The 288,358-nt window shown below is 40.9% G+C and overlaps 11 protein-coding genes, 1 long non-coding RNA gene and 1 pseudogene across 22 annotated transcripts in view; 8 read left to right on the top strand and 5 right to left on the bottom strand.

Annotated features, from left to right (window-relative positions):
• LOC110199424 (SUN domain-containing protein 2-like) overlaps positions 1-2,997 on the top strand; it is a 13,865-nt gene extending 10,868 nt beyond the window's left edge. Inside the window, 8 exon segments of the mRNA XM_020974278.2 lie at positions 1-155; positions 564-738; positions 741-787; positions 966-1,050; positions 1,285-1,400; positions 1,552-1,719; positions 2,466-2,558; positions 2,831-2,997. The exon segment at positions 1-155 is cut by the window's left edge and continues 11 nt beyond it. Of these exon segments, the coding sequence (XP_020829937.2) occupies positions 1-155; positions 564-738; positions 741-787; positions 966-1,050; positions 1,285-1,400; positions 1,552-1,719; positions 2,466-2,558; positions 2,831-2,944 (953 nt within the window). The 3' untranslated portion in view covers positions 2,945-2,997.
• A 15,893-nt stretch (positions 2,998-18,890) lies between these two features.
• On the bottom strand, positions 18,891-21,312 carry LOC110199372 (putative olfactory receptor 2I1). The gene is given in 3 exon segments (XM_020974169.1): positions 18,891-19,316; positions 19,318-19,824; positions 21,289-21,312. Coding segments are annotated over 3 exon segments (957 nt in total).
• A 15,474-nt stretch (positions 21,313-36,786) lies between these two features.
• On the top strand, positions 36,787-37,725 carry LOC110199290 (olfactory receptor 2H2-like). Its single transcript, XM_020974054.1, has one exon. It carries the CDS (start codon positions 36,787-36,789, stop codon positions 37,723-37,725), a length of 939 nt encoding a protein of 312 aa, XP_020829713.1.
• Positions 37,726-59,232: 21,507 nt separating this feature from the next.
• On the top strand, positions 59,233-82,127 carry LOC110199371 (putative olfactory receptor 2I1). The gene is given in 4 exon segments (XM_020974168.2): positions 59,233-59,278; positions 66,963-67,159; positions 81,194-81,762; positions 81,764-82,127. Coding segments are annotated over 4 exon segments (1,176 nt in total).
• A 1,229-nt stretch (positions 82,128-83,356) lies between these two features.
• On the bottom strand, positions 83,357-99,362 carry UBD (ubiquitin like modifier D). 2 transcript variants are annotated; one of them, XM_020974056.2, is made up of 2 exons: positions 99,278-99,362; positions 83,357-84,118 (listed from the first exon to the last, which is right to left on the bottom strand). In XM_020974056.2, exon 2 carries the CDS (start codon positions 84,086-84,088, stop codon positions 83,651-83,653), a length of 438 nt encoding a protein of 145 aa, XP_020829715.1. In that variant the 5' UTR covers positions 84,089-84,118; positions 99,278-99,362; the 3' UTR covers positions 83,357-83,650. The 2 variants fall into 2 exon arrangements, with proteins under 2 accessions (XP_020829715.1, XP_020829714.1); XM_020974055.2 differs by lacking the exon at positions 99,278-99,362 and adding an exon at positions 87,721-87,817.
• GABBR1 (gamma-aminobutyric acid type B receptor subunit 1) lies at positions 95,371-160,994 on the bottom strand. Of its 6 annotated transcripts, XM_020974049.2 has the most exons (25): positions 160,661-160,994; positions 159,974-160,049; positions 159,361-159,564; positions 158,049-158,234; positions 156,928-156,948; positions 155,345-155,517; positions 152,019-152,153; positions 151,334-151,504; positions 149,648-149,749; positions 149,323-149,388; positions 148,763-148,954; positions 144,631-144,885; positions 143,573-143,636; positions 142,259-142,336; positions 140,418-140,568; positions 139,681-139,813; positions 138,734-138,850; positions 138,453-138,560; positions 137,885-137,978; positions 136,897-137,024; positions 135,809-135,937; positions 135,306-135,449; positions 134,818-134,987; positions 99,278-99,395; positions 95,371-96,739 (listed from the first exon to the last, which is right to left on the bottom strand). In XM_020974049.2, exons 2-24 carry the CDS (start codon positions 160,047-160,049, stop codon positions 99,290-99,292), a joined length of 3,003 nt encoding a protein of 1,000 aa, XP_020829708.1. In that variant the 5' UTR covers positions 160,661-160,994; the 3' UTR covers positions 95,371-96,739; positions 99,278-99,289. The 6 variants fall into 6 exon arrangements, with proteins under 6 accessions (XP_020829708.1, XP_020829706.1, XP_020829707.1 ...); XM_020974047.2 differs by lacking the exon at positions 160,661-160,994 and having other exon boundaries at positions 159,974-160,303; XM_020974048.2 differs by lacking the exon at positions 160,661-160,994 and having other exon boundaries at positions 95,371-95,755; positions 159,974-160,303.
• Positions 160,995-161,058: 64 nt separating this feature from the next.
• LOC110199292 (uncharacterized) lies at positions 161,059-170,259 on the top strand. Its single transcript, XR_002321970.2, has 3 exons — positions 161,059-161,127; positions 161,585-161,644; positions 170,033-170,259. It is a non-coding gene; the product is annotated as an uncharacterized LOC110199292 (long non-coding RNA).
• A 19,096-nt stretch (positions 170,260-189,355) lies between these two features.
• Positions 189,356-190,850, top strand: LOC144457674 (uncharacterized; annotated as a pseudogene).
• A 13,617-nt stretch (positions 190,851-204,467) lies between these two features.
• MOG (myelin oligodendrocyte glycoprotein) lies at positions 204,468-228,443 on the top strand. 2 transcript variants are annotated; one of them, XM_020974188.2, is made up of 8 exons: positions 204,468-204,680; positions 205,667-206,014; positions 221,128-221,241; positions 222,324-222,344; positions 223,018-223,038; positions 224,920-225,036; positions 225,380-225,400; positions 226,470-226,555. In XM_020974188.2, exons 1-8 carry the CDS (start codon positions 204,596-204,598, stop codon positions 226,517-226,519), a joined length of 777 nt encoding a protein of 258 aa, XP_020829847.1. In that variant the 5' UTR covers positions 204,468-204,595; the 3' UTR covers positions 226,520-226,555. The 2 variants fall into 2 exon arrangements, with proteins under 2 accessions (XP_020829847.1, XP_020829848.1); XM_020974189.2 differs by lacking the exon at positions 226,470-226,555 and adding an exon at positions 227,701-228,443 and having other exon boundaries at positions 204,493-204,680.
• Positions 227,764-256,975, bottom strand: LOC110199380 (uncharacterized). 2 transcript variants are annotated; one of them, XM_020974183.2, is made up of 5 exons: positions 253,495-253,967; positions 252,199-252,274; positions 250,993-251,688; positions 229,698-229,916; positions 227,764-227,852 (listed from the first exon to the last, which is right to left on the bottom strand). In XM_020974183.2, exons 1-4 carry the CDS (start codon positions 253,725-253,727, stop codon positions 229,863-229,865), a joined length of 1,059 nt encoding a protein of 352 aa, XP_020829842.1. In that variant the 5' UTR covers positions 253,728-253,967; the 3' UTR covers positions 227,764-227,852; positions 229,698-229,862. The 2 variants fall into 2 exon arrangements, 1 of the variants encoding a protein (XP_020829842.1); XR_013487090.1 differs by lacking the exons at positions 250,993-251,688; positions 253,495-253,967 and adding an exon at positions 256,765-256,975.
• A 7-nt stretch (positions 256,976-256,982) lies between these two features.
• On the top strand, positions 256,983-260,172 carry POLR1H (RNA polymerase I subunit H). Of its 2 annotated transcripts, none has more exons than XM_020974193.2 (6): positions 256,983-257,166; positions 257,302-257,446; positions 257,663-257,766; positions 258,552-258,661; positions 259,123-259,189; positions 259,949-260,172. In XM_020974193.2, exons 2-5 carry the CDS (start codon positions 257,311-257,313, stop codon positions 259,145-259,147), a joined length of 375 nt encoding a protein of 124 aa, XP_020829852.1. In that variant the 5' UTR covers positions 256,983-257,166; positions 257,302-257,310; the 3' UTR covers positions 259,148-259,189; positions 259,949-260,172. The 2 variants fall into 2 exon arrangements, with proteins under 2 accessions (XP_020829852.1, XP_020829851.1); XM_020974192.2 differs by having other exon boundaries at positions 256,984-257,166; positions 259,933-260,172.
• A 4,132-nt stretch (positions 260,173-264,304) lies between these two features.
• Positions 264,305-267,910, top strand: PPP1R11 (protein phosphatase 1 regulatory inhibitor subunit 11). 2 transcript variants are annotated; one of them, XM_020974190.2, is made up of 3 exons: positions 264,305-264,580; positions 265,667-265,775; positions 266,573-267,910. In XM_020974190.2, exons 1-3 carry the CDS (start codon positions 264,497-264,499, stop codon positions 266,770-266,772), a joined length of 393 nt encoding a protein of 130 aa, XP_020829849.1. In that variant the 5' UTR covers positions 264,305-264,496; the 3' UTR covers positions 266,773-267,910. The 2 variants fall into 2 exon arrangements, with proteins under 2 accessions (XP_020829849.1, XP_020829850.1); XM_020974191.2 differs by having other exon boundaries at positions 264,307-264,565.
• A 520-nt stretch (positions 267,911-268,430) lies between these two features.
• RNF39 (ring finger protein 39) lies at positions 268,431-273,772 on the bottom strand. Its single transcript, XM_020974186.2, has 4 exons — positions 273,153-273,772; positions 270,946-270,968; positions 270,521-270,612; positions 268,431-269,262 (listed from the first exon to the last, which is right to left on the bottom strand). The coding sequence occupies exons 1-4, from the start codon at positions 273,519-273,521 to the stop codon at positions 268,685-268,687; spliced, it is 1,062 nt and encodes a 353-aa protein (XP_020829845.1). The 5' UTR covers positions 273,522-273,772; the 3' UTR covers positions 268,431-268,684.
• Between the last annotated feature and the right edge of the window lie 14,586 nt (positions 273,773-288,358).

Genomic DNA, 288,358 nt, shown 5'->3' with positions numbered 1-288,358 from the left:
AAGACACCCAGGACAAAAGGCCAAAGGAGATGGGTTCCCTGGAGGCCCAGCTGGCTGGCCTGAGGCAGGAGCTGGTGGCCATCAGCCAGAGACAGGCTGCAATGGCCCAAGAAATACACCTTTGGCGAGAAAAGATGGTGGCCCTGCACAGTGACGTGAGTCCTCCAGTCCCCTGGTTAAGCAATGCATGCCCCTTGATCTCAGGTGGGCTGCTGCTGCCCAAATATCTGCCCAGGGAGCTGCAACCATCTGAGGTTTCCACAGGGCACCTGCTAAAGATTGAGCCTATTGGGGGGACATTGTGACATGGACGAGATTTTCCTCATCTGTCAAGTGGGATAATATCAGGTCCCAATGAGATCCTTTCTGCAAACCTCAAAGGCAGTGGAGAAATGCCAGTCATTTGGTTCACAACCATCCCTTCTCTGGCACCAGGCAGGCATGTGTTGGCCCTGAGCTCTCAGATGTCTCTAGACATGCCAGGCCCTGTCCAGGCCCTCTTCCTTCCTCACCCTTGCTGTTTCTCGGGTGTCTGCTGAGCTCTTTCCTCTGGTGGCTTCTAGATGGAGTCTCACGTCCCAGCTTTAATCCAGGAATACTTTGTTGGAGACAAGGGCACTAAGGCCGGACTTACACAGCTAGAGGAGGTACAGGCTCAGCTTTGGGACCTGGAGCAAAGACTCCTGAGTCATATGGCAGAGGAGCAGGACAAGACTGCCAGCAAAGTTGCTGCTGACTTGAGCTGACCCTTCTGGAAGAAGGAGTGACCACCGGGGTGACGGAGGAGGTGAGCCTGGCCCCTCTGCCTGTCTCCTGCTTAGGGTCATGGTTTGCCCTGAGAGGAGCCTGCCAAGAGGAAGGGGGAAGCCCAGGCTGAGCAGGTAGCATGCTTGCCCGTCCCCTACATGGGCTGGGCGGAGCCTGCAGGTGGCCCAGCCCACAAGTGGTGCATGCCTGTCTTTTAGGAAGTGTATGACATCGTGCAGCAGGCCCTGAAACTGTATAGTGAAGATCGCATTGGGCTGGTGGGTTATGCCTTGGAGTCCTCAGGTAGGTGGCCTACAGAAAACCAGAGGGCTTGGGACAAGAGGGACTGCAAAATCAGGATAGCCATTATGAGACAGGAAGAAATGACAACTGGGGATGCCCTTCATGGGCTGGGGCATTTAGGAGGGCAGATGCCCCAGCTGTGCCCTCTCGCCTTGAGGGTTGCCCTAAGCCATCTCTCTGTCCTGCCAGCCCTTGGGTTGCCCCCTCCACCTTTTCTCTCTGTTGCTCTTTCAGGGGCCAGCATCCTCAGGAGCCGCAGCTCAGAGACCTACGGCACCAGGACGGCCGTTATCAGTCTGTTTGGTATCACCTTGTGGTATCATTTCCAGACCCAAAGAGCCATCCTCCAGGTAGGGCTGAACAAAGGTCCCCCAGCTTGGCTCTCTGCCTGTCATCTCCCCCCTCCTCTGTGGGGGCTGGGCCCTCAAAGCAGAAGGGCCCCAGGATCTGGATCTGGCCCATGTGCTGCCACCTTTCCCATGATTTGTCTTCCATCCACAGCCAAATGTCTACCCCGGCAACTGCTGGGCCTTCCGGGGCCCCCAGGGCTTTGTTGGAGTTCGCTTATCTGCCCGCATCCACCTCACTGCCGTCACTTTGGAGCACGTGCCCAAAGCCCTGTCGCCAGTCAGCAACATCACCAGCGCCCCCAAGGACTTTGTCATCTTGGTGAGTACCTGAGCCTGGCAGCTCTCCTTTCTTGACGTATGGAAAGCCCTTTCTTCACAGCAGCAGCATTTTGAGGTGAAAAATGGAAGGATGTGCCCATTGTACAGATGTGACAGAGCCAGGAAAAGACAACCACAGCAGCAAGAACAGCTAAGATTGCAATGTGCCTTAGGGTCCTTTATTATAGCCAGTTGCCTCCATGAGCAGGTGTCCCCTGGGTGAGTTGGGCAGGGACGGGGATCGCCATTCCCTACAGAGTCACCTAGACAGGGCAGAGATGGAACATCCACATAAGGAGGATTTGGGAGAAAAGATGGAGCCGGAAGAGAAGGTGAAATATGCAGGGGGAGAGGAATACTTCAGGACCCAAATCCTGATACAGATGAAGAAAGTGAGGCCCACAAGGTGAAGGGGTTTCTCCCAAGCCATTCAGCAGCTTTGGGGAAGAGGCTGAGAAGAAGGCCAAAGGGCTTGGAGGGCAAAGGCTCTGTCTATTGAATTAGTGAGAGAGATGCTAGAAGATGAGGGGATCAAGAAAGGCAACGTCAGGGTGGATTGTCTTTGCTTCTCTTTCCCCTCCCCAACATACCCCTCCTTGTCTGGCGCCTCCTCTCCCTGCCACCTCCCCCATTTTTCCCTCCATGGACTGATTTGGATTCTCGTCCTAATAGCACCTCTTTCCTGCACCCCACTGCGGCCATCCATTTGTCCATCCTTCCATTCCCCTTGTTTTTCCTTCTGTGCAGGGGCTCAATGAAGATTCCCAGGTGGAAGGGGTGGCCCTGGCGAAGTTCACCTATGATAATGCTGGGGAGGCCATTCAGACCTTCCACTTTCAGGTATGGAGGGCTCGTCCCACATCACTCACCCAGTGACCCAGGCATGCTGCTGACCTCAAGGGCTGGATCACCAGCCATGAGGACGCTGTGGCTCGGCAAGTGGCTGCAGTGGAAGCCAGGTCCCAACAGGTCTGAGAAGAAGCTGAGGGATAAGCTTAGGGCTCAATTCAGCCACTGCTCTTGGAAGGAAGCCTGGGGCAGAAAGCCTGTGGGGGCTGGGCATCCATGAAGGGATCTCGGGTCTCCCTCACCCCACTCTCCTCTTCCCACAGGGCAACGGCACAGCCCCATACCAGCTGGTACAGCTTCAAGTTTTGAGCAACTGGGGTCACCCGGACTATACTTGCATTTACCGCTTCCGGGTCCATGGCAAGCCTGCCAATTAGAACCTCCCTGCCGGGTCCCTTCACCCTTTCCTCTGTCAGCCACAAGCAAGCAGTTCCCCACTCTCCTCGCTCTCCCTTCTGGGCACTGTGACTTCTGGGAAAGAGACAGAACGTGGGAGCCCACCTCCCTGGAGCCATCTTGCCCCACCAAGCCCTCTATGATATGGAGGAGACCACCAGCTGAGCAATTTCTGTTTCAATCCACAGCATCTGCAGTGTCAGGTGCCTCAGCTCCCTGCCAAGCCCTGCCTACCTCCAAGACGTGTAGAAAGAGCTCTGTAGTAGATGTTGGGGGTGGTAGGGAGTAGAGGGCCTTGCTATGCTCAGCAGCAGTCCCACAGAAACACAGCTTACACCACCCTGGGTCTAGGGCAAGGAATTTGGTGCAGTAAGGGCATGATAAACTGGGCAGCGGCAAAGGGCAGACTGGGAGCCAGTCCCACATGGGCACACTCCAGCAGGGGGCTAATGCCGCTCTCCATGGGACCTTGCATGGTTCTCTTTACCACTGGCAATGATGGGTGCAGTCTTTGAAATCCGAAGAAGTACCTGGGAATGACCGCACCTGTCTGTGCTTTTGATTCTAACAAGGCCAATGGCCTGGATTTCAGGGAAGTTCTGCCCCCAGGATTACCTGCACTGGCATTTAGTACGGCAGCTGGGGATGTACCCATGGCTTGGTGGCCCCTCCTACCCACTGGGGCTTCCTTTAGAGAGGACTGGAAGGTTGCAGGTGTGTGGCAAAGGCAGTAGCATTACATACACAAGTCATCATGAATTAGCTACTGCTGAAAGGAAGCTGGGTCCAGAGTACAGCTACCAGCCATGGGGAGAAGAACTTCCCCTATGCCGCTGGTACGAGATTTCTCCTGCCTGCCCCTCGAGAGCCCAGAGACCCTCATTCTCCACTCTAGCCATGCTTTTATCCACCTCCTCACCTGGAGCTCAGTCACTGTGCTCTCTCCTTTGGGACCATCAGCTCCTGTGGTTGTGGCTACGGTAGGAAAGAGACTGGCCAGGATACTGTTGGGATTGGCCTTTCCCTATCCCTGTCTAGGGCTGGCATTGAGCTGATGCTGTCCTCTATCCTTGAGGCAAACATGACATGCCTCAGGTGCCTCTGCAGGGAAACAGGGCATTGGAGGCTCATCAGTCTTTTACTCTCAGCTCGGATTCTAGTTCCTTTTGGGCCAGCTTAGCACATGGGAGGTTTAAGGGGATAGGGTTGGGGGAGGGGCTTGTTGAAGCTAAGTCTGGGAGGGAGGGAGGGAGGGGAAATATTTTCGGCTTCCTGGCCAATTGTATTAAATATATAGAGACATTTGTATTTCTATACAGATCTATTTCACGGTTCTTTTTCATCAGACAAAAAAGCTATGGGCTTCATTCCTGGGTGCCTCCCCAGGTCCCCAGAGTGATAGTCACAGCAGCCCCAGCTTGGGGGTGGGGGCTGACCGTGAAACACTGATGTCCACCGTAGTATTGCTGTGCTTTCTGCCTCTTACCATCAGGAGGGAAGGCAGCAGTTCACATCACAGGGCTAGCCACTGATTCCAGAAGCTACCAGGGGCAGCCCACTCTTCTGCATTTTCCACTCTTCAGGGGCAGCAGCAGTAGGTGTGGAGCTGCCCCTCGTGCCCAGTCTGCTCCCTCGGCTTTTGTCACCACCCCAGGAAGCTAGGATCTGAGCAGCCCCACATACGAACCTACAGATGGCTTACCTCTTCCTCATCACAAAGACTGTTGAATTCTCTAGTTTTATGAAGTTATACACATATTCTTATTTCATTCTCTAGTTTTATTTCTCTAGGTTAATTCTCTAGTTGTATTGAGTTATAGACATATTCTTATTTGGGCTTATGCACTAATAAATATTCTCTTGGATCGGTCGTTGCTTCTTATCTACCCCACACAGGGAGGTTGTTCGTGAAATCACATGCCTGAGTAATAGGGAAAAAAGAGCCAGCATTGTGGTGGAAACCCTCTGTTCAAAGGGCAGCTGCCCTTCTGCTAAGTGAGCACTGGAGGGGAATGCCCTGAGCAGTAGAGGGAGCCAAGCTCAGGTGTGGGCTTGGAGAAACAGAGCTGAGAGAGGAGGCCAGAAGAGGCTCAAACAGGTGGGGCATTTGCCCTAGGTCACAGGCAGCCACTAGCAAAGCCAGAATGGTAAGAGCCTCTGGTGTATCAGCTTCTTGATTCCCAGAGAACAGCAGGCTGGTGGGGAATTGTGAGAAGAGAGGAAGTGACATCACAAGGCTGGAACTTCACTGTCAGAGCATCCCCTCAGCACAGCCTGTTCCTTAGGCTGTTCCAAATAGTCTTCCTTCAGAGCAGCCCTGTGGCCAGCCTTGGGGTGACCACATGGTCCCCAGAGATGTCTATAGGACAGAGGCACTGAGGCAGAAGGAATTCCATGGATAGCAAAAGAGAAATGCAAAGAGGCCTTCAGGAGGCTCTGCTTTTTCTTTCATCCTATCTAGAGGGGGCACAAATAGGAGTTCAGTGCCCCAAGGTCCCGGAGCACTCTACAAAGGTTTTCAGTCAAAATCTCTCAAAACTGCCAACCCACATGAAAAGATTGCTTCAGGCCTTTCAGACACTCCATCTGATGTCAACTCTGAATGAATTAGGGGTCAATGCAGTGCTTTGGGCTGAGAGGTGGAGGTTAGGGAAAATGCTCTCTTCCTTTCCCTGCTAATTTCACTTGACCCCTTAACTGTTTCCAAATCCACCTGTCATCTGTCACTCAGTCTGAGGCTTTGCAAAGCCCACTCTGCAGCATTTCTCTGATCTAAGCAAAGACTAGCTAATCACAAGGCTCGGTCCCGTCTATCAAATGGCATAATATGAGGTCCCAGAGGATCCCATGAGATCCTTCTTGCAGACCTCAAAAGCAGGGGAGAAATGCCAGTCACTTGGTTCACAACTATCCCTTCCCTGGCATCAGGCAGGCATGTGCTGGCCCTCAGAGTGTCTTTAGACAGCCCAGGCCTCCTGTCCGGGCCCTCTTCCTTCCTCATCCCTGCTGTTTCTCGGGTGTTTGCTGAGCTCTTTCCTCTGGTGGCTTCTACGTGGAGTCTAAGGCCCCTGCCTGGATCCATCAATTGCTTCTTGGTGACAAAAGTGCTCAGGCTGGGCTCCTACAGCTAGAGGAGGTGCAGGCCCAGCTTGGAGACCTGCAGCACAGAATCCTGACTCATGTGGCAGAAGAGCAGGACAAGTCTGCAGCAAAGCTGCTGCCAGCTTGAGGCTGATCCTTCTCAAGGCCGGAGTGACCACTGGGTGACAGAGAGGAGGGGAGGCCTGCCTCACTGCCTGTCCTCCTAGCTGAGCTCACAGGGTTGCCCTGAGAGGAGCCTGCCAGGAGAGAGGGAGAAGCACTGACCAAGCAGGCAGCACCCCTGCCTGTCCCTTACCTGGGCTGGGCTGGTCCTGCAGGAGGCCTGGCCCACAAGTGCATATCTGTCTTTCACGAAGTACACCAGATCATGCAGCTAGCCCTGAGAAAGAATACTATCAGAAGAAAAAAAAACAAACAAACCTAGCATCATGCATCCTAGGGAAGCCGTTACCAGGGGAATGTGGCCACTCCTGTGGCACCTGGCCTTCTGTTACTGGAACCCTCAAGGTTGCTAGGTACAGTCTGCTGGAACATACCAAGGACACGAGGTTCTGCCAAGCCAGGCAGCCAAGCCAGAGCCTTGAAGGATGATGGCATCTGTCACCACATGCTGCTAGAAAGGCAGGATTTCCTTATTCCTTCCTGAGATTGTCCAGAATGAGCCCCACAACCCAGCCAGGCTTCCAGGGGGCTCAAGACCCTAGAACACACGCTCTGGCTGGCCCTGACTACACTGCCAATGACCAAAAAGCTCGTGGCCTTCCAGACTTCTCACTCCCTGTCGAATAGGAGCTGCCTTGAGGCCCTGTACCTGGGCACTACACAGTCAGGGAGGACCATTCTCTGGACAGCCTAGCCTGGCCTGCCTTAGGAGGAGCCACAGCATCTGGATTTAGAAGGGCTGCACAGCTGCACCTTGGCAAGTCATTTCACTGGCTGTGAGGAGACACCCAAGAACCCACCAATCATTTTGAAAATGTCTCCTTTGAAGGGTTAGTGATGGCTTCCCAGACCCATTCTGCTGCAATACAATGTCCTGTTGGGTCTGGAGCCCATGGTGCTGCCTCAAAGAGGTGACATTTTGGGGTGCCAGGTTACAACATCCACTGTCATTCTCCCACCCCTTCAACCTGGGGAAAGCTCCCCTGAGCCTAGCACAGAAAGACTCTTTTGCCTTCTTTTCCATTTCCCCTACAAGCTTATGAGTGAAACAGTGCAAGCACCATCTGTTCCATTTAAAACAAGAGGAAACTGAGGCTCTGAGAGGGGAGATGGCTTCCTCTCAGGGTGTCTCCTAGTCCCAATGGGAGCAGCTGCATCTTCTTCTCTTCTTCTGTACCCACTCCGTTCTCTTGATTCCCTCATGAACAAAGTGACAAGAACAACTGGCCTACCATCCAAGAGATGGAGAGCAGAAGAGAGAAGAGCCAGTACGAATGGACACAAACAAACTCACTGCCCTCCCCCCACGCCCCCCCCCCACCAAGAGACAAAGGGCACTAAGGAGAGAAATTCCAATTCAAATGACCCGGAAGCTTCACCTCTTGTTGAAAGGCTCTGGCTGCCTGGACATAATCCCAGGCCATGCTCACCCAGCTGGTACACAGTCCTGCTGTGGTGTGCAAACTATCCTTGGCCCCAAATAAGAGAGATGGCAGAAACAATCCTCTTCAGAGGGGCCACAGGAAGAGAGCAGCACACACACATGCTGTGGCTAGAACCAGGACCTGGTCCCTTCATTCGAAAAAGCAATTGGAAAATGCTGTTCATATATTTGCCCTTTGATGTTGAGATACCACTTTGATCCCAAGGAGGTCAAAGTCAAAGTAAAGCATTTTAATTCTAATAAACAGCAGTACTTTTCAGCTAAAGCAAAAAAAAAAACAAACCGGAAACCAAAGGAATGCCCATTGATTGGGGAATGGCTGAACAAGCTGTAATCTATAAATCTACTAGACTACAGTATTCCCCAAATATGAGGACTATAAAGACATTTGAAGAAATCTAAGGAGATTCTAACAGAAAGATACATAACAAAGAAAGCAGAACCAAGAGAAGAGTAAACAAAAAGAAAACAATGTCAAACATGACAGGAACAAAGACCAAAGGAGAGACCAATCCATGCTCTCAAGTACTGTTGGTGAAACATTTCTCGCCCTCCTGGAAGAGACTAGGGGTTGGGGGTGTGGAATGAGACATACAAAACGGGGTCTCTGTGCGGCTACAAATGTGCTCTGCTCTAGCAGGCACAGGGGATGAGAGGGAAACAAGAGGCACAGCATAAAAGAATCCACAAAAGTGGTTTCTAGGGATGTGTGCCCACCAAGTAGACCACTGCTTCTTAGAAAGATAAGACAACAAAAGGGTCCCTGGTTGGGAAAAGCACATGGCACATTTTCTACCTCTTCTCCCATGTGCATCCCACGGAGCTCACTTGCATTCCTCCCATGGCAGACAAGGTTCTGCTTATGTCAGTCTGTGACTCCTACAAGTCTTCTCACACTCCTCCCATTCTTCCTGTCATTTTTCAAAGAATACTAAGGGCTGCCAGGGGGCGCCATAATGCACAGAGTACCTGGCCTCCAGTCAGAGAGAATCATATTTGCCCAGTTCAAAACTGGCCTCAAACACTATGGAAAATGACTCAACAACAACAATAAAGAAGAGTAACATTCACTTCCATTGCGGTACCACAATTTGGCAAGACATTTGTAACAAGACATTTGACATAGCTCTGAAATACTAGGGCAACTTCAAACCAGCTCAACAGTTCTTTTCCAAAAGACTGATGGGAGCAAGGACATGAATGAGACACCCACCAGGTGGCTGTGCTCAGTGCCACGGGAGGGAGACCTGACATCCCCGAGAGCATGAATCCACAGAAAGCCCTACGACAAGCTGATGGCTCAGACAGGGTGAGCACTGGGACCCCCCACTGGACTCTCACGACCATATGTCCAATGCGAGGTTCTGGAGTTAGGGCACCATCGAATGAAGACAGGGCGCCTATAACTCTACAACAGGGCAAACGCTGAAAATGAACTTGTCCAAATGGGAATCTTCAAGACCAACAATATAATCGAATGACAATCAAGCAACAAGTATTTATTTAGCACCTGCTGTGTGCTAGGCACAATGCTAGAAGCAAGTCTTAACACTGCCTATCCTGGAGATTCCATTCTAGTGGGGGAGAGAAGATTGTACGTACATACATACTCATAGATGTCCTACACATGTACATTTGTCTCCACAGGATAAAAAGTAGATAGAAGAGAATGGGGATCACAGCATTAGTAACTAGAGTCCAGGGCAGGATCACGAAACGCTTCTTATACAGGCCTCTGTGGGAATTTTGAAGGAAACTTGGGTTTCCAAGAGGTGGAGGTAAGGAGGAATATTCCAGATGCAAGGGGCCAACAATCTAAAGAAACAGAGACAAGACATGGCTTGCCATGGGAAAGGAACAGTAAGGATGCCCATCATGAAGCAGGGTAGCATGATGGAAGGGGAATGATGCACAATGAGGCTGGGAGAAGGGTTGGTTAGGTAAGGCTGTGAAGAGCCCTCAAAGCCACAAGGAAGAGTTTATAAGGGATCAGAAAGGACACTGTAGTTTCTTGAGGAGTGACATGGGCACATGTCACTTTAGGGAGTTCTCTTTGGCAGCTGTTCCAGAGGATAGATGGGAGGGAGGGAAGCCAAGCAGGAAATTTTACAACAGCTCAAGTGAGAAGAGATCATCTGAACTAGGGTGATGGCTGGGTGGAATTCAAAAGAAAAAGATGAAAAATGAAGGTGGTGAAAGCCTAAGATTTGGTAGAGGACTGGGTAAATCAGTAGAGAGAGAGTGAGGAGCAGTCCATCCCCAGTCATTTATTATTGTCTGAAGACAGAAAGAGAGAGAGCTATGGGTGAGGGGGGGCACCCACAGGGCACAGTCTTGGCCACTGTGAGGTGGGTGACGAGCAAGCAAATGAGGCTGAGAAGTAGATCGAAAAGGAGAACAAGGAGAGAACCCAGGAGGAGGATGCAGAGGGGGCTGACAGTGGCAATAATCACCAGGACTGAGAAAAGGCCAGCTGCTATGGAGTGCTGGGTTACACATGAAGTGAAAGAGGTCAGACTGCAGAGGTGTGACCCCGAGGGAGACAAGAGAGGCAATGAGGAGCAAGAACTTGGCAGTGAGAGAGAGGAGAGACATAGAAGGATGGTTTCTGGAGAAATGGTAAGATCAAGTGAAAAGAGGTGGGCATATCTGTGCAAAGCAAAAAAGTGATGAGTGTCTAAGGAAACACTGAAGAAGCAGCAGGGCCAGGGCAGAGATAACTCAGGAACAAAATGCTGCAGGAGACAGGAAAGAAAGACAGCAACACTCAGTCTGCTGAGAAGAGTTGCCTCTCATCAGAGTTTGGGGAAAAAAGGAAAAAATGGGTGATAGTGTCAAAAGGCTCAAGACATGGAGAAGGGGAGGAATAAGAGGTCAGTGATGAAGGAGCCAAGAGGGGAGGGAACGGTTACAGGAGGCCATGTTCTTACAAGTTTGTGAAACCTACCATAGATCCAATCACATATTAACATTACAGCTCTGTGAGGCTAAGAAACTCTACCCTAACCTTCAGCCTTTAGAATGAAGGTCCACTCTGTTTCTATGTGGAAATCAATCAACATTTAATAAGCACTTAATAGGTGCCAGGCCCTGGGAAAAGCACTGGGGATACAAAAAGGCAAAAGGCAGTCCCTGCCCCCAAGGAGCTTACACTCTAACAGCAGAGAACAATGCAAATAACAATGTCCCACTTAGAAAACAACCTTCTTCAAAACAAGGCCTAGCAATACTTGGCCATTCTTTATCCAATGCAACAGACACATTTCTTTTAGAGCTCAAACTAAAGACTGGAATAGAAGAACAGCTAGAAAGCCTTAGAGCTCCCATTATCTTCATTCAAGAGCTTTTCCCCTTTCATGCAACTGGCCCAAATACTGATGGGCAAGGGTCTCATGACCTCCTCCATTGCATGACACTGAAATACCCACCTTTCATTCTGGCTATGGTTCATGTCAGATCTCAGAAGACATATTAGGTTCATCCCTTGCTCATCCTCTCATTCACACCATTCCTGAAACTCTTCCAGCTCCCCATGAGTCTCTGTCACTTCATTAATTAAGGACAAGACTTTTTCTTTCAACTGTTGGGAAGGAGACACAAAAACAACAGAAACTCAATGAGTCATCACAGAAATGTGCTGCTGCCCCCCAGGAAAGAGGCTTCCAGGAACACTGCCCTGAAATGGTCTTTCAATGACAAAGTCAGGCTGTGCTGCTCCAGGCTTCCAAGGTAAGGCCTGTCTTTCAATACCATCATCAGTGAATGAGGCAGTGGCTCACCCAGCCTGCCTTGCTGGTGGTTTCTCCTTCCTGAGTCACTAGGTCAAGATAACACCTAGCTCTACCCCAAATACACACACACACACACACACACACACACACACACACACACACACACACATATATTAACAAAATTCTTTTATGAGAAGGTTACTGAGCCCAAAATTTTATGGAGAGTGCAATTAAAACAGACCCAGAAGCTTCCTGTCTTGTGCATAGAGATGTTTTTTTCTTTTTTTGGAAATTTATTTATTTTTAGTTTTCAACATTCACTTATTTTTTGGTAAATTTTTATTCATTTTGTTTAATATAAATTTATTTATTTTTAGTTTTCAACATTCACTTCCACAAGTTTTTGAGTTCCAAATTTCTCACCCCTCCCCCACCCCAAGATGACATGCATTCTGAATACCCCTTCCCCTGTTCTGCCTTCTCTTCTATCTCTCCCCCCTCCCTTCTCTTATCCCCTTCCCCTTCTATTTTCCTGTAGAGCAGGATGGACTTCTGTACCCCATTCCTATATTTCTTATTTCCCAGTTACATGTGAAAACATTTGTTTTAAACATCTGTTTTTAAAACTTTGAGTTCCAAATTTTCTCCCTTCCTCCCTTTCCACCCACCCTCATTGAAAAGGCAAGCAACTCAATATAAATTATACATGTGCAGTTATGCAAAACACTTCCATAGTAGTCATGTTGTGAAAAACTAACTCTATTTCCCTTAATCCTATCCCACCCTCCTCATTTGCTCTATTCTTTCTTTTGACCCTGTCTCTCCTCACAAGTGTTTGCTTCTGAGTACCCAATTTCCCAATCTGCCCTCCTCTCTATCATCATCCTGCTCTCTTGTCCCCTTCTCCCCCTATTTTCCTGTAGGGTAGACAGATTTCCATACCCCATTGAGTGCTTCTGCTATTCACTCCTTAAGACAAATCCTATGAGAATAAGATTCACTCATTCCCTCTCACCTTCCAATTTCCCCTCCACTGTAAGAGGCTTTTATTTTATTTTGTTTTGGTTTTTTGTGGGATGATTTACCCCATTCTACCTCTCCCTTTCTCATTCTCCCAGTATAATCCTCTCTCACCCCTTTACTTTATTCTCCAGATGTGACCTCTTCCTCTTCAACTCATCCTGTGCCCTCTATCTATTTATATCTATATCTATCTCTCTCTATCTATATACATACATAGAATTTTTTCCCTCCAACTACCCCAATACTGACAAAGGTCTCATGAGTTACAAATGTCATCTTTCCATGCAGAGATGTAAACGGTTCAACTTTAATAAGTCTCTTCTGATTTCTCTTTCCCATTTACCTCTTTATGTTCAACTTCAGTCTTCTACTTGAAAGTCAAATTTTCTATTCACCTCTGGTCTTTTCATGAAGAATGTTTGAAAGTCCTCTATTTCATTGAATAACCATTTTTCCCCCTGAAGGATTATACTCAGTCTTCCTGGGTAGGTGATTCTTGGTTGCAATCCTATCTCCTTTGCCCTCTGGAACACTATATTGCATGCCCTCTGGTCCCTTAATGTAGAAGCTGCTAAATCTTGTGTTATCCTGATCGTGTTTCCACAATACTTAAATAGTTTTTTTTTCTTTTCCTGGCTGCAAGTAATATTTTCTCCTTGACCTGGGAACTCTGGAATTTGGCTACAATATTCCTAGGAGTTTTCCTTTGGGGATCTGTTTCAGGAGGAGATTGGTGGATCCTTTCAATTTCTATTTTGCCCTCTGGTTCTAAAATATCAGGGCAATTTTAACTTGATAATTTCTTGAAAGATGATGTCTAGGCTCTTTTTTTGATCATGGCTTTCAGATAGTCGAATAATTTTTGAATTATCTCTCCTGGACCTATATTCTAGGTCAGTTGTTTTCCAATGTGATATTTCACATTGTTTTCTAATGTTTCATTCATTTGGATTTTTTTTACAGTGTCTTGAGTTCTCATAAAGTCACTACCTTCTATTTCCTCTATTCTAATTTTTAAGGAAGTCTTTTTTTTTTCAGTAAGCTTTTGAATTTACCTTTCCATTTGGCCAATTTTACTTTTTAAGGCATTCTTCTTCTCATTGGGTTTTTGAACCTCTTTTGCCATTTGGGTTATGCTATTTTTAAAGGTGGTATTTCTTCAGTATTTTTTTGGGTCTCCTTTAGCAAGCTGTTGACTTGTTTTTCACGATTTTCTTGCATCACTCTCATTTCTCTTCACACTTTTTCCTCTACTTCTCTTACTTGCTTCTCAAAATTCTTTCTGAGTTCTTCCAAGGCCTGGAACTGATTCATATTTTTCTTGGAGGCTTTGGATGTATGAACTTTGACTTTGTTGTCTTCTTGTTGTATGTTTTCATCTTCTTTGTCACCAAAAAATGATTCTGTGGTCTGACACTCCTTGTGAGGTTTGCTCATGATCCCAGCCAATTACTTGAGTTATAAACTCTCTGTTAAGGTAGAGGTATGTTTCCAACGTGGAGAATGTACTGTCCCACATTTTGGGGGTTTGTACAGCTGTTTTTAGAGATACTTCTTGGAACCTGTAAATTTTCAGTTTTTCCAAGGTGGTATGATAAAGGGAGAGGTGTTTACTGCTTTCCTGGCCTGTGCTTTCGTCTATAAATGACCACAAGCTTTTTTCTGTCTTGGAACTTTGAGGAGGATTTTCTCTCTACAGCCGCTACAAGCTCCACCATGCCAGTGCTCCTCCTCACCCCAGGACCACCGCCCAGAACTGTAACCCACACCCAAGGACTGGCAAAGCAAGAGATTCCTTCTTCAGCACTGGCAAAGACATCCCTGCAATCCCCCTCTGATCAGCCACTCCATTCCCCCTCAGTCTGTGGGCCAGAAGCTCAGGAGGCAGCCACTGCCCCGGGGCAGTGCTCAGAGCTCTGTGTTTGGGAAATGGCTCTGAGACCTAGCTCCTCTCTCACAGCACAAACAGACTTTTCCCACTGACCTTCTAAGTTGTCTTGTATGTTCCTGGGTTGACAGATCTGGAAGCCACCACAGCTGCCCACAGTTGAGTCTTCTGAGGCCTGCTTCAGGTTTGCTGAGGCCAACACACTCATACCAAGCTGAGCTCCTCTCCCATTTCCACACGATATACCTTTGTGGTCAACCATCCAGGTTGTCTTGGGCTGGAAATTTGTTTCACTTTGACTTTTTGTGGGTTCTGCAGCTTTAGAATTTGTTTACAGCCATTTTTTATAGGTATTTGGAGGGGTTTGGGGGGGAGCTCGAGTAAGTCCCTGCTTTGGCTCCACCATCTTCAGAGACGTTCTTGAAAATAAAGTTGTGACAATGGCTGAAACCCTCCGCTAGCATTAGCTATAATCAGTCAGGGCTCAGGCAGTACGGACCAGGTGGGGATCACTTTAGGATCACAATGATGAATAGACTACAGCAAGGAGAGAGTTAAGGAAGGCAGATCCCACAGTAGCTATTGCCAGAGTCTAGGAGTAAAGTGATGAGGATCTGTACTAGAGTGGGAGCAGAGTCAGAGGAGAAAAGGGGGAATTTTGGAGAGATGGTGCAGAGCTGAAATAGACTAGAGATGCTGCAGAGGGGAAAGAGACAAGAGCTGCTACAGAGGAAAAATAGAGAAAAGATGCTGCAGAGGGGAAACAGACAGGAGATGCTGCAGAGGTGAAGTTGGGTGAGGTGAGGCCAAGGAGAGGTTGAGGAAAATGAGAATTGATAAAACAGCCATTAAGAAATCACTCTTCTCTTTGGAGGGAGCACTTTTGGTGGAATGATGAGGTCAGAAGCCAGAGTAAGAGGGAAGAAGAGAATCTACACCCGGGGTAGCTGGGCTCCCCTAGGAGTTCATCTCCAAAGAGGAGAAGGTGCACAAGTGAACCCCGAAGCCTAAGGCAGCCATGCACACGCAGGCCTCGATCTTTATCCCTTTGAAAGGGTGTCCTGTTCAGTTCATCCTCAGGCTGGTAGGACTTCTGGGGGTCTTAACACAGCTACCAGAGCCTCAAACTATCTCAGAGAGCTGTGATCAATGAATTTTCAAAATACACTCTCACCTTGCTCAGTAAGCTTGCAACTGGACCTTGACTCTGGACAGGATAAATAGGAAATGATGAACAGAGGAAAAGCCCTGGATTTCAGAAGGCTAGCTAGGGAAGGCTTCCTGGAAAAAGTGGGATGTCACCTGGGACTAGAAGGAAGCCAGGGAGCTCAATGAGTAGAGCTAGGGAGGGAGGGTGTTCCAGGCCTGACCAACGGCCACAGAGAATGCCCAGAGACAAGATGGAGGGGCTTCTTCATGGGGCAGCTGGAAGGCCTGGGCACTGGATAGAAGAGGATACTGTGCGAAGCAAAGTGGAAAGAGGCTGGAAAAGGAGGAGGAAGCAGGTGATGAAGGGCTCTGAATGTCAAACAGAGCATTTTATATTAGATCCTGGAGGACACAAGGAGCCACTGGAGTTTACTGAGTAGGTGAGTGACATGGTCACAACTGCACTTTTGGAAAATCACTTTGGTGGCTGAGTAGAGGGGAGAGACTGAGGCAGGCAGATCCCCCAGCAGCTACTGCTATAGTCCAGGCAGGAGGTGATGGGGGCCTGGACCAGTAGAGGGGCAGGGTCAGAGGAGACAATGGGGCATAATCGGGTGATGTTTCAGGGCTGACATCAACAGACCCTTGCACCACTTTGGGTCTGGGAGGCAGGGAAGGGAGGGAGAGTGAAGATCCAGGATGATGCCTCAGTTGTGAGGCATCTTCCCCCTTCACAAGCCATTGAAATCTGTTTACTTTTACTAGTCAGCTAAAGGACACAATTAGTTGAAAGCAAAGGCATTTAATAAAATATCTTAGGAAGAAAAACAGTAATAGAACATTTCCTGCATAAACTAGGACATGGCCTCCAATAAATATACACTATCAGTGGGAAGATTGGATGATCATAGGGGGCACACATGAAGAAACATAAAAGTGGTAAGAGATTAAGATCCTACTATGTGCCAGGCACTGTGCTAAGTGCTTGACAAATATCTCATTTCATCTTCACAAGAACTCTGTGAGGTGGGTGCTATTATGATTCTTATTTTGCATTCAGGGAAACTGAGCCAGGCAGTAGTTCAGTGACTTGCCCAGGGTCGCACAGCTAGGAAATGACTACAGCAGGATTTGAACTCAGGTCTCCCTGACTCTAGGCCCAGAGTTCCCTAGAGAGCATTTATGGACAAGGCACATTGGAGGAGAGGTTAGTCCCCTCTCCAAAACTTCAGTGCCACTGATGTCCTTTGGCAATGTCATTGTGCTGCTGCTCCTGCTTGAGCTCATTTTCACTGAGCTGAGTTCAGAGACTGAGTCACTACATAAATGCTTATTTGCTACCTCTTCTCTATAAAAGGAAAAGTGGGCTTTATCATTTCTTGCTTAGCTTAGAACCCAGTGGCTTAAGCTTCTCTTTTCCAGACAAGGTCCTTCACACACCCAGTATCAGGTGAGGGAAAATCCCTCCCAAATTTTGCTTGCTATCATGAAATCTATTGGTTCCCAGATCATTTACTGTGGAAGGCTTTTCCCCTACAGATGGCAAATCCTTACTCCTGGAGCCAAGCTCTTTTGGAACACAGAATAGTCAAACAGTTTAGTAAAACCTAGAGACATTTAATCTGTCTTTGAACCTCACCCCTCGTATTCAGGTGGGGTAAGTAAGGTCTTTTTCCAACTCTCAATCTGATAAAGGATTAGAAAGTTCTCATTCTTCCTAACTAATTCCCTTATGGGGATCCTGTGCCATCAAACATATTTCAGAGAGCGCTCTTCCAAAGGAGCCAGAAGTAGCCCCACTTTCCTTCAGCCAAGATCCTTTAACTCTCTTGAAAATGAAAGGGCAAGTGGGGAGAAAAGGCAATTAAAGCCCACCAAGAGGAGCCAGAGGAGAGGAATCCTCTATTACTCAATCCTTGATTCCCAATTTCTGCTTCATTTATGTATATTATGGCTGGCATATTTCTTACATGGGTTTTTTTATTTGTTTTTTTTTCAGCGGGGGAAAGGTGGAAGAGAAGAAAGTAGACAAAGTAGAGAAGGAAGAGGAGGAGCTATGGTGGCGGTGGCGGCGGCGGTGGTATAGTGGAATAGAGAGCAAATAGAAAAAGAGATGGCTGGAGGAAAAGTAACTAAGGAATTCATTTCAAGCTTAATAATTCTATAACGGTATACTTCTAATGTGATGTTTAAATAAAATCCTTTAAATGCTTTTTGCATGTTGGGATTTGTTGGGTCACAGTTATTGAAGGGGATATAAAATTAGGTCACGTAGCAATTAAATTTTAAAGACTACATTAGAAATTTTTTCTCTTGACTCTCAGCTGAAGAATTCTTCTACTACAGTAAATCGGATATTGGGAAAAGGGAGAATATCTTGATTTCTCCAGGTTAACAGACAAGAGACCCCTTTTCTGTTCTCGTATCACAATGAAGATAAATTCATCATGAAGAGAGCTAATTATCCACCACTAAACTATAACACATGAAAGAGAAAGAAAGAAAACTGTTCTTTTGTCCTGCTTTTGACTTTATCTGATGTAAAATTATATATTTTATATCTCTCCCTTACGTTAAATGAACACTCCTTTATGTGTCCTGAGAAATGGGGACAACAAGGAAAGATGTGCTTCTGTTTTTCCTTCCTACAAGATTGGTTGGTACCATAAGGGAAATGAAGTCTTCCAGGAAATAGACTTGGGGGATTATTCTCCTGCCTGTGACAAGAGTTTAGGAAAGGTGGGGGACTACTTATCTATTGTCATTCCTATTTAGCTTACCTCCTTTAATAATCCCCAAACCCTGTAGTGGGCTTTGAAGTTTCATTAGATCCCATCCACCCCTTTCTCTCCTTCCCAAGATTGTCCTTCCCTCATTTAACCTCCACACCTTTTATATATGGGCCATGGCTTTTCTCTTAGATGCCCCTCTGCTTTCTATCCACTACTTAAATCCTTTGGTGTTTTCAAAATCTCAAAAAGTCCTTCCTCTCCCAGGACTAACCTGATTATGCCCACTGGACATTTCTCATCCTAATCCCTTTTGTGTCCCCTCCTTGCCCATTTATGTATGCAAGTCTTTTGATTGCATGGACTACGCTAGTCTATATGTTATGTCTGCTTTTTATGTGTTGGTCTAGTCTCCTCTTACAGTTCCCCAAAGGCAGGGACCATATGTCTTTTATCAAACTGGAAGCTTCTTTAGAACAGCAGCCCCATCTACTGGGAGAACATCTAAGTTGAGAACTCTGCTTCACTTATCAAATGTGGACTTGGATGATGGGGAGGCATCTCCTTCATCAGTCTGGGAGCATTCAATGGGCAAGATCTATTCATGCCATTAGTTCTTCAACTTCTTTGAGCTCACCACTCCACAATCCATGAGGGACTCTGAGTGATGGACTAGAGAAGCTCCTCCTAACTCCACCCTTATCTCTCCCTCCACTCTGCTCTGCCCAGAAGCCTTTTCGCTGCCCCCTTCACCTCCTTGTTCCTTAGGGTGTAGATGATGGGGTTGAGGGCAGGAGTGGCTACAGTGTAAAACAAGGAGACGAACTTGCCCTGCCCTTGGGAGTAAGTGTGTGTGGGCTGCAGGTATGTGTAGATGGCAGAACCATAGAACAGACAGACAGCCGTGAGGTGGGAACCGCAGGTCCCCATTGCTTTCTTCCTCCCTGTGTGGGATTTCATCTTCCACACGGCCCGGCCGACAGCCCCATAGGAGACCAGGATGACAGCAGAGGGCACCAGCAGTATAACTACCCGAGCAGCAAACATCTGTCGCTCCACGGCGCCCCCGCCCCCACAGACCAGTTTCAACAGGGCTGGCAGCTCGCAGATGAAGTGGTCCATGCCCCCGGGGCCCGCACAACTGCCGCGTGGCCAGTGATATGGTCTGCGCCAGCGAATTGGTGAACCCACCCAGCCAACAGGCAGCCGCCAGCGCCCGGCAGAGGCGGGGCGAGGCCAGGGCAGTGTAATGGAGCGGACGGCACACGGTGGCCGAGCGGTCCAGCGCCATCACGGCCAGAAGGACGCATTCAGTGGAACCCAGTGCCAAGGAGATGTAGAGCTGGGTCATGCACCTGGCGCGGGACAGCGCCCTCGCCAAGCCCCAGAGGTTGGCCAACAGCAACGGAACAACGCTGATTGTAAAGCAGACGTCCACCAGGGCGAGGTGGCAGAGGAAGTAGTACATAGGCGCGTGGAAGCGGGGGTCACGGACCGCCAAGAACACAAGCGTCGAGTTGCCTACCAGGGTAAGAAGGTAACAGAAGAGAATGAGGGCAAAGAGTAGGGGCTGGAGCAATGGCCAGTCGGAGAATCCCAGAAGAAAGAAGCGTTCGCCAAAGCTGTAGTTAGTCTAGGGAGACAGAAAATGACCCAGAATTTTTTTGGGATTCTGGAAAACACAGACCAAGCCAAAGGTCTCTTTCTCCTTCTTCCACAAGTTTTCACCAAGACAGGAAATTTATGTAGAACTTAGCATTTTACAAAGCCTTTTCTTGACAATTTTACCTCCTTTTTGCATATGAAGAGGCAGAGGCTGACAGAATGTTACCTCTTCCTGGCCCCACTTTAGACAATAATCCCCAAGAAGGGTAGGAATCAATTTTTTTTATCTTTTTAAAAATTTTGTAACCTCTGTCCCTTCTCCAGAATAAGTGTTTAATAAACATTTGTGGAAATGGATTGGATTGAAAGTGACTTGCCTAGAAACTCACAGGGCCTGGGCCTGGACCTGGATTGGTGTTGGGGAGAGGGGAAAGGGAAACTGTTGTAACAGACAGGACCATAGATATGAAGTCAGAAAACAATCCCCCTCCTTCTACCACTGAAATCCTTGCTAGACTGCTCATCACCTATTTGATCTTGGTCAATTAATTCACTTTGCCTCCCTGAGTCTCAGTTTCTTAATCTGTAAAATAAAGGCTTTGAGTAAATGACCAACTTCCTTACCAACACTATAGCTAATGTTCTTTTGGCTCCAAAAGCAGCACTTCCTGTACTGCTTTGAGGGAGCAAAAATTGGAGATAAGGGTCAAGGTTTGGGAACAAAAACATGTATGCAACATTTATTTTTCAGACCTTTCACAAGTCTGAAATCAATGTAAGCTGAGCAACACAAAGACGTGTATTATGTATAGCTTGGTTTGATAATAAAATTATAGACATTTAAAAATTTAAATTAATTCCAAGTTGATTAAATTAATTCCGATTGAATTCACTGTTCAATTTTTTTTTTGTAATTTTTTTGATGGGAATTTTCATTACCAGATCTAGTTCTATAAATTGGAAATAATTCTATCAGAGTAAACTTTTTTTCTTTTATCAGTTACATCACAGCAAAACAATGTGAATGCCCTGCATTTATCACAAAGAAATTTTGTCTGTATTTCAGAAGTTCTTTTCTGGAAAACAATGGTGGACAAAAGAATGAATGGGCTTGTATAAAATAGAAGTGGTATGTTGTAGGGAAGGAACACTGAACTATCAGTCAGAAGTTTTTATAACTTCTGAGTCAATTTCATTATCTGTAAAATGGGACTATGAATTTCTTTATGTTGCAGGATTGTTGTGAGGCTGAAGTGAGATAGTTTATCTGAAAGTATTCTGAAAAGCCTAGAGCACTAAACAAATGTAGGTAATGGTATTGATGGGGATGGGATCTGAACCTCTAAAAGGACAAGACCATGATTTTGAAATCTGGACCCCAAAAAGGAAAATCTAGGGACTTTCCCTAATCCCTAGCATTTGCCTGAGGGTGTAATCCACTCAGCTGGCCTTTCATTGTGGCTATACCCAATCTCCCAATTATGTACCTTACCTCCCAGATTGCCCCTGGCCACATTCTCCCTAGGCCACCTGGTCTAGGTCCCTGGCTGTCTGTTTATCCCAGTTTACTGGCCACTCCCATCCAGATCCTCCCCAGACCCCTTCTCCAGTCACCCCAAATTACTTGACCACTCCTAGATCCCTCCCACAGTCTTTCAGTATGTAAGGTCCATCTGGCCTCCATTAAGGTGCTCAGATTCTTAAAATCTGGCATGCGTGCAACAGAGATCCAAATATTAGATTCTTAAGAGTCTGGCCAATACCGCAGATTCTTTAAATCTCACCCACCTCCTGACTGATGTTCTAATAAATCTTGTCTTTGGCTGAAAGAAGGATTGGATCAAATTCATTCCGGCAGGACCAACATGTGCTGTGATTTTGGGATCCCAGCACCCCTAAATCTCTAAACCTCATCAGTACTATGTAAAAGTTTATCCTGAGGCAATTGTGGTGCAGAGGAATGGGCCCTGACTATAGAATCATAAAATCTGGGTTTGACTCCTGATTTAGCCACTTACCATCTGTGTGACTTTGGTTAAGTCATTTCCCCTCTGTAGGCCTCAGTTCCCTCATCTGTAAAATGAAGGGAGAGAGTACACTCAGTGACCTCTGAGGTCCTTCTAGTTTTGAACCTTATGATATTTTATTTAGTGGGTTGAAGTCTGATGGAAAATTAGGAAGCGGCTGTGGTATAGTGCAGGGGTGGAGAACCTGCAGCTTCCAGGCCACAGCTGTGGCCCTCTAGGTCCTCAAGTGTGGCCCTTAGATTGCATCCAAGCTTCACAGAACAAATACCCTTAATAAAAGTCTGCAGGTTCCCCACCTGTGGTATACTGAATTGTACATAACCATTTGGAATAGTAAAGCCTGAGTTCTAATTCTAGCTCTGTGACTTTTTAGTTGTATGACCAGAGGTAAATCACTTCATTTTTTCAGATTCTCAGTTTCCTCATCTGTGAAATAAAGAGGCTCATAAAAATTTAGAATGTAAGTAAACTTACAAGACACCTAGCCTAAGCCCACCTTACATATAAGGAAGCTGAGGGCCTGGTTATTGAAGGGAATTGTCCCAGATTGTAAAACTAAGAAGTGTCAGAAATAAGACTTCAACCCAGGTTTTAAACCCAATGTGTAAAACCACCACAACATGTCTGGTTTCAAAGCTTGGACCAGCTGATCTTGAGGGGTCCTTCCAGTCCTAATGTTTTATGGTTCTGAGATACAAGATGCTGACCACTAGATTCTAAAGGTTTATCCCTTAGTCACTGAATGGGCATTGCCTCAGACAAACTGGAGCCTGGGAAGGACCTTAAGTTAGAAAGGCCAAGGTCATCCACTGAATCCTGGGCCATCACCAGCCATCTTGATTTTGGTCTTGCCTCTGGACTTCAGTGGCTCTGGAGGAGAGAATGAGGCTGCCTCACTGCAACCCAGTGCACATGCAAGTCAAGCTATCACCCTAGTGATGTTACTGGTCCTCTTTGAGAATGAAGGAGTAGCAGCAGCGGCAGCAACAAGACTTGTCTGAGCCTTTTCAGGAACTGAGTGAGAAATGTATCATAGATGGGGAGCTAGAAGGAATTCCAAAGGCGCCCTAGCCAAACCTCTTCCTTTTACAGAGGAGGAAACTGAGGCCCATGAAGGTTAAATGAGTTGTTCAGGGTGACAGAGGGTAAGCAACAGAGACGGGATCTGAACTCAGGGGACCTGACTCAACAGTTAGTGATCTACTGTAGGGTGGGCAATACGTAGTTATTTTTTTTCTAATTTTCACTTCTCCTGATCATCATTATCATCTCCATTTTCCCTCTGCTGAGGTGCAGTCAAGGGATGACCCACTTCTATAATGAAAGTCAACAAAAAGGAAACCCAAAAGCAAATAATAGAATCAAAGAATCATAGACAGACTGAACTGGAGCTTTTGAGATCTTTTACTCTCACATTCTTATTTTATAAATCTGGAAACTTAAGTTCTTCTTGTGATTTTTCTACTTATCACCTGTGTGTCTTCGACTAAGTTATTCTTCCTCTCTGGGTCTAAGGTTTTTCATCTGTAAATTGGGGTGGGGGGGGAGGATGAATGGACCAGATCATTCTTAAGGTCAATTTTAGAGCTAAGTACTATTGATCTGTCTACTTCTGATATTATAGTGGCTGTGCCTCCTGGCCTAGCATCTGGTGTTTGTACTTTGCTAATTGTTATCAAAGTATAGGAACATATCAAATGACTTATGACTGTAGCATACAATATGTTTCAGTTTGTAAGAATCACTTTGAGCATAAAAATAATATAATTCATGCATGGAAATATCTTAATTAAATTACCTGATATAGGATAAAACATATAACAATAAAATATAACAAATAAAACTAACATGATATAATATTATAGAATATAAATAATATAAGTTTATAATAATGATTAATATGATTATTTTCTGTAAGATTGTTTAATTAATTAAATAACCTTAAACATTGTACTCATCATTCCAAAGGAAAAGTCATCATCATAATCACTTTCAATTTTACAGAAAAACAAAACTAGGTAAGTTCATAGGAAATTGGTGGGAGGAATTCCTCCCTTCCAAATGTTTCTCTTTTCTGTACATCTTCCTATCTCTAGTATCACTATGTTTAGGGCCTCATTGTTGCCTGATAGAACAAGAGAAAATAATGGCTCTGCTACTCTATGACTTTAAGCAAGTGATTTCTTTTGTTTTGGACTTTTCCTCATCTATAAAATGAGGAGGCTGAACTAAATGTTCCCTAATATCATTTTCAGTTCTTACAGCCTATGATTCTATCAGGGGAGGACTTACTTTAGGACTGTTTGAGATAGAAGTCATGTACCATTTCTTTTCTTCCCTTGCATTAGACAAGCTAATACAAAAAACTTTCCAAGAAGATTGCTGGTGGTCTGATTAGAATAGTCACTGAATATTTTTCTTTCCATTTTCTCTCAAACTTTTTCAGTCTTACACTGAAAATATTCAGCACTACCACACAAATTCCACGTATCCCAGTGGTATTTCCAAGGAGAACAGAGGGACATAGTTGCTTTGGGAGGGCTTGGTGGCTATCCAAATATTAATGATGGTTTCTTTACATCCTACCTCTCACTCCCTGTCTCACAGGATTTTTGTAAAGAAAAACTTTTGTAAACTGTAAAGTGTTATACTAATATGAGCTTGTTGTAATGAATCTTCCTCTCTCTGTCTTCCTCTCTTTATTTTCCTCTCTCTCTCTCTCTCTCTCTCTCTCTCTCTCTCTCTCTCTCTCGCAAACACACACACACAAACATTTTTCCCTTATATTATTATTCTTTGTTTCTATCACTTTCTTCTTTCTTTTCATTTCTAGGAAGAAAACCTCACAGTTTCCCCCAAGGTTCATTGTTTAACTTATCTCAGGCTTCTCTCAGTCTGAGTTCTTCTCTTCTTTCAATTTCCTCCTCCTTTATACAAAACTTGAAGAAAGGGGCAAAAAAGAATGTCAACAATCAGTAATGAAGAAGGAGTGCATTCCAGACATAGTAGATGACTCTTGGAAATTCAAGGAGGTGGGAGGTCATAGGAACAGTTAGCAGTTTGGCTGACAAGTAAAGTGAGTGAAGGGAAAAGTGTGAAATAAAACTCAAGAAGCAGGTTGGAACCAGACTGTAGATGCCTTTAGATGCCATTCTAAAGAATTTGCATTGTATTATATAGGCATTAATGAGCTGCTGAAGATTTCTGAGCAGGAAAATGACTTAGTCAGACCTGTGCGTTAGGAAGATGACTTTGACAGCTGTGTTGTGGATGGATTTTTAAGTGGAGGGACTGAATTCAGGGAGATAGGTTAGGAAGGAATCATAAGGGCACAATTCACAGTTAATGAGGACACTAAATAAATAGTATGATGTCAATCTGCGTGGAGGGAAGGGGCAGATGTGAAAGCTAATTATGGAGTTAGAATCAATAAGACTCGATAACAGATGTTAGGGATAGACAATAGGAAGAGTCAAAGATGACTCAGAAGAGAAGGACAGAAGAGGGGAGGAGAGGAGAGAAGAGAAGACTTCGGAAGGAAAAGGGTACATTTTACCTGTCTTAAGTATTTAAAGGCTAACATGAAGACACATTCTTATTCTGCTTAGCAAAATCAGATAGATCTAGAAATAATGGGTAGAAATTGCAAGAAAACAGATTTTTCTTTAATGGTTAGGAGGAAAAACTTATTAACAATGAAAAGGTTCCAAAAGCGTAATGGGTTGCCCCAAGGGGCAGTAGGCTTCAAGTAGAGATTGATCACTTGTTTGTAGGGGGTTTTGTAAAGGGTTTCCTTTTGGGGGTATGGGTTGTCCTAGAAGATGACTGTCAGATTCTGTGATTTTGCATGCCCTAATTCAGACATACACACCCTACACCTTCACATTCCTAGACTTGGAATAATGATTCTGGAGTCAGATGACCTCAGTTTAGATCCCACCATCACTTAACCTTAAGTCCTAGTTCTCTCATTTATAGAGTGAGAGGATTGGATCAAATTACCTCTGAAGACCCTGCAAGCTCTACATCTATGATACTATTACCTATAAACATCTTACACACTTTAACCAGGTACAGTTTTAGATTTGTATCCCTTCACCATAAAGGCATCCAGGAACAGATTCACACCCAAATAATCTGCTCCTGGTTCCCTGATTACTCTGCAGGGTCTGTATATGTAACATGGCATTCTGAGCTGGCTTCTCCCCAGAATGCCCTTGATTTTGGTCACCTAAGAATAATAGCTAGCATTTATGTAGCACTTTCTAGTTTGTGAAGTGCTTTACAAATATTATCTCATTTTGTCCCCACAACAACCACGGGAAGTAGGTGCTGTTATTATCCACAGTTTATAGATGAGGAAACTCAGGCAGGAAGTGGTCAAGTGACCACTTGCCAGAGTAACAAAGCTAGTCAGTGTCTGAAGTCATATTTGAACTCAGGTCTATCCTGAGTACAGGTCCACTACTCCACTGTGCCACCTAGCAGCCAAATAGTCATAGCTCATTTATATTCTTGAGTTTACAAAGAGCTTTCATCATAACAACCCTGTGACATAGGCAATGTGAGCATTAACTAGGATTCACACCTATGTCTCCTCATTCAATGTCAAGATTTTTTTTCCCCTACATCAATATAATTTGGTTTCTTAGCTGAGAGTTACCTTTGAATCCTTTAGAACTCTTCCATGTGTAGTGACTTGTACAAGGTTACAGCTGGTGAAAAAAGTTCAAAGATCAGAATCCAGGTCTCCTGAACTTTTTGTCTAGGACTCTTTCCATGACACCAAAATGAGTTCTCCTGTTACTCCTTGCTCCACTCGTACCATTTGTTGATGTAAACTCAGGGAATTAATTTCAGTATGAAGGGAACCATGTTAGGAAGAAAACCTACTGCTTCAATTGCCTCAGAATGCATCCAAATCTAGGATGTTGCCCCTAGCCTCATTCTACAGACAACAGAAGACTAAACTCACCTTTATCTCTTCTTCTCTCATTTTCATCTCACTGTTACTCTCTGGAGTTGAATCTCAGAGCTTTTGGCTAACACATCTTCTGGTTTCTCCCTGGCTCCTCTGTGTGTGAAACTTCAGTAAGATAAATCGAAGTTAGATGTCAGTGCCAGATGGTGCTGAAAGGCATGACTGAGGGCTGGGAAGGGACTGGAGGTATTACTTCCTAGATCTTTAAGGAGGAGATGGTTATGGGGTGAATGCCGTCTGTCCTGATAGCAAAGGGAGGATATGATCCTTCTATGTCTAATCTGGACAGGAGTGGTAATGGTTGTGGGCTAGTACCTTGGGAAGAGTCCTGTGGTTGAGAGCTGGCAGGAGATGAACTAAAGGTTAGCAGGAGAATATATAATCTTCCTGGGAGCAGCAGTAACCTCTCTCCTGATGCTGAAGGACAGGGGAGTTGTTGATGAAGAGATGAGAGGGAGAGTCAGGGCTTTCAGTATCCTGGAAGTGAACACTAAAGCTCTGGGGGCAACCATGCATCTTATTCCAACAATTAGTAGTTGGTATGGCGGTGTCCAGAGAGGAAGTCCCCAAGGTAAGGAAAGGAAATTTTAGAAAAAGAAATCCCTATAGGACATGGTGTCTCAAGCAACAGGAATTGTGATGCATTGTGGTGGAGGAAATGGAGGATTTGGAGGACAGAATTAACCTAGTACTATTCATGTCCATTTTTTACAAGATTGGTCCTTCATCAAAGCCTACTGCTACCTAAATCTTATCAATGAGATCCAGATCTTCTCTCATATGACTCATTATCAGCATAATTACCTTGTGTCATTTGCATTCTGCTCTCTGTAGCCTACAGTCATATCTTTTCTCTTATGCCAAGAAAAATCTGATCAATTGTTTTAGAAGGAAGGTCCATTTACTTAGGACAAACTTTGTTGAAATGAATCAAATTATGTTAGACCCTCTCTCTTCCTCCAAGCATCATCATCATGAACTAACATTTATCAAGTACCTATTATGTAAAAAACACAGTGCTAGACTTGTTTTAGTCTTTTCATAGGTAATATGAAATGGATTGTTTTGGGATGTTATGTCTCTTATCACTCAGGAGAGTTCAAATGCACCCTAGCAAGGTAAGATAAGGTGTTGGTTTGACCTGATATGGAAAGTATACCAGAACATACCAGAATCAGGCTCATCAAACTTTTTAGACTTATTTTTCATTGCTCTCAACACAATCCATCTGCTACAGTTGAGTTGTACTATTCCTTATTCTTTAAATAGACAGAACACCTCCTTCTTCATGGCTTTGCATATGGAATACCTGGAGCTCCTTTTATGGGTCCCCAGAAAACTTCCCTAGATTAAAAAGCACTGTGTCTCTCCCATTTCACCTCCATAAAACCATAAAATAGTGCCCCAGAACATATCCTGGAACAGTGGAGCTGCAGAAAGATGGGGTGGAGTAGTCTTTTAACCCAAGAAACTTGGAGGATCAGCAAGAAAGGTCCGTCTCACTTGGTAAAAAGAGAATGCATTCCAGGACAGGACGCATCCCAGCAAGCCAGTAGCAAGCCCCACCTCAGCAAACCAGTGGGAGATTCTGAGCCCCAAAGTGGTGGAACAGGCAAATGCCAACACCAGGATCCCCCAGGTGCCTTAACAAAGCCAGTGGAACCAGCAGACTCCAGCTTGGAGAACCACCATGTGTTTCGGTGCAGCCCAGGGCAGGCAGACATCCTCCAGTGACCAGATCTCAACATGCTTCAGTACAGCCAAGGGCAATTTGGCTTCTTCCTACTGCCAGACGTCCAGGTGCTTCAGTGCAGCCCAGGGCAAACAGGCATCCTCCAGAGACCAGATTTCCATGTGCTTCAGGGTAGCCTCAGGGAAATGCAGAAAAACTGCACCTAGCCTCAACACATGCCAGAGACCACCATTAGGACCCCAGCTCAGTAATAAGCTGCCAGACACTCACAGCCTCCAGTTGCCAGTACCTGAGGCCCCAGTGCACAAAGCAAGTGACCTGGCCCCTGGCCCCCAGTGCAAGGAGCTTGGAACAGTGCCTCTTTGCTCCAGCAGGAGAGCTCAACTTTAAAACCAGGAAATAGGCAAACAAGATGTGCAAGAAGCAAAAATGACATTGACGATAGAAAGTTACTATGGTGACAGGGAAGATCAAAGCACAAACTCAGAAGAGGACAACATTGTCAATATACCTACATCTGAAGCCTCAAAGGGGAATATGAATTGGTCTCAAGCCCAAAATGCCTTCTTGGAAGAGCTCAAGAGGGATTTTAAAAGTCAAATAAGAAAGGTAGAAGAAAAATTGGGAAAAGGAATGAGAAGTATGCAAGAGAGAGTCAACAGCCTAGAAAAGGAAGGAAAAAAATTGAATAAAGGAACAATTCCTTAAAAAATACAGTTGGCCAAATAGGAAAAAATCTACTGAAGAAAACAACTCCTTAAAAAGTAGAATTGTCCAAATGGAAAGGGAGGCACAAAAATTCACTGAAGAGACAAACTCCTTTAAAAGTAAAATTGGCCAAATGGAGAAGGAGGTATGAAAGCTACTAAAGAAAATAATTCCTTAAAAATTAGAATTGGGCAAATGGAAGCTAATGACTCTATTAGACATCAAGAATCAGTCAAACAAAATCAAAACAAGGAAAAAAATAGAAGAAAATGTAAAATACATTATTGGAAAAACAACTGACCTAAAAAGAGATCCAGGAGACATCATTCAAGAATTACTGGACAACCTGAAAGCCATGATCAAAAAAAGAGCCTGGACAACATCTTTCAACAAATTATCAGGAAAAACTTCCCCAAGGTCCTAGAATCAGAGGGTAAAATAGTCATTGAAAGAATCCGCTGATCAGCTCTTAAGAGAGATCCCGAAATGAAAATGCCAAGAAATATTGTAGCCAAATTCCATAATTATCAGATCAAGGAGAAAATACTGCAAGCAGCCAGAAAGAAATAATTTAAATATTTTGGAACCACAGTCAGGATTATGAAGGACTTAGCAGCTTCTACATTTCAGGATCAGAGGGCTTGGAATATGATATTCCAGAAAGTAAGGGAGCTTGGATGACAACCAAGAATCAACTACCCAGCAAAACTAAGCAAAATCTTTCAGGGGAAAAGATGGATATTCAAGGAAATAGGTGACTTTCAATCATTCCCAATGAAAAAACCAGAGCTTAACAGAAAATTTCATCTGCAAATACCAGACTCGAGAGAAGCATAAAAAGGTAAACAGGAAAGAAAAAAAATAATGTTATTCAGTAAGGTTAAACTGTTTCCATTCCTAAATAGGAAGATGATACTTGTAACTCAAGAATTGTATGGGCATTTAGAAGGGGTATACATAGACAGAGAGTGAGGTCATAAGTTGACTTTGATGTGATGATTAAAATAATTTAACTAAGGGGTTAAAAAAACGGCTGTACTAGGAGAAAAGGAAGGGAGAGGTAGAATAGGATAAATTACATCACATGAAGAGATGAAAAACCTATTGAAGTAGAGGGAAAGAAGGGAGGTAGGTGAATATTGTTTGAACTTTACTCTCATTGGATATAGTTCCAAGAGGGAATAACACACACATTATGCAGGTTATAGAAATCTATCTTACTCTATAAGGAAATAGGAGAAGAAAAGGGAAAAAAGGGAGAGGTGGATAGAAGGTAGGGCAGAAGGGAGGGAAGAAAAAATAAGGGAAAGAAAAGGGAGGGGTGCTGATGGAAGGGAGAGTAGATTGAGGGAGGCAGTGGTCAGAAGCAAAACACTGGTGAGGAAGGAAAAGGTGAAAGGAGAGAGAAAAACATAAACCAGGGGAGGGGGAAGAGAAATAAGATGGAGAGAAATACACAGTTAGTAATCATAACTATGAATGTGAATAAAATGAACTCTCCCATAAAACAGAAGCAGATAGCAGAGTGGATCAAAAGCCATAATCCTACAATATGTTGTTTACTAGAAACATATTTGAGGGAGACAGATACACAGAGTAAAGGTAAAAGTCTAGAGCAGAACATATTATGTTTCAACTGAAGTAAGAAAAAAAAAGCAGGGATAGCAATCCTGATCTCAGACAAAGCAAAGGCAAAAATAGATGTTATTAAAAGAGATAAGGAAAGAAACTTCATCTTGTTAAAGATACCATAGACAATGAAGTAATAGCAATACTGAACACATATGCACCAAACGTTATAGCATCCAAATTCTTAGAGAAGTTAAGTGAGCTACTAGTGGGAGACCTCAATCTCCCCCTGTCAGAACTAGATAAACTTAACCACAAAATAAACAAGAAAGAAATTAAGGAGGTGAATAGAATTTTAGAAAAGTTAGATATGGTAGACCTCTGGGGAAAACTGAATGGGGATAGAAAGGAATTTGCCTTTTTCTCAGCAGTACATGGCACCTACACAAAAACTGACCATGTACTAGGGCATTAAAAACCTCACAATCCAAGTCAGAAAGGCAGAACTATTAAATGCATCCTTTTTAGATCATGATGCAATAAAAATTACATGTAATAAAGGTCCAGGGAAAGATAGACTAAACTTAATTGGAATATAAATAATCTAATCCTAAAGAATTAGTGGGTCAAACAACAAATCAGAGGAACAACCAATAATGTCATCCAAGAGAATGACAATAATGAGACAACATAGCAAAATTTATGGGATGCAGTCAAAGCAGTTCTTAGGGGAAATTTTGTATCTCTCAATGCTTACATGAATAAATAGAGAAAGAAGAGATGAATGAATTGGGCATACAACTAAAAAAGCTAGATAAAGAACAAATTTAAATTCCCTAATTAAATATCAAATTAGCAATTCTGAAAAATCAAAGAAGAGATTAATAAAATTGAAGGCAAGAAAGTTATTGAACTAATAAATAAAACTAAGATCTGGTTTTATGAAAGAAAAAACAATAAATAAATAATAAACCTTTGGTTTATTTAAAAAAAAAGAAAGAAGAAAACCAAATTACATGTATCAAAGATGAAAAGAGTGAAGTCACCACCAATGAAAAGGCAATTAAAACAATAATTAGAATCTGAGATAGGCTATACATGCACATTCCTATTAAACATATTTTCATATTAGTGATGTTGTAAGTAAGAATTAGAACCAATAGGAGGAACCACCAGAAAGAGGAAACAAAACATAACAAGAAAAAAAAAAGCAAATAGTATGCTTTGATCTGCATTCAAACTCCATAGCTCTTTCTTTGGATGTAGATAGCATTTTCCATCATGAGGCCTTTGGAGATGTCTTAGATCCTTGAATTGCTGAGAAGGGTTAAGTCTATCAATATTAGTCATCACACTATGTGACTGTTACTATGTACAATGTTCTCCTGGTTCTGCTCACTTCACTCAGCATCAGAGCATACAAGTGTTTCCAGGTTTTTCTGAAGTCAGCCTGCTCCTCATCTCTTATAGTGCAATAGTATTCCATTACATTCACATATCACAACTTGTTCAGCCATTCCCCAGTTGATAGGCATCCTCTCAATTTCCAATTCTTTGCCACCACAAAAAGAGCTACTGTAAATATTTTTGTACATGTGGGTCCTTTTCCCATTTGTGTGATCTCTTTGGGTTATAGCCCTAGAAGTGCTATTGCTGGGTCAAAGGGTATGCACATTTTTATAGCCCTTTGGGCATAGTTCCAAATTGCTCTCCAAAATGGTTGGATCATTTCACAACTCCACCAACAATGCATTAGTGTTCCAATTTTCCCATATCTTCTCCAACATTTATCATTTTCCTGTTTTGTCATGTTGGCCAATCTGATAGGTGTGATGTGGTACCTCAGAGTTGTTTCGATTTGCATTTCTCTAATCAATAGTGATTTAGAACATTTTTTCACATGACTATAGATGGCTTTAATTTCTTCATCTGAGAACTGCCTGTTCATATCCTTTGACCATTTATCAATTGGGGAATGACTTATATTCTTATAAATTTGACTTAATTTTTTGCATATTTTTGAAATGAAGCCCTTATCAGAGAGACTGGTTGTAAAATTTCTTTCCCAATTTTCTACCATCCTTCTAATCTTAGTTGCATTGGCATGGTTTTCAATTTAATGTAATCATAGTTACCCATTTTGCTTTTTATAATGTTCTCTATCTCCTGTTTGGTCATGAATTCTTCTGTTCTCCATAGATCTGATAGGTAAACTATTCCTTGCTCTCCCAGTTTGCTTATACTATCAGCCTTTATATCTAAATCATGAACCCATTTTGACTTTATTTTGGTATATGGTGTGAGATTTTGATCAATGCCTACTTCTGAAGCTTTAAATGGACAATTTATCATTACTTTTGGTCTCTGTATCTGTACTTAATAACGGGACTGCCCCCCCTTTTAATTTGTCAATACATTGGTCAATTTCTCCCTTCCTTTTCTCATATTGTTCCCCAAAATCCCTTGATGAAATGTTGCCCAGCAGCACAGCCCCAGATAGAACCATCACTAAGGCATTGCAAGGTTTAACCATTTTAGCTGAAGAGCTGGCAGAGAACTCTGGGATAGATAATTGGTTAAAGGGATGGTTAGAATCCTAGATTAGCAAATGGAAAGGAATGGCTGTGTCCATTATCGCTAACCTAACTGTGGTTGAAATGCTGCAGGATGCTGTATAGTTCCATGCATTAGAGGACTGGTACAACGATTGATAGAGATGTCCCTCACTAAGATTATCCCAGTAGAACCCATGGTGGGAGTTCAGATGGCAGGCTCTGCCAATATAAGGATGATGATCAAAAGTACCATTGAGACTTCCCCCAGTGATGGAGAATTTGAAATCCTGTTAAAGAGATTAGAAAATAAGGAAATTGGGAATGTGTGGAAGCCAGATCATTAGTAGAAAAGGGGGAATTGTAAGAAAGATTTTAGGGGGTTAGGCTTCCACAGTAGGGTAAGAAATTCCAAGATCTTGTGGATAGTCCCTCAACCAATTAGAAAGTGCTCCAAACTTTCTGTAAACAACTAGTTCCTTAAGAAAGAGCCCTGGAGGCTAAACCAGTTAAAACTCGAGGGGTTCAAGGACAGGACCCCGACAGGGCAAAGCTTTTCTCCACTGTGCATGCTTAATAAGCTTATTGGATATTAACTGACCACTCCAAGGGTGGAGATAGCCACCATTTTTTATCATGGGACACATGACCTAACATGACAAGGAAGAACATGGATGAACATGCTATGGGCTATCCAGGAAGGGTGTTATTCAGATGAACCAGACCAATCTTAGCCCTGATGGCTGGAGTATGGATCTTAGTAATGGTTTAAAAGTTGATTCTACCACTGAACCAGTGCCCACGTGCTACTAAAGTGCATTATGCCCACTTCTCTCGAGGGAAGTGTAATAATTCCTTCACTCAAGTAGTAAGTTTTTGTTTCAGATTTTTATAACAGTCAGAAAGGTCCTCTGGACTCTGGATAGTTGCATAAACAATCTTTTCTGCCAAGGTCTTAATCCTGACAATCTGGATAGAAAATGAAAATTATTTGACTTACTTCAAAGAACCTACCACTACTTCCTTCATCCTCTCCCACACACCACAAAATCCTCCCTACCTATGTCTTATGCTCTGGCTCTCAAGAGAAAGGACTGGGTGAGAGGGATACTGGAGGCTTTAAAAACTTAGAACGGATTAGCAAGGAGTAAGGATTCATGGGTTCCTCAAGTGTATGAGAAAGGGAAAACAGAGGGAATCTGGATGTTCTGGTCTTTGCTATCAGGCAAAAGATAACCAATTTTATCTGGCATTGTCAATTGCTGCTGTGCTATTCATTTCCCTGGGCTATTTCTCTCTTCACCCTCATCAAGAGCCCTAGAAACTAATTTCTGACTTGGGGCCTAGATCCTGGGCCCACCCCAAGCCCTCCCTAGAGTCTTCAAAGAATTAATGAGCTACATCTCTCCAGGGGATGAGAGATCAGGGACCTCTTCCTCCTCAATCACTGTAACTTCCTTCTAATACCACAATGAGGTCTCTTTAGTGCCTTTCATTTCCTCTTGCTTAGCTGGTGAGATTGTAAAGTGACCATTACTCTGGATTTGAGTTTTTTTCCCTACCACCCAAGAAGCCAACCATTACTTAAGATTTTGCTCCAAACTACCCAGACCAGGGAGATTTTGTTGAGTAAGAATCCCTTAAGTTCTATCTAAAGTATAGTCTCCATTGCCTCTGAAAAAGTGGTTTATAGCAGTTTCCCCTTATTTTCTTTTCTTTTCTCATCTTAATGGGTTAATTGGAGCTAGGCACTGGGCTGAGAGCTCTTTGGCTCATAGTGGAGCTCCAGTAGTGAGACACCTAGGAGATTTTTGTCACTGACTCAGGGTAAGTGGAAAATTTGATCTTTGGTTGTCTGAGAGCAGTAAGTTTGGCAGTTAGCAAAAAGGAGGTTTTGTTTCCTATTTATGGAACAGACAAGAATCCCTGGGTGAGATGGTTTGGGGAGAGCTACAAACAGAGGTAGGGGGGGAAAAGACAGAAAAGAAGGGAGAAAATGAATCACATAAGACCATGTACACTCAAATACTATAGACAAAGTCCTGTTAAATGAGTGAGGCAAGAGAAAGAAGGCAAAGAGAAACAAGTCACAAAGAGACAAAGAGATAGCTTAAAGAGATACAGAGATAAACAGGTCAGAATAGAAAGAGAAATAAAAAGAGGAGAGAAAAGGTGAGATAAGTATGCAAAGAAATCATTAGATAGCTAGATAATGCAAGGAATGGAGAGAGACAGGTACAATACATATGTATACATATACGTAGATCCCACAAGGAAGGGGCCTTCAAAGGCATGGTAGATTGTCATTAGTCAGAGAAGAATTCATTGCAATCCTGCCTAGAGGCAAGTGTATGACCAAGATGACCTCTCAGGGGCAGTTGACCCTACTACTGACCCCACTATTAAGTGTTGCCTATTGCATTCAAGACACCAGTAACCTTCCATTTGACCCGGTACAATCTCAATCTCTTACCTCTGAGATTTGGCCTAAGCAGCCTTTCTTCTGACTCTGCCTCGTCCCAGCTCTTTTCTCCTTAACTCCAAAGACCAAGGCCACCTCCCCCAAGAACTTCCTTGATCCCCTATGACTCTAATGCTCATGAACTTGTGTCCTCTGCATTCAGTGTATTTTTAAAAATTTTTCATTTTCCTCCTGTTTTTTTTTTCCCATTACTGTATTTGTTCTGTCTCTCCAACTAGACCAAAGGCTTTTCAAATGCATGGATCATGTCTTCCATTTCTTTTCTCTGGGTCATTTCAGTGGGTTTACATATAGTGTGAAAGAGACTTTCTGAACCAGTTAGCTTCCCAAAAGAGGAAAATTCTATTTCTCAGACTCAGAACAGATGACTAAATCTAGCCATTTGCCCCAAGTTTGTAGAATGAGTGTAAGGGAGAACAGGGTAAAAGTGTGTGGGTGGTGCTGCTCCCATTCCTGCTCCCAGAAAAACAAATGCCAAGCAGATATCCTATACACACATTCTCCTGGTCTTGAACTTCATTTTCTTAAACAAAGGAATTTTTTTTTATTGTAATTTTTGGTAATATCCCTGTCATCTAAAAAGAGCTGAACATAGGAAAAGAAGAGGGGATACAGTCCATGTTCTCCCCTTTACTCAATTAATCAGGACATCTTGAGTTTTCTTGCTCATACTCACAAATTTCTTATCAAAAGGGTAGAGGATGGTGGTGGTAGTTAACAGAGTTGAAAGAATGGCTACTATATAATGTATAACATTGTATCTATGGGAAGAGGGTGTCAATACCTAAATGGAGTTGGTTCACTGAATAAGAAAAGGAACCAAAAAATACCCTAATTGCTGTTTTTCGACAAGTTCACAGGCACAAACAGCATAAATTTTTGAAGCTTGAGAAATGTCTCAACTAACTAACTCTCTCTCTCTCTCTCTCTCTCTCTCTCTCTCTCTCATTTTCAGGAGCCCAGATCAAAGGCTACGCCATGAATAATAAAAGCTCCCCAGGAGGTTTTATTCTCCTGGGCTTCTCTGACCACCCCAAGTTAGAAAAAACCCTCTTTGTGGTAGTATTGACTTTCTACTTCATGACTCTGGTTGGTAACACACTCATCATCTTACTGTCTATCCTGGACTCCAAACTCCACACTCCCATGTACTTCTTTATTTCCAACCTCTCCTTCCTAGATCTCTGCTTCACCACAAGCTGTGTTCCCCAGTTGTTGTCCAACCTCTGGGGTCCAGAGAAGACCATCAGCTTTAATGGCTGTGCCATTCAGCTCTTTGTGTTCCTGGCCCTAGGGACCACTGAGTGTATCCTCTTGGCTGTCATGGCCTTTGACCGATATGTGGCAATTTGCCGACCCCTCCATTACACCATCATCATGCACCCCTGCCTTAGCCAGAGACTAGCAACTATAGCCTGGATCTTTGGACTATTGGAGTCTGTGGTCCAGACACCAACCACTCTTCGTTTACCATTCTGCTCCCACAGAAGAGTAGATGACTTTGTATGTGAAGTCCCAGCCCTTATCCGCCTTTCCTGTGAGGACACCACCTACAATGAGATCCAAATGGCTGTGGCCAGTGTCCTCATCCTGGTTGTGCCACTGACACTCATTTTGGTTTCCTATGGTGCTATTGTCCAGACTGTGCTAAGGATTAACTCAGCAGTAGGACGGAAGAAAGCTTTTGGGACCTGCTCCTCCCACCTCCTGGTGGTCTCCTTCTTCTATAGTTCTGTTATCACTGTCTACCTCCAGCCCAAGAACCCCTATGCACAGGACCAAGGAAAATTCTTTGGTCTTTTCTATGCTGTGGGAACTCCTGCACTAAACCCCCTCATATACACCCTGAGAAACAAGGAGGTGAAGGAGGCATTTGGGAGGCTGTTGGGGAAGATCAAGCAACCAAGGGAGAGCTGAGACATTAAGATGAGATGTTTCTGAAGTTAGAGGGATGTTTCCAATGCATTTCAATCTCACCTGGAATCCACAAGTTACCCAAACACCAACTCAACACATAACTTCAGAGTGGGGAAGGGCTGTGTTTGGGGTGGGAATCTCTGTTACATATATGAAATCATTATATATCTAACTTCCTTTTATTTTTCTTCTCTACCCTATATCCATCTTTTCCTTCTCAGTCTTCACCTTAATTTTTATCCTGTATAATATTCCCTAATTTCTCTAGCTCTGTCCTAACTGGTTACCTCTTGCCATTTCTGTCTTCTATCCCCAACTACCATCTCTTTCTCTGTTACCACATGAATCTTCTTTGACCTGTGTGACCCTAAACAGGTCACCCACTCCTATCTCCTCCTCTGCAAAATGAAGGAAATGGATTAGATGACCTCTGAAGTGCTTTCAATCTGGAAATCTGTGATCTTATGATCCTGTCAACTTTTTCAATGGTATCTACATTTTTATTCCTATTTTGCTTCTTCATGGTTTTTCCCTTCTTTTGTTTTTTTCATCTTAATGGAAAAAAAATTTACAGATTCAAAGAAGATCTCTGGGCATGGATAGAAACTATCTATCTAATTTGACTGGTTACTGATCAAAAGTACCCAACAAGCTTTATACAGACTTTTCTTTTTTTTCTCCTTTGTTTAGCTTTTATTTTTAATTTTATTTTTAGTTCTGAATTCTTTCCCTTCCACTTACCCTTTTCCCAGTCATTGAAAAGGCAAAAAAACCCAAACAACTTTTTACAGATATATATAGTCAAGCACAATAAATGCCTGCATTAGCCATGTCCAAGAAAAGGAAACATACTTCAATCTGTACTCTGAGTCCATTAGTTCTCTATATGGAGCTAGGTAGCATGTTTCTTCATGAGCCCTTTTGAATTACAGTTGATTCCATTATAATGATTAGGGTTCCTGAGTCTTTCAAAGTTGTTCATCTTTGCTATATTGTCATCATTGTATATATTATTGCCTTAGTTCTGCTCACTTCACTTTATACCAATTCATATATCTTTGTAAGTCTTTCTAAAATCATCCCTTTCACTATTTCTTACAGCACAATAGTACTCTAGCACCTTCATAAACTGTTTAGCCATTCCCCAATTTTTGGACACCCCCTCAATCTCCAATTCCCTGGAGACTGGAGATGTTGGACACTACAAAAAAAGCTGCTACAAACATTTTTGTGAATATCAGTGCTTCTCTTTTTTTTTAATCTCTTCAGTATTCATCCTTTTCTCATAGACTTCAAATAAAAGAGAATCCATCTATTAATTGAGAATGTTAGAGCTGGACAGGATCTTAAAGATCATCTAGTTCAACCCCCTTATTTCACAGATAAGGAAAAGGAGTCTTAAAGAGAAAAAATTATTCTCTAAGTGATTGCCCAAGGTCAAGACAGCTGGGTTGTACAGAGGATAGAGAACTGGCCTTTGAGTCAGGAAGACTTGAATTCAAATCCTTCCTTAAACACTAGCCCTGTGACCCTGGGCAAATCACTGAACCTCTCTCAGCCTTGGATTTCTCATATATGAAATGATGGGATTGAACTCAATGACCTCTAAGACCCCTTCCAGCTCCAAATCTATGATCCTAAGTAGCAACACCATGATTCAAAATCTACTTGCTTCCAGGTTCATTACTCTTCCAATGTACAATAACTAGCATTCATACAGCACTTAAGATTTGTGTGCATTATCTCATGTGATCCTCACAGCCACCATGGAAGGAAGATGCTATTATTATCTCCATTTTGCTGATGGAAAAACTGAGGCTGGGAGAAGTTAAGTGACTTACCCAGGATCATACAACTAATATCTGAGGTAGGATTTGAAGTGAGGTCTTCCTTACTACAAGCCCAGCACTCTGTCCACTACACCATCTAACTGTCTAAAGCACAGAAAGGTTCACTAACTTGCTTAAGATCACAGGAAGTCAGAAAGTCTAAAGTCTAGGTCTCTTACCTCCCAACATAACACTTTCCCTATTGTACTTGTCTACTCTCATACAATAATCAACTATTATATGGTCTAGGGCTAGAATGAAGGGGAGAGTCATAGATTTCTTGCCATTCTGCTTCATGAAATTCCTTCAGAAAACTTCAGAAGGCATAAGTATAAATGTCAAAGGCCTAACACAATTCATAAAAAGGCAACTGCTTTGTGAGGGAGAAACCACTTGCACAGTTTCTCTAACCAGACTTTATTAGATAGCCTGATAATAGGGGTTCTCTTGCCCTCTGGTGGTCATGTAAGGTATGGCACCTGGAATTCCTTCTAGCCTCAGGATTTTCTCAGCATGATCTGGTTCATGAGCTGATCTCTGATCCTCCAAACTACTGAGAAAAATCAAAAAAGCCTTTATGTGGACTTTCCTCTCACTTTTTTCATTTGCTGTTGTTGCCAATCTCCCTCTTTTGGGGTATAAATGGTGCCCTTCCTAATGTGGTTCATTGAGACTACCATGTTTAAAGAGGCTCTAAAAAGATCATTGGCCTGAAAAGAACTTGCTCTCTCTCTCTCTAGGCAATTAGGGTTAAGTGACTTGCCCAGGGTCACACAGCTAGTAAGTGTTATGTGTCTGAGGCCGGATTTGAACACAGGTCCTCCTGACTCCAGGGCTGCTGCTCAATACACTACACCACCTAGCTGCCCCAAAACTTGCTGTTTCATCCAAGACTGAGGATGTTGTAGTCTGATTTGCAGGAGGTCGGTTGTTGTTACTGTTGTTGTTGTTGTTGTTGTTGTTGTTGTTGTTCAATCTTTCAGTCATGTCCAAGTCTTCATGACCCCATTTAGGGTTTTCTTGGAAAAGAAACTGGAGTGGTTTACATTTTGCATCTCCAGCTCATTTTACAGATGAGGAAACTGAAGCAAACAGGATTAGGTGACTTGCCCAGGGTCACACAGCTAGGAGATAGGTGGAAGGCCACAGCTCAGACTCTATGACTAATTTTGGGCCTCATAAGAAGCATCTACTTTGCTTTATCTCTGTATCTTTTGGAACTGCTTTACACTTCATTGCTATTTTGATTTCTTTTTCAGTCAGTCAACTATCACTGTGCTAAGTACTAAAGATACAAAGAAAGGCAAAAAATAGTCCCTGGTCTCAAGGAGCTCATAGTCTACTGGAGAGATAGCATGCAGACACCTATGTCAAATAAGATATATACAGGATAAATTGAGGGTAGTCTCAGTGGGAAAGCACTAAGATTAAGGGAGACTGGAAGAGGCTTCTCGCAGAAAGTAGGACTTTAGTTGACACTTGAGGGAGGCTAGGAAGTAGACATGAGGAAGAAGAATATTGCAGACTGATAGAGAGTCACCAAAACTGATCAGTTAAGATGCAATGTTCCAGAAGCATGAAGAGGCCAGTGTCCCTGGATTACAGAAGGCATGAAGCAGAATGAGGTGGAAAAAGACTGGAAAATGGTGGCAGTGCCAAGATGGAGGAGTACAGATAGGAACTCACCTGAATTCTCCTAAATTCCCTTCTGAATGACTTTAAGACAATGCCTCAAATCAAATTCTAGAGTTGTAGAACCAACCAAAGATTGGGGAGAAACAATTTTCCAGACCAAGACAACTTAGAAGGTTGGCAAGAAAGGTCTGTCTCACTGGAGCGGCGGTCGGGCCTGTGCAGCACAGGCCATGTGCTGGCAAGCCAGTAGGAGGCCTTGGAGATGGCTGTATCAGTAGTAGCAGCAGCTTTGGGGACTCTCAGCCCACAGACACTAAGATGTTGGACAACCCCTCAGAAAGAGATTCCAGGAAACCCTTTGCTGGCAGTGGGTTCAAGACCCTTTTGCATTGTCCATACACAGTTCCAGTGACAGTTCCGGGGGGAAAAGGAGCAGCAGTGCATCAAAGGAACAGGGGCCCTGATCATGGTTCTAGGGCAGAAAAAAGTGCTTGTGGTTGCTCACAAGGGAGCAGAGGCCCTGGTTTCAGGTCCCAGGCAGAAAGGAGCACTAGCAGTAGCAGCCCTAGGTGAGCAGGAACTCATCTCATTTCCAGGGACGTAAAAAATCATAGCAGTTGCAGCTGCAGAAGAAAGTAGGGACCATAGTCACAGTTCCAAGGTGGAGAAGAGTGCTTGTGGTTACTCAGACCAGAACATAGGCCAGAAGAGTAGTGACCACCCCTCTCCTTAGATCACATCACCTGGAAAGAACTGAAAACCTACAGATCCCAAAGCTAACTTTGAAAACAGCCGCAAGAAAGACCTAAAGCTTGGGACAGTGCCCCCTCCACCCTGGGAGCACAGCCCAACTAAGGTATAAGTCAAGAAATAGTCCAGGAAAATGAGCAAACAATAATAATAATTAATAATAGTAGTAGTAGTAGTAGTAGTAGTAGTAGTAGTAGTAGTAGTAGTAAATAATAATAATAATCTGACCATAAAAAGTTATTCTGGTAACAGGAAATGTCAAGACATAAATTCAGAAGAAGACAACAAAGTCAAAAATGCTGTATCCAAAGCCCCCCCCCCGCCAAAAATATTAATTGGTCACAAGTCCAAAAATAATTCCTGGAAGCTCTCAAAAACAATTTTAGAAATCAAATAAGAAAGGTAAAGGAAAAATTGGGAAAAGAAATAAGAATGAAGCAAGAAAATTGAGAAAAGTAAGTCAAAATTTTGTTTAAAAAAGGCACAAAAATTACTGAAGACAATAACACCTTATAAACCAGAATCCGAATGGAAAAAGAGGTATAAGAATCCACTGAATAGAAGAACTACTTAAAAAGGTGAACTGGCCACATGGCAAGAGGAGTAGAAAAGCTAACTGAAGAAAATAAATCCTTAAAAATTAGAACTGGACAAGTGGAAGTTAATGATTCCATAAAGCATCAAGAAATGATAAAACAAAATCAAAAGAATGAAAAAAATAGAAGAAAATGTGGAGTATCTCTTTGGAAAAACAACCAACCTGGAAAACAGATCAAGAAGAAACAGTCTGAGAATTATCGGACTACCCGAAAGGCATGATCAAAGAGACTAGACATTACATTTCAAGAAATTATCAAGGAAACAACCCTGATACACTAGAACCAGAGGGTAAAATAGAAATTGAAAGAATTCACCAATTATTACCTGAAAGAGGTCCCAAAATAAAACTACCAGGAGCATCATTCCCAAATTCTAGAGCTCTTTGATCAAGGAGAAAATACTATAAGCAGTATTGCCAGAAAGAAACATTTCAAATATCGTGGAGCCACAGGCAGGAAAACATAAGACTTAGCAGCTTATACATTAAAGCATTAGAGAGTGTGGAATGTGACGTTTCAGAGGGCAAAGAAGCTAGTATTGCAACCAAAAATAACCTACCCAGCAAAACTGAGTACAATCCTTCAGGAGAAAAATTGGATATTGAATGAAATAAAGGATTTTCAAGTATTCCTGAAGAAAAAACCAGACTGAATAGAAAATCTGACTTTCAAATACAAGACTCAAAGGAAGCATAAAAAAGATAAACAGGAAAGAGAAATCATAAGGAATTCAATAAGGTTAAACTGTTTTACATACCTATATGAGAAAATGGTACTTGTAACTCATAAATACTTTATCAGTATTAGAGCAGTTGATTTCAAAAAAATAAAATTAAGAGGTAAGAAAGAAGAATGCACTGGAAGAAGGGGGGGATGAGAGAATAGAAATAAGATAAATTATCTCACATTAAAGAGTGCAAAAAAATAGCTTTTGTAATGGAGGGATAAATGGGAGTGGCAGACAATGCTTGAGCCTTACTATCATCAAAATTGGCTCAAAGAGAGAATAACATAAACACTCAGTTGGGTATAGAAAACTAGCTTACCCTACAGGGAAGTAGGAGGGGTAAGGAAATAAGAGAAGGGAGAGGGCTGATAAAAGGGAGGGCTGATTAAGGGAGGCGGTGGTCAGAATCAAAATCAACTTTTGAGAAGGGACAGCTGAAAGAGAAAGAGAGAGAGAGAGAGAATTACAGAGTAATCATAACTGTAAGTATAAATGAAATTAACTCACCCATAAAACAAAAGCCAATAGTAGAACAGATTAAAAAACAGAATCTGACAATATGTTGTTTACAAAAAAACACACTTGAAACAGAGACATACACGGAGTAAAACCAAGGGGCTGGAACAAAATCTATTATGCTTCAGCTGAGGTAAAAAAAAAAAGGCAGGGTAGCAATCATGATTTCAGACAGAGCAAAGGCAAAAATACATCAAATTAAAAAAAAGATAAAGAGAGAAACAACATTTTGCTAAAAGATACCACAGATAATGAAGGAATATCAATATTAAACACATATGCATCAAAACGCATAGAACCCAAATTCTTAAAGGAAAAGTTAAATGAGTTACAGGAAGAAATAAACAATAAAACTATACTAGTAGAGGACCTCAACTCTTCCCTCTCAGAACTAGATAAATTGAACCAAAAAAATAAAGAAGAAAAACATTAAAGAGATGAATAGAATTTTAGAAAAGTTACATATGATAGACCTCTGGAGAAAACTGAATGGGAATAGAAAGAAATATACCTTTTTTCTCAAATAACATGGTGCTTTCACAAAAATTGACCATGTATTAGGACATTAAAACCTCACAACTAGATGAAGAAAAACATAAATATTAAATGCATCCTTTTCAGATCATAATGCAATAAAAATTACATTCAATAAAGAACTGGGGAAACATAGATTAAAAGTTAATTGGAAATTAAATGATCTAATCCTAAAAAACAAGTGGGTCAAAGAACAAATAAGAGAAACAATAATTTCATTAAGAAGAATGACAACAATGGGACAAAATACTAAAAATTTATGGGATGCAGCTGAATCAGTAGTTAGAGGAAAATTTCTATCTCTAAATGCTTACATCAGTAAAATAAAGAGCAGATCAATGAAATGGGCATACAATTTTAAAAAAACTAGAAAAAGAACAAATCAAAATACCCAATTAAACACCAAGCCAGACATCTTGAAAGGAGAGCTTAATAAAATTGAAAGTAAGAAAACCAATAAACTAATAAATAAAAGTAGGAGCTGGTTTTACTTTAAAAAAAATAAAAAAGATAAATCATTAATTTATTTGATTTAAAAAAAAAGAAAACCAACTTATCAAAAATGAAAAGGGTGAATTCACCACCAATGAAAAAGAAATTCAAGCAATTATTAGGAGCTATTTTGCCCAATTGTATGCCAATAAATCTCTAACTATCTAAGTGAAAAGAATGAATATTGACAAAAATATAAATTGCCCAGATAGACAGAAGAGGAATCCTCTAATGAATATTAATGCAAAAAATTTAAATAAAATACTATCAAGGAGATTACAGCAATATATTACAAAAATCAGACACTATGACTAGGTGGGAACTGGTAGCAGTAATGAAGGGTTAGTTCAATATTAAGAACAGTAGTAGTATAATTGACCATATCAATAACAAAAAGAATAAAAATTATATGATTATCTCAATAAATGCAGAAAAAGCTTCTGACAAAATACAACACTCAGTCTTATTAAAAATTGCAGAAAAAATAGGAATAAATGCTTTTCTTAAAATGATAAGTAGTATTTATCTAAAACCAATAGCAGGTATTATCTATAATAGGAGTAAGCTAGAAGCCTTCCCAATAAGATCTTCAGTGAAGCAAGGATGCCCATTATCACCATTATTATTTAATATTGTACTAGAAATGCTAGCTTTAGCAATAAGAGAAGAAAAAGAAATTGAAGGAATTAGAATAGGCAACAAAGTAACAAAACTCACTTTTACAGATGGCAGAATGGTATCCTTGGAGAATCCAGATTATCAATGAAAAAATTAATTGAAATAATTAACAATTTCAGGAAAGTTACAGGCTGTAAAAAACCCACATAAATCATCAGCATTTCTACATACTATTATCAAAATCCAACAGGAAGAGATAAAACAAGAAATTCCATTTAAAATAATTGTAGATAGTATAAAATACTTGGGAGTCTGTCTTCCAAGACAAAACCAAGAACTATATGAACACAATTGCAAAACACTTTTCACACAAAGAAAGTCACATCTAAACAATTGGTAATATATTAATTGCTCACAGGTTGGCCAAGCCAGTATAATAAAAATGAAAATTCTAACTAAATCAAAACAGTTTTTCAGTGCTATAATAAACTGCCAAAAATATTTTATAGAGCTAGAAAAAGTTATAGCAAAATCCCTCTAGAAGAACAAAAGGTGAAGAATATCAAGGGAATTAATTTTTTTTTAATGTGAAGAAGGTGGCCTAGCCATAGCATTTTTCAAAGTGTATTACAATGTGGTAATCATAAAAAAAACCCAATATGGTACTAATTAAAAAACAGAGTAGAAGCACAAACTACACAGTAGGACATGACCATAGTAATCTTGTGTTTGATAAACATAAAGATCTTGACAGGGGACAAGGACTCACTATTTGACAAAAACTGCTGGGAAAACTGGAAAGCAGCAAAGCAGCTTGACAGAAGCTAGGTATAGACCAACAGCTGATATTATGTAACAAGATGAAGTCAAAATGGGTACATGATTTAGACATCATCAGTCTTAGGGGAAATTAGGCAACTTAGGGGAGTGTGGAATAATTTACCTGTCAGATCCATGAACAAGGGAAAAATATATTACCAAACAAGAGATAGAGAGCATTACGGGATGTAAGATGCATAATTTTGATTGCATTAAATTAAACAGGTTTTATGCAAACAATACCAATTCAGCCAAGATTAGAAGAAAAGAAGAAAACTGGGGGGAGTGGGTGATTTTGCAGAAAGTTTCTCTGATACAGGCCTTATCTTTCAAATAGAAAAATGTAAATTAAAACAACTCTGAGGTACTACCTCACAGCTATCAGATTGGCTAATATGACAGAAAAGGGAAATGACAAATGTTGGAAGAGATATGGGAAAATTGGGATATTAATGTATTGTTGATGTAATTGTGAACTGATCCAACCATTTTAGAGAGCAATTTTGAACAATGCCCAAAGGGCTATAAAACTGTGTATAACCTTTGAGCCAGCAATACTACTACTAGTACTGTAGGTCTATATCCGATAGAGGTTTAAAAAAAATAAAAGGAAAAAGACCTATATGTACAAAAAATTTATAGCAACTCTTTGTAGTGGCAAAGAATTGGAAATTGAAGAGATGCCCATCAATTGGAGAATGGCTGAATAAATTGTGTATATGATTGTGATAGAATACTATGGTGCTATAAGAAATGATGAGCAGGATACTTTCAGAAAAAAAAAAACTTGAACAACTTACATGAATTGATGTAAAGTGAAGTGAGCAGAACCAGGACTATACCGTATACAGTAACAGCAATACTGTACAATGATCAACTGTGAATGACAGCTATTCTCAGCAATGCAAAGATCCAAGACAATTCTGAAGGACCTATGATGAGAAATGTTATCAACCTCCAAAGAAAGAAGTGGTATAATCTGAATGCAGATTAAAGCATATTTTTAAATTTTTTCTTTATTTTTCTTGGGTTATATTTTTGTCCGTGTTTTCTTTCACAACATGACTGATACAGGAACATGTTTTGCATGACTGCACATGTATAACCTTTATCATATTGCTTGCTTTCTGAATGACAGGGAGGTGATGGAAGGTGAGGGAGAATTTGGAACTCAAAATTGTAAAAACTGAAGGATAAAAATTGTTTATACATGTAATTGGGAATATATATACATATTTTAAATTTCAAGAGAACAAAAGATCAAGCATATCAAGGGAAACAATGAAAAAATGTGAAGTAAGGTGGCTTAGCCATACCAGATTTCTTCTTTGTTTTTTTAACAGTATTTTAATCTTTTCATATTGTATGTAAAGAAATATTTTAGCAATCATTTTTATGAGATTTTGAGTTTGATTTTCTCCTTCCCTTCTTCCCTCCTCTCCCCTTTTCCTAAAATGCTAAGCAATTTGACATAGATTATATATATCCAATCATGTAAAATAGATTTCCACATTAGTCAGTTATAAAAGAAGAAACAGACCAAAAGGAAAAAAAACCCAAAAAATAAAGTAAGTGAAAATAATATGCTTCAATCTGTATTCAGAGTCTGTCAACTATTTATCTGGATGTGGATATAGCATTTTCCATCATAGATCCTTCAGAATTGTCTTGGATCATTGTATTGCTGAGAAGAGCTAGGTAATTGATCACACAATGTTGCAGTTACTGTGTACAATGTTTTCCTGGTTCTGCTCATTTCACTTTGCATCAGTTCATACAAGTCTTTCCAGGTTTTTCTGAAATTTGCCTGCTCATCATTTCTTCTTGCACAATAGTATTCATTTACATTCATATACCACAACTCGTTCAGCCACTCCCCAATTGATGGGCAGCCCCTCAATTTTAAATATTTTGCCACCGCAAAGAGAGGTGCTATAAATATTTTATACAAATAGGTCCTTTTCCCATTTTTATGATCTCTTTGGGATACAGACCTAGTAGTGTCATTGCTGGGTCAAAGTGTGTGACAATTTTGTAATCCTTTGGGCATAGTTCCAAATTGCTCTCCAGAGTGGTTGGATGGGTTCACAATTTTCCCATATCCTCTCCAACATTTGTCATTTTCCTTTTTTCTCATATTAGCCAATCTGATAGGTTAGTGGTACCTGAGAGTTGTTTTAATTTGCATTTCTCTAATCAATAGTAATTTAGAGTATTTTTCATGTGACTATAGATAGCTTTGATTCCTTCATCTGAAAACTGCCTGTTTGTATCCTTTGACCTTTTGTCAATTTGGTAATGGCTTCTATTTTCATATGTTTGACTTAGTTCTCTATATATTTGATAAATAAGGCCTTTATCAAAACACTGTAAAGCCCAGCTTTCTGTTTCCCTTCTAATCTTGTTGCCTTGCTTTTGTTTGTGCAAAACCTTTTTAATTTAATGTAATCAAAACTATCTATTTTACCTTTAGTATTGTTTTCTATCTCTTGTTTGGTCATAAATTCTTCTTTTATTCATAAATCTGACAGGTAGACTATTCCCTGCTCTTGCAATTTTCTTATGGTATCACCCTTTATGCTAAATCACGTACTCATTTTGACCTTATCTTGGTACATGGTGTAAGATATTGGTCTATGCCTAGTATCTGCCATACTCTTTAAAAGTTTTCACAGAAGTTTTTGTCAAATAGTGAGTTCTTATCTCAAAGTCTTTGGGTTTATCAGACACTAGTTACTATGGTCATTGACTACTGTGTCTCGTACCTAATCTCTTCCACCAATCCACCTCTCTATTTCTTAGCCAGTACTAAGTAGTTTTGATGATTACTGCTTTATAATATAGTCTGAGATCTGGTATTCCTAGGTCACCTTCCTTTGTATTTTTTTTTCCATTAATTCCCTTGATATTCTTGACACTTTGTTCTTCCAGATGAATTTTGTTATTTTTTTTCTAGCTCTATCAAATAATTTTGGTAATTTGATTGGTATGGCACTGAATAAGTAAATTAGTTTAGGCAGAATTGTCATTTTTATTGTATTGGCTCAGCCTACTCATGAACAATTTATATTTTTCCAATTGTTTAGATATGACTTTGTGCAAAAAGTGTTTTGTAATTGTTTTCATATAGTTCCTGGGTTTGTCTTGTCTGGTAGACTTCCAAGTATTTTATATTGTTTAGTTCTTTTAAATAGAATTTATCTTTCTATCTTTTGCTGCTGGGCTTTGTTGGTCATGTAAAGAAATGCTGATGATTTATGTATGTTTATTTTATATCCTGTAACTGCTAAAGTTGCTTATTATTTCAAGCAGTTTTTAAATTAATTCTCTAGGGATTGCTAAGTATACTATCACATCATCTACAAAGAGTGATGGTTTTGTTTCCTCATTGCCTATTCTAATTCCTTTAATTCACTTTTCTTCTCTTATTGCTATAGCTAACATTTCTATTACTATATTGACAAATGGTGGTGATAATGGGCATCCTTGCTTCACCCCTGATCTTATTGGGAAGGCTTCTAGCTTATCCCCATTACAGATAATGCTTGCTGATGGTTTTAGATAGATACTGCTTATCATTTTAAGGAACACTCCCTTTATTCCTGTGCTCTCTTGTGTTTTTAATAGGAATGGGTGCTATATTTTGTCAAAATCTTCAGAAGGACATTACTGATAATGAGATTGCATTGATTCTCTTTATCCTGGTCAGCCCCTACCCAAGCTTGCAAGTAATTTAATATAAGGTAGAGAACCCCCATTGTGTTCTGCTCAGGCTTGAGTGGAGAGAGATTCTTCTGTCTAGATAGCCCAAGGCTGGGAGTGGTCTGGTATGGTTCAGAGTGGTCTAGTATAGAAATATTTTCTCTTATCTGGAGTGGATGTTGATGGAGTGACATCAGCCCTTGTTGGAAGGGTATATAAGCCTAACTCCAAAATGAGCCCAGTTCCAGACTGGCTTCCTGAAGGAGCCCAGTTCTAAACTGCAGCTCCCATGCATGCATGCTGCCTGCTTTGAGAGAAATGAAACAATAGATACAACCCAATTCCATTTGTCTTTCTTAGACCAAACTCCATGAGGTTGACAGACACCCACTCCCAATTAATTTCCTAGATCATCTTCATTCTCTTCCTTTTTCCCTCAACATTCTATAATTCTCTCTCCTACACCACCTCTCTAATATAATTTCTCCTTCCCTGCAACATTCTGGTTTTCTCTTTTCTTAATATGCTGATTTTCTCTCTCTAATATTCCATTATTTTAACTTCTCAATAATCCTCTCTACTTCCATTAATTTACATTCTGTGGCACTCCCCTCTACTTCTCCTTTCCTTTTATGATTCTCCTTCCCCCTCTATTCTCTTATGTTCTATAATTCTTCTTTCTCTAACATTCTGATTCTCCATCCCTCTCTCCTCTTTCTTATGGGGCAATGAAACCTGGATACTTAAAAGCCCCTGAATTTTCCCACACATTTCAGCAGCTCAGGTCACTGACATTTTGCCTGAGGCATCAAGCTCATCCTAGTCTACCTAGATACTCAATAATCCTTTTAACTGTTTTTTCACTGTGGCTCTTGGACCACTTAACTCCTTTCATTGTCTGCACCTGACCCACCCCAGGCTATTTATCACTCCTTAATCTCATCCAGATCTCCTCACTATCTTTTCTTGTATATAAGTGCCAATCTCACCCCTATTAAATTGTACTGATTCCCTAAGAATTTTGCCCATTCCTATTGGTGTCACAATAGGACTTACTAGGAATTTAATTGGAATTTACAAGGAATCTTGCCCACCTAACTGGTGTTATAATAAAACCTCACTACTCTGACTATAAGAGGGCTTGAGTGGTTGAATTGTTTCAAGGCAGACTCCCTGTACCCTGGTTTACCAGCACCGAAAATCACAACATATTGGTGGTCCTATGGTTTGGGGTGCTGGGAACCCTGAAATGCAAGGGTACAGGGAGTCTGCCTTGAAATAATTTAACCATGCAAGCCTTTCAGTCAGAGTAGCAAAGATTTATTAGAACACCAATTAGGTAGGCAAGATTCCTAGTAAATCAGTGAATTTGTTGAGGATGGGACTGATAGTTACATATAAAAAAGACTATAGAAGATCTGAATGGGATTAAGGAATAGCCTGGAGTGGTCCAGGGGCAACACAGAAAGGGTCTGGATGGGATTAGGGACTGGCAAGTAGCCTTGGGTGGGCCTGGTACAGACAATGAAAGGAATTAAGTGGTCTGGGCTGGGTCTGGGAGCCACAGTAAAAGGATTATTCAGTATCTAGGTAGGCCAGATGCCTCAGGCAAAATGCCAGTATGTGAAAGTTCAAGGCAAAGACATAGTCTTACACTAGGGAGGGAAAGTACAGGGGTTTCCAGCTCCCAAAGACATGGTCTTTTCCTTTTAGGGGTCCATGTGCCATAACTCCATCATTTCTAATATTCTGTTTCTATACAATTCTCTCTCTTTTCCATCATTTTATAATCCTCCCTCTCTCCTTCTCATTCTAGGATTCTTCTTCACTCTCTTTCCCTTTCTGTTCTTTCTTTATAATATTCTGATTCTTCTTCTGTCTTCTATACAGCATTCTACATGCTTCCTTCCCTATAACATTATTTTAAGTCTCTTTCCCTGTTCCTTCCTCTTCTGTAACATTCTATACCACTCATCCCCTAACCACTTTTATCCTCTCTCGAACATGCTAAGATTATCCCTCTCTCCTTCTGTTACCTTCTGGGACTAAATTCCCTCCGTTATTGTCTGGCCATATTCCCTCTGGCCTTACACACAAACTTGGGGTTTCTGAGTACATTTCTAATGTAGGTTTGTAATGCAGCACTCTATGGCAGAAAGACAGTATGTAGTCTAGGTGTCTTTTATCCCCTTTTGTTGTTCCTTGTGCAGAAGAGATGCTGGGACTTTAGCCCCTTATCTTTCTTTCCCTAGTACCACTTGTAGATCTCAGTACATGCTTGTTGTTATAAATGTATCAAGAATAAAGGGATTATGTCATGATAATTAGTTAATTATAATAATAGAATTGAAAGGGAATGGAGTCTCCTGGGGATGGGCTCTGAGACTCAGTATTGGGAGAAAAGGAAAGGAGCTGGAGAATGAGGAGAGAGAGGTTACAAGCTATGGAGAAAGAAAACGAAGGGTAGCGCATAAGTGAGCTAATAAAATGATAATATAAACAGAAGGGAAGGTGGCACTGAAGAAAATCAATCAAACAACATTTTTATGTACTCACTATGCTCCAGGCACTGTGTTAGGCATTAAGGATACAAAGAAATGAAAAAAAATTATGGTACATGAATGTAAAGAATACTTTTCTTTTCTATGCCACTGCATCTCCTTTATCTTCTACCTTCTCAGTCTGGGCCATCTCTAATCATCCTGATGAATATTTGGCCACTGGACCAGATGGCTCTGGAAGAGAAAGCCCACCCTCCTCAAATTAAAGTTAATCGCAAGTCATGTATCATATCCCTGATGTCATGGTCTTCTTCAAGAATGAAGGACAAATAACTCCAAGCTGCTGAATAGGACTTAGATGGCCAGTTCCAGTTGGGTAACTCAGCTTGTAGTCTTCCTCTCCTCTCCCTTAATGAGGGGAGAGAAAAGGGAAGGAGGAACTCAAACTTTTTTATTTGTTTTATTTTTCTTTTTTAAATTTATTTATTTATTTTTAGTTTTCAACATTCACTTCACAATATTTTGAGCTCCAAATTTTCTCCCCATATCTCCCCCCACCCAAAATGGCATGCATTCTGAATACCCTTCTCTAAATTGCCTTATCTATCTGTGCCCCCTTTTCTTATCCCTTCCCCTTCAATTTTCCTGTAGGGCAGGATGGATTTCTATGCTCATTGCCTGTATATCTTACTTCCAGTTGCATGTGAAAAAATTTTTTTTAACTTGTTTTTAAAACTTTGGGTTCCAAATTTTCTCCCTTTCTCCTTCCCACCTACCTCATTGAGAAGGAAAGCAGTAGTCATGCAAACACTTCCATAGTAGTCATGCTGTGGAAAACTAACTATATTTCCTTCATCCTATCCTGCATCCTCCACCCATTTATTCTATTCTTCTTTTGACCCTGTCCTCCTCAGAAGTATTTGCTTCTGATTACCCCCTCCCCTAATCTGCTCTCTCCTCTATCATCTCCCTGATCTATTGTCCCCTTCCCCCCCATTTTCCTGTAGGGTAAGATAGATTTCCATACCCAATTGAGTGTGTATGTTATTCCCTCCTTAAGCCAAATCCAATGAGAATAAGATTCACTCATTCCATCTCACCTTCACCTCCTCCCACTGTAAAAGCTTTTCTTGTCTGTTCTATGTGAGATAATTTACCCATTCTACTCTCCTTTCTCCTTCTCCCAGTATAGTCCTCCTCAGCCTTTGATTTTATTTTTCAGATATCACCCATTCATCTTCAATTCACCCTGTGCCTTCTATCTATCTATCTATCTATCTATCTATCTATCTATCTATATATATTTTTTTTCCTCCAACTACCCTAATACTGACAAATATCTCATGAGTTACAAATATCATTTTTCCATGCAGGAATGTAAACACCTTAATCTTAATAAGTCCTTTGTGATTTCTCTTTCCTGTTTACCTCTTCATGTTTCTCTTGAGTCTTGTATTTGAAAGTCAAATTTTCTGTTCAGCTCTGGTCTTTTCATCAAGAATTCTTGAAAGTCCCCTATTTCACTGAATGTTCATTTTCCCCCCCGAAGGATTATATTCAGTTTTGCTGGGTAGATGATTCTTGGCTGTATCCTATCTGCTTTGCCCTCCAGAATATCATATTCGAATCCTTATGGTCCCTTAATGTAGAAGCTACTAAATCTTGTGTTATCCTGATTGTGCTTCCACATTACTTGAATTGTTTCCTTCTGGCTGCTTGTAATATTTTCTCCTTGATCTGGGAACTCTGGAATTTGGCTACAATATTCCTAGGAGTTTTCCTTTGGGGATCTCTTTCAGGAGGTGATTGGTGGATTCTTTCCATTTCTATTTTACCCTCTGGTTCTAGAAGGTCAGGGCAGTTTTCCTTGATAATTTCTTGAAAGATGATGTCTAGGCTCTTTTTTTTGATCACAGCTTTCAGATAGTCCAATAATTTTAAAGTTATCTCTCCTGGATCTATTTTCCAGGTCAGTTGTTTTTCCTATGAGATATTTCATGTTGTTTCTATTTTTTCATTCTTTTGGTTTTGTTTTACAATGTCTTGATTTCTCATAAAGTCACTAGCTTCCAATTGCTCCATTCTAATTTTTAAGGAAGTGTTTTCTTCAGTGAGCTTTTGGACTTCCTTTTCCATTTGGCCAATTCTGCTTTTGAAGGCATTCTTCTCCTCACTGGCTTTTTGGACCTCTTTTGCCATTTGGGTTAGGCTATTTTTTAAGGTGTTATTTTCTTCAGTATCTTTTTGGGTCTCCTTTAGCAAACTGTTGACTTGTTTTTCATGATTTTCTTGCATCACTCTCATTTCTCTCCCCAGTTTTTCCTCTACTTTTACTCACTTCTCAAAATCCTTTTTGAGCTCTTCCATAGCCTGGGACTGATTCATATTTTTCTTGGAGGTTTTGGATGTAGGAGCTTTGAGTTTGTTGTCTTTCTTGTTGTGTGTTTTAATCTTCTTTGTTACCAAAGAAAGATTATATGGTCTGTCTTTTTTACACCTTTGTTTGCTCATGATCCCAACCAATTACTTGAGTTATAAACTCTTTGTTAAGGTAGGGGTCTGCTTCCAATGTGGAGAATGTACTGTCCCCAGCTTTGTGGGTTTCGTGCAGCTGTTTTCAGAGATACTTCTGGGGACCTGTAAGTTTTCAGTTCTCCTAAGGTGGTATGATCAAGATTGAGGTTTACTCCTTTCCTGGCTTTTGTCCTGGTCTATAGGTGACCACAAGCATTCTTTTCTCCCTTGGAACTGGGAAGAGGATTCCCTTTCCACCTACTACAAACTCTACCATGCCAACACTCCTCCTCACCCTAGGGCCATCACCTAGAACTATGACCCAGATCCAAGCACAGGCAAAGTAAGAGAATCCTGCTCAGCACCAGCAAAAGATCCCTGCAATCCCCTCTGATCAGCCACTTGATCCCTTGTCTCTCTGTGGGCAGAGAGTTTGGGAAGCAGCCACTGCCCCAGGGCTCCACAGGACTGGGGCAGACCAAGATCCTCTCTCACCAAGGTTGATAGAACTGTCCTACTGGCCTTCTAAGATATCTTTGGTGTTTGTGGGTTGAGAAGTCTGGAAACCACACAGCTGCCACTATTCAGTCCCCTTAGACCTGTTCCAGGATCTCTGAAGCCAGGTCTTTGCCAGTGTGGCCCACACTGAACTGCGTTCCTCTCCTAGCTGGTTGTAATAGAACTTTCTAATCACTCATCCAGGTTGTCTTGGGCTGGAAATTTGCTTCACTATGTCTTTTTGTGGGTTCTGCTGCTCTAGAATTTGTTTAAAGCTATTTTTTACAGGTATTTGGAGAGGTTTGGGGGAGAGCTCAAGCAAGTCATTGCTTTTACTCCACCATTTTGGCTCCACCCCCAGAACTAAAACTTTTTAAAAATGAATTTTAAAATTGGTTTTAACAAGTAATTGGGAAAAATTAATTTTTAAAAAAATTTTGTAAACTATTTGACCCAGAAATACTATTCTGTATCTGTGTCCCAAAGAAATCAAAGAAAAAAGAAAAGGACCTATAAATACAAGAATACTTATAGTAACCCTTTTCATGGCAACAAACAATTGGAAATTGAAGGAATGCCCATCAACTGGGGAGTGATTAAGTTGTAGTATATGATTGTGATGGAATATAATGGTGCTATAAGAAATGATGAGTAGCATGGTTTCAGAAAAACCTGGGAAGACTTACATGAACTGTTGCAAAGTAAAGTGAGTAGAACCAGGAGAACATTGTATATAATAACAGCAATATTATAAGGATGATCCCCTTTTATTGCAGTAGAAGCAAATTTGTGGTCCCTGGAATTGTAGCAGGGTCTCTGTCACCTGTGCCTGAGTTCTAAACACCTCCTGTAAGGGAGCCAAATGTTTTTGATTGAGGCTGCTTGTAGAGAAGTTGTGATGGTCAATTCTGGTTCTTTCTCCTGCTTCTCTTTTTCTTGCTTAAACTTTTCTTGTATTTCTCTCTCTCCAATATTTCTCTTTCCATCATCTCTCTCTCTCTCTTCCTTCTTTTTCTTTCTTTTTTTCTCTATCCTCTTTCTCCCTCTCCCTCTCTTCTCCATCCCTATGAGAGGCTCATACATAGGCCACTAAAAAACTTTCCTAGATTAAAAAGCACATAGTGGGTCCATCTAAATAAGCTGTGACTGGTTTCTCTTACTAGACCAGAGAACACAATTCAAAGTATAAAATATTTAAAGAAATAGCACAGCAAAATAAATGATAAGAAAGACCCTCAACATGCAAAGGCTATCTACCATACTACAACAAATCCCCAAGAAATTCTCATGGAGGCTACAGTGCCTGCTTTAGGTGCTTAATACATGTTTATTGACTAGTTACTACTTACATGTGAGCCACTAACACCCTCTAGTAATATCATTAGCTAAGTTGCTGTTTCTAAAGAGTTGAGACCTGCCTGTTATGTTAGTGCCTCTGTTAGCCATGTCCACTCTTTGCCTCCATTCAGCTGCTCTCTACTACCATCTGCTGGTGTTTGATTATTTAGCCTTTTGGATTTTCTATTCTCTTCTGCCACCCTGCTTGACTGTAGCTGTCAGGCAGCCTGTCCTCTGCAGGAGCAAGACTCAAATAAATCCAGACATTTTCAGTCACACCCAAGCAGGTAGCTAGGAAAAGCCAGCAGAAGTCCTTAGGCTTAGATTAAGTCTGGCCTGAGAATTGGGTTTTCTCCTGTTGGGTTTGACCTCCATGTTCTCAGCTTCCTGTATGATTTAGGGTTAGAAAATTGCTTTTAAATCTTGTCATATTCCCTGGCCATTTAGTCTGTATCCTGAGAATTCTGCTTATCAAAATTCCTACATGGCAGTTTGGAGGAGCTCTGCCCTAATCCCTTTGTCTAAATTCCTGCCATCAGCAAAATCACTGATTTCTACGCACACGCTGCCCTTCCCTGGGAATTCCCTCCCCTGCTCTTTCACCTTCCTAAGTAAACCCATAAAACCGCCCTTCAAAGTTCAGCTTAGCCTTGCCTGATGTTCCCCAGTCCAATGATTTCAGCCAACATTTACTCTCTAGTCTAGACTATTCACTTGGCATTTATTCAGCAACCACTGCTTTGTATAGGGGCTCCCTATTACCTATGGGATCAAATATAAAATCTTGTTTGATTTTTAAAGCCCTTCATAACACTGTCACTTCCTACCTTTCTATGCTAGCTACTATCCCACATTTTCCCGCTCCTCATTTGTAGCTAAACAGTTGGTTTTTTAATGTTATTCTTTATTTATTTTTCACAATCATTTTAAAAACATTTTGAGTTCTTAATTCTCTCCCTCCTTCCCACCGCTCCCCCCACCTATTGAGAAGGCAATCAATGTGATATCAATTATTTGTGTGAAATAATGCAAAACATAGCTCCAACTTAGCCATGTTAAGAAAAAAAGAAAAGAAAAAAGTAAAACAGGTGCTTTTCATTCTACCCTTAGACTTCATCGGTTCTCTCTCTGGAGGTGCATAGCATTTTCCATCATAAGTCCTTTGCAATTGTCTTGGATGATTGCATTGATCAGACTATCTAAGTCTTCCACAGTTGATCATCCTTATAATATTGCTGTTAGTATGCACAATATCCTCCTGGTTCTACTCACTTTACTTTGCAACAGTTCATACAAGTCTTCCCAGGTTTTTTTCTGAAACCATGCTGCCCATCATTTCTTATAGCACAATTATATTCCATCACAATCATATGCCATAGCTTAATCATTCCCCAATTGATGGGCATCCCCTCAATTTCCAATTGTTTGTTACCATGAAAAGGGTTGTTATAATTATTTTTGTATTTATAGGTCCTTTTCTTTTTTCTTTGATTTCTTTGGGACACAGACCCAGAAGTAATATTGCTGGGTCAAAGGGTATGCAAAATTAAAAATATATATATTTTTCCCCAATTATTTGTTAAAACCAATTTTAACATTCACTTTAAAAAAAGTTTGAGTTCCTCCTTCCCTTTCCTCTCCCCTCATTGAGAAAGCAAGCAATTTGATATAGATTATACATATGAATCATGTAAAACATTTCCATATTACTCATGTTGTGCAAGAAAACACAGACCAAAAAAAAAAACCCAAGAAAAATAAAAAAAAATGTTTAAAAAATTACTTTAATCAGACTTCATGAGTTCTTTCTTTGGATGTGGATAGCATTTTTTCATCATAAGTCCTTTGAAATTGTCTTTATTCATTGTGTTGTAGAAAAATGTTAAGTCATTCACAGCTGATCATCATATAATATTACTGTTACTGTGTACACTGTTCTGATTCTGCTCAGTTTACTTTGCATCAGTTTGTGTAAGTTTTTCCAGGTTTTTCTGAAAGCATCCTACTCATCATTTCTCATAGGTATGCACAGTTTTATAGCTCTTTGGGGATTTAGTGTACTGATTTTTCCATACCCCCTCCAACATTTGTTGTTTTCCTTTTCTGTCATATTAGTCAATCTGATAGGTATGAGGTGGTACCTCAGAGTTGTTTTAATTTGCATTTCTCTAGTCAATAGCAGGTAGTCTAGGGCTATTCTGTTATCTAAAACCACTTTTGCTAGGGAATTTCTCTGGAGGAAATTAAAGATGGCTATGGCAAAGCCAAAAGATAGGAGGAAGGCACATATTGTTTTACATCTTTTTATCCACATGTCCACTGGAAGGGTCCAGGGCCCTTCTAAACAGTAGCTTGAGGTCCTCCAAGAGTTCACAGGTTTATTCTGGAGTCTCTGAGGGGGAAGTAAGGGGTGACAGCAGTTTAATCCTAGAATTATGGGTCCAGCTGGGGAGGTCCTCGAGTTTTACTGCCATTGGGATGGTAAGTATGACTTGGTAGGATCCCTTCTAGTTGACATCAAATTGTTCTCCCTTTTGGGTTTTCCATGACTTTAAATAAACCCAGTCTCCAGGTCATACTGGAGCAGGATCTCCTTTTCATTGCCAAGAGCTTTTGGAAGATGCTTATTGGCATATTCTATTAGGGCATTCCTGACTGCCCCTAAGTAAGTTGCAGATTGGGTGATCAAATGTTGTTCTGGGTCTAGAAGGATATCAGATGTTAGTGAGGGCCTCCCATACAGGAATTCAAAGGAGCTAAGCTTGATATTTTCCCGAAGTGTAATGCTATTTCTGAGCAGTCTGATCAGGATATTTTTTAGGTGGTTTTTTTTTTTTATCCAGCCCTCTTGGGTCTCTATGCACAGCTTAGTAAGGACTAGCTTCAGGGTGTGATTCACTGACTCTACTTTTCCAGAGGACTGAGGATGCCAGGCAGAGTACAGGTGATAAGTGATTTTAAGTGTCTTTAGCCTCAAGGCTAGGCCATTGTCACTCTGTAAGAAGTTAAGTAAGCCAAATCAAGATATAATGTCCCTTTTAACAGGAACTTTGACACCTCTTGAGCCTTTTCAGTTCTGCAAGAAGAGGCTTCTACCCAATTAGTAAAGATGTCAACAAAAACCAAAAATAATTTGAAACCCCTGCATGGGGGCATATATGTAAAATCTGTCTGCCAGTCTTCAGTTGGGTAGGTACCCCTCTTCTGAACAGGTTTTAAAAGCAGGGGAGGTCTAACTGCCCCTTTAGGATTTACCTTCACACCAATTGGGCAAGCCTGACAGACTTGCTGGATGGTTTCTCTTAGCTCATTGCCAGTAAAAACAGGCTTTATCAGAGACCAGAGGGCATTCATCCCCAGGTGTGTGGCCTGGTATAAGCCAAAAAGAAGCTTCCACTGGCTTTCCTCTAGGATAAGAAGTTGGTCTGAGGGTGCCTGAAACCACCGAGAGAGAGAGAGAATCTCCTTTCTTTATCAAAGGCCTGTTCTTGGAGGCTATAGCAAGGTATGAAGGAATCAGGGAGCTGTGGGTATTAAAGAGCCAGTATAGTTAGCTGGCAGGCAGCATTCTTTGCTGCAGTGTCCGCCAAGTGATTTCCCATGGCTTAATCCATTTCCCCTTTCTGGTGGCCTTTGCAAAATATAACAGCTATCTCAGATGGCTTTCTGAACAGCTTGGAGGAGATGTAACATCTCCTATGCATGTTTGATATGGGAATTCTTTGCTGTCAAATATCCCCATTCTTTCCAGATAGCTCCATGGGCACGTAGAACATAGAAGGCATATTCTGAGTTAGTAAAGACATTTACTCTATTATTTTCCCCCTAGCTCTAGGCCTCTGTCGAGTGCTATTAATTCTGCCTTCTGGGCAGAGGTCCTAGAGGGCAGAAGTTTGGCCTCTGTGGTGTGGTGGAGGCTGACTACTCCCAGCTTTCCTTACCCCTTGTTCAACAAAGCTAGACCTATCCATGTACCACCCTGCCTCTGGGTTAGGGAGAGGAATATCTTTAAGATCAGATCAACTGGCATAAACTGAGTCCAAGGTCTCCTCACAATCATGAACCAGGCATCTGAGTTGGTCCTGTCTGGGAGGAGGGTTGCTAGGTTGAGTGTGTGGCACACCTAGGTCAGGGGTATCTAAAAGCAAGGCTTGATATTTGGTGAGTCTGATGCTAGCCAGCCATTGATGACCTTTTGCTTTCAGGATACTCTGAACTTGGTGGGGAGTCAGTTTAGAGCCTTCCTCAATTAGAACAGCTGTTGCAGTCCTTGCAGCCACAGAGTCTAAGTGTTTTGAGAAATAGACAACCAACTTGGGGTCAGATCCTAAGGACTGGGTTAGAACTCCAAAAGCCTGTCCTCTATTTTCATCAACATATGGAGTGAAAGGTTTGTCTAGATTGGGTAGAGCTAATGCGGGAGTGGTGGTCAACTTAGTTTTCAGAGTCTCAAAAGCCTTAGCCTAGTTGGGACCCCACTCTAGAGGGAGTGAGTCAGGGCCTTGAGTAGAGTCATAAAGAGGCTCAAGCAATAGACCGAATTACAGATCCAGAGTCTAGAAAATCCAGCCATGCCTAGAAAAGTATGGAGTTATTTTTAGTGGCTGGAATAGGAATAGACAGGATTATTCTTTTCCTCTCTGAAGTTAAGGAGCGAGAGGTGGGTTTTGGTTCATGACCCAGATACTTTATAGCTTGATGTGCTATTTGGACTTTGTTCAGAGAGGCCCTGTAACCTTGGGCACCCAAGAAATTAAGAGCTCTTGTGGCAGCAGCCAGAGAAGCCTCCTAAGTGGGGCTACAAATAAGAATATCATCCACATTCTGAATTAAGCTACTCTCTGATAGTTCCAGTTCCCTTAAATCTTTTCCCACGATCCCCTGGCCAAGCAGATAGAAGCTAGCCCAAAAACCCTGGGGCAAAACTGTCCATGTTAGTTGGCATGGATTTGATTTCCCAGGGAGTTCCATTCAAAGGCAAAAATAAGACTATGAGTCTGAATGAAGGGCTATATAGAAAAGGGCATCTTTGAGATACAGGGCGGAAAATCATTGGGTACCCCCAGGGATCTGAGTGACTATGGGATGGATAGGAATAACAGCCTCATTAACAGCCCTAAGATCTTGAATCATGCAATACTCCCTATTAGGCTTTTTTCACAGGAAGGGTAAGGGAATTGCATGGGGACTGGTAAGGGACCAGGATTTCATACTGAAAAAATTTTTCAATCAGTGGTTGCAGTCCCTTCCAGGCCTCAGGCTTCATTGGACATTGGTGACAATGGAGGAACACATCAGGATCTCAGAGGTGAACAATGGCTGGGATGGCATGAGTAGCTCACCTAGGAATTCCCTGATCCCAAATAACTGGCTCAACTGTCTCCCACACTTCTGGGGGGAACATAGGAAAGTCTGATATCCTGAAAAGGGAGATGAGAGGCTTAACTAGAGAAAATTGACTGCCCAATTTCACCATCAGATCCCTTCCCAACAAGGGGGCAGGACAAGAGGAGAGGATAAGGAAGGAGTGGTTAAACAACAGATCCTCTAACAGATAAGGGAGTGAGTATGTCTCTCTACAACCCTTAATTTCCCCTTCAATGACCAGGAACCACTGGGTAGAGGGTTGGATAGGACCACAGCATTGGGTTAGCACAGAGAAAATAGCTCCTGTATCTATAACATCAATTGTTGCCCAGGGCTCAACCAGATAGATGGAGACGGTTGGAGCGCGGCTGAGTCCCAGGCTTTCCTGGCATTCTGAGTCTTGAGAAAACTGGAGGACAGGTTACTAAGAGGCAGTTCCACCACCCTTCCTACCTCGTTGACAATCCTTCCTCCAATGTCCCTCCTGGTTTCATTTTGGGCATGGTCCCTGAGGCTTTGGTCCCGGAGGCTTCCTCTGGGGGGGAGGGGCACCCTGGAAGGGCACTCATTGGACCAGGGGCCCTCCTTGTGGCAACAAAAGCAGATTTCCCCACTGCCTGAGTCACCAGGGGCACCATTGGGTTTTTTCCTGGCCATAAACAGCCACCCAAGAGTTGAGCCTGTTCTCTGTTTTTAGCCCTAGTTCTGTGTTTTCTCCTCTGCTACAGCTGGGTCTCTTGTTAAAGACTCCAAAGGCTGTCTCTATTAATAGGGCCTGAGATGTTAGGGGTCCCAATGCCAATTTCTGCAGGCTACTCTGAATATCTGGGGCAGACTGACTAATGAAGTACATGACAAGAATGGCTGCCTTCTCTGTAGAGTTGGGGTCTAGAATGGTATAATTCCTGTTAGCTTCCACCAGCCAGCCCTGAAAAAGGGCAGAGTTTTCATCTTCTCCCTGACTGATCTCTTTTGAATCCCATTTTTCAAGCCTTCTAACAGGCAGATCACTATATAGTTTCTCTTTTTCCTATCCTCATTATTTTGATAATCCCATCTGGATCATTAGTGGGGACAGCAGTCACTCCCTGAGGGTATGCAGTGGGGTAAGATCTAGTGAAACCATCCCTAAACTTCTGAGCCTGTTCCTAGATTCTCTTCTTCTCATTGGTACAACAGGTGGAGAAGAGGATATGGAGGAAGCTCAAACTGAAGGGAGACATCCCTAAAGCCCTCTGTAAACTTGGTGGGATCCTCAGAGTACCAACCCAGTTTTTCTTTAACCTGAGAGAAGTCAGACATTGAGAATGGAGGATGCACTTTAATCATCCCACTGGGCAAGGCAGCTAGAGGGAAAAGGTTTGAAGGCATAGTGGAATTGGGGGCTTGGGAGGAAGAGAGATAAGAGGTCCCATTCCTTGTGAAGGAGGGGCTAGGGGGTATGGGTCATTGGGGAACAGGGTTTGGCTGCAAGGCTGGGTTAGAAGGACGATCTGGCAGACATGGGAGTGGGGACAGCTGGGAAATTGGGTTGCCCCAAGAAACTATCAGGGAAGGAGAATCAAGCAGGTAGATGGAAGGATCCTCGTGTCAGAAGCTGTGAGGTTCCTGGTAAGAGTCAGTTGGCACCAGAGGAGGGGAGAAGGAGGATGGGAGAAACAGCCAAAGCAGCAATAGGAGGGGTGGAGAAAAGGGGGGGGGGCGGGAGAGGATTCAGCAGGAGGGGGCAGGGGAGAAGGGAAGGGGAAGTCAGGAGCCACAAGGGGAGGGGCGGGGGAAGGAGTGGGGAAAACAGAAAAAGGGGCAGGGGAAGCAGGGGCTGGAAGGAGGAGAAAGAAGTGGCATAGATGACCTAGGAGCCAAAGCACTGGGGGCCATAACAAGGGGATCACCTAAGATATTGAGTTGGTTCCCATTCTCATTTTGTGGAGTGAATCTTGCTATAAGCATCTTACAATTTTGCTGGAAAGTGGAATCTTGTGAGAGGGCCATAAAGGCCTGGATATACTGGACTTTTGTGTAGTTCCCTTCTCAGCAGCAGTATAAATCTAACTGTGAGAAAGTATTGTATTGCAAAGACCCAAAAACAGGCCATGTTTCCTGGTCCTCCAAGTAATACTGAAGCCAATTTGCATTGCAAAAGAATACAAGTCATTTCTTTTTGAGGTCTCAAGAGAAACCGTACTTTTTCCATTTTGACGGGTTTTGTTTTGTTGTTGTTTGGTCTGGGAACCATGTTTTGTTTCCACCTGCTTGAAAAAAATGGAAAAATATAACCCTCGCAGTTATTTCTTCCATCCAGTAGGATGTCAGGGATACAGTGTGTACAACATTTGGTGTGAAGGTACCCTCCATAGATTTTGCTTCAGGGCAAGGAGAAGGCACCAAGGAACAGCTGAGAGCATCAATAACAGATAATAGGCCAATCCAGTCTTCTGAGATTAGGTTATTCCATGTCATTCCATGATTAGCTTATCAAAGAAGAGCAGTAATCACACCACAAGTTGACACATGACTGACACCCATTTCATGATTTATTTCACAGGAAATGAGTGATCATATGTTGCTGTTTCTCCTTCATTTTCTTTTTTTATTATTATTAATTTATTTATTTTTAGTTTTCAACATTCACTTCCACAAGATTTTGAGTTCCAAATTTTCTCCCCATTTCTTCCCTGCCCTTACCCCAAGATGGCATGCATTCTGAATACCCTTTTCCCCAATCTGCCTTCCCTTGTACCCCCCCCCTTATCCCTTTCCCCTTCTATTTTCCTATAGGACTGGATAGATTTCTATACCCCATTGCCTGTATCTTATTTCCCAGTTGCATGTAAAAACAATTTCTAACATTGTTTTTAAAACTTTGGGTTCCAAATTCTCTCTCTTCCTCCCTCTCCACCCACTGTCATTGAGAAGGCAAGCAATTGGTTATACATATATAGTAATGCAGAACACTTCCATAATAGTCATGTTGTGAAAAACTAACTGTATTTCCCTTTATCCTATCTGCCCATTTATTCTATTCTCTCCTTTGTGTTGAGGGCCAGAGCTGAAGAGTCTAATATGGGATAAGTAATTTAGGTTAGACCTTGACTCTTTCCTTTCCCTACCCATAAGGGCTTAATTATTCAGAATATTTGGCTCACCAATTTCCCGTGCCTGGAAGGTATTAGAATACTCTGCCCCTTGAACCTTGATGGCAAGCAGGTATGAACAATTAAGGATGTGCATAAGGGCTGGGATTAGTCACATAAGAATGGTGGGAATGCCTCAGGGATGATTGTTAGCTTTCACTATATAACCCAGACCCTCAGAATAATAAATGAATGGCTCAGTCTTTTACCGACCCACCTGACCCATGTTTCTTCATTGCACACTCCTCCTTTTGATGTAACACTTAGTCACGGGTGACACTTTGACCCTGTCCCTCCTCAAAAGTGAAACTGTACTTTTTCCAATTTTTTAAAAGACAACCCAGGGGCAAATCTTTGGGAATTAAAAAAGATTGGCCCACTTCTTTGCCTCTAAGCCTCAGGAACCCACAAAGCACCTGCAGTTTCTTTCCCTAGCATCCTAGAGAATTGAGAGAATTAGATATACACTTCCAGATATGGTGTTCCCTATGTGGTGGAAGGTGTGCCTGGGTCCACAGCCTTGAACCACTGGACCGAGAGGTAAAAAGTACCTCCAACCCTTCCTAGGTGCTTGGAGAATGACCCCAACTGCAGAGAGAGAAAAGGATAGAGAGGAGGCTTATGTAGCTTCTGGCTTTAACTGAAGAAGAGCTTGAGGGGATCAGGCAGTTCCTCATAGGGACCACCAAAATGATGTGGTTTGGGGTTCCTGGGAACCCCAAAATATCAGGATACAGAGGGTATCTGCCTAGAAAGAATTCATACACTCAAACCATCTTCCAGTCAGAGCAGCAAGGTTTTTCGTAACAACAATAGGGCTGGCTTTGTAAAACCAGGGGAGATCCTGAGACCCAGGTTGGTGGAGCAGGCAAGTACCAACACCAAGACGCCCTGCCCCAGAGCCTCAATACAGGAAGGGGAAATGGTAGACATCAGCTCAAAAAACAACCACAGGCAACAGCGTTCTCCAGCAGTGAAATCACACAGTACGTCAACACGATTCTGAGAAGCACAACTCCAGAAGGCAAAGTTCCAGGCTGACAGAAATCCACCAGCATCAAAACATCCCCATGCAAGGCTTGAGTGACCAGGAGCCAAACATTCAATGCCCCAGTGAGCAGGAAAAGAAGCTTGTGTAAATGCCCCTTCACTCCAGCAGGAGAACTCAACAATTTTTTTTAAGTCAAGATATAGGCAAACACCATGAACAAAAAATGGAAAATGACCATAGTTTCTTATTTTGGGGAAAAGGAAGATCAAGGCAGAAATTCAGAAGAGAACAACATTGTTAATATACCCACATCTGAGACCTCAAAGGGGAATATGAGCTGGTCTCAAGCCCAAAGTCTTCTTGTAAGAGCTCAAGAAGGATTTTAAAAGTCAAGTAAGAGAGGTAGAAGAAAAATTGGGAAAAGAAATGAGAGGTATGCAAGAGAGAGCCAATAGCTTGGAAAAGGAAGGACAAAAAATAACTGTAGAAAACAAATCCTTAAAAAGTAGAATTGGGCCCCTCCCCTTACCTCCTTCTCTGACTCTTCACCCTTCCCTTTTTCTCCCCTTCCTTCCCTTCCCCCCCTTCCCTTCCCCTCCTTTCCTCTTCTCTCTTTTCCCCCCTTCCCCATCCTTCCCTCCATTCTTTCTCCTTCTTCCCTTCCACTGCCTAGACAATGCTGTGGTGGAGACAGCTGAGGAGGCCACAGAGCCTACCAAGGAGGACATCACAGGGCTGTGCCAGGACATGTTCTCCAAAATGGCTATGTACCTAACAGGCAAGCTGATAACCATCAGTGAAGACTATAAACTTCTGGAAAATATGAACAAGCTGACTAGCCTGAAGTATCTAGAAATGAAAGATATTGCAGTAAACATAATTAGAAATCTAAAGGACTTAAACTAGAAATATGCAGCACTTTAGCCTTATCTGGATCAGATCACTTTAACTGAGGAACAAGTAGCAGCTCTTGACCAGGCGCTTACAAGTTGGATGCATATTCAAAGAAACTAGAAGCAAAGTACAAGAAGTTAGGTGAAAAAAGAATCCATTAGCACAAAGAGTTTAACTACAAGAATAAGAGCTGAAATAAGTGGGATGGAACTTATCACTATGCTTCAGTTGCTAAAAGGAAGTGGCTGAGCCAAGGAAAATCCCAGCCCTCACCTCTGGTTGAATGTGTAACTTTGGCCACCCCTTGATGTTTACTAAACCTGTAACCCCTGGAACCTCATCTTATCATGTGTGCCCTGGACCAAGGCTCAGAAATCAGGATCAACCTCATTTGGAGCAGACACAGGAGAAGCTCTCGTCTCCCAGTCTCCTCCCTTCTTCCCTCTCCCCTGGGGCTCCCCTCCCCACCCCCTTCATAACCTGTTCTTCAGCTTAAATAATAAATGCTGACTTATGGGGTAAAAAAAAAAAGTAGAATTAGCCAAATGGAAAAGGAGGTACAAAAACTCACTGAAGAGAACTCCTTAAAAAAGTAAAACAGGCCAAATGGAAAAGGAGGTACAAAATCTAATAGAAGAAAACAACTCCTTAAAAATTAGAATGTGGCAAGTGGAAGCTATGAGAAAGCAAGAATCAGTCAAACAGAAACAAAAGGATGAAAAATAGAAGAAAATGTAAAATCCCTCACTAGTAAAACAACTGACCTGGAAAATAGATCCAGGAGAGATAATTTTAAAATTATTGGTCTAAAAACCATGATGAAAAAAAGAGCCTGGACACCATCCTTCAAGAAATCATCAAGGAAAACTGCCCTGAGGTCCTAGAACCAGAGGGTAAAATAGTCTTCGAAAGAATCCACCAATCACCTCCTGAAAGAGATCCCACATTGAAAACACCAAGGAATATTGTAGCCAAATTCTAAAATTACCAGGTCAAAGAGAAAATACTGCAAGCAGCTAGAAAGAAACAATGTAAATATCGTGGAACCACAGTCAGGATTATGCAGGACACTGCAGCTTCTACAATTAGAAGATTGGAGGGCTTAGAATATAATGTTCCATAAGGCAAAGGAACTTGGATTACAACTGAGGATCAACTACCCAGAGAAACTGAATGTAATCTTTCAGTGGAGGAGCTGGACATTTAACAAAATAGGGGACTTTCAGACCTTACTGATGAAAAAATCAGAGCTCAACAGAAAATTTGATCTTCAAATACAAGACTCAAGATAGGCACAAAAAGGTAAACAGGAAAGAAAAAATCAATGTTATTAATAAAGGCAAATTGTTTACACCCCTACAAGAACTGTAATGTCATTATGACATTTAAAAGGGGGTATACTTAGAGGGCATGGGTTCAAGTTCACTTTGATGTGATGGTAAAAAAAAAAGAAATCTAAGTGGTAAAAAGGGATTGCACTAGGAGAAGAAGAAAGAAGTAGACAGACAAGGATAAATTACATCAAATGAAAAGGCACACAAACCAAATACAGTAGAAGGAAAGAAGGGAGGGAGATGAGCATTGCTTGAACTTTACTCTCATCATATTTGGTTCAAAAAGGGAATAAAATAATCAGTTCAGTATAGAAATCTAATTTATCCTATAGGAAGTAGAAAGGGTAAAGGGAAAAGAAAAGGGAGAGGGATAATAGAAGGGAGAGCAGATTGAAGGAGGCAGTGGTCTAAAGCAAAACTCAACTGAAGAGGGAAAGGGAAAAAGGAGAGAAAAAAGCACAAACAAAGGTGGGAGGATAGGATGGAAAGGAAGACAGAGATAGTAATCATAACTGTAAATGTGACTGGGATGAACTCTCCCACAAAACAGAAGCAGAGAGCAGAGTGAATTAAGAACCACAATCCTACCATATGTTGTTTACAAGAAACACATCTGCAGCAGAGGGATACACACAGAGTAAAGGTAAAAGGCTGGAGCAGAATATATTATGCTTCAGCCGAAGTGAAAAAAGCAGGGGTAGCAATCCTGATCTCAGATAAAGCAAGGGCAAAAATAGATCTAATTAAAAGAGATAAGGAAGGAAGCTACATCCTGGTAAAAGGTACTATAGAAAATGAAATAATATCATTACCAAACATATATGCACGAAGTAGTACAGCAGCCAACTTCTTAAAGGAGAAGTTAAGGGAGATAAAGGAAGAAATAGACACCTAAGCTCAGGCACTTGACACTTACTAGCTGTGTGTCCCTGGGCAAGTCACTTAACCCCAATTGCCTCACCAAAAAGAAAAAAAATAGACAGCAAAATTATACTAGTGGAGGACCTCAATATTTCATCCTGCAGGTATAGGAAGCCACTATACAAAGCAGTGTTTGCTAAACAAATGCCAAGGGAATAGTCTAGAGAGTAAGTGTTAAAAAAAAAAATCACAGGTCAGAGAAAATTATTGCACTGGGGAACATTAAGCAAGGCTTCACGGAGGAGGTGAAACTTAAGCTGAACTTTGAAGGGTGGAATTATTGATTTATTTAGGAAGGTGAAAGAGCAGGGGAGGGAGTTCCCAGGGCAGGGCAGTGTGTGCGTAGAAATCAACGATGGCAGGAATTTAGACAAAGGGATTAGGGCAGAGGTCAACATTTCCACAGGTTCTATCTGGGCCTTTTCAGGCCAAACTGATTTACAAGGTAACTGGGGACATTACTAGAGATTGAAGAGAATCTCCTCCTGCCAGCTCCTCCAAAATGCCATTTGGGAATTTTGATAAGCAGAATTCTCAGGATACAGACTGGGAAATATGAGAAGACTTAAAAGCAATTTTCTAACTTTAAATCATATAGGAAACTGAGAACATTGAGGTCAAACCCAATAGGAGAAAACTCAATTCTCAGGCCAGACTTAATCTAAGCCAAAGGACTTCTGCTGGCTTTTCCTAATTACCTGCTTGGGTGTGACTAAAAATGCCTGGATTTATTTGAGTCTTGCTCCTGCTACACTCAAGCAGATGGTGGAAGAGAATAAAAGACTAAATAGAAGGGCTAAATAATCAAATACCAGTAGATGGTAGTAGGGAGCAGCTGAATGGAGGCAAAGAGTGGACATGGCTAACAGAGGCACTACCATAGCAGGCAGATCTCAACTCTTTAGAAACAGCAACTTAGCTAATGACATTACCAGAGGACATTAGCGGCTCACATGTAAATGTGTAAATAAACATATATTAAGCACCTAAAGGAGGTACTCCAGCCTTCATGAGAATTTCTTGGTGATTCGTTGTAGTATGGTAGGTAGCCTTTGCATATTGGGAGTCTTTCTTATCATTTGTTTTGCTGTGCTATTTCTTTAAATATCTTTTACTTTGAACTGTGTTCTCTGTCTAGTAAAAGAAACCAGTCAGGGCTCATTAAGATGGATCTGCAATGTGCTTTTTAATCTAGGGAAGTTTTCTGGGGGCCCATGTATGACAGGAGGTCCAGGTATTATATGTGCAAAGTCACAAAGGAAGAGATGCTCAGCCTATTTAAAGAATAAGGAATAGGACAGTTCAATTTGAGCAGATGGATTGTGTTGAGAGCAATGAAAAATAGGTCCAAACAGTTTGATGCTCCTGATTCTAGTATGTTCTTTTCATAGCTTCCGCAACAGGGCAAAAGGTTTGACATACCCTATCTTATCTTGATGAGACAGAAGGGATTTTTAGACGGAGGGAGGATAGATTTAAAAACAAAGAATGAGTATGTAGAACTCCTAGGAGGCCTGAGGGAAGGTTGGAGACAAGGGAATATATAGTGGCACAGAGAAAAAAAAAGTAGATAGCATTATACAAATAAATATCGAATATTGTATATTCTATAACATACTAACAATTGTTGGTAAGGTAGTGAATTCTGGGTCTTTCCTAACAGACCCAATGGTCACATTTCCTCATTTGTGTATCTTTGTTCAAATTCTCTTCCTTCCTCTCTGCTTACCTAAATTTTATCTGACGTTCATGCTAATGTCCCACATCTGTGAAGCTTTCCTAGGTTAGTAGAGTCCTTGTGATTTCTCTGAAGTCTTGAATCTATTGTTAGCATCCATGCCACAAATGTCATATTTAGCTTCTATTGCCTTATATTGTTACTTAGAAAAGATAGCTGTCCTTGGAGTCAGGCTGAGTTGAGTTCAAGGTCTACATCTGATACATACTAGCTGTGTGACCTTGATGAAGTCATTTAACCTAAAGTTATACTCTATGAAAGTCGCCAATGTGCATTCATAGAGGGAGTTTCCACATTAAGAAATCTTTATGCTGATGTAATCCACATTGTTACTGGAGCATCATAAGACACCTTTCTTTCTGAATGTGTCATCTACATCCCCAGATTAACTATGATTCTTATTTTGCATTTGAGGAAACTGAACCAGGAAGTAGTTCAGTGACTTGCCCAGGGTCACACAGCTAGGAAATGACTACAGCAGGATTTGAACTCAGGTCTCCCTGACTCTAGGCCCAGAGTTCCCTAGAGAGCATTTATGGACAAGGCACATTGGAGGAGAGGTTAGTCCCCTCTCCAAAGCTTCAGTGCCACTGATGTCTTTTGGCAATGTCATTGTGCTGCTGCTCCTGCTTGAGCTCATCTTCACTGCTCTCCTATGTTATGTAATCTCTATCTGGTAAAGCTCAGCTGGTCTTCCCCAGGTGATGCTCTTCTGATCTCATGGTCATTGCTAAGTGTGGCTCCATTGAGGAAGAAGTTGCAGAGGTTATCTCTGTTTCCCAACTTTACCCAGAGCTGGAGTCCTCAGCTAAAATTCTACCAGATAGGCAGCTAAACGGTGGATAGCTGCACTAGGCCTGGAGCCCAGAAGAGCTGAGTTCAGAGACTGAGTCACTATATAAATGCTTATTTGCTGCCTCTTCTCTAATAAAAGGAAAAGTGGGCTTTATCATTTCTTGCTTAGCTCAGAGCCCAGTGACTTAAGCTTCTCTTTTCCAGACAAGGTCCTTAACACACCCAGTATCAAGTGAGGGAAAAGCCCTCACAAGTTTTGCTTGCCATCATGAAATCTATTAGTCTCCAAATCATTTACTGTGGAAGGCTTTTCCCCTACAGATGGTAAATTTTCACTCCTGGAGCCAAGATCTTTTGGAACACAGAAGAGCCAAACAATTTAGTAAAACCTAGAGGCATTCAATCTGTCTTTGAACCTCACCCCTCCAATGCAGGTGAGGTAAACACTTTTTCCAACTCTCAATTTGATAAAGAATTAGAAAGTCCTCATTCTTTCTAATTAATTCCCTTACGGGGATCCTGTGATATCAAACACATTTCAGGGAGGACTCTGCCAAAAGAGCTAGAGGCAGCCCCATTTTCCTTTAGCCCAAGATCCTTTACCTTTCTTCAAAATGAAAGGGCAAGTGGGGAGAGAAGACCATTAAAGCCCACTAAGAGGTGTCAGAGGACAGGAATCCTCTATTACTCAATCCTTTATTCCCAATTCCTACCTCGATTATGTGTATTATGCTTGGCATATTTGTTACAGGGGTTTGGTTTGGTTTTTCCAATGGGGGAATGGAGTGAGAAAAAAATAGCTTATAAATAGAAAAACTAATTTGTGAAGTATGTATAAATGGCTGGCCCTTCGCTGTGAGCCACCCTACATCAATTATCTTTTCCTACATACAAGTGCTATATCACCAATTAGTATGTGACTTCCTTATAAACAGGGACCATATTTTAAAATCAAAGAATCTAAAAATCAAAGGGGGCCTTAAAAGTAAGTTAATTTAACCCTACCCAAAGCAAAAAATCCCTCTACAAAGAGACCTGGAAAATGCGCATCAGAACTTCCCCCAGTGATGAGAGACATAACATTCCAAAACAGTCCATTTCATATTACCTATGGAAAGACTAAAATAAGTCTAGCACAGTGTTTTGTACATAATAGGTACTTGATAAATGTTAGTTGATGATGACAATACTTGGAGGAAGAGAGAGGGTCAAATTTAATTTGATTCATTTCAACAAAACTTGTCCTAAGTGAATGGAAATTCTAGCCTCCTTATGCTCCCATGCCTTCCTCTAAAACTACAGATCAGATTTTTTTTTGGAATAGGAGAAAAGATTATCACTCAGTAGGCTACTAAGAACAGAATGCAAATGACACAAGGTAATTATGCTGATAATGAATCATTTGAGAGAAGATCAGGATCTCACTGATAAGATTTAGGTAAGGGGAGGCTTTGGTAAAGTAGTAATTTTGGTGGGAAAAAATGGACTTGAATAGTACTAGGTTAATTCTGTCCTCCAAATCCTCCATTCCTCCCCCACCCCCACCACAATGCATCCCAATTCCTGTTGCCTGAGATACTGTGTCGTATCAGGCTTTCTTTTCCTAAAATTCCCTTTCCTTACCTTGGGGACTTCCTCTCTAGACTCCTCCATACCAGCCACTAATTGTTGGAATAGGATGCATGATTGCCCCCAGAGCTTTAGTGTTCCCTTCCAGGAAGCTGAAAGCCCTGACTTTCCCTCTCATCTCTTCATCAACAACTCCCCTGTCCTTCAGCATCAGGAGAGAGGTTACTGCTGCTCCCAGGAAGATTATATATTCTCCTGCTAACCTTTAGTTCATCTCCTGCCAGCTCTCAACCACAGGACTCTTCCCAAGGTACTAGCCCACAACCATTACCACTCCTGTCCAGATTAGACATAGAAGGATCATATCCTCCCTTTGCTATCACAACAGATGGCATTCATCCCATAGCCACCTTCTCCTTAAAGATCTAGGAAGTAATATCTTGCAGTCCCCTCCCAGCCCTCAGTCATGCCTTTCAGCACCATCTGGCACTGACATCTACCTTCGATTTATGTTATTGAAGTTTCACACACAGAGGATCCAGAGAGAAACCAGCATATGTGTTAGCCAAAAGCTCTGAGATTCAACTCCAGAGAGTAACAGTGAGATGAAAATGAGAGAAGAAGAGATAAAGGTGAGTTTAGTCTTCTGTTGTCTGTAGAATGAGGCTAGGGGCAACATTCTAGATTTGGATGCATTCTGAGCCGATTGAAGCAGTAGGTTTTCTTCCTAATATGGTTCCCTTCATATTGAAATTAATTCCCTGAGTTTACATCAACAAATGGTAAGAGTGGAGCAAGCAGTAACAGGAGAATTCATGTTGGTGTCATGGAAAGAGTCCTAGACAAAAAGTTCAGGAGATCTGGATTCTGGTCTTTGAATTTTTTTTACCAAGAATATAAATGTGAGCTATGATTATTTGGCAGCTAGGTGGCACAGTGGAGTAGTGGACCTGTACTCAGGATAGACCTGAGTTCAAATATGACTTCAGACACTGACTAGCTTTGTTACCCTGGCAAGTCACTTGACCACTTCCTGCCTCAGTTTCCTCACCTATAAAATGTGGAAAATAACAGCATCTACTTCCCAGGATGGTTGTGAAGACAAAATGAGATAATATTTGTAACGCACTTCACAAACTAGAAAGTGCTACATAAATGCTAACTATTATTCTTAGGTGACCAAAATCAAGGGCATTCTGGGGAGGAGCCAGCTGAGAATGCCATGTTCCACATACAGACCTGCAGAGTAATCAGGGAACCAGGAGCAGATTATTTGGGTGTGAATCTGTTCCTGGGTGCTTTTATGGGGAAGGGATACAAATCTAAAACTGTACCTGGTTAAAGTGTGTAAGATGATGTTTATAGGTCGTAGTACCATAGATGTAGAACTTGCAGGGTCTTCAGAGGTTATTTGATCCAATACCCTCACTCTATAAATGATGGAACAAAGATTCAGGAAGGATAAGTGATGGGTGGGATCTGAATGGAGATTCTCTGACTCCAAAATCAGTGCTCCAAGTCTAGGAATATGAAGGTGTAGGGTGTGTATGTATGAAATATGGAATTAAAAATCACAGAATCTTACAGTTGGAAGACCCCCTCCAGTGGTCTCCTAGGCCAACCCATGCCCCCTCCCAAGGAAAACCCTTATAATACCCCCTACAAAGAAGTGATCAACATCTACTCAAAAACTGCAGTGAAGGGAAGCCCGTTGCCTCTTGAGGCAACCCATTACACTTTCGGAACCTTTTCATTGTTTAGAAAGTTTTTCCCCATATGTGTAAAACCCTTCCTGCAACTTCTACCCATTATTTCCAGTTCTACCTCATGGAGCTAAGCAGAAAAAGAATGTCTCTTCTTGTTAACTTTTAAATACCTAAGACACATAAAATGTACCCTTCCCCTTCCCAAGTCTTCTCTCCTCTCCTCTCCTCTTCTGAGTCATCTTTGACTCTTCCCATTGTCTTATCCCTAATAATCTCTTATTGAGTCTTATTTATTCTAACTCCACAGATAACTTTCACATCTGCTCCTTCCCTCCACACAGACTGATACCAAACTATCTATTTAGTGTCCCCATTAACTATGACTTGTGCTCTCATGGTAGTCTCCTAACCTATCTCCCTGAATTCAGTCCCTCTACTTACCAATCCATCCACAACACAGCTGTCAAAGTCATCTTCCTAACGCACAGGTCTGACTAAGTCATTTTCCTGCTCAGAAATCTTCAGCAGCACGTTAATGCCTATATAATACAATGCAAATTCTTTAGACTGGCATCTAAAGGCATCTATAGTCTGGTTCCAACCTGCCTCTTGAGTTTTATTTCAAACTTTTCCCTTCACTCACTTTACTTGCCAGCCAAACTGCTAATTGTTCCCATGACCTCCCACCTCCTTGAATTTGCAAGGGTCATCTACTATGCCTGGAATGCACTCCTTCTTCATTACTGACTGCTGACATTCTTTTTTGCCCCTTTCTTCAAGTTCTGCATAAAGGAGGAAATTGAAAGAAGAAAAGAACTCAGACTGAGAGAAGCCTGAGATAGGTTAAATAATGAACCTGGGGGGAAACTATGAAGTTTTATTCCTAGAAAAGAAGAAAAGAAGAGAAAGAAGAAAGTGAAAGAAACAAAGAAAAATAATATAAGGAAAAAGTGTGTGTGTGTGTGTGTGTGTGAGAGAGAGAGAGAGAGAGAGAGAGAGAGAGAGAGAGAGAGAGAGAGAGAGAGAGAAAGAGAGGAAGATTCATTACACCTAGCTCACATTTGTGTAGCACTTTGTAGTTTACAAAGGCCTTTCTTTGTGACAATCTGATGAGACAGGGAGTGAGAAGTAAGAGCAAAGGAACCATCATGGATATTTGGATAACCACCAAGCCCTCCCAGAGCAACTATGTCCCTCTGTGCACCCCTTGGAAATATCACTGGGTTACATGGAACTTGCTTGGTAGTGCTTTTTCATAGTAAGATTGAAGAAGTTTGAGAGAAATGGTGGGGGGAAAGTCAGTGACTATCCTGATCAGACCACCAGCATCTTCTTGGAAAGTTTTCTGCACTGTACTGTCTGTCTAATGCAAAGGAAGAGAAGAAATGTTACATGACTTCCATCTCAAGTAAGTCCTCCCCTCAGAATCATAGGCCATAAGAAATGAAAAGGACATTAGACATGATCTAGTTCAGCCTCCTAATTTTGTAGATGAGGAAAAGGCCAAAAGAAAGTGACTTGCCTAAAGTCATGCAGAGTAGCAGAGCCATTATTTTCTCTTGTTCTATCAGACAATGATGAGGCCCTAAGTATGGTGATACTAGAGATATGAAGATATATAAGAAAAGAGAAACATTTGAAAGGGAGGAGTTCCTCCTACCATTTTTCTATGAACTTATCTAGTTTTATTTTTCTGTAAAATTGAAAGCAATTGCGATTATGACTTTTCATTTAGAATGAGTATAGTTGTATAAAATTAATTAATCTTATAGAAAATAATTATATAATCATTATTATATTATATTATTTATACTATATTATTATATCATATGTTATTTTTATGTAGTATTTTGTTATATTTTATCTTATATAACATAATTTAATTAAGATGTATTATATGCACAAATGACATGATTTTTATGCTCAAAGTGATTTTTAACAAAGTGAGCCATATTTTATGCTATAGCAGCAAGTCACTTGATATGTTCCTATACTCTGATAACAAGTAGCAAAGTACAAACACCAGATTCCAGACCAGGAGGCACAGCCACTATGATATTAGAAGTAGACAGATCAATAGTACCTAGCTCTAAAATTGACCTTAAGGATCACCTGGTCCATTCACCCTCCCACCCCAACCCCAATTTACAGATGAGAAAATTCAGACCCAGAGAGGAGGATTAATTTGGCCAAAGACACACAGGTGATAAGTAGAAAAACCACAAGAAGAACTTAAGTTTCCAGATTTATAAAATAAGAATGTGAGAGTAAAAGATCTCAAAAGCTCTAGTTCAATCTGTCTATGATTCTTTGATTCTATTATTTGCTTTTGGGTTTCCTTTTTGTTGACTTTCATTATAGAAGTGGGTCATCCCTTGACTGCACCTCAGCAGAGAGAAAATGGAGATGATGATGATGATCAGGAGAAATGAAAATTAGAAAAAAAAATAACTACGTATTGCCCACCCTACAGTAGATCACTGACTGTTGAGTCAGATCCCCTGAGTTCAGATCCCGTCTCTTTTGCTTACCCTCTGTCACCCTGAACAACTCATTTAACCTTCATGGGCCTCAGTTTCCTCCTCTGTAAAAGGAAGAGGTCTGGCTAGGGCGCCTTTGGAATTCCTTCTAGCTCCCCATCTATGATACATTTCTCACTCAGTTCCTGAAAAGGCTCAGACAAGTCTTGCCGCCGCTGCTGCTGCTCCTTCATTCTCAAAGAGGACCAGTAACATCACACGGGTGACAGCTTGACTAGCTATGCACTGGGTTTCAGTGAGGCAGCCTCATTCTCTCCTCCAGAGCCACTGAAGTCCAGAGGCAAGACCAAAATCAAGACGGCTGGTGATGGCCCAGGATTCAGTGGATGACCTTGGCCTTTCTAACTTAAGGTCCTTCCCAGGCTCCAGTTTGTCTGAGGCAATGCTCATTCTATGACTAAGGGCTAAACCTTTAGAATCTAGTGGTCAGCATCTTGTATCTCAGAACCATAAAATGTTAGGGCTGGAAGGACCCCTCAGGATCAGCTGGTCCAAGCTTTGAAACCAGACATGTGGTGGTTTTACATATCGAATTTAAAACCTGGATTTAAATTTTATTTCTGCCACTTCTTAGTTTTACAACCTTGGACAATTCCCTTCAATAACCAGGCCCTCAGTTTCCTCACATGTAAGGTGAGCTTAGGTTAGGTGTCTTGTAAGTTTACTCACATTCTAAATGTTTATGAGCCTCTTCATTTCACAGGTGAGGAAACTGAGAATATGGGGAAATGAAGTTATTTACCTCTGGTCATACAACTAAAGAGTGACAGAGCCAGAATTAGGCTTTACAATTTCAAATGGTCATGTAACAATCCACTATATCCCCAGCCACTTTCTAATCTTTGACCAGCCTTCAACCCCCTAAATAAAGGATCATAAGGTTCAAAACTGGAAGGACTACTCTCCCTTTCATTTTACAGATGAGGGAACTGAGTCCTATAGAGGGGAAGTGACTTACCCAAAATCACACAGATGGTAAATGGCAAAGTCAGGAATCAAACCCAGATTCCAGAGCCAGGGACCACTCCCCTGCACCACAACTGCCTCAAGGTAAACTTTTACATAATACCACTACCTACATTTGTTTAGTGCTCTAGGCTTTTCCACATAGAGATAAACTAGCTCTTTTTAGTCTCACAACAATCCTATACCATAAAGAAATTTATAGCCCCATTTTACAGATGAGGAAATTGACTCAGGGGTTATAAACTGCTAGTCCAGTGTCCCTTCTCTACAACATACTACTTCTACTTTATACATGCCCATTCATTCTCCTGTGCACCATTGTTTTCCAGAAAAGAACTTCTGAAATAGAGGCAAAATTTCTTTGTAATAAATGCAGGGCATTCACATTGTTTTGTTGTGATGTAACTCTGATTGTAAAAAAAACTTTACACTACCAGAATTATTTTCAGTTTATAAAATTAGATCTTGGTAATGAAAATTCCCATCAAAAAAAATTACCAAAAAAATTGAACAGTGAATTCAATTAGGAAACTTGGAATTAATTTAAATTTTAAAATAGTAATAGTTTATTATCAAACCAAGCTATACATAATACCCATCTTTGTGTTACTCAACTTACATTGATTTCAGATTTGTGAAAGGTCTGAAAAATAAATGTTGCATACATGTTTTTGTTCCCAAATCTTGACCCTTAGCTCCAATTTTTGCTCCTTCAAAGCGGTATAGGAAGTGCTGCTTTTGGAACCAAAATAACATAGCTATAGAGTTGGTCATTTACTCAAAGACTTTTTTATTATTATTATTTTTTAGGCAATTGGGGTTAAGTGACTTGCTCAAGGTCATACAGCTAGTAAGTGTCAAATGTTTGGTCACATTTGAACTCAGGTCCTCCAGACTCCAAGGCCAGTGCTCTAGCCACTGCGCCACCTAGCTGCCTCTCAAAGCCTTTATTTGACAGATTAAGAAATTGAGACCCAGGGAGGAAAAGTGAATTGACCAAGATCAAATAGGGGAAGAGTAATCTAGGCAGGATTTCAATGGTAGAAGGAAGAGGATTGTTTTCTAACTTCATATCTATGGTACTTTCTGTTACAACAGTTTCCCCTCCCCCCACTCCCCAGCTCCAATTCAGGTCCAGGCCCTGTCAGTTTATAGCAAGTCACTTTTAATCCAACCCTTTCCACAAACGTTTACTCTGGGGAAGGGACAAAGACTACAAAATTTTCAAAAAGATTAAAAAAAAATTGATTCCTACCCTTCGTGGGGATTACAGTCTAAAGTGGGGCCAGGAAGAGATAACATTCTCTCAGCCTCAGCCTCTTCATATGCAAAAAGAAGGTAAAGCTGTTGAGAAAAGGCTTTGTAAAATGTCAAGTTCTACATAAATTTCCCCTCTTGGGGAAAACTTGGGGAAGAAGAAGAAGGGGTGCCAGCAGCTGGCGTGGTGCAGGACAGAGCGGTGAGGAAAACGGAGAAAGGAAACGGAGAAAGAAAAGTTGGGCTAAGCGAGTCTTAGAGGTCTCAAGACTAGTTTATTTCAGGAGTTTTCTGATTATATACCCACAGAAAAACAGCTTTGTGCCATGAGAAATGATCCACAAGCACTAATTAATAACATACACAAACTAAGCAACTAAAAAGCCTCATTTTCTTTTTTTTTTATTAATTTATTTTGATTTATCAACAATCACTTCCATATGCTTTTGAGTTGAAAATTTTTCTCCCCCTTCCTCCCCCCCACCCTCCCCAAGACGGCACACAATCTAATATAGGCTTTACATTTACATACCCATTAAACGTATTTTCACAGTAGTGAAGTTGCAAGTAAAAATTAAAACCAATAGGAGGAACCATCAGAAAGATGAAACAAAACTCAACAGAAGGTAAAAATAAGTGATAGCGATTCAACTTCCATAGTTCTTTCTTTGGATGTGGACAGCATTTTCCATCCCTAGGCCTCTGGAGATGTCTTAGATCCTCATAATGCTGAGATGGGTTCAGTTTAACATTCTTAGTCATTGCATAACATCGATGTTATTGTGTACAAAGTCTTCTTGGTTCTGCTCACTTCACTCAGCATCAGACCATATAATTCTTTCCAAAAAGCCTCATTTTCTCATGAGAAAGTAGTTTTAATGCCAAAATTCATATCTATTGTTTCCCTGCCCAGTTCTTAGTATTATCTGTCCCAGTCAGCCACCTGGCCTGAAGGCTGGTCGTGAGTGAGTACTCAGAATCAACAACCTATAACAAAGGGAATTGGGGCTAGAGTCAAGGGAGCAATTATCCAGAGGCAAGCCTCTAATACATACCGACCGCTTAAGTCTATAAGGACTTAGAGATTTTCCATAAGGACCCAGCTCCCAACAAAGAGGACCTTTGGCTTGGTCTGGGTTTTCCAGAGTCTCAAAAAAATTCTGGGTCATTTTCTGTCTCCCTAGACCAACTACAGCTTTGGCGAACGCTTCTTTCTTCTGGGATTCTCCGACTGGCCATCGCTCCAGCCCCTACTCTTTGCCTTCATTCTCTTCTGCTACCTCCTTACTCTGGTTGGCAACTCGACCCTCGTGTTCTTGGCGGTCCGTGACCCCCGCCTCCACGCGCCTATGTACTACTTCCTCTGCCACCTCGCCCTGGTGGACGTCTGCTTTACAACCAGCGTTGTTCCGTTGCTGCTGGCCAACCTCTGGGGCTTGGCGAGGGCGCTGTCCCGCGCCGGGTGCATGACCCAGCTCTATCTCTTTCTGGCACTGGGTTCCACTGAATGCGTCCTTCTGGCCGTGATGGCGCTGGACCGCTCGGCCGCCGTGTGCCGTCCGCTCCATTACACTGCCCTGGCCTCGCCCCACCTCTGCCGGGCGCTGGCGGCTGCCTGTTGGCTGGGTGGGTTCACCAATTCGCTGGCGCAGACCATATTACTGGCCACGCGGCAGTTGTGCGGGCCCCGGCGCGTGGACCACTTCATCTGCGAGCTGCCAGCCCTGTTGAAACTGGTCTGTGGGGGGCAGGGGCGCCGTGGAGCGGCAGATGTTTGCTGCTCGGGTAGTTATACTGCTGGTGCCCTCTGCTGTCATCCTGGTCTCCTATGGGGCTGTCGGCCGGGCCGTGTGGAAGATGAAATCCCAGACAGGGAGGAAGAAAGCAATGGGGACCTGCGGTTCCCACCTCACGGCTGTCTGTCTGTTCTATGGTTCTGCCATCTACACATACCTGCAGCCCACACACACTTACTCCCAAGGGCAGGGCAAGTTCGTCTCCTTGTTCTACACTGTAGTCACTCCTGCCCTCAACCCTATCATCTACACCCTAAGGAACAAGAAGGTGAAGGGGGCAGTGAAAAGGCTTCTGGGCAGAGCAGAGTGGAGGGAGAGATAAGGGTGGAGTTAGGAGGAGCTTCTCTAGTCCATCACTCAGAGTTCTCATGGATTGCGGAGTGGTGAGCTCAAAGAAGTTGAAGAACTAATGGCATGAATAGATCTTGCCCATTGAATGCTCCCAGACTGATGAAGGAGATGCCTCCCCATCATCCAAGTCCACATTTGATAAGTGAAGCAGAGTTCTCAACTTAGATGTTCTCCCAGTAGATGGGGCTGCTGTTCTAAAGAAGCTTCCAGTTTGATAAAAGACATATGGTCCCTGCCTTTGGGGATTTGTAAGAGGAGACTAGACCAACACATAAAAAGCAGACATAACATATAGACTAGCGTAGTCCATGCAATCAAAAGACTTGCATACATAAATGGGCAAGGAGGGGACACAAAAGGGATTAGGATGAGAAATGTCCAGTGGGCATAGTCAGGTTAGTCCTGGGAGAGGAAGGACTTTTTGAGATTTTGAAAACACCAAAGGATTTAAGTAGTGGATAGAAAGCAGAGGGGCACCTAAGAGAAAAGCCATGGCCCATATATAAAAGGTGTGGAGGTTAAATGAGGAAAGGACAATCTTGGGAAGGAGAGAAAGGGGGTGGATGGGATCTAATGAAACTTCAAAGCCCACTACAGGGTTTGGGGATTATTAAAGGAGGTAAGCTAAATAGGAATGACAACAGATAAGTAGTCCCCCATCTTTCCTAAACTCTTGTCACAGGCAGGAGAATAATCCCCCAAGTCTGTTTCCTGGAAGACTTCATTTCCCTTATGGCACCAACCACTCTTGTAGGAAAGAAAAGCAGAAGCACATCTTTCCTTGTTGCCCCCATTTCTCAGGACATATAGAGGTATATTCATTTAAAGGATGGGGAGAGGTATAAAATATATAATTTTACATCAGATAAAGTCAAAAGCAGGACAAAAGAACAATTTTCTTTCTTCCTCTTCCATGTTATTGTTAAGCTATAGTTTAATGGTGGCAGAATAATTAACTCTCTTCATGATGAATTATCTTCATCATGGTATAGGAACAGAAAAAGGGTCTCTTAACTGTTAACTTGGAAAAACCAAGGTAATTTCCCTGTTCCCAACATCCATTTTACCATAGTGGAAGAATTCTTCAACTGAGAGTCAAGAGAAATACATTCTAATGTAGACTTTACAATTTACTTGCTATATGACCTAGGGTGAATTCATTTTGTATCCCCTTCAATAACTGTAACACAAGTGACTGTCTACAAAAAGCATTTAAAGGATTTTATTTAAACATCACACTAGAAATAGACTGCTATAGAATTATTAAGCTTGAAATGAATTCCTTAGTTACTTTTCCTCCAGCCATCTCTTTTTCTACTTGGTCTTTACTACTCCACTACACTACCACCACTATTCCTCTTCCTTCTCTACTTTGTCTACTTCCTTCTGAATTTTTGTTGCAAGATATGAAAGGATCATGTTCAGCATAAGCAGGAATTAGTTGTAAGATTTTGAGTTGTATTTCCTCCTGACTCCAGGCTCCCTTCTCCCTGATTAGCCCCCTATGCACTTCTTGCACAAGAAGAAAATGTTAATATTCAGGATCAAGTAATCAGACATGGTCTTCCCATCCTCTAGCCTCTTGCCATTGCAGTACACAGTCTGGTCCTTGAGGAGCCCTGATGTTATGCCTTTAATGATCTCCTTCACCTGAGCCACTGAGCTGGACCGTCGGATAGAAAATGGGTGCTTCTTTCCTTCATCTGCCTCCATCAGAAATGCCTCCAGCTCTTCATCACTTGGTTTCACCACTTTCAGGGTGAGGTGCATAGTTGTACTAGGGTCGAACCAGTAGTGGGACAACTTTTTTTCAGGGTCTAGGGCCTTGGAGCCCAAGAGGAGCATCTGGTTTTCTGCAGGAACCTTGATTTTAGAACTAATCTGTTCATTAATCTTCTTTACCCTGTCATCCTTCTGAGCAGTGAATCTCATCAGCTCTTGTCCTGAGGAATGTACATTCACCTAGAGACAAAGAACAAAGGAGTAGATATTTTAAAAGCTCATGACTTGCTTCTTTCCACCGTTGATGTCATTGATCAGGTTAGCATATATATATATATTCTTTTCATCTGAAATGCCCTTCCCCTATCTCTGATGTCAATATGTTTCCCATCATTTAAGATCCAACTCACATGCCACTAGTGCTCCGTGAATCCTTCCTTGATACCCCCAGTCAGAAATTGTCTTTCCTTCCTTATACATTTTGTGCCTGCAGAGTAGGCATTTTATATCTCTTGGATGCACTTACAATGCTCTACTTTTATTATCATAATTTGTGGGTGTGTCCACTAGATTACACTAATTTGAGTTTAGCACAGAGCCTGCCACATAGCAAATAGTCTCTTAATAAATGCATATTGACTGACTGACTAATCTTAAGGCAGAGATTATTCATTTGTATTTCCCGCAGTGCCTAGCACAATGCTGTGCTTAGAACAGGTCCTTAAAAGATCTGTTAAGTTCATGATGCCATTTCCTCTCCCTCGACTGGCTTCTGCTTACTTTCATTCAGAAAGCCTTACACAGCTTTTAGTATGTCCCATCACTGAGGTTATGTCCAAAAAAGAAATATTTCCTGCCTTCGAAGAGCTCTGCTCCACTAATCATGGATTCATAGATTGTTAGAGCTGAAAATATCTTTGCAAGGAGATTGGTAGTGCCAACTTCCCTCATTTTATAGAGAAGAAACGTAAATGCAGACAAGGCAAATTCAATCAGAATTTATCAGGCACTTACTGCGTGCAAGGCAGTGTGCTAAGTGTGGAGAATAATGAGGCAGACAGCTTGTGCATCAGGTAGAGTCAGGGAAGACCTCAGCTGAAATCTACCCTCAGATACTTACCAGCAATATGACCCTGGACAAGTCATTTGCTTCCTGCCTCAACTTCCTCATCTATAAAATGGGAATGATAAAAGCACCTGCCTCTCACGGTTATTGTGAGGATAAAACAAGATAATATTTGTAAAGCATTTTACAAACCTTAAAGTGCTGTATAAAAGCTAGCAATTATTATTATTATTCTTTCTATTAATATTTCTATTATTAGAAAGACAAGAAAATCAGGCCCTGTCCTCAAGGAGCATACTTTCCAATGGAGGAAGCAATATATAAATAGCTAAGTACTTAGAGGATATATACAGAGGTAAGGTAATCTGAAAGAGGAAGGCATTAGGAACTAGGGGGACTAGGAAAGGCCCCCTCAAAATCATACACCAAGTTTGTGGCTAAGCTGCTACTTAAATTCAGGTCTCTTGTCTCCTTGACTAGTGCTGTTTATCCTCTACCAGGGCACTTCTGTCCAAACCTGTCCCTATTTCTAGGAAGCACTCTCTGAGTACCACTCCATTCATATTGCTCCCATACTGCCCTTGTTTAAACATTGTTAGAGCTCTTCTTCTGGAATTGCCTTCAGAGCAAGTTTACAAGCCTGATTTGCAAGCCACACAAGATGGCCATAAGCTTGTTTTTGATTGAAAATTGGATCCCTTGATTTGATTACCTACTTTGTTTATCTAATTTGTCTCAATAAGTCTTCAGGAAGTTTCCAAAAATCAAATTAATTCCCTGAAAGATGGAGATTTACTACTATTGAGGCTCCTTCAAGGAATATGTGACTTTAAAAAGATTTCCAAATGAAGACTTCCAAATTGGCTTTGAGCAATGGCAGAATCATTGGAGTGTATTTTAAGCCTCCCTGGGTACAACTTTGAAGGGCAGTGCTTATTTGAATGTTCAGGATCTACTCTAATCTAATCTAATCTAATCTAATCTAATCACCTCATCAGTGTCATTTGCACCATGCTCAGCTACAATTCTTGCTCTATGTTGGTCTAAGCCCTTATGTCTACACTTGATGCAGTTAAGAAGCCACTTGGAGTCAGGAAGAACTGAGTTCAAATCCTGACTTACACTTAACTTCTCTCATCTTCACTTCCCTCACCTAACGCACAAGGTTGTTGTGAGGATCAAAAGAGACAATATATTTAAAGTACATTGTAAACCTTAAAGCATGATGTAGCTTTTTTATAAACTAGCTAATGCTAGTCCTGAGAACTATGCCTGTTACTGTTCTTGTGCCTGCCTGCCTCAAATCTCTCTCCGCTCCAATCTAACCTTCTGATTTTGCTAAAGCACAGGTCTAACCATGTCATTCTCCTACCTGATAAACTCCAGTGGCTTCCTATTCCCTCCAAAATCAAATGCAAAATGCTCTGTTTGGCATTCAAAGCCCTTCATAACTAGCCCCCTCCTACCTTTCCAGTCTTCTTAACACCTTATTCCTTGCCATACACTCTTCAATCCAGTGACTCTGGCCTTCTTGCTGTTTCAAGAACAAGACACTTCTCTTCTCAGCTACGGACATTTCTTCAGGCTGTTCCCCATGCCTGGAATGATCTCTTTCCCCATCTCTACCTACTGGCTCCCCGGCTTCCTTTAAGTCTCAACTAAAATTCCATCTTCTATAGGAAGCCTTTCCCATCCCCTCTTAATTCTAGTGCTTTCTCTCTCTTATTTACTTCCTATTTTTTCCTGTATACATATATATTTGCTTATTGTCTTTCCCATTAGATTGCGAGCTCCTATTGAGTAGTGATTGTCTTGCCTTATTTTTTATCCCCAGAGCTTAGCAAAGTGTCTGGAACATAGCAGGCACTTAATAAATGTTTATTGACAAACTGACTAGATTCTGTGACCACTCCCGATACCAGACTGGGAGCTCCAAAAGGATAAAGGGGTCCGTAGTGAAATTCCACCATTTGAGTTTTCCTGTTTTTCTTTCCCCCATTGCCTCCTCTTTGAAAAGGCAAACACCCTGAGAGGGTAAAAGCATCAAGCAGTTATTACAAAGCTGTTTAAGGTTTATAAAATGCTTTGCCTACATTATCTGATTTGATCCTCTCAACAGATAAGTAGAATTTGATTTCCTACTCTACAGGAGGGATGCCAGCCTTCTCTTGAGCCTAGAAAGCCTAGAAAACCTAGAAAGAAGGGCAAGGAAAAAGAATGTTGGACTATATCTCTAAACTCCACCTAGGATTATAGGCTTTAAAGCTGCATGGGTCCTTAAAGGTCACCTAATTAAACCACTTCATTTTAGAGATGAGGAAACTGAGGCCCATACATGTGAAGGTCCCACAGATATTAACAGACCTGAATCTGAAAGCAAGTCCTTTGGCTACAAAGCAAAGTCAGTGCTCTTTCCACTTCCCTCAACTGGAACATTCCATTCTATTAGAGGAAGAAGCTTAACCTACTTCATACATTGCCAGTGGTCAACCCTGAAAGCACACTTCTTTCCCCACTCCAGTGATCCCTAGTTGAAGTTTGGGAATAAAGTTATGTTTAAGACAGCAGAGTAACTGATTCTTCTTGTTAATCCATGTCCTTCCTCTCATTTAAAAACTCAATTCAAAACTCTTCTATTCCAAGAAGCCTTCTCTGCTAAACATCTCAAGCCTAGAACCTCATCAGCATCCCACCCCAGTCTCCCTTTGTCACACACACACACACACACACACACACACACACACACACACACACACACACACACACACTGACTTACAGAGTAACAAGAGCCATTAGGTGCCATCTCTGAAGCTGAGAATGAATAGAATGAGGAATGAACCTCACTCCCAGACTTGTATACTAAATGGCTGGGGAAGTTGGGGGTGGAGAGAGAAGGTGGAAATTCCCGACCTTGGTTGGCTTTATGTCAACCTTTTATCTGATGCTATTCTCATCAAGCAATTTACTTTCAGTTTTTTTGAGTGAGGGTTGGGGGAGAAGAATGGAAGGAGAGGGGAAAGTCATTCTGAAGTTCTCTTCCAAGGGAGTGGGGAGGGGATAAACTTCATCTAAAGATTATCTACTGGCCCACATGGGAAAAAGCAGCCCCACATTCCTCCATTCTAGCTTTTACCCCCAAGGTCCAAACAATGAGAACCTTTCTCTTAGGCTTCTCCTTTCCAATCACCCTCACCCACATTGTTTCAAGTCTATCTTATTTGGAAAAGTTTCCCTAATTGATCTCACTTGGCTCAGATATATGATTCTGGAACCCTTTAGCACTTAGGAAAAAAATTTCTAATATTCATTTGTGCTTGTTGTAATGATTTTTAAGTATCTTCAGTGGTATTCATGTGGCTCTCTCCTAATATTCCAAAATTTTCATGGAGTCAGGATGTCTGTCTCCCTTTTCCTTAAATTACCCACCATACCTTCAGGTTAAGACTGTGCATACTTAGAATCCAAAGCTAGAAGGGACCTTAACCATCTAGTCTAGCCACCTCATTTTATAGATGAGGAAATTGAAGCCCAGGAGAGTTAATGGATTTGTCTAAGGTGAAGCAATTGGTATGTGGTAAACCCAGGTCCTCTTACTACAAATCCAATGTTTTTCCCACTATTTCTTTCTATATGTTACTGAATGATTGATGGGATGGATGATTGGAATGATTGATTTCAATGTGGCAGGGAAGGATGGTCTGGATAATCTGGAAAGGAAACAAATCTTTAAATTTTTTCTTCAATATTCTTGAGGATTTCACCAAGACCACCACCACCACTCCCATCCATCCTATTCAGCTGTCATTTAGATGTCTTCTCAGTCCAATATGATGTTGAATTCCACACTTTCCCTGATCCAGTCACTCTCTTTCTGCCTTCCTCTCCAAGTCTCCTACTAACATCTAAGAGCTGAAAACTTCAAACACAACAGAGGTTTTACTACTTCATTTGGAAGTGATACTGAGCAGAAGATGAAGAAGTATGCAAATTGTACAATCTTAACCAACTCACTAAACCTCTCTGAATCTTGATCTATCTGCCCATACAAAGAATCATTATCATCCTTCTTAATCTGCCAGAACTGGGGTGGGAGCAAATATATAAATATATAAAGTTGCTGTAGGTGTTATGTTGCATAACTAACAAGTGTCTGAGGCTAGGTTTGAACTCAGATCTTCCTGACTCCAGGCCCAGTGCTCTATCCATTGTAACACCTAACTACCCTGTATGTAAAAGTACTTTCTGATAAATCCTCATTGTTGAAACAATTCTTCATCTTAGTTTCACTATTGTATTGTATTATTGAACAAGGTCTTTGCTCATTTGTGTGATTTCCTTCTTGGGTAAGGTCCCTGTCGTACCCTGAATGTTTCCAAGTCTGCACTGCATCTTTCAACCATACAGCTGCATAGCTTCCAATGAGATTTCAAGATTCTGACACATCACCAGTGGCTAGGAGGAATTCCCTAGAACAAGGTGAAAGTGATAATGAAACAAATAGTGTTTCCAGAAATTGAAGTGGATACAAGAAATAACAACGCCCTAATGAAGTAGGAGGAAAAGAAGTCTTTACATTTATTGAATGCTTTATGCTTCTCCAAATGGTTTCATGTATATTAACCTGCTAGATTTTCACACTAACCTTTAAAGGAAGGTAAAGAGTCCAGGATTAGCCATCCTTCTCTTTCCCACTACTCCTTCCCCAACAAAAGTTCTCTGTCTCTCTGATTCCAATGGGGGTAGAGGAGGCAAAGACCAGGGAACACATGACTGACAAATCTGATGAGGAAAGCAGACAGCCAACAGACATGTATAAAGTACTTACTATCTGTCAAGCACTGTACTAAGTACTGGGGATACAAAAAAAAGTCAAAACCAGGTCCCTTCCCTCAAGGAGCTCACTTTTCCACAGTCACTTGTTCAGGGTCACTCGGGTAGTTAAGTGTCTGAGGCCAGATTTGAACTCAGGAAGATGAGTCTTCCTGATTCTAAGTCCAGCATTTTAATCTGCTTTACTACCTAGCTATCATCATCATCATCATCATAAGATCCAGTATTTGTACAGTGTTTTAAGGTTTGTGAAATGCTTTGCAAACATCTCATTTTATTCTCACAATACCCCTTAGAGGTAGGTAGAAATAGTATCCCCATTTTAAAGATGAGGAAACTGAGGCAATGGTTAAATGATTTGCCCAGAGTTATATAGCTAGAAAGTTTATGAGGTAGTATTTAAACTCCATCTTTCTCTACTAGAAGTCCAAGGCTCTTTACACCACCATAGCAAGAGATGAGAGAGAGAGAGAGAGAGAGAGAGAGAGAGAGAGAGAGAGAGAGAGAGAGAGAGAGAAAAGAGATAGGGAGTCGGAGAGTGAGAGTTAGGAGACAGCAGAGAAACTATTGTGAAAAATGATTTTTCCTAGTAATCATTATCTTGGAGACTCAGATCTTCCCCTTATCCCCCTTTCTTCCAAAATTCAGTTTCCTGCTCATTGTGTTGCCTAGACACATCTGGAAAAATGTTGATTCCTCCCTATAGTCAAGACAGGTGATATGGAAATTAATGTCTCTTTGACTAAGATTAAGTGACCCAAGTCACATATCCCAAAATCTTCTAAACTAATCTTACATCATTTTAATATAGCCCGCCTCCCAGTATGTTGACCAATCAGAGTTGATTGACACCCTTTGGGAACAACATATTCTTCGAAGGTCATATAACTGTCCCCCAAATTCCCAAATTGGATCAGATCTGTACTGGCTGGGGGGGGGGGCAGTTCTGGCCTGCAACTCCCATGCAATGCATTCATGTCGCCAGTTTGAGAGAAATTAAAAACATGGACATGACCTAATTTTGTTTGTCTCTTTCTTAAAACAAAGGCTGACACTACGTAGAGGAAATATATTAACATGTTGAAGGGAACAAATCCAGAAATATCACAGAAGTGGGGAACAGAGAGCTAAATTAAATCTGAAAGGTTTTCCTGGGGATTTCCTGATCCAAAGTGTGCTCAGCTTCCAATAATATTCACCATTTCTAGGAAACCAAAAGGGGTATCGCTTTGCCTTCGCCTCCTCTTGTGTGGTACACTGCATCCCCAAATTACCTCCACAGAGATTTTCCAGGTGAAGGGTGCTCTTGCTCCTCATCTCTTTAAGTCGAGCCTTACGCTGAAGTCTTCATTACCATTGCAATACTACTTATTCTCTATTCTCTAATAAAGCCATTCAGGGATAGGGTCACACATTTGGGGTTAGAAGGGATTTTAGAGTACCAAATTTAACCCCTTTACAGATGAAAATGGTGAGGCCCAAAATGGTGAAATATTTCCCAAGTAGTCACACATGTAATAAGAAACAGAACCAGGATCTGAATCCAAGTCTTCTGACTTCAAATACAGCACTTCTGCATTCTGGCCCGAAACATAATAGGCACATAATAAATGCTGGTTTGCTTGATTTCCCTCCCCCTTCCACCTCCCATTTCTCAGTTACCCTTCAACCAACTCCAGTAAGGAAGCAGAGAAAAAGTGTGGAGGGAGACTTGAAGGGAGGGACAGGGAGTGATGGTAGCTGTCTTTAAATATTTGTAGGAATGCCACCCAGAAAAGACATTACAATCATTTTGTCTAGTTTCAGAGCAGTGCAAGGTGGAAAGGACAGAACAATTCAATAATATCCAGCATCTGTATAGTGCTTTAAAGTTTGCAAAATGTTTAGTAAACGTTATCTCATTATCTCAATAGCAATAGCTATTCTGTCCTAACTCCCAGGATGACTTCTACTTCAGAAGCCTTCTCAAAGTGCCAGCATCCATCCCATTGGCCTCCTCCTCCCACCGAGTTTCTCTCTATCTGAAAAAGTTCCCACACCAGCCAAGCTCACTTCAGACCCCAGCTCAGCCCCTGACTCTCCCCACTACTTTTCCACCTTCTCTCCTTATCCTCCTTTTAAAGCTCCCTTTTATCTATTGTATTCCCCGACAGAATGTGAGCTCCTGGAGGGCAGGGACTGATTTTGTTTTGAGAAGGTTTTTTGTTTATTTGTTTGTTTTAGTGGGGTAGAGTTTGCTTCTATTTGTATTCCTAGCACTTAATGAGGTACCTAGAACAGAATAAGTACTTAATAAATACTTATCTAGCTAGCTAGCTATCTGAGGCAACTAGGTGACACAGTGGATAGAGAGGCCTGGCTCTGGAGTCAGGAAGACTTGAGTTCAACTCAGAACTCAAATGTAGCCTAAGTGACCCTGAGCAAGTCTTTCAACCTCTATCTGCCTCAGTTTCCTCAAGTGTAAAATGAGGGTGATAGTAATAATAATACTTACCTCCCAGGGTTATTGTGAGGATCAAATGAGTTCATATTTGTAAAGTGCTTAGCACAGTAGGTACTTAAAATTCTTTCCATTCCCTATCTACTTCTTACATGTGTTTCTATGCTATTTTACATTGCTATTAAAGTACATGGCCACTAACTCTGATTTGTGTGCAAGCCTACAAGTGTGTAGTTGGGGATTGAGAAAGGGAAAGTTATCCCAGAGAGAGAAGAGAATTTTACCAGTAGACTGGGGTGAGCATGTGCCAGCAACCGTGTGGGGGTCTATGAGCTGAAGAAGGTGTTCTCATGGGAAAGGTCAGGAGAACAACTTCTGAATGACTGAGATAAGATTCTCCTGACTAAATTTCCTCAATATGAATATGCCACCTGGCAGACTTTAAGCCTGGCTCAATGCAATTGGCCATCTTACATAACTTCTGCCTGGAATTGTCATGAACTTAGGGAACATGGTTCCTTTACTATAGTTATGTCTCTATTCTCTTATGGCAAATTTCTATAACCAAAAAGTTTTATAAGCACAATATTAAATAGTAGATTGAGACTGGAACATCTGAAGTTATTATGGCAAAATGCAAGTATAAAATTGAGCTATTTGAGCTAGAATTTTAGAAGTAAGTATTTAGCAGGGGCAGCTAGGTGGCACAGTGGATAGAGTGCCGGCCTTGAAGTCAGGAGGACCTGAGTTCAAATCCGGCCTCAGACCAAACACTTGACACTTACTAGTTGTGTGACTCTGGGCAAGGCACTTAACCCCAATTGCCTAACAAAAAAAAAAAAGTAAGTATTTAGCCTTGACATCTGTTCCTAGTATATATTCCTGTATAAGTTAGGGTCCTTTAATTCCTCATAATGGTATGGGGATAATTAGGTCAAGGACTTGTGAAACCAGGATATTATTTTGTTACTCAGTTAATATCATACCTGTCTCAGTTTTGTTACAATTAGTAAATTTTGAAAGAAGAATGGCTTGTGGTCTATCTTGTAAATACCTTAAAAGAAACATCCACTTTAATTAGGGGTTCTTTATTTGAACATGACCAGAAGTTAGAATTATTTTATTACTTGATATGTACTGTTTTAAAATTGATCACTCAGTGTATTACGTATTTTTATAAAAAGTGTTCATCTTATCCTCCTGATAGGGGAATGAATAATGAATTAATGCTAATTTGCCTTTTTTTTTAGTTTCTTAAACATGACAACTGGACAAGGTTCCAATTTTGATTTTATAATAATAGAGACACAAGGATTGAGTTAACTTTCATTATTTGACCTGGTTATTGTAATTTAAAATTGTGTTAAGATCAATTTTGTAGGTGATTTCAACAAAGAAAGAAAATCCCTCTCTCTCTCTCTCTCTCTCTCTCTCTCTCTCTCTTTCTCTCTCTCTCTCTCTCTCTCTCTCTCTCCAAGGAGTCTTTAAGAAGAGAGTCTGCTGGAGACTGCTTAAATAACACTCGGACCAGAAAACTTCATCAGAAGATGTCCCCCCAGACAGCTGTATAAGATGAGACTTCTGAGCCTTAATGGACAATTTATTTATTTTGTACTTTTCTCCTCTGCTATTTACTTACTAAAGGTACTGCCCCCATGATTTGTCAATGTGTCAATCGATTTCTCCCTCCCCTCTCCCATGTTGTTATAAGTTCCCCAAAACCACTGGATGAAGTGTTGACCATATCAGTTAATGATTCATGGAGAAGGCTATGGCTCTCATTAGAATCACATAGGGGAATGTGAAAATGATTTCTCTTGGTAATCTGTGTCTTGGAGACTCAGAGCTCCCAGCCCCCCTTCTGCTCCTGAAATATTCTTCACAAGGACATTACTGATAATAAGCTTATCCTGGTCAAACTCCAGGAGTTTGAATTGATTTAATTGAATTGATTTAATCTGCTCAGGTTTGAGTGGAGACAGATTCCAAGACTGGGGGTGGTATTGTTGCAGTGTGAGAGGTTGAGAGGTTATGACCCCTCAAAGACTGGAGCACAGGATGGGTCCTCTGGAATGAATTCGCAGACTCAAGCATTCTTTAAGTCAAGGTGGCAAAGATTTACTGTTACGCTTTTCAGCCGGCAAGGATTCTTAGGATCCTGCAACCTTAGAGAGGCACAGTTAAAGTTTATATAGGATAAAATACAATAAAACATGTGCCAAATATGCTAACTAGATGATTCAGGGTGGGATTAGGGAGTGGTTAAGGAGTGGTCAGTTCTTAAAAGAACATGCACTTCTTGAACCTACTGCACAGCGTTTTAGCAAGAGTTCACTGGGAAAAGCCCACAAGGAGGATCACATGGAGGTGAGGTTTTAGGCCTGCTACTTCACTAAGTTAGCTAGAGTTCAGGGTAACTGAGAGTTGTCCAGTCTGCTACCAATCAATGTCTTGTTTGACAAGATAGATGTAGGGAGTATACATATGTCTTAAGTACAGAATACAAATAATGAGAAGCCCAGGATGTAGATAATGAGGTAGGGCGGTAGTATGTTAACTAATAATTCCTTCAGGTGCTATTTGGAACTATACCAGGGAAAGAGATAAGGGTCTTGCTGGGGCCCACTCATGAGTAATTGCTAGGCACAGTGTCCTTGGGCTGGGGAGAAACTGTCAGGGACAGTGTTTCTGAGGCTAGGGAGAAATTGGAGTCCAAGCACAAGCACCGAAACACAAGCACCCAAGTACCCCATCAGTATTTCCTCTGTCCAGATGTTGAGTGATACCAGTCCCTGTTGACCAAGACAGTGACTTAAGTCATGTAATCAAGACCTCATTTTAATATAGTCCACCTCCTGGTATGTCAACCAATCAGGGCTAATTGGTATCCCTTGGGAACATCTACTCTTTGAAGGGCATATAACCCTGTACTACCAAATCCCAAATCAAGCTAGTTCTGAACTAGCCTTCTTAGGGGGCCCAACAGAAGGGGTCAAAGTTCCTTATGGAACTTCCAAGCTAACGAGGATGATGATAATGCTTATATGGAAAAGGGACAGAGAAAGGAATGCCAAGTATGCTAATTAGGTAGGTGTAAGTAGTCTGGGTTGGGCCATGTGCCTGGGGCGGAGAAGTCAGTGATCTGGATTTCTGGGGTAAATGGGAAAATTCAGGCAGTGCACAGAGATACCTTTATTGAGGGGACGAGACAGTTCTGTTCACACAAAGGTTTGCCAGAGGCATGGTCCTTGAGGATATGGTGCCAGGAAAAAAGTCAGCATAGTAGCTCCTGGGTTAGCACCCCTGTGTCTGTACTGCTAGCCTTTATCTAAGGAATTACAAGGTTAACTCTATATGTGGCTGTAACAAGGAGAGAATTTTCTCACAGGGGCCCACCAAGATTAGGGATGCTTCCAGAGACAGAGTCTTTGCCTTTTGGGGTCCAGGTCCCACCACCCCATTATTATGATGCTCTCTTGTTTTATGACATTCATTTGTTTTTGGCTGACAGAATCCAGACATCCTGGGGGTATTCTCTTGCCTTAAATAAGAAATCATAAATCATAAGAAATCAAACTTTAACCTTGGCTAACAAAACTACAGACATCCTGAGTCAGGGATACTTCCTTGCTTATTGGGAACCATAACCCTGACTAACCAAAAACACAGGCATCTTGAGTCAAGGGGGAGGGAGGAGAGAACACTTCCTCACTCTATAGGTATAGAATCTGCTTCAGCTAAACCTTTTTTTGAGCTCAGCTGCTGATTGTAGCTCCCATGCATTCATATGCATGCCCACTCACGAAATAAACTTGAATACACCCTAATTCTGCTTGTTTTTTAGCCCAAACTCTGGAGGTTGACAAGACATAAAATAATGACTAAAACTGGCCCTGGAGAACAAATGAGAAAATGCATCACCCTCCGCTGCATAAGTAGGTGACTAGAGGTGTGGAAAATTCAGAGTGTGTTCATACGTGTTCATAGATGGCTATTTTTGCTAAACTATTATTCTCTTTAAAAAAAATCTCTTGCAAGAATATGCCCTTAATGAGGAGACATTTAAAAACTGTCAATAAAAATTTATTTTTTCTAAAAGTTCTATTAAGTGTACCCCCTGCATGTCTTTTGTTCATTGTAGGAAGCCGCCTACCTTGCCTACCTCTAGTCTTGCCCCTACCCCTTGATGTTGCCTTTTTCCACTCCCATTCATGCATATCTAGGAAAAAGTTTTATAAAACGATAGGACTTTTCAGAAGTTCTGCAATACCATGGTATGACAGGAGGAAGTCTGGATGGAGGCAGGAGCCCTGAGTTTGACTTTAAGCTAATTTACACCTGGTCATTTCATTGAAGTAAAACTGTCTATAAAAGGCTTCACTTATAATGCCCTTTTCCTGACCAGTTTAATTTCTAAGATGTAGCCTTCATAATTCCACGAATATAAAGCTTGGTCAGAAAGCTCCTCTGGACTCTGGATAGTTGCATAAACAATCTTTTCTGCCAAGGTCTTGATCCTGACAATCTGGATAGAAAATGAAAATTATTTGACTTACTTCAAAGAACCTACTACTACTCCCTTCCTCCTCTCCCCACACACCACAAAATCCTCCCTACCTCTCAAGGGAAAGGACTGGAAGAGAGGGATACTGGAGGCTTTAAAAACTTAGAAAGGATTAGCAAGGAGTAAAGATTCACGGGCTCCTCAAGTGTATGAGAAAGGGAAACCAGAGGGAATCTGGATGTTCTGGTCTTTGCTATCAGGCAAAAGATAACCAATTTTATCTGGCATTGTCAATTGCTTCCTTGCTATTCATTTCCCTGAGCTATTTCTCTCTTCACCCTCATCAAGAGCCCTAGAAGCTAATTGCTGACTTGGGCCCTAGATTCTGCACCCATCCCAAACCCTCCCTAGGGTCTTCAAAGAATTAATGAGCTACATCTCTCCAGGGGATGAGAGATCAGGGATCTGTTCCTCCTCAATCACTGTAACCTCCTTCTAATACCACAATGAAGTCTCTTTCATGCCTTTCATTTCCTCTTGCTTAGCTGGTGAGATTGTAAGGTGGCCATTACTCTAAATTTGAGGCCTTTTCCCCACCAATCAAGAAGTCAACCATTACTTAAGATTTTGCCAGTCCCCAACCCCTTGCATCTGCACCAAACTACCCAGACCAGGGAGATTTTGTTGAGTAAGAACCCCCTAAGTTTTATCTAAACTATAACCCCCATTGCCTCTGAAAAAGTGGTTTATAGCAGTTTCCCCTTATTCTCTTTTCTATTCTCATCTTAATGGGTTAATTGGAGCTAGGCACTGGGCTGAGAGCTCTTTGGCTCATAGTGGAGCTCCAGCAGCAAGACACCTAGGAGATTTTTGTCACTGACTCAGAGTAAGTGGAAAATTTGATCTCTGGTTGCCTAAGAGGGGTAAGTTTGGCAGTAAGCAAAAAGGAGGTTTTGTCTCCAATTTATGGAACAGACAAGAATCCCTGGGTGAGATGGTTTGAGGAGAGCTATAAATAGAGTTGGGGGGGGGAAGACAGAAAAGAGGGAAGAGAGAAAACGAATCATGTAAGACCACATGCACTCAAATACTATAGACAAAGTCCTGTTAAATGAGTGAGGCAAGAGAAAGAAGGCAAAGAGAAACAAGTCACAAAGAGACAAAGAGATAGCCTAAAGAGATACAGAGATAAACAGGTCAGAATAGAAAGAGAAATAAAAAGAGGAGAGAAAAAGTGAGATACGTATGCAAAGAAATGATTAGATAGCTAGATAATGAAGATTCCTTCAAGCAAGGAATGGAGGGAGACAGAGACAAAATACATACATACATACATACATACATACATACATACATATATATATTTTTTTTGGGGGGGAAGGGGCCTTCAAAGGCATGGTTGATGGTCATCAGTCAGTGAAGAATTCATTCATTGCAATCCTGCCTAGAGGCAAGTCTAGACTATGACCAAGCTGACCTCTCAGGGGTAGTTGACCTTACTATTGACCCCACTATTAAGTGTTGCCTGTTGCATTCAGGACACCATTAACCCCCCATTTGACCCATGGAACAATCTCAATCTCTTACCTCTGAGATTTGGCCTAAGCAGGTCTCAGCTCTTTTCTCCTTAATTCCAAAGACCAAGGCCACCTCCCCCAAGAACTTCCTTGATCCCCTATGACTCTAATGCTTATGAACTTGTGTTCTCTGCATTCAATTTATTTTTTAAATTTTTTCATTTTCTTTCTGTTTTTTCCCATTACTGTATTTCTTCTGTCTCTCCAACTAGACCAAAGGCTTTTCAAATGTATGGATCATGTCTCCCATTTCTTTTCTCTGGGTCATTTCAGTGGGTTTACACATAGTGTGAAAGAGACTTTCTGAACCAGTTAAGCTTCCCAAAAGAGGAAAATTCTATATCTCAGGCTCAGAACAGATGACTAAATCTAGCCATTTGCCCCAAGTTTGTAGAATGGTTGTAAGGGAGAACAGGGTAATGATGAAGATAGGAGCTAAATCCTAAAAAGGAAAAACCCTGGACTTTTCCACATGGCCAAATCTCTGCCATTTGCCTGAGGCTATAATCCCATCAACTGGCCTTTCTTTGTAGCTATACCCAATCTCCCGATTCTGTTACCCTGGACCTAGCCTAGCCCTCCTTATGGCCCCCAGCCATTGCCACACTTAATCCTAGCTAGGCTCCATTGTCCAGGTCCCAGGAGTTCTGTTCACCCTAGCTTACTGCCACTCCCATTCAGATCTTCCTTAGACCCCTCCTCCAGTCACCTCAAACTACTTAGCCACTCCTAGATCCCTCCCACAGTCTTTCTGTATATAAGGTCCATCTTGTCTCCATTAAGAGGCTCTGATTCTTATAATCTAGCCACTGCTGAGATTTTTACAATCTGGCCACTAGCTCACAGGTGCTCAGATTCCTTAAGAGTCTGGCCAACATGGTGGATCTTTAATAGATCTTGTCTTTGGCTGAAAGAAGGCTTGGGTTGAATTCTTTCGGACAGGACCCACGTGTTGTGATCTTGGGGTTCCAGTACTCCTCACCTTTAGACCTCATCAGTAAAAGTGTGTGGATGGTGCTGCTCCCATTCTTGCTCCCAGAAAAACAAATGCCAAGCAGATATCATATACACACATTCTCCGGGTCTTGAACTTCATTTTCCTAAACAAAGAAATTTTTTTTATTATTATAATTTTTTGGTAATATCCCTGTCATCTAAAAAGAGCAGAACATAGGAAAAGAGGAGACACAGTCCATGCTCTCCCTTTTACTCAATCAATTAATCAGGACATCTTGAGTTTTCTTACTCACATTTACAAATTTCTTATCAAAAGGGTAGAGGATAGTGGTGGTAGTTAACGGAGTTGAAAGGATGGCTACTGTACATTATATAACATTGTGTCTATGGGAAGAGGTGTCAGTACAGAGGTAGTAAGTGCAGTTGGTTCACTGAATAAGAAAAGGGATGGAAAAATACCCTAATTGCTGTGTTTTGACAAGTTCACAAGCACGAACAACATGCATTTTAAAAGCTTGAGGAATATCTCAGTTCTCTCTCTCTCTTCTCTCTCTCTCTCTCTCTCTCTCTCTCTTCTGTCTCTCTCTCTCATTTTCCAGAGCCCAGATCAAAGCTAGGCCATGAATAATAAAAGCTCCCCAGGAGGTTTTATTCTCCTGGGCTTCTCTGACCACCCCAAGTTAGAGAAAACCCTCTTTGTGGTAGTACTGACTTCCTACTTCATGAGTCTGGTTGGCAACACTCTCATCATCTTACTATCTATCCTGGACTCCAAACTCCACACTCCCATGTACTTCTTTATTTCCAACCTCTCTTTCCTAGATCTCTGCTTCACCACAAGCTGTTTTCCCCAGTTGTTGTTCAACCTCTGGGGTCCAGAGAAGACCATCAGCTTTAATGGCTGTGCCTGGCCCTAGGGACCACTGAGTCACTCACTCCTATTTCCTCCTCTGCAAAATGAAGGAAATGGGTTAGATGGCCTCTGAAGTGCCTTCAGACTTGAAATCTGTGATCTTATGATCCTGTCAACTTTTTCAATGGTATCTACATTTTTATTCCTATTTTGCTTCTTCATGGTTTTTCTTCTTCTTCTACTCCTTTTGTTTTTTCATCTTAATGGAAAAAAATTTACAGATTCACAGAAGGTCTCTGGGCATAGATAGAAACTATCTGATTTGACTGGTTACTGATCAAAAGTACCCAACAAGCTGTATACAGAGTTTTCTTTTTCTCCTTTTGTTTAGCTGTTATTTTTGATTTTATTTTTAGTTCTGAATTCTTTCCCTTCCACTTACCCTTTTCCCAGTCACTGAGAAGGCAAAAAAAAAAAACCATTTACAGATATATATAGTCAAGCAAAATAAATTCCTGCATTAACCATGTCCAAGAAAAGGAAACATACTTCAATCTCTACTCTGAGTCTATTAGTTCTCTATACGGAGCTAGGTAGCACGTTTCATCATTAGCCCTTTTGAATTGCAGTTGATTCCATTATATTGATTAGAGTTCCTGAGTCTGTCAAAGTTGTTCATCTTTGCTATATTGTCATTATTGTCTTGGTTCTGCTCACTTCGCTTTATATCAATTCATATGTCTTTGTAAGTCTTTCTAAAACCATCCCTTTCACTATTTCTTACAGCACAATAGTACTCTAGCACCTTCCATAAACTGTTTGGCCATTCCCCAATTTTTTGACACGCCCTCAATCTCTAATTTCTTGGAGACTGGAGATACTGGACACAACAAAAAGAGCTTCTATAAATATTTGTGTGTATATGAGTGCTTCTTTTTTTTTTTAAATCTCTTCAGTGCCCATCCTTTTCTCACAGACTTGAAATAAAAGAGAACTCATCTATTAATTGAGCATATTAATTAATTAATTAATTGAGAATATTAGAGCTGGAAAGGATCTTAAAGATCATCTAGTTCTACCCCCTTGTTTCACGGATAAGGAAAATGAGTCTTAGAGAGAAAAAATTATTCTCTAAGTGATTGCCCAAGGTCAAGACAGCTGGGTTGTACAGAGGATAGAGAACTGGCCTTTGAGTCAGGAAGACCTGAATTCAAATCCTTCCTTAAACACTAGCCCTGTGATTCTGGCAAATCACTGAACCTCTCTCAGCTTTGCTTTTCTCATATATGAAATAATGGGGTTGAACTCAATGACCTCTAAGACCCCTTCTAGCTCCAAATCTATGATCCTAAGTAGCAACACCATGATTCAAAATCTACTTGCTTCCAGGTTCATTACTCTTCCAATGTACAATAGCTAGCATTCATACAGCACTTAAGATTTGTATATATTATCTCATGTGATCCTCACAACCACCATGGAAGGAAGATGCTATTATTATCCCCATTTTGCTGATGGAAAAAACTGAGGCTGGGAGAAGTTAAGTGACTTACCCAGGATCACACAACTAATATCTGAGGCAGGATTTGAAGTGAGGTCTTCCTTACTACAAGCCCAACACTCTATCCACTATACCATCTAACTGTTCACTAACTTGCTTAAGATCACAGGAAGTCAGAAAGTCTAAAGTCTAGGTCTCTTACCTCCCAACATAACACTTTCCCTGTTGTATCTGTCTACTCTCATACAATAATCAACTATTATATGGTCTAGGGCTAGAATGAAGGGGAGAGTCATATGATTTCTTGCCATTCTGCTTCATGAAATTCCTTCAGAAAACTTCAGAAGGCATAAGTGTAAATGTCGAGGGCCTAACACAATTCATAAAAAGGCAACTGCTTTGTGAGGGAGAAACCAGTTGGACAGTTTCTCTAACCAGACTTTATTAGATAGCCTGATAATAGGGGTTCTCTTGCCCTCTGGTGGTCATGTAAGGTATGGCACCTGAAATTCCTTCCTAGCCCCAAGATTTTCTCAGCCTGATTCTGTTCATGAGCTGATCTCTGATCCTCCAAACTACTGAGAAAAATCAAGGAAGCCTGTATGTGGACTTTCCCCTCACTTTTTTCATTTAATGTTGTTGATTTCCCTCTTTTGGGATATAAACGGTGCCCTTTCTAATGTAGTTCATTGAGACTACTGTGTTTAAAGAGGCTCTAAAAAGATCTTTGACCTGAAAAAACTTGCTGTCTCATCCAAGACTGAGAGCATTTCACTCTGACTCGCAGGAGGTCAGTTGTTGTTGTTGTTGTTGTTGTTCAATCTTTCAGTCACGTCCAAGTCTTCTTGACCCCATTTGGGGTTTTCTTGGCAAAGATACCAGAGTGGTTTGCCATTTCCTTCTCCGGCTCATTTTACAGATGAGGAAACTGAAGCAAACAGGGTTGGGTGACTTGCCCAGGGTCACACAGCTAGGAGATAGGTGGAAGGCCACAGCTCAGACTCTGTGACTATTGTTGGGCCTCATAAAAAGCATCTACTTTGCTTTATCTCTGTATCTTTTGGAACTGCTTTACACTTCATTGTTGTTTTGATTTCTTTTTCAGTCAGTCAACTATCACTGTGCTAAGTACTAAAGATACAAAGAAAGGCAAAAAATAGTCCCTGGTCTCAAGGAGCTCATAGTCTACTGGAGAGATAGCATGCAAACACCTATGTCAAATAAGATATATACAGGATAGATTGAGGGTAGTCTCAGTGGGAAAGCACTAAGATTAAGGGAGACTGGAAGAGGCTTCTCGCAGAAAGTAGGACTTTAGTTGACACTTGAGGAGGCTAGGAAGTAGACATGAGGAAGAAGAATATTGCAGACTGATAGAGAGTCACCAAAACTGATCAGTTAAGATGCAATGTTCCAGAAGCATGAAGAGGCCAGTGTCCCTGGATTACAGAAGGCATGAAGCAGAATGAGGTGGAAAAAGACTGGAAAATGGTGGCAGTGCCAAGATGGAGGAGTACAGATAGGAACTCACCTGAATTCTCCTAAATTCCCTTCTGAATGACTTTAAGACAATGCCTCAAATCAAATTCTAGAGTTGTAGAACCAACCAAAGATTGGGGAGAAACAATTTTCCAGACCAAGACAACTTAGAAGGTTGGCAAGAAAGGTCTGTCTCACTGGAGCGGCAGTCGGGCCTGTGCAGCACAAGCCATGTGCTGGCAAGCCAGTAGGAGGCCTTGGAGATGGCTGCATCAGTAGTAGCAGCAGCTTTGGGGACTCTCAGCCCACAGACACTAAGATGTTGGACAACCCCTCAGAAAGAGATTCCAGGAAACCCTTTGCTGGCAGTGGGTTCAAGACCCTTTTGCATTGTCCATACACAGTTCCAGTGACAGTTCCGGGGGGAAAAGGAGCAGCAGTGCATCAAAGGAACAGGGGCCCTGATCATGGTTCTAGGGCAGAGAAAAGTGCTTGTGGTTGCTCACAAGGGAGCAGAGGCCCTGGTTTCAGGTCCCGGGCAGAAAGGAGCACTAGCAGTAGCAGTCCTAGGAGAGCAGAAGCCCATCTCAATTCCAGGGACATAAAAAGTGATAGCACCTGCAGCTGCAGAAAAAAGTAGGGACCCTAGTCACAGTTCCAAGGTAAAGAAGAGTGTTTGTGGTTACTTAGACCAGAGCATAGGCCAGAAGAATAATGACCACCCATCTCCTTAGATCATATCACCTGGAAAGAACTGAAAACCTACAGACCCCAAAGCTAACTCTGAAAACAGCAGCAAGAAAGACCTAAAGCTTGGGACAGTGCCCCTCCACTCTGGGAGCAGAGCCCAACTAAGTTATGAGTCAAGAAATAGGCTGGGAAAATGAGCAAACCAAAAAATAATAATAATAATAATGATCTGACCATAAAAAGTTATTCTGGTAACAGGAAATATGAAGACATAAATTCAGAAGAAAACAACAAAGTCAAAAATGCTACATCTAAAGCCTCAAAAAAAAAAAAAAGAATTGGTCACAAGTCCAAAAAGTATTCCTGGAGGCTCTCAAAAACAATTTTAGAAATCAAATAAGAGAGGTAAAGGAAAAATTGGGAAAAGAAATGAGAATGAAGAAAGAAAATTAAGAAAAGTGAGTCAACAGCTTGGTAAAAAAGGCACAAAAATTACTGAAGAAAATAACAACTTAAAAACTAGAATCTGCCAAATGGAAAAAGAGGTATAAGAATCCACTGAACAGAAGAATTACTTAAAAAGGTAAACTGGACAAATGGCAAGAGGAGTACAAAAGCTAACCGAAGAAAATAAATCCTTAAAAATTAGAACTGGACAAGTGGAAGTTAATGACTCCATAAGGCATCAAGAAATGATAAAACAAAATCAAAAGAATGAAAAAAAGAAGAAAATGTGGAGTATCTCTTTGGAAAAACAACTAGCCTGGAAAACAGATCAAGAAAAAACAGTCTGAGAATTATTGGACTACCTGAAAGCCATGATCAAAGAGACTAGACATTACATTCAAGAAATTATCAAGGAAAACAACCCTGATACACTAGAACCACAAGGCAAAATAGAAATTGGAAGAATCCACCAATTATTACCTGAAAGAAATCCCAAAATGAAAAGTACCAGGAATATCATACCCAAATTCCAGAGCTCTCAGATGAAGGAGAAAATACTGCAAGCAATATTGCCAGAAAGAAATATTTCAAATATCATGGAGCTGCAGGCAGGAAAACATTAAGATTTAGCAGCTTATACATTAAAGGATTTGAGAGTGTGGAATGTGATGTTTCAGAGGGCAAAGGAGCTAGCATTACAAACCAAAAATAACTTCCCCAGCAAAACTGAACACAATCCTTCAGGAGAAAAATTGGATATTCAATGAAATAAAGGATTTTCAAGTATTCCTGAAGAAAAAAAAAACAGAGCTGAATAGAAAATCTGACTTTCAAATACAAGACTCAAAGGAAGCATAAAAAAGATGACAGCAAAGAGAAATCATAAGGGATTCAAAAAGGTTAAACTGCATACATAGCTATATGAAGGGTTAATGTATTAAGATCTTCCCTACCCACAGCCCAAGTCAAGGGACAAGGAACTTCCCTAATGTAAACATATTGCTCTGGGATTTGTTTCAACCCAGACCCACCTTGGGAAACTATTCCTTAAAAAAACAAGTCTTGAGGTAAACATCCAGGGACTTGGCCAGTGCCTGGGTATTGTTCTGAGGCATTTTTTGACATAACAAAGATTGTTCCTGAGGACAGAGAGTTTTGGCCAAAAGCCTATTCCTTGGCTCCCTGCCTTCTTTGTGTAGGGAAGATAAAAATGATCTTTCTTGGGAAAGTGACTTTGGGAGTCTCCCTCGGAGAGGAGGCTCTGCCATAGGGACTTTCCCAACTGAGACCCTGATGGCTGTGATACGGGACTCCCCCAGCCAGATGTTCAGGAGTTGGTGCTTCCTCGGATTGGTGATGTATTTCTTCTTCTTTATCTCTTTACTTTTCTGTTAGTAGTCTCTGCTTCTAAGATTCTGTAATCACATGTAATCACATTTATGTGCATGTATGTTTATGATTATTATCATTATTAAATCATTTATAAGCTAGGAAAAGTGTGAATATATCTTTGTGGGTACAGATCCAAACCTGTGAGACAAATTATAAGTGGGGCAGCCCGTAACACCTTATTGTTACACCACCTGAGAAAATGATACTTGTAGCTCCTAAGTACTTTATCATTATTAGAGCACTTAGGAGTATACATATTCAGAGTATGAGTTGTGAGCTGACTATGATGGCATGATTTCAAAAAAAATAAAATTAAGAGGTAAGAAAGCAGGATCTGCTGGAAGAAGGGGGGAAGAGAGAATAGGAATAAGATAAATTATCTCACATAAGAGAGGTGCAAAAAAATAGCTTTTACAGTGGAAGGGAAAATGGGAGTGGCAGACAATGCTTGAGCCTTACTATCATCAAAATTGGCTCAAAGAGAGATAACATAAACACTCAGTTGGGTATAGAAAACTAGCTTACCCTACAGGGAAGCAGGAGAGAAAGGAAATAAGATAAGGGAGGGGGCTGATAAAAGGGAGGGCTAATTAAGGGAGTCAGTGATCAGAATCAAAATCGACTTTTGAGAAGGAACGGATGAGAGAGAGACAGAGAGAGAGAGAGAGAGAGAGAACAACAGAGTAATCATTACCGTAAGTGTGAATGAAATGAACTCACCCATAAAACAAAAGCAAGTAGTAGAATGAATTAAAAAACAGAATCTGACAATATGTTATTTACGAAAAAACACACTTGAAACAGAGACATACACAGAGTAAAAACAAGGGGCTGGAACAAAATCTATTATGCTTCAGCTGAGGTAAAAAAAAAAAAGGCAGGGTAGCAACCATGATTTCAGACAGAGCAAAGGCAAAAATACATCAAATTGAAAAAGATAAAGAGAGAAACAACATTTTGCTAAAAGGTACCACAGATAATGAAGGAATATCAATACTAAACAAATGCATAGCATCCAAATTCTTAAAGGAAAAGTTAAATGAGTTACAGGAAGAAATAAACAATAAAACTATACTAGTGGAGGATCTCAACTCTCCCCTCTCAGAACTAGATAAATTGAACCAAAAAAATAAAGAAGAAAGACAGTAAGGAGATGAATAGAATTTTAGAAAAGTTACATATAATAGACCTCTGGAGAAAACTGAATGGAAGTAGGAAGAAATATACCTTTTTCTCAATTAACATGGCACTTTCACAAAAATTGACAGTGTATTAGGACATTAAAACCTCACAACTAGAAGCATAAAAGCAGAAATATTAAATATATCCTTTTCAGATCATAATGCAATAAAAATTACATTCAATAAAGAACTGGGGAAACATAGATTAAAAGTTAATTGGAAATTAAATAATCTAATCCTAAAGAACAAGTAGGTCAAGGAACAAATCAGAGAAACAATAATTTCATTAAGAGAATGACAACAATGAGACAAAATACCAAAAATTTATGGGATGCAGCCAAATCAGTACTTAGAGGAAAATTTATATCTCTAAATGCTTATATCAGTAAAATAAAGAAAGAGCAGATCAATGAAATGGGCATACAATTTTTAGAAAAAACTAGAAAAAGAACAAATTAAAATACTCAATTAAACACCAAACCAGACATCCTGAAAGGAGAGCTTTAAAAAATTGAAAGTAAGAAAACCAATAAACTAATAAATAAAAGTAGGAGCTGGTTTTTGTTTCCAAAAAAAAAACAATAGAAAGATAAATCATTAATTTATTTGATTTAAAAAAAAAGAAAACCAACTTATCAAAAATGAAAAGGGTGAATTCACCACCAACGAAAAAGAAATTCAAGCAATTATTAGGAGCTATTTTGCCCAATTATATGCCAATAAATCTCTAACTATCTAAGTGAAAAGAATGAATATTGACAAAAATATGAATTGCCCAGATAAACAGAAGAGGAATCTTCTAACAAATATTAATGCAAAAAAATTTAAATAAAATACTATCAAGCAGATTACACCAATATATCACAAAAATCAGACACTATGACAGGGGGGAATTGGTACCAGTAATGAAGGTCTAGTTCAATATTAGGAACACCAGTAGTATAATTGACCATATCAGTAACAAAAACAATAATAATTATATGATTATCTCAATAAATGCAGAAAAAGCTTCTGACAAAATACAACACTCATTCTTATTAAAAATTGCAGAAAGAATAGGAATAAATGAAGCTTTGCTTAATATGATAAGTAGTATTTATCTAAAACCAACAGTAGGTATTATCTATAACAGGAATAAGCTAGAAGTCTTCCCAATAAGATCTTCAGTGAAGCAAGAATGCCCATTATCACCAGTATTATTCAATATTGCACTAGAAATGCTAGCTTTAGCAATAAGAGAAGAAAAAGAAACTGAAGGAATTAGAATAGGCAACAAAGTAACAAAACTCACATTTTTTATAGATGGTAGATGGTATCCTTGGAGAATCTAGATCATCAATGAAAAAATTAGTTGAAATAATTAACAATTTCAGCAAAGTTACAGGCTGTAAAAAACCCATGTAAATCATCAGCATTTCTACATATTATCAACAAAGACCAACAGGAAGAGATAAAACAAGAAATTTCATTTAAAATCATTATAGATAGTATAAAATACTTGGGAGTCTGTCTTCCAAGACAAAGCCAAGAACTATAACACAATTGCAAAACACTTTTCACACAAATAAAGCCAAATCTAAACAATTGGTAATATATTAATTGCTCACAGGTAGGCCAAGTCAATACAATAAAAATGAAAATTCTAACTAAATTAAAACATTTTTTCAGTGCCGTAACAAACTACCAAAAAATTATTTTGTAGAGCTAGAAAAAGTTATAGCAAAATCCCTCCAGAAGAACAAAAGGTGAAGAATATCAAAGGGACTAATCTTTTATCGATGTGAAGAAGGTGGCCTAGTGATACCATTTTTCAAAGTGTATTACAACATGGTAATCATAAAAAAAAACCCACTATGGTACTAATTAAAAAACAGAGTAGTGGAAGCACAAACTACACAGTAGGAAACAAACATAGTAACCTTGTGTTTGATAAACACAAAGATCCTGACAGGGGCAGGGACTCACTATTTGACAAAAACTGCTGGGAAAACTGGAAAGCAGAAAAGCAGCTTGACAGAAACTAGGTATAGACCAACAACTCGTATTATGTAACAAGATGAAGTCAAAATGGGTACATGATTTAGACATCATCAGTCTTAGGGGAAATTAGGCAACTTAGGGGAGTGTGGAATAATTTACCTGTCAGATCCATGAACAAGGGAAAAATATATTACCAAACAAGAGATAGAGAGCATTATGGGATGTAAGATGCATAATTTTGATTGCATTAAATTAAACAGGTTTTATGCAAACAATACCAATTCAGCCAAGATTAGAAGAAAAGAAGAAAACTGGGGGGAGTGGGTGATTTTATAGAAAGTTTCTCTGATGAAGACCTTATCTTTCAAATGGGAAAATGCAAATTAAAACAACTCTGAGGTACTACCTCACACCTATCAGATTGGTTAATATAACAGAAAATGGAAATGACAAATGTTGGAAGAGATATGGGAAAATTGGGATATTAATGCATTGTTGATATAATTGTGAACTGATCCAACCATTTTAGAGAGTAATTTTGAACAATGCCCAAAGGGCTATAAAACTGGTATAACCTTTGAGCCAGCAATACTAGTACTAATACTGCAGGTCTATCCATAGAGGTTTAAAAAAAATAAAAGGAAAAGACCATATGTACAAAAAATTTATAGCAACTCTTTGTAGTGGCAGAGAATTGGAAATTGAAGAGATGCCCATCAATTGGGGAACAGCTGAAAAATCTGTGGTGTATGAGTGTGATAGAATACCATGGTGCTATAAGAAATGATAAGAGGATGTTCTCAGAAAAAAAAAAACTTGAACAACTTACATGAATTGATGTAAAGTGAAGTGAGCAGAACCAGGAGAACACTGTACACAGTAACAGCAATTCTGTACAATACTCAACTGTAAATGACAGCTAATCCCAGCAATACAAAGAACCAAGACAATTCTGAAGGACCTATGATGAAAAATGTTATCACTCTCCAGAGAAAGAAGTGGTATAATCTGAATGCAGATTAAAGCATATTTTTAAATTTTTTCTTTATTTTTCTTGGGTTATATTTTTGTCTGTGTTTTCTTTCACAACATGACTGATATGGAAACATGTTTTGCATGACTGCACATGTGTAACCTTTATCAAATTGCTTGCCTTCTCAATGACAGGGGAGGGGATGGAGGGTGGGAGAGAATTTGGAACTCAAAATTGTAAAAAATGAAGGATAAAAATTTTTTATACATGTAATTGGAGAAAAATATATTTTTTTAAATTTCAAGAGAACAAAAGATCAAGAATATCAAGAGAAGCAATGAAAAAATGTGAAGTAAGTTGGCTTAGCCATACCAGATTTCTTTTTGTTTTTTTAATAGTATTTTAATCTTTTCAAATTCTATGTAAAGAAAAATTTTAGCAATCATTTTATGAGATTTTAAGTTTGATTTTCTCCTTCCCTTCTTCCCTTCCCTCCCCTTTTTCTAAAATGCTAAGCAATTTGACATACATTATATATATCCAATCATGTAATATAGATTTCCATATTAGTCGCAGTTATAAAGGAAGAAACAGACCAAAAGGAAAAAAAAAAGATAAAGTAAGTGAAAATAATATGCTTCAATCTGCATTCAGAGTCTGCCCACTATTTATCTGGATGTGGATAGCATTTTTCATCATAGATCCTTCAGAATTTTCTTGGACCATTGTATTGCTGAGAAGAACTAAGTCATTTATGGCTGATCATCACACAATGTTGCAGTTACTGTGTGCAATGTTTTCCTAGTTCTGCTCATTTCACTTTGCATCAGTTCATACAAGTCTGTCTAGTTTTTTCTGAAATTTGCCTGCTCATCATTTCTTCTTGCACAATAGTACTCATTTACATTCATATACCACAACTTGTTCAGCCACTCCCCAATTGATGGGCATCCCCTCAATTTTAAACATTTTGCCACCACAAAGAGAGCTGCGATAAATATTTTATACAAATAGGTCCTTTTCCCACTTTTATGATCTCTTTGGGATACAGACCTAGTAGTGTTATTGCTGGGTCAAAGGGTGTGGATAATTTTGTAATCCTTTGGGCATACTTCCAAATTGCTCCCCAGAATGGTTGGATCATTTCACAACTCCACCAATAGTGCATTGGTGTCCCAATTTTCCCATATCCTCTTCAACATTTATCACTTTCCTTTTTTGTCATATTAGCCAATCTGATAGGTTAGTGGTACCTCAGAGTTGTTTTAATTTGCATTTCTTTAATCAATAGTAATTTAGAGTATTTTTCATATGACTATAGATAGCTTTGATTCCTTTATCTGAAAATTGTCTTTTCATATCCTTTGACCATTTGTTAGTTTAGTAATGGCTTCTATTTTTACATATTTGACTTAGTTCTCTACATATTTGATAAATAAGGCCTTTATCAAAACACTTACTGTAAAGCCCAGCTTTTTGTTTTCCTTCTAATCTTGTTGCATTGCTCTTGTTTGTGCAAAACCTTTTTAATTTAATGTAATCAAAACTATTTTACCTTTAGTAATGTTTTCTATCTCTTGTTTGGTCATAACTTCTTCATTTATTCATAAATCTGACAGGTAGACTATTCCTTGCTCTTCTAATTTTCTTATGCTAAATCATGTACTCATTTTGACCTTATCTTGGTATATGGCGTAAGATATTGGTCTATGCCTAGTATCTGCCATGCTCTTTTCCACTTTTCCCAGCAGTTTTTGTCAAATAGTGAGTTCTTATCCCAAAGTCTTTGGGTTTATCAAACACTAGTTACTATGGTCATTGACTACTGTGTCTTGTACCTAATCTCTTCCACCAATCCACCTCTCTATTTCTTAGCTAGTACCAAGTAGTCTTGATAATTACTACTTTATAATATAGTCTGAGATCTGGTATTCCTAGGTCACCTTCCTTTGCATTTTTTCCATTAATTCCCTTGATATTCTTGATATTTTGTTCTTCCAGATGAATTCTGTTATATAAATATATATATATATATGTATAATTTTGGTAGTTTGATTGGTATGGCACTGAATAAGTAAATTAGTTTAGGCAAAATTGTCATTTTTATTGTATTGGCTCAGCCTACCCATGAACAACTTATATTTTCCCAATTGTTTATATATGACTTTATTTGTGTGGAAAAGTGTTTTGTAATTGTTTTCATATAGTTCCTGGGTTTGTCTTGTCTGGTAGACTCCCAAGTATTTTATATTGTTTACAATTATTTTTAATGGAATTTATCTTTCTATCTCTTGCTGCTGGGCTTTATTGGTCATGTAAAGAAATGCTGATGATTTATGTATGTTTATTTTATATCCTGTAACTGCTAAAGTTGCTTATTATTTCAAGTAGTTTTTTAATTGATTCTCCAGGGATTGCTAAGTATACTATCGTATCATCTACAAAGAGTGATGGTTTTGTTTCCTCATTGCCTGTTCTAATTCTTTTAATTCACTTTCTCTTATTGCTATAGCTAACATTTCTATTACTATATTGACTAATGGTGGTGATAATGGGCACCCTTGCTTCACCCCTGATCTTATTGGGAAGGCTTCTAGCTTATCCCCATTACAAATAATGCTTGCTGATGGTTTTAGATAGATACTGCTTATCATTTTAAGGAACACTCCCTTTATTCCTGTGCTCTCTTGTGTTTTTAATACGAATGGGTGCTATATTTTGTCAAAATCTTTTTCAGCATCGTTGAAATAATCATATGCTTTCTGTTGGTTTTGTTCTTGATATGGTTAATTATATTGATAGCTTTCCTAATATTAAACCGAACCTGCATATTTAGTATAAATCCAATCTGGTCATAGTGCATGATCCTTGTGATATATTGCTATAATTTCCTTGCTAGTATTTTATTTAAAATTTTTGCATCAATATTCATTAGGGAAATGGTCTATAATTTTCTTTCTCTGTTTTATCTCTTCCTGGTTTAAGCATCAGCATCATAGTTGTATCATTTAAAAAAAAATGGTAGGATTTCTTCTTTGTCTACTTTCCCAAGTAGCTTATATAGTATTCGAATTAATTGTTTTTTAAATGTTTGGTAGAATTCACTTGTGAAACATCTGGCTCTGGAGATTTTTTTCTTAGGGAGCCCATTAATGGCTTTTCAATTTCTTTTTCTAAGATAGGGTTATTTAGGCATTTCATTTCTTTATTTGTTAGCCTGGGTAATTTATATTTTTATAAATATTCATCTATTTCACTCAGATTGTCAGATTTATTGACATAATTGTGCAAAATATTTCCTCCTGATTAATTTCTTTTTTCTCTTATTTTAAGCTTTTATTTAATATTTTATTTTTCCTCAGTTGCATGTAAAAACAATTTTTAACATGTGTTTTTAAAACTTTGAGTTCCAAATTCTCTCCCTTCCTCCCTCCCCCCCATTAAGAAGGCAAGCAATTTTATATGTTATACATCTATAGTTATGCAAAACATATAATAGTCATGTTGTGAAAGAAAACAGACAAAAAAACCTTAAGGAAAATAAAAGTTTTTTTTAAAAAAGTGTGCTTCAGTCTGTATTCAGATACCATAAGTTCTTTCTCTGGGAATGGATAGCATTTTTCATCATAAGTCCTTCAGAATTGTCTTAGATTGTTGTATTGTTGAGAACAGCTAAATCATTCACAGCTGATCATCTTACGACATTGCTGTTACTTTGTACACCATACATTTCACTTTGTGTCAGCCCATGCAAGTCTTTCCATGTTTTTCTGAGAGCATCCTGCTCATCATTTCTTATAGTACGATAGTATTTCATCATTATCACATACCACAATTTGTTCAGCCATCCTCCAATTGTTGGGCTTCCCCCCAACTTCTAGTTCTTTACTCCCAGAAAAGAGCTGCAATAAATATTTTTGTACGCATAAGCCCTTTTGTTTTTGTTTTTTATCTCTTTTGGGATACAGACCTAGCAGTGACATCATTAGGTCAAAGGGTATGCATGGGCTTATAGCTCTTTGGGCATAGTTCCAAATTGCTTTACAGAATGGTTGAATCAGTTCACAATTCCACCAACAGTGCATTAATGTCTCATTTTTCCCATGTCCCCTCCAATATTTGTCATTTACCTTTTCTGTCCTATTAGCCAATCTAAAAGGTATGAGGCATTACCTCAGAATTGTTTTAATTTGCATTTCTCCAATTAACAGTGAGTTAGCGTAGTTTTTCATATGGTTGTAGATAGCTTTGATTACTTCATCTGAAAACTGATTATATCTTTTCATCATTGTTTTGTTTGGGAAATGACTCTTATTTTTTACAAATTTGACTCAGCTCTCTATATATTTGAGAAATTAGGCCTTTGTCAGAGAAACTTCTTCAAAAATTTTTTTCACAGTTAGTACTACTAACGGTGTTTCCTTCCATCATATTCCCCCACCCTATTTATTCTATTCTCTCTCTCCTTTCACCCTGTCTCTCCTCAAAAATGTTTTGCTTCTGACTACCCCCTTCCCCAATCTGCCCTCCCTTCTATTACTTCCTTCTTTTCTTATCCCTTTCCCATCCTACTTTCCTGTAGAATAAGATAAATTTCTATACCCAATTTAATGTGTGTGTTATTCCCTCTCTGAGCCAATTCTGATGAGAGTAAGGTTCTCTCACTTCCCCTTACCTCCCCCCTCTTTCCCTCTACTGTAAAAGCTTTTTCTTGCCTTTTATGTGAGATAATTTACCCCCATTCAACCTCTTCCTTTCTCTTTCTCCCAATACATTCCTCTCACCACTTAATTTTTTTTTAGATATCATTTCTTCATATTCAACTCACATCTTGCCCTCTGTCTATATATACTCCTTCTAACTACCCTAATAATGAGAAAGATCTTACGAATTACAAATATCATCTTCCCAATAGGAACATAGTTTAAAATTATTAAGTCCTTTATGATTTCCCTTTCCTGTTTACCTTTTTATGCTTCTCTTGAGTCTTGTATTTGAAAGTCAAATTTTCCCTAGACATCATCTTTCAAGAAATTATCAAGGAAAACTGCCCTGATATTCTAGAACCAGAGGGTAAAATAGAAGTTGAAAGAATTCGCCAATCACCTCCTGAAAGAGATCCCAAAAGAAAACTCCTAAGAATATTATAGCCGAATTTGAGAATTACCAGGTCAAGGAGAAAATATTGCAAGTAGCCAGAAAGAAACAAATCAAGTAACATGAAGCCACAGTTAGGATAACACAAGATTTAGCAGCTACTACATTAAGGAATCAGAGGGCTTGGAATATAATATTCCAGAGGTCAAAGGAGCTAGGATTAAAATCAAGAAATCACCTACCCAGCAAAACTGAGTGTAATCCTGCAGGGGGGGAAAGAATTGATATTCAAAGAAATAAAAGACTTTCAAGCACTTGTGCTGAAAAGACCAGAGCTGAATAGAAAATTTGACTTTCAAATACAGGTTTCAAGAGAAGCATGAAAAGGTAAACAGGAAAGAGGCATAGCATGAGACTTATTAAAGTTGAACTGTTTACATTCCTACATAGAAAGATGATACTTATAACTCATGAGAACTTTCTCAGTATTAGGGTAGTTGGAAAGAATATATTTATAGAAGGGGGCACAAGATGAGTTAAATATGAAGGGATGATATCTAAAAAATAAAATTAAGGAGTGAGAGAGGATTGTACTGGAAGAAGGAGAAAGGGAAAGATAGAATAGGGTAAATTATCTCACATAAAAGAGGCAAGAAAAAGCTTTTACAGTGGAGGGAGGGGGGAGGTGAGAAGAAATGAGTGAATCTTACTCTCATCAGATTTGACTTAAGAAGGGAATAACATACACACTCAATTGGGTATGGAAATCTATCTTACCCTAGAGGAAAATAGGGGGGAAGAGGATAAGAGAAGGGGAGGATGATAGAAGGGAAGGCAGATTGGGGGAGGGGTAATCAGAAGCAAACACTTTTGAGGAGGGACAAAGACAAAGAAGAGAATAGAATAAATGGGAAGCAGGGTAGGATGGAGGGAAATATAGTTAATCTTTCATAACAACAACAATAATAGCAAAAAGAAAGTCAAATTTTCTATTCAGCTCTGGTCTTTTCAGCAAGAATTCTTGAAAGTCCTCTATCTCATTGAATATCTATTTTTTCCCCTGCAGGATTACACTCAGTTTTGCTGGGTAGGTAATTGTTGGTTGTAACCCTCACTCCTTTACTCTCCAGAATATCATATTCCAAGCTCTCCAATCCTTTAATGTAGAATCTGCTAAATCTTGTGTTATCCTGACTGTGGCTCCATGATAATTGAATTGTTTCTTTCTGCCTACTTGCAATATTTTCTCCTTGACCTGGAACTCTGGAATTTGGCTATAATATCCTTGGTAGTTTTCCTTTTGGGATCTCTTTCAGGTGGTGATTGGCATATTCTTTCAATTTCTATTTTACCCTCAGGTTCTAGAATATCAGGGCAGTTTTCCTTGATAATTTTTTGAAAGATGATGTCTAAGTTCTTTTTTTTTAATCATGGCTTTCAAGAAATCCAATAATTTTTAAATGATCTCTCCTGGGTCTATTTTCCAGGTCAGTTGTTTTTCCAATGAAATATTTCACACTGTCTTGTATTTTTTTTCATTTTTTTGGTCTTGTTTTGTTGTTTCTTGATTTTTCATGAAGTCATTAGCTTCCATTTGCTCCATTCTAATTTTTAAGGAATTATTTTCTTCAGTGAGCTTTCGGACTTTCTTTTCCATTAGGAAAATTCTGCTCTTTCATGGCCTGAAACAAATTCATATTTTTCTTGGAGGAGTTCTGACTTTGTTGTCTTCTTCTAAGTGTGTATTTTGACCTTCCTTGTCACCATAGTAACTTTCAATAGTCAAAGCGTTTTTTTTTTCTCAGCGTTTGTTCATTTTCCCAGCCTATCAGTTGACTTTTAACTCTTTGTTAAAGTAGGGTTCTGCTTCCAGGGTAGAGGGTGCACTGTCCCAAGCTTCAGAGGATTTGTGTAGCTGTTTTCAGAGATACTTCTAGGGACCTGTAAGTTTTCAGTTCTTCCAAGGTGGTATGATCTAAGGAGAGGTGTTTACTCCTCTCCTGGCCTGTATTCTTGTCTGTGAGCAACCACAAGCACTCTTTTCTGCCCTGTAACTGTGAGACAGCTCCCCACTTTTGCTGTGGCCACAAGCTCTGCTGCTCTAGACTTTGTTTAAAGTCATTTTTAGAAGGTATTTGGAGAGGTTTGAGGGAGAGCTCAGGTGAGTCCCTGCCTTTACTTCACCATCTTGGCACCTTAATTTCCTCTTCATTGGTGGTGATTTCATCCTTTTCATTTTCCATACTATGTATTTGGGGTTTTTTTTCTTTTTTAAAAATAAAATTAACTGATGGCTTATCTATCTTATGGGTTTGTTCATGAAACCTGCTCTTAGTTTTATGTATTAGCTCAATAGTTTTCTTACTTTCAATCTTATTAATCTCACCTTTGGTTTTCAGGATTTCCAGTTTCGTGCTCAATTAGGGGGTTTTAATTTGGTCTATTTTTTCAACCTTTTGATTTTGTTCTAAGATTTCTTGCTGTTTCATGAAATCTTTTATTTCTGTTTCAACTATTCTAATTTTCAGGATTTCCATTTCTCAGATAAGGGTTATCACTTTCTCTTCTAAGCTAATTATTCTTCTTCCAATTCTTTCTTCTAAAGTTTTTATTTCATTGCTACCTCTTGCTTCATTTGTCTTAAATATTCATGTAGCCTTTTTAAAAATTCATTTTTTTCCCTTTTGAATCTATGCCTGCAGTTGTTACTGAGTTGTGTGTGCCTTTCTTTGGGGGAACCTCTAGATCTGCAATATTTTTTTTATTCCATATGGTATTTTATTTACTTATACATCTAACTTTAGCTCCTGAATTGGGGCTTTATGCTAGAATTACGTCCCTTCCCCTGCTGCCTTTGAGCATTGTGGTGGAATGTTGGCTCTGGGCTCTTTGGGTTCTTGAAATAACCTCCACCTCCCTAGCTGTACCAGATCTTAAATTGTATTATAAAGCAGCAATCATCAAAACTGCTTGATACTGGCTAAGAAATAGAGTGGTGGACCAGTGGAATAGGTTGTTTAATGACTGTAGTAATCTACTGTTTGATAAACCCAAAGACTCCAGCTTCTGGGATAAGAACTCACTATTTAACAAAAACTGCTGGGAAAACTGGAAAATAGTATGGCAGAAAGTAGACATAGACCAATATTTTATACAGTATACCAAAATAAAGTCAAAATGGGTACACAATTTAGATAAAAAGTTGATACTATAAACAAACTAGGAGAGCAAGAAATAGTTTGCCTATCATATTTATGGAGAATGGAAGAATTTATGACCAAACAAGAGATAGAGAACATTATGAAATGCAAAAAGGATAATTTTGATTACATTAAATTGAAGGGTTTTTGTATGAACAAAGCCAGTGCAACCAAGATTAGAAGGGAAGCAGAAGGCTGAGAAAAATTTTTATAGCCAGTGTCTCTGATGGAGGCCTCATTTTTAAAATATATAGAGATCTGAGTAGAATTTATAAGAATACAAATCATTCCCCAATTGATAAAGGGTTAAAGGATATGAACAGTCAGTTTTCAGATAAAGAAATTAAAGCTATCTATAGTCATATGAAAAAAATTCTCTAAATCATATTGACTAGAGAAATGCAAATCAAAACAACTCTGAGGTACCACATCACACCTATCAGATTGGCCAACATGACAAAACAGGAAAATGATAAATGTTTGAAAAGACATGGGAAAATTGGAACACCAATGCATTGTTGGTAGAATTGTGAACTGATTCAACCATTCTGGAAAACAATTTGGAACTATGCCCAAAGAGCTATAAAACTGTGCATAACCTTTGACTCAGCAATAGCACTTCTAGGTCTATATCCCAAAAAGATCATAAGAAGGGAAAAGGACTCACATGTACAAAAATATTTATAGCAGCTCTTCTTGTGGTGGCCAGGAATTGGAAATTGAGGGGATCACCATCAATTGGGGAAAAGCTGAACAAGCTGTGGTATATAAATGTCATGGAATACTATTGTCCCATAAGAAATGATGAGCAGACAGAAAAACCTGGAAAGACTTACTTGAATTAATATGGAGTGACGTGAGCAGAACCAGGAGAACACTGTACACAGTAACAGCAACATTGTGCAATGACTAACTTTGACAGACTTAGCTCTTCTCAGCAATGCAAGGATCTAAGACAACTCCAAAAGACTCATAATGGAAAATGCTAATCACAACCAGAGAAAGAACTATGGAGTCTGAATGCAGATTGAAGCATACCATTTGCTCTCTTTTTGTTTGTTGGTTTGTTTGTTTCTTCTTTCTCATGGTTTATCTCATTGGTTCTAATTCTTCCTTACAGTATGACCATGAAAATATGTTTAATACAAATGTATATGTATAGCCTATATCACATTACATGGCATATTGGGGAGGGAAAAGGGGGAAGAAGGGGGGAAATTTTAGAACTCAAAATCTTATGGAAGTGAATGTTGAAAACCAAAAATAAATAAATTGTTTTTTAAAAAGAAAGAAACATGAAGGAAAGATGGGGAGTGGGGGTGAAATGACTTCCACCTCCCTGGTTTGTACTGGGATCTTTGAGGTTCAGAATCCAGGGCCTTCTCTGGCTTCTCAGAACAGAGTATTAGCTATATAAGAGTCCCTGGGCCTGGGTTGTCTTGACCTGAGCACTGAGACACCTACCTGGTCACTAGTTAATGTCTACTTCAGTTCCCCAGGGCTTCCAAAGGTTCTATCCTGAGGCATTCTCAGATGAACCTTCCATTCTTTCTGCCTCTGTACACAGAGCCCCATAGATGACATATCTCACATTGCTGGGTAGTCTCTGGTTATGCTGGGAAGCTACCCTGTGCTGGCACTGGCTTTGCTGGGGGAGCCTCATTTCCTATTGTTCACAAGCTTCTAAGTAACTTTTTGTATAGTTCAAGTAGAGGAAGACACATTGCTTCTCATTGGATTTCTTGTTCAATATTTAGTTAGCTGTGAACTTTGAGTTTTGCTGAAGTTAGGTATGTGGGAGGTAGGTATGTAGGAGCTGGGAGATATGCTTCCCATTCAGGTAATCTGTTGGTAGGAAGTCTTAGATAAGGTTTCTAAAGATGCCATTTCCTAATCTCCCTAGGGCAACCGTGGTTGTGCTAAAGTGCCCACAAGCTGGTAATTGAAAATAAATGCACAGAACAAAGAAAACAAAAGCCTCATTTTAATTCGAATCATAACCAAAATAAACCTAATTCCAACATTAATCCTAATTGTAGTCCTAACTCTAATCTTAGCCAACTCTCCAAGAAACCCTGCTTGGTTTGGACACCCACAGAACATCATGCCTCTCCTAGGATAAGCTCATCACCTGAAATCTCATCATCATGTAGACTGACTCAGTTTTTGATGCTCAATACCTTCTCAACTCCCTCAGTTGCTTTTTTGGAGGGTAGGTCTATAAACTCTTCCTTCCTTTACAGAAGGTTCAGATCTTTCCAGATAACTCTCCATTTTCTACCAGGGCTCTTCTTCCTTTCAACTTCAAGGGTAGATTGTAAGCTCCTTGAGGGCAGAGATAGTCTCATCCTTATTTGTATCCCCAGTATTAGTACAGTATCTGACATATAGTAGGTGCTTTAATAAATCTTATTGAAATGAATTGAACCATAAATTTTCACTAATCACGTCAACTCTAATTATAATTTTAGCATTGAGCTCAGGATTAATTACAATTCTGATCTTCATTTTATTCTTGAATTTTCCTGACCATGACTTCAGAACTAACCCTAACCTTAACTCTACTTTAAATCTAGCAAATTACTAGAAACAAAGTAGAACCCATGAATTGGGAAAAAACTAAGCAAATTTTAATACATGAATGTAATAGAATATTACTAAGCCACAAGAAATGATGAATATACAAAATACAGAAATGCATAGGAAGGTATATAAATTGTTGTAAAGCAGAGTAAGAAGAACCATGAAAATGAATGACAATATTCATTTAATGACCATAAATGACAATAAATATGATTCTTCAAGAGTAAAAGAACAACAAACTGAACCCTGTGTAATTATAATAAAAGTTTGATCCTGAAGAAGAGATAAGAAAATATATCTCCCTTCTTTGCAGGGGTGGTGGACTGTGGGTACAGAACACTGAATATATTTGTCACACATATTTTATTAATTATTAGTTTTGCTGAACTGCCTTTTTTCTCTTTCTTATTCTTTGTCACAGGAAGTGTAACTTCCTTGGTAGGGGAGGGGAAGGTATGTATATGTATGCATGTATGTATGTATGTGTATATATATATATATATGTATATGTGTGTGTATGGAGATGAAAATGAGGTTAAAAATAAAGAAGTGATATTTTTATAAACTAATAACTTTTTATAACACTTTCCAAAATCATGCTTTTGCAAACCTCTCCTGGCTTATACTTTATACTATCTTATAAATCCTTCAAAGGCAAAGACTATTATTTCTCATCATTGTAACACTAGTGGCCAATCAGTACACAGCATCACATATAGTAGGTATTTTATAAACATACTCAGTATTCAAAGATGATGAATATTTTCAGTGCTGCTTCCTTGCTCTACCCTATTCAGGCAACCTCCAATTCTTCGTTCTGTTGATATCTCGCTACTCAGAGATGCTAATGTCTGCATGAAGCAAACGCACAAAATGTCCTTTCCAGATGCAAGACCCAGAAAAAGTGCAAATGAGCAGAATAGAAAGGCTATGGTGAATCTGCTTCATTAATTAAATTACTGAATGCCTGGCTTCATTTAAGCTGTGACCAGGCTTAATTAAGTTCAATCTAAAACCTCAACACCTAGAATTAATCAAAATCATGCACTATGTACCCTTTGTACAAGTTCTTCCTGAGCAATGGGAAGTGCTATTGAGAATTCAAATCACTTTACCCACATGAACTACATCCTCTGACCCTAAGAGAACTACCAGGTGTGATTGCTGGGCCATTCTCAATGGTGTGTAAAAGATTGTGGTTAACAGGACAGGTACCACAAGATTAGAGAAGGGCAAATATTGTGCTGATTTTAAATAAAGGAAAGAAAGCAGAATCTGCAAACTATGGGATGGGAAGCTTGACCTCTACTTTTGTGAAAATTATAGAATGGATCATTAAAGAGATATTTGGAGAACATCTTAAAAGGGAACCAGGGATTACAAAGAGTCATCGTGGTTTCATAGAGACCAGGTCATGCCAGACTAACTTAATTTCCTTTTTTCACCGGATTATTAAGCTAGTAGATGAGGAGAATTCTGCAGATATATTTTGCCTAGATTTTAGAGAAGCTTTAGATACATACATGACATACTTCTCGGGATGAAAATGGAGAGATGTAGATTTGTCAATAATGCAATCCTATTGTGAAGTGGTTGGGTATATGGACTCAAAGAGTAGTTAATGGCTCAATATCAACAGGGTGGAAAGTCTCCAGTGGTATCTCTGCTTGGCCTTGTGCTATTTAATATTTTTTTCAATGCCATAGATTGTATGTTCATTGCATTTGAAGATGATGCAAAATTGGGGGTGAGATGATAGCTACCACAATGGCTGAAAGGGCCAGGATCCAAAAGAATCTTAATAGGCTGGAGCATTGGACTAAATTCAATCACTCTTGCATACAAAAAAAAAATCAATATCATAAGCATAAGATGGAGGAGACATGATATGTTAGGATCAAAATCTAGGGTTTCTCTCTGCCTCCCCTCCCTCCACAATGTAGATTAGGCAAGTTCTTTCCCTAAAAGACAAGTATGGTAACCCCAAAACATCATGGTTGACCCAGACAGCTAAGGCTCAAACTGCAGTTTCCTAATGGAATCATGCTGTTTTAATATGGTGCCCTGGTCATCTTATAGTCACACATAAGAAGGCCCCCCATATATGAAATAGGGTCATTAACATTTGGTGGACATCTCAAGACAATACAGGTCTCCATAGTCTACTCTAACGACCAGATGAGCAATACAGAGAATTTCCTACAGTGAAAAGAATGACCACAAACAGGAAGAAGAACTTAAGAACTTGAGCCATGACATGGTCAACCAAAATCCCTTGGAATTGCCTGAGTTGCCTCATGTGAGGGGAACTGACCTCATCAACTAGGATGGACTAACCAGGGGCAGGGACATTCTGGCCTGCAGTAGCTGGCCCAGTAAGGGAGGTGGGAAGGGAAGGAAAATTAGGCCCAGGAAATAAGAGACAACACTTGCCCCAGCACGGGAGGGGCACACTTTCCCCTTGACATAGGGGTACAGTTAGGCCTCTGCATAGGGCAGACCTCAGGCTCAAGTAGTGGCAGTTGTCCTGCCCTGGCAAATGGAAGAAGTGGAAGTATCATAATGCAACTCGGGCCTCAGTCCCACATGGGTGTAGCATTTGATCCAGTGGGGCAGGCAACAATGGTAATTGCAGCCCATCAGTAACAGAGTGGGGAACCCCAGAAGTGGGAACTGACATAAGCCCTGGCAAAATCAGATTCACTCAAGCCTTTGCTTAATGTAATCTAAAACCAACTGGCTCAATATTGCTATAAGACAATTCCTCGTCACGGAGGACTTGGAAAACCAATGGGTGACATTGTTTGGAGGTGGCTTGCTTTCTGACAATAAAGAAGAGGTGAATGTAAACCCATTCTCCACAGGAAGGACAAATCCTTAGAAGCCCCTATTGGGGCAAATGTTTGAGATTCCCCTCCTCCCATGAGGCTTGCAGAGAGAGGAAGGTCCTGGCTGGTGGACATTAAATGGGTATAAGACAGTTCTTCCTGATCCCTGATAAGGATCAATGACTTTACAGGAAGTGTCATTATTTTTACTGTAGCCGTGATTTTCCTGGTGCTGCTTCTGCTCATAGTTGCCCCTTTATATGGAAACATAATCTAAACTGCAAATATTTGGCATCACCTGCCCCATGGTTCAGATCTAGGAATTTCAATCCTTCTAAAGGGGAAGGTGAAGCCTGGAATTTCTGTTCTTAGTACTCTCATATTCAGGAGGCTTACATTGTTTCTTTTCTTTTGTTATCTTTCTAGCTTAGTGTTGTTTTTCCTCATTTAGTGCTACTTATATCAAGCTGCTTGCATTCCTGAGGTCAGCAATAACCTGTAACAGCCCTAAAGTTATTTAAGTGATAGACAGTTTTCTTGAAGACCTTAAGGACCTTGCCACCAAGGGGTAGGGTGTGGTGAGTGCAATACTCTAACCCCTCACCCCCATGAAAGTTAGGCTAGTGTTTCCTTAAAAGGTATTGAAATCATTCTCCAGATTTAATTTGCTCAGAGGACTCAAGGCATCATTTCCTGTTTGAATACTAAAGGCCTAAAAGAGATCCAGACACTCTTCCTCACTTGGCTGGTAGACTCCTGTGATGAACTCAGAGGCAAGAGAGGTTCACTTAGCTGAATCAGTTCTCAGTATCCCTAGTCCAGGGGTGGGGAACCTGCAGCCTCGAGGCCACATGTGGCCCTCTAGGTCCTCAAGTGTGGCCCTTTGACTGAATCCAAACTTCACAGAACAAATCCCCTTAATGAAAGGATTTGTTCTGTAAAATTTGGATTCAGTCAAAAGGCTACACCCAACGAACTAGCAGGGCACATGTGGCCTCGAGGCCATAGATTCCCCACCCCTGCCCTAGACAATATCCTCGTTGAATGTCTTTCCTCTGCTATGGCAAAGTAAATCTCCTTTTGTTAACTATTGAATGTCTTGAGTGTCTCATTTTGCTCCAATATGGTACTTAACTAACAGAGAACTGGCCTGAGTCAGACCCAGCCCAGAACACTCATACAAATGAATTTCCATTGCAGACAGTTTTCAGATGGGATTCTGCAAGGGAAATAAGTTTGATAGATTGGATCTATACAACCTGCCATGAATTTGGCAGATGATTTTAAAAATAGTCCAGAATAATCTGACACTCTGTTCCCCATAATAAAGAAGGAAACCCAGAGTCTTAATGGACTCTAGCTTTTGAAGAACCCACATTCCCCATCTGGGTATCCTTACAACCCTTATTTATTGAGGCATCCCCAAAAAAGTTAGAACTCTAGGAGATCTAAAGAGAGGCATTCGGTAGTCTCTGCTCCTAGACCCTTTTGACCTTGTGGGGTGCACATTTTTGGAGGTTTCTGATCATAAAGACCAAGCTGATTAGAGATTTTTGCAGGCACCTGGACTGCACTAAAAGGAGCAAGGCTTCCAAGAATAAGGGGGACAGTTCCACTATACTCTGCCCTCATATTGTGTTTAGTTCCAGGCATTATAGTTATAGAAAAATATTGATAAACTTGAGATTGTCCAGAGAAGGGCAATCAGGATAGTGAAAATTCGGGTCCATTTCACGTAAGGATTGTTTGAGGTTACTGAGCATATTTTACCCATAGAAAATAAGACTTGGAAGGAGACACGATGACTATCTTCAAGTATTTGAAGGGCAGGGCTATCATGTGGAGTAGGGATTAATTCCATTTGGCCCCAGAGAGAAGAACCAGGAGCAATAAGTAGAAATTACAAAAAGGCAAATTTAGGCTTGATATCATGAGAAACTTTTAACAATTAGAGCTACCCAAAAGTAGAATGAGCTGTCTAGAAAGGTAGTAAGTTACCCCTCCTTGGAGGTCTTCCGAGGAGAGACTGGATGGATAACACTTGTTGGGTAGGTTATAGAGGGAGTTCATTTCATGAATGGGCTAGACAAGACAGATGCTGAAATATCCTCCAGCTCTCAAATTATATGATTCTATGATTCTCTCCTTAGAAACACTCAATCTAATCTGAAGTTATTTGTCCTTCATTCTCAAATTGGACCATGATAACAGGAAGATGATGCCATGACTTGTGAGTGGATTGGATTGAAGTGAGGGAGGTCTGGGCAAAGTCACCAGCCTCACTTTCTCCTCCAGAGCCATCTGGGTCCAGTGGCCAGATATGGATCAGGACACCTGGAGATGGCTCAGGATGAAGTATCTGAAGAGCTATTGTATGGAGGAGGGATTAGACCCGGAAAGCAGAATGAGGAGAACTGGGTAGAATTTGCAAAGAGGTTCATTTGTACTTGATGTCAGGAAAAAATTTCTTAATAATGGAACTATACACAAGTAGAGTGGGATTCCCTGGAAGGTAATGGGATTCCCTCCATTGGAGGTCTTCAGGAAGTACACGGATGTAGAGAGGATTCCTTTGGGGGGAAGGGTTGCAATAGACTTGCTAAGGTCCCTTCCAACTTAAGGGTTCCATGATTCTGTAACTCCTTCCCAGAGTGAATGGGGGAGGGGAGCAGGGAGAGGGGAGAGAAAAGTCTTCCTAACTACTATTCTGTAGCCAATGTATTCTCATTCCAGCAGATCATGTTCTTCCGTCGCCATTGCTCATGCTAAGGGAGACTCTGATTTCCCCTTTGTGAACTCAGCTACTGAGACAACTCTACCCTCAAACTTTTAATTTTTGCATGAGGATGTTGGTAAACCACTTCTCTTTCTGTACACTGCCTAACAGGGGTTATCCAGGCAATAGTTATTTTCTTTCTCTTCCTTTCTCCTTTGAAGTTATATCAGAAGAAGATGGGATTCAGTAGATATCAACTATGTCCCTTCTGTCTTTATAATAATATGTCTTTAGATAATATAATATATAATTATACAACATGTCTTTATAATAATATAGAGAATTGGAAATCATTAATTCTCTTTAGCTTTAATAGGATGTCAAGGGCCAAGCATCTCTGCAGAGACATGTGGTCAGGGATAGGCAATAAATCTTAAGTTCTGGAAAAAGTAAGGCCCAAACTAATAACAGAAAAGGGAAACACTTCCACTGTGTTTTATACTGTGTCGTTTTGTATTTTGATTGTTTTGTTTTGTTTTGTTTTTGTGGATGAAGAATAAAAGACTAGGGTAGAGTAGGGGGGAAATCAACAAAGGCCTCCTGGTAGTGGTTTGAAAGGAAATGAATATACCTAGTACATTTCACATTCAATGAATATTTGTCTAATTAGTGGAGAGGAAAGGAATTAAAGCAAGTCATGGAGGGAAAACAGTTGATGTGAAGGGCCAGAGGCTAGAAGGAAGACCCTCATAACCTGGCTCCAACCTACTTTTCAAGGCTTATGATACTTCACATACTTCACGGTCTAACTAAACCAGCCTCATCTCTGTTTCTCATGTATGACATTCGATCTCTCATCTCCATGTCTTTGTGCAGGTTGTCCTCCGTGTCTGTAACAGACTCTTCCCTCACCTCCCTCTCTTATAATTCCTAGCTTCCTTCAAAGCTAAGCCACTTCCTGAAAGAAGCCTTTCCTGATCTCCACCTGCTAGTGCTTCTTCTATATCCATTCCTTCCCAACATACACACACAACATACAATTAGATATATAGTAATGGCCATGAGGTATGAACAATACAGATTTCTTAGAGGCCTGTCACCTAATGCATGGTCCAAGGTGACCTAGTAGAAGCTGCAATTTTCTCTAATGGCCAAGTTGGGAGAGGGGATGGTTATGTGATACTAATAGGGCCAATGCCCAAGGACAGGGTACTATGGGAGTAGAGATGTATTCCAACACCTGAGTAGAGGTGAGCCTGAGTAAAGCTCTGTCACACAAGAACAGCTATAGAAAAGAGCTATCCAAAAAAGGCCAAGAATCTATTCTTTAAGAGTTGAAGGGATTTTTGAGGCCATAACCCATATATGATAAATAATTCCTAAGGAATAGGTGAGGCAAGAGAATTTTGCACCTTCAAATTAGAAGTCATTCATGTTTTATGATATCACAATAATAGGACATTCTCAAATGTCTGAGGACTGGACCAGAAACACAAGGTGGATACCAAAGGAAAGCTAGTTAAGGCAGGGAGGACAAGTATCCGCATTTCAATCTAGGCAGATAGTTTCAGAGTCCAAAAGGTCAGAAAGTCAGCTAGAGTAGAATTGGCAATTTGGATGGTAAACTCTGATCTTAAGCAAAAGCTGTTTCCTCTCTGCTATTTTAAACTTGATATTGGCAGCTCTGAACACAAAAGTATTAACTAGGGCAGGAAGGAGGTCAGAATCCTGAAGGGGAATCCTGTCCCAGATTGATGAAAAGACAGAGATGCCACTACTAGGTCTGTATCCCAAAAAGATCAAAGAAAAAAGAAAAGAACCTATATGTACAAAAATATTTATAGCAGATCTTTTTGTGGTGAATAAAAAGAATTGGAAAGTGAGGGAATGCCCATCAATTGGAAAATGGCTGAGCAAGTTGTGGTACATGATTGTGACGGAACACTATTGTGCTATAAAAAATGATGAGCAGGATGCTTTCAGAAAAACCTGGGAAGACTTACATAAACTGATACAAAATGAGTTTACAGAGTAACAGAAATATTGTCTGATGATCAACTGTGAGTGACTTAGCTATTCTAAGCAATATAAGAAAATTCTGAAGGATTTTGATGAAAAATGTTGTCCACCTCCAAAGAAAGAACTGATGGAGTCTGAATGCAGAACAAAGAATACTTTTTTTAACTTTCTCTATGTTTCTTGGTTTTTTCTTTCTTTCTTTTGTGATATGGCTAATATGTAAATGTTTTGCATGACTTCACATGTATAATTTATATCAAATTGCTTGCCTTCTCTCAAGGTGGGGAGGGGAAGGAGAGAGGGAGAGAATTTGGAACTCAAGAGTTTTTAAAATGTTAAAAAAAAAGTAGATAAGGTCAGAGTTGGGGGGGCTGGAGGACAGATGCTAGGCTTTCTTTACAAGTCTTAAAGGTATCAACAATTCTGATGAGGAAAAAATGGGAATTGTCTGAAGAGATCCTAAATGGATGAATGAAGAACTCACCGACTAACTTGTATTTTAAAAGGACATATACGGAAGATGAAAGCAAGGGCAAATAAGATGAATATAAAGCATGGCACAATCCTGTAAGAACAATATCAGGAATGCTAAAGTTCAGAATGTGCTGAGACTGGGGAGGAAAGTTAAAATTATGTTGACTCAGTTTCCCGTTGTTTCCAGCACTGCTTATCAATCAGTGTTGGGGAAGGTTCTAGTGGGGAAGGACACATCAAGTCTGCAGCTATTCGTATTACCTGCAAATTGTCATATTCTAGCTACCTTGAGGAGGAATTGAGATGCAAAGGCCCAGCCTCTTTTGCTGAGGTGGACCAAGCTGGACTGTCTTAAAGTTACCTATAAAAGCTGTCTCCATCTTGAAGCTGTTGCTGATCTCCAGTGATCAGCGTATCAACTTGACATACTTATAATGAAATCCTTTTAAATTCCCTTTGTCCTGAGTTTTGCCTTTTTAATCAGGGTGAAAAGCCCAAATGGAGAATTTTCCTTTCACCTAAAAGACAATGAAATGTAAAAAAAAAAAAAGGTTTTCCCCCTTCAGAAAAGGGGGAAATGAGCATAATTATCTTTAGAGGCAGCTAGGTAGCACAGGGAATAGAGCACTGGACCTGGGGTCAGAAAGACCTGAGTTCAAATATAGTCTCATATATTTACTAGCTGTGTAAACTTAGGCAAGTCACTTAACCTGTGCCTTAGTTTTCCCATCTGTAAAATGGAGATAAATAAAAGTACCTACCTCCCAGGATAAAATGAGTTAATACATATGAAGTGTTTTCCAAATCTTTATGGTTATATAGCATTTTGATATATAAATGTTAACTATTAGAGTCTACAAATTATCCAACTGTGATCTTTGCTTTGTTTCCTGGCAAAATTCTGGAATCATTTGTTAAATATATCATTAGTGAATAGCTAGAAAAGGAAGTGGCGATCACAAAGAGAATTCAAGAACAAATACCACCATAATCAGTTTTTTTACTGTATTTGACAGGGTTACTAAACTGGTGGGCCAGGGGAATGCCATAAAGAGCTTTTGTAGATTTTTAATCAACATTCAATAAGGTATATTATGTTCTTCTTGTTGAAAAAAATCAAGAGCTATAGACTAGAAAAGATTCAGAACTGGATGAATGGACAGACTCAAGGAGTAGTCTTTAATAGTTCGATGTAAATTTGGCAAGTATCTAGTGGAATGCCCCAGACCTCTGCACTATTTAACATTTTTATCAATTATTGGGGCAGGAGGGGCAGGGAAAGAAGGGAATCATAAATGCTGAAGGTGTTTTTTTGGTAAAGCATAAAGGCTCATCAAATTTGCCGATAACCCAAAGTTAGGAAGAGATAGTTAACAATAGCCTTCCAAATGGGATCCTTTCCTACTCACTTCTGTCCATCCTCCACATGGCTGCTTTGTTCAATCATTTTTCAGTCATGTTTGACTTTTCATGACTCCATTCAGGGATCATGCAAAGATACTGAAGTTTTCCATTTCCTTCTCCAGCTCATTTTTACAGATGAGGAAACTGAGGCAAACAGAGTTGAGTGACTTACCCAAGGTCACATAACTAGTAAGTGTCTGAGGCCAGACTTGAAAACTTAGGAAGATGAGTCTTCCTGACTCCAGGCCTGGCACTCTATCCACTGCACCACCTAGCTGCCCATCCACGTGGCTGCCAAAGTGGTATTTCCAAAGCAAAGGTCTGACCATCTCATTCTCTTTACACAAAAAGCTCCAGTGGCTTCCTCTTGCCTCCAGGATAAAACGCAAGCTTTTGTTTGATGTTTAAAGCTTTCTAGGCTTATTACACATTATTCCCCTTCATGTATTCTTTGGTCAGATCAAACTACTTGCTGTTCCTTGTATATGTTTCATCTCCTGTCTTTATGTCTTTGCACAGGCTGTCCCCCATACCTAGCAAAAAACTCTTTCTTTACTTCTATCTCCATGAATCTTTTGCTTCCTTTGAAGCTCAGCCCAAATGTCACATTCAACAAAAGACTCCCCTCCTTAAAATTAATTGGGATATAGTTTCATATTTACGTGTTATTTCCCACAATAGAATACAAGTTCCTTCAGGATAGGGATTATTTATTCTTTTTTTTTCCCTATATGCCTAGTACAGTGCCTGGTCCATAGTAACATGTGCTCAACAAATCTTACTGAATCATTGGATGACAGAGGATCCAAAAAGATCTAGAAATACTTGAATCTTGTAAGAGGAAATTTAATAAATAACATAACATCTTGCACTTAATTTCAAAAAATTAACTTCACAAGCACCAGATAGTAGCTTGTCCAAAAAAAAAATTCTTGGGGTTTTGGTACACTGAAAGTTCAATATGAGTCAACAATGTGATATGCCATCTTGGGGTACATTAGGAAAAATATAGCTTTCTGCTGTAAGTGATAGTCCCATAGAACTTTGCCATGGTCAGATTATATCTGTAGTATTGTTCTGTATCATTTTAGGAAGGATATTGGTAATTATGCCCATGAGAATCCATATGAGGGACATCAGGTAGTGAAGGACCTTGATGCTATCACATGAGGTTTGGTTGAAGAAACTAGGAATACTTAGCCTAGAGAAGATTGCAGGGCGAGAGAAGAAGGAGCAGGGAGAGAGAAGAAGGAGCAGGGACATGACAGCTGCATTCAGTGATACATCAGAAAGTGGTACATCTGTAGTGAGAGGACCTCTGTTCAACTCCCACCCCTGATATTTATTACCTGTGTGACCTTGCGCAATCGATAACCGCACCTGGCCACAGTTACCTCCTCTCTAAAATGAGGTTGGACTACATGGCTCCCTTCTAGCCCTACATGAATGATCCTAAGTATCTGAAGTTGTTTGTCCTTCATTCTTGAAGAGGACCATGACATCAGGAAGGCAATGCCATGACTTACAAATGGATTAAATTTAAGTGAGGGAGGGCTATGCAAAGTCACCAGCCTCACTTTCTCCTCCAGAGCCATTTGGGCTCAGTGGTAAGATACAGATCAGGATGACTGGAGACGCCCCAGGATGAAGTATCTGAAGAGCTGTCATGTGGAGGAGGTATTAGACCCCAGAAAGCAGAATGAGGAGAACTGGGTAGAAGTTGCAAAGAGGTCCATTTGTACTTGATGTCAGGAAAAATATCCTAATAATAGAACTGTACACAAGTAGAGTGGGCTCCCCCAGAAGGAAACAGGACTCTCTCCATTGTAGGTCTTCAGGAAGTGCATGGATGCAAAGAAGATTCCTTTGGGGGAAAGGGTTGCAATAGACTTGCTAAGGTCCCTTCCAACTTAAGGGTTCCATGATTCTGTAACTCCTTCCCAGAGTGAATGGGGGGGGGGGTAAGAGGACAGAAAAGTCTTCCTAACTACTACTCTGTAGCCAATGTATTCTCATTCCACTAGATTGTGTTCTTCCACTAGGTCCCCTACTGCCACCACTCATGCTAAGGAAGACCCTGATTTCCCCTTTGTAAGCTCAGCTACTGAAACAACTTCACCTTCAAACTTTAATTTTTGCATGAGGATGGCAGTAAACCACTTCTCTTTCTATATGCAGCCTAACAGGAATTATCTAGGCCATAGTTATTTCTTCCTCCTTTCTCCCTTGAAGTTATATCAGAAGAAAATGGGATTCAATAGACATCAACTACCGATGTTCCTTCTGTCTTTATGATAATATAACATGTCTTTATATAATATGCTATATAATGCCTTTATAATAATATAATAATTTAGAGAATTGGAAATGATTAATACTCTTTAGCTTTAAATAGGATGTCAGGGGCCAAGCACCTCTGTCTGCCATGTGGTCAGGGAGAGGCAATAAATCAACTTCTGGAATAAAAAAAGTTAAGGGCCTAGAGATACCTCCCTACAAAGAAAGAGTGCCTGGGAGCTCACAGGATACAAAAATCTAAGCAGCACAGTCTTATCTCGGGGCATTAAATAATAAAGATTTTATTTCACTGCACTGAAACTTCTTTTTTTCCCTAGGAAGCAGTGTTCAAAGAATCTTACTGCTGAAAGATTCCTTATAATGCCATTTTGTTCATGTCCTATAGATGTTCTCATTGTATTTTAAGTGCAGAGGAGACTTCTCAAACTCTGATGGAAACATGCTTCAGGATGTGGAGACTATTCCTATCAAGGAGTTGTTTCTCCCCTCAATGATTCTAAACAGCAGCTACCATCCTCTCCAAAAAAAAAAAAAAGCCTCCTTAATGTCTCCTCATTGACTTAAAATTTAAGTCATTCCTTCTGTCTGCTCCAAGATAAAGAGGTGTTTGTTCCTTTCTCAACAACAGAGGAAGGAAGAGACGCCATGTGTCACATTGATCTCTGGTTTATTGAAGGCCTAGGAGAATCTTCCCCAGAAGACACCACAATATGAGGAAATATCCATGCCCAATATGTCCGTCTGTTTGTCCTAGTTGTTGAAGGCACCCCTCCTTCAGTCAAGATTGCTTGCCAGCTAGCCATTAGAAGTAGCTTAATTGTGCCCCCTATGCCTTCTCCATCAATTCTCCCCAAAACAAGCCCAAGGGAGTTGTGTCAGAAGGGAAGGATCACAGGGAGGACAGATATGAATATGGATAGAGTGCTAAGAGGTTGTGACTACAGGAAGGTGAATATCATGTGAGGGGAGGAAAATTGTCATTATAGCATGGGTATGGGTGTGGGCAAGAGGAAGCAAATAAGCATAGAAGGAGAGGAAATCCATCAACATGAACAAGGAATGTATAGGAGGGACACAGGGTTTATGAATGAGAATATACAGGAAAAGTGAACGTGTGGTTATAAAAGTACAGTGGTGACTGAGCATGTGTAGGGAAAGCATTAGTTACAGCACTTGCAGATAGGGGCATATGTAAAAGTACACATGACCATGAGCACAATGACAATGACAAGAGCACATATGTAATGTTGAACATAGGGATGAGGACTGAACCTGTGATTTTATTCGTATAGGGAATTCTTAGGTGAGAAAGTTATCACTGCGGGTTGGCACCTACCTTCTCTGCAACTTACAGTTTAGAGGGTTGGCAAGAGCACTGAAAGCTTAAGTTACTCACCCAATGTCACACAGCTAGTACACGTCAGAGTCAGGACTTGAATCCAGATCTTCCTGGTTTCAAGGTCAGTTCCCTATGCACCATATCACACTGCTTCTCTGATTTGCGGGACATCTCTATCCACAAATGATCCTTCAATTGCTCATGTCACCCTGACCTTTCCTATGTGTTTATAATACTCTAACTTGTATTAAAACTGATTGTTAACATATCTAATCTCTACCAGACTGTAAGTTCCACAAGGACAGGGACTAGGTGGTTTTTCGTCTTTCCCTGTGCCTAGCACATATTAAATCCTTAAAATAAACTTGTTGAATTGAATGCAAACCAAGTATGTTTGTAAGCAAAGATGTGTGGGAAGAATCTAGATACAATGGTGAGCAAGGGCAAGAACAAGCCAGAGGCAAAAGTGTAAATAAGTCTGGGCAAGGAAAAGGAGAATATGGGCAAAGTAAAAAGGGTACATGGGGAGAGCCTGAACATGTGTAGAGGGAGCAGGGAGAAGAGTGAAAAAGCACAAAGGTGCTAAATTTAGCAGAGATGGCCCAATACTGGAGAAAACAATGGTGAGATGGAAGGAAAAAACACTTATAAAGTAGGGAGAACCATGAGTGTATGAAAGTATAAAAGGTCCATAGCATGTGGAAGGAGGGTCCAGGAGACTCAATAAGTATGAATTAGATGAGTTAAGGGGATGTGAGTCACAAGAAGACAGGAGATGGCAGTGAGGAATACATATATGTCAAGAGATAACCAAGAGCAAATTAGAGCTGAGGTAATAAAGCAAGACATGAAGATGTGTGGGTATGAGGAAAGAGGCTTGTTTCCCAGAGTACTGGAAACCCAAGCCACCCTAGGAAAGACAGACAGACAGCAGTGGGATTAGAAAGCCCATTCCTGTCCCCTGGGGATGAGGGCTTTTCCCTATTTCTCCCCAAAGTTCTCCAAATCTTTCCCCACTTCCCCCCATCCCATTTGCTTCCCTCTCCGCACCCCACCCCACCCCAAAAAAAGCCCTTATCTACTTTCCTTCCCTTCATTCCCATTCCCTCACTTATAGAGCAAATGGACCCGGCTTCCATCACAGCTGAGCCGGTCAGGTGGCTCAGAGGTACCACAAGGAAGGCCCCCTGAAGGGTCTGGGGGAGTTGGGGGATGACGCCTTGAACGGAGCTGTTGCCGAGACTGGAGCTGATGGCGAAGTTCAGAGACCCGTTCCTCTTTCTAGTGGCAGAAAAACAAGAGCAGAAAGGAAAGAGATGACAGTGAGTAGGGAGGGAATGTTGAAGGAGAGGCAAAGATGCAGGAAAAAAGGAAGAGGGAATTGAAGAAGAGGGAAAGAAGGGGATACCAGGAGAATGGCAAGAGATAAAAGGAGTTAGAAGGAAATGAATGAAAGAGGGAAAAAATAAGAACTGAAAGCTTTCAACATATGTAAATACAATATAATAAAATAAAATATAAGCCCCACAAACACTTCTTCCCAAAACTACCTGTCCTTCAGAATCACAAGCTGACCTTTCCTTAGACTCCTCCACCCACCTCAGCAATGATCTTCTCTAGCTCCTGATTCTCTTTCTCTAGGAGCCGTGATTTCTCTTCCTCATTGTTATTAGTAGATGAACCTGTTTTCATGGTGTCTTGGGCTTCAGACTGCCACTCTCCTCTGGTGATCAGCCTCCGCATCTGAGGGGAATTGGTATGGGAAGGAAGAACAAAACACTCAGCTGAGTCTAATGGCAAAGACGGGGAAAGAAAAGCAAGGAATGAAGTTAAGTGGGTAGCAGCAGCACAGAGACAAGAATGGGAAAGGAAAAGGGTAGAATCAAAGAATTTAGAAAGCATGTGGAAGGTGAGGGGGAACTCCTGGGTTATGGGAAGGGATAGAATACAAGATAGAATGAGAAAGAGGGTTAAGGAAAAGAGAAACAAAAAACAAAAGGACAGAAATAGAGTCAGGAAGGAATTAGAAAACATGGATAAATCCAGATTAAGAAAGGGGAATCCATTAAGAAAAACGCCTTCCTCTTATTCCAAAGCCTCACCTTGGGCACAAAAAGCACAACCAGGGTAATGTAGGAAGAAAATACAATGGCAAGAGAAGCAAAGGCAAAAGCGGCATCCTGTTGACTGGACAGGATCATAGTGACTGGGGCAGTGATGAGACACAGGACCTGAAAAAGACAATAAGAGATTAAAGACACTAGGAAGTTTAGAGTCCAATAAGATGTGGGACAAATTTTCTCCCTCCCTAATTCTTACCACAAGCCAGTTTGGGGAGCTACTGAGGAAAGCATGTTGGTATTGGCTATCTCATTAGAGATAACCTCTGTCAGGGATCATGGTAACCACTGATTTGGAGATGAATTCCAAAGAAACTTTTCCCACCAATCATTTCCCCAGACCTGACCAATCCCCTTCTCCCTTCTGCTTCCTCGGAGATATGAGTATAGCCAATAGGTAGGCATAAAATTAGCCTACGCACACATTTGGTATTCCCTATCTGCCTTAGAAATGGAAAGACATTTAATTTCATTTAATAACCACTTATTAAATGACTACTGTGAACAAAGCACTGTGAAGAGGCAGAGTAGAATCCATTTCTTTCAGACTTACTATGAAATAGCCAGAGCCATAATAAGAGTGCCTCTACCCAAGATGCTAACAATGGGAGGTATGTTTCCAGCCTATGTCTCCCAGTTCAATGCATCTCCCACTCCAAGGCCACCCACCCCAGTCTCCTAAGAGGTGGCATCACTCTACTATCATCTCTCCTCTGTAATTTTTCCTAAGGAAGAGGGACGGAAGGGCTATGGAAAGGTCAGGGACTGTTTTCTATGCCATAGAGGCATGAGCCACGCTCCCTGGGGGACAAGTCAACTCCTTTTCCTGTATGACTGCACCTAGGGAAAATTATGCCATCTCCTCTCCCCCCATTTCCATTCTCCCCTCTTTCCCCACCACCCTACTCATTCCAAGTGAATTTGCTCTAGTATCACAAATTCTTGGTTAAGGCTCTGATCTTGGGCTCCCCAACCTTAATGCTATCAGAATGCCATTTCTGAGTCCTGGGATGATCTACCCATATGTAGTCATAGGCCATTGATTCAAAGATCATATCAAAGTGGCTCACCGCCACATTGTAGATTGCCATGCCAACAGCACGGTGGTCATTGATTTTCTCAGTGGAGACGCTCTTGGTCTCATAGGCAAGGAAAATCCCAAGCAGCAGCAATAGTCCCTTATACCCATAGAAGATACCTAGGGATTAAAAAGGTCACATGGAAAACACTGATCTTCACTCCCTCCCAACATCTATTCCTTCCCCAATCCCCCTGACTTCCCTAATCCTTCACCAGCTGCCCTCTTTTCTAATAGCTCCATAATTTATCATTAAAGCAAAGTGAAGGGTGACCTTTCTAACCTCTCTAACCCAGTAGCACCACCAATCCTTTCTTCCCTCCCTCCCACATTGACCCCATCTCCCACTCATCTTCCCTAAACTTTATTCCCTTTTCCCTATAAAGTGCTATCCTTTGAATATAAGGTGACACTGCTGGTCTCTTTTCAGCAGGGCATGTGATCCAAGTTATTGTTTTGTTTTGTTTTTTTCTCAGTAATGGTGATGGACTATACTGAACTGTACATACTGGCTTTCCAGATCAGCCTATTCTGGCAGCCAACAACAAACATGGTGCATTTATAACAGGACTTTCCAGGGTTAGGGATGTAGTCTGTGGCTACAGAACACAGCAACACCAACTGAACCAAAGGACAGTGAAGCCTATGACTTGCCAGTCACAGATGGTATACATTTGTTTATAAGGTAGTCCCCCAGCTTATTCCTCTGCCACTACAGAAGTGTGACTCATATCTCTATCTTAGAGTTTCAGTTCCTTGCAGACAGAGACAAATTTTCTTCCATTCTTGGAAAGGCCTTTATTATATGAAATACTTTTGTTGGGAAATATGCAATCCAAGTTGTTAAAATGTGAAAATTTTGTGCATCTTGCCCCAGGTGATTCCTACCCCATTCCCCCCAAACCCCTTTACTGTTCCTGTACTCCTCCCTTCTGTTTTCATGACTACTTTCATCTCCAGGTCCCCCATGCCCCACCCACCGAGCCAAGTATTCATCTTCTTGGAGCTGCAGTGCTCCAGCTGGGGTAGAATGGAGATATCAATATCTTGCTTTGGCTCCTCCTTGGTGAAAGACTATAGGGAAAAATGGGACCATAGGTACAAAGGCTACCACTTCTCACATTCTACTTCCTGTCTAGGATATGGTCTCCAACTTTTCCCCTTTCTCTGAATAAGTTATCCTCAATACCAGTACCTCCCACTCAATAACATCCCCAGTTTCCATTCTATCTACGAGCTTCTCTTCCCCATCCCCACCCCCAAATCCCAGCTCCCCATTTTTGAAAGCACTAGTTTCTTAAATGCACCCTACCTGATTACTATCTACATAATACCTTAGGTCTTCTGCTTTCTTCCCCTCTCCAAAACTGTATAATAAGTAAACCTTTAATAGAGCTCCTTCTAAGGTGAGAAGGGTCTCTCCAATGCCTAGCGGGGGTCAGAGAGTTATCTCTGCTAAGGTCTTCTGAACTAATTTCTAACAAGGTCAATGACTTTATGAATTGCCCTCAGCCCCTTCAGTTCCAACTCCATAGCTTTTAAGTGTACCTCAATAGTTCGATGTAAGGGATCCACAATCTGCCAAATAACCAATGTGAAAATATCCAGTCCCACCAGCAGCCCCACTGTAGCATAAAGTTTCCAGGATTCTAGAGTCTGAGCCAAAGAGGACAATTATTAATAGATAGGACCCCCCGCCCCGGGATCCAGCCACTTCACATCTTCAATACCACCAAAGGTCTATCAGTGATTCCTAAAAAGGATCAGGAGATTGAGGTAAGGGAGGCTGGGCTTGACAGAGAGTTAGGGGACAGAGCAGCTCAGCTCACCTTCCTTCTTTCCTTTTTCTCTTCCTTCTTTGTGAATACTGTGTGGACCCACCAGATCTTAGTGAACATGGAGCCATACCCCAGACTGAAGCCCAGGCCTAAAAGCCAGAGTCGGGCCTAAGGAAAGAAAAAGAACATGTACACGCATTGTGGAAAGTGGAGAGAAGAAAGGGAGGGACCCAAGGCAAGTAAGGAAGAAGGGAACAAGGGACAGACTTGAACAGAGGAGCTGAAGATGGTGGAGTAGGTAGAGGAGGAAGAAGGTTGAGAGAGAGCACACACAAGATATGAGGATTCAGACAAAAAGAAAGATGGAGAAAAGGAGATGAGAGAGACTGAAGAATGCCAAGAAAATAGACATATAAGTGCTCCCCAACCCAGTGTGGGGCTCCCTCTTGTCAGCCTTCAGTTCTTATCCTGAACTCCTACTACACCACAGGGATGTTATCCTAGCGGATTTCTTGTCCATGCATGCTTTCTTTCCTGCCATTTCATTTTCTACTCACAAGGTGTCTCATAGTGACTTTGGAATTCTCTTCATATTTTTACAGAATTTCATCATGTAGGGAGCTCCCATTCTAGTCACTACCTGAACCAATGTGGATTGGCACCTGATTTGCAACTTATAGTTGCAGAGTTGCCTAGGGTACTTAGAGTAATGGACCTGCCCCAGGATCACACAGCCAGAAGCAGGACTTGAAACCAGAACATCTTGATTCCAAGGCCATTTCTTTGTTCACTATGCCATTCCTGGAATTTATTGCAAAATGAAAAAGGTTGGGAAGGACTTGAATAGTCAGGCAGAGATAAGCATGAGATATCACTAGGTGGAGGAAAGGCATATGAAGAACAAAGTTGTAGGGGGAAAGGGAAAAAGAAGAGAAAATAAAGCATGAGAGTAAGTAAGATGGTAGTAGGACACAATGTCCAGGATCAAAGCTTCTTACCTGACAAACAAAGGGGAAGTGGCCTGCCCTAATGTGGTAGCCATCCAGCCCAAGTGGGAAGACAGCAGCTAGGGCCAAGGAGCAGCCCACAGCAGTCAGATTGTTCAAGTTTGGTTGTGAGTTCTGGATATACCTAGAATAGAGGGGAGAAGGGGAAGACATCAATTACCCCTCTGTGGATAAACCCCACCTTTTCCACTCAACACCACAGGTCTAAGCCCAGGCATGGAGATCACGGGACTGCAGGAAAGCAGGCTTTAAAAGGCTTGAGAGAAATCAGGTTAAGGGCAGATCAGTCTTTGGAAATAGAAATTTCTCTCTCTAATACCAGGAAGGAAGAGTGGAAAGGACCATATTCATAAGTGGGCAAAAGGTAGAGCTACAGAGGGCCTAATAGCATCACAAGTATCCTTGAGTTTACATTTTGCTTAGCATCCATCAGTGCTTTAATGTGATCTTGAGAGGGCATTTTTCCCCCAGATAGATGACTTAAGAATAGGAAGGAATTTATAGTCTATATCCCTACTTTTAATTCAAGTACTAACTGGGAAGTCAGTGAGCCAACACTGGGCAGACAGTGGGGCACATGGCTTTATGATGAGGCAAAGTTTTGTTTCTACCATGATATCCATTCATGGGTAGACTGATGGGTAGAGGCCATAGTGGTCATTTGAGAGGTAAAGACAAAAAAGAGAGAGAGAGAGAGAGAGAGGGAAAAAAGTGTAGGAGGAACTGACCGTACATGAGAGTTGTAGATGTTAAAGGACAGACATACGATGGCCAGCACGATGCCCAAACTGGATAGTACTGAGACTGAAATAAAGAGCTTCTGGGACAAATAGCGGAATCTCTTGATGACCACGGTTTGGTCAGCTGGGGGGGACCCTCCTGGATTGGAGAAGGAAATGAAACAGAAAAGGGAAAAAAAGGAGAGAACCTTAAAGGGTAAGGGATCTGAAGCAAATGTCTCTGGAAAAAAAATATAAATTTATGTATATATACATATATGTGTGCGTGTATATATATATGTATACATACACACATACACACACACACACACACACACACACACACACACACATATATGAAATCCTAATCCCACTAAAGAAAGGAGGAAGGTTGCAAAAGATCTACATGTTACACTATGGGAACAAATATTCCTAACAGACAGGATTGGGAGAGATGCTGACTTTCATCACCAAAGTAGGTTGTAAAGTTTCCATTTCTTAAGCAAAGGGAGGTGCAGGGCAGTGAAAGAAGCAGGGCACAGTCATGATCGGATAAAAGGGTGGACTAAAAGAGGTTTCTTCTAGGCTTCAATCAAAAAGTCATCAAGCAAGAGAACTAAAGAATCACGGAGCTGGAAAAAATCTTGAACATATTATCTAGTTTAGTGTCTGCTTTTGGAGAGAACATCTAAGCCACAATACCTCAAAGTATCTACAAATTCCTTAAGGGGTATCACAAAATTCTCCCAAAGTTCTCCAAAATAATTGCCTTCACTTTAAATAAAATATAAATATATATTGGACATATGGATATACTGTATATGTGTACATGTGCATATGTACTCATACATATATATAATGTGTATATTTATAGATACATACATATTATATGCATATAATACTTAGGAGAGGAGAGGCTATATTTAAATAAAACAACAAGGTGCCAAAACACCAAAAAGAAAAACATGGGGTATCAATAGCCTAAACCATCAGGGACAGATGCTTGGCTAGCCTTTTATCTTTCTCTTAAATATCTTTAGGATAGAGACTATATATTTACCCTCAGTTGCCCAGCTCAAAGTTTTTCCCCTCTGAAAACCTTCTTTTTAGCCAAGTATTATCTCTATTTTAATTTAAGCTAATTTGCACATAAATGAAGAGTACTGTGTAACGTTCTTCTCATTTAAAACTCTTTATGTGCTTGCAGACAAAAATAGGTCACTCCTTAGCCTTCTCTTCTACAGGATAAACACCCCAGTTTGCTCCCTGAATTTTGATCTCAAGACAATTCAGGAGTTTAGATTGTCTGGAATATTTCCATGATAGCACCAGAATATAGAATTGCAGAAGAAGAATAAAATATTAAACTTATAAAGAGTCTTAGATATTGTCTAGACCAGTCACCTTATTTTACAAATGTGGAAAATGAAGCATTGAAAAGTTAAGTATTTTGCCTAAGGGCACACATCCAGCTAGTGGAAGAGAACACAGATTCTCTTATGCTCATGGTCTTTCCACTATATCAGAAACTCTCAATATGACAACTATTTCCTTCCTTTAACCACCACATACCAACGGTGGTGGACCCCAACCCTATACTTCAGTACACCTACTGCTAAAAGCTGTGACTCTCTTACCACTCCATGAACTACTCCAATAGTCCTTCACCAAGATAAGAATCTTTTTCAATTTCCCTCCCATTTCCTGATCCTGGGTCCTGTGCTATAGCTGCCTCGTTCTAGCCCTCCCCCACCTCCACCAACATTAATGGCCTGTTTGTTTTTTCCCTTCTCAGAAGGACAATGGATGTAGGAAATAAAGTCACAGAAAAGACAGCAGGCGTCACTTACCAATCCACTTGTCAGCACCCAGCCAGTGGAGGTCATCCTTGGTGCTGTCATAGTAGCCAATCTGCATGTATTTTCCACCTAGGAGGGAGAAAGGAAGAGAGTAAGCACAAGAGGAATTCAGAAAACAACCTGAATCCCCTTCTCTCCCCATTTCCTGAAAAGCTGCACTGCCATTGTCTTTGATTTCTCTTCTATCTGACCCTAGGGATGTCAACTTTAGAATTGAAAGGATTTGGGGAGTGTTCATTTCATTTATCTCCATGAAAGTAGTACGGCACACCTAAGCCAGCTCAGACAGACAAGAATCTCTCCTAGCTTTAAAACTCTCTAGAGAAGGGCTGCTCCACAATTTTTCTCAGTTACCTATTCCAATGTCTCATACTCCTCCCTGCCATTCTCTGTTCTAGGAAGCTTCTGCAGGCACTACCTTATATCCCTTCCATTGTAGTTAAATATCTTTCTTTTTTTCTCATCCTGGACACAAAAAGAAGGCGATAGGGTAGGGAAAAAAAGGAGCTTTCCAAAGAGGCCCAAGAAATAATTCTCTTTACCAAGGACAAGAGAAGGTAAATTAATTCAGAGAAGCTTATTGGCCATACAGGAAAACTCACGTTAAGAAAACCTAACACGACGCTGATTCATAAACTTATAGAAATGTCAAACTTAAAAAGCAAGGTGGTGGATGGCATTACCAAAAAAAAAAATGATGAATTCATTTAGATGCCAATGTTGTTTGAAATAATTAGAACTCTTTGTAAATTTAAAACATATTAACAATTTAACATAAACAGATTAACATGTAAACAGATTAAAACTCCTTGATTGGAAGAGCGAGGGTGAAAGTGAGAGTGGGGAAGATTTAACACAGGACACTTGGCATTTTAAGGTCTATCAGAAATGAGGTTAAAGTATCTCTGAAATGGTAATACAAGTCATTGGGAAAATTGGATTTAATTCAATTTACAAACAACTCTTTAGGAACACAGCTATTAAATTATAAAGTGAGTTACATATATGTATAGTGTATATATGTACACATGTGTATATATATGTACATATGTAAGTGAATTATAGATAGAAAGAAAGAAGGATGGATGGATGGAAGATAGATGGATGGATAGAACTTCAAAGGTTGTCACTTTCTTCAATCTGAGAAATAGAGAAGATAAGCCAGGGCACAGGGGAAAAGGAAATGACATAACCTTGTGATTTTTCTCAGTGTTCCACTTGACAGCTCTCCCCATTTGGTGTCTCCCTCTTCACTTAGGATCCCTCCCGCATCCCAATTCTCCTCCCCACAAACCTTGCCCTCACCCTGCAGCTGTTCAATGAGAGTCCGTGCCATCCTAGAACCACTAGCATCAAATACCACATGGCCCTAAAGAGAGGAAATAAGGATGGGAGGAGGGAAGTGAGGAGGGATGGATAAAAGGAGGACAGAAAAAAAAAAAGCAAATCAGGGACACTTTCATTTCTCATGTTTTCAATAAATGCTATTTATGGTATTTTCCTACATATAGGACACACCCCAGTTGTCAGTACCCTAGATTTTAAAGCATCATTCCCCTAAAGAGATGAAGCTAAGCATCTGTAACAGCAAATCACCTTCAAATTATAAAGAGTATTAGACTGAGTTAAGAAACCTATGGTCTACTTCTACCTTTGCCTTTAGATAGCTATATGACCCTGGGCAAGTCACAAACCTCTATAGGCCTCAATTTCTGCATCTATAAAATGAAGATGTTTATGTAGATTCTTTCTAAACTCTCTTCCAGCGATAAAAATTCTATGGTATTAAGGAGACTCGTGAAAATCAGGTGGCAATCTGATAACAGGTTTAAAGGAAATTGAATACTTTCTCTTTTATAAAAATAATAATAATAATAATTCTCTGTTATAATAATAAAATTTATATAGAGCTTTAAGGTTTTGAAGGGCTTTGTAAATACATTTTTCATTTTATCCTCACAACTCTGGGAAGTAGGTACTACGACTATTCCCATTTTACAGATGAGGAAACTGAGACAGGCAAGGTTAAGTGACTTATCTAAGGTCTCATAGCTAGTAAGTCTTTGAGGCAACATTTTAATTCGGGTCTTCCTGACTCCAGGTCCAGCACTCTATCCACTGCACCATCTAGCTGCCTTTATATTGGCTATTTCTGTAACTTTTAAGGGGGTGAGGAAGACAGGTGCCAAAAATGAGACTGGGAGCAAAGGAAGGTTAGGTCCATGCAATCTAAGGAAATTTTTTTTAAAATCTATTCTGAATAAAAGTATACTGTGGATCTGAAAGAGGAAAGATATTTTAAAGGGTAAGTCTTTGAATGAGAAAAAAACCTAGTAGAAAGCAAAGGATGGGAAAAGACTCACAGAAACGCCTTCAAAGGATGAAGAGTTCATCGCCCGGTAGATCTGGTCTGTAATGGTCTGGTTGTTATAGTTGAAGTCCTCCAGGCGCACCCCACCACTTGAATGGACACCACTGCCCCCTGATGTCTTGTTCAAAGCTAAAGCCAAAGCCCAGATGGCGTCATAAGCCAGGGGTGCCTCCTGAAAGCCACCAGTCTCCTCAGCTTTCTTGCTCCCCAACCGCCGAGTCAGTTTTTGCACAAACTCCTGGGATGTCTGATAAGAGAAGGAATAGAGAAGGAGTTAATATGCCAGGTTGTCATTGGCATATCCAATTTCCACGATTCCTGCTTCAATTCCCATTTAATTCACATATTTATTCATTTAATGCATGAATGAGGATCAGAGGTCTAGGAGCTGAAAAGAATCTCAGAAGCCATGCAATCTAAACCCCATCATTTTACAGATGAGGAAACTGAAGTCCAGGGAAGTTAAGGTCACCCACGGTCACACAAGTAGTGACAAAGAGGAGATTTGAACCCAGGTCCTCTGACCCCAGAGCCCTTACTCTTTCCATTATACCATGCTTCCTTCTTGTTATCCATCTGTTTTGGCCTGTATCCATATGTCTGTCATGGCTTATAAAACAAATATGTAGAATGAGGGCACTGAGTTATTTTAATTTAGTTTGATTAGCTCCTACTACAGAAACACATATAAATAGATTAATTCATAAAGACTTTGGATTATTAAGGATCAGCAAAGGGTAAAAAATGGATATGGACAAGGGGAAAGGGAGAGATAGGCAGAAGTTTAAGAGGGTTCCTTCTATATTGATACACAAACTTCCTTCAGAACTCATCAGTTTAAGGCCTAGAAAGAGAGTGAAAAGAAAATTGGATTTAGAGTCAGAGGTTGTAAGTTTGAATTCCTGCTTTGCTATTTACCTCAGGAAAATTATTTATTTCCATGGGCCTGTTTACTCCTTTATGAAATGAAGGGGTTGCTCTACTATATGACTTCTAAGGTCCTTTCCAGCTTTTAAGTCCTATGCACACCTCACCTCAGGTCTAGTTTGTTTGTTTGTTTTATTACCAACATAGAACATCTCTACTTGAATGTCCCATTACTTCAAACTCATTATGACCAAAATTGAACTAGTCTTTCCCCAAAAAAACTAGCTCTCCCTTACAATTTCTCTATTTCCACCATTCTCCCAATCATACTGGCTTGAAAACCTTGGAATCAATATCACCTCTTTTTCTCTATAACCAATGATCAAATCCTGTCAATTCTCCCTTTGAGATCTCATTCAGATTTGTTTCTTATTTATTCCCACTGTGACTCTCCTTTTCCAGGCCTGAGCAATGACATCCACCTTTGAAATGGTTTCCCTCTTTCCATTCTCTCCCCATTACAATCGATCTTAACCACTACTTTAAATTTCCTTGGGAAGAAGGCATTAGCATCCACAGGTGATGATCCCAACCAAATACTCAGCCCAGCTAAACTCTCAATCCCTTTTCCCTTTCTCCTACCTTAAAACGGCCCTAGTTCTACTGATTTCTGAGTTGGAATAAACACTGCCACTCCTGTCTAGCCTAATTTACCTAATCTTTTTAACACTTGTGGAAAAATTCCTTTTGCCAATTTGCCATAGTTTTCAAAAGAAACTTTTACTGAGGAACTAATAGAAAACAATAAGCAAAACAAAGCATATAAAAATGAACAAGTCTACAGAGTACAGATTTCTGTTCCTACCACCTAGCCAGAGATCAGTTTGCTGGCACAGCTCACAGGAAGCCAGCTTTTTCCTCTCTTTCCTTCACCTCATCCTTGTCTGGGTTAGATGTGTGAGAACGGATGCTAGACCAAAATACAGAAATTTCTGGCTCAAGATCGACTTGGCTTGGCACTGCTGCTAAAGCTGGTGGGATTCACAATTCCATAAAACCAGCTACTGAGCCTGACAGAATTCACAGTCCCTCCAGAATTTGCTTCCTAGCCTTATTTCTGAATGTCAGACCCTCTGGCCCTGGTGTTCCTTACATTTCACAGTATAGTTACTCTGGGTTCCTGCCAAAAGGTCCTTTCCTACATTACTTTGAAGATTTTTTTCTGTTAGGATTCAAGCCATCTTACGTTGACTTGCCCCCATTTTTCTGTCCTGTTCAGTATGCCTAAAGCCTACTCTCTAGGCAGTTAAGGCCAATTCTACCCTTTGATAAAGCTAAATAACTTTAGTTCTTATTCTAAGCGAGCAACCAAGCCTAGCATGGTGGCCTTGATGGGGAATGTCATCATACTTGAGAACCTATCTACATGATACCAGTTCCCTCAAACAACCAAAACCAAATTCCCTGTCATTTCCTATTTCAAAGCCTGAGCAACATTTTTGAAAGGCCTATTAAATTCTTATTTCCTCTCTGAGAGTACTTGTAGTTGGCATTTCATTTGCAGAGCAGGGATGACTGACAGGTCCTGAACTCAATGAAAGAAAAGGCCTTTCTTGGCTCAGTTGACTGGTTCTATCCCCTTTCCCCAAACTCCCTTTGGTGATTCATTTTTCAGATCCCTCCATCTGAGGATTAGGAGCTTTCCAAATTCAAGCATTACTCTGAAGGTAAGAGGGGAAATAGAAAGAATTGGAGAATTATTCTCTATAACTAATTGACTGTCTCTCAGAGTGACTTTTGGAGTCTGAAGACCTGGGTTTAAACCTTGCTTCTGTCATTTACTACCTATGTGACCTTGAGCAAGCCTCTTCATCTCTCAAGACATCAAGAGTTCCTCACTGTAAAATGAAAGGACTGGACTTTGATAGATTTAGCTCTTCTCAGCAATGCAATGATCTAAGACAATTCCAAAAGACTCATGATGGAAAATGCTAGCCACCTCCAGAGAAAGAACTAATGGAGTCTGAATGCAAATCAAAGCATCTTATTTTCTCTTTTTTTCTTTCTCATGGTTTTTCCCTTTTGTTCTGATTCTTCTTTCACAACATGACTAATGTGGAAATATGTTTAATATGCTTGTACATGTATAGCCTATATCAGATTGCATCTTATCTTGGGGAGGTGGAAGGGCAGAGGATAAAAAATTTAGAACTCAAAATCCTATAAAAATGAATATTGAAAACTAAAAAGAAATAAATGAACATATAAGTATATAGGTATATAGATATAGATATTTAAATGAAAGGATTGGACTAGTTGGCCCCTGAGTTCCCTTCCAGTTCTAAATATATGTCACTCCCCTCCTCTAAATACCGTCCTTCAAGGACTAGGCCAATCTTATTACCTCAGTGAAGCTTTCTCCAACTTCTTCAGTCCATCAGTTCTTCCCCTTCTCTGAACTCCCACAGCTTTAGTTGTAACACTCACATTGGCGCTTTTATATTGCCGTGAATTGTTACCATAAATGTTTTATGTGGTTCATTGTGTTTCCCCAAATTGACTGTTTATTCCTAAAGGGCAAGGCTTCTGCCTTCTAAGCTCTCAGTAAATGTTTACTGAATCAATATACATAAGAATATACAAAACAGATAAATTAGATGGTTTTGCTTTACAAACACACACACACACACACACACACACACAAACCTCATTCACTAACTTCCTTAGTTCTTTTAAGTATTTATTTACAAACCATTAACCACTTAACATAAAAATTTAAAGAAAGCATTAGAAACCAGGCTGAGTATCAATCAGAAAAAATGATAAAACATCTAAGTAATATAAGTCCCTGGGAAAATTAAATCTGATTTATACCCAGCTTTTCAGGAACAGAATGACTGCCAAGCAAGGTACAGTTGCACATCCAAGGAACTAAGTATTAACTCCACTGCCCTCCCTTTACACAGTTCCAACTTCTCTTCATCTCCATGGTGACAGTCACCCCCCCCTTTCAGTAGCACACTGAGCATACTGAGAACTTGATTCCCTACCCCCACCCATCTCCAGAGCAACCACAACAGAGGCAGACCCTACAGTAACTACCATTCAAGCATATTCAGAACAGGAAAGTGGCCACATTCCCTAACCCTGACTCCCGAGTTTCAGTTACACCATCATTCTCTTAGTTATAACCCCTGCACCCAGACCCTGACCGACTTTACATACTTACTAACTACCCAACCCCAAACACTTCTCACCATGTTAGAGATACCACGAGTGTTCTCAGGGTTTAGCATAACGATCTCCGTGGTGACATGTCCCTCTACTGCTTCTGCCATCTCCTGCTCAGTGCAGTTGATGGCTGGGTCTGGGGTTCTGAACCAGTTATCAGCATACCAGCCAATGAGGAACCAGACATACTTCTTTCCAAAGAGACGCTCCTTGTAAACCTGAGTATAGAGGAGATTTGCTCTAACCCCTGACCATCTCCTTGAGAATAAGAGAAAAAAAAGAAGAGGCAAAACATGACATGTACAAGTTTCAGGGGTAGAAAGAACAGGAAAATCCCATAAATTCCCCCTCAGAGGGCCCTCCTTAATGCCCTCTACTAATTCATAGTACCCCACGGGAAACTGAGATAGAATACAACAGTATTTGAAGAAAGTAATGGCAGAAAAACTACAAGATGTGACTACCAGGTACTAAGGCATGTTATCATAAAAATGCTTGGACAGAAGAGTACAAAAATGATAACATGAGAAACCAAAGCTTGATGTGTCCTCCCTGCCCACCCTCCCTCTTCAGAGTTCAGCTCCACCTCACAGAAAACTTTACGAGCTTCAGTTTCATAGAAAAGTCCCACGATGATTCGAGCATCCTGGCGCTGCAGAAGGAAGAGAGGCAGAGATCCTTAAAGAGCTCTGAGTCTCCCAAAGTCCCTAATACAGTAATTCACATATAGTTAAGTGTCTGATTGATATTAACTGAATTAGTGAGATGAACCATTCCCTTTCAGTATCAGGACCTAGATTTCTTGTTGCCCAGGCTGACTTTCCTCACTAACCCCTGAATCAACTTTTGTCATCTTCACCAATTCCTGGGGTTCAGGTTGTCCCAGACCCCTATTTATTTTTCTATTGTACCTTAAGGTTCTTGACAGGCACAGCTGGATCAGAAAAGAAGCTCTGGCGAAAAGTAATCTCAATTCCTGCTTCCTTCACACGTTCCTCTAGATCATCCAAAGTCTGATAAGGAGGGCAACAAACAATTGGGGGAAATATGGAGTATACTTTGAGTAAGGACAAAAAGCATTAACTTGGGACCTGTATACCTAATACGTGTTCTTAGAATAGTACTTTCATACACTCTCCCCCCACAAGATCTCTTTTGCCCTAAGGCAGAGTCATATGAGGTAGGAAAGAATGGCATTCATACATACAGAGTATCTACGTACAAGGTGATGTTCAGGGCAGTTTCCTCATTCATCTACTCCCCTATTTAGTTATATCCTTGACGAAAACCACAGGCAGAAAGCAGACAGAAAAACAAGCTCGACGCACGCGTGCACACACACACACACACACACACACACACACACACACACACACACACACACAATTCAAAGAAAGAATGAATTTGTTTCCTAAGTTATTCATGGCAGAAGCCATGAGGCCTCAGTACCAGGCTCAAATTCTAGATAAGGTTTGAGGAGAAAATTGGCCAGTGACCCCACTGGTCAGCTAACTACAAAGTTATCCCAGTACCATAGTATCTTGTCCCCTGTGTAGAATCTGTAATTTTTTTTCTGCTACCCTTTAAGAAGGTAAATAAACTTTCCTAAACTATTTATGCTTAGGAATGAGAATGAGAGAAGTAGGAAGAATATGAGATACTGAATCTGGGGGCATCCTTATGTGGCAGAAAGGACTAAGGGGGTCAATAAGGTTAGAGATTGCCAGTGGAACCTTTAGGACAAAACTGATCAGATTTTTACATCAGTAGAGTGTAGAACAGGACCTTCATTGACTAGAGGTCATTGGGAAGGACATAAAAGTTAGTGGAGACCCATGCAGGGTTTCCATTATAGGAGGTGATATGGATAGATAATTAGTGGACAGGGAGAAACAAGTGTAAAGATGGACAAGAAAATCAGAGTTGTATCCAGAGTAAAAGAAAGCAAGCAATGCTAAGTAGGAGAGTAGACACAGGTTCAAAAGAATAAGGTCAGAGAGATAAATACAGACCCAATGATGTCTCTCTTCCTCAGGTGTAGAGCTATGTATTTCTTTCTCCACTCCCCCTCCAGCCTCTCTCCTTCAATTAATTTTCTCAGCATTTCCATTGTCAGTGCCCTTTTCTATGTGTCTATTCTACTCAATGTGTATGATCATCTGTGTATCTTTGTCTACCTGCCTCCTTTTCTTTGTGTCCATCCCTCTTCCCTTTACTTTCACAATCACACACACCTACCTCTCCTTTCTGATTCTATTTGCACTTTTGTTCCTGTGTTCCTCTCCTATCTTTGAGAGCAGGATTAATCTCCAAAAGATCTGAACAATTATTTGTCTTCTGATTTACAAGGTGAGAGCATCAAGAGGAGAATGACAGAACCCTTGGATTAAAAACTTCAGCTATTGCACCTAAGAAATGACTTCTCTTTTTATGAACTTCATACAGTGCTTGGCAAGTGTTAAACATTTGGTAAGTGTTTAATAAAATGCTTGTCCATCCTTCATTTACAATAGGGAAGTGACCACCATTATATTTCTTCCCACTGTGGTTTAGATAGCTTCACCCCAACCTTTGAACCCAGTCTCCACCTCCCTTACCGAAGTGAAGACCTCAGTGGTCTGCTGAATGGTGGCAATCTTCTTCCAACCCCACTTTTCAAAGAGCTTCACCCGGGTAGGATTATGGAGGGTGGCTGATGGATGAGTTCGAAAGAAAGTAGGAAAACGTTGCCGGTTTGAGAGGGCTGGTGAGCTTGAACCATAAGAAAGCTGAAAGAGAGGAGAGTGGTAGAATAAGACTTATTCAACATGGAGTCTAAGCGATTAAGGGTTATTGGAAGTCAATTGATCCCTCTCCTTTTCTCCCTTCTCACTAGTCACACAGACATAGGGTTTCTTCTGTGCCAAGATAGTCCTATGGAAAGAGATACCATTGACTCTCTCAGTCATTCCTACAAAAGTTTCATGTTCACCTCAAAATTGGGAAGTTTTTCCCCAGATCTAACTAAATCATCTTGCTAGAGAAACTAGCTGAGTCCCCAAATTATCATATTTCAAGCAACTGTAACTGTCTTAACATTCCTGGGATACAAGTCAGAGTGGGAGGTTTGTAGATTTGGTCTTCAGTAGTCTCTGAACCTGGGACCATTTTCCCCACTGTGTTCTCAAAAATAGCAAGATCCCAAGCATTCATTCATACAGTCAAAGAGTGTGGCCCCTACCTCCCAACTAAATCACTCCTACAGGCTGAATTTCCTAGATAAATACCCACACCCTAGCTCACCACAATGAGGTTCCACATCCTGGCAGCCTCTGCTACAAGGGTGGAGACAGAGCTGCAGCCTGGCAAGAGGATGATCTTGATGGGATCATTGTAGAGCAGCTCATATAGGTACTTGGTAGCTTGTCCAGGATCACACTGCATAGGAAAGGTAGGAAATCAGGGAGCAATCTTACTTCAGACGCCTCTCTCCTTCATTCCCATTCTCTTTCAATTTAAGACATCATTATTCCCTATTCCTGCTCTGAGATTGTTTCCTTCATTACCCTTCTGTGCCTCTTCCTTCTCCAGATGTACTTGCCTATCATCCATTTTCCTCTCTATTCTATCAAATAGCATCCTCTCATGTCATTTTTCCCCTCCTCTTAACCATGAGACTATTTTCCTTTTTATCCCTCTCTGCTGATCCCCAGACACTTTCCCCTGCTTCCTCAGACTTCTCTATGAATAGAAAAGAATGAATAAGAATATAAATAAAATCCCCATAATCCCCTACCCCACTTTAAATTTCCTCTCCCTCACTCCATATTTTTCCCTTATCTCTCTTCAGGACTGGTAAGAGATAAGAGAAAAGGACAGAAGGAGGGACACCATGGGAATCTCAGCTATCCATCCCCCCCTACTGTGTCCTGACATTTTGAGTGGTACTTCAGAAAAGAGAAACAATTGAGGGATGGGAGGAATCAGGGACCTAAAAAGGAACAAGAGGACAAGAAACAGATGGGGAGTACAGAAGAGAATGGAAAGATACTTTGGGGTCTGGGAGAGGAAACTGACAGTAGAGGATAGGGGATAGAAGAGAGAGGGAGATAAAGGGAGAAGGGTAAATAAAGAGAAAGAAAGGGGGTTAAAGGGAGCCAGTATGAGCCACAGGTCTCAGTACATGTTCTCTTCATACTGAAGTTTGACCTTTCAAAAGCTGCAGAAACCCAATAGGGGAGCAGGGGCATAAGAGAGATAGAGGTAGGAAGCACAAGGGGCCCGGAGATGGTGAAACATAGGGGCAGGTAGAAAGGAAATAAATGTGGCCCCCTGGAGATACCGCCTTCCCCACTAAGGTTTGACATTTGGGCCACTGTAGGAAATCAGGAAATCAGAGGGAACTACAGGGAGGTTAGCACAAAGTGAAGAAACAACATTCAATTAAAACTTAACCACCCTACCCCCACCCCCTATGAAGGTCAGTTCTCAACAATATTCTTATGGGGTTTTTTTTCTCATCCCCTCATTTTCTAGAATCTTCTTCCAGACTATTCTTCACTCTTAGAGGCCCCCTTCTTCCAGATAGATATCACTTATTATCCCAGTTCCTTTCCTTGCCTCTCCCCAGTGCCAAATTCTGAACCCTCTCAATATTCCTCTAATTTTTTACCCAAGGTAAAAGTTGTCATGACCAATAACCTATGTTTCAATGAAATAGTACATATGAAAGTCCTTTTTTAAAATAAAGCACTATATAACATTACTTTTCCTTGTGAGTGGGGCACTACTCTTCCTCTCTCTCTCCCTCCCTCCCTGTCTCTCTCTCTTTTTCTTTTCATCTTTCTCTTCATCTTTTCCACCTTTTCCTACACTTCCTTTCTCTCTTCCACACCTATTGGTTAGGGAAGTATGTATTTGGCTCATTATGGGTTAAGAGACTCATATATTACCACTACTTCCCCTCCTCCATAGTCTACCTCTCCTCTCTATTGCAGTGAATCTGGATCTGTAGTCAGGAAAAACATTTTTCTTTCTCCCCTTCCCCCTACCTTCCACTTCTATTTTTTTCCTCTAGCTCCATCTCCCATGTCCCCCCATCTGCTCCCCCTACACCTCCAGAGAATCACCTGTCATGGTAGATGAATTTGAGCTCATAGTCAGGTCTCTCTCATTTCCCTGTGATCTTGGCTCAGAAGGGATCTTCTTGTATGCCATCCCTCACCATGATTCTTTCCTGTATCCAGTTATTTCCCTTTCTCTTCCAAACAAGATTGTTTTGCTTCTCATACTCAGTATGACCTCTTAAATGAGATCTCCTCCCTACCTCCTCATTTTTACCTAACCTCCAACTCTCCCTGTACTTTTTTACTTCTCTTGTATTAACTTGCTCTTCCCATGTATCCTGGGGTTATCTGATCTTCTCAGGGGTTAGCCAAGGGCCATGGTTGGTTTTGTCATTCTTCTATTGCCCCTACCTTGGCACTTCACCTCACTCAAGTTGCCCTGAAGACTCATACCTCTGGGTTTACTTTGCTATCCTAAAGAATCAGCATAAGGTCAGAGTCATATAGGATATCACTAAGCTAATTCTACCCCTTGCACACCATTTTATTACTCTCCCCATACTTTTTCATACACCTCCAATACCCTTCTTTGCATCTGGGGTTACCTGTCATGGAGTATGCCTAATCTATTAGAACGTCCCTGAATTTTTCCCCAAATCTTCATTCTCAGTATCACATGTCCCACATTGCTGGGGAATGGGAGACTGTTTCTCTCCTTGGAGGATAAACTTGTGCCCCTGTCCCTAGCTCTCTTCAAACACCATTTCTCTCTTACCTACCACCTTACTGCTAAGAAAATTAATCATGATCTCTAGTTCCTAATAACTACCAAGGTTTCTTCTCATTCCTGTACCCTGCCCCCACCCCTCCCTTGACCCCCACTCACTTACATAGGTGATATCTTGGAGTGGAGGGTAATGAGTTTGAGCCTACATCCTGCTCTGCAACTACTTCCATTCCTACCCCACCCCCACACCCTTCTTCTTACCCCTCCCTCCATAACCGTATTTCTCCCTATTTCCTCCCCCAGACCCTCAGGTCTATCTTGGTGTCACTGAGTTTCTAGCTCAGGATGTCCCTGGGTCTCCCCCACCCCAATCCTGTTCTGAATAGTTCTAGCCCTCATTCTCCCTTGTACGTTATTTCTTCTCATAGCTTAAATCGCCCCAACCCCCACCTCAGGTTCCTACATCATAACAATTACCTTGATATTGTGTAAGCTCAGCTTGTACCCCGAAACTATTTCCTTCTCCAAGTCCCTCCTCCCCTCCCCCTCCTTTATATACCATTTCCTCCCATGCCCCCACACTCCCTGCACGAGAAAATTCAGATTATTTTTTTAGGTAGATTACCTTGGACCCCTAGCTCCTCAAGATGATCCTAAGTCTCTCGGTACCCTCTGGTCCTCCGAAACTCCATACCCCCACATGGAAGAGGGGGCTGGGCTCTGCCTCGTGATGCTAGAGTCTCAGCTTAAATCCCAGGTATATGCATTTCCCTGGCCTGAGCAGTGCCCCCAGCCCAAATGCCACTGTCCCCTGCACCCACATCCCGGGGGGCTACCTTGCTGTCGTGATGGATGAGCTTGAGCTCGTAGTCGGGCAGGATGTCCCTGCGGCTGTTCACGTCCTCCAGCGCCATCTCCACCGCCGGCTGGCAGGCCTGGCCCCCGGGCCAGCCCCCGCTCATGGGGAACAGCGCCCCGATATAGACGGCGCGCCGGCCTGAGGAGGGGGCTGAGGGGGCCCGGGGGTGCGGGTGAGGGTGTGGGAGCCCGGGCCGCGGGGGAGAGTGAGGGGCCCACACCAGAGGCATCCCCACCACCAGCACCATCCCCACCAGCAGAGGCCAACCCACCCTAAGGGAGGGAGACCCCGGGCCCATGGCCAGCGGAGGGGGCTGTTTGGGGGAAGGAGTGGGGAACCTCAGGGGAGACACTTTTTAGGGGGGGCTGCGGAGGGGGAATCGGGACTGAGGAGACGTCTCCATCCCGAATTTGGGGGAAAGGGAGGGGAGAGGGGACTCAGGGTCTGGTCTCCCTAAGCCCCCGCCGCACCCGTTGCCGTTGCAGCGAACTCTCCTATAGCCGACTGACTGAGCGAGGGAAGGAGGAGGAAGCTATGGGGAGGGGGGAGGAAGGGGCAAGAGGCGGGGAGGGGGCGGGCTCTGACGTCACGGGCGGCGGCGCGGCCGCAGGGGGCGCAAGGGGCGGCGATTGAAAGGGAGGATGCGGGGCGGGAAAGGAAAGAAGAGCTCTCTGGTCCAGAAGGAAGCTAGGAGCTGCAGCGTGCTGAGAGGGGAGAGGGGCGAGCGAAGGCGGGGAGAGGAGTGAGGGAGGGGAGCACGTGAGAAAAGGTGAGGAAGGGACGTGGTGGGGCGCTAGAAGTGGGGGAGGGAAGGTGGATGGACTGCGGGGTGGGGGTGACGGAGAGGAAGGGGGGATGGGTGAAGAGTTGAAGAGGATCAGAAAGGGAAGAGGGAGGTAGAGGAGGAGAATGGAGTGGGAAGCCAGGAACACAGAATGAGGAAGGGTTTAGGGAGAGATTAATGAATGGTAAGGAAAATTTGGAATAGAGAAGGGAGTTAGGGAAAGGATATTGGAACAGTTGGAGGGCTAAGAAGTGATGGGGGTGTTTTGGGGGGCAAAGAAATGGGACATTGGGGAAAGGACTTGGTACAGTTGAAGGAAAGTGATGGACAGACTATATGGGATCTTTGGCAGTAGTATTTAGGATTAGTGTTATAGATTGATAAAGACAGGGTTGAGGAAGCATGAGGCAGGGGTCATTTGGATTAGGAGAGCACTTCAGAGAGGGTACTGGCAAAGTTTGGGTAAAAGAAAGAGGTCGTTAAGAAAATGAATGGAGGGATGAAAGATGTGCACCCTGTCCTCCTGCTGGTATCCTGACATTCGATGAATAGGATCAGGGAGGAGAAGTTAAGGGGAGGCAGGGAATCTGGAAGTGGAGGATGGGAGAGTGGAATGGGAGTGGACACCACAACCCATAGGAAGAACTGGTAGAGGGAAGAGGAATCAAGTAGAGCAAGAGGAGGCTAAGAGAGCAGAATGAGGAAGGGATCTCGTGGTCTAGGGCAGAGAAAGGGAAGGTGGTACGTTAAATGGAATATTGGTTTTCTAGTCTCACCTGTGTATGTGGTTCTCTTCACTGGCAGCAGGAAAGACGAGGATGCAGAGAAGAGTTATCACTGATGCCCAGCTTTCCCCGGCCCGATCCCCATCACACCCCCCCACACCTGTGCAAGTCGAGCACTTGGGAGAGCAGAACGCCTGAGTTTCTGGGAAGGGAGGGTGTCTGGGGATAAGAGCAAGTTGGGGCTGGAAGTCAGAACTTGTATTTTCTCAGTAGTAGAGCAGAGTTTGGGGAAGGAGAGCCAAAAGCTAAGGTTGAGATTGCTGAGTGTCAAGGAATAATGGGCATCATGTAGATTTAGGGTCCAATGAGGAAAGCCAGAGGTTGAAGGGTAAGACCAGGATCTTAAGGGGAAAAGCAGCATATAAGGTTAGGGAATCTGGGACAAAGAAACAGGATGCCTGGGTACTGATAGAATGGAAAAAATGTGTGTGGGGTGGGGGTGGGGGAGAATGATGGAGGACCAAACACCAGAATCTCTTTAAGAAAGAGGCTAAGGGAGGAGATCTAAGGACTAAAAAGCTTGAGTTGGTAAAATAAGTTTACTATAAAATCCCTGTCCTCCTAGGTTGGCTCCCAAATGTTATATTCCCTTTTCCCAACTCCCCTCCCAGCCCAACCTCCCCATTCTAAATTTTGGAATCATTTTCTTTAAGTAGAACCTGAATACTTCAGGGAATGGTATAGGAAATTTGGTGGCAAAAATAAGAAAATGGGGTCCAGGGAGCAGGGTGAAAGAGCCTTAAAGTACAAAGAGAAACTCATAGAGAAACAGTAAGACTATGGAGAAAGCAATGGAGTATTTATAAGAGTGAGGTGAGACAGACTGAGAAAGAGTGAAAAGTTAAGGGTCAAAGATGGGGAGTAAAGAAAAAGAAAAAAGAGTAAAGCCCAGAGGTGGACAAAGTTAGAGAAGCGAAGTTGTAATTAAAGGAGTGGAGGCTGGGTTACAGGAAGAGAGGATAGAATATTATTTCAGTCTCTCTCTCTCCCCCCCCATTCATTCTCCCTAACATCTGTATCCTCTTCCCTATCCATCCCCACCCAACCCTACTCAGGACATATCCCCTAAAAATTGTTGTCATAAAATACACCCAAGTGCTTGTTCCCCTCACCCTGGCAGGAGGGCTTCGGGGTGTCCCATTGTCCCCGGGCACAGATGCTTCGAGAACTGCCCACTAGATGGAAACCGGGGTCACATCTGAAATCCACCCAGGCACCATCCAGGGCTGGACGGTTCCCTCCCCTGAGGAAAGCTGTCCCATTATCCAGTGTCAGATAAGACTTGGAACAGGTACGTACTGTAAAGAAACGGGGAGAGAAAAACAGAAAGAGAGAGGCAAGTATACACAATATACATATATATGTATACATATATATACACACATATATACACATATATAATGGATTTTGTCCTTTGATACATATAATCCCATGTATCTGCTTTAATATATGCATCAAAGAAGAAAGCTCTTTCATTTCAATGAGCAGGAAAGAAGCTGGATTGGAGATATGGAGGCATGGACAGAATGCTTCCAAGTAAGTGGGGGAAGGAAAGGACAAGATCCCAAGAGAGAAAGAACCAGAGAGAGGCCCTTTCTAAATATTAATTTATTAAACAAGCTTTTAAGTAGCTATTATATTTGGTGAACTATACCAGGTCCTAACGATAACAGGAAAAATAAGACATGTTCTTACTGTCAAGAAGTTGATTATAAAAGTTAAAACTCAGTTGTACATACTAATTAAATACTTATTAAATTATAGATAATACAACAATAATTTCTCTTTTTCATAAGTAGTAGATACATCTTTCCCAAAAGTTACTTAATCTAATATTAAAATCAAGTTCATAGGACCATAGCTTTAGAGCTGGAAGGAAACTTGGGGTCATCTCTCCAATGCCCTCATTTTACAGATAAGGAAACTGATGGCTAATCAGCTTAAGAGAATTGCCTTAAGTAACACAGTTAGCAAGTAGCAGAGCAAGGATTTGAACCCAAGTCCTCTAACTCCTAATCCAGGACTCTTTCTACTGCATCATGATGTAGTAAATATGTGTAGCTACACTGGGAGATGGGAGTAGCCAAGAGTGTGATGGGGTGATATGGTTAAATTATGGATTTACGAATTTATTTTTGTGAGGTGCCACCAATAATAATCAAAGTAAAATAAGAAAAATTCAATTAGCCATAGCCATAATGTACTATGTGGAGAATATGGAAAGAATGCTACAGGCTGATGACTTCATTATATCCCTAACAGCACATAGCACAGCTCTCTAAATATTTATTTTTATCTTATTTAAAATCCTTACTTGCACGATTGCAATGCCAAGGAGTTTGGGGGGAGCAGAGTGAGAGGGAAAAGGAGAAGGATTCCTTGAGGAAAAGGAAGGGCAAAAGGAGCCATTGCAAGTTTACTCACCACACCGGCTTGGCATGTCCATATCTGTCCAAGAACCATTGGAGAGACACTTTCGAACCTTGGGACCCACAACCTCACGATCCCCCCGGCACACATACTCAATCTCATAGTCAACAGGCAGGAAGTTGATTGCCCGAACCTGATCTCGGGTCAGGCCCCTGTAGCGGATCCCCCCTTCCCATGGTGGGTGTATGATTTGGCAGCCTGTCAGAGGTGTAGGGGAAAGGGAAAAGGTAGTCAGTTTTAAAGAAACGTGATGCAAGAGAGCAAGGATCAATGGGAAATGTCACGAGGGAGTAGAGGGAAGGGATGGGAGTGGTGTTAAAGGTTAGGAAGACGGGCCAGAGGGAAGATGGGAACAGAAAGACTGACTATGATTTGGGAGTTTAACAAGAAGCCAATAGGATCAGGGAAAGAATTGGGAGTTGTTCAAGTAGGGTAGGGAAAGGAAATGGAGTATAGTAAGAAGAAAAGGATAAAATGGGTTGTCCGAGCTAAGTTAAAATGAAGGGAGAGATGGGCTGGGTTGAGATAGTGAATGTAAAAGCATGGAAACAGGGAAATGCCAGTGGGAGTGGTCAGGTATCTGGAGAGATTTTAGAGAAAGGTGCACCTTCTGAGGTTGTGTTGGAGTTCTGGGCCCCATCAGAACCCAAGGGAAGAAGGAGATGCAGTAGCAGCAGCAGCATCTGGATAAGAGGCATCCAGGTTAGGACAGAACTGAACCTCACTGGAAGCGGACCGGACGGGGTGCGGCTCTGTCTTTCATTCCCCTCCTAGGTCCTACAGTGTTTCCCTGGCTGCTGCTTGATTCAGCATCGGGACGTGTGGACAGCGCCCCGTGGAGGAGGCAGAGGCGGAGCACCGCGCCAAGTCGGGTTGAGGGGGAGGAGAAGAGAGATTATGTCCCCTCCCTCTTCCTCTTTTCCTAGGTACCCCACATCCTTTTGGGACTCTACCTTACCACCATCACCCCCGTACCCCCTTGTCCCCCTCCTCGGGAACCCATTTCCCACTCTCATCTGCTATACGGCATCTCCCACATCCCGTTTTCCATCTTTCTCCTCCGCACCATTTGTCCCCTACCTCATTTTTCACCTTCCTTGTAGCCTCTTATTACCCACTTCCTACCCTATCCTCCCCCCCAGCCTTTCCGTATTTCCTTCCATTCCTGCTCCCCATTCCCCATTCCTCTTTTCCTATTTCCTTTCCCCTTTCTTCCTCCATCTCCTCCCATGTCCTTTCCTCTCCTCCGTCTCTCTTCCCTACCCTCCTCCCTCCAGGCCCTTGGCTCTCTTACCTCGGCGCTTTGGCCCAGCTCACCCGGCTCTTTCCCTGGCCCAGCTCCCCGCCTCTCCCCGGGCCTCAGGGCCCCAGGCCGGGCCGCTCCTCCCTCCCCCCCCACTCCTTTCTCCTTCTCCTCCTCCTCTTTTCCCTCCTGCCTCCAGTACACAGCGCTGGGCCAAGCAGGGGTCTTTTCCTTCCTCTCCCTCTCTTCTGCCCAACCCCCCCCAGTCTTTCCTTCCCCCGGGCAGCGGCTGTAGCAGGAGCCCGGAGCCGGGAAGAGAGTAGGCGGCGCCGGGGACCCGGGAACCTCCGGGCGGAGGGAAGAGGGAGGGTGGAACGGAGGACAGGGAGGGGGACAGGGGAGAGGGCGCCGCCCACAACCGGAGCCCCGGGTACCGCCCCGGATCCCGGCCTCGCCCTGGACCGCCCACCGTGATGGAAGAGAGAGGTGGGGAGAGGGAGGCAGAGAGAAACCGCTTTGTGAGTCAAGAGCTGAAAAGTGTGGGGGGGGGGAATACTGGAAAACAGGGAATAAGACAGAGAGAAACCAAGCTTAACCTAGAGAAGAAAATTGGGCTGAGGGACTGGGAGAAGAGACTAGTGACTAGGGCTGAAAGCACAGAGTATGGGAAGGAAAGAGAGATGGACACATACAAATAGAAGCTGGGTAGGTCTGAAGGACGCTAAGCCTGGGAGTAGAACAGGGGGGTGAGGGATGGATATTGTACGAGTGAAGGGAGTGGGGTGAGGATTTAAAGAAGAGATCAAGAAAAGTTAAGTGGGAAAGGAGAGATGCCAGAAGAAAAGATGGAGAGGTATAGGAACAGGTGGATATATGGACTACCGGTAGCACAGGGATGGATGGACGGGACCTAGCCTAATGAAACAAGTACCAGATTTGGAGTCAGAAAGTCTGTGTTGAAATGTTGCCTTCCAGTTCTGTATTCTATGACATAGACACAGGGCAGGAGACTGAGAGTCAGCGCTTCAAGCAAAGGTAAGGGAGAGGTGGGAGAAATGGATAACATTTTGAGATAAATGGAGACAGAACACAGAACAGGGGGAAAGAGATTGTAAACTTCATGTGAGTAGGGACCAAGTCTTATACTTCTTTTTTATGTAGCTCCAACAGTTTCTAACAAAGTTCTGGATACAAAGTAAAACTGAACCAACATTTGGTGACTGAATGAGAACTGGAGAAAGAAACCAAGAAAAATTCACCCAAAATGCATGTATTAAGCATCCATTATGTTCAAAGCACTGTGGAAATCTCTGAGATCCTTAGAAAGTTTAGGTAAAGCATAGTCCATGCCCTAGCAGAGTTCATAGTCTAGTTGGGGAGAGAAGCATAACAATACATAAATAACTATAAATACAATGTGGCTTGTCATATGTACAATAGAAGTGAAAAAATGCTATGAGATCTGACAGTAAAGATTCCTGCTAACTGCAGCATCAGACAATTCATGGAACTTTGAGGAAGTGTCAAATAATTAAAAGAACACCAGATTGGAGTCAGAGGACTTGGCTTCAAAGTATTGTTCACTTGCTGGTTAGCTATGTATCCTCAGGCAAATCAATAACCTCTCTGGCTTTCAGTTTTCTCATCTGTAAAATGATGATTTGGACCAGGAATCTCTAAGTTTTCTTTCAGCTCTAAATCTGTGATCCTCTAAAGTAAGTGGTAAAGGATAGAAGAGGAAGGGAGTGAGGAAGAGAAATTGGAACTCAACAGGCAAATACAATGATGGGGACCATTCCAGTATGAGGCAACAGCATGAGTTGAAGGCATAAAAGTGGAAAAGCCAGGGCCTTTGTAAGGAAACAGAATTTGACTAAAACATTGTATGTGTGTCAGGGAATAGTATTGCATAGATCTGGAAAGGTATGGTGATGCCAAACTATAGAAGATCTTGAATGATTTTTATAGAGGGCTTTAAATTTTAATCTTCAAGTATTTGGCATTTCCTAAAAAGGCAATAGACAACGAAGAATTTTGAGCAGAGGAGTGATATAACAAGGTCTATGTTTTAACACCTGGGGTACTTTCACATGTAGACATCCTGAAAAGATATCCTAAGTTCAAGGCACTCTAAGGATCTGTATCCTCTCCAAACCATAGTTCATGAATCCTCATCAATGTTTTTACTTGTTGTAAGCCAACCAGGAAGTACACAATTCAAAGAACATGACATTTAGTGAAATAGTATAACAAATAACAAGACAAAGAAAAAACATCACCATATGAATACATGAAATATACTCCCACAAGTTACCATATTACCAGTGAGCAAAGGGGTACCTGCAGAAAACACTTATAACCAAGAAAACATATAGAGGATATGTATGTATGTGTGTGTATATATATACATACATATACACACATATATACACATATATGTATGTATGTGTAAATATATACATATATGGAACACATCTGGGGCAATTCATGTCTTCAAATGCTGCATAGCTCCTAATGTTATCTAGTGATTTCATCAAGCTGAATGTCTCTGCTGGTTTTGTGATTATCAATCTGCTATCCTCTAATATTAGTTGGGCTTCAGCCCTTCAGAACCATCTTTTGGGCTTTGTGTTCCCAACTACTGAGATGCAGTGGCTAGGTCTCTAGCTCAAAAGAAAAGGTTTACAAATCTTTTAATTAAGATATGCTTAGAGGTTTTGTTAAGTCATTTTTCAGTCATGTCCAACTCTTCATGATCCCATTTGGGGTTTTTTTGACAAAGATTCTGGAGTGGCTTACCATTTCCTTCTCCAACTCATTTTACATATGAGGAAACTGGAGCAAACAAGGTTCAGTGATTTGCCCAGGGTCACACAGCTAATAAGTGTCTGAGGCCAGATTTGAACCCAAGTCATCTTGACTTCAGGGCAGGCACTTTATCTACTGCACCACCAAACTGCCCCAATTAGAGTAGGCAGCAATTCCTTGTACATTTGTATAACAGGCAGCAGTTAATGGGAGGGGGAGCAGCCTCAGGACCTCAGATGTGTCACCATCTTGAAAAGAGTATAGGAATTGCTGATTGAAGGAGCATACAGTCACCTCCATCCAGACTTACTCAGTGTTCCTTTGTAGATAATGAAGGTCAAGAGAGGCCATGTTTATTGTGTATTGGTGTACTTAAATTTTAAAAAACTGCTTGATTTGAATATTTTGGTTCTAAATGCTGCATTTTCAGAAAATTAGATTAAATTTAAACTACAGCATAAGGCTTCAAGCCACCATACTTATCCAAGGAGAACTAACAAAGGCCTACAAAACAGACCTGAAGCTAAGATTGTTCATTCTTTTTATTCACTTTTATTGTGTCCATTGTTGATTCCAACTCTGTGGTTCCATACAACATTCTGATTTAAGATTACATTCCTTTTCACTCTTGTTACATCCCTGATTGGAATCTTCTATTCACATAACCTATTTCAGAGATGTTAGTCAAAAAAATTGCTACAGGAGTTGTACAGCGGTTAGGGCAATAAAATCTACTATCCCAAGATCTTACTTGATTTGTATGCAAATGAGGTTGAGAAATATTTCTGCCTTTATTTCACACACACACACACACACACACACACACATGCACATACACACACACACACACATACAAACATTACTTTTATACTATTTTCTAGCAAGTGCAAAAACTAGTTGTCTCATAAGATAAAACTGTGAAAAGGATGGTTTGGAGAGGGAAGAGAATAAACACATGAAAGATTAAAGACTTATGAGGATTTTATAATAACCTAGGAAGGTGACAAGGGTGGTAGTGGAAAAAGAAATGAGGGCATGAGTGCAAGAAATATTGTGACTGTAGTATTGACAGAGATTAGTAGCTAGATGTTGGCATGAGAAGGAGAGAACCAAGACAAAGAAAACCTTAAGGTTTGGGACATGAGAGATTAGCTAGATGAATAGTGTCACTGACAAAAAGAGTGAGGTTATAATGAGGTTTAGGAAAGAAAAAAGCAGAGGTCTAGTGAAGATGGCAGAGTGAAAGAAAGCTTTAGAGTCTAGTTCTGTCCCCACACCTCCTCAATAAAATACACCATGCTGAATTCTGATCAAGAAAGCCAAGAAGTCATAATGAGTCATTTTTCCAGCCCAGAGCAACTGAAGGAGATGGATAGAGGTCAGTGGATGCTGGAGAGGAGTTCTAGCCATGAGCTCATGGCTGCAGCAGCAGAAGAGGGGAGCATTCCAGTGCCCAGGGACAGAGAGAGGTCTTAGATAAAATACCAGAAAGAGATCCCAGGTAATTCCTCAGCAAGTATTGGGGTGCAGGAATGAATGCCTCCCACCACATAGTGTTGGGCCACAGATCCAGGGTGAAAAATAACATCCAAGGTGAAAAATGATAGAAGTGAGCATTGGCTCTGGCAGTGACTGAGCCTAAAACAAGTTCGGAAGCACCTGGTAGCTATATGGGTCTGAGCCCAGGAGAAGAATGCAGCATTCCAGACCAAAAAGGAGCCATCAGTTCAACCACTCTGAACCCGCAGAGCCTCCCAGCATGCCAATAGTGGTTGAATCCAGTGGCAAGCTATTGGAACTCCTAACAATAAATAAGCCAATAGACTCAAACCTGTGTCAGGAGCTTGCAGATAAGGTGGTCAGTGACCAGATCACCTCCTGGATCATAACACTTTGGGATCACAGAAAGCTTTCAGGACCCCAAATAGAGCTATGAAAGCAGTAGAAGGAGGTAAGGAGACAGAAGCTCATGCTGGATGTCCCCACTTCCCTCAAAATGTGCAAAGCCTAGGAATAACATAAAGTTCAAAGTGAAGAAGTAGCCTTGAAGAATGAACAAACAAAAAAAATAGTCCTGTCATAAAGAGCTACTATGGCAACAAGGAAGCTCAAGACTCAAACTTAGAAGAAGAGAATGACTCAAAAAAATATACAAGCAAGGGCAGAGCCAAGATGGCAGAGAAAAGGCAGGAACTCACCTGAATTCTCCCAAATTCTACTCCAAACAACTTCAAATAATACCTCAAAATGAATTATAGAGTGGCAGAACCCAAAAAGGATGGGGTGAAATAATTTTCCAGCCCAACACAACTTAGAAGGTTTGCAGGAAAGGTCTGTCACAACGAGGTAAGAGTGGAGCACAGTTCAGTGTAGCCAGCTTAGGCTCTGTCCAAGCAAATTAGCAGCAGGCCTTGGGGGAAATAGAATAAGTAGCACAGCTGGGGCTTCCTGAGCTCTCAGCACACAGACAGCAAGGAGGTCAGACAACTAATTACAAGATTATAGAGGTCCCCTTGTTGTCACTGGATGCAGGACTCTGTTGCATTACTCATACACAGATGCAGAAAAGAACTCCTCTCCAGCATCCACAGACCTGGGTTTCAGTCCCACAATAAGCATTAGCACACCAGAACTTGAAGCTGCAGGGGAGTGAGGACTCTGGTCACAGTTCCAGGGTGGAAAAGAGTGCTTGTGGTCACTCACAGGCCAGAGCATAGGCTAGGAGAGCAGTGGTCACACCTCTCCTTAGATCATACCATGTTGGAAGAACTGAAAACTTATGAACTCCCAGAACTAGCTCCGAGAACAGCAGCAAGAAAGTCCTGAAGCTTGCAACAATGCCCCCTCCATCCTGGGAGCAGAGCCCAACTTTAACAGAAAGTTAAAAGTCGAGGAATAAGCTGGAAAATGAGCAAACAACAAAAAAGAACCTGACCATAGAAAGTTCCTATTATGGTAGGATAGATCAAAACACAAATTCAGAAGAAGACAATAAAATCAAAACTGCTACATCCAAAGCCTCAAAGAAAAATTGGTCTCAGGCACAAAATAAAGGATTTTAAAAATCAAATAAGAGAGGTAGAGGGAAAATTGGGAAAAGAAATGAGAGTGATGCAAGAAAATAATGGAAAAAAGGGTCAACAGCTTGGTAAAGGAGGCACCAAAAAACCAAAGAAAATAACATATTAAAAAAGAGAGTAAGACAAATGGTAAAAGAGGCACAAAAATCCACTAAACAGAATTCCTTAAAAAGGAAATCAAAATGGAAAAGGTGGTACAAAAATTCACAGAAAAAAAGAAATCCTCAAAAAGTAGAATTGGCCAAATGGAAAAAGGAAGCACAAAAACTCACTGAAGAAAATAATTCCTTAAAAATTAAAATTGGGCAAATAGAAGATAATGATTCCATGAAACATCAAGAAACAATAAAACAAAATCAAAAGAATGAAAAAAATAGAAGAAAAGGTGAACTATCTCTTTGGAAAAGCAACTGAACTGGAAAACAGATCCAGGAGAGATAATTTAAGAATTATTGAACTACCTGAAAGCCATGATCCAAAAAAAAAAAAAAGCCTAGACATGATCTTTCAAGAAATTATCAAGGAAAATTGTCCTGATATTCTAGAACCAGAATGTAAAATAGAAATTAAAAGAATCCACCAATCACCACCTGAAAGAGATCCCAAAATGAAAAATCCCAAGATTATTATACTCAAATTCCAGAGCTCCCAGGTCAAGGAGAAAATATTGCAAGCAGCCAGAAAAAAAAATTCAAATATCATGGAGCCAAAGTAAGGATCACACAGGATTTAGTAGCTTCTACATTAAAGGATTAGAGGGCTTGGAATATGATGTTCTGGAAGACAAAGGAGTTAGCATGACAATAAAGAATAACCTACCCAAAAAACTAAGTATAATCCTTCAGGAGAAAAAAAAATAGACATTCAATGAAATAGAAGACTTTCAAGCATTCCTGATGAAAAGACCAGAGTCAAATAGAAAATTATACTTTCAAATACAAGACTCAAGAGAAGCATAAAAAGGTAAACAGGAAAGAGAAATCATAAGTGATTCAATATGGTGAAACTATTTACATTCCTACATGAGAAGATAATACTTGTAATTCCTAAGGACTTTTTCATTATTAGGGTAGGTAGGAGTATACATAGATAGAGGGCAGAGTTGGGAGTTGAATGTGATGAGATGATATCAGTAAAAATAAAATTAAGGGATGAGAGAGGGGAATGCACTGGGAGAAGGGAAAAGGGAGAGATCGAATAGGGTAAATTATCTCGCATAATTTGCACAAAAAGGTACAAAAGAGCTTTTACAGTGGAGAGAAATATGAAGGACGTTCATACTCTTTATCAGAATTGGATCAAAGAGGGAATAATATACTCATGTTGGGAATAGAAATCTATCATACCCTACAGGAAAGTAGCAGGGGAAGAGGATAAGAGAAAGAGGTTGAGGAAAGATGGTAGAAGGGTGAGTAGATTGGAGGAGGTAGTAGTCAGAAACAAAACACTTTGGAGAATGGACAAAGTAAAAGGAGGAGGGATAGCATAAATGGGGGAAAAGGATGGAGGAAAATAGTAATCATAACTGAAAAAATTTTACAGCAAGTTTCTCTGCTAAAAACCTCATTTCTCAAATACATAGAGAAATCCAATCAAACTACCAAAAATTATTTTATAGAGCTAGAAAAATAACAACAAAATTCTTCTGGAAGGACAAAAGGTCCAGAATAGCAAGAGAAATGATGAAAAGAAATGTGAGGGAAGGTGGCATGGCTGTATCAGATGTAAAACTGTATCATAAAGCAGCAATCATAAAAATTTGGTACTGGCTGAGAAAAGAGTGGTGGATCAGTAGAATGGGTTAGGTACACAAGACACAGAAGTCAATGACTGTAGTAATCTACTGTTTGATAAACCCAAAGACTCCAACTTCTGGAATAAGAACTCACTATTTGACAAAAACTGGGAAAACTGGAAAATGGTATGGCAGAAACTAGGATAGACCAACATCTTACAATGTATACCAAGATAAGGTCAAATTGGGTACATGATTTAGACATACAGGATGAGACTATAAGCAAATCAGGAGAGCAAGTAATAGTCTACCTGCCAGATTCATGGAGAAGGGAAGAATTTATGACCAAACAAGAGATAGAGAACATTATGAAATGCAAAATGGATAATTTTGATTACCTTAAATTAAAAAGTTTATGCACAAACAAAGCCAATACAACCAAGATTAGAAGGGAAGCAGAAAGCTGGGAAACAATTTTTACATCCAGAGTCTCTGATAAAGGCCTCATTTCTCAAATATATAGAGAACTGAGTCAAATTTATAAGCATACAAGTCATTCCCCAATTGATAAAGGGTCAAAGGATATGAACAGGCAGTTTTCAGAGGAAGAAATTAAAGCTATCTATAGTCATATGAAAAAATGCTCCAAATCACTATTGATTAGAGAAATGCAAATCAAAACAACTCTGAGGTACCACATTAGAGCTATCAGATTGGCTAACATGACAAAACAGGAAAATGATAAATGTTGGAGATGTGGGAAAATTAGAACACTAATGCATTGTTGGTGGAGTTGTGAACTTATCCAACCATTCCGTAGAACAATTTGGAACTATTCTCAAAGGGCTATAAAACTGTACATACCCTTTGACCCAGCAATACTACTTCTAGGTCTGTATTCCAAAGAGATCATAAAAATGAGACGAGGACCCACATGTACAAAAATAGCAGCTCTTTTTGTGGTGGCCAAGAACTGGAAATTGAGGGGATGCCCATCAATTGGGAAATGGCTGAACAGGTTGTGGTATATTAATGTAATGGAATGTTATTGTTCCATAAGAAATGATGAGTTGGTGGACTTCAGAAAAACCTGGAAAGACTTATATGTACTGATGCTGACTAAAGTGAGCAGCAGCAGAAGAACATTGTACACAGTAACAGCAACATTGTATGATGACCAACTTTGATAGACTTAACTCTTCTCAGCAATACAAGGATCTGAGACAATTCCAATTCCAAAAGACTCATGGTGGAAAATGCTACACACATCCAGAGAAAAAACTATGGAGTCTGAATGCAGATCAAAGTATACTATTTTCTCTCTTTTTTAAAATTCTTTCTTATGGTTTTTCCCTTTGGTTCTAATTCTTCTTCACAACATTATTAATGTGGAAATAAATTACAAAATTACTAATGTGTTTAATATGATTGTACATGTATAGCTGTATCAGACTGCATGCCATCTTGGGAGGGGAGAGTGGAAGGAGGAGAAGAAAATTTAAAACTCAAAGTAGAAGTGAATGTTGAAAACTAAAAACAAATGAATAAATTAAATTAAAATTAAAACAAGTGATAGGATACTCTATAGCCAGGTCCAACTCTCTATAAAACTGTTAAGTTCATCTTTGGCAACTCCTGCTTTTATTTTCTATATCCTTTTTCACTTCTATTTTATACTCTACCTTTTGCTTCCCTCATAGCACCCAGTTTTGCCTAGCTGCTGCTCTATAAGGAAGAAAACAGATTAAATAAGTTACTATCATTTTAGTGTTAATTTGCTCAATCTATTTCCTTCCCTAGGAGTATCTACATTAAAAAAGTATCAAGTGAAAAAAAAAATTGATGAGCAAGATGCCTGCAGAAAAACCTGAGAAAATGATCAACTGTGAATCTATTCTCAGCAATACAATGATCCAAGACAATTTCAGAGGACTTTTGATGAAAAATGCTGTCTACCTCCAGAGAAAGAACTGATGGAGCCTGAATGCAGATCGAAGCATACTTTTTAAAAACTTTATTTTTCTTGGGTTTTTTTGTCTGTGTTTTCTTTCACAACATGATGAATATGGAAATATTTTGTATGACTGCACATGTATAACCTATATCAAATTTTCAATAAGAGAGGAGAGGGAGGGAGGGAGGAAGAGAATTTGCAACTCAATTTAAAAAGTGAATATTAAAAATTGTTTTTACATGTAATTGGGAGGAAAATAAAATATTAAATAAAAAAGAAAAATGCATAAGCAAAGTGTCAAAAATAAATGCAGCATGGACACAAATACAGAAGAAATTCTAGAGTTAAAACCAGATTTAAAGAAGGAGCTAAAAAAAGTAATAAGTTTAAAAGCTAAATGAGGGAACAAAGATGGCAGAATAGAGGAAACACTATAGCTGAGCTCTCCCAGCATTTCCCTCCAAACTACTTTAAAATAATGTGTCAAATTAAATTCTAGAACAACAGAACTAACAAAAGGCCAGGATGACACATTTTTTCCAGCCAAAGACAACTTAAGAGGTTGGAAGGAGAGAACTGTGACATTAGGGTAGGAGCTGGCCAAGAGCCCACATGACAGCAATACCACTTTGCTTTAGAGGCAGCAGCTTCAGAAGCTTTCAAGCCAGAGATGGTAAGGGGATTGGGCAACTGTTCAGAAAGAAATTACAGGGGAACCCTGTGCTAGCACAAGGCACAAGACTTGGCACTGTTAGATAACTCCATTGTCTATACTGACTTCTGGATCACAACTCCAGAGTAGAGAGGAGTCACAAGGGATCAGGGCCCTTCCTGGGTCAGGATAAGAGAACAGACCAGGAGAGCAGAGACTACACCTCTCCCTGGATCCCATCACCTTGGAAGTGCCAAAAACTTCCAAACTCCTAGTTCTACCTCTGAAAACAGCAGTGTGAAAAAGCCTGAAACTTCAGACAGTGTGTCCTTCCCCCTTCCCACCCCAGGAACAGAGCCCAACTTTAATATAAAGTTCAAAGTCAAGAAATAAGCCAGGAAAAATGAACAAACAAACAAACAAAAAAAGAACCCAAGCATAAAAAGCTACTATGGTGACAGGGATGATCAAGACACAAACTCATAAGAAGGCAATGTTGACAAAATAGCTATAATCAAAGAAAAAAATTAAATGTAAATGGATCACAAGTTCAACAAGAATTCGTGTAAGAACTAAAAATATATATTTTTAAATCAAATAAGAGGAGTAGAGGAAAAATAAATGACAGCAATGCAAGAAAATCATGAAAAGACAAAACTGGCCAAATGGTAAAGGAGGTATAAAACTTCACTGATAAAAGTAATTCCTAAAAAACAGAATTAGCCAAATGGAAAAAGTGTTGCAGGCACTCACTAAAGAAAATAATTCCTTAAAAATTAGAATTGGGCAAGTGGAAGTTAATGACTCCATGAAACATCAAGAAACAATAAAACAAAGTCAAAAGACTGAAAAATAGAAGAAAATGTGAACTATCTCATTGGAAAAACAACTCAACTTGAAAACAGATCCAAGAGAGATAATTTAAGAATTACTGGACTACCTGAAAGCCAAAATAAAAAAAAGAGCCTAGACATTATCTTTCAAGAAATCATCAAAGAAAACTACCCCAACACCCAGAAACAGAGGGTAAAATAGAAATTGAAAGAATCCACCAATCACTTCCTGAAAGAGACCCCAAAATGAAAATTCCCAGGAATATTATAGCCTAATTTCCAAGCTCCCAGATCAAAGAGAAAGTACTTTAAGCAGCCAGAAAGAAGCCATTCAAATACCATAGAGCCAAAGTAAGGATCACACAAAATTTAGCAGTTACCATGTTAAAGGAGCAGAGGGCTTGAAATATGATATTCTGGAAAAAATGGATATTTAATGAAATAGCAGACTTTCCAGTATTCCTGATGAAAAGACCAGAGCTGAATAGAAAATTTGATTTTCAAATACAAGACTCAAGAGAAGCATAAAAAGGTAAATAAGAAGTCATAACGGATTCAATAAGGTTATACTGCTTACATTCTTACATGGGAAGATAACAGCTTTGTCATTATTAGGGCAGTTAGGAGTCTACATAGAGAGCATGGAAGTGAATTGATAATGCTGGGTGAGAAAAAGGAATGCACTAGGAGAAGGGGGAAAGGAGGAAAAGAATGGGGAAAAGTATCTCACATAAAAGAGGCATGCAAGGAAGAGCTTTTACAGTGGAGGAGGAAATGGAGGAGGGGCAATGCTTGAACCTCACTCTCATCAGAATTGGTTCAAAGATGGAAGAATACACACACACTCTTAATAGTGTATAGAAGTCTATCTTACCAAACAGGAAAGTAGGAGGGGAAGAGGATAAAGGAAAGGGGAGATAATACACAGGAATAAGGGAAGAGAGAAAAAGAGAGAGAGAGAGAGAGAGAGAGAGAGAGAGAGAGAGAAAATGGAATGGAGGGAAATGCATAGTTAGTAATCATAATTGTGAATGTCAATGGGATGAACTCACTCATAAAACAGAAGTGGATAGCAGAATGGATTAGAAACCCTAATCCAACAATATGCTGTTTATAAGAACACACTTGAAACAGAGAGACACACACAGTTAAAATAATGGACTAAAGTAGGATCCATTGTGCTTCAGCTAAAGCAAAAAAAAAAAGGCAGGGGTAAAAAGAGGGTTGGAATAATGATCTCAGACAAAGTAAAAGCAAAAATATACCCAATTAAAATAAAATCAAAGAGACTACATTTTGCTAAAAGTTACCATAGACAATGAAGTAATATCAGTACTAAACATAAATGCACCAAATGGCAGACCATCCAAATTCTTAAAGGCACAAATAAGGCAGCCAAAATGAGAAGGAAATCAGGAAACTGTGGGGAGGAGGGCTGGAGTTTTATAGCAAATTTATCTGATAAAGGCCTCATTTCTCAAATATATAAAATTTGTAAAAATAACAGCCTTTCCTCAATTGATAAATGGTCAAAGGATATGGACATGCAATTTTCAGAAGAATAAATCAAAGCTATGAACAGTCATATAAAAATGTTCTAAATCACTACTGATCAGAGAAATGCAAATTAAAACAATTCTTAGGTGCCACTTCACTTACCAGATTGGCTAACATGACAGAAAAGGAAAATGACAAATACTGGAGGTGACATAGAAAAATTGGGACACTAATCCAACGATTTTGTTGACAATGTTGTCCTTTTCAGAATTTCTGCCTTGATCTTCACTGTTCCCATAATAAGAATCTATGGTATGTTTCTTTTTGCTCATGGTATTTGCTTATTTCCTGGCCTTTAAAAAAATTGAGCTCTCCTGATGGGGAGCAGGGGGCACTGATTCAAGCTCCTGGTGTTGGGAGCCTGGGGCCTGGTCACTGGCTTTGTGTGCTGGGACCTCCAATGCTGGCAATTGGAGGCTGTAGGGTTCTGGCAGTATACCTGGTGTTAGGCTGGAATTAGCAACACTAGAACTCTAATGGTAAGGTTGGGTTGTCTGGCCCCTGGAGGTTGCCTGCTCACCCAAGCCTTTCCTTTCACTTTCTTCAGCTCCTTGCAGTATGCTGAGGTGGGGCTTTCTGCTAGCTTGCTGGGACATCTCCCATTCTATACTGCTTCCCCTCCCCCAGGACAAGAGGGTCCTTTCCTGTTAATCTCTCAAGCTTCCTGGGCTATAGGACTGCTGCACTTTTTTCTGGTCTTTTTACTGGTTCAGCTGTTCTAGGGTTTTTCCTGTGGCTATATTTTCTGGGCTTTCAGGGGTTAATGAGGGAAGGTGAAAGCAACTTATTTCTTACTCTGCCATCTTGGCCCTCTAATCCAACCATTTTGGAGAGCAATTTGGAACTGTGCCCATAAAGCTATTAAACTGTGCATTCCCTTTGACCAAGCAATGCTACTACTAAGTCTGTATTCCAAAGAAATTAAAAAAAAAAAAGAGGAAAAGGAGCTGTAAGGTAGATCCAATTTGATACAAGTTCCCAGAATCCATGGCCATAAACAATCTTATGGCACTTGTGTATCATTATGTAACCAAGTTGATGTAAACATTTAAGTTTAGCCTGTAAACACCCCTACTGCACTTGTGCCAGGAGTTTCTGGTTGGCATATGACCTTCTTTGTTTGTTTCTCTATAAATCAAATGAGCAGTGGTCAGTGAATGCAGAATGTGAAAGTAAAAAGCTGTGCTTGTCTCGACCTGCCACCATCGAGGCTTACAGAGATGCTGTAGGAGCTGAGCTCCCCCACCTCCTCCCCAACTTGGTGCCATTGGGAAGAATAAGGTAAATTAACCCCTTAGCATGTCTCCACCGCTATCCTTCTGTCTGCCTGTAACTAGAGTGAACCTGCTAGAGGCTGGAGCTGAGGAAGTCCTGCATTACAGGAGCTATTTGTACAAAAACATTTATAGCAGCTGTTTTTGTGGTGGCAAAGAATTGGAAAATGAACATATGCCCACCAATTGGGGAATGGCTGAACAAATTATGGTCTATAAATGTGATAGAATATTATTGTATTATACAAAATGATGACACGGATGGTTTCAGAAAAATCTGAGCAGACTTGCATAAACTGATGCAAAGTGAAGTGACAAGAAGGAGAACAATTTCTACAATAATAGCAATATTGTAAAGATAAACCTTGAAAGAATTGATAACTCTGATCAACTCAATGACCCACCACAATCCCACAGGAATAGTGATGAAACATGCTTTCCACCTGCAAAGTGAAACATATTTTCTTTTCTTTCCTTTATTTTTTCTAGACATTCTTAAAGCAGAAATTTGTTTTGCATGACTATGAATATTTTTGATATACTTTGTTTTTCTTGCCTTCTCAATAGGTAGGGAAGGGTTCTGGAAGAACGAGAAAGAGAATTTGGAACCAAAAATAAAATAAAACTGAATCAAATAAATAAATAAAAATAGAATAATAAGTTTGGAACATTTTGAGTTTAAGTTACTGGTAAGACATTCAAGTAAAAATATAGTGTAATAAAGTGACAAAAGGTGATAGACAGTTCAGGAAATGGCAAGAGTAGCAGACAGCCAAGCTCTTCCTCCACAATCCTTCCAAAAAGATCTAGAAAACACCAAACCTAGTTCTGATCAGGAAATCTTTCTTTAAAAATTGCAAGGAATCATTTTGTCCAGTCCAGTTTACCAAAGGGAGATAGAGAGGGAAAGATTTGTGGACACTGGGGATGGGATCTGGCTGGGATTTGGGAGGAAGGGCAAGGCATAGTGCATTTCAGTGCACAGGAACTGAAAAAAAAAACCAAGGCTGTGTCCAAGAAAAAGAAGAGTTCCCAGACCCATAACATGAGACCCTGTGAGGGATAGAGGAACAGCTGCCAACTGACAGCTCTGTTGCTCACTACCTAGAGCTAGGTCACAGACCCATGGCAGACTGAGAACCAGATCTGTGTCCAGGGATGATAATCTAGGGGCAAAAGCAATCTCAGGCCTTAGGCTATGTACTGAGCAAGGAACAAGTTAAAGGCAAAGAGTGGTTGCGGCTCTGATGCCAAGAGTGAAGAAAAGATCTTAATTCCAGCCCACAGCCCAGGTCTAAAACCTGTAGTGTAATAAACAGCACAAAAATCCTACACTGAAGGGAACTCTACAATTCTGCCATTCTCAACCTGCAGAGCTTCCTATTTATCTTCTGGAACTTCCAGCAAGGGGCAAGACAACAAGAGTGTTAAGTAGACCCAAACCCAGGTCAGGAATTTGCCAAGCTCAGGTCAGGAATGGCAGTGTATTATGTCCTTAATGAGATCGTTTTGGAAGCAGGTTTGCAGGTCCTCAGTATGGTCTGTCCCTGAGATCCTGAAATAACACACCACTCAATATTCTAGGAAATCAGCGGAAGAAACCAAGAGGACAAAAATTCAACTGAAACATTTTCTACCCAAGCCCCCAAAAGTGCACACAGCACAGCACTAACACAAAGGTCAAAGTCAAGAAGCAGACTGGAAAAATGAGCAGAAAACAAAAACAAAAACCACAATAAAAAACTATGCTCAAGACGCAAACCCAGAAGAATAAAATTTATTCAAAAGCATTTATAAGGAAATCCTCACAGAAAAATATAGCTTGTGCACAAGTCCAACCAAAATTCCTAAAAGAGATGAAGCAGGAGTTTAAAGACAGAGAGAAAGCTTTCTAAATGATGTTTAAAACCAAATGAGAATGCTAGATGAAAAACTGGGAAAAGAAATGAGAGTTGTGGAAGAAAGATTTGGGGAAAAATTAATATATTGAAACAAAGGATATAAAACCTTACCCAAGGGGGAAAAATTCCCTGAAAATTAGAATTGATGAAATAGCAGATGACTCCACAAAACAACAAAAAATATTAAAGTCAAAAGATTGAAAAATAAGAGCTCTCATAGACATCTCATAGCAAAGGCTAGGAAAGGCTAGAAAACAGATTGAAGAAAGTTCGTTTAAGAACCAATGGACTGCCTGAAAGCTATGACACCCCAAACACAAAAAAGGCAGATATATGTCAAGAAATCAAAATCAACAACAACAAACAATAAACAAAACTTGTCCAAATCTCTTAGAGCCACAGGACAAAGTAGAAAAAGAAAATCTCCCAGTCACCTCCCAAAAGAAATTAAAAAAAAAAAAATAAAGCCTCTAGAAATATTACAGCCAAAATCCAAAGCTCCTAGCTCAAGAAAAAAAAAATAAGCAACCAGAAAGAAAGAATTTAAATACCAAGGAGCTTCAGTGAGGATCACACAAGATTTAGCAGCCATCACTATAAAGAAACAGTGGGTTGAAAATACCATATTCCAGAAGGCAAAAGATATAGGCTTACAATCAAGAATAATTTAACCAGCAAAGCTGAGTATAATTCTGCAAGTAGAAAAGTAGACCTTTAATGAAAAAGGATTCTTGGGCTTTCGTAGTGAAAAGACCAGATCTGAAAAGAAACCTTTAAATACAAACATAAGAATCAAAAGAAAGATTAAAAAGTTAAACATGAGTGAGCAATTTTAAGAAATTGAACAAGAAGATAATACACATAATCTTCTTAGAACTCTATCATCATTAGGGGTCATAAAGAAAGTCTTATTGGAGCAGCTAAGTGGTGCAGTGGATGGAGCACCAACCCTGGAGTCAGGAGGACCTGAGTTCAAATCCAACCTCAGACACATAACACTAGCTGTGTGACTGGGCAAGTCATTTAACCCCAATTGCCACACACACATACACAAACACACACACATACACACACACACACAGAGTTTTATTAAACAGAGGACTCCTGGGATAGTTCTGTTATGATTATCTTAAAATAAAGAATAAAAAGGGAGGGAAGAGAAAAATAAGATGAAGGAAATACCCAATTAGCAGTTATAACTGGGAATGTGAATGGGATAAATTCACCCACAAAACAGAAAAGGAAAGCAGAATGGATTAGAAACCAGAATCCAATTATAGGCTGTTTATAGAAAAATGCAACTTCAAACAGAAAGATGCACATAAAATTAAAATAATGGGCTAAAGCAAAATCTAAATCCTGCTTCCACTGAGTAAAAAAGGAAGAGGCTGCAATCACAATCTCAGACAAGGCAACAGTAAAAAACAGACTTAATTAAAAGAGATAAATAGAGAAACTACATTTTGCTGAAAAGTATGTAGACACCAAATGGCCTAGCATCTAAAATGCTTAAAATGAAAGTTAAAGGAGTTCTTAGAAGAAATAGTAAAATTATAATCTTCAATTTACCCCCTCTCAAACCTAGAAAAAAATCTAATTAAAAGGTAAACAAAAAAGTGAAAGATCTGCATGGAATTTTTTAAAGGTTAGATATGATAGACCTCTGAAGAAAAGTGAACTGGAACAGAAAGGAGTGCACATATCTCTTAGCTATAAACAGCATCTTAACAAAAATTGACCATGTAATCAAGGCATAAAATCATTATAAACGAATACAGAAAAATTAAACTCATATTTTATAAACCATAGTGTAATAAAAGTATAAAATATAATAAAGAACACTGATGAAATTATTAAAATTAACTAGAGACTAAATAACTTAATCTTGTAGAATACATAGATTAAAATTATGAAAATAATAATTTCATTAAAGGTAATGACAATGAGATAACATATCAAAAATTTTGAAATGCAGCCAAAGCAGTCCTTGGAGGGAATTTTATATATGTAAACACTTGCATCAATAAAAGAAAGGTAAACCTTATATAAACTAACTTTTAAAAAATAAAGGAAAAAAACTGCATTCCCAGTATCAAAAATGAAAAAAGTTAATTCACAACTAATGGAGAATAAGTACATTGCTAAGAATTATTTTACACAATTATATGCTAATAAACTGATAATCTAAATGAAATGAATAAACAATTACAAACATATAAAATTCCCAGATTAGCAAAATAAGAAATAGAGGGCTTAAATTATTCAATCTTAGGGGCAGCTAGGTGGTGCAGTGGATAGAGCCCCAGCCTCGACCTCAGACACTTGACACTTACTAGCTGTGTGACCCTGGGCAAGTCACTTAACCCCAATTGCTTCACACAAAAAATAAATAAATAAATAAATAAATAAATAAATAAATAAACAGATTATTCAATCTTAGAAAAAGGAATTGAATAAGCCATGAATGAATTCCCAAAGAAAAAAACCCAATACTAAATGGATTTACAATCAACTTTTATCAAACATGTAAAGAACTATTTATTCCAATGTTACAGAAATCATTTGAAAAAATAGGAAAAGAAGAGATCCTAACCAAAGTCCTTCTATGAAACAAATGTCATCTTGATGGTTTCAGAAAAACCTGGTAAGACTTATATGAACTGATGCAAAGTGAAGTGAGTAGAACCAGAAAAATTTGTACAGTAACAACAATAATGTAAAGGCAAACAATTTGGAAAGACTTAAGAATTCTGATCAACACAATGATTGGCCATAATTCCAAAGGCTTCATGATGAAACATACTGCCCACCTCATGATAGGAAGCTGACAGACTTAGGATGCTGATTGAGAAATAATTTTTTTAAACGTAGTATGGAAATTTGTTTTGCTTGACTATACATTTGCAAAGGGTTATTTTCTTGCTTTCTTAATGGAGACTGGGGAGAGGAGGTGGGAGAGAAGAAAAAAAAGAAATCTTCACTTGAATATCAAATAAAATTTAATTTAAGAAATATGTAGCAAGGCAGTTATAGATATAGCTCCACAGCTCTGAACTGGAAATATAGATCAAATGAGATAATATACATAGCCTTTATAATCACTGGGAACCTTTATGCTTGTACTGACAAGTCATGGCTCCCAGGACAAGACTAACCTACCTATCTCTCTCAAGGTCCTAGAATACCCCTGAGGGAAAGTCGGGTTCTTTAATGCCATCAGCTAGAGGTTCCATTCTGGAGTGTTCTCCCCTAAAATAAATCGCCAATGGTTAGTGGAATTGTGAATCTATTTGGGGGGAAGTTTGGGGTGTAAAAAAAAATTTCCTTGCAAGAGTGAGGATTCTGTTGAGATTACATAACATTAATTTGTAGTAGAGCCAGTCAGCACAGTTTCAGTATTTTCTCCAGCTTCATTCAACACCACAAAAACAAGAGAGAACACAGCAGATGATGAGGAAAATCCAAGGCTAGGTCTGAGCAGGGCAAGATCAGTCATCTGACAAGGGAGCAAAGGACTGGAGAGAAGATAGTGTCAAACTGAATTGGTTCACCAAAGGAATTATTTTAAACCATTTTACTACTTCAGTAATTCAACAACTTTTACATCATTTACAAACCTTAATTTTCCTATTGCTACTGTAAGATCCTTCTTCAAAAACTATTAAGTTGATACATTATGAAAGGGACTGAATATTCCTGATATGAAAAAACAGAAGGTAAAAAATAAGTTACACTTATATGGATAAGTAATAGTATACAGGTTCTTCTTCCTCAGGCAAATAAAGTAATTGGTGCAGTTTGTTTTGTTGTGTGCCTGAAGACAACAAAATACATTATTTTTACAGGATACCTGATCATCTTAACTTTCAGTGCTCACAATGAACATAAGTAAAAAAGCCATCATTCAGTCTGCCAAAAAAAAAAAAACAAACATTGATTTTAAGAGCTAGGGAAAGGGCAGATCAGGGGAGGTGGCAGACAGAAGCAAAACACTGGTGAGGAGAGAAAGGGTGAAAGGAGAGAGGATAAACAGAAGGAAAATAGAATGGAGGGAAAAACATAACTGTAATCATAACTGTGAATATGAATGGGATGAACGCTTCTATAAAATAGAAACAGATAGCAGAGTGGATCAAAAACCACAATCCTACAATATATTTTTTACAAAAAACACACTTGAAGCAGAGAGACACACACACTGTAAAGGTAAAGGGCTGTAGCAGAATCTATTATGCTTCAGATGAAGTAAAAAAAAAAAAGCAGGGGTAACAATCCTGATTTCAGACAAAGTAAAAGCAAAAATATACCTAATTAAAAGAGATAAGGAAAGAAACTACATCTTGCTAAAAGGTACCATAGACAATGAAGTATTATCAATACTAAACATATGTGCACCAAGTGATATAGCATCCAAATTCTTAGAGGTTAAGTGAGTTACAGAAATAGACAACAAAACTATACTAGTGGGGGACCTCAACTGTCCCCTCTTAGAACTTGATAAATCCAACCAAAAAAATAAACAAGAAAGAAACTAAGGAGAAAAATAGACTATTAGAAAAGTTAGATATGACAGATGTTTAGACAAAACTGAATAGGAACAGAAGGGAATATACCTTTTTCTCAGTAGCACATGGCACCTACACAAAAACTGACCATGTATTAGGGCATAAAAACCTCAAAATCAAATGTAGAAAGGCAGAAATATTAAATGTATTCTTTTCAGATCATAATGCAATAAAAATTACATTCAACAAAGAGTAGTAGAAGAATAGATTAAAAATTAATTGGAAAATAAATAATCTAATTCTAAAGAATAAGTAGGCCAAAAAACAAATCATAGAAACAATCAATAATTTCATTAAAGAGAATCACAACATTGAGACAACATCCCAAAATTTATGGGATGCAGCGAAAGCAGTACTTAGGGGAAAGTTTATTCTTCTAAATTCTTATATCAACAAAATAGAAAAAGAACAAATTAAAAATCCCCAACTGAGCACCTAATTGCAAATCCTGAAAATCAAAGGTAAGATTAAAAAAATTGAAAGTAAAAAAAAAACTATTGAGCTAATAAACAAATCTAAGGGCTGGTTTTATAAAAACAATAGATAAGACATTGGTTTATTTGATTTAAAAATAAGAAAGAAGAGAACCAAATATTCATTATCAAACATGGAAAGGGTAAAATCACCACCAATTAAGAAATTAAAACAATTATTAGGAAATATTTTTGCCTAATTATATGCCAATAAATCTGACAATCTGAGTGAAATAGATGAATATTTATAAAAATGTAAATTATCCCGATTAACAGATCAGGAAATAGAATGCCTAAATAATTGCGTCTTAGGAGGAAAAAATTGAACAAGCCATCAATGAACTCCCCAAGAAAAAATCCCTAGGGCCAGATGAGTTCACAAGTGAATTCTACCAAACATTTAAAGAGCAATTAATTTCAATACTACATAAACTATTTAGAAAAAATAGGTGAAGGAGTCCTGCCAACCTCCTTTTATGACACAAATATGGTGCTGATACCTAAACCAGGAAGAACTAAAACAGAGAAAGAAAATTACAGATAAATTTCCCTAAAGGATATTGATGCAAAAATTTTGAACAGTATACTAGCTAGGTGATTACAGCAACATATCACAAGAATTATACACTATGCCCAGGTGGGATTTATACCAGGAATGCAGGGTTCATTTAATACTAGGAAAACTACAAACATAATTGACCCTATCAATAACAAAACCAACAGAAAGCATATGATTATTTCAATAGATGCTGAAAAAGCTTTTGACAAAATACAGCACCCATTCCTATTAAAAAACACAAGAGAGCATAGTAATAAAGGGAGTGTTCCTTAAAATGATAAGCAAAATCTATCTAAAACCACCAGCAAACATTATCTGTAATGGGGATAAGCTAGAAACCTTCCCAATGAGATCAGGGGTGGAGCAAGAATGCCCATTATCATGACTATTATTCAGTATAGTACTAGAAATGTTAACTATAGCAATAAGAGAAGAAAAAGAAATCAAAGGAATTAGAATAGGCAATAAGGAAACAAAACTATTACTCTGCAGATGATATGATAGTATACTTAGAGAATCCTAGAGGATCAACTAAAAAACTACTTGAAATAAACAACTGTAGCAAAGTTGCAGTATATAAGATAAACCCACATAAATCATCAGCATTTCTCTATATGACCAATAAAGCCCAGCATCAAGAAATAGAAAGAAAAATTCCATTCAAAATAACTGTAAATAATATAAAATACTTGAGAGTCTACCTGTTGAGACAAACCCAGGAACTATATGAACACAATTACAAAACATTTTTCACACAAATAAAGTCAGATCTAAACAACTGGAAAAACATCAACTGCTCATGGGTAGGCTCATGAGTCAATATAATAAAAAATTACATTCTGCCCAAATTAATTTACTTATTCAGTGCCATACCAATTAAACTACTAAAGAAAATTATTTGATAGAGATAGAAAGATTGCAACAAAATTCATCTGGAAGAACAAAATGTCGAGAATATCAAGGAAATTAATGAAAAAAATACAGAGAAAGGTGGCCTTGCAATATCAGATCTCAAACTATATTATAAAGCAGTAATCATCAAAACTATTTGGTACTGATTAAGAAATAAAGTGGTGGATCAGTGGAACAGATTAGGTATCCAAGACACAGTAATCAATGACCATAGTAACTAGTGTTTGATAAACCCAAATCCCCAGCCTTTGGGATAAGAACTCACTATTTGACAAAAACTGCTGGGAAAATTAGAAAACAATGGGACACAAACTAGTTATAGACCACTGTCTCACACCATATACCAAGATAAGGTCAAAATGGGCACCTGATTTAGACATAAAGGATGACACCATGAGCAAATTAGGAGATCAAGAAATAGTCTACCAGATCTTTGGGGAAGGGAAGAATTAATGACCAAACAAGAGATAGAGAGCATTATATGATGTAAAATAGATAATTTTGATTATATGGAAATAAAAACCTTTTGTACAAACAAAACCAATGCAACCAAGATTAGGAGGAAGGCAGAAAACTGGGAAACAATCATTACAGTAAGTGTCTCTGATAAAGGCCTTATTTCTTAAATATATAGAGAACTGAGTTAAATTCATAAGAATACAAGCCATTTCCCAATTGATAAATGGTGAAAGGATATGAACAGGCAGTTTTCAGACAAAGAAATCAAAGCCATCTATCAGCATATGAAGAAGTGCTTTAAATCACTTTTGATTAGAGAAACGCAAATTGAAACAACTCTGAAATACCAGCTCACACCTATCAGATTGGCTAATATGACAAAAAAGGAAAATGATGAATGTTGGAGAGGGTATGAGAAAATTGGGACATTAATGCATTGTTGGAGTTGTGAACTGATCTAACCATTCTGGAGAATAATTTGGAACTATACCCAAAGGGCAACCAAACTGTGCACACCCTATGATCCCGCAATACCAGTACTAGGTCTGTATCCCAAATAGATCATAAAAAAGGGAAAAGAACCTACATGCAAAAAATGTTTACAGCAGGCCTTTTCATGGTAGCAAAATATTGGAAGTTGAGGGGATACCCATCAGTTGGGGAATGGCTGAACAAGCTGTGGCGTATGAATGTAATGGAATACTGTTGTGCTATAAGAAATGATGAACAGGCAGATTTCAGAAAAAAAAACTTGGAAAGACTTGCACAAACTGATGCAAAGTGAAATAAGCACAACCAGGAAAACACTGTACACAGTATCAGCAACGTTGTGTGATGATCAGTTACAGATGACTCAGCTCTTCTCAGCAACATAGCAATCCAAGACAAGCACAAAGGACTCACAAAGGAAAATGCTGTCCACATTCAGATAAAGAACTGAGGGACTCTGAACGCATATCAAAGCATTTTTTTCACTTACTTTATTCTTTTTCATGTTTTTTTTTTATCTGTTTCTTCTTTTACAACTGTGACTAATATGGAAATATGTTTTACATGATAGTACATGTATAACTATATCAAACTGCCTACCATTTTCAGAAGAGGGGGGAGGGGGAGGGAGGGAGAGAGGGAGGGAGGGAGAAAAATTTGGAACTCAAAATCTTATAAAATTAATGCTGGAAATTGTCCTTAGATGTAATTAGAGGGAAAAATACTATTTTTTTTTTAAAAAAAGAGCTGGAGATACAAAGAAAACCAAAAATAACTCCTGCCCTCAAGGAGCTTATATTCTAGTAGAGGAGAAAATATATATACACAACCAGGTACATGCAAGATACATACAGAGTAAGTCAAAGTTAATCTCTGAGGAGAAAGCTCTACCTGCCAAGAGGACCAGGAAAGGCCTCCTATAGAAGGTGGCATTTGAAGGAATGAATAAAACATTTATTAAATGCTTACTATACACAAAGCACTATGCTTAAGTGCTGGGAATATAAAAAGAAGAGTAAGATAGTCTTTGCTCTCAAGAGGTTCACATTCTGATGAAGGAGAGACATTTACGGAAGGTTTCAATTGTAAATCTGCTAGAAAGACCCCATGGTCCTCAGAATATAGTGGCAAAAAAGACGCTAATGTCTCTTCTATGTCATTTCCAAAGATAAAAGAGTATCAGTTGCTGGTGTTGAACTATTTAATGGTGCCAAGGACTGTGGTGCCATGAACTTTCTTTCTGGGTCTTCAGTAACTGTGGCTATTGCACCCACACCAAGTCCAAACAGGAACAGTTGTGCGACTACATCTATCTCCATGGGGGTTGCTGAGGACACTGGGCTGGAAATAGTGATATTCCCAAGGCTCTTAGGTTCGTTTGAGATCCTGGGCTGTTCCCATCAGGGTCTGATGGGTGATAGTGATTAAAATGGTGGTGGTTTGACTTGCCTGGCACATCATGCCTCCTCTCTCTGTCTCTCTCTGTCTGTCTGTCTGTCTGTCTGTCTCTCTGTGTCATTACTTCAGCTAGGCTGGCTTGCCTGCCCTTTTTGTGAATTTAATTTTAATTTGGTCTTGAAGAAAGCCAGGAATTCTAAGAGGAGGAAAGACAGCATTCTAGGCATGAGCGACAGCCAATGGAAAGGCATGGAGATGGGAGATAAAAGTTTCATGTGTAAGAAAGAGCAAGTAGACCGATGTGACTTGGCCAGAGATTATGTTAAATGAAGGATATAAGGAGACTGGAGGAGCAGAAAGGGACCAGGTTGTGAAATCTTTAAAAAGCAAGCAGATGAGTTTATATAATGGTAACTAACATTTACATGGTACTTTACGGTTTGCAAGGCACTTTACAAATGTTATCTCAATTTATCCTCACTATAGTCATGGAGAGTGGGACACGACTGAAACAAACAAATAACGACTTCCCATTTAATATTAGTGCTTTCCATGTAAGATTGTCTCCAATTTATTCTGTCTATATCTCGTTCATAAATAGTTGTTATATGTAGGTTTCCCATTAGACTCCTTGAGAGCAGGGACTAGTTTTTGCCTTTCTTTGTCCCCGAAGCGTAACACAGTGCCTGACACAAAGTAAGTGTTTAATAAATGCTAATTGACTTGACTTGAAGAAGTTTGAAAATGGGGTAAAACAAAAATCCTGGGAGGTAGGTGCTATTATTATCCTCATTTTACAGAAAAACTGAGACATAAAGAGGCTAAGCAATTTATCCAGGGTCACATAGCTAGTAAGGGTATAAGGCTGGACTTGAACTCAGGTTTTCTTGACTCCAGATCCAGTGTTCTATCCACTATGCCACCTAGCTACCTCATAATATTCCACCCTAGAAGTAATAGAGAGCCACCTATTGAATAACAGAAGCTTATATATTATGCATCAATCTGCCATAGAGTATTAAGAAGTAGAATCTATCTTTCAAACCAAATCAGCATATACTTTAATACTCAGTGACTGTGATGCAAAGGTGGGCATAAGAAGATGGTGAAAAAAAAATTTAGAAAATATAGTTCAGGATTAAGAAATGAAAGCAGCCATATAGCCTTATAGATTGCTCAAAAACCTCATACCTGCTTCTTTGAGAGAGAGAGTTGGATGTGGTGAGCACTGAACATCATCAAACACACAAATTTAAGTTAGTCAACTTACCTTAATGAATAGAAATTTATTTATTACCAACATGGGAATAATTTCAAAAACTAGCTCCCCCTATGTAGTCAAGTCATTGACTAGTTAGAGCAAAGGTCAACAAGTATACCAAATATACCCTCCCTTCTCTCCTCTGGCACTGCTACCACTCTAGTATAGGCCCTCATCAGCTCATGCCTGAATGATGGCAATAGTCTGCTCATGGGTCTGCCTGCCTCAGGTCTCTCCCTGCTCCAACCCATCCATCTTCCATTCAGATATTAAAGTGACTTTCCTAAAGCACAGGCTCATTCATGAGGAGGGACTCAATAAACTCCAGTGGCTTCCTATTGCCTCCACGAACAAATACAAATTACTCTGTTTGGCATTCAAAGCCCTTCATAACCTAACACTCTCCTATCTTTCCAGTCTTCTTACATGCTTCCTTCCCACAAGCACCCTTCAATCCAGTGACACTGGCTTCCTGGCTATTCCACAAACCTGACACTCCATCTCTCCTCTCTGAGCATTATTTTCTCTGGCTGCTCCACAGGCCTGGAATGCTCTCCCTCCTCCATTTGGACTTCTGACTTTCTTGGCTTTCTTTAAATTCCAACTCAAATTCCACCTTTCCCCAACCCCTCTTACTTCCAGTGCTTTCTTTCTATTAATCATTTCCTAACTACCCTCTATACAGTTTGCTTTGTATATATTTGTTTTCTCCCCCATTAGACTGTAAATAAGCTCCTTGAGGTGGGGACTGTCTTTTGCTTTTTTTTTTTTAATTCCCCAGTACATAGCACAGTGCTTGACACACAGTAGATGCTTAATAAATGTTTCTTTATTGATTAATAACCATTGTGCCTTAGAGAAGTTTAATTATGGAAAATAACCTCAGTCAGCAAATATAAGATTTCTCTGTCATGAGGAGAAACGAGGCAACTACAAAAAACAGCTTTGGAAAACATTCTCAAGGTGGATAAATTATACAGTTTTGTTTTACCATTCATATCTAACCAGCAGGGGGAGCTCTGGAGTCAATTCTGAGTTCTCTGGCTCAGAATTGATGGTTTAAAGCCCTTCTAGCGTTACTGTGGCAAGCAGACTTGGCCAGCCTCAAAATCGGCAGGTTCCCCCTAAGACAACAGCTCTTAACCTTTTTGTGTGATGGACCCCTTTAGTAGTCTGAGTCTCAGAATGTTTTTTAAATGCACAAAACAAAATGTACAAGATTACAGAGAAAATAAATTCTTTTGAAATAAGTATAAATTTTTTTTTAAGTTTGTGTACCACAGATTAAGAATTCTTGACCTAAAGGCTATTCTTTCAAGCTACAGCATGGTATATTTCAAAGGGAGTGGACGTTCTCAGGGTATTTGATTTTTCTCAGCTTGTGTTTTCTAAGATTATCGTTCTTTGGCCCCTGGTACTTCCCATTTGGGGTGGTTAGGTGGTGGAGTCAGGAAGACCCATCTTCCCAAATTCATATACAGCCTCAGACACTTACTAACTATGTGACCCTGGAAATGTCACTGAACCCTGTTTGCCTCAGTTTCCTCATTTGTAAAATGAGCTGGAGAAGGAAATGGGAAACCACTCTGGTATCTTTGCCAAGTAAACCCCAAATGGGGTCATGAAGAGTTGGACATGACTAAAAGGACTGAACAAGTTCCGATTTAATGCCAGCACCTTCCCTCTAAGATTATGTCCAATTTATCCTGTCTATATCTTGTTTGTAAATAATTGTTATATGTTGTCTTCCCATTAGACCATGAGTTCCTTGAGAGCAGGAACTAGTTTTTGATTTTTTTTGTTCCCAGAGCTTAGCACAGTGCCTAACACATAGTAGGTGCTTAATAAATGGAGTAAAACAATAGGTTACTTTAAAAAGAACCATAACCAGCAATCTACCAGAAACAACTCTTAAAAAGTGCTCAAAAAGACAATGCTTATGCCTTTCTGGAGTGATTCTGGAGTGAGGATATGGATGATATTCAAAATGTACCCAGGCTGATTTGCCATGGATGGGAAATTTTAAATTCTGGGCTAATTTAACAGGGGACTAGCCAAAAGGATTCCTATTAGTTGCATATGCATAACACTGGAATATTTATTTCAAAAGGCATAATTATAAAACTCCCCCAATACAAGTGAGGCATAATCCTCCTCCCCCCCTTACACCTCAGTCCCTGGGGAGAGGAAAGGGATTAAGTTCACACTTTAACTCAGTTCCCTTAGAACAAAATCCCAGTTCCAAGTCCAAAGCCCTGATCAGGCTCAGCTGTAAAGCACCCTGGCTTCTCAAGGCTTCCATGCACACTACCCTGCCTACCATTCAGGCTCTGAGGTTTCCATGGCTCAAATTCCTGGTTACCATGGGAATCACCTCTGACATCTGCAGCTGGTCCCTGTTGTGCATATTCTTTCCTGCCTTAGATGAAGAAGTATTGGAGATGGATTGTACTAGACCAGGATCTTGTGAGCTTTGAAAGGTCAGAAAAACAAGCTGCCTGAGTTCCAATATCAGGAATCTATGCCAGAGTTTGCAGGCAGCCTATCCTGGTAAGGAGTGAAGTCCTCAGCTACCTACTTGACCCAACACAGTATTGGATTGAAAGCAGCCAAGAAGAAGTAATTCATCCTTGGGATATGCTGAATTTGGAAGTGAATTTGGTCAGGGCAAATACTTTATAGCAACTGCTTTAGTTTTGATCATTTTCTCCCCAGGCACCAAAGTGGTATAGGGTGCCCTGACTATCAGGAAGAAATGTTTACATTTCTTATAAGAGAATGTATATTTTCCTATTAACTATCTTTGTAAAAGCTAGTTGACATTAACCAGTTGACCATGTCATCCCCCTACTCTATATACTCCAGTGGCTCTTTATCACCTGTAAGATCAAATTTTAAAAATCCTCTGGCATTCAAAGCTCTTTATAACCTAGCCCTCTCCTACCTTTCCAGTCTTCTCACACATTACTCCTCACCTAGCACACTTTCATCCAATGACACTGTCCTTCTGGCTGTTCTGCAAAACAAGAGTCTCCTCACTCTGGATATTTTCTCTGATTGTCTCCCATGCCTGAAATGCTCTCCTGCCTCATCTCTGTCTACTGGCTTCATTCAAGTCACTACTAAAATCCCATCTTTTATAGGAAGACTTCTCCAACTTCTCTCAATTTGTGCCTTCCCCCATTAATTATTTCCTATTTATCCCAAATATAGCTAGTTTGTATATATTAGCTTATCTCTCCCACTAGATTTTGAGCTCCTTAAGAGCAGGGACTGTCAATTTTGCCTCTTTTTTTATAACCAGAGCTTCGCACAGTGAGCCTAGTACACAGTAGACAGTTAAATGTTTATAGACTGACTGATCCTAGGGCACTAATCATTAGTAACTGATACCGGAGAAAACATGCCAGAATGAGACCTCAAGCAAATAGTATTAGAAAGATACCCCCAGGCTCTTCCTTCCTTTCAAGCCAAGACAGACTTGGTAGCCAGCCACCCTGAAGCCTTCCAAGCTAGAACCTGCTTTGACCTCTGACTCACCCATGAGCAGTTAAAAAAAAAAAAGGTGGCACAGAGAAAAAATGCATTTATATTTAACACATTTCAGCTGGATGTTCTTCCTAGTGAATTTCATAAGAACCCATATTCCATTGGAAATGAACTTGCTAACTGCTTCAGTATTCCTCAGTCTAGACTATAGAATTGGTTTCAAAACCAAAGAGCCAAACAATCAAGACAACTGAAAGAAAAAGAAGATTTTAATTTCCCTGGGGAACTCCAAGGCCAAGGAGAACAGAGCTTTGGTTCATGGCACAAAAAATCATCAGAATCCAACTCCCAGCCCAGGTCTACAGAAGAGTCTTCAGATACCCATTGGCCACATAGATCCAGCTTTCCCTCACCTAAGATGACAAATGTGAACCTTGGGAAAAGTGTTGGCTTCCCAGGGATGTAACTATAGCCTGAGCCCTGTTGAAGGAAACTTCTATGAGTCCAGGAGCCTGACTTCAGCCCCTTACCCTGACTATGAGGTCTCATCCCTCTTTCAAGCCACAGTCCTAGGTAGGGCACATCCAGAGCACACATACCACCCCCTCCAGTCCCTGAATAGAGGACAACAACTGGAGAAATAACTTTAGCTCGAGTACTTCCAATAGCTTCATGCGCAGTCTAGGAATATCTAAAGTACCTTTAATAGCATCCAGTTCCAGTAGCAGCTGCCACTCCCCAGCCCACCAGATACTATTTGCAGTGCCTCAATATCCCTGACCACAGAAGCAGCAAGAACAGATGAATTGTTCCCCAGTCTGACGTTGCAGGAATGTCTGTAGCCATTCAGTATTTCTGATGAGGTGATTGGACTCCAGCACAAAGACCACACCTCCGGCAGTAGCCCATGAGTGGATCCCAGTGAGGCAAACTCTCTCTCCCTGTTACAAGAACAAGCTGACCTCTGCAGAACTTCCTTTGTATAAACAGAACTATCTTGTCCCAACAGAACTATCACATACTGACTCCCACAGTTACCAAATACATTCCAGAGGTCGAGTTATAGACTTCAACTCCCCGATCTATCTTGTCTAAATAGGAAATTGACTGGTAACAAACGGGAAGGCCATGACCATCAGTTGACTTAATGACACTGCAGACCTAAAAACACACCCCTTAGTGGCACATGGCTCCTACCTCTTCCCCTTCCCCACTCCCCCTTTCCCTCCTCCCCCCCCCATACTGAACTCTATGTAAAACACCTGCTCTCTAAAGGACAAAAATTGCATGTTCCTTTAAGTACTGACCACTCCTTCATCCTGCCCCCATCCCCCATGGGCCACCGAATTAGCATAGTTGGCAAACCATGCCCTGAGCTTTTCCCATAAAAGCTTTTGCTTAACCCCTACTAGGTTGCAAGCTCCCTAAGGAGCTTCCACCCGATTTAGAGCATCACAATAAAGAGATAAGGACTCCTAGAATTTATAAAGGCTACAAGAGTAACTACTACTGAGAAAAGTTTCTCCATTCTATTAAGTAATTAATATTTGATCAATTGGAGCGATCACACTAATTTTGTAGAGAGAAAAAGAGGATGAGCCCTGTGGTTGTGTGGCTCAAAAAGAGGCAGAATAGACATCTCTAGCCTCTCGTCCCCCCTCCATCCTCCAAGGGAGACTTTCATTTCTGCCAAGGAGCAAGAAGTTGGGCCAGAGGCCACTCTGTTCTGCTCAGAGAGAGTGGGTACCAAATTAGAAGTATATCTGCTTCCTTAAATTTGTTTGTCTGAGGGATATGATTGGGTTCAAGCTAACTTCTGATCACTGTCATTTTGCGGGGAAGGGAGAAGCCACACTCTATTTCCAAGGCTTGACCCCTTTCCCACCTAATATCAGTTCCACAATGAATACACATAGCAAATGGCAAAGAAACCCATTTATTCAAACCATAGCAAAGCAGAAATCAAAGAAGGTATACACAGGAGAATATATATCAGACAATACAGAGTAAAGGAGCTCTCTCATGGAGAAAGAAATAGTTCAGTTCAACCAAGAGATCTCATCCAATGAGAAACTCCCTGCAATCTCTATAGTAACAAGCTGTTCTCAGAGTCTTTTCTTCAGCAACATGAAGTGGAGTTGGCCTCTTCCATCTTTTTTCTCAAAACTGGAAGCCAGAAACTTCCAAAGCAACTCAACATTTGAAGAGTCCCAAAGAAGACTTGAAACTTAATGAGTCCCCAAAGGGGGCTTGTCCCAAATGATACTCAAAAGGGACTGCTTGAGAACTGAAGCTCCTTCAGCTCTCCTTAACTCCACCCCACCACTTACACAGGACAGGACATTCATCTCCACCAATAAGGAGAGAGTCCTTTACCAACAGTTTTCTTTTTTACATTCAATTAATAAAGAAAATTGTAAATATATTCATGAGAAATAAATTATCACCATATATCATAAAATTTGGAGGATGAAATTAAATATATAGCAATGAGTCAAGTGGCACATGGAGGTTGGACCATCTGCAAGTGAACATGGTTAGATCCCAGATCCTATAACCTTACTACCTGTGAGGTGTTTCATAGTTAATCAATAACCTGCTACACATATACTATCTTACTTGAGCCTCCTGGCATCCCTGTGAAGTATTGTCTCCATTTTACATATGAGAAAATTGAGGCTCAGAAAGGTTGGATCAATCAATCCATCAATTAACAAAAATTTATGAAGTGCCTACCATGTGCCAGGCACTAGGTATACAACTTCCAAGACTTATCACCCGTTATCACACAACCGATAAGTGTCAGATTTCAAATTTGAAACTCAGGTCTTCCTTACTCCAAGGCCAGTACTCTATCCACTATACCATATGCTTCTTCTCAATAAATGAAAACTATCTAGTAGCATTAATGATCTAATCTCATCATTGGCAACAATAGAATCATTACGTTTGACTTCTAACACCTCATGTTAGAGGTATGTTATTTAAGAAGGGATAGAATAGCACTACAGTCAAATTAAGGAAAAATAGCTAGACCAGATCCAATATATACGATAGAAATTTCTAACAGAGGCAGTATAATTTCAAAGAAACTTAGAAACTGATTCTCAAGTTTCAATTCAATTTAACTTTTACTTCAATTTAATTTTAGTTCAATTTCTTAAGCATCTACTATATGCAAAGCATAGTTCTAGAAAATGAGGATACAAAACAAAAACAAAAAATTCATGCAACAGTTTCTGCCTTCAAGGTCATCCAACTGTTCTTTGAAAGTTTGTCTATTGGCCAGGCAAAGGGGGGCACTTAACAAGATCTGGTAAGAATGTCTTCACCTAGAGTCTTGCTAATCTAATCAAAGAGCTTTAAACTAAAAAAGAAAAGGGATGGGAGGAAACTGCCTATTTATATACACCAAGCTAGATACCATAAAAACTAGTTACAATGTAAAAAGAAAATTAGCATTAGAAATGTTCAGAAGTAGACAATGTCTATACAAAATATACAAAAAATGTCTGCCCAAAATATGGGTCACAAGCAGAATGAACTAGAGAACCTAACACAAAGAGGCAAATTTGCCTTCATTGTATCATTGAGACTTGGTGAGGTGAAACTCATGACTATAATATGGGTATGGAAAGGAATATTTGATTGAAAATACAGAAGATAGCTAAAAATGGGATTGGTGAAGGAACAGGGGGATACTGGTAAATATTTAACAACCAGCTTAGGGAGGTAGGGTAGAGATAATGTATGAAAGACACACTTTTAAGTTTAATCTACATTATTAATACTTTCTCTATCATATATTTAAATCTAGACGATCAACAAAACAATGAATCAAGCCCTGATTTGTAGTGTTTGGTAATTTTTGAAGTGTAAATGTTTATAATAAAAATTTAATAGACTTTAGAAGGCCAATAACAGCTGAGTTCAACAGATTGACAAAGGTGATAGAAAAGGAAAATGCCAATTGTTGAAAGGGCTACGGGAGTACAAACAAAAGAAAGCACTGTTGGTACACTTTTGAATTGGTCCAACCATTCTGGAAAATAATTAGGAAGCATACCTCAAAAATTACTAAACTGTGCATAACATTTGACCCAGTAATACCACTATTAGGCATATGCACTAAAGGGGTCAATGAGAAAGGATCTATAACACAAAAATATTTATAGCAGCCCTTATGAAGTGCTTACTATGTGCCAGGCACGGAGGATACAACTTCAAAAACTGAATGACTTGCCCATGATCCCAGAACCAGTAAGTGTCAGATTTCAAATTTGAAACTCAGGTGTTCCTTACTCCAAGGCCAGTACCCATATGCTTCCTCTCAATAAATGGAAACAATCTAGTATCATTAATGATCTAGTCTTATCATCAGCAACAATGGAATCATTACATTTGAATTCTAACACCTCATGGTAGAGGTGTTAGAGCAGAGAACCAGAAACAAAGCAAGTGTCACCAATTGAAGAATTGCTAGACTTCAAAGAACTGGTATAGTGCATTAGGAATACGGATTGGACCCGTGATTTCATTAGTATAGGGAACTTTCTGTTGTGGAAACTCCCTCACCAACGTACCTTCTCTTCAACTCATATGCTTCAACTTATATTCTCATTGCCTAAAGCAATTGAACCCACTTCTTCCTGGCTCCAAGGCTGTCTCTTTACCATTCCATGCTGCCTCTCTATAATATATTAATGGAATGAAACATGATTGTCCATTAACTGTTACAGAGTAAAGTGAGCAGAAATAGAACCATTTCTACAATGACTACAGTATTTTAAAGGAAAATAGTTTTGAATCACTTAAGAAGTCTAATCAATGCAATGAACCAATCATAACTTCAGAAGATGGATAATAAGCATTCTCCCCACCTCTTATCAGAGAAATAATGGACTAGAACAAGGGACCTTAATCTTTTTTCATCATGGACCCTTTGGTAGACTGGTGTTGTCTATGAACTCCACAATATAATATTTTCAAATGCATAAAATAAAACACATAGGATTTCTAAGAAAACCAATTATATTGAAAGGTTTTTATTTTTAAAAAATTCAGTTTACAGTCTTCAAGTTGAGAATTCCTGAACTAAAGGTACAAAATGAGACATATATTTTTCAAAATACAGTGGTGTGTGAATTTCTTTTTGCTTGACTATATGGTTTTTATTACAAGAGAGAGCTTCCATTGGCATTGAGGGAGGTGAAATTTGTGCAGAGAGGAGATAGCAATAGTAATAGTAACCAGTAGGTGGCAATATCTAGGAAGGTTTGAAGTCTTAATGGAAGAAGAACAACAACAACAAGGAGGAGGAGGAGGAGGAGGAGGAGGAAGAGGAGATGGTAGTTGCTTTCCAGGTGACCGCTATCTTTTAAGGTAGCTATGGTCACCTTCAGGGGCAGTTAGGTGGTGCAGCGGTTAGAGCACTAGGCCTGGAGTCAGGAGGACCTGAGTTTGAATCTGGACTCAGACACTTACTAGCTGTGTGACCCTAGGCAAGTCACTTAACTCTGTTTGCCCCAGTTTCCTTACCTATAAAATGAGCTGGAGAAGGAAATGGCAAACCACTCTGGTATCTTTGCCAAGAAAACCCCAAATGGGATCACAAAGAGTCAGACAGGACTGAACAATAAAAGGCCACTTTCCCTAAACTCCACCTTTCTCCTCCAATTGGAACCTACAATGGGGAAGATACTGGGTCTTACCAATTTCTTCAGCCCCCCCACTTACCCCCTCATCAAATTGCAAACAGCACAGTTCTCTTGTGCCTGAGGACAGAAAAACCCCAATTTAAATTTTGCTTTATTAGAGAAGTTTGTCAAAAACAAATCGATAAATCAAAACCATAAGAATCCCTTAAAATTTTAGGTCATGATTTTCCATTCCTGGGCAGAACCCTGATGTTTTAGGCTAAGATTCAAACCTCTGTCCTTTTTTTATCTTTGTATACTAAAACTGATTCACTAGCTTTCTCTGCTCCCCTGTTTGCAGTTAAGAACATACACAAAACATTTACAACCAGCCATAATTTCATATCAAGGGCAAGCTAGCTTTAAAAATGGTATGCAAATTAGAAATTATAGCAATTTAAAGAACAAAGAAAAATCTTGGCATAAATACCTGTCAGACAGACAGAGAGGAGTAAAACCCTTCCCAGGATTTGCATATCTCCTGACTTGACAACAGTTCAAGGTTTCAGTCCATTCCAACCAACCATAACCCTTTCTCAGGGGTTTGAATGGGTTGGGGAAACAGCCAAAGAAGGAGTCAACTGCTTAAAACACCTAGTCTCTAGTTTCTGGACTAGCATCAAAAAAATGCCTGATGGAGCTCTCTCTCGCGCTCTCTCTCTCTCTCTCTCTCTCTCTCTCTCTCTCTCTCTCTCTCTCTCTCTCTCTCTCTCTCTCTCTCTCTCTCTCTCTCTCTCTCTCTCTCTCTCTCTCTCTCTCTCCCCCCCCACCTATTTACAATTTGCCATTGTGTTTCTAATACACTTGCTCTTCTCCATGGAGAAAAACTGAAACCAAAATGTCCCTGCTGAGCCTTTCCTTTAAGCTACAATTTTTGAGAAATCCATACAGCTGGGCTCTGGAAGCTTTTTCCCAACTCTGCAGGGATTGGTCCCTCACAGGTTACAGATGCAAAAGTAAAGAAAAAAAAGAGCTCCAATGAAATATTTTTTAAATGCACAGAAGAGAACAGAAGGGAGTTCAGTGGAGGATATAGACAAACAATAAGTTTTGTTACCATTGTGTTAAATTTAATACATACTTTTTTAAACTGTGCATAATAAAAGTTCATGGTTTCGCATATAATTCTTTTTTCTGTTCTTTGTATTGTAGTCTACCTTTTGGATTTCTATCAAATGGGCTTGGACATGCAACAAGGGAAAATAGGGGTGGACAGTCCCCTTGATGTGGTTACAAACAGTGCCCTAAGGGTTAAAAAGAATATTAAGGGTTACTTTTCTAGTACTTTGGAAATCCTGTAACTTGAGAGCATCCTAAAGTCTCTTCTCTTCATCTTGAAATACCGCATAACTTCTCCTTGTCTTCTAAGCTCCCTTCTTCTGTGTTCCCTTATGTTTAACCTGTGTCCAATCTGTGCCCCCTGCCCCATCCTTAAATCTTTAAACCATAAAGAATTCCTTTTGTCTCCCTCATGCTATCCTGTCTTTAACCTTTAACATCCATGAAAACCTCTAAAACTACATCATCATTCTGAAACCTCTGTGCAAGCATAACTCCCCCAAATATTGGGGTCTCACTTAGTTTCTTGTTAATGGGGCCCATGCTGCTTACAAGTTAAATAAAGCTCCCAATGAATGGCTAAGAGAGCACCATCTCATGAATTCTTTCACACCGGAACCGCTCTCCCAAACCCAACCTCAACACCCTTCCCCAAGTGTGACTGGCTTCCTCTCCATCCAGCCTTCCATTAGAGAACAGGTAAACCAAAATAGCAAGTGAGATGACAGCAGGAAAGTGGATCTCAGATCCCCAGAAAAGCATAGAAGGTCTCCAAAGCAATCTCACCAACAGCTTTATTTCTGCGTGTCAGATAGTAGCTCTCTTGCTCTTAGATTCAGTCTCTAGACTCTTAGGGCCTGCCCCTATCACTTTGGAGTGGTAACATAGTAATGCTTGATGGTGCTCAGCTTAAGCCACAATGACAAAGTTCTGCATATAGATGGAGCTTGCTAGTAGCCAAAAAGACTATTTTGTGGAAAAATCACACAGGGCAAGTGCTCACATGGTGGTCAGAAGAAGCGATAAGAGGACACTCTTAAGGTCTCTCTTAAGACCTTTGGAATTGATCGTGTAACATAGTAGACACTGGCACAAGACCATTCAGCATGTCGTGCCCTCATCAGAAAAGGTGTTGTACTCTATGAGCAAAGCAGAATTGAAGTAGCTAAAATAAAAACACCTCAAGATGCACAAATTGAGAGAATCCACCCCAAATGATCTCATGGACTATTTGTGCCCACCCTGTGGTAGAGCATTCCAAGCTCAGGTCGGTCGGATAGCCACAGGAGGACACACTGTAACTTGTCTCTAGCACAGTGATGTCATTTTGGTCCTCTTTGAGAATGAAGGACAACAATGAACCAACCAACCGACCAGCCTCCAACCTCCACCATTCTCCATCATCCTCCAAGGTCAAAGTTTTTGCCCCTCTACATCTTCCGTACTTCACTTTGCTTCCACCTCACCTGCTCCCAAGTTTCCTTCAAGGTCAAAATCCTTCAAGGTAAGGGTTTAGAGCGCTCACAGCAGTATGACTTCAAGTAAAATCTGAAATCTGCTTGGAACTTAGAGAAAGCTGAGGAAAAAGGACTGCCGCAGCAACCACTCCCACCCCCTTCTCCTTTGCCCTATGTCTAAACCCTTTTGGCAGAGGTTGTATTTGTTGATAAAAACAGAGGAGAAATTTGCTCCCTGCCATTCAGCGCCACCCCACCCCCAGTTCAGTTGGTGTAGTCATGAGATATATAGTTGCAGATGGCAAGAGGTTCATGTGGTAATTAACACCCAGTGATGTTCTTTTTTTTTCTTTCTTTCTTTTTTTTTTTTTAGTGAGACAATTTGGGTTAAGTGACTTGCCCAAAGTCACACAGCTAGTACGATCAAGTGTTTGGTCTGAGGCCACATTTGAACTCAGGTTCTCCTGACTTCAGGGCCGGTGCTCTAGCCACTGCGCCACCTAGCTGCCCCTACCCAGTAATGTTCTTACAAACATAAACACCTCACTTTGATTGAGTCAGAAGGAGCAAGGTGAATGGCTGGGCCAAAAACTGGTCATGGCTCAGAAGGTTTTAAATAGCTAACACTGAAGACAGCTAGCATTTAAGATTTCTAGTTTGGGTGAATGCAAGCTAGAAACCAGTGTCAGAGAAAGAACATGGTCCCTGAGAGGGTATTACTCTTGGGGTAGAAGGTGGGGATTTAGAATTGGTGATAGGACCTACCAGGGCTTCCTCTCCTCCCCTACCTGGGTTTAGGATTAGCAGATTCCTGGCTTTGTTGACACAGCTTCCTAGTCACCTGGGGATCATAGGTGTTGGAGTCCGTCCAACTTGGTGGATGTCTAAAGACCACAACACCCTGCCCTGCCAACCACAAATCTTCTACATCTAGATGAGAAGGGCAACAACTATAGAATCTAAGTGCTACTGTATCCCAGTTGCATATACTTTCCTACATTAGCTAAATAAACTTCCTTTCGACAACTGTTTAATGGCTTCCAAGTGCCTTATTTTGTCCCAACATCTGAACAGAGTGCTGACATTAGGTCCTGAAATTTGGCATAGTTGATAAATGGGATAAGATGAGATGGCCACATAGGTCACATTGAAGTGGGGGAAGGGCACTGTGACTATGATAGGTGGGGTGATCAGATGACCACATATGGCATGGTGGCACCTGGTGGCAAAGGTCTTTCTAATCAATTAAGGAGAGTCCTCTCAAACAAACTAGGAGTATTGTCCTATTCATATGGTCCTATTCACTATTTACATTCCACTCACTCAGTGGGTGCTGTAAGGGGCTGTTAGAGTAAAAAAATTTCCAAGTCCAGCATTCCCTCGTGGTTGTTGACCATTCTCCAAATGTCATACTGACAGCATAAGACTGAAAGTAAACTGGCCCAGCATGTTCAACAATGAGAGACAGAGCTCTTGATTTTATGCACCTGGCAATGAAGGACAAGGGATGGCTAATGGAACTGGTAACAGTGAAAATGAAGGGATTTTTCCAGATGGAGATGAAGAGTGACAGGCAATAGCCAGGACCCCATAATATGGTCTCTGAGCCATTAGAGAGTAGAATGAGAGAGTAAATGAGGAAGAAACTTGGGAACTCTCATCAGCGGAGGGGGAGGAGGAAGCCCCAGACTTTTTTTATTATTACTCCTGGGAGGAGAGTGATTTCCACCACTAAAGGAGGGGGGGAGGGAGGGGTCATTATGGAGGAAGTAGGATGGCTGCACAAGAACTTTAAAGAGGGGCAGTTAGATGGTGAAATGGAAAGAGTGTTGAACTTGGAGTCAAGAAGACCTGAGTTTAACTTCTACCCTGTGTGACTCTGAGCCTGACACAATTTCTGTCAGCTGCAGTTTTCACATCTGTAAAATGGGGATCACACACAGGGTTGTTATGAGGGTCAAATAACATAGCATATGTACAGTGCTTTGTAAATCTTAAAGCTAGCTATTATTATGGGCAGCTAGGTGGCACAGTACTAGGCCTGGAGTCAGAAAGACTCATCTTCCTGAGTTCAAATCTGGCCTCAGACGCTTACTAGCTGTGTGATTCTGAGCAAGTCATTAACCCCATTTGCCTCAGTTTCCTCATCTATAAAATGAGCTGGAGAAGAAAATAGAAAACCACTCCAATAGCGTTGCCAAGAAAACTCCAAACGGAATCATGAAGAGTTGGACACAACTTGGCTTAGGGACAATTATATCCCACCTTTTGGGTGGAACCCCACTGGAATGGCTTCAGATTTTAGTTTTGAGTCTCCCCGTCATACAACTATACAGAAATGGGCTAATCAATACAGTGAAATCTGAGCAGGAGGTAAGGACAGATGTGGCTTCAAATACTGCTATCGATGTAAATACATGCTCCAGGAATTGAAAGAGTCACAGAAGCCACCACACTATTAGGTGGCAGAAAGTGATAATACCCTCTCCCAGAGGGGAGCCTTGGGGAGCCTTCCAATGGATAAGAAGTCAACTGATGGCCAGCTCATGAGGATGCTGGTAATACTCTACAGGAAAACGTAGCATCATGGCAGCAAGGGCCCTTCAACCCCACCCAAGACTGATTTTTTTTCCCTCTTCCTTTTCTTTCCTTTTTTTGTTTTGTTTTATTTAAAAAATACTATTTGTTATAAGAGATAGCTGTCTGGGAGGGGGAGGAATATTGGGGGAAATTATGATGATATTTAAAAAGGAGACATCAATAAAAACTAGTCTTTTAAGAAGCCAGGCTGAGTGGGGACTTTGCAGGCATCAAGGTTGACCAGAATAAGTGAACATTAGGCTTCTGGATGTGCCAGTTCCCCCAAGTGGCCACTCACTGTATCTCTTTTAAAAAGCAATTGCTCAGCTGTTATCAGGCCCAAGTCACTACTGCACAGATGAAGCAGGACCATACAATCAACCTTTGTCCAGAGTTGCTCACCCAGAGTTGGGTGATACAAGACCATCACTCTGACAATATGGGTAAGGCACAGGAGGCTTCTATTGCTAAATGGAATTGGTACATTTAGAATCCCTAGGTCCTTCTTGTATTAATGTCCTTCACAAACAAGTGATGAGTGTGCCAGAAATATATTATTCAATGACCTTCAGTTCAGGCCTTAAAAGCCTGCCCGATGATCTAGCCCAATGATCCCCCAACTATAAAGACATGGTTTCTGAGGAATGCCATTTTGCCTGGTTTATCCATGGCTCCATCCACCCCAAGGGAGCCATACACAGCTGGATTTCACCTGTTGTCAATCTAGTAATAGGATTCAGGTTCTGTCAAGTTCTTCCAATGGACTGTGCTCCAGCCTGTATGGCTGGCATGAGAGAGCGTTGAGGAATGGGAGACAGAAAACTTCATATACACTCATTTGTGGGTGGTGGCCATGGGGCTGGCCAAATGATCTGTGGCTTGGAGAGCACAAGATTGGATAAATGGAGACTGAGAGAAGGCAAAAATGTTCAGCTTGTTCTGTTTATTATTTCTCTTCAAAGGAAAATGGTCTTAGACTGAAAAGAACAGAATGAAAATCTATAGTACTTGTATTGTGCTTTAAGTACTTGTCACTGGGCATTTATGAGTCTTCTATGTGTAAACATCTCGTGTGGTCCAGGAAATAAACAGCTGTCCTAACCCTGATCTACTTTGTACATTCACCGTCTTTCCAGAAGGGACCCTTTATTCCCATTTGAGGAGATCCTAGTTGTGAAACAAACCTAAGTTTTATTTAAGATGTTAGTGGTCAGTCAATAAGCAATTCTTAAGTACCTGCTATGTGCCAGGTACTGTGCTAAGCACTGGGGTTAGAACAGTAGGCAAAAGACAGTCCCTGCCCTCAAGAAGCTCACAATCTAATGAATATCAAGAGAATGAATTTTTGAAAGAACTCACAATGTATTAAGGGAGGTAAATACTCAGGTACACACACTTTACTCTAATACCTTGAGAAGTACAAAATAGTATGTAAACAAGTGTAAAAATAGTGTAGTCAAACAAAAATATGTCAAACAAGTACAAAGTAATAAAGTACAAAACGAGCATACAGGTGCTAAGAAATATGAAAACTAAAGTAGTGATCAGAATGTGATGGGCTTAATCTGGGAAGGTTTCCTCAAACAGTTGAATCTCAAGGCAGCCTTGAAAGAAATGAGGCACAGGTATTGATGAAGAGGAGGGCATTCATTGTAAGTGATAAGGAATGGTGTTAGCTTGACTGAAATGGAGGGGTCATATTAAGGAATAGTAAGAGATGAGTAGAAGAGCTATGGGAAGGTCCACTTGGTAGAGGGATCTTGATAGGCAGCAGGGAATTTGAGAAAAAAGAGCTAGACCGGGAATTGAAAGACCTGGATTCCAATGCTTAATCTAACATATTATTAGTCCTGTGGTCTTCAGCAAATCCCTTCCATTCCTTGAATCTCAATTTCTTCCATCTGTAAAGTAGGAACAATAATAGTCATATTACTTCTCTCAAAGGGTTATTGTGAAAAAGCACTTTGCATACTATAAAGTATTATAGAAATAGAAGAGAGTACCATTGGCTGAGGAGTTTGCTTGAAACCTAATGGACAAAAGGGAGCTATTGTAGATTCTTGAGAGGCAATATGGCATAACAGGAAGAGCTTTACCATCTGTGATTCCTTCAGTGCAATGAGTCTCAGTGTCCTATATGCAAAATAGGGATAATAATATTGATATCACCTAACTCACTGAGAGGTTGTGAGGAAAACACATAAAGTGCTATAGAAATGTGAACTGTTATTAAAATGTGAAATGATGGGGGGGAAGGTGGGGAGATAATCTATCCTGGTTGTTATGATTTATTCCATTGCTTTAATTAAAACTAGCTTGGCTTTTAGGGGACAGAACTAGGCAAAATCACAAAAGAGGTGAGGTTTGTTTGTGCAGTGCCTCAGCATGCCTTCTGTGTCCTTCTCCCCTCCCCCACAGGCCCTTTCAGACTCTCCTCCACTTAACTGTACACACTATAATTTCCCCTAGACAATCTCAAGCTGCCTGGACTTTTAAGTTACCTCCAAGTCAGGAAGGGAGTGGATGTGAAAAGTTACTACCACCTTACTATGAATTGGCTCCATGTGGTATACCTCACTACGATCTTTGCATCTTTAAAGGGGATGACAGGAAGAGACTCTAAAAAATAAATCCTTAAGGTGGAATTTCAGGCACAGTAGCACCTAAATGGAAGAGAGTTTTGGGAGCAACAAAGCCTTCTCAGAGCCCTTCAGATCACACAATGTAGGTGTAGAGCTGACCCTCTATAGCCACAGGATGTGAAAAGACAAGAGAAAGGGAATAGGGAAAATGAAGTAAGCAGAGAATAAGCAACGTGCTTCCTGGGATCTCTAAAATAATGAGAAACAGAAGTCCCAAAGTTTGCTGCCATTTTTTTATTTGGAAATCTCCTACTCTGACTCCCCCCCCCACTCTCATTGCCAGTGGACAATTCCAAAAAGGGTGCATCTCCCAGCAGGGACATGCAGGTAAGTGTTTAATGATCAGCTCTCAGACACACACACACACAAAACACTTTGAAGTTTAATCTACATTATGAACATTTTCCCCATCATATTTTTAAGTCTAGACAATCAACAAAACAATAAATCAAGTCTCAATTTTTAGCACAGTCTGTGCTACTGATTTCTGAGATATAAATACCTGTGATGCAACTTTAACAATCATCCTCCCAGAGCCAGTAGAAGCTGACTCCAGCATACACACCAATGCCTCCCAGAATACACTTCCTTCCCTTCCCTCACTGTCTACCTCACCTAACACGACAGAAAGAGAAATTTAGACTTTAGACTTTGGATGACATAATTTACTGAGATATTATGAATATGATGACCTTTTTAGCTTCTATAGGTTATAGAAAACCTTTGCCAAATCCAGTAGGGATTCCCAGCTAATTGCTTATCAGACTTTCACAGCATCCTAAGCAAGCCAGAGGGAGGAAGGTAGGGGAGAAGAAAAATTTCATCTGGCAGAGAAGCTGCCCAGGCCACTGACAACAGTCAGAGGGCCTAGTACCAGGCAGTGTCTGCTCCATTCCTTTGATGGGGAGGAGGAGAAAGCACTTATCTTCCCTCCTTTCTGTAGCTCTTTTGTGTTGGCTCTAGGGTAATGTGGGACCAATCCCACAGGCACAGCTGCAGTGTAGGAAGGAGGGGGTGGGGGCAACTGAAGTTGACGCTGCCTTCTAAAAGCATCCCTTCAGGGTCTTTCAGTGGGCAGAAGGGACATGTGTCTGAGGCTCTGTACCTTTTTAGTTCCCTATATCATAGTTCTCTGTTTCCGGTGTCAGTGGAGATGTGGAATTTGCCAGGATTCTCTTTGCCTGTCTACCTCATTTCCTTCTTCCTCCTCCTTCTCCAGCTTCCTTCCAGCTACTCAGGTAAGAAATGTCTGCTCCTTCTTCCTCTCCAAGGAGAACTCTAGGGATAAGAGGTCACCTTCTACATCCTGTTTGAGAGCTAATGTTCCATTCTACTAGTTTGATCAACTAGTCAACCAGTTGATTCTTTTTTTAAAAAGCAAAACCCTTTATTAAACATAGTAGAGAGATAAAAAAGAATAAGACAGAGTCCCTGACCCCCAAGTCTAATGGAAGAGGATCAGCTCCCTTGTTAATCTCCCAGTCCAATGCACACAATTTTTTCCTTTAGGAAGCTTACCATTTAACTGAGGGCAAATATTACAAACCTGTAAAAAGAGTCATTAGTAATCTATCATAAATTAACATATATCAAAATGTCAAATAATATAGTGAATCTGAATCTATAAGTGCTTATGAAGATGCAGAGTAGAGACCAGAATGGGAATAAAGTAGAATGTCTTCCTGCAGGAGAGAAATGTTGAAATGTGTTACGGAAGGAAAGGGGGGACATACGTTAATAGAGGAGGTTATTTAAGGTGGGCAGGATTATGTGAGCAAAGCCTCAGAGGTTGAAATGGGGCATAAAAGAGAAGCAGATTGGATAAACTAGAGTAGAGAGGCTGAGCTGGTGAATCAAGATAAGAGCTGTTTGGTGGGAGAGAACAGTTGGTAAAAGACTCTTCAAGGCTGGGCTAAGGAGCTTGAATTAAATGAGGAAAGCAAAAAAAAAGCCACTCTAAGTTTCTCAAACAGCTAAAGCAATTAAATGCCAAGAGAGCACAAGGCATCTTTACCCTTAGAAATTAGACAGATAGACACATCGATACATAAATACACAGATAGACACATAGATAAAAAAAATAGAAGCTTCAGGTCCCTTTCTAGATCTTAGATTCTGTCTGGCAATTTAGCACCTCCTTCTTCCCAACTATACCAGCTGTATATGCTTCCATGCTGAGGTTTCCCTCTGATCCTTAATCTCATCTTCTTGATGCATTGAACAGGACAATTCACAGTGATAGGACCAGCTCACCCAATCCGGGCCTTGGTAGGGGATGAGATTGAGTTGCCATGCCGCCTTTCACCTGCTAAGAATGCTACAGGAATGGAGGTAGGCTGGTATCGGCCTCCCTTTTCTCGAGTGGTTCACCTCTACCGAAATGGGAAAGATCAAGATGGAGAGCAGGCACCTGAGTACCGGGGGCGAACAACACTGGTGAAAGAGGCCATAGGAGAAGGGAAGGTGGCCCTAAAGATCCAGCATGTGAGATTCTCTGATGAGGGAGGATACACCTGCTTCTTCCGAGATCACTCATACCAAGAAGAGGCAGCAATGGAGCTGAAAGTGGAAGGTCAGGCATTTGAAATTAAATGCTATATTTTTGGTAGCTAATACTTCCTTTTGAAATTTCATTCTTCTTCTAATAGTTGAACCAATGGAGAAAGTGAGCAGTGACAGCACAAAAAATAACAAAACAGAAAATAGTTGTAAATACAACTGATTTCCAATTATTTGCATGAATAGAGGCTAAGCAAAGTCACAAATCATTCAAGCATTCATTTTCTGTCTTTTTTGGAGTATGTTTTTGTTCTAACTTGTGAATAAATATCGGTATGTCCAATATTCTAAGAATTCACAAGACTTCAATCCATATGTTAGTCAAACTCTGTCATTTGGCATATAAAATCAAATTATTTTAGTGGAGTTTTATTTCATTGAGAACATTACTAGAAATCATGTTACTAATCTGCAGGAGCTATAGACAAAAACCAAAGCTAATATGTATTTCTCTACTGGGAATTAACAGATGAAAAGAAATGCTATGACTCCAGTAGTAGGAAAGGAAGGTATCATACATATATCTTTGTTCTTCACAGCCCCTGGACCACTTACTTTATTTTTATTTTTTAACCAAGATTTTATTTCTTCGGTTTAGTTGTTACACAGACAATTTATACATGTCCAGTCATAATATGAAAAATCTAAAAACCATGCAGATATATTCCTTTTTCAAACTGTTATTCAAGATTAAATTTAGAGGCAATTGATCCTAGAAGGAAAGAGAGAGAGAGAGAGAGAGAGAGAGAGAGAGAGAAGAGAAAGAAAGAAAGAAAGAAAGAAAGAAAGAAAGAAAGAAAGAAAGAAAGAAAGAAAGAAAGAAAGAAAGAAAGAGAAAGAGGACAGCAAGTACCAGAATCTTAAATATAGATAAGCTGTTAGGTCTTCTACAAAGAAAGTGCCACTAACTTTGTATTAAGTAAAATCAAGTTCTCTCCACACAAGATGTTTTCCAGATTTTTGTAAATATCAGCAGAGATGATCTGGCATGGTAGACTTGGGGTCAGGATGATGTACCATAATTTAGCATAAATAGAGATTGATTTGGAGTTAAAAGAACCAGAGTATGAATCACAGTTCTATTTACTAGGTGCATGATCTTAGGCAAGTGACTAAAACTTGTACCCCAGTTTCATCATCTATAAAATGTGGGGTTTGGACTATGTGAGTTCTCTTCCAACTCTTAATCTCCATTCTAGATCTTTCCTAAATTGTAAAGTGCTACAAGGTAAAGGCAGTATTGGCTTGTAGATAGAGTGCTGAATTCAGATGGAGGAAGACTAAGGTTCAGATATAAACTTTTACAAGCTCTAAGTGCACAGATCACTTAACTCTTTGGGTTTATTTCCTCATTCTCACAAAGCTTCTTTGAAACTCAAATGAGATCTTCTTCATAATTCTCTTCTTCCTAGGTTTTTGTGACACTGCTCTGTCTCCTCCTGCCTGTCTGACTGCTCCTTCTCAGTCTCCTTTAGATCTTCACCTATGATCAGGTGTGGGAAACCTGTGGCCTCAAGGCCACATGTGGCCTTCTAGGTCTCTGAGTGCAGCCTTTTGACTGAGTCCAAGTTTTACAGGAAAAAATCCTTTTATTAAGGGGATTTATTCTGTGACGTTTGGATTCAGTCAAAGGGCCAAACTTGAGGACCTAGAGGACCATATGAGGCCTCAAGCCTCAGGTTCCCCACCCCTAAGTCTAGGTCATGCTTGCTAACTGTGGGTGTCCTACAGGGCTCTGTCCTGGGCCCTTTTCCCTTTTCCCTCTATACTACTTCATGTGATGATCTCATCAACTCCCATGGATTCAATTATTAACCCTATGCTAATGATTGTCAGATCTAACCCTATCTCTCTCTTTTCTTCTAGTCTTGCATCTCTGCCTATTGAACATCTCAAATAGTTGTTTGCAGACATCTTAAACTCAACTTGTTCAAAACCAAACTCATCATCTTTCCCCCCAAGCCCTCTCCTCTTCCTAACGTCCCAATTACTTTCAAAGACACAAGCAGGCTTACCACCTGGGTGTCATCTTCATACTAAGCCACTTTCTGTAGATACTCAATTGCCAAATCATGTCCATTCTACCTTCATAATATCTCTTGTACATGTTGCCTTCTCTCCTCTGACACAGCCACCACCCTGGTTCACCCTCATCACCTTATGCCTAGACTATTGCAATAGCCTTCTGGTTAGTCTCCCTGCTACAAATCTCTCCCCACCTCAGTCTATCCTACACTCAGCTTTCAAATTGATCTTCCTAAAGTGCATGTTTCATCTTTTCATGTCATCCCCTCCTTCCTATTCAATGAACTCCAATGGTTCTCTTTCACCTCCAAGATCAAATATAAAGTCTTCTGCTTGGATTTTGAAGCCTTTCATAACCTGACCCCCAACCTCCCTTACCTTTTCAGTTTTTTACATCTTATTCCCCCCACATAGTCTTTTGATGGAAGCTTTCCCCTGATATTCCTCGAATGCAACAGTCCATATCTTGACTCTGGGCATTTTCACAGCTTGTCCGTCCTCATCTCTGCCTCTTGGATTCCATCAAGTCTCAGCTAAAATCCCTCCATATATAGGAAACTTCTCCCAATCCTTCTTAATCCTAATGCCTTCTCTCTGTTAATTATCTCCAAATTATCCTGTATATATCGTTTGTACATAGTTGTTTGCTTTGTTTTAGACTGTGAGTTCCTTGAGGGTAAGCACTGATTTCTGCCTTCTTTTTGCCTTCCCTGCTCCTTAGCATACTTCCTGGCACATAGTAGTAAATGCTTGTGAATTAATTAATTGATAATGCATAAAAAATGCAAACTTGAAAGCAATGTTTAAATGTCAGTTATTTTTCTTAGAAAAGAGCTGGACTACCACTACCACAAACAACAAGTTAAAGTGAACACATAATTCTGAGGAAGTTTCAACAGCAGGGGCTGGTTTTATTTAGAAAACTCTTCTACCAAAAGACAAGATGGGCACAGAGAAGAGGTATTTAAAATGTTAAGACATTTAAAATTCATGCTCGTGACTCTAAATCGCAATCTGTGTCTTTTTCATTTAGTATAATATAAAAACTATTTATGGAGTGTCAAGTCAAAGCCAAAGCTTCCCTTAATGGATATGCCATTAATTTCCGGTTATATAAAACAAATAACCAGTGTCTGATTTCTCCCCATTTAAAAAGAAATTACATTTATGTAAATATATTTTAAAAGGGGGAAGGATAAGATGGGATTGCATCCTTCTTAAAATTGTATTTCTATAATTATCAAAACAATTGCATTTATAAAATTCTTATTAAAAATATTTCTCTGAATTGTGTAGAAAGGGAAGTAACATAGATGAGTAAGTCAATCAGTCAGCAAATATTTATTAAAGACTCACTATGTGTCAAGCACTATTAGGCAATGGGCATCCGCACACAAAAATGAAACTGTTCTTACCCTCAAGGAGTTTACCTTCTATTGGGGGGACAATACGTATGCATATATGTATTTAGAAATTCATACAAGCAAGTATAGGGAGGGAAGGAGGGCATTAGAAGTTGCATCAGGGAAGGCTTCACACAGAAGGTGGCACTTGAGATGAGTCTTAAAGGATTCTATGATTAATTAATGATTAATTAAATGATTCTATGAGACAGAGATAAGGAGACAGTGTGTGTCAGGCACGTGGGATGACCAGTTGTGAAAAGATAGGAGATAAAATATTTTGTCCAAGACCACCAGTTTGGCTCTAGACCATAAAAAGCAGGGGAAGAGGAGTAAAGTATAATGAAGCTGGAAAGGTAGGTTTGGGTTAGGTTTTGAAAGGCTTTGAAAGCCAAACAGAAGAGTTTATATTTTATCCTACAGACTTGTTCTATAGTTTATATTTCATTCTAGTTTATTGAATAGGAGGAATAACATGATCAGATCTACACATACTAAATAAAAGACCACAGAAAAAGACTTGGTGTAAGACTTCATTCATATTTGCCTTTCATTTTCCCCTCTCTTATTGAATCAGGACCTGAATCCTTTTCATTTTTTACTTTTCTCCATTTTCAGCAGGCAAATCATTTTTGTTTTCTTGGTTTGTTTTTTGCTCCCTTTTAGAGTTTTTGTCTCCAGATTTATCCTTCCCTGCTGCTTTTTTTTCTTTTTCTTTTTTTTTGGGGGGAGGGGTTAGGTTTACCTTTTGCAGGATTGAATTTAACCTTGGAAACTCTTTTGAGATCCTCCTTGGTATGTCTCCATATTGTCTTAGAACAGGCCTGAACAACCTCAGGCCTAGGGGCGGCCTGTGGCTCACCAAAAGACTTTCTCTACGTACAAAGGATGTTTTCCTCTACATTTTTCCTCAGTCCGAAATCCTTTGTATGCGGCAAGTAGCCAAAGGCCACAGATTGTGTAGACCTGTCTTAGAGGGAGCAGAATTCGCGACTCAGGTGTTGACAATCAGCTGGTATTTATGTCTGCACCTGGTTGGGGGGGGAGGGTATAGCTAGATGAACACGTGCTTTTTCCAGAGCCCAATATTCTGTGCCTTGTCATTTCCACAGCCTGAGTGACAAGTGCCCCCTGGATCATTTGGTGTGCTGTATTTGGTTTCAAAATCGGTAGCTACAAGGATAGCAAGCTGCATTTGGAATCAGGAAGATATTGAGTTAAAATCCAGCCTCAGGCGCTTATTACCTATAAGACCCTGGACAAGTCATTAACTTCTCTCAGCCTTGGTTTTCTCATCTGTAAAATGGTGACCATGATAGCACCTACCTACCTCGAAAGAGTTGTTGTGAGAATTCAATATGTAAAGTACTTTGTACACTTTAAAGCACTATGTAAATATTCATTATTAGTTTAGTCAATGGTTTGGGAGTGTATGTGGGTTATTCTGTCCCAGCTGCTGGGTGATTAGGATGATTTAGAGAGGAGTGAGAAGAATTGAAAGGTAAACGTTGTTCTAGGAGAGAACAAAAGAGTAGTGAGAACTTAAAACTACAATAACAGCCTCCTTCTCTTCTCCGCTCCCCATCCATGTATGGTGCGAAGCATTACACAATCAAGTACTTTTGTGTAGAAGGAGTGACTGTTGTATAGAGTGACCAGAGGGGAGCATTGGTTATATAGGCATGGAGAAGGCGCTTAATAAATGTTTATTGAATTCAATTGAAGTGATTGTTTGTGGTAAAGAATTCACTGTACCCAGACCAACAAAGCACTATTTCTACATGCTCCTTTGGCATTATGGAAATAGAAACATAATAAAGAACCTTCTTTTTAAATGTGTTCTGTACAGGTGAATTTGAAAAGACTTCATGCTGTTGTGAGACGAAATGTCAAGCTTTTCCAGCTGCTTGCTCAATTCCTCTCCTCTCCTCTGTTCTCTCTGCCTACAGGAAGGTTGCTCATTATTTTGGTTTTAAAAGGCTCCCCCACTGGGCTATAGGCTGCATGCCAAATTAAGAACAGAGACAGTTCTGGATGTTAACAAAGGGCTACACAAAGTAAAAGAGCTTCTAGCTAATAATAAATGCCTTGCTAGGATCATCCATTTAGTGTTGGAAGAGACCATAGAGAGTATTTATTCCAACCTGCTAATTTTACAGATAAGGAAACTGAAGACCAATGAGGTTCCATGACTTGCCCTTGGTAATAGAGGTGGTAAGAGGCAGGGCCAATATCTGAGCCAACATCTTCTAACTCCAAATCCAACATTGTGGATTTAGGCTAGTCATCCGACTACTTGTCGTACATGTAACACAGGGTACATTCATAATCTTCATCTTTTTTTGACTTTTCAAACAAATCTGTGAAGAGCTTGCAACAAACTTTGCATTCATTTTACTTTTGAGGAAATTAAGCCACAGAAAGGTGGAGTGAATGACCCAGGGTCACAGCCAATTTCGACATAAGAGTTGTATTCTCTTTTTAGAAACAGAATAAAAGGGGCAGCTAGGTGGCAGAGTGAATAGAGGTGCAGCCTTGGAGTCAGGAGGACCTGAATTCAAATCCGGCCTCAACCCTTGACACTTTCTAGCTGTGTGACCTAGACAAGTCACTTAACCCCCAGAAAAACCAAACAAACAAAAAAGAAAAAAAAAGAAACTTAGGTTGTAGAGATTGGAATTGTTTCTTTGGTATTGTAAAGGACCTGTGATTTTATGATACAGATATTCCCTCCCTCAGTGAAATCTAAATCTTAGCCATGCATGCCTTCTCATCCAGTGCTATTCTTAACTGTGAATTCTCCTCACCCAAATCCTCTAAGGGGAACCCACCCAACATGTTGAGTAAGTTCTTCTAGATTTTTTTACATTTTGTGAGTACCAATGAAATACTGTCTATACAGCTGTTTTCTTCTACCACTGTCCCTTGACCAGTACACCTCCTTTTCTGATTACACACTTCCTCAGTGATATCTTATACCACTTCTTGGAGGGCAGTTTATCATTATAAATATATTAAATGCTACTTGCTACTTGCAATGTCTCCCCATTGGCCCTTGAGTCACAATTTTTATTCTTTACAAATTGTGATGTTCCAATATTTTCCAACGTACATTATCACTAGGAGAACATTTGAGTTGAAAAGATGGGTCTTTGGAACAGGCATTAGTTTGGAATCGTACAATTACACAGGTGCAATCAAGTGAGGTTTCTTTTTCCTATTCAATTCTTTCTTCAACTCTGTTTATCTGTTGTACCTGAAAGATAGATAGATAGATAGATAGATAGATAGATAGATAGATAGATAGATAGATAGATAGATAGATAGACATACATATAGATATATCCATTTAGTGGGCTAGTCATCCAATTGTATGTCATAATCTGAACATTAGGTATTATTCATTAATTTAGTTTTTTCTACATGGATGGTTGAGCCAGTCTCTTTTTTAATTTGATTTTATTTTTAGTTCTGAATTCTCTCCCTCTCATTTCCCCTTCTCCCACCCATTGAGAAGGCAAGAAAAACAAAACCTGTTACAAATATCTATAAAACGAAACAAAAAAGGAAGGAAAGGAAAGAAAAGGAGGAAGGAAGGAAGGAAGGAAGGAAGGAAGGAAGGAAGGAAGGAAGGAAGGAAGGAAGGAAGGAAGGAAGGAGAAAATATGCTTCAATCTGTTCTCTGAGTCCTTCAGATCTCTATCTAGAGGAGGATAGCATGGTTCATCATGAATCCTTTGCTGTTGTGGTTGGTCATTGTGTTGCTCAAAGTTCCTAAGGCTTTCAAAGTTGTTAATCCTTAAAATATTGTTGATATTATATAAATTGTCCTCCTGGTTCTGCTCATTTCGCTTTTCATCAGTTCACATAAATCTTCCTAGGTTTTTCTGAAACCATCCCCTTCATAATTTCTTATAGCACAAATATTCCATCATCTTCACATACCATAACTTGTTCAATCGTTCCCCAACTGGTAAGCGTGCTCTCAGTTTCCAATTCTTTGACACCACAAAAAGAGCTGCTATAAATATTTTTATTCATATCAGTCCTTTGTCTCTTTCTTTAATCTCTCTAGGATCTAGTTGTGGTATAGCTGGATCAAAGAGTATGGACAGTTTAATAGTTTGGGGGGCATAGTACCAAATGACTTTCTAGAATGGATAGACCAGTTCACAGCTCCACCAACATTGAATTAAAGTACCTGTTTTTCCACAACCCCTCCAGCATTTGCCATTAATACAATCTCTTTTGAATGTCATGTTTCTTATTGAAGAGGCCCTGTAATGTTTTGAAGCGCAATGCAATAGCATAATATCATCCAAGAAGGAAGGAAATAAGCATTTATTAAGTGCCTACTATATGGCAGGCACTGTACTAAGTGCTTTCCACATATTATCTCTTTTGATCCTCACAAGAGTTCTGGGAAGAAGGTTATTATCCCTATTTTACAGTTGAGGAAACAGGCAGAAGTTGTGACTTGCCCAGGGTCCCAACAATTATCAAGTATCTGAAATCAAATTTGATGTCTTCCTGACTCCCAACCCAGCGCTCTATTCACAAACAAGAGCACCTGAAAGACCTCATCACTTATAGAAAGAGAATCCTTCTTCCATTTAGACCTTATCCAAGACATCCTTTATGACAGTGGTGAACATCTTTGGGAAGTATGCGTCTCCCCTTTTAAGCTTCCTTGATGTTAACAATCAAAGTGTTGTTGAATAGTTACCTCTGCTGTGCATTTATCTCATGAAAAGGGAAGCTTGGTGGTGCAGCAGACAGAGTACCAGGCCTGGAGTCAGGAGGACCCATCTTCTTGAATTAAAATCTGGCTTCAGACACTTACTAGCTTTGGGACCCTGAGCAAGTCTCTTGGTTGCCTCAGTTTCCTGATCTGTAAAATAAGCTGGAGAAGGAAATGGCAAACCACTCCAGTAGTTGCCCTTCATTCTCAAAGAGGACCAAAATGACATCACTATGTTGGAGTCAAGGTACAGTACATCTCCTGACTGTGGCTGATCAGACCAATATGAGCTCAGAAGACTCTACCACAGGTCAGGCACAAAGAGTCCATATGAACATTTGGAGGGGAGATATTTCTAAATTTGCACATCTCGTGTTTCTTTTGAGCTACTACAATTCTGCTTTGCTCATAGAGCACAGTCCCTTCTTTGATGCAGGCATGCTATGCTGGGTGGTCCTTTGCCAGTGTCTCCCATGCCAAACAATCAATTCTAAAGTTCTTCAGGGAGACCTTGAGAGTGTCCTTGTATCACTTCTTCTGCATTATATGAACACCTGCCTTGTGTGGGTTCTCTATAAAATAGTTTTTTAGGCAAACATACATTTGGCATTTGAACAATATGGCCAACCCACCAGAGTTGCACTCTCTATAGTAGAGTTTGAATGCTTGGGCAGTCTAGCTCAAGAAAGGACCTCAGTGTCTGGTACCTTATCTTGTCAGATGGTCTGCAGAATATTCCTAAGACAACTCAAAGGAAGTGATTCAGTTTTCTGGTAGGGCATTGGTATACTGTCCAGATTTCAGAGACATACAACAATGAGGTCAGCACAGCAGCTCTGTAGACCTTCAGTTTGGTAGACAGTCTAACACTTTCCCTCCCACACTTTTCTTCAGAGCCTCCCAAACACTAAACTAGTTCTGGCAATGCATGTGTCAGACCTCATCATCTTTGTAGACATCTCTAGAAAGCATGCTGTCAAGGTAAGTGAACTTATCAACAGTATTCAAAATGTCTCCATTTGTTGTAACCAGTGGTTCCACATATAGATGGTATGGTGCTGGCTGGTGGAAAACCTGTTTTCTTGGTGTTAATTGTTAGGTCAAAATTAGCACAAGTAGCAGAGAATTGATCCATACCTTGTTGCATCTCAGCTTCAGGGGCTACATTGAGTGTACAATCATCTGCAAACAAAAAAATCATGCATCAACTCTCCCTCCACTTTAGTCTTGGCTTGGAGTCTTTTCAAGTTAATTTACCATCAGTGTGGTAGCTAACCTTGATGCTGTTTTTGTTCTATTGAAGGCATCTGAAAGGCATTGAAGGCCAAGAAAACCCCAAGTGGGATCACAAAGAGTTGGACATGACTGAAACAATTCTCAAATACTTTGTGTATTCATTTCTAGATTTTTCCAGATTAACTGGGTTAATATACTTCAGTTGGCTGGACTTTCCATACTAAGCATGCTAGAAATTTCTAAGATCACCAGAACTCAGTTTGTACCATGGTAGCAAACCAGAAAAAGGAACATGTATTTTAATAGAATAACATTTTGTAAAAGCAATGCAATCCATGGGTTACATGAGATTCAGTCACGTCCAATTCTTCATGACCTCATTTGGGGTTTTCTTGGCAAAGATACCAGAGTGGTTTGCCATTTCCTTCTTTAGCTCATTTTACAGATGAGGAAACTCAGGCAAACAGGATTAAGTGACTTGCTGAGGGTCACACAGCTAGTGTCTGATGCCAAATTTGAACTCAGGAAAATGAGTCTTCCTGACTCCAGGCCTGACACTCTATCCACTGAGTCACCTGGCTGTCCCTTACACAACGATATAGCCACCCACATTCTGTAGGAGCTTCAGAGACACCTTTGCATGAGGCTTGTTGATACCTACTCACTTTCTTCTTGGCTCATTCACTCCAACTTGCCTTCACCTGGGCAGGGCTGTTTCCAGAGCTAGACTACTATGACATGGTAACACATAAATTCTCTCAGGGTCCTAGGACAACCACATTGGAAGGAAACAAACAATTATTAGGTGCCTACTATTTGTCAAGCATTGTGCTAAGCACTGTAAAAATATTACTTCATTTGATCCTCATGACAACTCTGGGAGGTAAATGCTATTGTTATCCTCATTTTACAAACCTCTGCCTCAGTTTTCTCACTATATAATGTGGATAATAATAGTGCCTGCCTCCCAGGGTCGTTGTGAGGATCAAATGAGTTAATAATACTTTTGTAAAACTCTTATCACAGTAACTGGCATATAGTAAGTACTACATAAATATTAGTTGTTGTTGTTGTTGTTAATCAGACGTAAAGTAACTTGCCCAAGCTTAGCTAGTAAGTGAGGCTGGATTTGAACTCAGGTCTTCCTGACTCCAGGTCCAGGGCTGTATCTGTAATTCTAGATTGTGATCCCCTACTGATATAATTTTTCTACTTATACAACCAGCCACTCACAATAATACACTTTTAAATCTCAAACATAAGCATTTACTTAGCAAAAAGGCAAAAGAAATAATGATATCTCACATATCTATGAGTTAATATATGTAAAGCACTCTACAAACCCTAAAGCACGATATAAATAATAGTTATTAATAATATATAAAATTAAACATATAAATAACACAGTATATCCCAATCTGCATATAAAACTTGGCCATATTCTCCCACCAAGGTGCTCAGTACATACGAGGAAGACTGGGCACATGGAGAATTTGTCAGAGAAGCATACTATGAAGGAAAACCCTTGTGCTTGGGATAACTCACTCTGAAATTCAGATCCTGATGTAATTAGTTTTTTCAGGATCATCTACACATGAAAAATGATTTTTCTGCTAACTGCTTGTCTGCTGGTCCTTACCACTCTCTAGCTAGATAAATCCTCTACTATACTAGAATGTTTTATTTATAAGTTCTTTCAATTTACAAACACCCCTTAAAAGAGCATCTTAATGTGAGTAGCAATTCCCTTTAAGCCAGAAAACTAAGCTCACCAGACTGGCTACCTCTGGGCTCATTCACCCAGATGCTCTATCTTCTGAACAGAACAAAACTCACAGCAGCACACAGAATTCCAGCTGACTGTTTAATCAAGGCCAGTAAATCTGGATAAAAAGTAGCTGGTCTGTTTTTTCCCTTCAGCTTTTCCTTCTCAAACCATAGATGGCAGCAGAGTCCAATAAACTCACGAGAAGCTTCAGCTCTTGCCAACAACTGTCCCTGAAGCTCTTGGTCAATAAAATCAATTCTCCCACCAATCAAGAATAAGTTGGAGCCTTCTGTCAGCTGACTGCTTCTAACTGCCAGAGCTCCGACCATGCAGCTTTTTAAGTCCCCTGCTGTGGCTTCATTATTCTCTTCAGGTTTCTATGTCAGGTTACTCTCCTTTCAGTGGCTTAACTAAAAATCTCCTTACTCTCAGAAATTCACTTTTCACTCAGCAGATTTCCCCTGTAAAATGGATGATCCTCTTATAATCATATTTCTGTCTCCAAATACATACGATTTCTCATTTTTTAAAATTTTACCTTCTGTAGTAACTAAACCACTAGATGCAAAAAACTATTTGGGGATTGAGTTGAAATACTATATTCCCCTGCAGATATAAGTCTTCAGCATGGTCCAACATATCCACTTTGTGTCCTTGAACCTGTATTTTTTGTACTCACTTCTGTCCATTTTTAATAATAATTATTTCTCTGCCTCTTTAAAGCATCATCACACTGTTCACATGCAAGTGACACAGAAATTCTACATCATTCATATAATGACTTGAGTTTTTGTGTTTATGCCACAGTTTATTTTCTGTCCAAAATTACTCAAATCCCACCTGAAAGCTATTTCTTTATATACATATCTTACAAGTTTTTATTAAAACAAAAACTTTCTTACTTCTTTTAAACATCAAAAAAAATTTTAATAACAGTGGCAATAACTTAAATCTTTTAAAGATTGACATAACCCTTTTCCTTCATTTCCCTTATTTCCTTCCTTCATTCATTCCCTTCTCATCCACCTCTAAACAATTCCACATAAATGGCATATTATCTTAAAATGACAATACACCAGCAAAAGGATCACATATTATAATAGTAACATTTCACCAGGAATCACAGAAATACAGAGTTGAAAGAGATCTCAGCGATCATGTAGCCCAACCTATACCAAAAAAAAAAAGAACCCCCACTCTAATTTACCTGACAAGTGGTCACTCAGTCTCAGCTTGACCTCAAGGAAAAGAAACCCACTACCTGCTGAGATAGCCCCCTTCCATTCTGGATTGCTCTTGATTGTTAGGAAGTTTTTCCTAACATAAAATCTAAATTTGCCTCTTTGCAACTTCTACCAATTGCTCCTGGTTCTGCTCTTTGGGACCAAACAAAATAAACCTAATCCCTCTTCTACATGGTCACCCTTCAAATACTCGAACACATCTTCCCCAAATATGTGATCTCTTCACTGGACAAAATACCTCCAGTTACTTCGGCCAAAATTCATTTGGTATGAACTCAAGGCCCATACCTTCCTGGCTGCCCTCCTCTGGACACTCTCCAGTTTATCAGTGCCTTTCTTCAAACACAATACCAAAAACTCTACATGGTGTTCCAGATATGGTTTGACTAGGGCAGAGTACAATGGGACTATCACCTCCTTATTCCTAGAAGCTATGTCTCTGTGAGTGCAGCCTCAAATCATACTAGTTTTTTTTATAGCTATATCATAATGTTGACTCATTAAAATTACAATCTGATAAAACCCTAGGTCTTTTTCAAACAGTATTCAAGTGCTCCCTGTGTATATCACCTTCTAATTCTCTTTTGGAAGAAAGCATATATGATACACAGGCTTTAGGCTTCTGATACTACATAAGCCTTTTCTTTCAAAACCAAGACATTTTTTGAACATTTTTTTTCATCATCTTCCCTTGTATCTTTACATTAAAGTTGTTGAGTATCAAAATATATGCCAATTTGGTTTGGGGAACTTTGTTAAGTATGTAATGTCTATAAAGTACTTCGCAAACCTTAAAGTACTATCTAAATGGCAGCTACAAGAGGAGGAGAAAGACTCTAGCTGTGTTAAGTCTCTAGTTCTTTATCCCACGCAACAGAAGTTGGTACAAAATTGGCAAGTATCTTCATGGTGGGGAAGTGAGCAAACATTTATTAAGCACCTATATTACGTGCCAGGCACAATGCTAAGCACTTTATGCATATCTCTTTGATCAAATATGGGGGTTTTTTTGTTTATGCTCATCAATGAAACTGCAAGATGATATTTCCAAGTGTCCCATAGTTTCCTTGGTTTTCCTAGACATGAAAAAAAATATTTCCTGGCTTCCCTGGATTCTTTTAAGTTCCAGCTAAATTCCCATCATCTACAGGATGCCTTTCCTGATAACCCCTTAATTCTAGTGCCTTCCTATTGTTGATTATCTCCAATTTGTACTGTACATATCTTGTTTGTACATAGTTCTTGGCATCTCCTATATAGACTATAAGCTCCCAGAGGTCAGAGACCACGTGTGGTTTTTTTTTTTCCTTTCTTTGTATCTCCCAGCAATTAGCATAGTGCCTGATACATAGTAAGGGCTTAATAAATGCTAGTTGACTGATTGAATTTAGATGAGCTCCTTCAGTGGCTATCTAGAATGATTTGCTCTGCCCTCTCCTCTATGAAATTTCAATAATAAAAAGAACAAAATCTCACTTCTAGTCTTGGTTTTAACACCATTCAGTGTGATCTTGGGCAAATCACTTAACTTCTCTGGGCTTCAGTTTCTTCATCTATGACAAGGAGGCCATACATTCCCTACTTACCCCACCTAGTGGTTAGAAGAATCAGATGAGCTAATGATATGAGAGTATTTCACATGAAACACTATACATGTATAACATCCCACTCCTGCCTCAGGTCCTTGCATTGAGTCCCTGAAAGATAGACCTATGACATATATTCATTATGTGGATATGGTGATGGTAGTAGTGGTAGTGGTAGTAGTAGTGGTGGTAGTAGTAGAAGTAGTAATAAAGTAGTAATAGTAGTTATGTTCTTCTTATTACACATTTAAAGAATGTAAGTCGAATGTAAGTCAGAGTGATAGTTGAAAACTATTTTCACTTCTAAGCAGGGACACCTGCCATTCTGGACTCAGTTATGACCTGATTGTATGCAAATAAAGACTAAACATTTTTTAAACACCAGGTGGCAGAAGTGAGAGTCCAGGTGTGGAACACTGACTATAATATGAGTTGTTTTTAATGCATTTATTGGTTTAACTGAATTTTTTTTCTCTTCTTCCTTTTTTTCTTTTAAAAAAAAGTTTTGGTTATAAGGGATGGCTCTCTGAGAGGGGCAAAGGGGAGAGATACCAGGAAAAATCTAAGTAATGTTAAAAACAAAAGATATCAGTATAACTTTTAAAGGAAGAAAATAGATTGAAATTATACAATACAAATTATTGTCAAGAATTTTTAAAACTGAGGAGGGGAACTCTTAAGGTCAGTTTCAGCTCTGGCATCCTAAAAAGAATTATTTGAAAGTAAGGGGTAGTTAGATACTAGACATGGTGATTAAGATAAGTGTTGGGCTTACCTTCTCCTAGAAAGATTCCCACCTGAGTGGATAGTTTCAAGAGAAATAGTAACACTGTTGACAGAACTCTAGACTTGGAGTCTTGAGACAGGGCCTTGAATCTCATAGCTTGAATTTACTAACTGTGTGAACCCGGACCAGTAACTTAATTTAGTTTCTGCATTTGTAAAATGAGATAGTTGCACTAGAAGATTTCTAAAGGACCCTCTAGATTTAAACATTTCCTTCCCAAAAGCAGGAAGATAAGTGAAATGATTTCTCAGGATCTCTTCTGGCTATAGTAGCAGTCTTAGGACTTTAGACTGGATTGCCAGGAAACTAACCTTCAGTAACTATTCCCCATTTTAGATCCATTTTATTGGATTAACCCTGGAATGCTGGTTCTGATTGCTGTCCTGCCCATTCTCATCCTGCAGATCACCATTGGCCTTGGTTTTCTCTACATGCAGCACAGACTGAGAGGTATTATAGTACATAATGGGCCAAGAACAAGAACAATATAGGGGTTAGTAAGCTGAGAACAATACATATTTTATTCTGTGAAGGGGAGGTCATTAGAACATGGTTGGTCAAGTATTTCCTGTATACCCCCTATGTACAAAACTCTATACTGAGCACTATCCAGTGAAACAAAAGGAAAAGAGATGGTTTCTGACCTTGGCAAAATAGTGAAGTAAGCAAAGTTTGCTTTTCCATAATCCCAGCCTCCCAAGTCTTTTCCCCAGATAATTGGTGCCTTCCTCCCCACCTGACCCACAGTCTACTGCCCTCACTTCCTACCTTCTACCTGTTAATAAACTTATTCTTCTTGAAATCTCCCACTGTGTTCTGCTCAAATTTTTTTTTAATGGAATCAAATTGAAGTTTGAAGGCAAGGGTGACTATCTAAGTCTGGTGAATACCTAACTATGAGCTCTCCAAAAATGTATACTGGACCTGCTTTTAAATCTGCATTATTAGCATTTTATCAACCACTTTCTTAAATCTAGATAATCAATAAAACAATAAATCAAGCCCTGATTTATAGCTCACACTGAAAATTGCACAATTGGCTTTCTCCAGTTTGAGCTGGCTCCAGCACAAAAGTGTGGATTTTCAGGCCTTAGCCAGAGAGAGGGCAAAATGAAACAGTATGTTTTGTGCCCCCGAAATCATGCTTCACAGTTGGTAGTCTGCTTCTACTTGGTTCCTGCTTTTGCAGCCTCAAATAGTAGTTCATGTTATATTATACTCAGAAAGACATGAAACAACTGAAGATTTACGGGGCCACATATCAGTCAATACGAATGCAAAATAATGCCTTCACTCTGAGTATCAAGTATCCAGGCTGGGGCCAAAGTAAAAGCCCAATCAAAATGAACTTGGAGTCAGTCCCAGATTTCACAAGTTCAAGGAGGGCAGGAACAATATAGATAGAATGAAAGGGGATCCCAGGTAGTAGAGGAAGGGCCTGAGCAAAGATGCAGGGATATTGGGGAGAAGTGGTCTTGGGCTGAGAGTCATAGCAAAGCAGGAATCAACATATGTCTCTGTCTCTATTTTAGGCAAACTCCAAGCAGAGATTGGTAAGTTCTATGCATACCTATCTCATTGTAGTACCCAGGGAAAGCTAGAAATCTCCCATCAAGTCTCAGAAACTGTCTCTTTCAATTCAGGGGAAGGGGAGGGATAGACCTTGATTTATGCTGGTGTAGATGCCCTGGAAGATGCTGAGATGGTCTTACTCTCGTAGTCTCTCCCACTCTCCTCCAAAAACCTAAGTTCACCAACACATTTTGGAATAGTAGAAAGAGCACTTAGCTTATAGTAAACAAGACCTGAGTTCTTATTCTAATTTTTCAACTTTGGAAAATCTCTTAGCCTCTCTGGGTCTCAATTTCCCCATTTGTAAAATGAAAGAGTCGGATTAGATTATTGCTAAAGTTGTTTTCAGTTCTACATTCTTTTGACTTGGAAAATTCTTCATTTTTAAAAGACTCCCTATGATCTTACAAGAGGCCTTCTCATCCAGTCCCCTCCCTTTAAAGAAAGCATTGTTTCCCTGGACTCTAATTGTCTCCAAAGAAGGGAATGCTCCTTCTCATTCTCTCCCTATTTACCCCCTCCCTCTCAAAACTGAATAACTCCAGGAACAACTGAAAGAAAATAGATAACAGATTCCCTAAAAAGAGAGAGAAGCAGCCCAGGCCTAGTGTCTATCAAATCTAAACTAATATTTTGTTCCCCTTTGTGTTTCAGAGAATCTCCACCGAACTTTTGGTAAGTTTTCTCTCTCTCTCTCTGTGTTGTCTCTCTGTCTCTCTCTGTCTCTCTGTCTCTGTCTGTCTGTCTGTCTCTCTCTCTCTCTCTCTCGTCTCTCTCTCTCTGTCTCTCTCTCTCTCTCTCTCTCTCTCTCTCTCTCTCTCTCTCTCTCTCTCTCTCTCTCTCTCTCTCTCTCTCTCTCTCTCTCTCTCTTCTCTCTCTCTCTCTCTCTCTCCCTATCCCAGTGTCTCCAGTTAAATTGTGTTTCACCAGCCATGCCTCATCTTCCTGTTTCAGTCACCAGGAAAATAAGGCCCCTGGCAGACAGTAAATGCAAGGGGCTTGAGGATAGGAAATGGGAATAAGAACATAGTTATTTCCCTACTCAATTTTATTCAACAGGTATGTCACCTTGTACATACAGCACTGCACTGGCCACTGGGATGGGGGCAGGTGGGATGTAAAGGAGGGACGTACATATGATTATTTCATACCAACAATGTAGTCTAAAATCCTGTAAATCAAAACGAACTGGCTTCCTATAACACGGTATAAAGACTGTAGAGTGGGATAAGAGAGGGATCACAATGGAATGGGCTTAGTCAAGGAAGGCTTTTTGGAGGAGGAAAATCTTGAACCATATCAAGAAGCATGTGATTTTGATCATCAGAGAAACAATAGAGGGGAAGGGGACATTAGGTGAACCAACCCAAGGCAGGTATGTACAAGGCTTAAGAAAAGCTAGAGCAAAGGAACCACACTGAAGACTTCCTAAGGTTAAGAGCAAATCATCCTGTGACTTGCTCATTACTGGGCTTGGAATCAGCATACCTGGGTCTGTATCTTATCCTGGTTCTTTCATTTACTAACTGTGACCTTGGACAAATCACTCTATCCCTCTGGATCTCAATTTCATCATCTCTCAAATCAATCAATCAATCACTCAATAAACATTTATTAAGCTCCTAATATGTGCCAAATGAGGAGTCTAAACCAGTGGTGTCAAACCCAAACAGAACTGACTTAGAAAACCACAAATTCACATTATCTATGTTGTATTGTATTTTTATTTATTTTGTTAAATATTACCCAATTACATTCAAATCTGTTTGGGGGAGTTGTACAGGTCTCAGTGCTATTTATAGGCAAGGAGTTTGTTGTTGGGGCAGCTAGGTGACACAGTGGATGGAGTACTGGGCCTAAAGTCAGGAAGACTCATCTTCCTGAATTCAAATCCAGCCTCAGATACTTCCTAGCTGTCTGACCCTGGGCAAATCATTTAACTCTGTTTGCCTCAGTTTCCTCACCCATAAAATGAGCTGGAGAAGGAAATGGCAAACCATTCCAGTATCTTTGCCAAGAAAACTCCAAATGAGGTCACAGAGTCAGACATGACTGAACAATAACAACAACACCCAATCACATCTGAATCTGGTTTGGGAGAGTTCTGCAGGTCTCAATGCTGCTCAGGGGCAGGGAGTTTGATACCTCTCATTGGGACTAATTGTTGCTAAGGTCCCTTCTTACACTAACATTCTTTAATTCTGAGTTCAGAGGAGAGAAACATAACTGTGGGCTGAGCAGATGAAAGCAGAATTAAGGAAGTGGAACCTGAGGATGAAGGATGGGTAGGATTTTGATAAATCGGCAGGAGTTGGGGGAGGATTTACATTTGATACTGTCATTGTGATCATTCTTAGAAATACGAGCTATCCAGATGCATGATGGGTTGTTGAAGAAGGTTCTTAGTCCTGTCTCAGTTGAATCCCTTCATACAAAGTTTGGATAACCACCTTTTGGGGGGGGGGGTTAACGAGGGGTTACAAGGTTACAGGATGGCTTCCAAGGCCTCTCCTTCACTGAGATGCTGTCATTCTGATCCTGTGATTCTGTATTCAGATCCCCATTTCCTGAAAGTCCCCTGCTGGAAGATAACACTTTTTGTGATAGTGCCCGTTCTGGGACCCTTCGTTGCCATGATCATCTGTTACAACTGGCTGCATCGAAGACTAGCAGGTAGATTGTCAAAGTGGGGAACTCATGGGCAATCAAAAATAGAGTCTCCTTAAAATGAGGTGCAGAGGGAAGCTGGGAACTTGGGGGCCAAAATTAAAGAATACTGGAGTCCCACAAACACACACACATATAAACACACGATTCCCTAAGGGTCCTGGGAGATACTTATCAAAATAAGAGGGCAGACATTTCTAGATTCTTGAGTGAAATGATAGCAAGGATTGATCTCTGAGTATTCCAAAAAGAAAGAGGTCAGGGAGGCTTTGGGGGCAATCAGCCCAGGATAGGGATCACCTGGTCAAGAAATTTGACAGTGACCTATTTGTTTCTCTTTCTGTTTTAGGACAATTCCTCGAAGAGCTAAGTAAGTTCCATGTTTCCTCCCATCCATGTGTCTCAATTAGTTTTAACTTTACATTTCCCCATCCACATCTTCTTTCTTCCATTTCATCCTCCAGCAGCATGGGGTTCCAGGTCCCCAGGAAGTCCTAATAACCACAACAGGGATTTTACTAGCATAGTCTTGCCATGCAGTATTTGTTTATTTAATAAGAGCTAACATTTACATGGTGCTTTAAAATTTACAAAGAACTTTACATATATTATCTTATTTGATCCTCACAACAACCCTGTAAGGGAGGTGCTATTATTACCCCCATTTTCTAGATGAGGAAACTGAGACCGAGAGAAACTAAGTAAGTTGGCCAGGATCACAAAACTAGTAAGCATCTGACAAAGGACATGAACTCAGGTCATCTTCCTAATTCTATGTCCAATGCTCAATCTACCGACACCCAGTCTTTCTAATTTTATATTAATTTATGGCGAAAGTCTATCTATACCCCTTTCCTTCACTTTAGATGACTCCTCCTCTAGCCCAGAAGGAAAGGAGTAAGGAGTCTTTCACCTGTGGAGGCATTTCTAGAGAGGAGAAGCCTCAGCCTCCCTTTCCCTTAATCCCTATGTCTCAGAAAATTATTACCTAGGTGTCTTTTTGTAATAGTAGCAAATTTCATTCAATTTAGGATCACAGGATCAGAGATTTAGAGCTAGAAGGGACCTTAGAAACCATCTAGTCCAGCCTCATTTTACAGATGAAAAAACTGAGGCTCATGGAGGTCGAATGACTTAGCCAAAGTCACAAAGATTGTGAGCACACTTCTCACTGGAGATGAGGAATAGCTGGTTACGACCCTCTTCACGGCAGTAACTAACTTAGAAAAACAATTGGCTGCTTTCATTACCACTCCATTCATAACTAGCTGTGTGTCCTTAGACAAGTCACATAACCTCAATGAATTTTGCTATAGATACTATAGAAACGTAAAGTATTACTAGCTAAGGTCTCTTCTGGATCTAAAATTCAATTTTTCACTTCTACACAATCCACAAATTACTAAATTCTTACAAATGCCCTATTTTTCCTGACTCAGGTCAAGAGAGAAGGAGGGAGCCAGAAGGACAAGCAGGCGGGGAGTCCTAAAAACAATCAGCAGATTAGAAAAGAGCTCCTAATCTAGGTAGGAGCAGTCCTCCTATAGGCAGGGAGATGGACATAATATGCAGAGTCTTCTCTGATTCTGTGATCCATGCCATTGAAAAAGGGTAAATCAGTCAACAAGCATTCATTAAACTTTTTTTTAATTATTGTATTATTTATTTACTTATATTTATTTTTATGTTTACACGTATGTTGATATAATTTGTGTTCATTTATTATAGAATTTATAGCATTATTTATTACTATATGTGAGGTATTGTGTTAAGCACTAGGGAGCCAAAAAACTGCAAATGCATGGTCTCTGCCCTTAAGGAACTCAGATTCTAATGAGGAAACAATATGCAAATGACTTTATATACAGAACAGATGAAATGTCATCTCAGAGAGAAGGGGACAGGGGTCATGATAGGAAAGACCTCTTGAAGAAGGTGATATTTGAGCTAAGTCTTGAAAGAACCCAGAGAAGTCAGGAGGGAGAGAATTCTAGGCATGGGGGACAGCCAGTGAAGAAGTAGGAGATGGAGTGTCATGTTTGAGGGACAAGGCCAATGTTGTTGTATCATAAAATATATGGAGGGGAATACGGTGAAAGAATAGAAAGATAGGAAGGAGCCAGGTTGTGAAAGGCTTTAAAAGCCAAAGGACTTTGCATTTGATCCTTGAGGTAAGAAGCCACTTGGAGTTTCTTGAGTGAGGGGAATGACAAGAACATGTCACAAGTGACACGGTGAGACCTGCACTTTAAGAAGATCACTTTGGCATCTGAGTGGAGGATGGACTTCAGTGGGAGAGACTTGGGGCAGGGGGACCAAACAGAATACTTGCAGCAATCCAGGCATTAGGTGATGAGGGCCTCACCAGGGCAGTGGCTACATAGGTAGAGAAGGGAACTTCTACGAGAGGTGTCATAAAGGTAGCAATGACAAGACTGAATGACAAATTTGACGTGTGGTATGAGTGCAAATGAGGAATTGAGAATAATAGTTAGGTTGTGAGCCTGGGTAACTGGGAAGATGGTGGTACCTCTCTATAAGGATAGGGAAGTTGGGAAGAGGGGAGGATTTGAGGGGAAAGATAATGCGTTCTAGTTCACACATGCAGAGTTTGAGATGCCCATGGCACATCCAGTTCAAGTGTCCAAAAGTGGTTTTTTCTTCTTTCAGAATACCCCTTTTGAGTGATGTTGGCCTCCCCTTGAAGCAACAGTGAAGAGGCTGACCAGCTCGATCCTTCACCGGAGGGCAGGTCACTGACTGGTCTACAAGAGAGGTGCACCCTCCAGCACCCTTCTCCCTCAGGATTCCTCACCCATGTGCTGAGGAGAGAAGACATTCAAATTGACACTTACAGGGTCCTTTCTGGACCTCAGGTCCAAAACAGGAAGGATTCTTTCTTCTTCTTTCTGTTGTCCATTCTCCTAACTCCTTCTTTTGCCCTATCCTTCTCTACCTTGTTTCTCTCTACAGTTTCCTTTTTCTTCCCATTTCTATTGCTGCACTTATTTTCTTTGCCCTTCCTTCACTTACCATCCCCCTTCTTTGAATTCTTCTTGACAGCCATCTTCAACTTGATTGCCATTTTGCAGTCCATCTTTAACCCTCAGATAGGGACAGATACTGTGATCCACTCTTTATTGCCCTGGAGACACCAGCATCATGAGGGCAGAGATATCATCTCTACTTCAAGGAGCAGCCCAGGCCTCTCCCCTAAGTAGAAACTCAGGGCCTTTGGCATCACATACAAATTAAGGGCCCAATGAAATGCAAATGAACATTCATTTCTTTCTGCAAAGAGCTAGGGCCTATGTGTAATGCAGGCAAAAGAAATGAAACCTCAGGAGACCTAGAAGGTGAGGCACCTGCTGGGCCTGAAGAGTGCATATGGGAGAGTCTCATGTAGGAACTGGGAGGTCCTATAGATAGGAAGTCATCTCAAGAATCCTAGACTTTAAAAAAAAATCCTAGACTTTAGGTAAGTTTCTGTGATGGTAGTAGATTAATGATAAATCAGAGTGCCTGGGGATTAGAAGTGGCGGAGTTCTGTTTGTCTTCTATACCTCCACTTTCCATATGTATCCTATCCTCTATCTAGTCTTCTTTCTCCCTACCTCCTCATTTTTCATCCTTTTCTCTCTGTCAATCTCTTGTTTATTCAACCACTATTTATTGAATGACTACCATGTGTAAAAGAACTGTGCTAGGTGCTGATTAATAATACTATCCCCTTTCATTCACCCCATTCCTTCTTCCTTTGTGTGCCTCTCTCCCTTCTCCTTCTTCATCTCAACATTGTTCCTTATCACTTCACAGAAGCCATAAAGGTCAGCCTACAGCCCACAGTCTGTACTTTCATGCTCATAAAAAACAAGCACCAATACCTTAGACTGAAAAGGCTCATAGACATATGAGTCTATGAACCCCATTGCTTGCCTTTCTTTAGTCCCTTCCTATTTGCTTTTAACTGGATTCCCTTCACTTTTTTCCACACATACACTCCCAAAGTCATCCCATTTGTCCACAGACCATGCCAAGGAAACTAATATTCTCTCAGTGTATATCAACGGAGAAGGAAAAAAAATTAAGCCACTCATCCCAAGTCACCCATCATAGGAGCTGAGATATTATTTCCCACCCACCTCAAGATCCCTTGTCCTCGTGACTCTTCTAATGGTTGATGAGGCCTTACCTTTTGCCAAGGCAAACACCTAGATAGGGCAGCAACATCATCTTCTCCCAGTGGGTCCTTTGGTGTTAAATGAACTCTTAGAAGCTGAAGCTTTTCCCTATGCTGACAGCAGCAGTAAATTTGTCCCTTATTGGGCACCCTCCTGTGGCCACAAATATGAGCTCTGGCTAATGCTCTGTCAGGATATCTGGAGTTGGAACGTGAAGGATGCCAGGTATGTGCCTCACCTAAGTGGTGGCCCTTTAGCTCTGACATGTCCTAGAAACCTTTACCACACTGAGAACAGTGCTAAGTACAGTCCTAGGAGGGGACCTGACAGGATCATCTCAGTCATATCACACATATGTAGGATTTTTTAACATTAGTAGGATTTTTTCAGAGATGTGTATACTCATAGCGATTGAGATCGGAGGCATCCCAGGATGACACCTCACACTGGAAACAGACATGGAGCCACTCATCTATGTGTACCTACCAGTGATTATCAAAGTGGCAGTGGCCACTGAAGCATTTGCCATAGATGGAACAGGGTAAGGGGCCTTCTGTGGGAGAAGGGAGGCAGGATTCTGGTCATCAGAGCCTACTGAGTGGGAAGAGGTCTCTGGCTCTCCCCTTCCCAAGAACAGAGTCAGCAGTTCTCTCATCTTCCTATATCAGAGCATATGTCTGAAAATCCATATACTTCTTTTGGTTCCTATAGAAGAGTGGAGAGTAAAGATAATCATTACCAGATGACATGTAGTCACAACCCCAACACAAACTCTATATCCTAGCCAATCCAACCTGCTTACCACCCCTGTAATTCATTGTTCCCAATCCCACACCTTGTGTACACTAATCTACTCTTAGATTACCAACCAACTATATATCCTAAGCGTAGTTCCAAACTCACCTTCAAGAAATCTCCCCAGATTTTTAACCATTCCATCCATCCCTCAATCAATATATGTTGGCCTTTTCTACGTCTTACAAAATCAGTCTGGACATCTTTCATCTTGTATCACTCAGCTACCATGTGACAATTTTTCAGTTTTCATGTTTCCTCAATCCCCAACATGGATGTGTGATTTTTGAGATTAAGGAATGTATGTCTTCTGCTTTCTTTGAATCTCATCAAACACCTATTTTTTTAATTCCACAAACAATGGATAACCAATATTGTTGAATCACAGAACTTTAGAGACCATCATACAAGCCTTCACCCAACCTATTCAAACCAGGTGTCCTATTAATCCTTCAAAAGGACAGGTATCCCATAGTATCCCTTGACACTTAGTGCCAGGAATCCTTGCTCTTTATTGCCACAGTGTCCTTCCTTATGAGAATGGCCTTTGGAATGGAGACTTGGGAAAGGAGACTGACCACTAAATGGACCTTGACTCCCAAGTGAAAAAAAAGGGTTTGTGAATTGGAAACAAGAGCTGAGATAGCAAGAAGCTGGAGAGAGAAGCATAATCATGGTTTAAAAACACCATGCTAGGGTTGGACAGGGCTAGCTGCTAAGAGAAAAGCCATGAGAGACTATCAGAGGGTCTTCACTAATCCTCTGCTACAAATGCAAAAGGGAAAGCTGCAGCACCAGGGATCCACAGCGTGGGGTGACGCATACCAGCCAAAGGTCCATGTCTGATCTAGTGACCTTCCACATCCTACCAAGGCCACTTTTCCTAGCTAACATAAAGTACAAATTCAATCATCTCTTATTTGTTACTTTTTCATTAGATTTTATTTACCTACTATAAAAATCTGTTGGCCAACAGAAATGCTAAGCAGTGTATTTGAGACTTTATACAAATAGAGCATAAGAGAAAACATTTCTTATTCTAGGGAGATGTCAAGTTTGGTTTACACTTGGAATTTAGGAACTAATTTAGAACAAAGTGGCAGGAAAATACTGACCTGCTAGCAATAAACCTGGCAAACAAATTCAGAATTCATATATCCCTTTGCTGGCTGTCCTTGCCACTTTATAATCTAAAAGTATATGAACCCCAAATTCAAATGATGCAGGGAGACTTGGCCTTCTAAAGAGTCAATACTACTATCCAAAATCAGCTTCCAAGTTCACAGGTTCAGCCCAAACCTTACATCTCCCTAGAATAAGGAATGCTATTTATCTTATCTGCTATTTTAAAGTCTTAAATAAAATACACACGGATTAGTATTTCTGCTAGCTATGAAAATGTTATAGTAAATCTAAATTGAACATAACAGATAAAGAACACATCAGTCTGCACACTCAGTGAAGCATGGATAAACAGCTTTACTTAGGAGGTGGAAGAAGTCAGCTGATTAGTTTCAGCTGGCTGGATCTCACTCCCCTGAGCTACAAATTGCTGGCACCACCTGTCTTGACTACAGAGTACACTATGAGCTCAGCACAGGATTAATGTACACCTTATGATGGGCTCTTATGGTTTATGTCTCAGCAAATGTCCCTGAAATGCTCCAGCCCTATGCCTCCTGCCTGCAAACTCATTCACCTCTCAGGCCTCTGTGTCTCCTTCCTGTTTGCTCCATTTTCAGGCTTCTAGCTTTTTACTACCCTTTTTCCAAAGGTGAGTAAATAGGGTTGAGCTTGGGAGTCAAGGTTACTTTCTGTCCAGCAGTCAGGCTTCTCCCTCAAATCTCTCTGCTCCAAAGGCAGGCTACACTTATGTCTGACCTAAGTTGCCCTTGCTGCTGATTGAAATTAATTTTGTACTATTGCTTGATGAAGAGAAAGTACGAATGGCTGAATACTTCATAAGTGTGATATATGTGCATATGTGTGATATGTGCAAGCAGAATAAACCCAGCAGCTCAGCAGCACAATGGATAGAGCACTAGGCCCAGAGTCAGGAAGATATGAGTTCAAATCTGGCTTCAGACATTTACTAGGTATAGGACCTTGGGCAAGACCACCTTCTGCCTCAGTTTCTTCAATTATAAAATGGTAAATAATAGTACCTACTTCCTAGGGTTGTTGTGAGGATTGACTAATTTATTTGTAAAGCATTTAGCATAGTGCTTGGCACATAGCAAGCACCATATAAATGCTAGTTATTTTTACTATTATTATCATTATATGCACTCAGTGGGTTTTCCTGAGTGACCCTTGAGATATTGCCCAGGCAATAACAGCTTATACATGGCTCATGAGCCTGCTTTCTACAAGCTTGTAGAAAAGCAGATTGTTACTTTAATAATTAATTGAAGGAAATCCTTACTGACCTTGGTTCAACAGAGGTCTTAAATTATGATAAAAATATGCTCCAAATTTAAGAAAAGAAAATTATCAATGATCATGAGTTTCCATTGCTACTTCTGAGATCTTTCCTTCTCATTCACAAACCTCTGTTTACTACCACTGCTGCTGCTGCTGCTGCTGCTGTTGCTGCTGCTGCTACTACTTACGCAGGCAATCCACAATGTAGCTATACACATTTAATTCTTCAAAGAAAATTAACAAGACATTAAGAGTTATTCCATGCTGCACTCAGCCCTATTGAGGTCTACAATCCTTCCCACTTTCCCCAGGTGATGAAACAATTAGGGGAAGGGTTCTGCCTCTTTAATGTTGTTGTTGTTCAGTTGTTTTCAGTTGTGTCCAATTCTTCATGACCCTATTTGGGATTTTCTTGGTAAAGATACTGAGGTGGTTTGCCATCTCCTTCTCCAGCTCATTTTGCAGAGGAAACTGAGGCAAACAGGGATAAGTGACTTGCCAGGGTCACACAGCTAGTAAGTATCTGATTTGAACTCAGGAAGATGAGTCTTCAGGGGCCTGTATCAATTGGGGCATATAAGTGTTGTGGAAAGGGATTTTGTCCTCACAATGGTTGGAGAGAGTCCAGCTTTAGAGTTGGAGAACTTGGACTCCTACCTCAGGGACTTTTTTTTAAACTGTGTGACTTCACATTTCAGATCTCTAAGGCTTCAGTTTGCTCATCTATACAATGAGAATGTTGAGACTAAAGAATCTCTAAGATTCTTTCCAGCTCTAAATTCCAGGATCCAAATGATAAAAATGAGTCCTAAAAGGAGAAACGAGAGAAAGTACAGAAAATTTGGCTAAAGAAAGACCTGAGGTCACTGTCCATCTATCTCAAAGAGGACCAAAAATGACATCACTGTGCTAGAGTCAAGTGCGTCAGACTGTGGCTGATCAGACCAATACAAGCTCAGAATGCTCTACCACAGGTTGGGCACAAATAATCCATGTGAACATTTGGTGTAGATTCTCTGTGTATCTTGCATTTCTTTTGAGCTGCTTCAATTCTGCTTTGCTCATAGAACACAGCACCTTCTCTGACAAGGACATGCCATGCTGGGCAGTCCTGTGCCAGTGTCTTCCATGTCACACAATCAATTCCAAAGTTCTTCAGAGAGACCTTGTATCACTTCTTCTGACCACCATGTGAGCACTTGCCCTGTGTGAGTTCTCCATAAAATAGCCTTTTAGGCAAACATACATTTGGCATTTGAACAAGGCCAGCCCATCAAAGTTGCACTCTCTGCAACAGAGTTTGAATGCCTGGCAATTTAGTTCAAGAAAGGACCTCAGTGTTTGGTATCTTATCCTGCCAGGTGATTTTCAGAATCTTCCTAAGACAATTCAAATGGAAGTGATTCCATTTCCTGGCATGGCACAGGTATACTATCCAGGTTTCACAGGCATACAACAGTGAGGTCAGCCCAACAGCTCTGTAGACCTTCAGTTTGGTAGGCAGTCTAATATTACTCTTCCTTCTCACGCTTTTCTTCAGAGCTTCCCAAACACTGAACTAGCTCTGGCAATGTGTGCTTCAACCTTTTTGTCAATGTGTACATCCCTAGAAAGTATACTGCCAAGGTAAATGAACTTATCCACCACATTTAAAACTTCTCCATTTGCCGTAACCAATGGTTCCACATATGGATGGCGTGGTGCTGGCTAATGGGACATCTATGTTTTCTTGGTGTTGATTGTTAGGCCAAAATTAGCACAAATAGCAGAGAATTGATCCATATTTTGTTACATCTCAGCTTCAGAGGCAGCATTGAGTGCACAATCATCTGCAAACAAAAAATCACGCACCAAGTCTCCCTCCACTTTGGTCTTGACTTGTAGCCTTTCAAGTTGAAGAATGTACCATCAGTGCGGTATCTGACCTTGATGCCCTTTTTGTCCTTGAAGACATTTGACAACATTGCCATCATCCTAAAAAGCATGGGAGCAAGCACACAGCCTTGTTTCGCTCCATCGGTGACTAGGAAAGCACAAGAGCATCATCCATTATCCAGAACCTGGGCAAGCATACTGTCATGAAATTGATGTACAATACTGACAACTTCTCCAGGCAACCAAATTTTGACATAATTTTCCATATTCCCTCATAACTGATAGTATCAGAGGCCTTCATCAGATCTGCAAACATTGTGTACACAACTTTATTCTGCTCTTGGCATTTCTCCTGGAGTTGTTGGGCAGCAAACCCCATATTGACCGTTCCTTGGCCCTTTCTGAAGCCACACTGGTTCTCAGGGATAGATGACCATCTTCCAGGTGAAGGATCAGCCTATGAAGGAGGACTCTGGCAAGAATCTTGCCAGCGGTGACTAAGAGAGAGAGAACCCCCTGTGATTGTCACAGGACAATCTATTGCCTTTACCTTTATAGAGATGGACAATGGAGGCAGCCTTGAGCTCCTGGGGGATAATTTCTTCTTGCATATAACCTGGAAAATTTCAGTCAGCTTTTGTATTTTGTTTTCAGTCACCTACCTCCACCTTGTGAATCTCAGCTGGAATAGAATCAGCACCTGGTGCTTTGACACACAAAAGGAGCCTAATGGCATTCAAAACCTCTTCTTCAGTTGGAACTTCAACTGAGGGGTATTGACTTCAACCTGAGGTAAATGGTCAATGGCTTCAACATTGATTGATGACTGCCTGTTGAGAACACTAAGGAAGTGTTCATCCCATCTCTCTAGGATCATATCCTTATCACTAATCAATGTGGCTCCATCAGCACTGAGTAGTTGAGATACACCATAGGTCTGTGACCCATAAATAGCCTTCAGGGCATCATAAAAGCCCTTTGGATTGTTACTATCAGGATAAAACAGAATTCCATCTGCCTTCTTATTGAGGCAAGAATCCTGCATCTCTCTAAGATTCATTTGTACTTACTTTTGATGGAATTAAATGCTGTCTTCTTAGAGATGGATGAACTATCCTGCTAGTAAACCCCATGAAGTTCTCATTTTTCATTTAGCAGCTTCTGAATTTCCCCAATCATTTTTGTCAAACCAGTCTTGATGTTTGCAAGTGTTCTGACCCAGATGAGCAAATGCAGTGCTGTACACCAAATCTCTGAAAGCTGCCCACTCCTTTCCTGCTCCACTTGGCTCAACATTCCCTCCAACTTAGCAACCAACTGTTCCCACTCAGGGAAGCACTCTAATCTGTTGACATTCATTCTTCTGGTAAACATTTTGCCTTGGGGCAGCTGCTTTTGTTGAATGTGAAAATTTAGTTTGAAGAAGATAAATCTATGATCAGTCCAGCACTCTTTACTACACATCATTTTTGTCCCTCTCACATTCTGTCTGTCTCTGTTCCTTACAATCACATATTCTATTCAATGCCAATGTTTGCTGTGAGGGTGCATCCATGAAGTTTTATTGCCTTTAGGTAAATGGAAGACAGTATTGATAATGAGAAGGTCATGGGTTGCACAAGTCTTCAGTAGTAAATGACCACTGCTGTTGCTGTTTCCAACTCCATTCCTCCCAAGGACTCCATGCCATGTCTGGTAGTCTGAGGCTTGCCCTCTTTTGGTACATTGATAATAAGGGTCTCCAGGTCTTCACAAAATTTTTCTCTGATCTCATCAGCATTCGTCATGGTGGGAGTATAGGCACTGACGATGGTGGTGTGGCTTGTCCTGCTAGTGGCAATTGCGTTGTCATAAATCTGTTGTTCACTCCTTTTGGTAGGCATACAAGCTTGTTGACTAGATTAGTTTTGACTGCAAAACCTACACCAGATTCACGGGGTTCCCCTGTACTGTGACTACTCCAGAAAAACATGCACTCATCTCCAACTTCAGTAAGCTGGTCTTCATCTGCCAGCCTTGTTTCATTCAGGGCTGCTATTTGGATGCACACATGCTGAGTTCTCTCACAGTAACAGTTATTTGTCTTTCAGGTCTACTGGAAGGGAAATATCTGGGTCCCATCCCATCATGACTCAGGTACTATAACACAATGCCATTTTCTTATGCTCAACAGTAGGGAACCCTACTCAAAATTTCTGTTCCCAAGGAGCATGTGCACTAATGGAGGATGGCATAAGAGCTAGCAATCCCTCTAAATGCATCACATTAACGTGAGGTTCTTATGGTCTTGGAGCTGATGGATAGAGGACAGAAGGCTTCCTGAATGAGAAGCATTAAGCTAGGCCAATTTTTTTTCCTAAGCTCTGAAAAGAATGAAAGAGTGAGGCATCATAGGGGGGAAATATCCCTTTAGCCAACCTAATCTGTCCTTTTCCAAAAAAAACTCCACTATCCCCACTCTGGGAGGGAATGGAAGAAAAGACATACTAAAGTTCTATGACACTATTATCCCTTAGTTTGGACCCACTGTTGGCAACTATTATAACCGACTTGACTCCTACACATGGGTAATTTGATGCATAATGAGGCCAATACTTTGTCAGAAGCTCTTGCCACAGTCACTACAGGGCACAGGGCTTTTCATCTGTGTGGATTTGCTGATGGATAGCCAGGCCTGCTTTCTGACCAAAGCTGGCTTCACAAGTTCCATAGGCATGGGGTTGTTCACGTGTGTGTGTTCACTGGTGGTTCACCAGAATTGAATGAAGCCCTTGCCACAGCAGTAGAGTCTCTCACCTGTATGGGTCTTATGATGGCAGTTCAGAAAAGAGCATTGACTAAAGGTTTGCCACACTCATGGCATCTGTAGGGCTCTTCACCTGTGTGTGCTCACTGGTGCCTAGTACAGTACACCTACTGAGTGAAATCCTTTCCCCACTGGGGGCAGGCATAGGGCTATTTGCCTATGTGAATGCACTGATGGTGGACTAGGTCTGGCTAAAGTGTTTGCCACAAATGACATAGCAGTGGGGCTGCTCACCTGTGTGGGTTTTCTGGTGCCGTGCCCAGATTGAGCTTTGCCTGCAATGCTTGTCACACTCACTACAGCTAATTAGCCTTTTCCCCAGTGTGTGTCTGCTGGTATTTGATAAGGTTGGACCTCCAGCTGAAACTCTTGCCACAGTTACAGCAGATGTAAGACATCTCAGGCCCCTTGCTCCCTGCTCTTTGGTAGGGCTGGAGTGGACAGCAGCAACCCTGGCTGTGGTAGGGTCTGAACCCTATCACCTGCTTCTATACTTGACCCTGCCTTGGTCTCCTTTTTCATTTCATTACCTGAAAAGAAGGACAGAAATGATTTACAGCACTAGAGAGAGCTGCCCTAGAACAAAGCCACTGAATTACAGACTGTTAGAGTTAGAAAACAATTCCAAATAGGGAAACTGAGGACAATAGAGGAGCAGTGACTTGACCAAGACCACACAGGGAATAAATAAGTGTCAGAGCTAGAAACCAAATTTCCACACTTAGTTCCGTGCTTTTCCCATTATACCATGACACCTCTCAAGGCCCAAAATAGGTTAGAAAGGATAAAAAAAAATCAAGCTACAGGCAAAAGCAGACAACACAGTGGATAGAGTGCTGGATCTAGAGTCAGTAAGCCTCACCTACCTGAGTTCAATCGGCCTCTGACACTTAATAGCTGTGTGACCCTGGGCAAGTCACTTAACCCTGTTTGCCTCAGTTTCCTCATCTATAAAATGAGCTAGAGAAGGATATGCAACCAATCTAGTATCCTTGCCAAGAAAACCCCAAATAGGGTCATGAAGAGTCAGACATGACTAAAACAATTCAACAATAAAAAAAGAATCTGATAAGTTTGGGAGCTGGAAATGGAAATAGAGAAGAAGGAAGAAGGGAAGAGGAATCAGTCCAGAAGCTGGCTGAGAACAAGGACTATTTCCTACATTGAAATGCTCCTTTCAGGAGCAAGAAAACATTTTTTCCTCATTAGATCAGAAGGTCCCTAGGGCAATGATGTTCTCAAAGAGGACCAAAATGACAACACTATGTTGGAATCAAGGTACAGTGTGTACAACTGTGGCTGATCAGACCAATATGAACTCAGAAGGCTTTACCACAGATCGGGCACAAATAGTTCACACAGAGTGGGGATGTCTCTCTCTAAATTCACGCATCTCATGTTTCTTTAGAGCTACTGCAATTCTGCTTTGCTCACAGAGCACAGAGCCTTCTTTGACGCAGGCACGCAACGTTGGGCGGTCCCTTGCCAGTGTCTCCCACGTCAATCAATTCCAAAGTTCTTAAGAGAGACTTTGAGGGTGTTGTTGTATCACTTCTTCTGACCACCATATGAATGCCTGTCTTGTGTGAGTTCTCCATAAAATAGTCTTTTAGGCAAACGTATGTTTGGCATTTGAACAACATGGCCAGCCCATCAGAGTTGCACTCTATGTAGAGTTTGAATGCTTGGCAGTTTAGCTCAAGAAAGGACTTCGGTGTCTGGTACCTTATCTTGCCAGGTGATCTTCAGAATCTTCCTAAGACAATTCAAACGGAAGTGATTCAGTTTCTTGGTATGGCACTGGTATATTGTCCAGGTTTCACAGGCATACAACAGTGAGGTCAGCACAATAGCTCTGTAGACCTTCAGTGTGGTAGGCAGCACATTAAGAGGTAACAGTGTAGAGGGTGAATACTTGTTCTCTGCCCATATACATACCTACTGTGTGACTGGGACAAGTTATATCAGCTCTCTGAGTCCCAGTTTCCTTACCTATAAAATGGAAAGGCTGAACTAAACCAGGGGTCAGCAACTACAGCAACAGTAAAATGTCAAAAACCATTCACAGCTCACGGCTGTACAAAAACATGTGATGGGGCCAAAGGCGGCCTGATAGCTGTAGTTTGCTAACCCCTGGTTAGTACTTGATTATTTCTCAAGTCACTTCCATCTGTAACTTTCTATGACTCTGGGTCTGGGTACATTTCTTTGCTCTGTATCTCCTGTGGTGAGTCAAAGTAAAACCTGGGTTTGAATCCCACCAGGCTCTTCCACTGTATATGACCCCGGACAAATAATTTAACCTCGGGATCTTAATGTCCTAGTATATATAGCATGAGTGAGTTATACTAGATGGCTTCTAAGATCCCTCCTTCAGGTCTTTGTACACAGAGGAGCAATCTGTTCATGGTGCTGACAAAATCACTCCCATTCTCCAAGGCCTACAGGAAGGATATTATTACCCAGTTTCCCTTGATCACTGTTCCTTATGTCTTTTCCAGTTCCTTAAAACTGGAAGACTATTAGTGAAACCTAACTTAATTCCCCCTGTTGCACCAGCCATTCTTCTCATCCCATTGGTGATAGCCAAACTCTTCAGAAGCAGAAAGACCTTAATTCAATGCATTTTCTCACGTCTCCTTTTTTTATTCTCTCCAAGAAATCAGAGTGAGAGATTCCTCTATAGACAGTCAAAGATAGCCTATAAACTCAGAAACAAGTAAGTGGGTGGTTTCAAAGGAATGAAGTTGACTATGTCCAATTGTCAAAGTCTTCTGCCCATCTCCCTCCTAAATATCATCTGCTGTTCTCACCTTTTTCTCTGAGGCAGAGAAGCTAAGAGCCAGAGACAGCAGAAGGCCCATTTACTTAACCATTCTCCAGTAAAGGGTTATGGTTCCTGATTAATGTGGTGGTTCAGCTCCCCCAAAACATTTGCTTGGAGGATTGATTTTGTCCTGCCTTCCTGGGATGCATCCTGAAGCAGACTTCCTGACAACTCCCATATAACTTCTAAGGACACCATCTCCTGCAAGGGCAAAACCTGTCCAAGAAATTTTCACCATGTTAGAGTTTAACTTGGGAGGTAGTTAAGCCCAGGACTCTACTCCCCTTCTTTCCTGATCCTTACTGCAAGAGGAATTCATGTTATATTATATGAAGAAGTCTAAAGGTAGTCATTGGTCTATTCAGTGCTTCTTAAATTGTGGGTCATGACCCCATGGCAACAATAAAAGATTTCTGAAAATGCAATGACCAAAATTTAATTAAAAATCAAAAGTGAAATGAATCTGAGGTGTTTCTGGCAGTTCTTGCCCATGTTGCATCATGCTGCATCACCGCAGCCCTGGTTCTGAACACAAAACATGTGCTCTTTGCACTGCACATGCCCTCAGGCCATGCAATGCCAATGAACACTGCAAGTGGAAAATGTTTAAGAAGCCCTGGCTTATCACCTGGTTTATCAGTGCAATCTCTTTTGGAGAGATTCTAAATCTCTTCCATATTATTTAGAATTTTTTCTAGAGATTTTATGGAAGGGATAAATAATATGGAAGGAACATAAACCATCTTAACATCAAGGAGAGGGGTGCAATGACCTCTCTCATTCTCCTCCAGCATAACTCATTGAATATCTCCCTCAAGCCAGTTACACCTGTAACTTTGGTTTCCTCCCTGTATCTTCCACCAGGATTTCTGCCTCTTCACCATTCCCTGGAAACTGGCCCCTCACCCAAGTCTGGAGTTAAGAAGGCTCCTAAGAAACTGTTCCTGGAACCAGCAATTCTCAGATTTGTTCTTTTGTGTGAATCTCTGGCCTCAGCCAGAGATTCAGTGATTGAGTTCCTGGGATTGATTCAATAATTCCTCATGTCTGAAGCAGTGGAAACTTTGGCAAGATGATTCAAAACTTAGGTTATCCTCCTGTGGGACACAGTCTTGTCCCTAGGAGCTATTCGAATATCTTTTCTTCTTCCACTTTCACAATCATAAGACCATCTTGTTCCACAATGTTTAGGACAGTAGCCATTGCCCAGTTTAGAGTACCAGAAAATGAAATTCTCCCTAGAAGAGAAAAGTGGGGTAGAAGTAGGCAATTCCCTCCATCACCTATCAGTAGTGATATAGTGGAAAGAAGGCATAGAACATACATAGAACATCCATTATTTGCTATCTATGCAATCTTAGGCATGTCCCTTTAGCTATAGGAGAAAGATGCTGAGCTAGATTTAATTCAAAGAGCATTATTTATTAACCACCTACTATGTACCAGGCACTGTGCTAGATGTTGGTGTCAACTCTGAAAACAAATGACCAAAACGTCACAGAGGTTATCAAACTGCTGCCACCTCAAAAAATAAAAGTAAAATGAAATGCCAGAGAGTTCACACATGTTATTACAGCCACAGGTAACTGTAAGAAATAAAATAAAATAAAAGCAAAGTAAAAAATAGGGCTAACAGTGGTCATAAGCAAAAAACTTTCTTTATTCCATTGGAGGAGAGAAACTAGACGTGTGCTGGGCCTCCTCTAATAGAAGACCCACATTAGCATGGGTTAATCTCTATACATACCCTAGTGGCTATACAGTGAGCTGTAGCCCTGACAATGAGGGGTAACAGCAACAATGAGACACATTTGACTCATAGCAGAGCTTTGTGACTGGAACATGGGTCCTGCAGGTGCTTGTCCAAGTTCAAGGACCACCTGGTGCTGGTGCAAAACAATTCTGGAATTTTGCTGCAGCAGAGTTCTTCAAGAGGGTTAGCACAAAAGATTGTTGTTATGCCAAGCTCAGAGCACAGTTGCTTCTTGGGCTTTTGCTTGGAAAACAGGGTATCTCTTTTTGAGGAGGCTGGTCTTGGCATGGGAATCCTGACATTGGGGATACAAATACTAATAAAAAAAAACTAAACCGTTTCTGCCCTCAAAAAATTTCTGGAAGAGCTCAAAAATCAAATAAGAGGTAGAGAAAAAAATTGGGGAAACAAATGAGAATAATCCAAGAAAATTATGAAGAGAGTCAACAGTTTGGAAAAAAGACAAAAAAATACTGAAGAGAATAACATCTTAAAAAACAGAACTGGCCAAATAGTAAAAGAGGCACAAAAATATACTGAAGAGAACCCTTGAAAAAGCAGAATTCGACAAACAGAAAAAGTGATACAAAAACACTGAAGAAAAGAACTTCTTAAGAAGTCTCTCTCTTCTCTTCAGTCATTTTCAGTTGTGCACTACTCTTCGTGATCTCACTTGGGGTTTTCTTGAAGTGGTTTGCCATGTCCTTCTCAGCTTATTTTACAAATGAGGAAACTGAAGTGAACAAGGTTAAGTGCCCAGTTGCCCGGGGTCACAAAGCTAGTAAGTGTATGAGGTCAGACTGGAACTCAGGAACATGAGTCTTTCTGACTTCAGACCAGGAGCTCTATCCAATCTATCCAGGTGGAGACCTGGCCGCCCCTCCTTAAAAAGTGGGGGGGAAATGGTCAAATGGAAAAGGAGGCACAAAAGCTCACCCAAGAAAATAATTCCTTAAAAATTAGAATTGGGCAAGTGGAAGCTAATGATGAGATGTGAGATATCAAAAAACAAACAAAGTCAAAAGTGAAAAAAATAGAAGAAAATGTGAAATGAAAAAACAACTGAACTGGAAAGTATATCAAGAAGAGATAATTTAAGAGTTATTGAATTCCCTGAAAGCTAAGCTCAGAGAAAGAGCTTTAGACATCATATTTCAAGAAATGATCAAAGAAAATTGTTCTGATATCCTAGAACAAGGGTGGAGAACCTGCAGCCTAGAAGCCAGGTATGGACCTAAGGGTCCTCAAGTGAAACCCTTTGACTGAATCCAAACTTCACAGAACAAACCCTCTTAATAAAAGGGTTTGTTCTGTAAAACTTACTCAGTTAAAAGGCCACACCCAAAGACCTAGAAGGCCATACGTAGCCCCAAGCCCACAGGTTCCCTACCCCTGTCCTAGAACCAGAGGGTAAAAGAGAAAATGAAATAATCTACCAATCACCTCCTGAAAGAGATCCCTGTTAGGGATCTGTAGGACGTTGAGGGCCACAGGCTGTTCATGAGACTTCACTGATGGGTGGAGGCCCCTCTCAGGTGTTAGTACATGAGCAGAATATCCTGGCTGGGTTCCCCGTCCACAGACCTTGCACCTTCCAGTCAGCAAAACTCTGACGATAGGCAAGCTCAAACTATAAAACAATGTTGCTAGCTCAAGCACAGTTAGCTCTAGCACAAATATGTATCCAGTATTGCTAACTTATATATCAAGTATTGCTAGCTCACATATCAAGTATTGGGAACATTCAGGGAACAAGAAGTACATGGTGTTTTTACGGGAACAGCACAGGAGAAGGACACAGTCAGGATAATGTTGCAAAGAGATGTGCTTGTTGATACTTTGATTGCTATTCGCATGAGAAAAGTTCTCAGTGTTGCCTATTGGTAAAGATATGTAAACTTTGTTGCTTTGTCCGCTGTTACATTGGGGTATGTTCCCATGAGTCAAAGATATAAAACGCTGTCCTGTGCCTTGAATAAACGGAGCTTCACCATCTTGTCTCCCTGCCTCTCACTGCTTGGCACAGGGTATCACAGGAACTAAGCTGGCCTTAGCATTCCTGGGGAGGGAGAGTTTAAGACTCTCACAGCCACTGAGCTGGATGCACGCAGATCCCAAAATGAAAACTCCTGAAAATATTATAGACAAATTTCAGAGCTTCCAAGTCAAGGAGAAAATAATGCAAACAGCCAGAAAGAAACAACTTAAATATCATGGAGCCATCAGAGTCAGGCAAACACAAGATTTAGCAGCTTCTACATTAAAGGACTGGAGGATATGGGAATATGATAATACTGAGGGCAAATTATCTACCCAGCAAAACTGAGTATAATCCCTTCAGGGGGGAAATAGATATTCCATGAAATAAGAGAACTTTCAAACGGTCCTGATGAAAAGACCAGAGCTGAACAGAAAATCTGACTTACAAATACAAGACTCAAAAGAAGCACAAAAAGGTAAACATGAAAGAAAAATCAAGATGGATTTAATAAGGTTAAACTGTTTACATTCCTACAGGGAAGATGATATTTGTAACTCCTAAGAACTTTATCATTATTAAGACAGTTAAAAATACACACAGATAGAAGGCACTAGTATGAGTTGATATGATGGGATGGTTTCAAAAAAATAAAATCAAGGGGTAAGAAAGAAAGATGCATTTGGAGAATGGGGAAGGGAGAGGCAGAATGGGGTAAATTATCTCACATAAAAGAGGCAATGAAAGGAAGTTTTTTACTGTGGAGGAGAAAAGAGGGGGGTTGGCAGGTAACACTTGAATGGTACTGTCATCAGAATTGCCTCAAAGATGGAATAACATACAGACTCAGGTATAGAAATCTATCTTGCCCTTCAGGGAAGTAAAAGAGGAGGGAGATAAAAGGAAATTGGGAAGGGGGAATGAAAGGAGGGCTGCTTGAGGGAGACAGTAATCAGAAACAAAACAGACTTTTGAGGAGGGGCAGGCTAAAAGGAGAAAATGGAAAGATAAAAAGAAAAATAGGATGGAAGGAATACATAGTTAATAATCATAATTGTGAATGGGAATGGGAAGAACTCACCAATAAAATGGAAACATAGCAGAATGGATTAAAAAACAGAATCTGATATTATGTTGTTTACATGAAACATACTTGAAGCAAAGAAACACACAGAATAATGTAAGGGCTGGAGCAGAATCTATTATGCTTCAGCTGATGTAGAATAGTATGTCTGAGTTACTGGTCTCCATCCTGTCCCGCTGACCCTCATGCTACCACCTCACTACACCTCCCTGTATGACATGCAAGAATCTGCAAGTGTGTGGGAGTAATTGTGTATCATAATAAAAGTATGTTTTCCTGTCCCTGCAGCTGGGACACTAGATCCCTCTGACATCAAATGTCTCTGTATCTCTCCAGCTCATTCTCTCTCCAGAGTCAGCAGTACCCTGAGAATATCTTGTGGGGTGGGGAACGGATAACCCCAATTCCTTCCTCATTTTTTCTACTCCCTTGCTCCAATACCCTTTTGCCCTCTCTCCTACCCAGCCTTGACCCTCTCTCACCCTCCTCGAATCACCAGTGGCCTCCCCCTTCTCTCTGACCCACACAGCAGCTCCTTTTTGTCACAGAGCCCCAAAAGACCAGAGCCCGAGTAGGGTGGCTGTTATTCCGAGTCTGGCAGCAGACTTAGAGTGGAAAGGATGGTATGATCTCAGGACTTGTTTTGTTTCATTGGATTCAATGCATTGCAATAGTTAGAGACTATGGAGTTTCTTGCATTTGGAGGTGCAGTTAAGACTTTTCTTTTCCCTGCATTGGCAAAAAAGGATTTGCTTTGGTAAAACCTTTACTGAAAGAGAAAACCCATTGGGAATGAAAAAAGTCTATTAGAACCTTACTAAACTTGATGCAATGAACAGAATAGACTAGAAGTCTAGAAGAATACTCTAGAAGTCAAAGAAATGCCCTCAAAAACTGCAATAGGTTCTAGCTTTCATAAGGAAACATTCTGTGCTTCTAAAGTTTTTGCCTAGCTTTAGAGGAAAGGAAGATACTGAACCCAGGCAGCATTGCCGCCCCACTCCCCACCTTTTCCTCAGTTATTTCCACCAGACTAAGAAAGCAAAGCCATAAGTGCTAGGGGGCAGAGCACTGGCCCAGGGCCAGCCTCGAAACAGACACCTTTGTGAGCCAATGGAAAGGAGGCACAGCCGCTAAAGGGTGGCACCCAAAGTCAGTCCTAAGAAAACAAAGAGCTAGGATTAAGGCAGGCCTTGCCCAGAGAAGGTCAATTTACAGATTCAGGAACAATGAGGAGAGGGCATAAGAAGACAGGGCTGGATTTGGTACGGGCAAGGAGAGAGGGATGTCAAGGGAAGGCAAGTGACTGAGTATATGAAGGCTACCATAGCTAAACTGGAGAGGAAGGACTGAGGCAAAGTGAGGGTGGGATGACCTTGATAAGGTGGAAAGCTTAACTTAGATGGCATGTGCTTTAAGTCTGTAAAGCATCTTACAGGGTTTATTTCATTTTCTCCTACCACAACCTTGGGAAGTAGGGATATTATTACCCCCATTTCAAAGATGTGGAAACCAAGGCAGGCAGAAGTTAAGTAATTCGACCAGGTTCACACAACTAGTAAGTGTCTGAGGCAGGATTAGAATCCAGGTCTTCAAAACTCCAGGTCCAGCACTCTATCCACTGTACCACCTAGCTCGCTTGACCATTGGACATCAGTTGCTTCAATTCTGTATCTGTAAATGGGGATGTTTATACTACCTTCTTCAGACAGCTATAGTGAGATAAGTGTAAATATATAAATAAGCTATTAATATGAAGGGGGAGGGCAGCTAGGTGGCACAGTGGATAGAGCACCGGAGGACCTGAAGTCAGGAGGACCTGAGTTCAAATCCGACCTCAGATCAAACACTTGAAGCTTACTAGCTGTGTGACCCTTGGGCAAGTCACTTAACCCCAACTGCCTTAAAAAAAAAAAGAGTAGAATATGAAGGCAGAGAAATACGGAGACAGCTAAGATATAGAGGAGCTATATAGGAAGACTGGTGAGTGGGATGCTGGAGTGCCAAAGATCTAGGAGACCTGAGGAAGATGAGTCTGGAGTGATGAGGATGTGGAATAAGCCTGATTTTCAGCTCTGTGCTACACAGACTTGCTACAGCTACCCGCCACATAAACCTCCAATTCTGAAAGCTCCCTAAGTCCATCTGTGTAAATGTGTCTGCTTTTGTCCTATCCACCCTCACCCTATCCTTTTCCCATACCCCTGGAGATAATAATCACCTGTCACTGATTACTTTAAAAAGAGGTCCAGAACTCTTGCTTTGTACCTAGAAGGCACCTAGTAAGTGTTTTAAACTGAATTGAACTGTCTCTTGTTTTAATATGCTTTTGCATAATTTTTTCCCTTTTGGCTCCAAGTATACAAAAATGGGTTGACATAGCAACAAGCAAGACAGCTTTGAAACTAACATGTTGGATTCATAATTTTAAAAATGCAAGCTGCGCATATAATAGATTCATGACTTTGTGTATAATCCATTTTATTTTCTGTGTTTTTTGAAATTTATCAGACAATGTTTATTAAATATAGGACCACCAAAAATTTAGATTTAAAACAAATGAGGAAAAACACACAATGAAGAATGAGAAATATGTAGATTTGTTTTGTTCTTTCTCTTCCTTCATAGAAATTCTCCATGCCTAGCATTTGCAAAAGAAGAATATATCAGAGAAAAATGTATCACCTCTTCAGAGGTGGAAATACAGCAGTAATGGTTTATTCCATAGGTACAGGCTTAATCCATGCTATACCTCTTGTCCAACCACCAATGTAGTCCAGCTTTCTTTCTGACACAATAGGCTCCAGGGAACCATTTATGAGAGAATGTAGTTACCTTTCATGATATAAATTATTTTAGTTGAATATTAACTAAACTATCAGGTATCCATTGCTAACTACTACTCCTTTCTCAGCTTGATCTCAAGGGTCTCTGATTTCTTTTCTCCTCTTCATTGTCCCCCCTCCTCCCCATTATTCCCCACACCCCAGCTGCTACCAGAATTATCTCTTCTCCAGATGCCACCTACCAACTCCTCTGATATCTGATGTTGTAGACCATGGCTGCTACCTTATATAGTAACAGAATTTTAGACCTGGAAGGGAACTTAGAAATCATGTCACGTCCTCCAGAAGACCCTCCTAGAATCTCCCTACCTGCCTGCCAATCTGCCAACCTTTCCCCTTCAGCTGCTCTTTGGTAATTTGGCCACTATAGATTTCTTGTAGTTCTCTCTCTCTTAGTTCTGGGTGTCTACTGTCTCTTCACAACAGCATCTCTGCCACATCCCACCTGCCCTCCCTGCCCTCTACCCCAGGTCTGCTGGTGTCTGTTAGTTAGGAAAATGTAGCTTCATTTTAATTAAACTCCTTAAATGGAACCAACCATAATTTTTATTACATTATTTTCAGTTAACAAAAATCTATTTTTTCTCCCATTCACCTTTTTACCCATTGGAAAAAGAAAAATAAAGCCCTTGTAACTAACAGTATAGTCAAGCAAAACAAATTCCTGCATTGGCCATGTCCCAAAAAAAGTTTCATTCTGCACCAAGTCAAAATGTGGGTATAGCATGCTTGGTCTCTGAAATCTTGGTTGGTCAATTGCATTGATGAGAGTCCTTAACTTTTAAAGTTATTTGTCGTTAAAATGTTATTGTTATTGTATAAATTGTTCTCCTGGAGAAACCATATCTTATTTATCATGATCCCCTTTGTTGACTAACACAGGGCTTTCCCACATGTACTATGAAGCAGGCACTCAATAAGTACTCCGAGAGTGAATGAAGCCTGAGCCAAGTTGAATTGGGATGGTAGAAATCTGCTGTTGTAAAGGTAGTCTCTTTACAGTATCCTTGTGTACTCCTAGTAAAGACAATCTATAAAAAGTATTAAACTTTGGGACAAACTTCATGAACATTATTCAAATGAACTCAGTCTTCAGCTCTGCTTTGGCATCAATGAATTGGCTACTGTAGTCTGAAAAGGTAACTGTCTTATGCTTAAAGAAGTAAAGTGCTCCCCCTTTAAACACACACACACACACACACACACACTCCATCTTCCAACCCCATTCACTTCCATTGGCTGGCTGTCCCCCATACCAGGCATATTCTCCCTCTTTATCTTTCTAGCTTCCTTCAAGTCTCAGCTAAAATCCCATTTTCTATAGGACACCTTTCCCCGATCCACCTTAATTTTAGTGATTCCCTTTGTGTTGATTATTTCCAACTTATCCTGTATATAACTTGTTCATACATAGTTGCTTCCATGTTGTCTCCACCATTAGATCTCAGAAGTAAAGAAGTTACAACAATGTATCCAAAAATTATTCAGTGTTATCAAACTGGATCAACAGTAAAACTATATATAACCCAAAAGTTAAAGTCATTGATTATAGCAATAAGCATAAAAAAAGGTACATATATTTACATTTAAAACATTAAAAAGTATAGAATGAAGGAGCCTTTTCTTAATATGAATAAAAGTGATCACGGATTTATAATAGTTGAAAGATATCTTTGAATTCATTTGGTGAATTTAACCTGCTGATTTTACAGATGAGGAAATTAAGGTCCTTCAGAAGCATCTTATCTAATAAAACAAAATTATTCAAGGCACAGTGCCTGGCATATATATACATATATATATATATATATATATATATATATATATATATATATATATATATATATATATATATATATACATATATATATATATATATATATATATATATAATAAGCCCTTAATATAAATACTTGTTGATTTGATTTTGCTAACATTATTTATAATATAGCAAAAAAAAAATGGAAGCTTTCTAAGAGTCTGCCTACATTCACTAACATTATTTCCTTTCCCAGTGGGAGTTGATATAGCTTGTAGACAGTGGAAGAACTGATCAAAAGAAGGGTAACAATAACAGTAGCTAATATATATAGCACTTTAAGGTTTACAAAGTGATTTACATAGATTATTTGCAATATAGAATATTGATGGAACAATCCATCACAATAATGGAACAAAAATACAGAATTAAAGAGGTCCTGCTAATCCGCTAGTGACTTTTAAGAGATATAAAGGTTAAGCTGATATCTTTAAAATAGTTTTATTTCATAAATAATATTCCTCAATTACATGTAAAAAAATTTCAACATTCATTTTTTTTTAATTTTGAGTTCTAAATTCTCTCCCTCCCTTTCCTCCCCAACCCCTTGAGAAGGTAAGCAATAATATCCATTATTTATGCCAAGCCATGCAAGAAGCTTCTGAGGTCTAATGGTGGAGATGTTGTTGTTATATAGCTTTCTTTCTCTACTTTATTTTTCCTTCATTTCCATATCAGTAGCTTATTTGTTTGCCCCAATGGAAAAACTTTGGGGTTTGGTAAGATATCTTTCCTTTCTCTGTTTTTTTATAAAAAGTTTATGGAGCAAAGGCATTTTTATTAAATCCTTCTGAATATGGAATTTTTTCTCCTTTGGAAATTAATTATAGCTTCTAATTTTTTTTCCTGACATTGGGTTGTTTACGAGAAATTCTATTACTCTCACTCATAAAAATATAAGCTATTCTAAATGAACTAAATAACCATCCCCCCCAGTTAAAAGCTATCTTCAAAATCCTAAATAAGTACAAAAGAAGAAAATAGGAGACTAAAAAATAAGCCTAGTTTTTTTTAATGACCAATAACAATTGGTAAACTATTAGTAAATTAATTTGATCATTTTAAGAGAGAAGAAAGCCAAAATCACTAGTCATAGTCAATAAGCATTTATTAAGCACCCACTAGCACTGCCCCAGGCACTGTGCAAGCCCTGAGGATAAGATGAAATGCACAAGACAGTCCCTGCCCATAAGGGTCTCACAATAAAAATGAAAAAAGGGAAATATAATGAAAAGGAAATAAAGAACATTGTTGAAAATTTATGTAAGGGTATCAGCATAATCAGCAGAGCCTGCTTCCAGGAAATCACTTTTTAAATTATATTATTTAGTATGGTAACCCATTCTACATACTATATTTGGTAAATAATAACCATAGAACAGCTTTCATAATAATAATAGGTTTCATAATAATAATAATTTCATAATAAAAATAGGTTCATCTAAGAAAGAGGTTATAACCTTCATCACAAAAATTATAGAATTTTAATAATGCTTCATTTTTTCTAACTGACTCCTCAAAAATGAAGGAATAGTCAAAAATATTCTATGAACTTGTTTTTTACTTTTTCTCACCTCTTTCTTGTTCTCTTCTGATGATTCTTCCACAAAGACATCCACTTTGATTGGACTTGCATCTTGAGGTTGGAGAAGTGGATAAGCAGTGTTCCATCCAAACCATTTATGGCTCTTCTTCTTTACATGCTTTTGAAATGGAGGAGGATGACTTGGGATTCTTACAGAAAGTCTTTCCTTGTTTCTTTCCTCATTAAATTCTCTACCTCGAATCATGCGTTCTAAATGTTCTTTTGTTTGCTGCTTCCAATCCCACTCTCTTATTTGCTTTCTCATCGATGGGGTTTTCTGGATGGCACCCTTTTTACTTTCAGGTATAAGAATTTGGGGGAAATGTGTTTTGCTTGGGATTTGGGGGAATGATTCACATTTTGTATCTTTAATACATCTGGCCTGTTCTGCCCTGCGTATATGACACTCTATTTGTTTTAACTCTCTCTCTGATACCAAATAGTCCCATTCTTCAGCCTCTGAGTTCTTCTGGCTTTTTGGTGTTGTCACTAGCTCTATTCGGGGCTTCTTAAATTCATTCTGTTCTTCCATCATTTCCAGTATTCTTGTATGGTAGTAATTCTCTGCTTTAGCAAGTTGATAGTCAAAAGACTTAACCTTTTCCTTAAAGAGTGTCTCGTGTTCCTCTTTACGTCTTTGAGCTAACAGATTTCTTGCAGCTGGAGTTTGTGGACCACCTAAACTCTGTCAAAATGAAGTGGATTTTTTTTTTTACATTTTTCTACACTGTTGTAGAGAAAAGACACTGGCTGACTTTCTCTACATTTGGTAAAAATAGCAGTTAGGCTTGGTCCACTTTTACTGCCAAGTATACATCTTGAGGCCTCCTTGCCAACAAATTAAGAAATGTATATACCATGATGATTATTTTTGAGAGTTTTCAACCCAATATTTCGACCTGAGTTCAAATTCATCCTCAGATGCTTAACTAGCACTAACTGTGTGATCCTAGACAAGTCAGTTTAACTAGGCTTCTGCCTTATTCTATAAAATGAGGATAATAATATCACCTACCTCCCAAAGGGTTGTGTGGTTTAATATTTGTAAAGCGCTTTGCAAACCTTAAAGCGTTACGTAAATATTGATATTTTGTTTTACAAGCTACAGAAAGCTGGGAAATTTTGCTAGCACAGAAACTTGCTAATTGAAGATACTATAACTCTCTGTTGCATGATGTTATGCTAATTAACTTACCACAATTTTTTTTTCTAGTGGGGATTGATGACCTATGGCAATCCGAGGGTCTTGGGTCCTTTTTGCCCAGGATAATCTAGACAATGAAAAAGACATAAGTATTAGAACTTAAGAAACTGTTTCTATGACTCAGATAATGAGTAAATTCTATCACAAAGTTTGGCCACATCTGGGCCAAGAAATCTAATGCTTACAACTGTAAATAAGGTTATTTCTCTTTTTTTTAATATAAATTTATTTATTTTGTTTTCAACATCCACTTCCACAAGTTTTTGAGTTCCAAGTTTCACACCCCTCCCCCCACCCCAAGATGGCATGCATTCTGAATACCCCTTCCCCTAGTCTGCCTTCTCTTCTATCTCTCCCCCTCCCTTCTCTTATCCCCTTCCCCTTCTATTTTCCTGTAGAGCAGGATAGACTTCTGTACTCCATTTCCTGTATTTCTTATTTCCCAGTTGCATGTGAAAACATTTTTTTTAAAACATGTGTTTTTAAAACTTTGAGTTCCAAATTTTCTCCCTTCCTCTCTCCCCACCCACCCTCATTGAAAAGGCAAGCAACTCAATATAGGTTGTACATGTGCAGTTATGCAAAACACTGCCATAGTAGACATGTTGTGAAAAACTAACTCTATTTCCCTTAATCCTATCCTGCCCTCCCATTTATTCTATTCTTTCTTTTGACCCTGTCCCTCCTCAGAAGTATTTGCTTCTGATTACCCCCTTTCCCAATCTGCCCTCCTCTCTATCACTCCCCTGCTCTCTTGTCCCCTTCTCCCCCTATTTTCCTGTAGGGTAAGACAGATTTCCATACCCAATTGAATATGTATGTTATTCTCTCCTTAAGCCAAATCCTATGAGAATAAGATGCCCTCATTCCCTCTCACCTTCCCCTGTTTCCCCTCCACTGTGAGAGACTTTTCTTTTCTGGGTTTTTTTTTTGTGAGATAATTTACCCCATTCTACCTCTCCCTTTCTTTTCCAAGTATCATCCTCTCTCATCCCAATAAGGGTATTTCTCAAGCAAGGGTTTTTTTTTCCCTACCCACTAATACTACATTAGATAGATAGATAACAGATAGATAAATAAGTAGATAAACACACACATGCATACATACACGTGTATATTAAATACATAGACTTGTGTGTGTGTGTGTATGCATATACACACAAAAAAAAGAGAGAACATGGTAGTTTTTTCTATTGTAGAGAGCTGCCCTTTCTGAGGAGGAGAATAAGAAAAATTTTATCCCCTGATTTCTTCTAAAATGGAACAACAACCCAAAATTGTGCTTACTTCTCTTGAGGACTTAGCTTTACCCATTCTGAGTCAGGCAGCATGGAGCTGAATAGGGGAGAGCCTGGCTTCTCTTCTGCTCTTCCACTATCCCCTCTTTCCACACTAGATCCAGCACTCTTAAATCTTTCTTTCTTTTCTGATGCATTTCTTATCTCCGGATATTTCAGTTCTTTTTCTTTGGGTAGCCCATTGGCCTTTGCCCTCTGGGCCTCAATCTGCAGGTACAACATCTTTGTACTCTGCTTCTTCTTTGTCCCAATCTGCTTGCTAAAGCTTTAATTAGCAACCTTTCCATTTCCTAACTTTGCTCTCAGTCATCATTCAAGAGAATCACTCTCCAATACTCCAGTCCCTAATACTCTGAATTATCTGCTGAGGTCCTTTAGAAGTTGCTTGTTGACATGGGTTTATTTATAGAGCAGGTTGATGGCAACACAAGGGAAGGTCACAAACATTGCTCTATGTCATCACTGGCCTAGCCTGAAATTACACAAGGTTGCATGTTTAATATTTAAATGACTTACATATAGCAGAATTGATATCCCACAAGACATTTTCTCTAACACAGCTACAACCCTAGTTCGAGTCCTCATCACTTCTTACCTGTTCTATTGCAATATACAATCTTTAAATTGGACTCTATGCCTCATGTCTTTCCCTGCCCTAATCCATTCTGGACATAAAGTGACTTTCCTAAAGTATAAGTCTGACAGTGTCACACATCCTGCCCCTCATAGTTTCCCATTGTCGCTAGGATCAAACATAAGCTCAATTTGGCATTTAAAGTCCTTCACAACCTGGCCTTTTCCTAGCTTTCCAGTTGTGGTAAGATCACTACCTATCAAGAGTTCTCCCCTCCCCTACTACAACGGGTTAGGCTAGTTTTTCCTTGAAAGGCAACAAAGTTGTCCCAAGAACCTGCTGAGGGTTGGGGGACATTCAAACTGTGCTTCCTTTGCAGTAGCCTCTGGCCATAATGATGTGGTTTCCCAGGCAGCCATCTATGTGGATGTCAGGGTCCTTCAGATTTGGTGGGTGTCCTTAAACCTGTGACTGTAGAATCACCACATTCTGTCCTGGTAACCAGACAAATTTCCACCTGGAGATGAGCGGGTACCTGGTCTATGCAAGCTAAAATGCTGGAGTATCCTTATTGAATATCCTTTCTGGGATATAGCTAAATAAACATTTTGTTAACTTGTATTCTAAGGATCTATGAGGGTTTCCCTCCATTCCAACATGAGTTAGGTCACCCATAACACCAGTGTTCTCACACGTTACTCTCCTCACATACTCCACAATCCAGCCCATGTGACGTTCCTCATTCATTTACCTCACCTTTGTACTGACTGCCCTCCATGACCTCCTCACTTCCACACCTCTTAGAATCCCTGGCTTCATGACTTACTTCAAGTGCCACCTTTTGCAGGAGGCCTTTCTTGGTCCCTTCACAGCTGCTAGTACCTTCCCCCCCAAAAGCTACCTTCTCTCTATTTTACATGTGCCTATTCAAAGAACATGTTGTTGCCTGTTAGATTGTAAGCTCCTTGAGGTCACAGACCATTTTTTGCATGTTCTTTGTATCTTCAGTGCTAAGCATATGCCTGGCATATTTAAGTAATTTTTTAAAATTACAAATTACAAATTATGTAACAAGGTTGTTACATAAGCATTGTTGTTGTTTGATCATTTTTCAGTTGTGTCAGACTCTTGTGACCTTATTTGGGGCTTTCTCAGCAAAGATACAGCTCATTTTACAGATGAGAAAACTGAGGCAAACAGGGTTAAGTGACTTGCCTGGGATCACACGGCTATGCCTGAGGCCAGACTGGAACTCAGAAAGGTAAGTCTTCCTGATTCCAAACCCAGTGTTCTATGGTACCGCCTAGCTGTCCCCTATACAAGCATTAGGTACGCTTACATAGGTAGCATCATTCTTGTAGGTCCTTGTAGTTAAGTAAGGAAATAGTGAGTTGTAACAGTATCTGAGATTCCATGAAGAATCTGACAAGACTGAAAAGCGACTAAACAACAAAAATTACACTTACAAAAGCAAACCTATTTTAGAAATGCTTACTGATGATCAATTAATTTGGGTTCTACTAATATCGCACATGACCCACTTGGAATCTCATAGATATTGTTGTAACTCACTATATGCTTACTTAACCACAGGGACCTCCAGGAACACCTATTCTTCCCAAATTTCTAATGAATAAGAATGTACTGGGAAAGCCGGCTGGGAGCTGGTAAGAATACCAAGGTCAGAGTCCTTCCAAGCAAGACTTTATTGTCATAAGAGCAAATGGAACCAAACAGCTCAGGATACTGACTGGTTGGGTGGAAGGGGAATGGGGATTTGCTTATAACAGAGTTGACCGGAAAGTGACTTATGGAAATTTGCTATGGCATAATCTTCGTGCTATGCAAGCAGAAAAAGACTTGTGCCTGCACTGTACTGGGTGTTCCGGGTGGCTATCTTGAAAGAGCTGTACTTTGGGGCAGCTAGGTGGTATAGTGGATAGAGCTCCTGCCTTTGGAGTCAGGAGGACCTGAGTTCAAATGTGGCCTCAGACACATGACACATACCAGCTGTGTGTGACCCTGGATAAATCACTTAACCCCGATTGCCTCACCAAAAAGGCAAAAAACAAAAAAAGGCATAGCTATACTTTCACTCTTGGGAGTCCTTTCATTACCATATTCATAAGATATAAATGGAGACTTTGACATCACCTAAGCTACTATCAGGCACTGAGGAATCTCGTTGCACTTGCACAGTCTTGGGAAAGTCCCTTAATCACAAGGTCGCTGGTGATAGGGCTATCGAGTTGCCTATTCAGCAAAGGGAGGAAGCAGTTGTCTGTGCAGCATATGGAAGAAAGGGCTAAGAATATGGGGGAAAGGGTTGCCTAATCAACATATAGGGAAACGATGGGGCCTCACTGCTCTGGGGGGAAAATAGGACTTTGCTGTTCCTACTCCAGGAATATTTTATCTTCTCATAGAAATCCTCCTTACTCCTTTGCTTCTGGTATTTTCCTCTATAAAAATGGTTTAGGGTTGGGGGAAGAGATGAAATTATGGTCATCTCTGGGTTCTGATCTATTACTCTTGGCAGACTGATTAATCTGAGATTATATTCATATCACCAAAGAGCTCCACCGAGGGATGGATTAGAAAGGGAGAAGGGAGGGGAAAAAAAAAAACACGTGGCACGGCGCATCCAGCTCCAGCACCAACATGGAAGCGTCTAGATTTCCTTACTGTGTAGAGCAGGCAACGGCAGCAGTGGGACAAAGGCACCTTAAAGTCACAGGCCCGGGACTAAGATTATACCTGTAGGCCTGGGGTACCGGGAGAACAGGGAGAGAGGGAAGTCTGCAAAAGCCTAGCAAACAATTACAGATGTAGAAATTCAGCTGTACGTCTGACGTGCGCTGGGCTGCGGGTGACGCCAAAATCCCGCGGCGCGCCAAGACTCGGGAGTAGGGCACGAGTCTCACTGTGACGCCGCAGCCTATCGTGAAGCGGACGCCCTGCCCCGCCCGGCCGGCGCGGCCCCGGCGCGTTTGCTCGAGCTGACGTCCTAGTCCTTTCTCACCTCTAGTCCGATCCGGAGTTTGCAGACGCGTGCTTGCTCCTGGAGCCGGGATCCTGGGAGACAGGGTGAGAACTGCGGTCTGGACAGGACTCGGGAGGGCATTGAGAGGCAGTCGTGGGCGGAGGGAGGCAAGGGATTCCCGGGACCCGAGGTTCAGCGGGGAGAAAAGAATGCCCTCCTGCTTACTCTCTTCCTCCCAGCTCTTCGCCATGGACCGCCCTCCAGCCTCCTCCAGATTCTATTCAGACTCGGATTTCTGCCCCGAATGCGGCTCAATTTTGCCTCTTCCTGGAACTTTGGACACAGTAACTTGCCCCAGGTGTGGCTTCTCCATAGACGTGCGGGGTAAGAACCCTCTGGAATAAGAGGCTTGATTGTCGGTGCAGGAAGGTTATGGGGAAGCCCCTGAGATTGAGAAACAATCTTGTATCCAGAGAAGAGTCCTGAAGATGTCATTAACCAGGGGTTGGGGCCCCTAGGGACGGAGAGAGTGGGGGAACACACGGTGCAGGATCCTACCTTGTGCCTGAGCAACGAGCAGCCCCCCTCCTCCTCTTACAGAGTTCGAGGGGAAGGTGGTGGAGACCTCGGTTGTGTTTCACAAATTGGGGACGACAGCTTTGATGGTGTCAGAGGAAGATGGGCCTGAGTTCCAGGGACCAGTGGTGAGTTCAGTGAAAGAGGTATTCCCTATTAGATACACTGGTCCATGGGAAGTTAGGTCTTGAAGTCATAACATATGGATTGAGCCCAGCAAATTCAACAAACATTTATTATCTTTTCTATATACTGCATCATATCATTAGATATAGTAAGAGCCTGCAATATTTTGAGGCAAAGTGGGTTGGTAAAGACTAAGTCTAATTCATGCAGAATGCAACAAGAAAATTTGAGAAGGTAGAGATCAATTTGAGCTGAAGAATAAGGGAAGGTTTCATAGAGGAGTTGTACATCTTAGGCTGCCAGAGATGGAAGGAACCTTATAGATTATCTAATCTAACTGACTTCATTCAATGATGATGGAATTGTGGCCCAGGCATTTTAGATATGGGCCATAGCCTATAGTTAGGATCAGGAAACAGCTAGTTAGTTAATAGTCCATTTTGTCTGGCTGTAGAACACAAGCAAGGGAATAGTATGTAATAATAATAGTAATAAGTTGGATACAGATTGTGGTGGGAAAACCATAAATGCCTCAGAAGTTGGTATTAAATCCTACAGGTATAGGGGCAACTAGGTGGTGCAGTGGATAGAGCAGCGGCCCTGGATTCAGGAGGACCTGAGTTCAAATCCAGCCTCAGACATATAACATTACTAGCTGTGTGACCCTAGGCAAGTCACTTAACCCCACTGCCTAACTAAAAAAAAAAAAAGTCCTATAGGTACTAAGGAACCACTAAAGTTTTTGAGCAGGGAGCTATGAGTCCCTTCTAATCTACTAATTTCTCAGATTGACAGGCGCTGTTCCAACTGTGGTCATGAGGGAATGGCATATCATACCCGGCAGATGCGTTCAGCTGATGAAGGACAGACTGTTTTCTATACCTGTACTAACTGCCGGTGAGCAAGGATTTCCTTTTTTCCTTCTCCTCCAAATTCCTCTTCCCAAGGTGTTAGGACATGAATCCCACATCTGGATTCAGTTAAAGCCCTAGCTCACAGTATGTCACATCGGATTTTGTTCTCAGCCTGGGATTTATAAAGACCTCAATTGAAATCTTGATCCTGATACTTACTAGCTTTGTCACCATGGGTAAGTCATTTAACTTCTCTTAGATCTTAATACTTAACTTCACAGGGTTCTCATAACACTTAAATGAGAAGACTATGATTATAAATACACATATTCAACACTGGTCGAGCTTGACCAATAGTCATCCTTTTCCTCCCACTGTTTCCACATAGCCCAAATTAGTTGAAGAGTCTTTTCTGAGAAAACACATTAGATTGGGAAAGATGTATGACTTCTCTTGATTGCTAGGAAGTACTTTCTGTCTAATCTGACAATCTGTTCTCTTTAGGTTCCAAGAGAAAGAAGATTCTTGATCTCTAGCTACCCTATTGGACTCAGTCTCTTCTATTTAAAAGGTAAGCCCCTAGTTAAATGCTGAGTCTCTAGAATTCCTTATCTGACACCTCCGACCCTGTTACTGTGGTACCACCCTCCCTTGTCTTTCATCTTCTTGTATGTGATTAAAGCTATGTATTTTCTTTAAACCTCTAGTGTGTTTTCCATTCACATTTCTGTAGTCAGGATCCCAGGAAGGGAGTGGAGGAGGGGAGCAAGGCAGTGCAGGATGACAGAGTCCTTGAGGTAATAATGCTACTTGGTATTATTACTGTGTGCCATTGTGGGAGAAAGAGAAATGGACATAGAGTCAGCAGTGGCCTGACTTTGTATCCTGCCTCTGGCACTTACTTAGCTGTGTGACTGACCATTAATAAATTACTTAACCTTTGTAATTCTTAGTTTTCTCATCAGTGAAATGGGGATAACATATACTACCTTACAATTATTGTGAAGATCAAATGAGTTGTAATGCACATGCAACATAAATATCTTCAAAGGGATATTCATTTTCGTCAATTTGGGTATTCCCTCCAGTGGTACAGATTGTAACCTATCCCTGCCCAGCTAATGATTCTTTTTTCTTTACTTTCGTTAATCCTCTCACAGGACGCTTTCTTGCATCCTTTTGCCATTGTGTGGAGCACACAGTCTGTTTGTTCATTGGTTGTCTATCTGTGTTCACTTCATTCTGGTCATACTCTTTGATGTCATATTTTATGCCACTTCTCCCACATAATTCCTCTTCTGTAATGTGTTTCAGCATTCTTCCTCCACAGAGTCCTGCTTCGATGGCTCATGATATAGAAGGTGACCTGGGTTCTTGAAGGCTATGGAGTGCAACCTCAGTTGCACTTCGGGTGACCCTCAACTTTAGAGGTTTTATGATTCCATTAATCACAACCATACTCCATCACTGAAGAATATTGAAATTAAGAGGATGGGCGTTTGTTTCTGAGAAAACTTGGAGGGGTCCATTAAAAGAACTATGCAGTTTCCTAAAGGCAGTCCAGCTCTTCCTCTTTTCAATTCTAGATTTAGCTCATTATCCATTTTTAAGGTCCCCGGAAATATAGTACAGATGACAAGCTCAGTGGGTTGTCTATCTAGAGGTTTATTGTAGCTTGGACAATTGGCATTCTTCTTCACAAAGCCCTACTATGTTATCATCATTGTACAGAGGTGACCCCTGGGTTCTTGTGAGCTATGAAGTGTAAGCTCTGGCAGGTTCTACTCTGCTGGGAAGGCCTCAAATACAATCCCAGAAACAGATGTCTGCTTTCCAAGCACCAGCCTAGTTCTGAGAAACCAGAGGCTCATTCCTAATAGACTTGCCATTTGGTGATGAGTCATTTGGCCACCACAAACCATGAAACAGAAAAATATGAAATGCTCTCACTCTGACGGTGGCCCCTTTCTGCACTGTCAAGTGGTAGAGTGACAAAAGACAAGAACTCAAATAGAGATCCTTGTCCATTGACCAACAAGTAAACATACTACTAGAAGAATTGTATCAGTCTTTACATTCATTTTAAATTAAACCAGAGAATAAAACTAGAAGTATGCTGCACTTACTCTCCTGGGAAAAGTAAATAAAGGAGTTAGCAGAATTAGTTTTATCCTGTGTTCAAAGGCAACATACCTTTGGGACATTTGGTCATTGGGTGTTGCAGTACTCATTCATTTCAATTCACAAGCTTATAATTTAAGTACCTACTACATGCCACACACTGGACTAGATGCTGGGGATACAAAGACCGAAAAGCAACAACCCAGTCAGTCTTTGCCTTCTATAGGAATTTACTTTCTACTGAAGGGGAAGGCGTATATAGATAAGTGAAAAAATATATATAAAGTCATGTGAGGGTGGGAAGGAAGAACATTAACGAGATAGGTGTCGGCAGGATCAAACAAACACTTATCAAGTATCTACTATATGCGAGACACTATGTTAAGAACTGAGGAGACAAAAAGGCAAAAGACAGTACCTTCCCTCAAAGAGGGAATGGAGAAAGGCAATAAATATATACAAACAAGCTATATTTAGGATAACTAGGAAACAATTAACAGGGAAGGCACTAGAATTAAGAGAGGTTGGTGAAGACTTCCTGTCGAAAATGAGATTTTAGTTATGACTTAAAGGTAGCCAGTAGACAGGAGGAAGGAGCATTCCAGGAATGGGGGATGGTCAGAATTCCTGTAGCCAAGACGTAAGAGGAGACTAGCGTCACTGGATCAAAGAATAAGGAGAGTATGGTGTAAGAAGACTGGAAAGGTAGGAAAACACTAGGTTATAAAGGACTTTGAACACCATGTAGAGTTTATCCTGTACTCACAGGAGTGAAATGGTTGGACCTACACTTGAGGTATGGCTTGAAATAGGGAGAGAAGGTGGGCAGACCCACCAGCAGGCTATTGCAATAACCCAGGTGTGAGGTGATGAGGACCTGCACCAGAGGGGTGTACAGTGTCAGAGGAGAGACAAAGGCATGTTTGAGAGATGTTGCAATGATGGAATTGACAGGCCTTGACAACAGATTGGGTATGGGGGCTGAGAGTGAGAAGTCAAGGATGACTTGTAGGTTTTGAGCCTTAGAGACTGGGAGGATGGTGTTTCTTCCCTATACGGTAATAAGGAAAGTAAGGTGGGGTTAGGGTTTAGGGGGAAAGAGAAGGAGTTCTGTTTGGGACATGTTAACTGTAAGATGTCTATTAGACATCCAGTTTGAGATATCTGAAAGGCAGTTGGAGATTCAAGATTAGAAGTCAGCAGAGAGGTTGGGGCAGGATAGGTAATTTAGGTGAATGGAACCTCGGAAGAAGCTAGGGATTGGAGGAGGTGAAGGTGAGGAGAGGGGAGCTTCATTGTTAATGGTAACTGTATCAACAAAAATGGCAACTAGTCTCAATGGATGCTTGCCTGAACTCAGGAAGGCTGGAGTCCAAATCCAGGCTCAGACACTAGCTATGTGACCCTAGGCAAGTCACTTAACCCTCTTCGCCTCAGTTTCCTCATCTGTAAAATGAGCAGAAGGAAATGGCAAACCACTCCAGTATCTTTGCCAGGAAAACCCAAAATGGGGTCACAAGGAGTTGGACATGACTGAACAATAACAACACAAACAAAACTAGGAAAGATAGGTTTGGGAGGAACCAGTTCTGTTTTAAGACATGCCAAGGCTAAAGCTGTGATACAGGACTGGACCTCATGTAAAAGATAAGGACTAAACAGTTTCCATTTTTGAGATATCTGCATATCAAACTCATAGATCATTAAACTCATAGAAGTTAAATGAGATGAAGACAGAAGATGGCCCAAAACAGCTCCAGGTTACATCCATACATAACGGGTTTAAAATCAATCCATTGAGGGACACAGAAGGAAGGGTCATACTGGAAGAGAACTATAAAAGCAGCCTCATGAAAACCCAAGAAGAGTGGGGGAGGGGGTAGAGGGTGTCAAGAATGTCATACTTAAACAAGGTCAATAGAAAGATGAAGACTGAGAAAAAGTCACTGAATTTAAAGATTAAGAGATCATTAGTAACATTTCAGACAAACAGTGTAAGTTGGTTGGTGGCTTCAGAAGCCAGCCTGCAAAGGATTAAATGGATCAAGTGTGGAAACTGTAGATAACTTTTCTTTCTGGGATTTTTGCAGTAAAAAGAGGAATACATATTAAATGTGTCCCAAAAGTCTTAGTGCAGTTTTAAGCTATTGCATGTTAAATTTTATTAGCTTAAAATTAAACTGTTTTTGAGACACCCTACATATAATTGATAGCTTGAGGTAATAGCAAATCTGGGCATGGTAAGATTGAAAATTAGAAAGGGGACAATTGATGGGAAAAGCTCAAAGAGAAGACAGCAGGAGATTGAGATAGATCAAGGGCACAAGTTGAAGGAGTTGGCCTTGATGAGGAGGACTGCTTCTTATAGAAGCTTGACAAGGAGGAACCAGAGTGGTGATGAGGAAGATGTGAGGGGAAGAATTTGGAGGGAAAAGTAACTCACAATGAATGGCCTCAACTTCATCAGTAAATCAGTGTTAAGGTACTTTGCTGAGAGGGGAGGGAAGAAGAATGGGTTAAGTGTCTTAAGGAAAGAAAGTTTGAAACTACCCAAGCGGGGAATACAATAGGGAGAATCTTTTAGGGAAAAGTAAAATATTTGCAATTCAGCAGTGAGAACCCACTCAGTAGAGATTAACAAATCTGTAGGGTGACATCCTTTGTCATTCAGCCAACGGGAAAGACCAAAGGTGGCTGGCCGAGGTAACTCGAGACTGAAGATTGGGAAGGCATGAGCAGTGTACAGGACATGCTACAGTGTGGCCATTTCAAAGGGAGGAAAGTGCTGCCAGAGGAGGAGTAATGACCATGAAAAAAGCTTACAAAAAATTATTTGGAAAATAATCGCAACTTTTTCACCAGCATTAGTTGCCGGGATGAAGGGGAAACTCTGAGCGATGGACTGCATAATATTAAACAATGTCAACCGCTGTAATCATTGGTAATTTTTTCAAGACTTGAGGCATTTCAACGAATTTAGGTGTACATTAACTACATCCACTATCAAACTGCATGATCTAGGAGGGAAGACAGGACCAATTTACTGGTTAAAAAAACAGCATCTTAGAGAACTTGTGGCGCGCTCCAAATCTGACGGCTAGTTAGTGTTATCAGAGCCTGGACAAAACACCCGCGTTTCTGGCTCTTAATGGACTCTCACCCATTTCCTCCTGCCTCAATTCCTGCATTGAATGAGGAAGGGATGTTTGTTGTGATGGGAGTCCCTAAGATTTCGGTGCACCTCAAGTTCAGAGGGATCCTTTCTCCTCCCAGCGGCAGCACAAGTTGAAGAGCAGCTAGTGCACGTGCAGAGCCACATTCCTATGCACCAAACACTAGCACCAGGCACTAGCCACACGATAGCTTCTCTGTTGCGCTTGCGCATCTGGCCCTTACAGTTGCCTTGCCTCCTTCACCCAGCGGGCGCCCCCAAGCGTTCACTGGCTCTTGGCCAAGTAGCCTTGGCTCACTCTGATTACGGCGGAAGTAGTTCTGGAGCGCCTGCGCCTTTGACCGTTTACGATTGGTGGCGGGACAAGCCGGGTGCGGAGGAGCGTCATACCCGGAAGCCAAGAGACGGAAGTGGGGGTGGGCTGCCTGTCCTCGGGGGGCGGGGAAGTCCAGACCAAAGAGGAGCCACAACAACTCGACCCTGACTCCTACTTCCCCCGACCCGGAGGCATATACTCACCCAGAGAGCCAGGGAAAGGAAGATAACGCCTCCCCCGACGTCCCCGTCCCACCCTCAGCCCCCGCCATGGCCGAGGCCACGGCCGGGCTGAGTGAGACCGTCACCGAGACATCGGTTACTGTGACAACCGAACCCGTGAGGAGGACAGGGGTGTGGAGAACATAGCGTAGACAGGGAGAGGATGACGGAGGAGAGGGGGAGGGAAAGGATGCTGGAGGGAAAGGACGGGGGAAGAGAGTGGGAGGAAAAGGATGCCAGAGGGGAGAGGAAGGGAAAGGCTAGAGAAAGGCTGTGCTGGAGATTGGGCGGCCACGGGGGAGGGGTCAGCAGCGGTGGGAGCCGATTTGGGAGGAATACGTCATGGAGCTTCAGGGAACGGAAGAAGTATTGGATGGGGGTGTTAGGATCAGGAGATGAGGTGTTTGGCAGGGTCTTTGCTAAGAAAGATTTGGAAGAGGAAACCAAGGCAGGGCTGGGTGATCAGATATGAAAAAGGAGCAGGAAAGAGAGGGAATGGAAGCCAGGAAGCAGCTTGGGTACGAGATGGGGAGACATGATGGGTTTAGGAGACTAATGGCAAAGAATGCCTAGAGGCTAGAGGTTGGGGAGGTTGGACTTAGAATGAGAGATATAGGGAATGCTGGGCAAGAGAATGAAAATAAGAGAATAGGATGGTCAAGACCCGGCTTAAGAAAAGAGAGGAGAGATTCGGATCCTATCCCCTACTTCACCCATCTTCCACTCATTGAGTTAGGTGGAAACATAAAGGTAGAGATGGAGAGAAAGGGATTTGGAAGGAGATGAGGGTGGAGAGGTTAAGCATGAAAAATCAAGTAGGATTCTATAGGAAACTTCAAATGTCATTGGAGACTGGAAAAATAACTTTTAATATTAATAATTAGAATGTATGATTAGAATGAACATTCGGGAATATATAACTTGTTTCCTCTACACCTTCATTGGTTGAGTAATTCTCCAAGGTCCAATTCTCCAGAGATTACCCCCAAAGAAATATTTTTTCTATTAAACTGAGAAACCCTGAGTGTGCCCCTGTACCTCTATCTCCTAGCTTTCTAGGATATACAATACAGTGTTTATGGTATGAACTACATGAACAGGGCAAGGGGAGACTGACTAGAAGCCCCCAAAAGAGATAGTGATAAGAAGTAATAGACTTACATGGGGAAATTCATCACTCCACCTCAATCTCGTCCTCCCTATTCTCCCACCTCCCAGGAAAACCGTAGCCTAACTATTAAACTTCGGAAACGGAAGCCAGACAAGAAGGTGGAATGGTCAAGTGATACTGTGGATAATGAACATTTAGGACGCCGTTCATCAAAATGTGAGTAGCAACATCCCTCCAGGAGCTTTACAGTACCTTCAACCTGCTCCTAAAGCACTCAGACCCTCCAAATTCCAGACATTACCTCTCTCCCCAGGCTTACATATGTCCCAGATCCTGATGGTTGCTCAGTGATGATAGGGGCACAGTGAATGCCTAGATCTTTAGAGGAGATGGAGCAGAGAGGACATTGGAGCATGGTGTATTTCTACCCTGAGAGGGTGGGTAGTGGAAGAAACCCCAATATTCTGAGGGGAGAGCCAGGAGATAGGGGACTAGGTGCCTGAATTTTAGGAGAGAAGTGAGAACTTCAAAGAATTTTATTCTGCAAAGGGAGAGGAGGGTGCAAGTAGAAGTGAGTCCCTCCACTCACTCTTTTTTTGGGGGGGGCTAGGCAGTGGGGTTAAGTGACTTGCCCAGGATCACACAGCTAGTAAGTGTTATGTGTCTGAGGCTGGATTTGAACTCAGGTACTCCTGAATCTAGGGCCAGTGCTCTATCCACTGGGCCACCTAGCTGCCCCTCCCTCCACTCAATCTTGAGAGTACGTTGTTTACTCTCTTCCATGTTCTCCCACTCATCTGCAAAGGTCAACCAACTCTGCTTCTTCACAGAGATTTCATTTATTGACACAGGCTCTCATAATTAATAACCCAACATCACAGAATGTGTTAAATATGGGGCCAATTATACAGTAAAGGGAAATATTCCTCTTGGTCTAAGGGGAGGAATGGAGTAAGGGAGGAGTTGAGTTGAAGAGCTGAATTCCTTCTCTTTCTGACTGCCTCCCTCCATAGGTTGCTGTATCTATGAAAAGCCTCGGGCCTTTGGTGAGAGCTCCACAGAGAGCGATGATGAAGATGATGAAGGCTGTGGTCACACTCACTGTGTTCGGGGCCACCGCAAGGGACAACGTCGTATTGCCACTGGGCCCCCAACCACTCTTTCCCACCTCCCTAACCCCTCCCAACCCCCACCTGGGCCCATGCAGCACTGAGCTTCACTCTCCTTCCCTTGTCCCTCCATTTATCTGGACCTGAATGTGTCTGTGTCACTATTTGGGGATTAAACCCATGGTTTGACCCCACCCCTACCCCCTCCCATCCCCTCACCTTGCCTCTCCTCTATCTGCTGGAGGGAATGGGGAGGGAAGGGCAGGCAAAAATCCTGGAGTCCTGACTTTGCTGCTATTCCAGAACCCAGGCTTCCAGGCTCCTTCTACCCTTGAGGGACTCAGGCATCTAGCTCCCTCAGCTCTCATTCCTCTTCCTCCATACCATCCCTGTTCTCAGGGACCCAGGCATCTTTTATCCTACTCTCCAGCCCCATTCTTATCCAGCCCTTTGTTCTCACTGCCAAATTCCCTTCCCTGGAGTTCAAATCCTCCCAGCCCTCAATCCCTTGTTCTCTGAATCTCTAGCACACTTAAGAGTGGGCTTCATTATAAACCCCAGCTTTCACTGCCAGGCCTCTATCCCATCCAAGACCCAGATATCCACTCCCCTTAATGGCCAGTTGCCCTGCTACCAAGCTGTACTCTAATCCTGGCTTAAAACACCTACTCCAAAGTATTATGCAATCCTAATTCTTACTCATCAGCTGGGAAGGGATTCGGGTTATGTCTTAAAATCTCATCAGTAGGTTGGAAGATGTCTACCCCTTCCAAAGAGGCTGACAGCAGAGAGTTCCCACTCCTCATCCCTTTCTTAACTACTACTCCGCAAAATGTCTTCAGAAGGGGTTGAAGGGAGAAGGGCAGTCTCTCTCAGTTTTTGTGTCCTTTCTAGGGCTTTTAGCAAAGGAAGCTGAAATTCTGGTTGCCTGGATTTGATTCCCTCAGCTTTCTGGTTTTCCCATTGCAGAGGTTGGATCCAGTATAATATTGAGGGGCACCTAGGAGGGGATGAAGAGGGATCAAAGATGTTGGTATTCCTTCTACCCACCCTGATCCCAAATAAGCCCAGAAGAACAACACCAACTAATAGGCCCCTCTCTCTATTCAATACCTGGGAGTGAGTCATCCACTGTCTCCTATGTTCTTCCACTTGTCTGCAAAGGTCAACCAACTCCACCTCTTCACTGAGATTTCATTTATTGCTACAGGTTCTCAAAATAAATAACCCAACATCACAGAATGTGTTAAATATGGGGCCAATTATATAGTAAAGGGAGTATTTACAAGAGGGTTAGTTTGGGCTGTGCCCAGAACCCCCAAAGTGGGGAGAGGTAGTACCATGCACCTCATCCTGAATGGGAAGTGGGAAGAATGTAGGAGAGGGCTTGCATGGCATCAAGCCAGACCTCAGAGAAAAGGGAGGCTGTGAGTAAAAGAGCTTTATCCTCAAATGGGTAAGGTCAGAGAAACTTGGATGGTAGACCTTATAGGTTGCTGCAGGGTACAAATTACTCATCAGAAGGCGGCGGCAAGTAATAACCGACCTCAGGAAAAGGGTCTTGAAAACAATTGGGAAAAAACAGTACCTTTTATACTTTCTAGGAAAAGGAATAGAAGAGTGAAAAGTCCTGGGGACCTGCTGAGAAGGCGGGTTTCCCCGGCTGGGCGGGGCTTAGGAGGAGGCAAGATAAGTACAGGAACGTTCCCGATTGTGGAAGTTGTGGGTGGAGTTAGAGTGGTCTAGGGGATGTAGGAAGAGAGTGGGTTTGTAGGTTTATTTAGAAAGTACTTCACTCGTAGAAATATAGCATATTAGAATTCTAAGGAAGCTTTGAGATTTGGGGGGAAATGGATCTCAGATTTCCAAATCCAGCTATACAGACTTGATCTGAAATTGGCCGGGAGGGAGTTAGGAACTTCTTGGGAGTAGGCAACGCGAATCCAGGTGAGCTGGAGTCTCCAAGTGGTTACTGAGGAGCGCGGAATCCCTTAGTAAAAGTGCAGGGTGGGGGGCTCAGCCGTCAGCTGGTACTATGCGGAGTGGGGTCCGCGGGTCCCGGGTGCAGAGCAACGGAAAGACACGCTCCCCGAGGGACCCGGATGCCTGGAAGGCGAAAAGCAGGTCAAGGGAACGGCCGTCATAGAAAGCCACTCGGCCCCTTTCCCAGTCCAAGTCTACGCGAATTCTCCTTGGCGGGGGTCTTCCGCCCCCCAAGGGCGTAGGCTCTGGGGCTGTCAGTGCCCATAACCTGCCCCCACGGCCTTCCACAGCCCACACGGCCCCCGCGGGACACAACCCCACGCGGCCTTTGCGCCTCACAGATTCTCCAGCCGCACCGACGGCGTAGCGGCTCTCTCTGTCGTCTTCTTCACCCGAGGACTCCCCGGAAGAGGTTCCGCCAGCTGTCTCCACTTCCCAGCAATGCCGTCCAGCTCTGAAGCCTTGCGCGCCCAGCACAGCAGGGAGCTGGTCGAAGCGGGCTGGTCCATCTGGTGGTACGGGTGTCCCAGGTGGGGCTAGACAGACGCTTCGACCATCCGGGGACACAAGGAGGCGACGGTGTGCAGTGCTAGGGTCCAGAGTCAAGTCCGCTGGTTGGTGGATTGGGAAACAAGGAAGGGAAGATAAATATGAAGAATCTTAAGATTTAGAAGGGCCATTAGAGATCACATAAGCCAACTCTCATTTGACAGGCAAAGAAAAGTCGGGAAAACAGCTTAGAACCCCAGGTCCACTTATTCCAAATCTAGTGCGCTTTCTTCTACCCAGAGCGAAAGGGGCCTGTCAGAAAAAAAGTAAAAATGAAGGGTGAGAATGGAGAGGAGATAAAGTTTGAAGAGAAAACACGAAGAGTTTAATAGAGCTGGATGGTGAATGTGGGGGTGGGAGTGGGTGGCCAGGATGGGAGGTCGGAGGCCAGCCAGGGAGGAGCTGAGGAAGCTATCAAAGGACAGTTGAATTACTGAAGGCAGATACCAGACGGAGGAAGAGGAAAAACGATGGGGGCTGAGAATGGTGGTTGTGTTTGGAGTGCCATTTGGGACATCGTGCACAGAACTGAAAGCAGAGAACTGAGGGTCGGGTTGGAAATGAGTGGGTGTGGGGAAGGCGGGAGGAGGTTCCCAAGAAAAGGGTGGGGGAAATAGCTTCAACTAAATCTGGGTGGGGCTGAGGGAGCCGGGCCAGCAGGACCTTGAAGGTGGAAACCAAGTGAAGGCAATTGATACCAGGAACCTAAGGTGGAGGAGCTAGGAGGGAAGGACTGGGAGCGAGAGTTGAGGAGGACTCTGAGGTAACTTGAGAAACCAGCCCACCCACCCACAGAAACACAATGGGGTGGATGGACCTAACTCCCGAGTGGAGTGGAGAGGTGGCATTACCCATGACAAGAAGAATAATCACTGTGCTGCACATTCTGTGGTGATTGTAGTGAGAGAAAAGGAGTTTGCAGGAGAGCCAGAAGACAGACATAAGAGGGACATCTTTATCAGTGGTGAAGGGAAGAAGGAGGCCTGTGATGGTTGCGGTCAGTGACCAAGATAAGTGGAGAATCTTTTTCTTTGGGTACCTCCAACAAGGTTAATAATCTCTGACCAAAATAATACAGGTGTGGCCTTCCTCAGTGGCAGGGGATACTTCCTAAGAAGGTAAAATAATGGTGTAGGATAGAGGAGAGGAAGGGCTCTTAGGAATATAAGCTGACTGGGGAAGGGGTGGGGCAGAGTAAAAAGGGAGAGGGACCTAGGTAAGGGGAGAAGAGCAACTGAGGTTAGACACCAACAAGGACCTCCTGATTGAGGAACCTCCCCAGTCTTGGTTTAGGTTTCCTCTTCCCATTTTCCAACTCACCTGTGAGTCTGTGGAGCATGTTTTTGACCACAGGATAATCTTCTGGGATGTCCTCATCTGATTCCTCTGGTTTGGGCTTTGTGGCATCAAGTCTGGGAAAGATGTAGTTATTATAGACATGCACATAAAAACCCTATTAACCCTCATTCTGAAAGCCTAAATGTCCTGCTACTGGTAATTGGGGAAAAGGTACAGCATGTGTGAACTCATTGCTTCATGATTAATCAATCATGGGGAAAGAAGAAATAGAGGTGGGAAGACCATACATAATAGGTGAGGCTAAGGAATTTTTATTATTATTTATTAATAATAGTTGCTGCTATATCAAGATAAGATTTAAGAAGTACTTTTCATATATTATCTCACTTGATTTCAGAAATAGAAACTCTTGGTAGGGAAAGAGGAACATCCAGAGTTGAACTCACCTTCTCCACGTCTTCCTCACATCCTAGGGGTGGGGTAAAAGAGAAAAGAAAGGTGAGCTGTAGGCTTTGATGCTGTGGAAGACCTTAACCGGGGACCCAGTCTTTCAAGTCCTACCCCCATTTCCTCCTTTGGAGGAACTCTTTTTCTAGGGCAACTGTTCTTAACCTTTTCTGTTTCAACCTATGGACCCCTTCCCAGAAAAGTGTTTTATTTTGGTTTTTTTAGGCAATTGAGGTTAAGTGACTTGCCCAGGGTCACATTGCTAGTAAGTGTCAAATGTTAGGTCTGAGGCCGAGTTTGAACTCAGGTCCTGCTGACTTCAGGACCAGTGCTCTATCCACTGCGCCACCTAGCTGCCCTGAAAAATGTTTTAAAATAGTTGAAGGAAATACTAAGTTTCAGTTAGAGACTGGTAAAAAATAAAGATGTATTTTTTTAATCCACTTTCATGGACCACTTAAAGCTATCCAGTCTGTGAATCTAGGCAAATAACTCCTGTTCTAGAGATTTCCCATTCCATCCCTCAGAGGGATATCCCCCCCCTCAATATGTTCCAGTATAATGTGGTAGAAAGTTGGAATTCCATCTCTGCCATTACCTGAATGACCTTGGGCAAGTCATCTTTAACATCTCTGGGATGAAGTTTCCTCATTTGTAAAATGAAAGAGTTGGTCTAGATGACTTCCAAGGTCCCTTCTAACTCTAAAGGTACAATCCCCAACCAATCCCCCCCAATATGTCTGTCTCCCCACCCACCCATCAAACCTCTTATATTGTCATTTCCTTCATCCTACCCTACTCTGGCTAGGCTCATCCTTTCTTCCTTGATCTTTCACCATATTACATGCCCATATCCTCCAGTACTTAATCTCAACAAACAATGCCCCAAACTTTGTTGTTAGAGAGGTATTATAAGCCTCTTTGCTTACAGAACTTTTTTTCATGATGCATTATTCCCTTACCTCTCCCCCCACCCCACCCCCCATCCCTTTCTCAGGCTCTCTAATAAAAGCTGCTTCCCCTCTCACCATAAAACCCTAATAGTGTTTATTAGCCTCTCTAAACTTTGGGACTCCCCAACAACCTGAAAAGGCATTTAGATCTGGGGTGTGGCCCCCCAACAGAGGCTAAGGAGACTGAGGCACATAGTTTCTTGAGGAGTCTGAGAAACAGGGAGAAGGTGCCCCAAGCTTCCTCAATCAGGGGTCTCTTGCTGTTGGCAAGGGTGTGGACCAGTCTCGGCTGGAGCCAAGGTGGAATGAGGGTGAGGAGGCAATTAGCCTCGTTATGTTAATTGCCACAAGACTAATTAGGTCTCGGAGAGCTTCAAAGGGCGGAAGTGGCTAGGGCTGCAAGAGATTCTAAACACCTCTGTGTCCCAGGAAGGGAAGGAGGCCAAGGACCAGATCACCTGGGTCCTCAAGGGGAATGGAAGGCCAGGGACCAGGTAGCCTGGATTCAAGGTGAAAACCAAAGAACCCATACACCAGATTGCTACCCTCAGCCTTAGTTTCACCTCCTCTCACCCCCTTCCCTCCCCTAATCCCCACCTAGGACTCCGGGAAGGAGAGATCAACAACAATAACAACCAGGCTTCTACTCCAGCCCAGGTACAAGCCCAAGCACTCACTCACAGATGCCAGCTGTCTTCAGGAAATCCCATGGCCCATCCAAGAGTCTAACTCCCTGCTTTCCCCTATGCCCCCAAATCCCTTCTCGGGGCTCAGGTATTTTAAGCGCTGGCACCTCTCATTTTCCACCTCACCTTCCTTTACCAGGTCCCATCTGCCTCTCAGGCCCCAAGTGCTGGACCCAGCACTTTCTGACCTTTCTGACCTTTCTTTCTATTTAAGGTCTCCAGCGTTCAACCGTCACTCATCCCAGGACCCCAGGTGAAGTCTACTTTCCTTCCCCTTCCCCCAAATCCTCCTTCTCTCCTCAAGTTCGACCCCACCCTTCTCTCTCATCTCACAACTTTAAGCACACCATAGTGTGTTCCAAACGGCCTTCCAGCCTCTATCTCCTTCCGTACCCCATTCTTCCCCCCAGACTTCCCTCGGAAGCCAAGTAAACCAGCCTACCTCGCTCCCTCCCGCCCCCGGATCCAGGCATACATAACAGCCTCCCAGTACCCAATTCTCTTCCCTCTGAACCTTAGTCTCTAGCTCTTACTAGCCCTCCCATCTTTCCAGGGACAAGTCCTCACCTCTCCGTGCGGATCCTGACAGCCCATGGTAGGGATGCGTCCCCCACGGCGCCTCCCGGTCCGAGCCCCGGGCTCTGCCAGCTTCTCCCGCAGCCCGCGACTGATCCGCACCTCCACTGCCAGGCGCACGTTCGACCGCAGGCTGCGGCGAGGGCACGGGAGACTGCAGCAGGGGCAAACCGTGGGAGGCGCCGTGTCAGTGTCACCGGGCCCTGGAGGGGCGCCCCAGCGGCGGGCCAGGCACGCGCGACAGAAACTGTGCTCGCATGCTAGAAGCACGGGGTCCTGGAAGGGGCCCCCACACAGCGGACAAGTCGACAGTTGTTCCAAACGCTCCACCAGACCGGGACCCAACTCCGAAACCTCCATGGGGAGATGTGGCAAGGGTCCACCTGATGCTCTTTCGACCCCCACAGTGGGTTCCCTTACTCTATCTCTTTCTCCCCACCCCACCGCAATACGAAATCTATTTCTCCTCCTCTGCCCCCTTAACTTCTGGGCTTCTCTTTCCCTCCGTTCTGGATCTCTTTTGATCCGTCTTCCTCTCTTCGACAGCCTCAGTTTCTGTCTCTCCGCGTCTCCCCCGCGCCGCACAGACTTTATAGAGAGGGAGGAGGCCCCGGCGGGAGGTAAACAGCAGGCAGAGACCTTGCGCAATAGCCCATCTGGTTCTCCTGCTTCCCAAGGGGAAGGGGGAGGAGAGGATAGGACACCTGGGTCCCCAGGGCAAAAGAGGAAAGACACTAGGGGGCACTATGGAGCTAAAGCACAGCCAAGTAACTCTGGACCTCTTTGATGCCCCCCATCTACCCAGTGGTCTCCGTACTTCAGCCTTCTTCCCACAGCTAACATCTGCCCAGTGAAGGGTGGGCAAAATGCCCAGGTGCACTCTTGGCATTTGCACCAGCATCTTCAAGGCATGAGTCATTCCAGGTGTCTGGCACTCCTTCAACTGGGGGCCGAAGGGGGGGGGGCGCGGACAGGGGAGTGGCTGTTCAGGAGACTGGATTCTGGAAGAGGCCAGAGGATTTGTGTGCTTCATTCTCTGACATTCTGTCTCTGTTTCTGGTTGTGTCTATGTAGCTCTAATTCCCAGCTCTGTATCTCCATTATCCCCATCTTCCCTGACTTCGAAGATACTTTGGTTCATGAGTAGAAGGGGAGGATGTCTTGTGTACCACCTTCATCTTTGCCATACTAGGATTCACTCTCATTTATTCACCTTCTTTTATTTTACTGTCAAAATTCTCATTACTCAATGAATTGTCCTTCCATTCCATCCTCACTTTTCCAAACCCTGCCCATCATTCAAGACTGCTCAGATTCCTCATCCTCCATTAAGCCTTCTCTGATCCATCCAATTAGAAGAGATTTCTCCCTCCTCTAAACTCTCATGGCACTGTGCTTATATTGTCTTAGGAATTTATTAATACTACCATTTGCTATAATTATTTCTGTGCTACGAACAAGACATATCCCTACAAATCTATAAGCTTTTTGAAGTCAAGGACCGTGTTTTACTCATCTTTTAAGCATCCACAACCCTAGCACTGTCCCAAGTACACAGCACTCAATAGTTCATTAGCTCATAAGATTTAAAATAAAAGAGATTTGGAGATCCATCCTCTTCATTCAGCAGGTCATAGATTTATTTATTTAGCTAGAAAGAACCTTAAAGATCATCTAGAACAGGGGTGGGGAACCTGTGGCCTTGAAGCCACATGTGGCCTTGAAGCCACATGTGGCCTTCTAGGTTCTCAAGTCTGGCCCTTTGACTGAATCCCAACTTCACAGAACAAATCCTTTTGGCAGTTTCCCCACCCCGATCTAGAACAATTCTCTTGTTTTACAAATGAGGAAGCTGAGGCCCAGAGAGTTTAAGTGACTTGTTCAGCATCAAAAAGTAGTAAGTGGCAGATTCTTGTCAATTGCACCAATTCTATGGGATTTGAACCCAGGCCATCTGTATCCAAACCCAACATATGTTCCACTCCTCTTCCTCTCCTAGTTACTCCTTTTGCCTCTGTTCATAGCATAGATCTAGAGGGATCTCAAAGGCTATCTAATCCAACCCCTTCCTTTTTTTTTGTTGTTCAGTCATTTTTCAATCACATCTGACTCTTTGTGATCCCATTTGGGGTTTTCTAGGCAAAGAAATGAAGTGGTTTGCCATTTACAGATCAGGAAACTGAGGCACATGATGGTTAAGTAACTTGCCCAAGGTCATCCAGTTAGCAAGTAACAGAAATGGTATTTGAACTCACATCTTTACCTGACAGATCTCCTAAGACCTTCCACACCAGCTAAGTAAAGATTCCCAAGCCATAGCAGAAACCTAGGATGATAGATTTAGAGCTGGGAAGAAACTTAAAAGTCATCTAGCTTAATCATCTTTCAAAGATGAGAAAACCTAAGCCTAGAGAAGTTAAATTATGTGTCTAGGATCACACAGATAGTGACCAAGTCAGGTTTGAGTATAGGTTCTCAAAATCAAGCCCTCATTCTACTGTCTTTCCAGGATCCTTTTTGCTTTGGCCTCCAGGGAAAATTTCACTAAACACCCCCCACATACATACCCCTGTAAGTTAGTTATGAACTCCCATGAATTAACTGAAATCTCACCAATCCAGAGTCCCCCTCTGTCCAGATGCAACAGAATTCTAGTGTGGGACCTCCCAGATCACCCATTTAGCTTTTCACCAAGTTTCTGATCTTTGGGAGTCTGTCTGACTGGCTGTCTCCATTGGAGACATGTTTGTGCATTTCTACATGGCTTTTCACTACCACTCATTCTGTCTCCATTTATGTTTTGTTGTCACTTTTCTTCTCATCTCTCTACCTTTATCTCCATCCACTTAGGTGCTCCTCTGCCTCTCTCCTTTTGTCTCTTTCTGGCTCTGCCAATCTGTAATTCAGGTTCTCTCCCTTCCCTTGTCTCTCTGTCCTCACACTCTTTCTTTCTATTTCTTTTCTCATCCTGCTAGGTCCCTCTTTCTGACTACCCTCTAGGGCTTATAAATAAATAAGCACTCATTTGCATGCAACTATGTTCAGGGACGAGCAGCTACACACTTACACACACACTCACACACACACTCATACAGATGTCATAACACTGACAAAATGTGCTTAATTAACTTCATGAATCTAATAGAGCCAGACACAGATATTCATGGATAAAGAATTACACAAATAAAATGCACACAGAGAGACTGTCATTACTTTTATTGTCAGTAAGGTCAACAACAACAACAACAATAAACCTTTATTGAGCTCCAGCACTTTTATTAGGCACCACTGCAGGCACAGCTCTGGGGAGAGGCAGGACCACACTTATATTAGTAAGGATCCAAGCAGAGGTAGATACCCAAATACAAAGATACCATAATAAAAACACACATACTTATCAAGGTCTGTAAGCAAATGCTGTGGAAATTATGTGTATCCTTGAAGCTATAGAAATACAAGTGTAAATATAACCAAAGAACTTTAGGGAGGGATGAATTAACAACTATTTTCTCTATCTCTATTTAGTCTTCTGTTTCTGTGTCACCTTCTTCTGTCTCTATCCATGTCTTGGTCTTTCTTTCTCTTCCACTTTTCTATAATTCTCTTTATTTCTCTCTCCTTTACCCTCTGCATTTCTTCATTCTTCTAATTCACTAAAACACTCCCCTCACAAAGGCTTTCAGGACTGGGAGTATATGTGTCTGCCTAGGGGTCATGGTGAAGCCATACAATTAATCCCATCCACCTGCATTTGCCATCTCTGATTGGCATTCCCTCTTGGTTGGTATAGGTAGAGATGATGGTTTTGTTTCCCCCTTTGTATGTGGTCGTTGCTTCTAAAAAGAGACAGATTTTCCAACTCTAGGTGGTGGATGGCTGTTTGGCAGCAGCTTGGGTAGGATTGTGCGTACGTTGAGGTCCGAGAGATTTCGACCCCTCAGGGACCGTAGTATAGGATGGAGTCATCTGGAATAAATTCAGAAACTCAAGCAATCTTTAAGTCAAGTTGGCAAAAGTTTATTGTTATGCTTTTCATCGGACAAGGATTCTTAAGGAAGCTGCAACCTAACAAGAATGATGCTAAAGCTTATATGGGAAAAGTAGTAGATTATGAGCCTGAGTATGCTAATTAGGTGATAACATACAACTACGTCATTCACTACTGGAAACCTGGGAGGGGGGTTCTAAGGGGTGTATCTTTGGTCTGTAATGTCTGTGACAAGATAGCTTCAGGAGTTGATGTCTATAACTTGACCCCTGGATTGTACACGATAATTGTGGGAATCAGTACGTGATAGTTCCCTTGATACAAGATAGTACAAGGGATACAAGGGAAATTCTACAGAGGTCAGCTTGTTCTTGTAGGGAGAGATAGTTTGCCTCACTAGGCCCAGTCATGAATCACTGTCAGAGACAGGGTCTTTGGATGTAGGGAAACTGCTAAGGACAGTGTTTCTGGGGCCAGGGAGAAATTGGGGTCCAAGTACAAGCACCCCATCAGATAGACTGGTGAACTTTGATTTAGGGAGATATGAAATTTAAATCCTGAGTCAGACACTGACGAGCTGTGTGACCATGGGCCAGTTGTTTAATCTCTCAGCCTTGGTCTCCTCACCTGCAAAATGGAGATAATAATTGGCCTTACCTCAAGGGTTATTGTGAGGATCAAATGAGACAGTAAATTTAAAGCACTTTGCAAACCTTAAAGCTCTATGTAAATAGTAGCTATTATTATAATTCACAGAGGAGCCCCATGTCCACCCTGACAGTTTCGTATGCCCCACTGAGTAAAAGGACTGAGTAACGACTATGCTTTCTCTAGTCACTAGAAAGTTAGCAATTTTCTTTCCCTTAACTCTAATTATTTCTTTGGAGCATCCTGACTTCTTATGTTGAACAGGTATGGGGATTTATGGATCTATTCAATCAAAATTAGCTCTATTTTTTCTAATTCACCACTCGCTAGCGAAACCCCATTTCTTTCTTCTTAATTTGTTGTATTTCAGTGGTTGCTAGTTACCGTCCTTGGCACAATGAATTGGCCATCCATGAAGACCAGCACCTATGCTCAAACTCTATGCAGAATTTACTCTTAGCATAGAATAGATAAGCAGTGTGTAATAATTATAACACATTTCAGAATAAACGCATTTCAAACATCTGCAAACTAGGCTGCAGACTCACTGCCTCCCCAGACAACCCTTTCCTCTCTTCCCAGCTTTCTTAGAAGGCAAGACAGTTTGACCACCAGTCACCTGGGCAAGGAGCCTCAGTGTCATCCATGACTCCTCACGCTCATTTATCTCACAAATCAGATTTGTGGCCAATTCTTGCCCTTTCTACCTTCACAACATCTCCCGTGTCTATCCTATTCTCTCCTCTCACACAATCATCACCCCAGTTTAGGTCTTCGTCCCCTCACATGTGGACTATTGAAAGGGCCTTCTGGTTAGTCTTCTCCATGCTTCAAGTCCCTCCCCATTCCAGTCCAGCCGCTTGGCTGCCCAAGTGATTTTCCTAAAATGAAGGTCTAACCGTGTCACTCAGTAAGCTCCAGTGGTTCCCTGTTACCTCCAAGATCAAATACAAGATGCTCTGTTTGACATTCACAACCTGACCCCTTCCTCCCTTTCCAGTCTTCTCAGACTTTACTTCCTTCCAGCTCCACTGGCCTACTTGCTGTTCCTCACATGAGGCACTGAATCTCCTGATGCTATATCTTTTCAGTGATTGTGTCCTCCACACCCGGAATGCTCTCCCTTCTAAATGCTGGCTCCTGGTTTCCCTGCCTTCTTTTAAGACTCATTTCAAATCCTACCTTCCTCGAGAGGCCTTTCCCAATTCTCCCCCTCCCCCTATCCCCAATGCTAGAGCCTTGCCTCGGAGATGACCTTCCATTTACACAGTATGTATCTTGCATGTACTTAGTTATTTTCATATTGTCTTCCCCATTAGAATGTGAGCTTTGTAAGGGTGAGGACCATATTTTTGCTTTTCTTTGTTCCCCAGCCCTTAGAAAAATGCCTAGCACATAGTAAGAGGTAAATAAATGTTTATTGACTGACTGACTGGCATAAAATCCAGGCATTCTAAGAAATGTATAGTTTGTTTTTGTTTAATTTTGTTTCAATTCGTTTACTGCTCCCTTTGTGGCAGGCAAAAGAGTATGGACCCTCATTGCTTAATTCACTGGATGAAGAGATAGACACTTTTTTTTTTAAGGCAATTGGGGTTGTGACTTGCTCAGGGTCACACAGCTAGTAAGAGTCAAGTGTTTGGTCTGAGGCCAGATGTGAACTCAGGTCCTCCTGACTCCAGGGCCAGTGCTCTATCCACTGTGCCACCTAGCTGCCCCCTGAGATAGGCACTTTCAAGGGACTCTGAACTTGATCCTTACATCATGAGGAATGCATCATGAAGAACAGACTAGGAATCTAGGTTGATTTAGGAGCTTGGCTCATTCTGAGACATAGAACTCTCAGAAACCTTTGACCTTTTCCACCTCTCTGTGTAACAGGATAAATAGACTCAGCAACCACCCCGAGCAAGATGTCCTCAAATTCCTTTCCTCTCTGACCTTGCATGTGACACCTCTTTATTCTAGGTGAGTCTTTCTTCACTTATCATCTCCACCCCCTTTTCAAATCTCTACCCTTCTAAGTAATTAGAGGTGGGGAGCAGAGTGAAAAGGATTAGATCTGTAAAGTCTTACAGTTGGGTTGAAAAAATCAAGTTGACAAATCCAAGATGGGAGAAGTAGAGCTAGACAAGAGTTCCTATGAGTGAAAGAAAATCTGGGCCTGTTAGCCAAGAATCCATTTGGAGTAAGTCAATGGTATGACATGGCAGCCATACAGCTACTTTGCTTTTGTGATCCATGTACAGTGTCCAGGATTGGGGCAGCCACAGTCCCACTGTACTCTGACCTGGTTAGACCACATCATTAGACCATTGTGTTCCTTTCTGGGGGCCATATTTAAGGAAGGACATTGACAAATTGGGAGTTGTCCAGAGAAGGCTCTCCAGTGCTAGCTATCAGCCAGCTTATGGCCTAGTGGCTTCGTCCTCATGGATGAACAGATTGACAGGGGTGGGGAACCTGTGGCCTTCCAGGTCTTCAGATGTGGCCTTTTGACTGAGTCGAAGTTTCACAGAACAAAGCCTTTTATTAAGGGGATTTGTGCTGTGAAGTTTGGATTCAGCCAAAGGGCTGCACTTGAGGACCTCCAGGGCCACATGTGGCCTCAAGACTGAAGGTTCCCCATTCCCGGACTAGAAGGTCTATGAGGTCTCTTCCAACTCCTGAATACTGCAATTCTGTGGAATGTCAGGATCTGACATTTCCTTAAAAAAGAAAGAAAAAAACACAGCTATTTATTGAACAAGATGCTGTGAGTACCACTACCCACCCACCCATCCCCCCCCAAAAAGAGTATAAACTGCACTCCTGGCCTTCAAGTTGCTACCAATCTAGGTGGATGAATTCAAATCTATTTGATTTTTGCCAGCTACTGATTCATACTAATAATGTCCCCACTTTTTCTTTACTGCTGTTGTTAACTCCTACTTCATTGTGCCTGAGCAGTGACAAAGGGAGCAAAGCATTTTGGGAGAGGCTCTCTTTCTCAATGTCTCAACTCCAGGTCTCACATCCCCTCCCTTTCCATTATTAATGCCTAATTCTACACTATATCCTGCAATCCTCATTGGATCCATAGTACCTGGGAGAGCGGAAGGGTGGAATTGGTCTTTTGGGATTGGTCTTACTTTCCTCACTCTAATTCATGGAGTCTGGTTCCTGCCTCTGCCAACCATCTCCTCTTCAACATCAGCTGCTTCCTTCTACCTTCCAATTCTTTTTTTTTCCACTTTCAAATGAATTTGTATTTTATCAATACCAATGGCATTAGCATACATTTGAAAAACTGTAATTGTATGTGTCATTATTTAATTAAGTCTACACAGGATATGCTTGCTTATTTAATGAGATAGCCCCTTGTGATAACTCTCTAATCTCCCAGATGATTGGAAAACCCCTGCTCTAGGAAAAGCCATAATATGTAAATAGAAAGATCCTTTTCCAATAAACCACCACTTTATTTTTAGGAAAGGGAAACTAGGAAGAATATCTCTAGAAAGAGTATTTTTTTTAAAATATAGAATAGTTGTCCACTTGAAAGGCACTTTTCATCCACAATCCTGGATTTTGCTACAAGGGTAGCTAAAACTGAAGAAGGATTTCAGTATCGTGAAAAGAGCTCAAGGCTGGGAGTTGGGAGACCTAGGTTCTCAACTCTGCCATTAAATGTGAAACACTGGGCGAGTTTCCTCTCCTCTCTGGGCCCCAATCTCCTCCTCTGCAAATGAAGACACCTCAAAAGGACTATGTCCAACATCCCTTCCAAATCTAACACTCTGTGCTTCTATGAAATGAGAGAACTGAAGTCCTAAGAACTAGCCATGATGTAGTTGAGTAACCAAGCAGAGAAAAATCACCTCCCCTTCTAATGCCTCTCCCTTCTAATCCTTCTTCCCTTTCAAATCTCTCGTAAATGTCTTTGCTTTTTCCTCGACCTCCCCACCTTCTCACCTGATTCCACTCCCTTCACAGTCTCTCAATGTCAATCATTTCTGTGCCATCTTCCTTGCTCTTTCAAACCAGTCAACAAGTTTTATTGAGCCTACAAAGAGGTATAGGTAGGCATTTAAGAGTCTGATTACAGGATAGTCATTGTCCTCGTTCTCAAGTATCCTGATAAGAGCGGCAAAGTATGCATATATGTCATCATCTGAAATCTATGATTACCAAATTATGCAGGTGCACTAAGTGACAGAGAGAGAGAGCAAAGTTTTTCAAGAAGGCTCTCTGAAGAAAATGAACCGGACCTACAATGTCAAGGAAGAGAGGGTGAGGTGTGATGGTCAAGAAGAGAAAAACCTCGGTTTACAAATTTAGAGCTACTGGGGCAAAAGCAGGGGGGGGAAAGCGCAGAGAATAAAATCTTCATAATGCAATAGAAAAAACAGAATTTCAGGGTCCAAGGACCAGGCTTCATATCCCACCTGTAATGTTTACTACTCGAATGACCTTGGGGAAATCATTGAATCTCCCTGGGCGTCAGTTTCTTCATCTGTAAAAGAAAAGAATTGGACCAAACAGACTCTGAAGTCATCTCTAGCTCTTGATCTATAAGCATATGAATGTAAGGAAGTAAGCCAAATTCCTCTGATGAGGAATGGATTTCTAAACCACATTGGGTTTTACAAAGCATATTCATTAAAACAGTCTCATTAGGTAAGGAACAAGCCTTGTGATTTCACGTGAGGAAAATGAAGGCCGAATTAGTGAAGAACTCTGCGCATGATCACACAAATAGTAAGTGGTAGAACCAGGACCAGATTCGACTCCTACATCCAAATCAATCTCACCTGCTCCTCCTTAAAATTCTTGTCAGTACCTCCATTCATTCTTCCAATCCCTGTCCTTTGAATCCCTCCTCAGTGGATACAATTTCTTTAACACTCTCCTTTCCAATCCTTCCCAGAGACCCTCCTTCCTTCCAATTCCTCCTTATCCTCATTGGAAGATTTCCCATCTTCATTCAAATGCTCCTACCCTTTTATTTAACATCACTCTTTAACCTTCCCTATGCCACTGAGGCCATGACCCTTTCCTTCTTCCAGTCAGTCAATCAACAAGCTAGTTAATCAATTACTATGTGTCAGGCGGTGTCCTCAACTGTGAGGATATGAAGAAAAATATGTACACACATATATCTTGTATGTCATAAGTATAGGTGTATATATAAACATATCATATGTATATGTCATATATTATGTGTATGTATACATATATATTATATATGCATACATACATGCATGACATATATAAGACACACCCAGAGTACATGGAAAATAGTCTCAGAGTAGTAGCCTAAATGGGCAGAGAGATGGCAGAGTGGACTGGGCTTGGAGTCAGGAAAACATGACAAATCCAGCTTCAAACACTTACCAGTCGTCTGACCCTGATCCTGTCACTTAATATGTCTGCCTCAGTTTCCTTAACTGTAAAATGGGGATTATAATAGTACCTACCTCCCAGAGTTGTTGTGAGGATTAGATGAGTTATTTGTAAAGTGTTTAACATAGTGCCTGGCACATAGTAGATTCTCAATAAATCTTCACTTCCTTCTTCCCTCCTTTCCTTCCTTCCACTTTGGGGGAACAAGAAAAGCCTCACATGGGGCAGCTAGGTGGTGCAGTGGATAGAGCACTGGCTCTGGAGACAGGAGAACCTGAGTTCAAATCCGACTTCAGACACATAACACTTACTAGCTGTGTGACTCTGGGCAAGTCACTTAACCCCAATTGCCTCGCCAAGAAAAAAAAAAGGAAAAGAAAAGCCTCAGGAAGAAGGTGGTGTTGGAGCTGAGTTTTGAAGAAAGCCAGGGATGCTTAGAGACAAAGGTAAGGAACAGCTGGCCCTCCTCTGCTCCCCATTGTCTTTGGTAACAATTGCCATCTCCCTCCTTCTTATGTTTAAGGAACACCCCATCTAAGACCCTTTTGAGATTACAGAACTAATTCTTAATTGACTTGTCCTTGTCCATTTAATGACCACACTAAATGCAAGAGCTTAGTAGCTGACATAAAAGAAACCTTTAAATGTGACATTAATTCAACTCAAAAAATTGTTGATTAGAGGGGCAGCTAGGTAGATGGAGTACCAGTCCTGGAGTCAGGAGGACCTCAGTTCAAATTTGGTCTCAGACATTTGACACTAGCTGCATTACCCTGGGCAAGTCACTTAACCCAGATTGCCTTATCGAAAAAAAGAAATTGTTGATTAGTCCATTACCTGTCTCAGAATACTTTGAACTAATCTCTGTAGTGGATACAGAGAAGTGCCATACCATCTCTGCTTTCAAGTAGCTTACAATATATTCAAGATGAAATGCAGAAGATGAAAAGGGTAAGGTGATCTGACTTCCTGCTCAATTTTTACTTCCTGACCTTCTTGGCTACATTTCATCCCTCAAAGAGTCACGTTCCCTTCCTATTTCTTATCTGCAGCAGGGTGCAGTGGAAAGAGCAGATCTGTGTTCAAGTCCTGAATCTGTGTGATTTTGGGTGAGTCCCATAGCTTGTCTGGGCTTCATTTGCCCATTGGTAAAGAGATTGGATTAATTGAGCTCTGCAATCCCCTCTATCAATCAGCTCTAATTCTATGATCCTATGATTCTCCCTCCTTCTTCCTTCCACTGGCCCCCTACCTTTTTCCTTTTTAACCTTTCTTTATAGGGACCCCATTTATCTCCTGTACAGCTTTTGCCAAACCCCTCCCTGCAGAGTGGAACAAAGGTGAAACAATGCATTGAGAAAGGCGGTCAACCTGCTCCCTTTGCTTTAACTTACTTGGAACTGAGTGATCACTGAGTGTAAGAAAGTATTTTATCTTTGGAAAGAGTTTCTGTTTCTGTCTGTTCTTTTATTTCTGGTCTCTGTGTCTCTCAGTTCCTTGTCCCTGTCTTTTTTATCCTTCTGATTATCCCTTAGGCTACTAGAGACTTAAAAAAAATCCAACACTTTTTTGTTTGTTTTTTAAAATGTCTATTTTCAGTTCTTAATTCTCTCCCTCCTTCTACCTTCTCCCTTACCCACTGAGAAGTCAAAAGATAACAATACCCATTATACATATGAAGTCATGCACAACATATTTCCACATTAGGCTAATACAGACTTGAGGGGAAGAACTGAAAGCAAAGTAGCAATATTAGAAAGATGTCAAATCACACCAAGAAAAGAGAGAGCCAGAAAGTGATACAAAGCTAGATATATATGGATAATATGCTCTGAGCAGCTTGCAGACAGCAGGCTTAAGTGTAGGAGCAAGTGAGATAATGTTTATAAAGTATTCGGTAAGCTATAAAGCACCATATAAATGTCAACTGTTATTATTAGTGGGAAGAGCCTTATATTTGGTGTCATGGGATATAGGTTCAAAGCTTGATTTTTCTATTTATTCCTTGTGTGATCTTATGCAAGTCACTTTTCTGCTCTGGGCCTCAGTTTCTTTACCTGTAAAATAGATCTCTAGGAAGACACTGAAGCAAAGAGTTCCATGTCTGCTCTGGGTGGGAAAACAGGAAATAGGGATAGAATGTCTAAATAAACCATGTCCACAGTACACCTCTGATCTTTTCCTTTAGTAATCCTGTTACAAAGGGAAATTGAGATTAGTCTAACATACCTTGTTCTTAATTAAGCTAAGGTGGCTCATTATTAATCCCTACTTCCTTTCCTAGATGTTCAATAATGTCCTCTGTGACCAAATATAAGTCTAATCCCTCTTCCACATAACAGCCCTTCAAATATTTGAATCATGTTCTACCTTCATCTTATCTTTTCCAAGTCAAATATTCCAAGCTTCTTCACCATCCTGGTTGCCCCCATTCTGGACAAGCTTGTCCATGTCTTTCCTAAACTGTGACAACCTGAAATGAACACAATATTTCAGATGTTGTCTGATGAGGACAGAGGACAGTAGAAGTGTTGCCTTTCCATTCCAGGACACCAGATTTCTCTTAATGCATCCCAAGATTCCAGTAGCTTTTTTTGGATGTCTCATATTGAGCTTGCAATCTGCAAGAAAGAAAGAAAGAAAGAAAGAAAGAAAGAAAGAAAGAAGGAAGGAAGGAAGGAAGGAAACCAGGTCTTTTCTCTGAAAACTTCAGTTTAACCATGACTCTCCCATTTTGAACTTGTGATGATGATTTGGATCCAAATGTAAGACACCTAGAATGTTCCTGGCTCCTCCCAGCTTTGGGTTAGTCATCTAAAAATTTACTAAGCATTCGTATCTGTGCCTTTGTTCAAGTTGCTGAAGAGATCTTTTATCAAGCTGACATGAAACTATTAACTAATCATCCTACTTGGGCCTTCAACTAGATCTGCATCCATTTAATTGTTCTTATATTATCACCAAGTCCACATAATGCCATCTCTTCCACAAGAATAGTATAAGATACTTTATCTAATGCTTTGCTGATGTCTAAATAAACTGTGTCCACATTATATCTCTGATCTATTCCTTTAGTAATCCTGTCACAAATGGAAATTGAGATTAGTCTAACATACCTTTCTTAATGAAGCTAAGGTGGCTCATTGTTAATCCCCACTTCCTTTACTAGACGTTCACTAAACATCTATTTAATAATCTGTTGTAAAATTCTAGGAATTTAAATTGAGCTCACTAGCCTATAATTTGGAGACTATTCTCTTCCCTTTTTCGAAAACTAGGACAACATCTGCCCTTTTTAGTCCTGTTGTACCTCTCCCGTTCTCCAAAATCTTTCAAATATCACTGACAACAGCTCAGGAATCAATCAATAAACATTTATTTAGCATCTACTATGTGCTAGACATTGTGCTAAACTCTGGGGGATAAAGAAGCAAAAAACAGTCCCTGCCCTCAATGGGTTTGCAATCTAATTGGAGAGACAACATGCAAACAGATATTTACACAGCAAGCTATATACAGGATAAATAGGAAGTAATTAACAGAAGGAAGGCACTGGAATCAAAAGGAGTTGAGGAAGGCTTCCTGTAGAAGGTGAGATTTTTAGTTGGGACCTAAAGGGAGGTCAGTAGAGAAGAATGTTCCAGACATGGGGGACAATCAGAGAAAATGCCCAGAGAGGGGAGATGGAATGTCTGGTTCATGGAACAGCCAGGAGGCCTGTGTCACTGAATCGAAAAGTTTACATGGGGGAATAAAGTATAAGAATACTGGAAAGTGATGGGGGCAGTGGCAGGGGCTCAATGCTAGGTCACTTCCACTTTTTGTTTCAGAAAGAAGGATGTAGTTCACCTAGGCCTAGTGACTTGAATTCACCAATGTCACTAGATAGTTGTTTTCTTACAATCTCCTTATATAAACTGGATATAAGCTCCCCACTAGCCTTTCTTTCTTGTTATTTACAATGCAAAGGTCATTCTCCTTGGCAGAGAAAACAGAAGCAAAGTAATCATGTCTAGCATTTATTTACTGCTTCAAGATTTATGAAACATTTTATGCATTATCACATTTGATCCTCACAATAATCCTGTGAAGTAAATGTTATTATTATCCCCATCCTACAGATAAGGAAAATTGAGGCTAAGAGTGGTTAAGTGAATTGTCCCGGGTCACACAGCTAGTAAGGATCAGAGGTAGGATTGAAATTCAGCTCTTCCTGACTCTAAGTCCAAAGTTCTAGCATGGAGCCAGATTTGCCTTCTATTGGTTATCATAATCCCATCCACCTCAAGCAAAGATCCTATCCTTTCTTTAATCTTCCTCTTTTCACCAATTTAACTTTAAAAAAAAAACAAAACTGACTAGGCGCTTTTCATTGTCCTCAGTCTGAGCTTTGCCTTTCATTATTGCATGACTGTGCCACGCTCTTATAGTCAAACTCTGCTCTTGTGTTCATTTTTTGTATGTATCTTTTAAAAAGTCTAAATTGGTTGGTTAGTTCCATCCCCATACCAATGAGGATTGTCTCTTATTGTCTCAGTTGTCTCTAAAGACAATTCTATTTTTTCTCCCCTTTGGAATTGTTTCCCTTTGTATATTCAGAATTTCATTTTTGAGGACTTCCAATCCTTACTCAATTAACTTTCTCTATAGAACTTTTGTCTGTGGATCCTATCTATCCTTCCTCTAAAATCTTCGAAATTTGCTCTCTTCAAACCTTGGGGGTATGTCACACTATGATTTTCCTGGTCATTACTATCTCAAATTCTGGGAGGAAATCATCACTTCCTCTAAGGTTTCCCAGCAACCATTTCTTCCTATTGTTGAGCAGCAGATCCAGAATTCAATTTCCCTTGTTGGTTTCTCCATCTTTTAAAGAACCAAATTGTCATTAAGACAAATCAAGAAGCTTATTAGCTGCTCTACTTTTGGTAGAGAAAGTTCCAGAAAATTTCCATATGATTGAACATTATTACTATAAAATCCCTCTGTGCTAGGCTTGTGTTCTATTTCCTAAACTCCCCACCTGGTTCTGCTTTCTGTTCAAGTGGTCTAAAGTACACTACAATGACAAAATCCCTTCTGTTTCTTCTCTCATTGATCTCCACAATGCTTCCCCCTGGTAGTTCCTGAATTTCTTCCCCGAGAATGTTTTTTTTTTTTTTAGTATACAATGCTA

Source organism: Phascolarctos cinereus, unplaced genomic scaffold, assembly GCF_003287225.1.
Source record: "Phascolarctos cinereus isolate Bilbo 61053 unplaced genomic scaffold, phaCin_HiC Scaffold_5;HRSCAF=322, whole genome shotgun sequence".
Taxonomy (NCBI): domain Eukaryota; kingdom Metazoa; phylum Chordata; class Mammalia; order Diprotodontia; family Phascolarctidae; genus Phascolarctos; species Phascolarctos cinereus.
The sequence above is the reverse complement of the archived record's forward strand: the minus strand, read 5'-3'. Positions and strand labels throughout refer to the sequence as shown.

What these genes read in the sequence shown, in the direction of transcription:
- LOC110199380 (XM_020974183.2), bottom strand. Translation starts at nt 253,727, where the DNA reads ATGTTGTACCTGCAGATTGAGGCCCAGAGGGCAAAGGCCAATGGGCTA. An exon ending in AAGCTAAGTCCTCAAGAGAA is followed by an intron (nt 252,275 to 253,494) that starts GTAAGCACAATT and finishes TTCATTGTCTAG; the next exon opens with ATTATCCTGGGCAAAAAGGA. An exon ending in CAGAAGAGAACAAGAAAGAG is followed by an intron (nt 229,917 to 250,992) that starts GTGAGAAAAAGT and finishes ACTCTTCTATAG; the next exon opens with GAACCAAAAGAAGTATATGG.
- GABBR1 (XM_020974047.2), bottom strand. Translation starts at nt 160,064, where the DNA reads ATGCCTCTTATCCAGATGCTGCTGCTGCTACTGCATCTCCTTCTTCCC. An exon ending in TCATCCATCACGACAGCAAG is followed by an intron (nt 152,154 to 155,344) that starts GTAGCCCCCCGG and finishes TTTCCTATGCAG; the next exon opens with TGTGATCCTGGACAAGCTAC. An exon ending in CTCGTAAAGTTTTCTGTGAG is followed by an intron (nt 148,955 to 149,322) that starts GTGGAGCTGAAC and finishes CTCTATACTCAG; the next exon opens with GTTTACAAGGAGCGTCTCTT.
- POLR1H (XM_020974193.2), top strand. Translation starts at nt 257,311, where the DNA reads ATGGACCGCCCTCCAGCCTCCTCCAGATTCTATTCAGACTCGGATTTC. An exon ending in CTTCTCCATAGACGTGCGGG is followed by an intron (nt 257,447 to 257,662) that starts GTAAGAACCCTC and finishes CTCCTCTTACAG; the next exon opens with AGTTCGAGGGGAAGGTGGTG. An exon ending in TATACCTGTACTAACTGCCG is followed by an intron (nt 258,662 to 259,122) that starts GTGAGCAAGGAT and finishes TGTTCTCTTTAG; the next exon opens with GTTCCAAGAGAAAGAAGATT.
- MOG (XM_020974188.2), top strand. Translation starts at nt 204,596, where the DNA reads ATGTGGAATTTGCCAGGATTCTCTTTGCCTGTCTACCTCATTTCCTTC. An exon ending in GAATCTCCACCGAACTTTTG is followed by an intron (nt 223,039 to 224,919) that starts GTAAGTTTTCTC and finishes TTCTGTATTCAG; the next exon opens with ATCCCCATTTCCTGAAAGTC. An exon ending in GCTGCATCGAAGACTAGCAG is followed by an intron (nt 225,037 to 225,379) that starts GTAGATTGTCAA and finishes TTTCTGTTTTAG; the next exon opens with GACAATTCCTCGAAGAGCTA.
- LOC110199290 (XM_020974054.1), top strand. Translation starts at nt 36,787, where the DNA reads ATGAATAATAAAAGCTCCCCAGGAGGTTTTATTCTCCTGGGCTTCTCT.
- RNF39 (XM_020974186.2), bottom strand. Translation starts at nt 273,521, where the DNA reads ATGGAGGTTTCGGAGTTGGGTCCCGGTCTGGTGGAGCGTTTGGAACAA. An exon ending in GTCAGGATCCGCACGGAGAG is followed by an intron (nt 270,969 to 273,152) that starts GTGAGGACTTGT and finishes CCCCACCCCTAG; the next exon opens with GATGTGAGGAAGACGTGGAG. An exon ending in CATGCTCCACAGACTCACAG is followed by an intron (nt 269,263 to 270,520) that starts GTGAGTTGGAAA and finishes TCCACCAACCAG; the next exon opens with CGGACTTGACTCTGGACCCT.
- UBD (XM_020974055.2), bottom strand. Translation starts at nt 87,747, where the DNA reads ATGGCACCTAATGGCTCTTGTTACTCT. An exon ending in CTAATGGCTCTTGTTACTCT is followed by an intron (nt 84,119 to 87,720) that starts GTAAGTCAGTGT and finishes CTTTGTCTCTAG; the next exon opens with GTGAATGTACATTCCTCAGG.
- PPP1R11 (XM_020974190.2), top strand. Translation starts at nt 264,497, where the DNA reads ATGGCCGAGGCCACGGCCGGGCTGAGTGAGACCGTCACCGAGACATCG. An exon ending in AACCCGTGAGGAGGACAGGG is followed by an intron (nt 264,581 to 265,666) that starts GTGTGGAGAACA and finishes CCCACCTCCCAG; the next exon opens with GAAAACCGTAGCCTAACTAT. An exon ending in AGGACGCCGTTCATCAAAAT is followed by an intron (nt 265,776 to 266,572) that starts GTGAGTAGCAAC and finishes CTCCCTCCATAG; the next exon opens with GTTGCTGTATCTATGAAAAG.